Below are 281,961 nucleotides of genomic sequence, written 5' to 3'. Positions count from 1 at the left end.
GTAGAGGTTTTAGACTGTTCGATATATAGGATCATGTCATCTGCAAACAGGGACAGTTTGACTTCATCTTTTCCAATCTGGATGCCCTTTATTTCCTTCTCTTCTCTGATTGCTCTGGCTAGTACTTCCAACACTATGTTGAATAGGAGTGGTGAGAGTGGGCATCCTTGTCTAGTGCCTGTTCTTAAAGGAAAAGCTTTCAGCTTTTCCCCATTCAGGATGATATTGGCAGTGGGTTTGGCATATATGGCTTTAATTATGTTGAGATACCTTCCCTCTATACCTAACTTATAGTGGGTCTTTGTCATGAATGAGTGCTTAACTTTATCAAATGCTTTTTCAGCATCTATAGAGATGATCATATGGTCCTTGTGTTTGACTTTATTAATATGGTGTATCACATTTATTGATTTGTGTATGTTGAACCAACCTTGCATCACTGGGATGAATCCCACTTGATCGTGGTGAATAATTTTATGTATGTGTTGCTGTATTCTGTTTGCTAGTATTTCAGTGAGGATTTTTGCATCTATATTCATCAAGGATATCGGCCTGTAGTTTTCTTTCTTGTTTATATCTTTACCTGGTTTTGGTATCAGGATGATGTTTGCTTCATAGAATGAGTTTGGGAGATTTGCGTCTGTTTCAATCGTTTGGACTAGTTTGTAAAGAATCGGTGTCAATTCCTCTTTGAATGTTTGGTAAAATTCTGCTGTGAATCCATCTGGTCCTGGGCTTTTCTTTGTTGGGAGCCTTCTGATAACAGCTTCAATCTCCTTTATTGTTATTGGTCTGTTCAAATTTTCTACGTCTTCATGGTTCAGTTTTGGGAGCTTGTGTGTGTCCAGAAATTTATCCATTTCCTCCAGATTTTCAAATTTGTTGGCGTATAGTTGTTTATAGTAGTCTCGAATGATTCCTTGTATTTCAGATGAATCAGTTGTAATATCGCCTTTTTCATTTCTTATTTTTGTTATTTGAGTCTTCTCTCTTCTTTTTTTTGTTAGCCATGCTAATGGTTTGTCAATTTTATTTATCTTTTCAAAAAACCAACTTTTTGATTCATTGATCTTTTGAATTGTTTTTTGGGTTTCAATTTCATTCAGTTCTGCTCTGATCTTAATGATTTCTTTCCGTCTGCTAACTTTAGGTTTGGATTGTTCTTGTTTTTCTAGTTCTTTAAGGTGAAGTGTTAGGTTGTTCACTTGCCATCTTTCCATTCTTCTGAGGTGAGCATTTAATGCAATAAATTTCCCCCTTAATACTGCTTTTGCAGTATCCCACAGGTTTTGGTATGATGTATCATTATTTTCATTAGTTTCAATACATTTTTTGATATCCTGCTTGATTTCTTCTTGGACCCATATGTCATTAAGTAGAATGCTGTTTAATTTCCATGTGTTTGTATAGTTTCCAGGGTTTCGTTTGTTATTAATTTCTAGTTTTAATCCATTGTGGTCTGAGAAGATACATGGGATAATTCCAATTTTTTTGAATTTATTGAGACTTGATTTGTGACCTAATATGTGATCTATCCTGGAGAATGATCCCTGTGCAGATGAGAAGAATGAATACTCTGAGGTTGCTGGATGGAATGTTCTGTAGATATCTGCCAATTCCAATTGGTCTAGAGTCTTGTTTAGATCTTGTGTTTCTCTGCTGATTCTTAGCCTAGATGATCTGTCTAATATTGACAGTGGGGTGTTCAGGTCCCCTGCTATTATGTTATTAGTGTCTATTTCCTTCTTTAGGTCTAATAGAGTTTGTTTTATAAATCTGGCTGCTCCAACATTGGGTGCGTACATATTTATGATTGTTATGTCTTCTTGATGGACCAGTCCTTTTATCATTAAGTAGTGTCCCTCATTGTCTCTTTTTATGGTTTTTAGTTTAAAGTCTATTTTGTCAGATATGAGAATAGATACTCCAGCTCGTTTTTCTTTTCTGTTTGCATGGTAAATCTTTTTCCATCCTTTCACTCTTAGTCTATGTGAATCTTTATGGGTGAGGTGGGTCTCTTCTAGGCAGCATATAGTTGGGTCCTCCTTTTTGATCCAGACAGCCAGTCTGTGTCTTTTGATTGGGGAATTTAAGCCTTTTACATTAAGAGTTGTTATTAAAAGGTGTTGATTTATTCCTAGCATTTTATTGGTTGTTTGGTTGTCTTAGGTGTCTTTTGTTCCTTGCTTTCTGTTTACTGTTTGGTTTCTGTGTTTGTTGGTTCCTTAGGTTGTAGATAGCGTTTTTGTTTGCTTGTTTTCTCTTCATGAATGCCATTTTAATTATACTAGTGGGTTTAGATTTTTCTTGGGTTTTTATGGCAGACGTAGTTATTTTTCAGGAACCAAACCCAGTACTCCCTTGAGAATTTCTTGTAAGGGTGGTCGTGTGGTAGTGAACTCCCGCAGTTTTTGTTTGTCTGAGAAATATACTATTTGCCCTTCATTTCAGAAGGATAGCCTTGCAGGGTAGAGTATTCTTGGCTGGCAATCTTTGTCTTTTAGTATTTTGAATATATCATCCCATTCCTTTCTAGCTTTTAGGGTTTGTGATGAAAAGTCTGATGTTAGCCTAATTGGGGCTCCCTTATAGGTGATTTGACGCTTCTCTCTTGCAGCTTTTAAGATTCTCTCTTTGTCTCTGAGTTTTGCCAATTCGACTATAACATGTCTTGGAGAAGGCTTTTTTGGGTTGAATATGTTTGGAGATCGTTGAGCTTCCTGGATCTGAAGATCTGTGATTTTTCCTATACCTGGGAAGTTTTCTGCCACTATTTTGATGAATATGTTTTCAATGGAATCTCCATTTTCCTTCCCTTCTGGAATACCCATGACTCAGATATTTGAGCGCTTAAAGTTGTCTGATATCTCGCTCAGATTTTCTTCAATGTCTTTGATTCTTTTTTCTTTCTTTTTGTCTGCTTGTGTTATTTCAAACAGCCCATCTTCAAGTTCAGAGGTTCTCTCTTCAACTTTGACAAGCCTGCTGGTTAAACTCTCCGTTGTGTTTTTTATTTCGCTGAATAACTTCTTCAGTTCAGCAAGTTCTGCTATGTTTTTTTTTCAGGACATCAATTTCCTTGTACATTTCCTCTTTCGGGTCCTGTATACTTTTTCTCATTTCATCATGATGTCTAGCTGAGTTTTCTTGTATCTCATTCAGTTTCCTTAGAATTATCACTCGAAATGCCTTGTCAGTCATTTCAAGGGCTTCTTGTTCTATAGGATCTAGAGTTTGAGATTTATTAACTTTTGGTGGTGTACTTTCTTGATTTTTTGTATTTCTGGTATCTTTTTTTTTGATGTTTATTCATTGTGGCAGGGGGTTTCACAGTCCACTGGTTTGAGACTATTGACTAACTAAGATGTTGCTGTGGTTGCCAATTTGGTATGGCTACCTCCGTGACTGCTCAGTTGGCCTTTAGTGCCTTGTGTTTATGTTTTCCTCGGGTCTTGGGCCTCTCCGGGGAGCCACCTTTCTGGTCAGCTTGGACTCTGCTGGGCTGGTGGATCACGTACCACAGGGTGTGTGATCTCTGTTGAGCTTTCACTTCCTGTGCAGGACTTCTCCCTGTTCCGTGTGCTCTGGCCCAGGCTGTTGGATCATGCAGTGGCGACCCCACAGGGTGCATGGTTTCTGTCAAGTCTCCGCCTCCCTGGCCACACGTCTCCCCGCTCTGTGCGCACTGGGCTGGGCTGGGACGTGTCTTCTGCAACCCTCGTCTATCAGCTGGGCCTTCAAGACCCTGCTCGGCACCACCTCGCCCAGGAAGTCTACCAGGTTTCTGCTAGGCACAGACGACCAGTCACTCTGGGTGCCTTTGTAGCACTGTGTACATCTTTCTCGGGACTTATCACCTTCCTCCTGGAATTGCAGTTATTTGTGTACTTGTCATCTCCCACACCAGAGCGTGAGCTCCTTGGGGGAGAAGCCCGCAGTACACGGTTCACCTTTGTATCCCCCCGGCACGGTCGAGTCCAGTGCCCACCTGCTGACAGCTCTCCGGCAGGTTTAAGAGGACTTGGGAACTCTCCTACCACACTATTCCCAACCAGAAATTGGTTAGGCGTTTTTCTGAACTGGTGGCCGCAGAGATGGTATCTGCCTCCCAGTAACAGGAAGTTTACTGGGGGCCCCTCCCAGGTGTGGTGGAGTGACAGTCAGCCCCGCCCATACTTCCTTGCCTTCCTGACACTGGCCGGGGACGCCCCACGCCACCAGCCCCGCCAGAGAACTGCGGAGGGAGTGGGAGGGGAGGCCAGCCCACAGGCCCCGGGAAGCCCTGCACCGGGGCAAGCAAGTGGGAAGGCTCAGTGAGGAGCCAAGCCGGGCCGGAGCTGCCACCACCTGCGAAAATGGAGTCAGTCCTGGGGCGGTGAGTGGCCCAGTGATGCAGGCGGAAGCCGAGTGGGCGTCAGCTCCCCCCCCCCCCCCCGAGCAGGGCCGGGCCAGGGGTCACTCACAGGGCTGTGCCAGGTCGGGCGCTCACTCTCTGCCTCTGGTTTGTCGCCTTCCCCGTTCTCGGTTCCCGCCACCTCGGGCTGCTTGCTCAGTCCCACGGCGCGGCTCGGGCGCTCCCAGCAATCTTCTTTTATGCCGGCCTGAAACCGAATCATGAATACGGCAGCTGGCCGCCTTCAGTGCGGCCCTGGCCTCCGGGATCCTGTCTGCATCCACAGCAGCCCTGGCGCCGTGTTCCCTGTTTAGAGACTCACTTTTGCAGCTATGAAACAGTTCTTTTCCTGCTCCATACTTCAAAGCTGTTGCCTGTAAATGAGGCAGCCTCTCCTGCCAAGGGCAAAGTGGCAGTCAGCCCCCACGACCGGCCACCAGCAGCGGTCCTCCCTTAAGAGATGGCGAGAGGAAGGTCCACAAGTTTCCTGGCTGCCTGAGGCCCAGTAGCCGCCTTTTCCACCTCAGCTACTCCACGCCAACCGCCGCAGCCACCGCCATCTTGAAACCTCCTGCACTTGGACAATTTTGTTGGTAATTGGTCCATGTAGTTTTTACATCTTATCTTGGATCAGGAACCATCCATTTCATCCAAGTTTTTAAATTTATTTTCCTGGAGTTGAGCAAAGTTATCTCATCCTCTGCTATGCATACGTCTTTTCCCCCTTATTACATATTATGCATGCACCCTTATTTTCTTGATTAAGATAGCTAACAGTTGACCTACTTTTTTATTGCATGTGTGTTTTGCTTCCCCCAGTGTGCTGTGCCTTGGATGTCTCTATTGTGTAATTTTTTTTTCTTTCTAATTGGTGGGTTTCCACTTTAGTACATTTCCTACTTTTTGCTTTCCTTAATTTTTTTTCCTAACTCCTTGAGTTAGCACTTATTTATTTTTATTTCTTCTAAATTATTAATATGAGATTTAAGACGTGAACTTAATTCTGAGTACTGCTTAAGCTGATCATTTAGATGTGTTAGTGTCATTACTGTTATTTTCCAGGTGTTCTTGTTTTAGTTTTGATTTCCTCTTTAACTCGAAAGTTGTCATGTGAATAAGATGGATCATAAAGTCAAGTCATATTTGTCAATTAGGAGAATTACCCATCTTTAAATTGGAGTTGACAGACCTTGATTATTATGCAAACTCATTGTGCCTAAGCTCTGTCATCTTAACATAAGGATAATAATAGCTACCTTATAAGATTATTGTGAGGAATAAATTAAGATGACATTTGTAAAGCCTTTATTAGCACATGTTCTGGTCATAGGCTATCCCCAGACTTTATGCTTAAAGCAATCATAGTCATCCAGTTTGGTCACAAATCAATAATGTGAAAGAGCACAGTAGAATCAGCCCATCTTGCTCCTCTTGGCATCTGCTGGGATTGGAGGATATACTCCCAAAAGAACTCACCTACATGGCTGGTGGGTCAGTGCTGGCTGTCAGCTGGGAGCTCAGCTAGGGCCACCAGTCAGAAGCCTCAGATCCTCTCCATAGTGGTCTTTCCATGGGGCTTTCTTACAGCATGGAAGCTGGGATCCAAGAAAGAGTGTTCCAATACACCTCTGCTGAAGCTGCCAGGCTTCTTATGATCAAGTCTCAGAAATCCTGGAGTGTTACTTCTACCACATTCTTTTTTTTTTTTTTTTTTAATTTATTTTATTTATTTATTTATTTATTTTTTTAAATTTTATTTTGTCGATATACATTGTGGCTGATTATTGCTCCCCATCACCAAAACCTCCCTCCCTTCTCCCTCCCCCCCTCCCCCCCAACAATGTACTTCTACCACATTCTATTTGACACACAAATCACTAAGGCCAACCCAGAGTCAACAGGGAAAGAAATGATTCCACTCTCAATAATAGAAGTAGCAAAGAATTTGTGACATTTAATTCAATCTTCCACAGCACAGCATCTGAGACCTAAGAAACACTAAGTTGCCATTATTAGAATTTTGAGTAGAGAAAGTTTTACCTTAAATGTTTTAGCTTATTTTCTAAAAGAATCTCAAATTAACTCAGCTCCTATGTCAAGTATGTTAATTGTTGTATCATATTTGTTTTTTACAAACACAAGTGTAAAACAATTTGCCTTAGCATCATACTTGAATTGGAGGTCATAGTATTGATGCAATTTTAAATAAACATATTTAGGCAGTTAGTAAATGTTAAAAATTAGCATTTATTTTTCTTTTTTTGACTTCATTTTTAATTGACATGTAATAATGGTGTATATTTATGAGGTACTGAGTAATATTTTGATATATGCACACACTGTATGATGATCAAATCAGGCTAGTTAGCATATCCACCACCATAAACATTTATCATTTCTTTGTGTTAAGAACATTTGAACTCTCTTATAGCCATTTGAAAATACACAATATTGCTGATTATATCACTTAGCACTAGTGTAGAATACAACTTTTTCTATCTAGCTGTAATTCTGTATCCATTAACCAACGTCTTCCTTTTCCCCCTCCTTCCTACCCTTCCCACCCTCTGGTAACCTCATTTCTACTCTCTCCTTCTATGAGCTCATTTTTTTTAGCTCCCATATGTAAGTGAGAACATGCAGTATTTATCTTTCTGTGCCTGGCTTACTTCACTTAACATAACGTGTTCCATTATGCCTTCCAACATAGCTCATCATTGCCATTAATGATGTAATTTCATTCTTTTTTATGGCTGAGTAGTATTCCATTGTGTATATATGCCACATTTTCTTTATCCATTCATCTGTAGATGAATAGGTAGGTTGATTCCATATCTTGGCTATTGTGAATAGTGCTGCAATAAACATGGGGGTGCAGGTATCTTTTTGGTATACTGATTTCCTTTCCTTTGGGTAAATACCCAGTAGGGGGATTGCTGGATCATATGGTAGTTCTGTTTTTAGTTTTTTAGTTATTTTTCAACTACATTTAAAATAACCTAATTTTCAACATGATGTGTTATCATAAGCTATAAAATCTTTATTTTTAAAATTATTAGAGGCAACAGTACAGTGGGTAAAACTCTGGAGCCAGATTGCCTAGATTTTAATCCTGTCCTGCTCCTTACTAGCATGTGACCTTCAGCAAGTCACTTAATTACTCTGTACTTTTGTTCTTCTCTGTAAAATGGGCTATAGGAGGATTATAATTTATTATTAATATACTCAGTGCTCTTGGAACAGCACCTGGCTTATAGAAAGTACTATATAATTATTTGCTATTATTACTGTTATTGTTTAAATGGTAAAAAAAAAAAAAAAATCTCCAAGCTCAAATTTAATTAAATGAGATATTGTATGTAAAATTTTCTAAAATACTGTGGTTTCTGAAGAAGAATGCAAACATCATGAAAGTGTGCTTACCCCTGGGATTATGGAAGTGAACTGCAAACCAGAACAAAAGTCGAAAAGGAAGAAGAAAGCATAGCAGCCCACCTGTGATGAGTTCAATGGAGTTACAAGACCAAGGAGACATTGATGAAAGAATCCTGCAGAGCCCGGGGCCTGAGGAAATTGACTTGGTAACGATGAATCTGAAGCAAGGTTTTTATGGGACTCCTAGAACCTAATGATTTTCAGATCATTCAGTTCCACTGTCTTAGCAAACACTGCTAGTTGCATACCCAATGTCCATGAGGAGAAGAGCCTCATCTTAAGGGTGGTGGACAATGGAGAGGAAAAGCGTGATAGAACTGAGCAACCGTGTCAGCCTTGGCCTGGGTACCTCTGCACTTCTGGCTACCTGAGAAAAGTAAGCCACTGTGTATTTAAGAGATAGTGGTAGGCTTCTCGGTTACTCACAGTAACATTCCTAACTGATCTGCTGATTCTTAAATCAGGAGCAATAACAGTGGTTTCAAGCATTAAATGAGATAATGTATATAAGGCAGAAAAGTGACGGGTAAGTGCTCAATAAACATAGCTACAATTGATGGTACAGTTATCAAACTGCTCATTCTTGCTTTCTTCCAACAGCAATTCTTTTTTATATTTTGGACTTGCCTAGAAGATTTTATTCGAACACAGTATTTGAGGATTAATAAAATTTGAAAATCAGTGCAAGAACATTACAGTACCAAGTTACTCTATGCTAACCTAGGACACACATGCTTTATTGCTAATCAAATACCTTTCAAAAAGAACTTGCTAAAAGTGTTTTCAAGTAAGGATATTGCGATGTCAATTAGGGTGGATTTTGCCATGTGTTGGAAAGAAGCTGAAGTCCAAAGAAACTTAATGTCATCCTAAAAGTGACACAGAAACTTTACTAAGGAGAAATAATATAGTACAGCAAGATGAAAAAGCCTGGGTATTGGACACATCACAGTTTGAATTCTGGCTCCACTAAATTTTGTAACTGGCAAATGGGTTAACATTTACCCTTAAGGGTTACTAAAAGTTTTAGATGAGAGAGAAAAAAATAAAACTATGCAAAAGTCTTTCCAGGAGTGTGACACATAGAAGTTGAAAATAAATTTTAAATGTCAATACTACAGATTCATTTTCAAAATTAAAACCATCTTTTTTAGAGCTCCCCTACATGGTGTGTTAAGCATTTTGTATACTAAAGAGCTTTCTGAAAGCAGATTTTTTATAGAAGTCACTATCCTGTTTTCTTGGTTATAGGGTGACTTATGTCTGTATTGCAATGAAAAGTAGATTTAGTAAACAAACGTAGAAGGTAAACACCAGTGACACCAGGATTCTGAATGGACTCCTTGTCCACAAACAGATCATCAGCAAACAGTGGAAGATTCACTGACTCAAGGTGTCTGTGTGCAAATCCAAACAACTGTTGATCGAATACCATGCATGCCGCTAAAGGAGTCACTCCTGGGAAACCACGCATCAAAATACAAACAAGGCAAAAATTTAAGCAGAGACATCTGTGGCTATACATTGCTAACATAATTCACAGATTTAGTACAAGCAAGTTACTAACCAAACAAACAAGCCAGTAACAAGTCTCACGAGGAAAAACTTACTACGCAAAGTTGCTACAATATATCATTTAAAATACCCAGTGTTTAATGAAAATTTACAGAACATGAAAAGAAACAAGGAAATGTGACCCATACTTGTGTGGGGAAAAAACCCCAAAACAAAAAAGTATTAATAGAAACTGTCTTTAAGTGCACCCAGGTGTTGTACTTGGCAAATAAAGACTTCAAAGCAGCGAATGTAAGTACTTAAAGAAACTAAAGGAAACCACACAAAGAACTCAAGGAAAATGGAATTAACAATGGCTCAACAAACACAGAAACCCAATAAAGAGCTAGAAGTTATTTATTAAAAAAGTAGAACTTTGCCATAGAAAAGGACAATGACAAATAAAAAACTGACTGAGGGATGTAACAGCAAACTTCAGATGGCAGAAGAAAGACTCAATAAACTTGAAGGTGCATTAATAGCAAATACACGATCTGAAAAACAAAGACAAAAGAAATTGAAGAAAACTGACCCATGAGGCATCATCAAGCACACCAATGTAGGTGGAAAAAGAGTCTCAGAAAGAAAAAGGAGAAAATACCTGGAGAAATAATAGCTGAAAGCTTACCACATTTGACTTAAAACAGTAATCTATAAAGTCAATGTTTACCCTTAGTAAAATGAAAACAAATATACCCACTCCCAGAAACATCACAATCAAACTGTGAAAAGACAGAGAATCTTGAAAGCAGCAAGAGAAAAATTCTCTTCTTGTACAAAGGACCACAATAACATTAACCACTGACTTCTGATCAGAAACAGTGGGGGTAAGGCAGTGAGACAGCATATCCAAAGCTTAAAGAAAAAAAAGTCAACCAAGGATTCCACGTCCAGAACATCTACCATTTAAAATGAAGGAAAAGTAAATTCCCAAATACACAAATAATAAAATAGGTGCTGCTGGCAGTCCTACCTTACAAGAAATAGTAAAAGAAGTCCTTGGAACTAAAAGCAATGCTTGGTTCTCACATTTGAGAGTACTGGATTGATTTCTCAAAGGTGTGTGTGTGTGTGTGTACAAAATGTTCCAAAATTTCTTGTGCACTTTAACTTTCACTTATCTTAGAAGCAAAAATACTAGAAACGTATAAAAATGTCATTTGAAGCTTTCAATATTTCAATTTTTTATATTTATGTAGCTTTCTGAACTTTGTGTAATTTTAAAGTATTTTTAAGTCCCTCTAGCTAAAGATAGTAAAGATTAATTGAAACAAAAAGATTATAAAAATTTCATTCAAAAGAGATAAAGTATAGAAAAAATTTAACTCCTATATCTGAGTTGACGCAAGGCAAGAACATACTATATAAAATAATGTTGTTACAAACAGAGGAGATCCTGTCTCCTGGGAGAAATAATAATCATCCCTGGGAAATAACAAAAATTACAGGGACAACTCCACATTTTCAAAAACTATGAAATGGATGGACCACAAGCAGGGATCTCTGAGGAAGCAGGTAATATCTGGGTTCCAGGGGGAAAGAACAGAAAGTTGACTAAGCTTTATCTGTGACAGGTTGGGCAGCTGGAGTGGGAAGGAGGGATCAAGAAGGCCTAGAATGTAGGGACCTGCTGGGCCCGTGGTGGGGAGGGGCTGTGGTTCAGCCTCTTCCTCTTCTTGCCCCTCCCCCTCCAGGAGCCCTTTGTGATGAGGCCACAGCTCTGTGATGCAGGCCTGGGCTCTAGCACCAAAGGCAACTCCCAGAGCTCAGTTGTCTGAGAGCAGCATTGCGATTCAGACGATGGAGAATCTCCTCTTATGTTTGAAAAGCATCAGAGCCACATGGCTGAGCCCCAGCTCCACTTCCTGGGAGGTGGACATCACCCTTGCCATCCTGGGTGGGCTGGGGCACTTTCTCCTCTTACCCCGCTTTATCTGGAAGGATGCATCCTTACCTGAACCGAGGAAACCGAGGAAAATGAGGAAGGTAAGCAAACCTCTGTCCAGACCCAACAGACACTTCCTATTATTATCTCCACTCTTCCAGATCAACTAGAGAGATGCCTGAGATGGGAAATCTCGGAAAAGATTAGAACAGCATCCTTCTAGGGACAGACCGGACAGGCCAGGGGTGAGAGTGGACACTAGGATTTCTGTCCAAAGCTCTCAGAACAGCTGTGCTGCTCAGCAGGAGGGACCAAGGCAAGGGCAGACATCGAGACTCAACTCTGTGGCCTAGAAGGGGATTGCTAAGAGCTGAGATCTCCGTGGGAGGATAGGCCCTGAGCTCATCAGTCCCTTCTGGTGGCAGGTGCCTCGGGCCAATTCTTTTCTGTGTGTTGGGCTCTTATGAGGGCCTTTCTGGGCCCCTGAGAGCTCCCCTCAGAGGCTGGAGGTGATTCTGACCTTGGAAGGCTGAATCCTACCTGACAACTCAGATGCAAGCCTAGCCTGTGGGTTTCCAGAGAAACTGAGGACCTCCGCAGTGGATCTCAGGTAGAAAATCCCTCTTTCTGTTTTTCACAGAAGGAAATCAGGAATCAATTTTATCCACTTTAAAAATGAGTAAAAGGCAAGAAAAGAGCACAGGGCTCCATCAGCTAACTGTAGAAAGTCGTGTTGTTTGTGAACGCTGTGCGTCTGCAGCTTGTCTAGGGGGAGGAGAGTGAGACTCGAGTCCCAGCCCTCATTCTCTCTTGTCTCTCAGCATCAGGTGGAGACAAGGAGGAGCAGGAAGAGTGATGCTCGGCTAGGGAAGGTTCTGCCCTTCTGCCAGAGCCCCAGAGGTAACCTGAACTTGCACATCCCTGAGCAATGAGGGCCATGTCTATGAGGATGTCCTTACAGAGGCCTGAAAGGGAGGGTCCTGGGAAGGAGACCAGAATCTGCGGTCCTTCTCAGTTTCTGTGCTGGGAATGAAGCCACAGCAGCCCAAGGAAGGGGTGTTGCCCAGCAGGGCTGGCTGGGGGAAGAGTGGACCAACACTGCCTGGATGTTAAGCTGGGACTTCTGGTCCAAATGTGGACATGCAGTTCAACATTGCTAAAGCTGAGTCCTCTTTGAGGTGACACCGCCCTTCCTCCCCCAGAGGGCAGTTGTAAGGACCATGGGGTGCTGGACGTGGAAGCACTTTGTAAATGACGAAGCGCTAACCATCCATGTGCCTTGCTGTCACTGTCGGGGATCTCATGGCCTTGGACACTGATGCTAGGGCTTTATGGTCTAATTTCCCATGGTCTCCCCTAAAGGACATTCCACTAAGCCTCCTGTAAGATCCCCAGGCCCTCCCTCCACCATAACTAAGTCTCCTGATTTCAGCCTGTAGAGAATGCCTGGGGGAACTGAAGGAGGCTCAGGGCCTGATCTCACATCAGCAAAGGTGAGGAACTTTCCCCTTCTCCCCCACATCCTCCTTCCTACGAGGGCCTATTATGTGACCCCAGGGACTGGGGTGGACCTGGGAGGGGGGACCAAGGAAGGGGACTGGATGTGACTAAAGTCCTGGGGCAGAGGTCGCAGGAGCTGTGTGAAGTCAGCGCATGGGCAGTGGAGGGGCCGTGGGCGCAGGCACCGCTCCTGGCCCATCCACTCCTGGCTATAGCATGTGTCTCCTGTCTCCTGCAGCCACCTGGTGGAGATTCCTGACCCTCTTGGTGAGGTGTGCAAAGCAGCACCTGCCAGAATCCACCAGCCATGGGGGGAGCATGTGGAATATGCTGGTCCTATCACCATGTGCCAACAGGCTGCCCCAGCTCCTCTGGGTGAGTGTCCTCTGTCTGTGGCCTCCACCCTTTCATTAGGCCCAACAACCTCCATGGTTTCTTTTGGCTCCCATTAAACCCTGGGTACCTCTCAACCACAAGAGCCTTTGCTCCCATTAGACCTCCTCTCCCTCCAGCCATTCGCACCCGTTCTTCCCCATCACAACCCCTGGACTCTGTGGCCTCCCATCTGCCTCCACAAGTCTCCAGCCTGGCTATTTCTCAGTGTCACTTGGTAGTATTCCTGCTGGGCTCCATCCCACAGAGCTTGTGTCCACACAATAGCGGCTGGTTGACAACTCCTTTCCCAGCTATCCTGAGCATTGGTTGCCCGAGCTGTCCAATCTCAGCCCTCTCCTGGTGGCAAGTGGCTGCCAAGATGTTGTCCTTATCCAACTTGTCACAAAGTCAATCCCAACAAGAATGTCTTTCTCTCCACCTACTAGAGGCCTCGTTCTGGGTAGACCTCACACATTGGCAGAAGGAGGCTGGTGGCCCCACTTTCGTCAACTGCAATGTCCAGAAGCTGCTGGTCATACTAATTGCCAGGACAGTAGAACTGAGCTTTTGGAATGAAGAAGAAAATAAGGAATCAGACCATCCCCTGCATTTACTGTGGAATATGCTACAATCACCGGGTGATGAGTGGAACAACGGAATCCCACAACCTTTCTGGAGCATGAAAGACAAACCAGAGCTTGTCTGTCAAAGCTCTCCCGGTCCCCAGCAGCTCTCCCTCTCTTACCCCAAGGTCTTTGTGGCCCATTTACAGCAGAAATGCAGCCAGCTCTTCTAGGGCCTCTTCTTTCTATACCATGAGTCTCTGGTGGCTTCAATCAGGGTCTCTGGTCCCCCACTAGAGCTTCCCTCTGTTTTATTCCATGAAGACTCCAATTACTTTCTGGTCCAAATTCAGACTCATATATCTCCACAATTTTTTCACCCCCAGCTCTGGTCCCCCCATGTGGCCTAACTCCAACCTCTGATTCTAGCCTTGCCACTGTCTGAGCCCTCACCTCTGGCTCAGATCCAGAGCCAGACCCACACCTCATCCTGTCTCCCCATCCCACCGTGCTACTCACCACACATCATGGCCCGGGGAGCACCTCGCCCTACAAACCAGCAGAGGGCCCAACTTCTTATCCCAACTTCCATCCAACACATGGCATGTCACCTTTTGAAGAAGGAACAAGAAAGTAGAAGGGATTTACTCTGTGTCATCAAGAAACACCAGGAAGCCTTTAGACAACTCACTCTCAACAGTGGGGCCTTCCAGGACCAAGAGTCAGTCTCCCTCCTCTCAGGGGACCTCATCACCCCTGAGCTCTGGGAGCAGCAAGAGAAACACCTTCACCAGAGGTTCACTCAACACTGCTGCCGGCTGCACCATATACCCCACATGCCTCTGGACCTAACGCAGCCTCTGGACCCTCACCAGAGGTCCATGCAGCCCTGCTACAGAGGGCCACGCAGCCCCCATGTGCCTCCGCCCCTGATGCAGCTGCAGGACCCGCACCAGGAGTCTACGCAGCCCTGCCGTGGACTGTCCCGCAGCCCCCATCATTAAATGACCACCATTAAACCATCAATGGATGAATCCATTTACTCAGGCATGGTCCTCACAGTCTAATCACTTCTTCAAGGTCCTATCTTTCAATTTCTGTAATAGGATTTCCGACCCTCTTAACACTGTCACAATCAGGGTTAACTTTCTAACACATGGACTTTGGGGACACAATTCAATCCAAGGCACCTCCCCAGAGACCTCTGACAGAGACCTCTGACATAAACCCACCAGAGACTTCTGACAGAGACACCCAGAGACTTGACAGACCTCCCAGAGAGCTCTGACAGAAACCCCCCACCGAGATGAGGCTCAGAGTCTCCCCCAGAGACCAGGGACAGAGGCTTCTGACAGAGACCCAAACAGACACCACTGACAGATACCTCTGACAGAGACCCAGCTGAGAGATCTCTGCAGAAACCTCTGACAGAGACCCAATTGAGACCTCTGCAGAGACTTCTGACTGAGACCTGACAGAGATACAACTCAGATAACTGAGAGACCCAACATAGAGACCCCCACAGAGGCCTCTGATAGAGATCCACACTGAGAGACCTTCACAGAGACTTTACATAGAAACTCTGACAAAGAAAACATACAGAGATGTCTGACAGAGACAGCGTAAAGATAGCTGACAGACACCCACGTGGAGAGATCTCACAAGAGACATCCTCCGAGACCTCTGACAGAGACCTCACATCCATTCTTAGGAGCTTGAGCAGCTACCCAGTGACAGAGTCTTCCCAGTGGATCTGAAAGCACTTAGCAAACTGGCTTCACAGGAGGAAGATCATTACCTATGATTCCCTGAGAAAATGCTCATGTACTTTTGTTTCACACATAAATCTGTAAAATCCTTTTCTTCACTGATTTTCATTAGCTTGAGCTCTGACCTACAATTTAGAGAATCACAAACTTTGAAAACGAGCAAAACTCTGCAGCATCTACTGAGGGAAATATCTTATTTGTTCAATTTTAGCATCCAGTCAAATGGTATCAGGGACCATACATTTTCAGCGCACAAGTCCCTGCACTTTAAATGACTGACTTCTTTTCTTTGGAAACACGAAGACGGGAGACCTTGGCAAAGGGACTCCAGGAGCCAAATGACCCAGCAGAGACACCTCTGAATCACACTCACTCCCATGCACTGTGCAACTAGCACCTTATTTGGCACATAACAGCTTGTGTCAGGTGTGTGGTTTGCTTCACATCAAAGAAAACAAGCTATGTTATCAAACACATGAAGTTTTTTCACAAAGGAGACACTTTTCTGGCAATAGCTGTAATACATCCTGTGGCAAATTGATATTTACTACTTAATAATATTAAATAATTAAATGATATTGTTTATTTTGCTCCTTGCAACCCTCAAATGGCACTACATGTTTCCAGAATATGACAAAATCCTTAGGTTTGTCTATGACAGCTTAAACTCCTGGACTACGTAAAAGTGTTTATTTTTTTAGATAACTCCAAGAATTACACATTTTCTAAGACTCAGGAAGTCAGGCTGTGTTTTATATTCACTACAGTGGGACAAAAAGGACACATTGATTAAAATAACTAAAATTTTAGAAAATGTATCAGTTAGTCAGTGGTGGAGACATAACTTCCTTCAATTAAATTACTTGAGAACTAGCACTTAAACACCTGTTTACTGAAAGAAAATGTACTTTAAATCACATTTTTATTATACTAATTAATAAAGGTGTCACTATGCACCTAACACATTTGAAATTGTGCACCTAGTTGAGACTACATATTTCTCACTGTTGATAAGAATCCTGTTGCCCCTGACTTGGTAAAATCAAAATAAAAAAAACAGATGCCAAGTATATGGCTCTGGTTAAGTCTCTTAGATTACCCACTGGTAAGACAGCATCACAGTTCCTTCCCTAACACAGGAACAAACTGAAGTGAGGACTCAGGTGGGCGTATATTTATTTAATTAACTTATGGTGGCTGGCCAGTAAGGAGGTACAAATCCCTGACCTTGGTGTAATCAATACTGTGCTCTAACCAACTGGGCTAACCAGTCAGCCCCTTTATTATTTTAATTAAGAATAAAACATCCTCAGGTGGTAATATATTTTATAAATCACAGCTATTAGTTTTTCAAAGTTTTCTCCCTGTGTGAAATTTTCTTATTATTGTATTGAATTACAGAACTATAGCAAGTGGCCACGAATCCCCTCTAACGTCTAATCAATAGTATTTACTAACCAAAATAACATGTCCTTGTGGAAATCCACATCCACAACATCCCACAAACACGAAAAAGGTACTTTCTGGAAATAGCAGCCCATAATACTAAGCCATGTTTTTAAACAAGAGGAAAGTAAATTCTACAAAAAGTTGTAAAATATTATAACTCCTGGCAAATAGAGGAGGACTGAGGAAAAGCTGCTGCTCTCCACAGAAAAGCACGATGGCCTCATCTCGTCCTGTAAAAACACGTGACACAGCTCTTCCACCTAAGCTTTTGTTGTGCTTCCTTTCACTGGCCCTCTGGATTAGATGCATTAACATTCTTTTTTTTCTTCTTCTTCTTCTTTCTTTTCATCTTTTCTATTTTTTGAATTGTGGCCCAGAATGATTTACAGAAGTAATATATGGGAAATGTGGCTTGTAAGGTTCTATAGTCACTCTTATCCCCCTTGGAATGGAACATGAGGCTAAACACAATAACCAGCAGAAATATTATTTGAAAAAATGATTACATTCTCTTAAACTCTTCTCGGTATAAGTGAAGGAGGAGACCTTAGGCAGGAAGCTGAGATATCCCTGCCTCTCAAATAACTACATACTTTATAGGCTATGAAAGCTAGCAGGGCTCCTATAAGACCATCTGATGAGAGGATTTGCAGAAGATAGTCAAAAAGAACACAGAAGTCTAGGATCTGTTCACCACAGCCAGGACACCATCTGAAAGATCTGTCCATAATGTAAGTAGAAACCAGAGCTTGGCCAAAGGAGCACTGGATGCTGCTTCTCTGCCTCCCCCTTTTGCTCAGGCATGACACTGCCCTCCATAACACCTGTTGGGAGTACAAATTATGTGATACTTTAACTAGTTTGTGTTCATTTTATAGCAGGAGTAGATTTAGTTAGCTAGAGAACAGGGAAGAACTTTGGTCAAGGGACTTAACATCACAGACCTAAGAGCCTAAGTGAGAAAGCCCACTCACATGATGGGTCTTAACCAATCACACCCTTTTGAGATATTTCCATCTCGACAGAGGAGCTCCAGATGGTCATCCATGTGACATCACCTTATCAACCTTGCCAGACACCCATGCAGGTTATAACTGGACTACATGACAGACTGTCTGCTGCATCTGTCAGTTGTGGCAGGTTGCTGGCCAGCTGCTCAGACCCTTGGCCCAGTGGATGGAAACAGATTGGAACTGACACTTCTTGGTGTAGGCTACTTTCACACAGAAGTGGAAGCCAATCTTGTTGAAACCCACAGGACCTTTAGCTTGTAAGGGTAAGGAAACTTGAGCGCTGCCTCTGCCGCACCGAGAAGGGACCCAGGTGTATGATGCTCTCAAGCCACATCATCAAGGATGATGTTCTCAAGGATCATCAATTAAACCTCATCAGATGTATCCACTTCTGGTGAATGTGAGTCAGGAAAGGACTTCCCACCGAAGACATAAGATCCCTGACCTGCTCCTAATAGGACAAAAAATAGGAGTTGTATGCAGTGTGCCCATAAGGGATCATTTAAGTTAGAAATAGGCTAGGACACAGAGTAATTAAAAGTGAACGTGTGTTGCGTGTGATATGTGTGATCGATAAAACATGTGATTCAAGCATCTAACATCTTGGTCTCAAGTGGTTCTTGCCTACTAGTCAGGGTCTGTGCATGACACCACCTCACCTCATAACCACTCCTCATCGGCTGAGGACTTACCAGTGACTTTAGATAAAGAAGATGGGGAGAGGAACAGTAGAAGCGGACATGTAAAGAAGGCAAGACAAGGAGGAAGATGAAGGAGGAAGAACCATTATCAAAGAATGATCATGGTTTAAGCCTTTTCTCTAACCAGGTCACCTAATTAACAAATAAGGCCTTGGGCACAGAGACAATCTCCAAACCATACACTCGTTTTCTGCATCTTCTGACTCAGACCAAATGCTTCCTTTACTGCACCATACAACCTATGAGAAAGTATCCCTTTCATAGACCAGCCAGGTGAGATCCCTGGAGGAAATTATTTTCACCACCACCAGGTTACGGTACACATTTCTACTTCAGCCAAAAAGGAAAAAGTCACTTTATCATTTAGATAACAACGTATTTCAGGATATAAGGACTCTTCCTTATAGCAGTCAGTTGTTTTTAATCATGGTATGGCGTAAAAAGAAAACAATGACAAGCAAATGAAATCTGCCTTTCTTACCTTCCACGAACAACAGTGAAGTGCAGTGGGCTCCACTTCTCTCTCTGGGACAGACTCCATTGCTAAACGTGCAGCTTTCTTTGAATCCTTAATCCACTGCAATTCAAGGTAGTCAAAACAAATGTTGAGGAGTGGAGGCAAAACTACCCAAAATCCAGGTCCTAGAGAGGCCAGCCCTGCTTTGCTCCCAACCCTCACCCTGCACCTGCACCTGACAGGCATGGAGGCTCATTGATTGGGAGACCCTGGGTCAGGGGCTCACCAGCAGGAGACAAGACAATACACTGAGGTGCAGAAAAAAAATTACAAATTCCACTTACACTCTCTTCCATCTCACTTTAAAAAATTATATGTGTATATATACATATACGAGTATATAAGCTTTGTCATACATATAAGTTATAGAACCACAGTGCATGCATATAATTTACAAGAAAATACATATACACATATTGGTGCCACATGCTAAGAAAAATTTTTACTGACTAGGAGAATGACAGAAATTTTGGAGAAACACTGACATAAGGGGCCAGCCCATGGCTCACTCGGGAGAGTGCGGTGCTGATAACACCAAGGCCACGGGTTCGGTTCCCATATAGGGATGGCCGGTTAGCTCACTGGGTGAGCACGGTGCTGACAACACCAAGTCAAGGGTTAAGATCCCCTTACCGGTCATCTTTAAAAAAAAAAAAAAAAACACTGACATAAGCTAGATCTCCAGTCTTTTTCAAGGGAACAGACATAGAATCCAAACAACCATGGGCACTGGGTTCTATCAAGCAAACCACATGTGTGGCCTGTCCAGAGAGAGGGAGAGACATGAGTACCCTCTACAAGAGCCATTACCAGACTCTGAAACCCTGATCAGTGCCACTTTGCAGGTGTAGTGTGGGAAACACAGAGGTTAGTGGACTGTTGTCCCCCCGCACACCTGCAGAAACGACATAGGTGCAGTCCACAAGGGACTCCAAGTCAGTGGTGAAAGGCTGTGTCAGGTGGAGCAGAATGAGAGGTCAGATCCAGGTAGAATACAGTGCGAGGAGTTCAGGCCCTTCCAGGATGGGCAGGGAACAGGGGGCAGGGAGTAGGGGGTAGAAGCAGTGGAACCTCAGGCAGCATCTAGCAGACACTGGTAACCAGCAGCACACACCACACCCAGGAGAACCTGAGAGAGGCTTGCAGTTAAGAATGGTTTACATGTACATTAGATTGTTACAAGTGTCCCACTGCTTTTGAAAGATAGGCTAAAGTGTGAAGACAATGGTATTATTTAATGATCTTTTAAAAATACACTTTGATTTCATATATGGAAAATTCACTAGAATTTTTGGAATATTTGTTTTGGATCACATAAGCAGTTCTGGGGAGAGAAAATAAAAATGGACTTTTACGAACTACGTCAACTATATGTAGTGGCTATATAGTGACTCGACTAGTCAGGCAGGGGTATTAAAATATTGGACAAAATCAAACATCAGATCAATATTTCTAGGGTCCATATCCACTGATTATAGTCACAAATTGGCAAATGTTGAGCAAGAGTCCTAGCGACCAGGCCAAGCAATCACAGTGAGCAAACTTAAGCATCGGCAGATTCTTCCACAGCAATACTTCAGTGGTTGTGAGATAAGATTATTTAATCAATAATCAAGTTTGAGGGAAGGCAGCCTCTGTAGCTATACTTGCCACTGAAAGATAATGTCTGAAGAATAAGTGGAGAAAGAAAAGTACAGTTTTGATGCCAAAATCAATCTCTTGGACACATCATTAGACATAGAAAATAAACTGAAATAAAAGTCTACGATAGTCTATCCACTGCACACTGTCTACATTACCCAGCAATATTCTGCAGTAAGTATGTCATCATTTCACACACTCTGTGATCTCTAACACTGTGTGGCAGTCAGATAGACTCGTCAAGGGGAAGCCAGATGTCACTAAAAGACCATGTGAATGAGTGGAAATCTTGCAACTTGCTCTCAGAGATACGGCTGTCAAATGAGATATTTCATTGGACCATGACACTGGCTTCAGCGATGTATCAATACACAGAGGGGTGGTGGAAAAAAACTGTAAATTATAAACTTGAAAAAAAGTAACACCTGATGATCTCTGAAGATACACCTGATCACCTCTATCTTTAATGTCATCCTATTGGTTTCATAGGCTATCATGCCTATGTTCTTTTTATTAGGGTGACATTCTTCCTCTTATTTAGCATATGAGTAATTTTGCAGTGATCAAGCTGTTGCTTCTTATAACACCCTGTATTCAAATTATAAGCAGACTTTAAAGTGTTTTTATAAATGTCTTCTTCCTTTTATGTTATTTCTCATTGGTATTCGCTGGTTTTCTGAGGGGACAGGGCTGGGGGAGGTGAATCAGAATGCTTAGTCCACGGCCTGTACCAGGAACTCCAGGACTCATAAACCTTGAAATCCTAAGCAAAGAGAATCAACAGGTCCAAGCGGAGACATTAATTGAGGTAAGGTGAATGAACCAAAATCTTACTGGCATGTCTATCACTTAGGAATTTTCACAACATCAAAGTATAAAGAGATACAAACAGAATTTGGGAGCAGGAAAGTCAAGCCCATAGCAGAAGGTACATTAAAGCCCACAGGGCATTTCACTATCTTGGTCTGTTTCTTCCTTCATATATTGAGTGAGTTTGACTAGAAGATCTATATTTCTTCTTTGATTTTTCAAATTCTAAAATTATGTCTCTTAACTGAAGCTAAAGCCTCCCTCATGGTTTCTTTTTCTGGAGAGGAAACAAGAGCCGCTGCTCATGTTCAAAAGTGGGCCTGGTGCTCACAGCACCAATGCCACATAAGGCTACTGAGACCATGATAAAGTGAGACCAAATGAAGAAAATTTGTCATGTCATCGAAGTACAGAGAAAAAGCAAAGTCACTGTGACACCCAAAACATACCAAACAGTCCACTCACTTGGTTAAAATGAGTGGTATCTATTTCTTTACCAGTAATGTCTTTTTCCTGGCTATAGTCTTCCCTCCTATAGATAAGATTTGTTGACATACTGAATCACAGAATCGTCTTTGTTTTCAGACAGCATCTAATGTAGAGTGACAACCCCCCCCAACCCATGTTTCAGTCCTCCCCACATCACCCAGTCAAAGCCCAAATTCTGTAATAGGCTTTTTTTCATAACACTGTCCTATGGGACACTCCATGGTTGCTCATGGTGTGTGTCTTCTCTCACTGCACTGAGCAATAAACCTGATTTGTTCTTGGTTCAGCTTGTTCACAGGTGTGCTCCTGGTGGTCTTTTGCTGCAGGTCATGAATAATGGAATGATCTTATCTGACCCAGGTGACTCTGGGTCCTCAAGTTGTGCACCCATGATTCAGCTCTTGCCCTAAGCTCTGCCTATTCCAGAAAGCCTTCTCTGCCTTCCCGGACAAGCTCAGTTCTATTCTGCAGTTCCCTTGCACTTTTTCCCTTAAGACAGCCACTGCATACACCTGGACATGTTTCTACCTGCAGGCTGAGAGCTCCCTGTGGGACCTAGTGAGGAGTGAGCTATGCATGAACACATTCCCAGTACTTACTCTAGTGCCTGTTCAAAAGTTTTCATAAAAACTTAATGAATGAACACAGGAATCAATGCTTTCAAATCTACCTTACATTGTCACACCAATGAAATGACATTTTTTAAAAGGGCCTTAATTCTTTCAAGTAGCCAATATAACGTTTTCAGAAGAATGTGTAAAAAATAAAATAGCATTGAAACTTGAATCTTAAGGGTGCAAAAAATCTTCCAAATTATTAAATCTAAGTCACTTATTTTATAAGCCACTTATGAATATGCTTGTAGCTTTTGAAACAGGTGTTTTCAGAATACAAATTAAAAAGCAATTTTACTTCAAAATATTCTTTCTATTATAACACAAATTCATTTTAAAAAACAAAACAAAACAAAACTTCTCAAAGAGGATATTTCCTCAAAATAATTTATATATGCAACTTGCAACAGTTACATCTGTAGTAAGCCTACTGTTCTAAAAACAAGGAGCAACTATCCATTGTTTACTTTAATATGCTGGAAAGTCTGTACAACCAGTTGCTTATTAACAACCATATGTAAAATAGTAGCAAAAAATAATTATGCATGCATTCTTTTCTTTTTGAAAATTATTTTTCAATTATTGAAGATAATTGAAAATATTTTAAAACACCTTGTTTGAAAGACGTGTAAAAGAGAGGGTAGAAAAATATGACTGCATGCTTCCTGCCCAACAATTTAACTTCAGTTACAAATACACACATGTAGCTCAGCTGGTTAGCTCAGCCAATTAGCTCTGCCTCTGCTGGTTAGAGCACAGCCTTAGGTACTGGTCAGCTAGGGGGGGCAGGAAATACACACGTGTGTGTGTGTGTGTGTGTGTGCGTGTGCGTGTGCGCGTGTGCGTGTGCGCGTGCGCGTGCGCGTGCGCGCGCATGAAGAGTTTTCCCCTCAGGAAAAAACTGGATTGCTCTGCTACTAATCAACTATGGGTTTATGATAAGTGATCAATCCATGTGATTTGTCTGTAAACCTGAAAGGGCACACTGAATACTTTTCTTTTTTCTCAGAATAAGTAAAGGTACACATTACTCTATTACTGAAAGCAAAAATTTATTAAAAGATACTTTAAATAAATAAGAATCAAGAACTCTTTGTCTAGACCTAGATCCCAAAGATTTTCTCCTAGAATTTTTTTTCTAAAAGATTTATACTATTACATTTTATATTTAAGTTTATGATCCATTTTGAGTTAATTACCATGTGAGGTGTGAGGTTTAGGTTGAGATTTGTTAGCCTGCAGATGTCCATTTTCTCCAATACCATTTGCTGAAAAGACTATATCCTTCCTCCTTCACTTGTTTTTGTAACTCTATCAAAAATGAGTTGGACATATATGCATGACTCCATTTCTGGGTTCTTTGTTCTGTTCCACACATCAATGGGTCATATCTCACCAATATCACACAGTTTACATTACTGAACCTATAAACTAAACCTCAGTACCTAGTAAAATAATTTGTGTACTTTATTCTTCTTCAATAACTGTTGTAATTCCTCTAGGGTCTGTGCCTCTTCATATAAATTTTAAAATAAACATATCTATGTGCACAAAAAAAGCTTGCTGGGGTTTTGATAAGATTTTCATTAACTCTATAGATCAATTTGGAGAGAGGTAACATTTTAGTTATTCTGGGTCTTCCAAACCATAAACATAGTGCATCTCTGAATTTATTTAGTTTTTCTTCCATTTCGTTCATCAACATTTTGTAATGTCCATCACACAGATTCTGAAAAAGTTTTGTCAGATTTATGCCTAAGTATTTCATTTTCTTTGGAGCAATGGTAAAAAGTATTATCTTTTTAATGTCAGTTTCCACACATTCATTGTTAGTACACAGACATGTGATGGGTTTTCCAGTGTAGATCTTTTATCCTGTGAACTTGCTGAAGTAATTTATTATTTCTATAAGATTTCTGTAGATACCATGGGATTTTACATAGACAGTCATGTAATCTGCAAATAGGGACAATTTCATTTCTTCCTTTCCAATCTGTATACCTTTTTTCCTGCCTACTTGTGCTAGCTAGGGGTTTAGTGCTGTGTCTAACAGAAGTGGTAAGAGCAGACGTCTCTGCCTTGTTTCTAGTCTCAGAAGAAAGCACTGTCTGTCATCCTTAAGTATGATATAGCTGTAGGTTTTTGGTAAAAGCTCTTGATAAAGTTTGAGAAGTCCCCTTCTATTGCTAGTTTTCTGAGTTTTTATCATAAAAGGGTTGTATACTTTATCAAATTATTTTTCTTTAGCTTACTGATATAGTGTATAACATAGGTTGAGCTTTGAATGATCAATCAGCCATGCATGATACTTGAAATAAATCTCACTTGATCATATGCATACTTTTTTTTATATACCTTGCTGTGCTCAATTTCCTAATGTTTTGGTGCAGATTTTATGTCTAAGTTTATGAGACATATTGGTCTGTGGTTTTCTTTTTTTGTACTGTCTTGGTTTGGTTTTGGTATCAGGGCAATACTGGCTTCATAAAATTATTTAGGAAGTAGCTCTCCTATTTTGTAGAAAAATTTGTTCACATTGGTGTTAATTCTTTAAATGTTTGGTAAAATTCTACAGTGAACAATCTCCACCTAGAGATTTTGGGGGACAGGGAGCTGCTTAATAACACATTCAGTGTTTTTAATAGTTATATAGCTACACAGGTTACCGATTTCATATTGGCTCAGTTTTAATAATTTGTGGTTTGCAAGAAATTGTTCCATTTCTTAGAAGTAGTTGAAATGATGAGCATAACCTTGTTAGTATTATTCACTATCATTTTAATGGCTGCAGGACTGCTGTTTATTTCTGTTAGTCCTCTGCAATCTCAGATGAGAAATTTACTTTCATTCAAATTTGTGTCTCCCTATAAGTCTACATCACCTCTCTTGGGTATGCTTTCAAGAATTTCTCTGTCTTCAGTTTTCACAAGTTTTTATATGGCATGTCTTGACATAAACTTCTTTGGGTTTATCCTATTTAGGGTTCATTCACCTACTTGAATCTGTAGGTTTCTGTTTCTGTTAAATTTGGGAAGTTTTCAGATATTACTTTACTTTCAATACATTTTAAGTTCCACCATTTCTCTGTATTCTCTCACTGTGTCTCTGATGATATACTGCTAGTTATTTTGATACTGTCTGACAGGTCCGTGAGACTTTTTTTTTAAATCTTTTTTTCTCTGTTGTTCAGAATTTGTTAATTCTACTGATCTGTCCTTAAGTTGACTAATTCTATCTTCTGTCTTCTCCCCTTTACTATCAAGCCTATCCAGTAAACTTTTATTTTATTGTATTTTTAAATTTTATAATTTCCATTTGGTTCTTTCTTATAACTTCCATTTCTTTGCCTACATTTTCAAGGTTTTCATTTGTTTCAAGAGAATTCCTAATTGCTTGTTTGCACCACCTCACTCAGTGTGAAGTTTGTTTTCCACTGGGCTCTGCTGACAACAGCAATGGCAGGAAACCTGAGTTCTCACTAGCCCACACTCATACCACCTTGTCAGTGATTCTGGGTGGCAGTGGAGGCTGACACCAGCCCTGCCACACACTGCCTTAGTAAGTCCCCCTGTCTGCCTCCAGAACCCACTGACACTACCCATAGAATTGTCTGCTTTTGCCAGGTGAGGTGAGAGATGGAAGAACGGTTCCCGAAGGGATATCAGAATGCCACCTGTTTCTTCCAGTGGGAGACAGAAGATCAGCTCCCTGCTTAGTTTGCTGGTACTATCAGGCAAGGGAATCAAACTGTCACTGCTTCCTTCCACTTGGTGGGAGTGAAGTGGATAATCAGCATGCCACTTAACCCACTGGAACCATGGAGGCAAGTGGTCTTTCCACTGATGTCTGGCTGCAGCAGGGTGCGTATTGCCAGAAAGGGTTCCTATTACTTGGCCATTCTTTTTCATGTCCTTTGGCTGTGGGAGCAAGCTTTTCATGGAGAGTTGTCTTGTCTGTGCCTGTTGGTGGTTCCTGGTTGAAGGCTTCTGCATACTCTTTCCAGGGCACAAGGGAATAAAACAGAAAAGCCAGGAAACTCATCACTGTGTCATTCCCCAGAAGTTCACCTTCTTTATATCTTTCAGGCTCTTTCTATGCTTGTTTGTTGTTTTAAATCCAGGGTTTTAGTTGGAACAAGGATGACATAGCAGTAATAGAGCTTCTCCATCTTCGCCAGAATCAGACGTCTTTTTGTCTTAAAGTTACATGAGCTATTTTTTATTATTTGAATACTTGAATAGATTAGTGAGCAGCCTGGAGAAAATTAACACACCAATTAGAAAGAAAAATTCATCAATGCCACAAGAAAAATGATAGTCATTCTGTACGATAACTTCATTTATCCATTTTTCTTTCTAATCCCTAAAATGTAATGACTATTTACAATTAGAGCACAGCATCTATCTACAACTCATTTGGTCTTAGCCTTACAGTATCCTGTCAAATTACCATTTTCCGAAGTTACTTTGGTCAGTTCTTTTTCCTCCTGGAATTCTCTGACATCCTAGTAGGTTTTTTATTTTTATTTTTAATTTGGAAAGAATAAAGATCAGTTCTTGTGGTGTAGCATTTGGTGGGTTTTGTCAAATCCATAGGTTTATGAGCCCACCACCTACTGCTATACAGAACAGCTACGTTACCCCAAAATTCTCTTGTGTGATCCCTTTGTAGTCAGCCCTTCCTTTCCTATAATTTTGCCCGCTCCTGAATGTTCTATAAATGGAATCATACAGTATGTAGTCTTTTGCGGCTGACATCTTTTACTTAGCAAAATACTTGTAAGATTTGCTCCTTTTTATTGCTGAGTAGCATTTCATCATATTGATGCACCACAGTTTATCTACTCACCTGTTGGAAGATAGCTTGGTTGTTTCTAGGTTTTGGTAATTATGAAAAAAGCTGCTAAAACATTTGCATTTGTTTTTATTATAATTTGATAAATACCTAAGAATAAAATGGCTTAACCTTATTGTGGGCATATGTTTTACTTTCTAAATAGCTGTCACACTGCCTCTAAGGTGGCCAGACCATTCTGTATTTCCAGCAGCAATGAATGGGAGTTCTTGTTGCTGCATATCCTCACCAGCATTTGGTGTTTTCGTTTTGTTCTTCCCAATCTAATGGGGTGTAGTGGTATCCCCTGGTGGTTACAATTGGCATTCCCCCACTAAATAATGCTGAACATGTATTTCATGTTTATTTTACATTTGTATATCTTCTTTTAAGATGTATATGTCCACATCTATTGCTCATTTTAAATTGGATTATTCATTTTTGTATTGTTGAATTTTAAGGGTTCTTTTATATATTCTGGAAGCCTTCATAAGATAAATTACTTGCTAAAAATTTTTCCCATTTTCTTTTAGTTTTGCTCTCTTAAGTGTCTTTTACAGAGTGAACATTTTTAAATTTGATAATGTCCATATTTTAATTTTTTTCTTTTATGGTTTATGCTTTTCATTTTTACCTAAAAACTCACCAGGAAACCCAAAGTCATGCATATTTTCCCCTTTGTTTTATTATAGTCTTTTATGGTTCTATATTTTACATTTAGGGCTGTGATCTATTGAGTCCATTTTCATAAAAGGTGTGAAATATGTATCAAAGTTCATTTTCCTTCACAGGAACATCCAATTACCGCAGCACTATTTACTGAAGACAATAGCTTTCATCCTTAAATTGTCTTTGCACCTTTGTCAAAAGTCTGTTGAACATATTTGTGTGAGTCTACTTCTGGGATCTCTATTCATTCCTTTGGTCTATGTTTCTAGCCTTTGGCCAAAACCACTTTATCTTGAGTACTGCAACTTAACAGTAAGTCTTGTTGTAATCAAGTAATTTGTGTCATCTAACTTTGTTCTATTTCAGAAGTGTTTTGGCTATTCCAGTTCTTTTGACTTTCTATATAAATTTTGGAATCAGCATGTTGATATCTACAAAACAAAATAAAACAAACAAAAAAGTCTTCTAGGAACTTCGTTGTTAGTGCAGGGTATGTACAATCTAAATTGGGAGAACAGGCATCTTAACACTGAGACTGAATCCATGAATTACTAAATCTTCTCTTATTTCTTTCATCCATGTTTTGTAGTTTTCAGCATACAGATCCTGCACTTGCTTTGTTAGAATTACTTAAGTACTAAATTTTTCCTTCTATTTTAAAAAGAAATTTAAAAATTGTTTCAATTGTTCATTCCCAATACATAGAAAACATCTGATATGTATTGACCTTTGATACTAAAACATTGTTAATCCCACTTATTAGTTATAGAATATTTTTTGTGTATACTGTGGGATTTTCTGCATAGATATTTATTATATCAGCAAATATTGTTTCAACTTTTCTCTAATATGTATGCCACTTATTTCTTATTCTTGTTGCACTGTGCAAGTCTTCCAATACAATACCAAATAGAAATGCCTTGTTCCCAGTTTTAGGGAAAAATTATTCAATCCTTACCATTAAGTATGTAGACTTTAAAATATATTCTTTATTAAGAAAATTCTCGTTTATTCCTAACTTGCTGAGAGTTTTTATCAGAAATGGATGTTAAATTCTACTGAATACTTTTTCTGCATCTATTGAGATGATAATTTTGCATAGTCTAAATGGTGAATCAGCCCTGTTTTTGTTGATCATAACACATCATCAGCATACACACACATATGCATATACGTATATATAATTTCTGTAGTTCAGTTTGATATGGCAATATTTTTTTAAGTTTTTTTCACTCTTTTTTCATGACTGATATTGGTGTATAATTTTCTTTTCTCATAATATTATTTTCTGGTTTTGAAATTAGCGTTAATGCTGGCCTCATAAAAAGAGTGAAGAAGTGTTCCCTTTTCTTCTATTTTCTGGGAAAGACTATGTAGAATTGAAACTAGTACTTTCTTAAATATTTGGTAAAATCACAAGTGAAACTATCTGTGACTAGATTTTTGGGGGAAGATTTTATTTACAAATTTAATTTCTTAACTGATATAGAATTATTCAAGTTATCTACTTCTTCGGGGGTTTGGTAGTACAGGTCGCTCAAGGAAATTTTTTTCTTCATCTTAGCTGTCAAATTTTGTGTGTAGAATTGTTTGTAGTATTACTTTATTATCCTTTTAATAATGGTAGAGTATATATTGATAGCCCCTTTCACTCCTAATATTGGTAATCTACATCCTTTTTCTGTTCTTCTTGTTCAGACTCAACTGAAATTTTCAAACAGACTTTTGATTTCATTTATTTCCTCCCCCTCCTCTACCTCCTCCTCCTCCATTTTCTTCTTCCTCCTTTTCCTCTTCCTCTCTTTTCTTTATCCTCTTACTCCTCCCTGAGAGGTGCAGGGGCAAAGGTCCGAAGGTGAGAAAGGAAGGGTGTGTGGAGAACAGCACGTGGATGGATTTCCCAGGGGTGAAAGGCCTTGTCTGTTAGATTATGGGCCTTTATCCCAAGACAATCACAGCAGGGTTTGAAGCAGGGTGGCAGGAGCTATACTTTGGAAAGAGAGCTTTGGCAGTACATTGGAACACAGACTGGAAGGGGCAATGCATATCACGAAAACCAATTAGGAGGTTATTACCCTAAGGAAAGAATGGAGTCCTGAAGTAAGGCAGAGGAAATACAGGATTAATTTGGAAATGACCTGGAAACAGAAAGACTGGTGACAGATGGAGGTAGTACAACACAGGGCACTGGAGTCAGACTCTACTATGGATCTTGGGCAAATCACATTTGTGCCTCGTCTCCCTCATCTGTAAAATGGGAATGACAGTAATAGCACCTGTCTCATAGTGTTGGTAGAGGACTACAGGAGTTAATACTATGTAAGAGCTTAGGGTACAGCTTAGCATATTATCCTACTCAGGAAATACTAACTATGATTATAGAGTTCAGAAAAAAGAAGAAAGAAATGACTAAGTTGACTCCCAAGATTCTGGTTGGGACCAGACCTGCCAGAAACTGTGTTCTGTGGACCTCTGGGGCTCTAAAGACCCTTTCAGATGGACCCTGAAGTCAAAACTACTTAACAATGAAATGTATTTTATTTATTTAATAATAAAATTAAGACACCTGCCCTTTTACTGTGCTAACATTTACTGTGATGATGATGCAAAACAATGGTGGTTAAAACTGCTCATGCTTTAGCATAAATTAAAGCAGTGGCACCAAGCTATACATTAGTCATATTCTTTATTGCCCTTTATTCCCAGTTAAAAAAAAAAAGGCCAGTTTCACTTAACAATGCCTTTGATGAGGCGATAAAAGAAATAGTTTAACTGGCAATCTATTGCTAAAATTTAGGTTGATTTTTTTTCCCTTTGGATGTTTTAGATAAGCACAGATGATAAGCAAGTTTTATTAAATGGGAAAAAATGTTTTATTCATTTATCATTATGTGAGAAATACTGGTTTTCATTAAGCACTATTCATTTTTGCTTAGCTTCAAATCAATCCCATGACAATAAAAAAATACCCTGGCCAAAGCTTTGAACAATTTGAGCGAGATAAAGTATTATTGAATTATAATTCAATGTATAAAATAAATACCCATGAGTGCATACTGATATAAATAAGTGATTAAATAAGTCAATAAATGGGGGAGAAAATACAAATCTCCAATGCAGAAGAAATTCAAATAATGTGGATACTTCATCCTATAGGAGGAGCAGCTAACTCCCCACTCCTTAGGTGTGGGCTGAACATAATGACTTCTTGCCAAAGAGCACAATATGGAAAGGGAGGAAAATGAGTAACCTTACAACAGAGAAACCTGACAAACACTACCTCAGCCAGGTGGTCAAGGTCAACATCAACTGTGATAAACCATGATGACAGTATGTACCCCTGATATGAGAGGTGAAAATAGCACTTTACCTCTACGATCTTCCTCTCCCAAAACCATAACCCCAGTCTAACCATGAAAAGACATCAGACTCATTCCAGTGGAGGGGCAGCCTACAAAATTCTTGACCAGCTCTTCTCAAAACTGTCAAGGTCATCAAAAACAAGGAAAGTCTGAGAAACTGCTGCCGCCAGGAGAAATCTAAGGAGACATGACATCTCAAAGTGATGTAGTATATAGTATCCTGGATGAGATCCTGGAGTGGTCAAAAGACATTAGGTAAAAACTAAGGAAATCTGAATAACGTATGGACTTTAGTTAATAATAATGCATTGACATTGATTCACTAATGAACATATCATATGCTAGTAACTGTGCCATAATATACAATGTCAATAATAGGGGAAACTGTGTGGGGATGAGTGCACACAAGTTCTGTTCTAAGTGCTCATTTTTTCTGTAAATCTAAAACTGTTCTAAAAAATAGTCTATTTATAAGAAAATAACCCTGGAATTTATTGGGAATAATTCTACCATTCATCTAGCCTCCATCACTCTAAACTAGAGACTTACAGTTTTGTAATTGCATTATCCTATGCATAATTCATAGGATATAGGGTATCGGCTATAAAAGATGAACAAAGAAGGTCCTCTAAGACCCAGTGAAAGATAAAAGATATTTAAATAGGTAATTATTGTCCTGTGAGGTGAGCATAACTGTAGAGCACAGAGAAAAGGATCTGGGACGCCTACACAGAGGAGACATAGCCAAAAAAAAAAAAAAAAGACACAGAAGCAAGAAATGGGTGGGCTGGGGCTGATTTTTTTTTTTTTTTTAAACCTGTGCCTCCAAGAATGTTCCTGTTTTTTCCCCCAAAAAATGAATGTGGAATAATCAAAATAATTATCCAAAAGAAGCACTGTAAGGGCAACAGTTTATTTACAATGGCATTTTAACTATGAATGTACAACAGGTAAAACAGACTTAATACCAAAATTTCTACAATTATTACAAATATAAAGGAATTTCATATATTTCAAAGTAAATGAATTTTAAAATTGGGATGAGTGGGAAAAGAGGAGGCTAAAAACGAACATATAAAAATATAAAACAAACATGACATATTGAAAGATGAAGCCTAAAGTAGGTACCCTATAAAGGAGGTCTAAGTGAACAGAATTCTGGGAAAAAGAAATTTTATAATTCAGCCTTATGTTTGATTCAGGATCCTTAAAACTATTTCTCAATTTCTACTAGTAAGGGGAGTGCGTGGGTAAGACAAAGAGCTAGTACTTACCGAGCATCTGCCCTGCGACAGATACATATGGAAGAGAGGATCTCTATATACATTATCAAATTTAATCTTTAAAACAACCCTTGAGACAAGTGTCTGGTTATATCTTTTCTAGAGAAAACCCATGCTCAGAGGGATTCACTGACTTGCAGCAGCACAGGATTAGAACATAGTCCATCTCACAGGAAAGCCCATGTTTTTTACAGACCCGCTAATCCACTGACCAGGTAGGTACTCGTAATATGGAAGAATTGACCCTGTTCTTTTCCACACAAAGCCGTTTGAGGATCCTTTCTAATTTCTCCTTTACTGTATGATCGCACTCTGTTCAATTAACAGTCCAGGGTATGACCAAAGTACATTTCTAGTAACATTGCCCTACTTACAATTAATTTACTAGTTAGGCTAGTGCTAGACATACGATACTCAAAGATTAAGTGTACAAATGTTAACTGACATCCCTGGTTTTCAGTATATTTTGATTATTATGTAGGCCACCAGTTTTTGCTTATGCTCAACTAACGCACGCTTGTTGGAAGATTCCCCCCTCCCTTTTCTTGCCATCCTGCTATGCTGTTGGATCTCTTGGCTCTACATGGTAACAGCGTTTTGAGTGACTGCAGAAGGGAATCAACTCCTGCCCTACACAGAGCCACCATAGCAGTATAAATGGCATGATGTTTCTTGGGACCGACAGGGTAAAGGCTTCTGACTCACCTTGGGCAAGGCTCTTATGCTTAAATTTGGGGGAGGAACAATTACTTTGCCGGCGTCACGAGACTGTTAGAAGAATCAAAAGACAAAGTGTGAAAAAGGACTTCGCGGACCCGAAAGCGCCCAGAGTACTGGTTCTTTCTAGGCTCTCAGGCCCGCGGCTCAGAAGGCGGGAGCCGGGAGCCTGGGGCGGGACCGGGCCGCTGTCGCCGCCTCCTGGTGCATCTCGGGAAGGGCTTCCCGCCTCGGCCGCGACCTCGGCCTCCCTGGGGGGCTCCGTCTCCCCGGCCCTCGCCCGTCTGCTCACCGGGTACCAGGGCAGAGAAACAAACACCGGTCGCCCCACGATCCGCCGAGCTGCCGTGGACTCAGGGAAGCCTTAGTACGGCTCTCCAGCCCGGGGGTGTTTGTTCCCGGAGCTGTCTTCCGCCGCAAACCCTGTTGGGGGCGCATCAGCCGCATATCTGGCTTGTAGACATGCAGTCTCTGGGCGCGCTGGGGCGGGACGTTAACAGAGGGGGCGAGGGGAGCCCTAGGCTTAAATACCGGGGAAAGGAACAGCGTCGAGCCCGCCTCCTCCCATTAGCGCTCGGAGACGGGCGGTTCCCTCCCGCGCAGGCTGCTGCGCGGGCTCCGCAGGGCGCGCTGGCGGCGGCGGCGGGCGGGCCCGGGACCTGCACGTGGTGGCGACCGTTCTCCCTACCGGGCCGGTGCCCTGGAGGGCCACCGCGCTTGCGAGGAGAGTGGAATGCCACCCCGGCCCCGCTAGGAGAGGGGTTTTACTCTCGGGTGCTCTGGACCTGGAGGTTAGGAGGAGAGAAGGAAAGAACGCGGCGTGGCACTAGCCTTTCCTGCGCGGGACTGCGGGGTGGAAGCTGCAGGGTAGAGGCAAGGCGCGGGCTAGAGGATTAACCCACCAACGGGAAGGGTAACCCGGGGCGAGCAGGGAGCGGGCAAACAGAGTTGATACGTACCTCGATCGGCGGGATGGAGATGCCTTCCCTGAGCGTGGCCGCTCTGCGGTGGCACAGACGGCCCAGGGTGGTCCCAGGAGCCGGCCCGGCGGCGCTCAGGGCCGCACGTGGCCCGCGGCGCGCCGTGGCTGTGTTTACATTCTGCAGCCGCTCCACGTTGTGCTGCGGTCCTCGCCTCCCCATTGGCCAGCTCTTCATGGAAAGCTTCGCTCCTCCCGGAGGGGCGGGCCTCCTCGTCCCCGCGCCTCTCCGGAAAGGCCCGGGTTCCCTGAGGCCTTGGCGGGACGACCAGGGCGCGCCACAGGCTGGCCATTTCCTGGCCACTCTATGCTGGCCCGAGTCGCCTCCCCCTGGCTGTGCACTGGGGCTGAGCCGCAGCCTGACACCCCTGAGATCCGAGAGTTGCAGTGGGAGGGGGCAAGAGCGAACTGGCGGGAGATGCGGGAGGCGAGCGGCTGGGAGCCAAGCCGCGGAGGAGGAGCCTCTGAGAGACACCCGGCTGCCTCCGGGCCGCGCTGGCAGGTGAAGTGCAGCACGGGTGGACGTGGAACGAAGGCCTGGGCGATCGGACCCGACAGCCGCTCGGGGTGGGCCGGCTCTCGCTGAGGACAGGGCGCAACGCGCGGGCGCGCGGGCGGGCTGGCGAGGGTGGGGGCGCGCTGTCCCGAGGTGTCAGCCTGAGGCGCATGCGTGCAGGGCGGGCCCGGCCCGACCTATATATTGGGTTGGCGCCGGCGCCAGCTGAGAGCCGAGCGGCAGCGGGTCTGGCGGTGAGGAGGTGCTGGGCATAGGGGGGATGCGGGAGGAAAGAAAGCCTCGCTGGGCAGATCCATCCCGCCGGCGGGAGCCTAAGGGAAGAAAAGTGGGAGGGCTAAGACCTAGGCGACTAGGGGGAAATGGGTCCCCGCGTTCCGTCCCTGTCAGGACCCTTGGCAGGGAACGAGGAAGCGATGTGGGATATAGGGCTGCCGCTAAGTGGGAGACCACGGGAAAGCCCTTCATCCTAGGGGCTTCTCTATCCCACCCCCATTTGGGGAGCTATCCCGGGGGAAAGAGGGGATGGAAAGGACTCAGATGGAGGTCTGGGTCCCCTTCACGGGGAGAAAATTTCCCGACCAGCTCAGTTTCCCCCTTTCTTTAACTCCTTTTCCTTTCCCCTACCCCCCCATCTGGAGTCGGGTCTCGGTGCCCCTACGAACGGCGGGCAGGGCCCGGTGGGGCTGGGAAGGAGGGAAAAGAGACTGGAGGACGTGACACCAGTCTCAGTTCCCTCCGCCCCCTGCTTCCCCGCCACCGCCGCTCTCCAAATTGGCGCGGAACCGGCTCCTCCACAGCGTTTCGCCTCCACAACCCCCTCTCTATGGCTCGTCCAAGATGGGAGGGGGGTCGTGGGGGCACTGCTCAAGCCCCACTCTGGGTGCACAGGGGAGAGGGAAGAGGACCCAGAAAAGCTCGTTTGGGGAGCCCTGCCTCACTGCGCGTTCAGGGTGCTGGGGGTGCTTTGTCAACTTTGAAGACACTCGCGTCCCGGCTGTACGTACGGATCAGGAAATGCACGGGTGTGTCCAACATTAATTACCATGAGATAATTACAGTGAAGGAGATAGCTTGGTAAAATGGCTCAGGCCACCTTCTGAGACTTAGCTTTAACCTCCGAATCAGCGTCTTGGCACTTGCACTTGAAGAATGTGGATGACAATGTGCTTGACTCTGGTTTTTCCTCTCCACCTTTCAGAGGTTTCATACACCTGAAAGAAGAGAATGTCAAGACGCAGGTAACATTCACTATTTGTCTTGGAGACATGTTTCAAAATTAGCTGCTGCTGCCTTTGACTTACTAATTAAACTTGTTTTGGAAAATTCACCGTAGTAGCCGTTTACAAGCTAAGCAGCAGCCCCAGCCCCAGCCCAGCCAGACGGAGTCCCCCCAAGAAGCCCAGATAATCCAGGCCAAAAAGAGGAAAACAGCCCAGGTGATTTAAAGAGAAAGAAAGAGGGAGGGAGGAAATTCCTTGCTGGGACCTTCGTTTACTAATGGTCTTTTCTATTTTTCAGGATGTCAAAAAGAGAAAAGAGGAGAAGGTCACCAAGAAACAGCAGTATGAGATTAGGGTAATGCAGAACTGAGCTGGGTGGGTTTGGGGTAAACAAATGCAGTATAGGAGAATAAGAGAATTGCGCGTTACTGCTTTACAATAGAAAGATTCCTCTGACACTTTTACTTCTAATGCCCCTAGAGGTCAGCAGGAAGGTGTTTATCTTTGGGTGGTTTATATGTGCCTAAATCCTACCACAGCTGCAGAGTAAGTTTGCCTTGAAGCAGCTGGTTCCTTTTTGTAAATCCCTCCCTCTTGGAGCTGCCTGGTGCACCAGGGCCCGCCTAATCTGTCCAATATACTGCTCTTTGTTCCCTCTCAGACTATAGTGGAGGGTTCTAATAGCTGCTTCTTTGGCATAAATAGGATGTGAGATCACTGACAGCCTGGCACCCAGCCTTTTGCTACCTTTTCTTCCTATGTATTGTACAGAAAGCACTTTAGAGACAGTGATTCCCTTTGAAACCAGCATTGTTGGGGAAAGGGTCCTCTAAGTAATTGATTCCATTTTTCAGATTTTGCCTTCAAGTATTCTGAAGTATCAGAGCAGGCTTAGCTAGAAGAAAAAAAAAGCTTTCTATAAAAAATTGTGCCCTGCTATTGCTAGATACAGAGAACTGCAATTTTATGATTTTGAAATTGGTTAGTATTTTAGAATACAGATGCATTTTGTTATCACTCCATCAATACCTAATGTCTTGTATTACCAGAATTGTATTTTGTTGTCTAAAACATCCTGTTACTTTTTATGAAGATTGTCAGATATGTTAGCTAAAACTACAAATTGTTTAAAAATATTATCTTTCATTTATGCAAGATCCAGGACAGAAGCTAAGGTTTCCTATTGCACAAATAGATTCTTTTTTTTCAATGACAGAATTGTTGGCCACCTGTATTATCTGGGGGGATCAGTCCTTGCATTATCATTGAAACACCCCACAAAGAAATAGGAAGAAGTGACTTCTCCAGATTTACAAATTACAGATTTAAAAATATTTTTATTAATCCATCACCTTTGCCTGATCTAAGGTAAGAAAAATTTCGGTAATTTTATATCATAGGTGAAAATTGTACTGATTTAATACCTTGCACGATTTTATCTTTTGTATTCATTATAAAATAGAAAAACTTATAAAAATTGCCTTCTTGACTAACGTTTAAGCATATATCATTTTATATGAGTAGTGCCTAGTTGTAATTGGCACTAGTTGTAATTGGGTATTTAAAACACTGATTCTATAAAATTTTCATTTGCTTGCTGAGTACTATAAGACTTAACAGAACTGAATTATTTTCAATGGAGTTTAAATAATTTATCTAAGTTGTTAAGATAGAAGCATTTTAACGCTTATAGCTTTTTCAACTGATATACCAATCCTATTCGTTTCTTACCAAGCTTAGTTAGGTCTATATTTCATTCTTTTTTCTAGTCCATGAGTACAAAGAGGTACAACTTATATGAAACACATAGTGTAATAATTTATGTTTGGCTTTAATAAACAGATTAATGGAATAAGACACTTAAACTCCCTAATCCCCTCTCCCCTATACCTCACCTTACCCCCACTATTGGTGACTCTACTATTGATCTATTTGCAGATGATTGAGACTTACTTCTACTGAAATCATATGCTTTAAATATTTAACTCTTTTAGTATTGCTTTTGAGAAATCATGGTTATCTTTAACTTTATAAGTTAAAAATGAGTGGGACTATAAAGCACTCTTGAAATCTACCAATTTAGGTTATCATAGTTCAGTTTTTTACCATATTATTTCAGGCTTCTACTTTCTCCTGCAAAGGAAATGGTTTCTAAATATTAAGGAAGAAATTTTTTCCTAATTTACTTTGAGCTTCCAAGTTCTTGAAAGTTGGATTTCAAAGTCTGAAAGTTAAATTTATTTTGTGTGAAACAGATAGCTTGTATATTATGTAGATTGCACAATTTAAATTATATCTTTTTTCCCTTTTCCATAGCTGGGGATGTTCAAAGGAGGTTTGGCTAAACATGTTAAAAAAAGAAAGCAAATATGTTCATGACAAGCATTTTGAAGTTCTGCATTCTGACTTGGAACCACAGATGAGGTCAATACTTCTAGACTGGCTTTTAGAGGTATGTTCCAGCAGTATAAATTTCCTTTGTCTCTGCATGATGGAAAAATAGTTAGATGTAAATGTGTGTTTTCCGTGTGCTCTTAGGGTATATTATCCATTGCCAGCAAGCCATCTTTTTTGAAGTACTTACTATAATTGACAGTACTCAAAATGGAAAATCACTTTCTATAAGAGTAAAGTCATAGGGACAGAGCCACTACATATAACCCAAACCAATTCAGAATTCCTGGTATCTGTGGGTATTGCTATGCATGAGGCACTGTTCCCCGTGCCAAGGATACCTAAGATAAATAGAATGTATAGTTGACTAGGTTTGGGATTCTTCTATGCAAAGTGAAGAACCAGGATTGGGCTTCAGGGCCCTCAAAAGTCCTTTTCTGCATTCCAAAATCAAATTATGATTAGAAATCCTGATTTCTATGTTCTAAACCATAATGTGGCTTTGTATATTTGGAAGCTCTACGCTCTCTAGTCTGTGTAGCTTCTCTTTATTATATACATAAATTCCTTTCAGAAATACACTATACCATTAATTTAAAGGTCTAATAGTGATCCTAAACTCCCTATAGATCTGTGCCAGAATTTTCTCGTTAGGCCCATTCCCTTTCTCTGAATAATTCTAAGAGTTTCTAAAGTTATTATTGAGTAAATGATTACTTCTGTTGATATAAAACTAATTTTCCGCCAATCCTTGGGTATTTGCTATCTGCAATGTGTCTTTAAGATAGAGATGATGCATTCCACCAGAGAATACGTTTTTTGGTGGAGTAGCACATGGCAGAGTAGATCTCAGAACCTATCAGAAAAGTTTTTAAGACTACAAAACGTTGTCCTTTTCCATCAGGTCATCTTGTTCCTTATTCTGACTAGAAGAAAAGATTATATTTTAATCATGTGGGTGTAAGATGGAATCAAATTAAGCACAATTATGTTAATTAAAAATTTTTTTCTTTTGTATGTTATACTGATTTTTATCCAGCAATTGTCCTATCCAATTTATTCCTATTTTTCTTAAATATGATTATATATGCAAAACCGTACGGAATATAATAAATCCAGCAGTGTTAAACTCTACTTTGTCTTAAAATGTTCTTTCAGTCTAGGAATGCAAAGATGGTTCAACATTTGAAAATCTACTTAGTAGTTAAATGAGAAAAATCCTAAGATCTCAGTAGATGCAAGGCATTTTTTGAAATTCAGCATCCATTCCTGATTTTAAAATACATAGTAAGCGAGGAATAGATTTCCTTAACACATTATGTTTATTAGAAACTCATGTTATCTATGTCCCTCTGTTTCCTCATCTCCAAAATGGGGATAATGGTACCTACTTTATGGAATTGTGAAAATTAAAAGCTTTCCCTATAGTAAGTGTGGAAATGACAGCTACTATTTATTATTATTAACAACAGTGAAACATCACAGCAATTCCCATTAAAGTTAGAAATAAGATAAAGGTTTTTGTCTGTCACCAGTTATTTCATTCAGTATTCTATAATTCTTAGCCAGTTCAGTAAAATGAAAAATATGAGGTAAAAACATGTGGAAAAAGACTATAAAACTAATAAGAGTAAATGAGGTTGGTAATAATCTTATCAGTACATGGTCATTTCTTTTTCTCTCCTATCTTAGTTTTGGTATCTTAAAAAGCAAAGTTTGGCATAAAATTATTCTAAAGTCTGGTATGCTAAAAGATGATTTTCTAATTTAGAGATATTTGGAGGATAACATTTACATGTTTGGATTCTTCTCTAGGTATGTGAAGTATACACACTTCACAGGGAAACATTTTATCTTGCACAAGACTTTTTTGATAGATTTATGTTGACACAAAAGGATATAAATAAAAATATGCTTCAACTCATTGGAATTACCTCATTGTTCATTGCTTCCAAACTTGAGGTAAGTTCTCAGTTTATTCATAGATATATTTATCCCAAATTTTTGTTTTTTAATCAACACATTGAATCTCAGAAAACATTATTATTTTTCGTATTAACTCTTTAGGAAAAATGAGTGGTTTTGTGCCTCAGTACATTTTTTGAATGTTATGATGAGGATGGATAAATAAATTATCATAGTTCTCCTCTGTAGTGTCTGAGCCTATTAGTCTCTAGTTTATATTCTGGAATTAATATCTAGGTGAAATGTTCTATGGCTCATTCTGCCTAACAAAATGTATCAGCATTGTCCTTATATACGTAATTATGGTCCTTGGATTCAATAGAATGGTCTTTGGAAACTAAACAGCCAATCAAATGAAAGAAGTGGTTTAGAATAATGGTCTATCCAGCCTAATACTTTTGTATCTGATGGTGCCATGATACAAGGCATCTCCTTTCCTGTCTGAGATTTTCTTTCACATATTCTCAATCTACTTTTCTTAAACAACACATTATAGATATTATAAATACTTTCATCTAAAAGTTTTGAGGGTAGGATTGTGATATGTTAATTTTCTTAAGTGTATTTTTTTTCTTCCAAATGTTTCTTTTGAGCTTTAAGAGCTATCCCCCAAATCTGCCATATTTAGCACATAAGTTTGTGTTCAGTCTATTCTTACCTGAAATCATACTATTCCATATTTCTAGACTGAAAAACTGTTCTTTAGCCTATTCTCCTGTGTGGCAGGCATCTCTTCTAATCCTTTGATCATTCTGGTTCTTTTGTGTACCAAGACAGACTTGCTGTCAGCCAAACTGCACAAAATATTTCTTGATTAACCTTTATTTTGGTACTAGGGTAAATGAAATGTTTTTGGTTTCTAGACTTCATTTGTTGAGTGTCTTGTTTGGTCTGACCCACATACTAAGCAATCTTTAAACAAGTTTGAGTTTTTGTTTTTTGACTGAAATGACTGCAACATTCTAGTAGTTTAAAACTAAAATTCAAAGTCAATTCTATGAAAATGTCTTGATAATCAATATAGTTGCTACTTTAGATACCTAAATATGAAAAACATCTTAAACAAGGTTGTTTTGGCTATAGTAGAACTATTTTACTAAGATTTATAATTATTTTGTGAAGCTGTCCTTAAAACTGAAGGCCACATGTGTGGTCTCATTTATAATTCTTTTATTCTCAGTCTCAATTGTGCTTAATAATACATTCCAATTTAAAGGAAATCTATGCTCCTAAACTCCAAGAGTTTGCTTATGTCACTGACGGTGCTTGCAGTGAAGAGGATATCTTAAGGATGGAACTCATTATATTAAAGGTAATAATAATTATGTCTTTATTTCTAGTTGCAACTTAGTAGTTATGACTGAATCTCAAATACTACAATGTAAATAGTCAAAACTAAGGTTTTTAGTATTAGAATCCAGTTCTAAGAGGTTAAATGCATCAAAATATTGACAGTGGTTATGGGTGGGAGGAGAACTTACTTAATCTCTAAACTCTACTATGTAACGTAGTATATGTCCCTACATTCATTAACAGGCATTTTTTAATTTCATTAACAGGCTTTAAAATGGGAACTTTGTCCTGTAACAATCATCTCCTGGCTAAATCTCTTTCTCCAAGTTGATGCTCTTAAAGATGCTCCTAAAGTTCTTCTACCTCAGTATTCTCAGGAAACATTCATTCAAATAGCTCAGGTATTGACATTTTTATTAAGTGTATCTAATGTTACTGTTAATTACAAGTTTGTTTAGTGTATATATAGTCTTAAATAGGCTACACAACAAAATAACGGCACACTGAATTAATTCACTCCTTAATTGACTAGATGCATAAAATTCTGTCCCAAATATTTATACGTTGCTTAATAATTCTAGGAAACAAAGTCCTTAAACTTTTACAAGTATTTTCATTCTTCAGGAGTCCAAAATAGATAGTTAAATGTCTTTGATACAAAACTGGGAAAAGTATTTTTCAGGTAGTTGTCTTTAGACTTTGCAATGGTACAGAATTTTTCTGTGTGGTTCTTATTCTCTTTATATTTGAATACATAGGGTACCTACTTAAGTTACATATTAGAATTAAAATCACCTTGTTATGAGATTTTTTAAAACTTAAGTTCAGCTTAAACTTTCCTAGGCTAGCATATAGCAAATATTCTAACAAATATGTTTGTTATTAGGCATTCTTATCAAAAAATGGGGGTGGGGGCTGGTGCTAATAACACCAAGGTCAAGTGTTCAGATCCCTGTATTGGCCAGCCACCAAAAAACCAAAACAATGACAAAATGAAAGGGGGGAGGCAGTGGCTAGAGAGGAGTAGTCTAGATTAGATCATAATGGGTCTTTAAGAAGCCAGAACCTAGGCTGGCCCATTAATTCAGTTGGTTAGACCACAGCCTTATAACACCAAGGTCATGGCTTCAGAACTCTATACTAGTCAGTCACCACAAAAAGCAAAACCAAACAAACAAAGTCAGAAATCTATTCTATAGCCTGATTACTTAAACTACTGCAAAGTTTTAAATCAGGCAAGTTACGTTTTAAGAAAGATAATTTAGACTGCAGTGAAGCAGATAGACTAGAAGGAAACTGTTTATAAGCAGTGAGATTAGTTAAAAGGCAGTATAATCCAGACAGGAGTTAATACTCTGATTAGTTAAAGGAGGAAGGAGAATTCCATTCTTTCCTGCTTCTCTTAATATCTTAGACTGCCGTATCTGCCATATACAAAAGTGAAAAAAATCTACATTCTTATTCAACATAGGATGTAAAAATGTTACACATGGAATCAAAGGCACAATGAGTATTTAAAGTCACTCAGGTAAAATTTGTGTTCTAAACCTAGTAAGCACATCATAAATACTAAAATTGGATAATCAATAAATACACTGGAATTGGTTCATTTTGCAAAACTTTCTAATAAAGGCTTATTATTCAGTCAGAATTCCCAACATCCCAGATTGTCATAGGCAGTTACACCCTTTTGACACAGGGTAAACCTTTGATAAACTGATAAAATATGAAAGCAGTTATATAATAGTAATATTTCACTTCTGATTCGTCTCCTATTACTGCCTTCTGGACCAATGAGGACAAGTGTAATTTAAATTTTATTCCACTGGACAGACCTCAAACCTGAAATCTAGCCCTTTTACACCGTTCCACTGCTCCTGTTCATCTCTCTTATTGCCTGGATTATACTGCCTCACTAATCTCACTACTCATAAACATGTTCCCTTCTAGTCTGTCCACTTCACTGTAGTCTAAGATATCTTTATTGAAATGTAACTTTCCTGATTTAAAACCTTCCATTACTTTAATCAGCCTATAGAATTAGTTTAATCTTTTTAAAGTCCTTTTACGAGGGTACTTCAAGTTCATGGAGATTCATATATTCTTTTAATTCTATTTTTCCACCAACCTTTTGAAGTACTCTTATATGATCTAATCTAGACCATGCCTCTCTCTAGCTGCCCCCACCACTTTTTGATAAGAAATAACTCCTTGCTTATTTCATATTTTTCACCTTAGTTTTTCTGAACTACTTGAGTTCCAAGAAATGTCCCTACACCTAGCACATTCTCTACCTCCCAATCTTCCTGGCTGCCTTGTCTTTGAAGATTCATTTAAGGCATCAGAAGCTGCTCTGTCTTCTCCAGTCTGGATTAGGTGCCCTTCCTGCTAGTGCATTATCACACTGCATTGCAACAATGCTTTCCTTGTCTAGTTATTCACTGCCCTACAATACTAAGACTTGACTTCCTTCGGGGTGGTGGCTTATTTATTTTGGATCTCTAGAGTTTTAGCGATTCCTGGTATATGGTCCACATAATAAGTCCTCTAAAGTGTAGCTGACTGATGTTTAGTAGGGACATGTAGTTACTCATTCTCGTCCTCCTAAATTACTTGTACGTTTGTTTTTCCTTTGTTAGCTTTTAGATCTGTGTACTCTAGCCATTGATTCACTAGAGTTCCAGTACAGAACACTGGCTGCTGCTGCCATATGCCATTTTACCTCCATTGAAGTGGTGAAGAAAGCCTCAGGTAAGTCTATATTTTGTTGTCTTCTTACCTGTTCACAACTTGTAGTGGGACTATAATCCATGAACTTTAACATCTAGCTAAATATGTATTTAAAACTTGTAGCAGAAAAATTTAGCAGTTTAGTGATTATCTTCTTTTCTGTTAGAAGTACTTTCCAATCCTCAGTGTATATGCACAAACAAAAAATAAGGCCAAATGGAATCTACATCCATTTGAAGTGAATTAACACGTAAATAGTTCTGCTTTAAGAGTTCTTTTAGATTTGACAATTTCAACTTCTTATGTAGATCTAGTTAAGAAGTTCTGAAGTCCCTTTCCCCTTCAAGATAGTCATGTTATAAACACAGTTCGAGAATGATAATCTCTTTTGATTTGCTAAACCTGTTAATTTCGATTTGTTTTGGTTTCTTTTTGAGTTTTAAAATAACTCCCTTAAAATTTGGAAGCAAGAGCAAATACATAAGGCATATATGTAAGAGTTTCTGATGTACAACCCTCACATTTTTCTAACTTTTTCCTATTTAGGTTTGGAATGGGACAACATTTCAGAATGTGTACACTGGATGGTGCCATTTGTTAGTGTAGTAAAAAGTACTAGTCCAGTGAAGCTGAAAACTTTTAAGAAGATTCCTATGGAAGACAGACATAATATCCAGACACACACAAATTATTTGGCTATGCTGGTATGTTTTTTGTGTGTGTGTTTGTCTTGCTATCTAGTAAGTCACTGAAACTGATAGGATACTATGGTCTACTACACTTCAGGCAGTTATATAAGATGGTAAGGGGGAAAGTAAGTTAATGGCATACTGATTTCAAAATGTAGAAAAGTTAAAACTTACTTTGAAGTCAAAGCAGGATTTGTGAAGCTTCGCAAGATCAATGCCAGTCTAGGTAAGGGTTAAAATGTGTGTGTGTGTGTGTGTGTGTGTGTGTGTGTGTGTGTGTGTGTGTATATATATAGGCAGTTCAAATTGTTAAACCTTCAGAATATGACTATTCACAGTTGTAAAGACTTAGAGACCATAATATTAGGCCTGCATAATATCAAAATAAGTACTTAGAAGTCTGGTTTGGCTTTGTTTTACTATATCAATGCATGATTTCTTCGTATGTACAGGATGAAGTAAATTACATAAACGCCTTCAGAAAAGGGGGACAGCTGTCACCAGTGTGCAATGGAGGCATTATGACACCACCGAAGAGCACTGAAAAACCACCAGGAAAACACTAAAGAAGTTAACTAAGCAAGTTGGAATTGACCAAGTACTGGGTAGAATTTCTCACAACTGTACTACTAAAGTTTTACAGGATAACAGTGTTGTGATTGTCCTAGCCAATTCAGAGGTTACACTGCCATTCTTTGATTTTCAAAACCACTTAAAATTGGCACTAAAGAAGAAATTTGTTTAATTCCTATATTAGCTGTTAAAGAAACAGCAGGACTTGTTTACGAAGATTATTTCATTCCCAAGGTTACTGAATAGATGCCAGCCACGATTTACGCCATAGCAACTTTTTTTTTTGGATCCAGTGTTACTATGTTTATCTTGACAAACTAGGAATTTTATCATTGGAGTTTGGACTAGATAAGTGCTACCTTAAAGGGTACATTAAGTGGTGTAGTACTTTGAATCTAGCTCTTAGATTCTCAAAATTCCTCCTCTTGAATAGTGCAATTTGGTTCTTGAAAATAAAAATTTAATCTTGTTTACAAAGGTTTAGTTTTGTAATAAGGTGACTAATTTATCTATAGCTGCTGTAGCAAGCTATTATAAAACTTGAATTTTTACAAATGGTGAAATATAACCTGTTTTTTAACTAGTTTATTTGTCTTGCCATAACATGTTTTTTTAACCAGTAAGGCTTAGACAAACATGGTGTCTAAACTTCTCTAAACAGTGGGAGTACCAAAGAAATTATCAACAAGATAAATGCTGTGGCTTCTACTTGGGGCTTTATTTGACATATAGATTGCTTTTATAATAACCTTTTTGTATATCACAATTTGGGTGAAAAACTTAAGTACTATTTATATGAGAAAGTCACTTTATTACTCTAAGATATCCCTAAGGATTTTTTTTTTTTTTTAGTGTGATTAAGGCTTTATTTATGTTTGCAAAATTGTTAAGGTCCTTTTTAAATTCCTACATTATAAGGACAGTGTCAAAGTGATAAAGCTTTACACTTGACCTAAACTTCTATTTTCTTAAGGCAGAAGAATATTAAATGTATACTGATTCCTAGAAATATATTTATTAAAAAAAAGACATAAGAACTTGCTGTATATAGACTAGCTACTCCTACATAAATATTTTAGTTTTTAAAAAATAAATTTCAGCCTCAAAGTAGATTAGAAAAAATTATACAAGTTTGCTAGTTTATTTTGTTATCAGATATGTGAATCTCTTCTCCCTTTGAAGAAATTATAACTTTAAGCTATGTTATGGTATGAAGTCTTCTGTATAGTTTTTGTTTTAAACTAATATGTTTCAGTATTTTGTCTGAAAACACCACTAAATGTGTACATATGTATTATATAAACAATCTTTTAATACTGTTTATTTTTAGCCCATTGTTTAAAAAATAAAAGTTAAAAAACTTTAAAGGCTTAAAAGTAAAGTTTTGCCATTGCTTGCAGAAACTTTTTTTTCCTTCTCTGCGCTGCCAGCTGTAACACTTCTTCTGGGTTGCTTGCATTCAATTCTGTCTGGCCGATGGCTTTGATCTTCCAAAAGAGAAAAGTGATGTTATTAGAGGTCTGGTCAAAAGTTAAGTCTTGCTGTTATACATAATATAAAGCTACCTACATGCTAACAGTGATCAAGTTAGTTTACTGATTAACTGAACCTCTAACTGCAAAACCCAAAAATTATGGAAAAACTGACTAGAGCCACGCCTAAGGAAAGGATCAATTACTGAACCACAGTTTATGGAATTAATTTCAGTGACGTTTCATTACCTTAAGTAAGTTCCTGTAAGTTTACTTGACTGAAAATAACAGAAAGTGAACACGTGGTAACTTGACACATTTTTTACAGTTACATTAAGTTTCAGAATAGTTTGAAAAATCACAATTCATGTTTCAGGGTTTCACTTTTTTAATGTGCACAAATAGCTAGTTGCCCAGCATTATAATAGCATATGGTAGCTTAACTTTTCATGATTAGAAAAAGGTATCGCTACCAGCCAGCTGCCAAAGAAGGGGGAAAAAAAAGGATCTCGACCTACTAAATATCCAAAACAGTTTTCTGCTATAGAGTATTTAGTGAGAACATAGTTTAAGGCCTTAGAATCTACCTTTAGATTAAAAAAAAAATCAGAATTTCTTCAAACAGCAAGACTATTCTGACATGTGCCTTGAAGGAAGGTATGAGTATTCAGAAATCATCACCAGTTAGGTGTGGAGGTTATGGAATAGGAGGAATTGCTGGATGATGCCATTTCAATATGAAGGAATTAATACGGCAAAGGCTAGTAGTAGATATAACTAAAGAGTTGTTTCAAACAAACAAGGTATACCAACGACAACTGGCTGTAGAAGTCCAAAGTGTAAGACAGAAGTTGGAATAGGAGCCAAGAGACATCTGAAAGAAGCAATACCCACCATGTGGGGGTAATAGTCAAAAATGTGAGTGGATGAGATTACCTAGGGAGAATGCAGGGTGATCAGAAAATAACCCAAGGACTAACTTCTTGGGAAAACCAAGTTTAAGGGGTGAGCAGAGGAAAATACCAACAAGAAAAAAAAAAAAAGGAAGAACAGTCAGGGAACATAATTAAATAAAAATGATCTCCAGGAAGCCAAAGGAATAAAGGATTTAAAGAAAGAAGGAGATGTAAACAAAAGGAAAAGGAATGAGAAATATCCACTGGCTTTGGTACGTGGTGACCCTTAAGAGAACATTTAAGAGCGGAGCTGGCAGAAGTCAAATTGCACTAGGTTGAAGAGCTTCAAAAAATTAGGCAGAGAGGGATGAGAGGTGGCTAGAAGTACAGGCATAGTATAGAAAAGTTTATATTAGGATAAAATTATTTTATAGACTATGGAAACATTGATAATACAGGAAAGAAAATAATTAAAAGGTCCCTGAGGGAACAGATCAAAAGTGTAAAAATCTGCTTTCATCACAAAATAGTATGACTTTCACTGACTGGAAGAATGGGCTTAACAATGAATACAGTTGTAGATTATGTTGAAGGTAGAAAGCAGGGACTTGAAACAAGAATTTGAAGTGGTACTCAGAGCCACAATTCCCAAGACTGTAACTTCCATGAAAACGGGCTGTCAATCTTTTTTCTGGTCTATCCCAAGCCTACAAGAGGCGAAGAAGTTATTGAGAAGTAAAAGGTAGAGAGAAAACAGGGGGAAAGTGTAAAACAGACCACTGACTTGTCGCAGGTAAAACAAGTAAAAGCTGAGGGGCCAGCTAAGGTTGGAGACTGTGGTTTGGTAGTGGTGCTAGTTTGTATGATTGTAGGACTTTCCAACACAGCTCAGTGGCCCAAGAAAAGAAAAAGCATAAATTCCTGAACTGATTCAGGGCTAGGATTTGTTTCCAAATGAGATAAAAGACAAAAAAGCAAAGACGCTGAAAATATTGGTCAAAGAGTAGTTCTCACGGTCAACCACAGATAGCAGGGTTTCCCAAACCTGGTTTGTCATCATAATGCCTAAGAAACTTATTGGATTCCAGGCCTTCACCTCAAACCAAGTGAATCAGTATCTCTGAGTACACAGACTGGAATTGGCGTAAGGAGGGAAGATGGAATGGGCTGACAGACTGAGGAAAAAAACCTATCCCAAACCTGAACATCTTACTGATCATGAGGAATCAGGAAGGCAGATATAAGATCTTACGTAGAACAATTTTGGCTGACAATATAGTATGGCTATGGGTGTGGATGGCATGGAGTGAAGATGATGATCAATGGAACTGAGGCTGGCAAGGACCTGTAAAGATAAGGGTGACACAGAAGTTCATCATGTCTTGGCAAATATAGAGGAATAACTAGGAGGTCAGATGAGCTAGTAAGGAGTAGGTATAAGCTTCAAAGAATCTTAAAGGAGGATATAAGTAGAAATAGTTTGAGGGCTGGCCAGTTAGCTCAGTTGGTTAGAGAACAGTGTTATTCCAAGGTCAAGGGTCCAGATCCCTGCACTGGCCAGCCACCAAAAAAAAAAAAAGAAAAAAGGTTTGGAAACAGCAAAGGGGAGCTGGGAAAACTTCAATACTGTCTTCCAGCCCCAGGAAAACTGAAAGTCAGAGGAGTGATTTCCAATCAAGTAGAACTGGCTTCATATTTTTTTGTTATTGTTTTTAAAAGATGCTGTTATTCAGGGCCGGCCCGTGGCTCACTCGGTAGAGTGCGGTGCTGAAAAGATGCTGTTATTCTGTTTCCTCTAAGTAATGGGTGTATAATTTAGTCCAAGTACAAAGTTTTAAAAGACGTGTAATAAATAGCATATACTTTTATTAATATGGGTGAAAGAGCAAAGAAATATCTGTGCTTATACTGATGCAACAAATATTAGGCAACTAAAAATGAACATAAAATTTTAAATGTTTTGGCCCATAAGTCAAATTTAAATAAATTATTCATCTATTCAGTAATTATTGAGCACCTAGTAGGTGCCAGGCACCATTCTAGGTACCAACTATGACAAAACCATGTCCTTATCCTCATGGGGAAATAGACAATAAATAAATATATAGCATATCAGATATTGATAAATGTTATGGAGAAAAATTTTAAAGGGAAATAATAATAAGAGAATTAGAGGAAAAAGGAGACAGAAATTTTCATTTTATAAGATGGTCAAGAAAGGATGATCACTAAGAAGGTAACAATTGAGGAGAGACCTGAGAGAAGTTGAATGTCCCTGGAAGAGAGTATTTCAAAGGCCTTTAGGTAGTGAATATTCTCATCATGTTCAAAGAACAGTAGCGGGTTTTGGTGTAGCAGAAGTCAGTAAGGGGGAAAGTCAGATAGGAAGGCTAGAGGTCAAGTTATAAGTGGCCTTGTAGGCCACTGTAAGGCCTTTGACTTTGTGTGAGATGAGAAACCACTCGTTTGGAACAGAGAAATGACATGATCTAACACTTTAAAATAAACTGAGATGGAATAGCTTATATTATCAAAAAAGGACCTTTTAAAAAGTAAACACTAATAACCAAATTCTGGTGGTAAATAAGCACACAAAATATTTTTTTTGTTGGTCCAAATCTTAATTAATATTCTGGAAACTAAGTATATCATTGAAGAAATATACAAGGTAACTTACCGCAATTTGTCTTTTATCTGTTTCTCCTCTTTTATGATGAAGATCTAAATGAATCAGTTAAGGATAATAAATCTGATAGTATTAAATATCATGAGAGAATCTCAACTCTGTTCTTGGTTTGATTTGGAAAATACACAATATTAAATACTTTAATTTGCAAGCTTGAACTGTTCTAACATCACATACATTGCTAAAAGGATACAAGTCAAGTATTCCAAAATGGTAACATCCCATATGTAGTCATAGTAGGAGTCCATAGCATCATGACTGAAAAACAGAATTCAGTTATTTCCTCTTTTGTAAGCAGAAGAAATTTCAACCTCATTTTATTTTAAAAATAGTTCATACCTGTTTTGTTCCTGTAGTGACTTAAAGGCTGTTTTGTAGTCAATTTCTCTCAGGAACTGACATAAAATTGCCACCTGCATAAACAAAGATTTGAAAACGGTTTCATGTGATGACGACTGTCTTGGTTTTAGAGGGTAATCTTTAATTATTCTTATATAAAGAATATATTCTTTAAGAAGCCTTGCAGATTATGGTGACTGGGTCAGCTCATATTTATGGATTCCATTCAATTTTAATTTCAAAAACCTTTACACAAGTATCTGTCTGACCAATATTTTCTTCATCAGTGACCTAATCCACAAATTTTTAGAGCTCTGTTTATTTGAATAAGAAGCTGGCAAAAAGTCAGTTCAGAAAACTGAACGGAAGAAGATGGAAAACTGCCAAGCTAAAGTGTCATGACATTCAAGAACATACAGAACATGCAATTAGACCTTTCACAGCTGACAAGTACACCTCATTTTGGTGACATTTAGGCTGCCAGTGTGCTTAATAAAGAAAGCATCTATTTCAATCAGGTATGTGGTTCATATGTTCATCTCTTTAAAAAATATTTTTAACATTTTTTTATATAATTCACATACCATAAGTTACTCTTTTAAAGTACACAATTCAATGGTTTTTAGTATATTCACAAAATTGTATAACCATCACCACCAATTCCAAAATATTTTCATTACCACCTCCCCCACCCCCCCAAAAAACCCCATACCCATTAGCAGTCATTCTTCACTCCCTCTCCTCTCAAGCCTCTGGTAACCACTAATCTACCTTCCGTCTCCACAGATTTGCCCATTCTGGACATATCATACCAATGGAATATAGTACACTGTGTGGCCTTCTGTGTCTGGCTTCTTTCACTTAGCATAATCTTTCAAGGTTCATCCATGTTGTAGCATGGATCAGTACTTCATTCCTTTTTATGGTGAATAATATCTCACTGTATGAATATACCACATTTTCTTTAGCCATTCACCATTTAATGGACATTTGGGTTATTTCTATTTTTTGGCTATTATGAATTATACTGCTCTGAACATTCATGTACAACTTTTTCTGTGGACATGTTTTCAATTCTCAGGTATATACGTAGGAGTGGAATTACTGGATCATATGGTAATTCCTATGTTTAACTTTTTGAGGAACTGCCAAACTTTTCCTGAGGCTCAGACCATTTTATATTCCCATCAGCTATATATGAAGGTTTCAATTTCTCCACACTCTTGCCTACACTTTTTATTAGATGTCTTTTGGTTACAGTCATCCTAGTGAATATAAAGTGGTATCTCACTGTGGTTTTGATTTGCATTTCCCTAATGACTAATGTATATATCTAATCTTAAATATAAGAAAACATACTTGAGAATGCTTCTTTTCCATTTAGGAGGTTCAACGGTCAGTATTTTCTAATTCATACTTTCACTTTAGTTAAAATTCTATAAACTACTAAAAATATTTTAAGAATATGTCAAACTCCTAAATACCACAAATGTAAGTAATTTTGGTGTGGAAAATAAAAGCTACTTCCCAGTCCAATGCTTTATATATATATATATTATAAACTCTAATATACATGGAAATAAACCAGCCTCATATTATAAACTAACCTGTGTGTGGCAATTCAGCAAAGAACAACATTTTATCATTCGTTTTATTACCTACAAAGACAAAATCCTGATTATTTTCAAAAACTAGTTAACAATTACAACAAATGTATTGCTCTGGTATAGGATGTCAACTGAGGGCAAAGTTGTGCATGTGGGGACGGGGTATATGAAAATTTGTACTTTCTACTCAATTTTGCTGTGAACTCTTAAAATGCTGTTAAAAATAAAATTTTAAAAAACTAATAAAAAATTTTAAATCTTGTTTCAAAAGCCATTTATTATAAATACTGAAAAATGCCATTTGTTAAGTCATGATACTGGTTCCATGAAATCATGCCATTTGTTTAAGTCATGATTTCAGAGGAAAGAGCACTACGTCAAAGGAAAATGAACAAAACTTGATACCAGGGGTGAGGTTGGGGAGGAAATGGAGAGTAGGTCAAAGGGCACAGATTTGTAATTAGGCAGAATGAGTAAGTCTAGTGAACTAATACATAGCATACGGACTATAGTTAATAAATTTTCTTACAGTAGATTTTAAGCATTCTTATCACAAAAGAAGGGTAACTGAAGGTAGTGGGTATGTTTGTTTGTCATAATCATTTCTCTACATATAACAAAACATGTTGTAGGCTTTAAATATACACAAAAAATATAGAAAAAAATTGGGGATTTAGAATCAATATGATTTAAAGGCTGAATGGATGTTGGTGGGAGGGTCAGTAAAAGTAAGGAAAAAAGCCAAGGATGACCCTCAGGATATGGACTTGGTCAACTCAAATGGTTAAACCAACGTGTTTGATATTTTGGAGTTTGTTTTCTTTTTTTGGAAAGGCAGGTGAGTTTTTAGGAGTTTACTACTTTACTGAAAAAGTAAAGTAAAACACTGAAATCAGTTTTGGACAGGTTGAATTTGAGGAGTTTTAGGGAAATCAAAGCAGCACCAGGCACTGGAAATACAGGCATTGAAAATATGGAGAGCGATCTGGTCTAGAGCCATCAACCTGGGAATTACCATCGCATACATGGAAATGGGTAAGTTCAGCCAAAAAGGGACCCAGGAACAAGAACATGTAAAGATAGGCAAGAAGAGAGGAAGCCCACAAAAACAACTCACCTGGTCTGTGTAAACATCAGGGGGCACAGCCTTATTAAAGAAATCAGAACACACAGCTCCAGCTTGGAGGTAATAATGAAGAGCTGCTGAATACTGATTTGTTGCTGAAGTAGAAAATGGAGATAAAGAATTACCTATCACTGGATAGGACAGTTGGAAAAAGACAAGACCTCTTGTGAAGTATCAGGTATAACTTCATGGAGTGACGAACCGTAGATCTAGGGATAAAACTTTATACATATTCAGGACAATACTGACAAAAACTGTTTTTATTTTTTTCTAACCACATTAAGCAAGTTATATAATAGGTTCCTTGCCACGGGTGGCTAGTTAGTTCAGCTGGTTAGAGTGCAGCCTTGTACACCAAGGTCAAGGGTTAAGATCCCCATACTGGCCCGCTGCCAAAAAATAAGAGATTCTTTGCCTTAGCGAACTGATTAGCCAACAATCTAGCTCAGATTTCTCACCAAATTTACTCTTACAGAATTTAGTATTTAGAGGTTTTATTTCCCAAATGTCCAAACTAGAAACATATCTTAATTTTTTGAGGTAGTTCAGAATCAGTATATCTATTCTGCAAGTGAACATTAAGATCTTGATGATAAATTCTTGAGGGGCTGGGGTGAAAATGAGCATTAAAGTAAGGAATTATAATCCGGAGGAGAGAGGAATGATGTAGGTAGGGTACAGAAGAAACAAGACGGGCCATGAGTAAATTATTGTTAAAGCTGGGTGGCAGATACACTGGGGTTATTATACAATTCCTTCTACCTTTATATTTTGAACTTTCCTTTTTAAAAGAACCAACTCCTAAAAAACTAATCCTGAAATTATACCAATCAGAAATTTCATTTGATCTGTACAGTAATAGAACTATTGAAACTTCATATCAAGTTGGAAAACCCTATCTGAATAACCAGGGTGGGAGGTGGGGAGGATTAGAAATACATCTCTAAGAACACAAATAATTATCAAGAGTACCTGGAGAGATTTTAGAATCTTTAAATAGCAATTTTGCAAGCAAAACCTCACCCTCATTCCTTAATAATGTAATACCAACTTATTAGATGAAAAAGTAGTCACTATTTAAAAACAGAACAAAGGTAATCAACATAAAAGTAAAAGCATCTGAACCAAAGGTTCTTACACCAAAAAATGCACAAATAAAACAATTATAGTTTTACTGTCTTAATTTTACCAAGGAAGAAGAGTAAGTCTCAAGAACAAAACTTTATAAAGTTTAATAAAGTAGTGTAAAAAAATGTGTAATTTACTTTCACTTCTAAATGTGCTACAAACAAACAAAAGCAACATTTTACTTACCAAAATAAATGTCTGCCTGAATAATTAACCAGGAATGGTTGTTTGGATTTATACTGAGTGTATACCGAACTAGCTCTTTCACTGTGATTGCCACAGCTTCAAAGTCCACAGACTGGAGGCTAAAGGAAGGACACTTAACATTAATCTCTTAACAGTTAACTTCAAATTCCATACGTGCATTTATTAAAAACAAAAAGACCTAGCCAAAATTTAGGTGACCCTAAGTATAATGTTAAATATTACTAAGAGTAAGTATGTAAAAACTATTAAAACAACTAAATCTGAGAAAGTATGATAAGCTAACTTTTTAATCAGGATTTGAAAACAATCTGATTTTTGTTTCCTTTTTTCAAAATGCCAAAGAGGGAAAACTAGAAAATACCAAAAAAAAAAATCTTTACATCTTTTACAAATGTTTGAAGCATATAAAAGTGGCAGAACAAACCCCGCATCTCTGCTTTTAGTACAATTTATAAGTAACAAAAGGTAAGACAGGCTCATAAAATTTCCCCAAATGATTCTTTACTTTTTTTTATTTGGGGGAAAGGGGCTGGCTGGTATGGGGATCTGAACCCTTGACCTTGGTGCTATAATACTATGCACTAACCAACTGAGCTAATATAACCAGCCAGCCCCCAAATGATTTTTAAGTTCTGGTATCTAGAGGAAGCCACTAAAAACAAGGGCTTAAACACTAACAATACTATGTGACCTTAAACCTACTTTATGGCTTCTTGTAAGAGTAACTGACCCCAGTGGGGTTAGAGGCTAGATGTGGCAAGTATACCACTTCAGTGCATTCAGTAGCAACAGAGTCAAGAAAGGGGTAGGGAATAGGGCCAGCTGCTCTGAGCATGGTTAAACATGTAAGTCTTGAGATACAGAATCAGAAGATAGAACTCTGAAGATTAAAAACCAGGTCAGCACCCAAGAAATAAAGGTGATTGCTACTACCTCCTGGAAGCAGTGAAGCACAGTGGTAGAGAACACAGGCTCTGGATTCACACAAAAATGAGGTTCAAGTCATGGCTCAACTTTCCAATTCTACTCACTGACAACTAATCAGGACCACTTAGATATTCTGCTCTATCTAGGACTGACATAACTTAGCTCTTACTGAAGAGTTATGCCTTATTTATAATTTTTAGGAAGATAATTACCGTAACAGAGAAACACAAAGTTGGCTGGAGAATCCTAACAGATTTGTGGCCTTTTCATCAAATTATTTAAGGACATCTATACCAGTCAGAATGGTTTCTAAGTACATAACTAATTCAATAAAATGCAAGCTGTACTATTACTTACTTGGGAATGGAAGATGGCCAAATAGAAATGTGTTCAGCTGTAATATCATTCACAATGTCCTCCTTTTTAAAAAAAGGGAAAAAAGGTGTGATTTAAAAAGAAATTCCTTTCAAATATACTTTTAAAGGAAATTATGAAATACTGACCCGAACATTGTGAAGTTTCACAAAGAGTGACAAAATAATAGTCAAAACCAATGGTTCCTATGAGAAAGAAAACAAAGAATCCTTAAACGATATATATATATATATCTTTTAATATTTCTCCTGTCAACCTCAGAGACACCAAGTATTTTCTTTCAAAAGACGCTTACTTTTTGGAAAATTTAGCAGCTGCTTTAGTTTAGAGCACACTAAAGATCAACTTCATTTTTAATCTCATGAAAAAATATCACAGCACACAACTTACACAATTACCATATTTAGGAGTCTGGCTTATGGTGCTATCTCCACACTAACTCCTCATATAACTTTTGAAATTAAGTAAATAAATCTCTTTCTAACTAGTATTTCCAGTTACCTCCCCCCAAAAGTTGACTTTTTGTTCCTTAAAATAATATTTAAAGGATGAAATCTAGGTTATGTCCAGCAAGTAAATATGACAATCCTATCAAACCCTTACTATGGAGACTAGCCTATTATGGAGACAATTTTAAAAATACCTGCTCTATTCACTAAAACAGATGCAAAGTAAACTTCTCCATTCAAATTATCCCACCTACAATAATGATCACTGAAGATAAGCATCTCAAGAGGTCACACTAATAATTGAATCGACACTTGAAACACTCATTTTTAAATCATATTCTACAAAAATCAGCACAGTAACTAGATACATTTTTAATAAAACTTACCCATAATTTTTTGACAAAAGAAAGCAGTTCACTCCTGTAAAAAACAAAAAAAATTTTTGAGCATCACATACTGCACACAGGTATTGATATTCAACGCTGTACCCCACATATGTACAATCAACTGTTTCAAAAAAAAATTTTGTGTGCACATTTAATGTCAGAAATTAAAAATAACATCAAGTAAAGTATAGGTGTGAAAGTTTATTCCTAACACTCCAACTCTGCATGTATGAAAAGGAGTATAATATTATATTGTCATACTAACCTGATAACATTTCTTCCCTGTTTTAATTACACATGTGAAGTCTTCAGTACTATCCAACCTTAGACATTGTTGGTGCTGGATTCCAGTTGATTATATTAAATGATTAATAGTCTCTTAAAATAACATATAAACAGAAGATATTTCCAAAGGTGGCCATGGCAGACCCATCAGCGACCACCAGAGAATTCTCAAGATTGTCCATCTTTATGATATACAGGACAAAGGTAGATGTTTTTGAAATAGTACAAATAGTATAAATAATAAATAAAAACAAAAAATATAACTGAAACATACCAATACATACCGATACATTATACCTAATGTAGATTCTCTCTGCTTTATTAAACTAACTCTGCCATCATTTCCTCGTTTGTGCTGACTGGACACACTGCAGATCTGAACAACAACTTCCCAAAGGTCTTTGGCAGTCCGCCTACTCTCTTTAGGGCCTGGAAGTTCTTTGCATGTAGCTGCTAAAAGCTGTCCAAGCTATAACATGAAAAACAAACAGAAAACACACAGAAGATAATCTGTAACATCACACACAACAGTCCTATTATTAAGGCACATTGAAGAAAAAATGATGACTGCCCAAACATATCAAGCCGTTACTTTATGCTGTGCATTCAGTACAACCTCTGAGGCTCGCTGTCTACTGACAGATCTGAATCTGTTTGAGGAAGAGGATCCTCTGGCTCTACCATACAACCTTCTGTTTCTGAACAATTATAATCCAATGAAAATATAAATGAGACAATGCAACAAGGTAAAAAAAAAAAGTTGCTAATAAATATATAGAGTATGATCCTACCCCCCCCAAAAAAAAAAAAAAAGTGTAATGGAAGGCATATACGGCAATGTTAACTATGGTAAAGTCCAGAGGTGAGATTAAAATAGTGCTCAGGTTTCACACATACACATTGCTTTTAATCATTAAAAAAAAAAAAAGATTTTTTTAAATGAAAAAACAAGAGAAAGAATACGGAAATTCAAGTTGGCAGAATAAGAGAAGAAGATTTAGAATAACTTTCCTCTAAGAAAAATGGTAGCAACTGGGGATGGAGCTACTGCTAACATGAGGAGGTGTGATTAAGGAAGGACAGATTATAGAAAGTGAATGATCTGAAGAAAGACAGCCTTAAGGATCTAAGATGTAGGAAGAACCCAAAATAAAGAGTGGAAGAGCCAAAAGCAAAGGGCAGAGAAAAGACAGGCCCAAAGCATAGAGGGAACAAAAGAGGCTTGTATCAAAATCAGTATTTCTTTCCCTCTGTAATTTCAAAGCAAGAGAGGGCCCCTATATCTTTGTTCAGATTAAAATTAATACATCATGGCTCTTTTAAAGAGTGCAGTGGCAAGCACAATTTCAATTCCATCAGGAAACCCCAGTCACCACTGAAATGGACATAGAAAGCCTTCTAATAGGGTCCCCACTATTTGAGGTAACTTCTTTAAGAAGGATGCAGGATTATGACAAAGATAAAAACTGGTGCTTCCCCCGCCCCCTTTTTTTTTTTTTTTTTGTTATTTCAATCAGAAAAATTGAAAGAATAGTTCAATAAATACCCAACACATTCTGAATATTCTGCCATGTTTGCTTTATTTATCTACATATATTGTTTTGTTAAACCATACTAAAGTAAGTTACAGACACACTTTACCCCCAAATACTTCAGTATACATCTTCAAAGGACAAGGACATTCTTTTACATAACCACAATTCCAAGATCACACCAAGGAAAATTAACAAGAGTACTGGTGCTTTCTATAGCTAATGAAAATTGATGCAAAAACCCTACATGTATTATGTGAATGGATATCAAGGATCCACAGTCTAGTAGGACATCTTATCTGGGATGGTCACCGAACACATTCTTCTGCAACTACTGGGATCACAATACAAGTTGAGTATTTCTTATTTGAAATGCTTGGGACCAGAAGTGTTTCAGACTTCAGATTTTTTTTTTTTTTTTGATTTTGGACTATTTGCATTATACTTACCAGTTGAGCATCCCTAATCTGAAAACCTGAAATCCTAAATGTGCCAATGAGCGTGTCAGAGCTCAAAAAGTTTCAGATTTTGGAGCATTTCAGATTTTCAGATCAGGGATGCTCAACCTGTACATGTAGCTATTTACTGCAGTACAACGCCAGGGCTATTGTGGTTCCTCATCTCAAATTCATTTTCTGTTGTTGGGGACCATACGCTTAGTTGAAGGTCACTAAATTTATTGAGTTATCTAATTAAAAGAATTTTCAGAAATCTCAGGCCCTAAATCAACTGAATTACACAAAATTCTCGAGCACGTACTATGTGCTGGCCATCATGTAAAGCAGGAGAATATAAAAAAGAACTGCCCTCAAGAAGCTCATTGCCTTACAGGAAAGACACAGGTGAACAAATAATTTATCATACAGCATAAACGCAACAAAAGAAGTATGTCAACAGGACAACAGTAGTAGAACCAGTACAACAGTAACAAAGACAGCAAGAGGAGAAAGTGATTTACTCATTTACAGTAAAAGGAATATGAAACAGCACAAATACACAAAAGTGGGAAGGACGTCCCAGCTAAGAGAAGAGACAGCAGGTACAAACGCACAGATGCCTGAGAAAACACCATGCGAGCCCTCTCATGCAGCCAGCACTGCATGGGCACGACAGGAAGCAGGGCAAGGTGCACCTTGAGAAACAGAAGCATGCACACCTTCAAAGGCCTCGCAGGTCATGTGAAAAACTCGGGTTTCTATCCTACACTATCACTGCTCCTCCTCCTACTACTAGCTAGACTTTCATAATCCAAGTGCCTATAAATAAATCCAGTGCCCTATCCATTCTACAACATTGCCTCCCATTCTGATCCAAGGGCAGACTAGACAGTTCTGTATTATTTCAAAAGGGAATATTTTAGTCACATGCTTAAGATTTTTCCTTTCCTTCTTATGATTATATAATTCATATATATTCAAATAAGAAAATATATCACGAAATAAAAATCACAATGTATTAAAATCACCTAATATTCCACCACCCAGAGATAATGTCTTCCAGACTTTTCCCTATGCATATGCATATATAGTCCACACCAAACTGGAAGTTTGGAAACTGCTCCAAATTGTATTATTTTCAAAACACAACCCCTTACTCTAGACTTCTTTCTCTGATTCCTTTTTCTTGACATTAACAAGGGAGCAAGCAGCCAACTATGGAAGCGACAGCCAACTATGGAAGCGGCACCCAAAACCCTAACCATGAGATGACATGACGTGATGTGTTAAGTGATTACTCTGCAGCGAGATCACCACACATCCTTCCTCCCTTTGCACCAGATCAGGGGGACTGCAGGAAGCAGTGAGATAACCTCGCCCAAGGTTAGGCAACCTACAACACAACTTCCTGTGTCCTTACACACTGTACACCCTCAAACGTTCATTCCACAAACATGTTTCATCTCTCCTGGTGTGCAGCTTCACAGAATTCACTGCTAGGAGAAGCAGAGAGAGGAGCAACTGTTCTGTCTTAACACTGAGCAACAAGCTATGATTCTAAGTGGCAATGACAAAAACCCTGGAACCAAATAGTTCCTCTTCTGAGAGTTTATTTAAGGCTAAAAAGAGACTGTTGGGCATAATCAGAGAAGTACCCTAGATATTAGAAACTCATATCCCAGAAAGTTCACTAAAAAGATAGATATGATCCAATGTCTGAAATTCCAAAGAAAAGGATGATTCAAGTATGATGATAAATTTTTATGAACAATAATAAAGAAGAGGAAAAGGAGGGAAAAACTAAATAAATCAATAAACCTTCAAAGGGTTAAAATGAAATGAGCTCAGTTTTTAAAAGGACATACATGAAACATGAAGGAAGAAACAAATAACCAAAGAAAAATATTAAAAAGTGGTATAGGCTTACAAGAGTTCCCAGATAAGCATAGATTTAAAAGACTAGATATTAAAGACAAGGTGGGGGCAGATAAGGAAGAACCATAAAAGGTAACAGGAACAGTAAGAAAAGAAATCAGGAAAATTTGAAGGACTAAATGTACCCCCAATAGGGAGGGGAAGCCTTATAAAAATGTTAAATCACCAAATGTTTTATTTTGGCTTTTTAACTACAAGCCCAGAATGAGAGAAAAGTCCACTATTTATTCGGGGTATATATAATATTAACACATGAAAGATATAAGCTTTGGAAAACCCTCCAGTTTCTCTTTAGTTTGATATTTTCTGTCCTCAGAAAGCATTTAGGTTGTAGAGGACAGATATAATTAAGAAGGAAGACCAAATAAACAACTTACAACCAATTTACTGAACGAATTCTTTCATATGGGTATTAGAGCAAACATGTTATTAGTTCATTAACAAATATGCTATAGGTTCAGGCATATCAAACTTACAGGAGCAAACAGGTTCTAAAGAAAGCTAAGGTGTTCAAATAAAGGACGGGTAAAAGTGCATCCTTGACGGTTTCCACCAGCTCGAGTTTGATCATAGCAACCAAAGCAAGAAAAGTTCACTAATCTCTCACTATCTGATGATTATACCAAAGTATTGTCTGTTAAACAAATATTTGTGTTTGCATTCTCATGAATTACAAGGTATTAGAAAAAAATTTTAGAGAGGGCAAAGTTAAATGCCTAAATCATCAAAAACTATGCTTTTATCTACAAACCAACAAGTGTTTGTCCAGTCCTACATTGTATCATGGAAATTAGACAAGTTCCCAAAGTAGTATAAAGAAACAGGTATAATAATAACATTCTAATAATCCTTTTATTTAGATTAAACATTAATTACCTTCACATATGGATTACTCTGAAGCAGAAATGCAGGAACTTGCAGTGTAAGGTATTCATTTTCCCTCCAGTTTAACATAAAAGCAACACACTCCTCAGCTATTACCTGACGAAGAGGAATATCTAATAAACAAAGAAGAAAATAGTTAAATTACCATTATAACATTAAAATGAGAACAAAGCAAATGTTTGCTCAGATTTCAATTGAGTAAAAAAACCAATAGCTACAGATAAAAAATAGAAAAATACTAACACTTTATACTTTTTTTTTTTTAACATTTCCTAACATTCACTGCCATGGTCCCCACTATTAATCAGCAAAATTACCTATCCCTTAGAGGCCCAACACTCTACTGTGAAAGTTTACGAGTTGATACCTGTCCTCTAGAAATTTACAATTCAAATGAGCAGACAATAATCACACAAATAAAACAAGTATAAAATGACATGGTATAAACTTTTAGCACATTTACAGCAAAGAAAGAGGTAGCCCATATAACAAAATTGTAATAAATCTGAGTTAATTTATTTTTCCTTTTAAATAATTTTTTTCAGATAAAAATGTAACTTATAAAAGACAAGTCATCCATTCATTCAAAATATCTACTGTACCAGAAACTTTTAAATAAAAAGGATTAAGAAAAATAACTCAGACTTGTTTTGAACATTATCTCTTTAGAAATAATTATTAAATATACCCTAATATGTTGTAAATTTTTGTAACTCAAAGTTTATAATTTCTGGGGGTTTTGTTTGTTTGTTTGTTTTGGTTTTTTTCAAAAGATGTCCAGTAAGGGGATCTCAACCCTTGACTTGGTGTTGTCAGCACCACGCTCTCCAAAGTGAGCCAACCGGCCATCCCTATACAGGGATCCAAACCCGTGGCCTTGGGTGTTATCAGCACCGCACTCTCCCAAGTGAGCCACGGGCCAGCCCAATAATTTCAAGTATTAACATATTTCAGGAAAAAGAAAAAGAAACCACAATGAATCCTAGAAAACAATGTTCAAACTTAAAGTGGGGAGATTTACTAAACTTCTGCTTTTCCAGAGTACCTATATTTCTAAAAAGACAGTGCCTTTGGCCACTGAATTTATGTATATCTCACCTTATTTCAAAAAAGAGATTTGAGGTGACAAAAAAAGATGCCCAAGAACACAGCAAAATAAAATTAAAATACACTATTTGCACCATTATCTAAAGGAATGAGGACAGAAGTGAAATTAGTTCCCCAGATGCATGTGTGTCATTGAGTTTTACATATTTTGTCAAAGGCAGGCCTTGGCTCCAAGGCATCCTTTGTTCACTAGGCATTCTCCATTAGTAATACTGGCTCACTACAGAAATGGTTCTTAAGGGAGAATCAGAATCTAGGGAGTGGAGTTCTGATATAGCCTAACACGCGGTGATTTAGAGATTAAACTTCCCCTTACACACCTGCAATACAGTTATCCATTAAAAGGAGGTAGAGTCATATGCTTCAACAGCAAGAGTAGGCCTAACATTCAATTTTGTTGAAATTGAGGAACATAACAAGGACATATGTCTGAACAGAAAGCCAACCTGCTTTGCTACAAAGGTATGTAAAGTTGGGGGTCTCTCCCAAAAGACATAACTGGTCTTAGAATAATTAAATTGTAGCCCTTATTTCTATTATAACTGAAAGATTGGATCTGTTGTCAGTTAAGATCACTTCTTGTTCCTGATAATAAAGCCAGCTCAACCCACATAAAAGAGTGCTTCTCTTTCTGCATTCTATAGAGGGCATGTATTCAAAATTGGCCTTATACAACTAGGGAGCAGCACTTTTCCTAAAAAAGGGAGTGGGGTAAAGGTGGCAGATGACACTCCTCCCACCCCCTAATTTTTTTTTTTTTTGTACGTTTGTTTGTTTGTTTGTTTGGGTTTTTGGCAACTGGCCAGGACAGGGATCTGAACCCTTGACCTTGGTGTTAAAAGGTGGCACTCTAACCAACTGAGCTAACCAGCCAGCCCCCACCCCCTAATCTTGACCCAAGGAGAGAGCATGCCTCCCCACCATGACTCCCACGGTGGCACTGAAGTACAGAACTAGAAGAGCATCACATTCAGGAATCTATGCTGAACTTGGGTAAGTCAATCCATAACTGAGGAGTAGCCAAAGTCAAAGACAGGAATTGTGCCTGTGGGGGAAAAACCCATTTCTTGTTCCTCCTGTTTGAAAGAAACTAACCTTTCCTTCTCGTTTTATTTATTTGTTTTATTATTTTTCCCTACAGCAGGATGCTGGACCCTTCTCATTTTAAACATAGCACAAGCTATAGGACAAATTGTTGAACATTCAATAAGCTAGTTTACACAAATTATGTGCAAAGCTATGAGGTCTTCACTAAAAACAAAAAAAAGGGAAAAAAGTGATGTGAACTCCAAACTGCTAAGCCCAAAAGGTAGTACTAATAGACCATAACTATTTAAAGACATTTCTACCCATTTCAAAGAGTAAAAAGCACAGGCTTAGAAGTTGGACTGATAAATTAAAATTATAGCTCTGTCTCGTTCTTACTGTGTGCCTTTGGGCAAATTCCTTAATTTCTCTGTATCTCAGTTTCTTGATTTACAAAATGGGCATAATGAAATAGCAGCTACTTCACAGAGCTTCTATAAATTATGAATTATGAATTATGCACCTAAGTCTCTTAGAACAACAAATGTGAGGGTTTTAGAATTCCTGTTTTTAATTTTAGAAAAACCGTGTATGAAAAACCAACTTTCCCCCTTTAAAAAGTAAGCATGCACCCAGTAGCTAAAAAACTGTAACATCACTACAAGCTCCTGTTGGAAATTAGAATGTAATAGTTAAATTAATTCAGAAGACCCCAGAAAGCCAACAGTTGCTTCTGTTTAGCACATCAGTACCTTCCTTTACAATTCAATTTTACTGTTCACAGTATTAAAATTCACAGTATGATTTATTTGCTCTAAATACTCTTAAAATATATAAAATTAAACTGCCTTAATTAAGAAACATTTATATATGATATAGATGGTAATTTATATGATAAGCCCTTTTTCGTAATAATATTTACAATTAAAATTGGACACCCAAAGTCTGTTCTTAAGAAAGCCACAAATGAATTCCTGGATCATTGCCAATCAGTTTGAGGGAATTTTATGGCAGTAATGAGGAAATTCAACCTGTACACTCAATGACATTTTGATTCTTTTAATAGGAATCTAAAAATCGCAACATAGCTTTTGTAGTGTGTTAAGCAGCATCCCCCCAAAATTAATGTCCACCTGGAACCTCAGATATAACCTTATTTGGAAATAGGGTCTTTGCAGATATAATTAGTTAAGTGAGGGCATACTAAATTAGGGCAGACCTAAATCCAATGACTGGTGTCCTTATAAGAAGACAAGACATATATAAGGAAGAATGCCACAAGAAGACAGAGGCAAAGGCTTGAGTGATGCAGCTACAAGCCAAGGAATGCCAAAGATTGCCAGGAGCCACCAGAGGCAAGAAAGGATTGTTCCCAGACCCTTCAGAGGGAACATGGCCCTGCAAAACACCTTGATTTCAGACATTTAGCCTCCAAACTGTGAGAGAATAAAGGGCTGCTGTTTTAAGACACCCAGTTTGTGGTACTGTGTAATGGGAATCCTAGGAAATGAACAGTTTCCTCCATTTTCCCCAATGTTTTTAAGTGAACTCCAAACCCAAATTCTATTTTAGAAGATAAATAACTTTTTTATAGATGGTAAAAAGTCAAGTCTTCTAGATTCTCCCCTACAATTATTTGAGTACTGAATTTCTGAAATTTGTCCCTGTGAAACAGTCTTACCAGGAAGCCTCATTTCCAGGTATCCTCGCACCCTACTAATAAGGTCAGAAGGAGGTCTCTCTCCTGATTGCCCCGTTCCAGCTTCATGTGTATGAATATCCAAAAGCAACATCTCATTCAGCATGACCTGACGAAGTTTTGGTGAGAACTCTGTTACCAACTCCAAACAAGCAGCAAACAGCTGTTTAGCATGGGAAAAGTCCTACGAAAAGAAATAACAGAACAGCCTGAGTCTCTGGAGACACAAAATGCATCTCTATGAGTACAGAACAAAGAGAAAGATTAATTTAAATGGTTTACACTGCTTATCTTGGAGAATGAGATTAGATTATCTTTTTCTTTATCATCTCTGTATTGTTAATTTATTCCAATAAATATTTCTTTTGCAATTTAAAAAAATCTAATAATCAATATAAAATACATGCTATATTACTAAATAAGTTTTCCACAGATTATAACAGACTTCTCCGTACTAAACAAGCGTAAAACTCTATGACAAGCACCCTTCCCAACCTAAGATACTCAAAATTAGACCTTAGATCCTTCAACAGGTTTCAAGTTCTACAATATTTGCATACTACCCTATTATCCTATATAATAGGGTTTTATTTTGTTCTGTTGTATTGTAACTTAGTTGACTGTACATCAGCGTTGAATATCAATAGTTGTATGTAATATACGATGCTCAAATCAGAATTATTACTATACTCAACAATATACACTGTCATCGCTATTTGTGGCCTGTTACGCATTCCTCCCTCCCATATATAATAGGTTAATAAATCAAATCAGCTACAACCTGAGCCCTTTCCTACCCACCTCACTTTAATTTATTTTTTATTTATTTATTTATTTATTTTTGTGACCGTTAAGGAGATCACAACCCTTGGCTTGGTGTCACCTGCACCGTGCTCAGCCAGTGAGAGCACCAGACATCCCTATGTAGGATCCGAACCCGCGGCAGGAGCGCCGCTGCGCTCCCAGTGCCACACTCTCCCGAGTGAGCCACGGGGTCGGCCCCTCACTTTAATTTTTGCAGACTATTCTTTACTCAGTTTCTCTCTCCACATGCCTCATTCACTCCAACAACCTGGCTTCTGCCCCCATCACTACAAACAGTTCGCACAAACCAAAGATCTTCTAATTGTGCAGATACTGAACATTTTCCATTTTCTTACTGGAATTAGGAGCTGCATCCCACTGCTGTGCACTGCCTTTTACTTGACATTCTCTTTTCTCTTGGCTATTGTGACTGCACATTTGCCCGGTCCTCACACCTACCACAGCAGTCTTCCTTGGGCCCTGTGCTGCATTCCCTAATTTTCCATGCTCTGTATATTTTTCCTGGGTGATCTTTGATGACCCCCAAACTTGTAACTCCAGTCCAGACCATTCCCCAAGCTTCAGGCTTGTGTTACCAACTGCAGCCTCAAATTAAACACTGTAAAAATAAACTCATAATCTGCCCTTCAAAAATGTTTCTATCTGTACTTTCACTTGCTGGTACTGTCATCCATTCTCTGACACCCAAACCAGAAACGTGAACGTCATCCTTGGTTCTTTTCTCCCTCTTGCCTTCCACATCATATCAGTTACCAATTACTTCTAGATTTTACCTTGTAAACACTTCTCTAATATGTTCTCTTCTATCCCTCCTAACACTTGTGCCACTTACTAGTTGTGTGGCCCTGGACAATTTAATACCTTTGAGTCTCTGATTTCTTACCTATAAAATTGAGATAACACCTTCTACACAATTTGTTGTGAATAAATAAAAGAATAAACATATATAAAATTGCAAAATAGTCTCTGTGCTCAATAAGTGTTATTTCAGGTATGGAAGAAGAAAAGCTGCTAACTACATACCCCCATTAAAACTTTTCAATGGTTTACAATTGTCTACATTATCCAATATGGCAGCTACTAGCTACATGTGGCTACTGAGCATGTGAAATGTGACCAGTCCAAATTGAGAGGTGCTCTAAGTGTAAAATACTCACTGAAGACTTGGCACACACATTAAAAAAAAAAAAAGCATGGAAAATATCTCAATTTTTTTATTGATTACATGTTGAAATGATAGTTTAGACATATTGTGCTAAATAAAATACAGTATTATCATTAAACTTCATCTCTGTTGTATTTTTAAAAACATGGCTATTAAAAAATTACAAATTTTATACATGGCCCATATTATATTTGACTGGACAGTATTAGTCTGGAGCAACAACTCTCAAATTTTAGTGTGCATCAAAATTACCTGGAGGACTTATTAAAACAGGATACTTGGCTCCATCCCCATAATTTCTGACTAAGTAGGTCTAGGATGGGGCCCAACGATGTGCATATCTAACAAGTTCCCAAATGTCACTGATGCAGCTGGTGCGGGGACCATACTTTGAGCACCACTGGTCTGTAGCATTGCCTTCAAAAGATTCTTTGCTCATTTCCCTCTTAGAACAGTTTTGTAAAAGTGTTTACTTTCTTATATAAATTTTCAAGTTGAGAAGTATTTTTTAGCATGAGGTTAAAAAGATGCTACGGATATTATTTACAGTGTAGTGAAAATCTTGACTTTTAAATAATAATTATACTTTGTTTCTATTTTCTAAGACATACATGCATTTAGGGATAAATCTAACAAAATACTCATAGTACATGCAAGATTTGTATGCTGAAAACCACCAAACACTGATGAAATTAATCAAAAACATAAATAAAGAGATATACTATGTTCATGAATTGAAAGAGTTGATATTGTTAAGTTATCAATTCTCCCCAAATTACTTTACAGGTTCACTGCAACCTGAATCAAAATTTCAGCAGGCTCTTTTTGCCACTGAAAAGCTGATTCTAAAATGACATATAATATCCAAAGTGATTTTCAAGTACAACAAAACTGGAGGACTTACAGCACTTGGTTTTAAAATTTACTGTAAAGCTACAGTATGCCTCCCACCATCCTTTTTCTTTAAGCAAGCAGGAAAATGACAATTGTGGGAAAAAAAAGGGGTGGGAATGGAGAACCGACATCATGTAGACTCTAGGAGTGTTTTCAGGAAGATTAATTTTATGAAAGACAAGTTGAGAAGCTACAAACTGCTTTCCTTAAAACTACAATGTCTACATCTTGGATTCTTTCTAGTCGTGTAATTCAGCTAGAAGACTGCTGGTCTATAAACACCAATCCCCTTACCAAAGCTCACAGGAATCTTTATCTCTGGGTCTTGCCTTCCCATCTAGCCTTATCACCCCCGCCTCACCTCACATAACAAATGACACTCTAATAGTAGCTTACTGCTTCCAGTCCCCTCATACGCTATATCCTATTTCTCCTCTTTGAGCTTTCCTCATGGTATCAAACTCCGTCTTTAACATCTTTCACTTTCTTCTCTATCGAGCTAACTTATTTAAGCCTCAGTTTTAGCTCAGGACTTCTGACTTCCAAATACTGTATTTCACCCTCCTATGGAATTACTATCCTATTAGATGTGCAATTACATTCTTATATAACATTTCACTTATCTGTTAACTTCCCAAACAGACCACAAACTCTTTATGTAAAATACACTACAAAAGTAATATTAAGGGATTTTTTTCCAATCTTGGTACATAACCTTCAATAACTAAATCCTAAAGAATACAAATAATACCTTTTCATGTTGTCTAGATTTTTAAAAAGGCATAGAGCAGTATCCATACGTTTAAGACCATTTTGGTATAATTACAAGGGTAAAGGAAAAAGAACAAACCAAAACACCTTTTAAAATCTCCTTTTAGGCCTTTGACTATAGTTTTAGGATCAGGAAAGAACAACAGGTTCTGATTCCTGATTTCCCACTAAAATCATTAAAGCATATTCTTAACAGGTCTTTGATGCACACTTTCACTCACCTTAACACTACTGCAGTGCAAACCTTTGGCCATGAGAATGTAAACCAAATCCCTTGTTAAATTGTCTTTAATTCCCAGGATAACACCACTATAGACAGAAGGTACTTCCCACTAGAAGATATAAAAATACATAAATACATACACATAGAGAATGCCAAATCTAAACAAGAATCTTTAGATAATCTTCAATCAGGGCTGGCTGGTTAGCTCAGTTGGTTAGAGCGTGGTGCTTTAACTCCACGGTCAAGAGTTTGGATCCCCATACTGGCCAGCCAACAAAAAAACAAAAACACTTTAAATCAAAAAAAATCATAGATCATTTTTTAACGAGAAAAGGAAATGACTACCATAATAAAAGGCTAATCTAAATGAATATATTCACTATAATGAGCCAGTAATAAATAATTAAATGAAGTAGAACTTTCTGAAGGACAGCCTATAGAAAAAGACACAAAAACTAGTTCTATTTATTTATTTAATTTTGGGTGGCTGGCCAGTAACATGAATTGAACCCTGGACCTTATCAATACCACGCTCTAACAGACTGAGTTAATCAGCCAACTCTTGAAAACTAGTTTTATATGTATGAACTCACATGATCCTCACAACATTATGAAGTAGGTACTATTATTCCCATTTTACAAATGAGAAAACTGAAGCACACAGAAGTTAAATAACTTGTTTAAGATTACACAGCTAGTAAATACAAAGATGGGATTCAAACTTAGGCAGGCAGTTAGTCCCAGAACCCCCCCTCTTAACTGTGATGCTATACTTCATCTTAAAAATTAACACTAATAAACAGCACCAATACTAAGGTAGCCCAATAATGTTTAAAGCAACTTTTTATTTCACTGCACTTGTATGTTTAAACCCCATAAAATGTACATGAATTTCTTACTTTATTAGACACTGTCCAGAATTGGCGTTCTGAAGTCATACCATGTAATTCAATTAAAATCTGTCTAATCCTCCAGGGATCCACTGACAATATAAGTTGATGCTCCAATTGGCCAATGTTGACACTTGCTGAGGCTAAGAAAGGAAAAAGAGATTTCTATTTCAATAGTGATTTAATTGAAAGATATACACAAACCTATAAATACGAGAATGACAATTTATTGAAACTATGTATGCTTATAAGTTAAAAGCAGCTATCATCTTGAGAACTGATTCATTCAACATAATATAAATTGTGTATTAACTTTATCCTCATATAGAAAACAATGCAACTTGTATTATATCTGCATCTAATAAATGAACGTATTTAAATAGTGAAAATATAAAGAAAGGTAAAAGTCAATAATTGGTTCATGGAATGAACTATGTAGGATATACGGAAAGAATTAACTTACAGGGCCAGCCCGTGACTCACTTTGGGAGAGTGTGGTGCTGGTAACACTAAGGTCACGGGTTCAGATCCCTATATAGGGATGGCCAGTTAGCTCACTTGGGAGAGCGTGGTGCTGACAACACCACGTCAAGGGTTAAAATCCCCTTACTGGTCATCTTGTTAAAAAAAAATAATAATAATAATAATAATAATAATAATTCCCAGTTCTCCTTTAAACCTTGCCCTCCCTTAAATCCAGCCACTCTCATCCCCCCCCAAAAAGAATTAACTTACATACACAGATCCCTACGTTTGAACATAATGTGTTAATGAAAGCACATATAAAATGTTAATTCTGAGTAAAAACATCAAGAATGTGTTTTTTGAGGAGAGAGGAAAAGGAGGAGGAGGTATTCCCTTCCCAGAGAACCAAAAATGATCACTAAAATCCCTAATCACAGCTCCGCTATCAGATAGTCTTCAATAATGTGCTTCCAGCATTTTGTATGTGTTAATGTTATCCTTTTCCTTTACAACTGGACTTTCAACCAGTTTAAATCTAGTAAGGGTCAAAAGCAGCTAAAATTTGTCTTTTGTTAAACCAACTGAATTCTGTCTCATCTGTATTGTTTTATAGCTTCCATTTCCTATTTTATGAACAGTACTGTTTTCCTATTTATATATATAAAGACAAAAATAGAAAAAAAATCATCAAATAAATAAGGCAAAAATGGCAGCGTGGCCAAAGTTGAACATTCAGCCAGCAGCAGACAGGAGCAAAGTGATACAGGCTAAAATGCATGAAAGTCTGCAGTCCTTTTGGTCCCAGCATCCTTTACCACTCCCCTCCCCCTTCTAGTTTTTACCTCTTACTTCAAAAAGTTCATGGAAAGATTTGTATTATCTTTCAATTCCATTTTTTCTTTTTTTTTTTTTTTTTTTCCGTGACCGGCGCTCAGCCAGGGAGTGCACCGGTCATTCCTATGTAGGATCCGAACCCGCGGCGGGAGCGTCGCCGCGCTGCTAGCGCAGCACGCTACTGAGTGCGCCACGGGCTCAGCCCAATTTTTTCATGAACTTTTTGAAGTACCCTTGTATTAGCAGCAGGGTTTGTTACCTTGGTCTATTTCCCCAGCTAAAATCTGTTATTAATTTAGACCTAAATCTTCATTAACCATAGGCTCAGCAGAGTCCCAGCACTTAACTGCTCATACAGAAATGTGACTGTGGAAGACACGTAAATTTCTATTAATTACCAACACAAGCATAAACTAAAACAAGAGGAAATCCTCAAATACATTCCAGTATTAATTTGAATAAAGGGGCAAAATGTGCCAACATTTTAGCTGGCAGACTAGAGAGCTAACCTGGGATATCATAAAATGAAGTTACAGGCTTAATGCACAGATTTACTCTAGGGGATCTCTTCCTCATCTGATCAACAAGTAGCTTTCGTTCTTCATCTTTCAACAATGTAATGAAAAGCTCATGTGAAGAAATCATGAAAACATACTGTAGATCTTCCAACCCCAGACACACATTCCTAGATCAGTAAGAAATATTGTAAAACAAAAACGTTTATAATTTAGTTTGGGAAAAACAATCATATCAACCAATTTTTATTAATAAGCTAGTTAAAAAGCCACCATTTCATTAATTGTACAATAATATTTTGAAATAAATTTTAAATTTTCCCTTTGGTCTTTATTTTAAAATTGTGAATTCTGTGCCACAATACACAAAAAAAGTAACTATATAAACCTAAAGTTTCATGTGGCTACACAAATTTGAACTTAACTGGTTCTCAAATACCAGTTACTGCCCAGTTAAAAGATATGCAGAACAAATACAAAAAGATAAATAATAAAAGATACTTTTTTCACAGGACTAAGTTCAAAGTTTAAAAAGAAAAGAAACATACTTACTTTAGAAAAGCAGCCATATTTCCTTTCAAAGACTCTGAAGTTTTTTCTACATTTATTGATCTCGAACACACCTAGGAATTTGAGTAATGTTCATTTGACTTAAGCCCTTTAAAAAATGTTGATTATAATCTGAAAAGTTTACAGATAAAAACAACTGAATTTTCCTGTTTCAACCATATACCAACCACAGATTTGGTTAAGTAATTTAAGAAAAGAAATGAGATCCAGGAATAACTATCCATTACAGACAGGGAGTAGAATGTGACTATTTTAATAACTGCAGGTATTTATATATGTGTGTGTGTGTATAGTGTGCTAATATACACACTACAGAGTTCTCTCAGAATTTATAAGTATGTTGCCAAATTGTATGAAGTGATAAACTTTAGGAATGAGTAGATCCTGTAAGAGAGAGTTTTAAAGAATGATCAATAACTAAATTCTAATTAATATAGAACCAGTGGTTAAGAAGGTAACCAAGGTTTAAAAATAGTGAAAACAAAGAATAACTGAAACTAGTCATGGTAATATTCGTTATCTACAAATAATATTTTTATAACATTATTCTGAATTTATTCATTAAATTAGGATTCCTCCTCATATGGTATTTACAAGCCAAAATAAAATATTAGTGTGAAAGTCCCCGACCTCAAAAAATAGTCAAATATTCTTTATGTTGACACAAAGAAATACAGAATGTTCAGATCCCTATACCAGCCAGCTGCCAAAAAAAAAAAAAAAAAAATGTTCATAGCAGCATTATTCATAATAGCCAAAAAGTGAAAACAACCTGGAGTTCATCAACTGATGAATGGATACCTAAAATGTGGTATATCCATTCAATGGAATATTATTCAGCATAAAAAGGAATGAAGTACTGATATATGCTACAACCTGAGTCTTGAAAACACTATGCTAAGTAAAAGAAGCTAGATACAAAAGACCATCTATTATATACCTTCATTCATATGAAATTTCCAGAATAGGCAAATCTATAGAGAAAGAAAGTAGATTAGTAGCTGGCTGGGGTTGGGGGCATTAAAGGAAAATGAAGAGGGTTTTTTGGGGAATGAAGAAATAAGGTGATGGTTGCACAACTCTAGAAATATACTAAAAGCCAATTGTACGCTTTACATGGGCAAATTGTATGGTATGTGAAATACATCTTGATAGAGCTGTTATAGAAAAAAGAAATAATAGTATTTTAAAAGTACCATGCTCAAATATACTATTTTCTGATTAATACAAAAACCTATAAGGATAAATCACATCTGAGCATCTTAGAGTATGTACAATGTACTTACATTCTAATAATTTTGCTCCACTGTATATTTAAATTTCTATTAAGTCTGCTGCCATATGTAAGATAGCTTATTATGGTAATACCTGAGTCCCCTTTCATAATAGATTTTTTATTCACATACAGATATGCATTGTACCCATGTCACAGAACAATGTAGGGAATATGTGTTACTTTCTAATAAGCAAATGTAACAGATCACGTGTTATGTGAATTTCACCTCAATTAAAGTTATTTAATTAAAAACATGAACTAGCAGACATCTCTACAGATGCTGTAAACATTAAAAAGATAGTAAATTTAAATATTAATAACCTTAAAAATTTAGATGAAGTGGACAAATTCTTAGAAAATAACTTCTTAAAACTAACTCAAGAAAAAAGAGAAAAACAGAACAGCTCTATAATCACTGATGAAACTGAAGCACTGCCAAAATCTTCCCACAAAAAAAATCTCCAGGCCCAGGCTTCACCAGTAAATTCTATCCAACACTGAAAGAAGCAATGACTCCTTTTTATATAAACTTTTCTAGACAATAAAAAAGATACATGCCCCAAGTTATTTATGAGGCAAGCATGACCTTGACAGTAAAATCAAAGGCAAGAAAAAAATACATATGCATAAATCTCACACATGAATGTTAAAAAAAAAATCATAAAATATTAGCAAATCAAATTCAGCTATATTTTTAAAAGATCATAACCTAGCTGGGTTTATTCCTGATATGCATAGGTAATTTAACACTTGAAAATCAATTGATATACTTTCCCACAGTAACAGATTAGAAGAGAAAAATTATGTGATCATTTCAATAGACACAGAAAAAGCATTTAATAAAATCTAAAAATCATTCGTGATTTCAAAAAAAAGAACCCTTAGTGAACTGAGGATAGAAGGGAACTTCCTTAATCAGGTAAGAAATAGCTAACAGAATAATCTACAATAAACATCACTGTAAATGGAGAAATAGTACAAGCTTTCCTTATGAGTTGAGAGTGAGACCAGGAGGTTACTGAATGCTATACTGGAGGTAATAGTCAGCACATTAAGAACAAGACAAGTTAAAAATAAAAATTGAAAGGTTAGAAAAAAAAAAATCAAAATGCATTATTCATAGATGAAGACTGCATATTTAGATAAACAAAAGATTTATTGATAAATTAGTAGAATTGCTAACAGTTTAGCAAAATTGTTGGACACGACATCATTAGAAAGTTCAATTGTATCTCTATATCAATGCATAAACTATTTTCAAGTTCATATTTTAAAAACCTTAATAAAAAGATATTTAAGACATCTATGGAAAAATTATAAAGCTCTGAAGGACATTAAAGAATGCCTAAACACATCAAGAGCCACACCAGTTCAGATATTAGAGCATTCAATATTGTATATTCTTCCCAAATTGGTTTTTAAATTTAATGTAATTCCAAACAAAACTCCAACAGGTTTACTTGTGAAACTTGACAATCTGAGTCTGTTTACACAGGAAAATGCAAAGGACAAACATAACCAACACAACCCTGATAAACAAGATAGGAGGTCTTGCTCTTGATGATATCAAGACACAGGGATATTGAGGTATGAATGAACAAATTAAAAAGTGGTACAAAACAGAGAGCTCAGAAACAGACCCACACATTTATGGATACTTGTCATCCAACAGAGATGGCCCTAAAGATTCGTGAAAAAAAGATGGACTTTTCAATAAATTTGTGCTGGAACAAATGAATAATCATACGGAGAAAAAATAAGATGTCTGATCCCCTACTTTACCTGATAACACAAAAATCAATTGTAGGTAAAGACCTAAACGTAAAAGTAAGCTACGCTATAAAGCTTTTAGAAGATAAAACAGAAGACTATCTTCACAACCTCATAATTGTAAAAGCTTTCTTAAACAAGACAGAGAAATTATTATCATAAAAGAAAAGATTAATAAATTTGATCATATTAAAACTAAGAGCTTTTGGGGCTGGCCCCGTGGCTCACTCAGGAGAGTGGGGCGCTGGTAGCGCCGAGGCCGTGGGTTCGGATCCTATATAGGATGGTCCGTGCGCTCACTGGCTGAGCGTGGTGCGGACCACACTGTGCCGAGGGTTGCAATCTTGTTACCGGTCAAAAAAAAAAAAAATTAAGAGCTTTTGAAACAATATAAAGAAAATTAAGAGAGGTCAAACTCAGAGAAGACACCTGTAATATTTAAAATTGGTAAAAGAATATATAAAGAACTACAAGAAAACTTCCAAAAATTAAAAAAATAGACATTCTAATAGAAAAATGAGGAATAACACTTAGAACAAGTACCTCAAAAGACAAAATCTATAGGAACAAAATCTCTATGAGCAAAAAGCTGTTAAATCCCTTGGTAATAAAGGAAATGGAAAATAAAACCTTGATGAGATACTATTATAAACCCACTTCACAAGCAAATGTGACAATATCAAATGTTGGCATAGGATATTGACTGATGAGAATGCTCATGCATGCTGATGGTTCAAATCACTCTGATACCCAAAAGTTAATGCTGCAGATATACTTTCCTTAGGGATATAACACAGAGAAACTGGCACATGTGTACATGTAGATATATGTACAAGCATGTTCCAAGCAGTAAAAACTATAAACAACACAAATGTCCAGCATCATAAGCATGGATAAATAAATTACAGCATGGTCCACATAATATTCTAACAATTTACGACAATGAAAAAAAACCTTTACACACAACTTGAATAAATCTCACAAATATAATGCTTAGTGAAAGAAAACGAAGAATACATATCATGATTCCATTTATATGAAGTTCAAAATAGGCAGAATAAGAATACTCTTATCAGCAGCGCACTCTCCCAAGTGAGCCACGGGCCAGCCCTAGAATAAGAATACTCTTTAAGGCGGCACAAAAAGGTGACAAGCGATACAATATGAAGAAAAGCAAGGAAATGATTATCACAAAAGGCAAGGCAGTGTTCACCTCAAGGGGAGGCAGAGGGGTTTGGTAAAGAGCATAAGAAAGGCTTCTAGAGTGTTGGCAATGTTGTGTTTGGGAAATTAAGTGGTATTATTCGTGCTTTATGTACTTCTCTCAATGTCTATTACATGAAGACTGTTTAAGAGAAAGGTTGAGAAATCCAGTAGAAACACAGATTCTGCAGCTTATATGAGAGGCTAGAGGTGTGATTTGGGAGTTTTTATTAAACAGGTGATTGAACAGGTGACTGAAGCTTTGGATGAGAATAAAAAATGACATAAGAATAAGTAAGCCAAGGATAAAAGTCCAATAAACAAAAACACTAAAAAGAGCAAAAGGAAGTCTCTGAAGGACAAAGGAGAACCCAATAAAGAGTAGAGAGGAAACCCGGAGGAGAACTAGAAACAAGCTTAGCAGATGACAAGGCAGAAGAGCACAGTTTGTGGACAGTGTCAACTATCAGCTACAGAAAAGCAAGTCAGACAGACAGAAAAGAGGACACTGGATTTAGCAATTAAGAGATCACTAGTAATTGTAAAGCAAAAGTACAAATCAAAAGGGGAAATAAAGTCTTACCTCAAGAAGAAAGTCTATTTTCTCTTTATTAGGTCTAAGAAATAGCTGGTTAAATTGAACACTAATTGTTCTACCTTCCAATACATCACGGACTGTATTACAGGCACAGACCTTAAAACAGATTTCATCTAGAGCTTCATTTCTGTAGAATACAAAAGTAGATCCAATAAAGTTATTTTTATTATAAATGAAAGGTGTATATTACAAAACTAAATTCACAAGAATGAGTCATTTATCCTTGAGGTAAGATTGTAAGATAGTCAAGCACATTAGTAAATATCATATAACAAATTGGGGGAAAAAAGCAGAATAGTTTTTGAATTTCTCAAGGGACAATTTAGTTACAGATTAGGCAACATAATGGAATTCTGCTATGTATAATTTTTCCCCGAGCACTTTTAAAACGAACTAGATGGCCAAATGTTAGAGTGGCTCCTCTGGCTATGTGAATTTCCCTTACATTAGCAAAAGTGAAAGTAATGCCACAGATTCATAGGTAATTTGGAGGTGTATTTTTGATAAACCAGAAGGCACTTGCTCTTTTATTCAAAAAGTAATTTTCAACTTACTTACTTACCCCTGTTGAGCTTTCTGAAAGAGTTCTCTTAGTACTGATTGCCGGAACTGGACAGGTAAACTGAAGGTTAAGTTATCTTCAATGAAAATCTGTATTACCTCCTGGAACACATACATAAAATTGCATCCATTTCAAAAACCATGGCAAAGTTTCTTTCCTTTAAAAAAGTCTCTCTATAATGAAAAATATAAGTTGAGAAAATAATAAAAATATCTTACCAGGAAAAACCTCTTTCTAAAATTCTAAAATTAGATTAAGGATAAAAATAGCCCTCCCCTTTTTTAAAAAAAAATTGAAGATCATGAACCAAAAATGAGAGGTGAGGGAGAAATCAATCAATAAGACGCAATTCAGTTATGCTATTATAGAAAAAGTTGAAAATATTCTCATCCACTTTAAACATGGGTTTATAAAACAAACTTTTAAAAATACTAAATTAATTAGAAATAATTCAGCTAGAAAAAAACATATGCTACACTTCTAATAAAGGTAAATGGTTTAAAGTATATTATTTAGTGAATTACAGAAAATACCTACATTATTACATACAGACTTTGTCTCAGCTTTTTCTCAAGCAATGGAAGAGGAGGAAAGAAGGGGAGATAGTGTGGAGAGACAGGGAAGAGGATTTCTGGAAACAGTTCAAGCTGATCGGCCGCTACCACAAAAGTACTGACAAAAGTGGTTTCAAAACTATAGAGAAACCACTGTCTCATCTCCATAGAAAAATATGAGCAACGTAGGGCTCCAAAGGAGCAAGACAGCCACTTCCCAAGTGTGAGAAGACACATTGGTTACAGCTGTTCAACTACTGCTTGATCAGCAACAACAACAAAAAAAACTATAGAGTTCATAAAAAGAAAATCCTATTCAAATAAAAGGCTAAATATGATTTCCAAGATACTTCCACATATATTAATTACTAAAGTGATAAATTTCAGAGTTGCAACAAAATTGCTATTTTCCCCTTCCTCATTACACTATTTTCTGACTTACATATTTTGGTACTTTTAATATATTCACAGTAACACATGCCTGTCTATGGGTCATATTCTAAAGTTCTTGTCTGCACAAGTCTTTACATTCTAGTGAGCTGCTTAAAGAATCTGTATCTCACCATAATTGAGCCTATAAGCCTACCTGTACTAAGGAAATGTAACTAAAAGATCTCTAGCCTTTTATAAATTCACCTGGATCTGTAATTCATTTTCAAGAAAGTTTAGATTCTTCCCTAGGGCAATGCAATATTTGAAAAATGGGCAAGGGAAAAGGGGAGGGGAAGAAGTGCTATCTCCTCCCTCTTCATCTATTTTCTGTGAAAGAAAGAAACTCTAGATGAGAAGAGTGAACTATAGAGGTGGGATAAAATCCAACTGGAGACATAAAACTGAAAGTTAAGTTACAGATTTGTCATTTCATGATTCCTGTTTTGAGCAAGATAACCTGAAGGAACTGTTCAGTCTCTAGAATAAAGGCTTTCCAATAAAGATTTTAAAAGCACAAATTCTAATTCCCAGTGATTTTCATTACAAAACTAAAGATAAGAATCCCGAAGGGACAATAAAAATTTTAATAGACTAATTAAGCCTTTTTCATGAGTAAAACAGAAATGATGACCAGGCTCATGACAAAGACCATCCAACCTACCAAAACTGCTTTGCTCACTTTCTCCTTTGGTCTTAATGTTTGCAGTGGCTAATAAAGCTGGGCTACAAGGCCAAAATTTCAAAACAGACAAAAGAGTTCTGGCTCTGTGAAACTAAAAGCTGTCTACCTATAATTCTGAATGTTAAGAGTTCAGTTTACAGTTTCTTACAGATTTATTTAAAATGGGCAACCTCCACACCTTCAAGAAAGGTTAATACCAGTAATAATGAACTAACATCTGAACAGTGCTTTGCCTTAGCACCTATAAACTATAACTTCTCACTTGATTCTCATAAGAATTTTATGAAATGGGATAATTATTACCACTGTTTTAAAGGCCAGTATAAACTTTTGAGAATACTTGTCCGAAATCACACAACTCGTAAATTGTGATGGCAGATTTTGAACCCAGTTTCACCTGGCTTCCAAAACTTTTCAACTACACCATACATCTCAATCACATATCTTACCTGATAGCTGCCAGATCTCAAACAAATATGGACTTGACTATATGGAGTCAATTGTTGAGATGTACTATCAGAAGAAGGTACAAGAACATCACATGCTTGACAATAGCCAGCTAACCGCTTCTCATCTATGGTACAATGAAGAGATAATGAACCTATCTGTAAAGCAAGAGGTATACATCATTATCCATTAATGTAATATAAACAGTAGTCTAGCACCCCTTAGCACATCTTAACAGTATAAGAAAATACTAATGAGAAATCCAAAATTCAAAATTGGAAGAACAATAAAAAAAGAAAAGGTTAAAGGTTTAGAGCAGTGGTCTGCTTTTGACTGTCCCTTGGACTATGAACAATTTTAGAGTTATAAACGATTTGAGGTGTTGTAAAGGGGAAAAAAAAAACCAAATAAGAATATGCAAAAGAGACTGAATGTGGCCCACACAGCCTAAAATGTTTACTATCTGATCCTTTACAAAAACGTTTGTCAACCCCTGATTTAGAGTTTTCAGGCCAACACACAGAAGGTGGACATTATTATCACTCTAAGTAGGTATGACAAATAACACATTAATGAAGAGTGAACACTATTAAAAACAAGTTTACACATTTTAAAGTACATATAACAGGCAGAGATTTAAAGGAGAAAGCAAAGAAAACTCAATTGGAAAGAACAGAAATGCTTCTACCAAAACAGAAGATTTTTTTTAAAAGGCAATTTGAAAAAAATAATGAAAGTTTTCAATTACCATCCCTGAAATGCTATAAAATTAGAAATCTGATAAGTTCCCTAGGCAAAGTAAAACGAGGATTCCTAATGGGGCTAGAATAGATCTAAATTAAACCTCTAAGGCATTTAATCAATTTCTCTACTGAGAAGAGGAAAGATTAAAGTGGGAATTTTTCCAGGCACCAGGAATATTTTTGTTATGTATTTTAGTCAGTCATCTGAAATCATAAAAAGAAAAATGCAAATGATAAACACATAAAAACAGTTTGCCCTTATTAGGAATTAAGAAAGGCAAATTTATAAAAGATACCATATTTCACCAATCAAATTAACAAAAAAAAAATTCTTTTTTTAAAACACTCACTGCTGAATAGAGTACCCTGGGAGAAATGTACCTGGAAAGCAATTGGTTCTATAAATTATAGCCTTTAAAAAATTAATAACCACTGACACAGTAATTCTACTCACAGAAATTTAACTTGAAAGCCTCTAAAATCTGAAAAATTTATGCTTGGAGATATAAATATTGCAGCTTTATAATAAAGAGTAAAAACCCTAAATAAGGCTGGCTAGTTAGCTCAGTTGGTTAGAGCATGGTGCTGATAACACCAAGGTCCAGGGTTTAATCCCTATACCCACCAAACACCAAAAAAAAAAAAAACCTGAATGACCAAACATAGGGAAATAAAGTAAATCAGAGCATATCCACATGATAAATTTAAAATGCCTATTCAAAGATTTAAGCAATACAAAATAGTATACACAAGGGAATCTCAAAAAGTTCGTGGAAAAACTAAAAAAGGCAATACAAATCCTTCCATGAATATTTTTTTTTTTGCCTTTTTTGTGACCGGCACTCAGCCAGTGAGTGCACCAGCCATTCCTATATAGGATCCGAACCCGCGGCGGGAGCGTCGCCGCACTCCCAGCGCCGCACTCTCCCAAGTGCGCCACGGGCTCGGCCCTTTTTTTTTTTTTTGTGACCGGCAAGGAGACCAGAACCCTTGGCTTGGTGTTGCCCGCACCATGCTCAGCCAGTGAGCGCACCTGTCATCCGCGCCTGCGGCCTCGGCGCTCCCAGCACTGCACTCTCCCGAGTGAGCCACACGGTCGGCCCCTTCCAAGAATTTTTGAAGACCCCTTGTACAATATGAACTTAATTGTATGAAAAGAAAAAGAAAACTGGAAGAAAATACACTAAAATAGCCATAGGGGTTATTTCCAGGCAATAATATAGATTTTTTGAAAACCAGTTTTTAGTATATTTTAACATCCCAAATTTACCACAATGAACACATTGTTTTTTATCATCAGAAACATTAAAGCCAAAAAACCTATAGATGTGTTAAGGAATTGAATATTATGTGCCTATTATGACTGTATTTACCTCTGCAATTAGTTCTTTGGTTCTAAAAAATTTTTCTCTGGCATTTTCATAGACAGCTGAATTTGTGGAGCCTTGCTGGAAGTATGCTGCACCCAAATCATAACACACCTGAAATAGTAATGAATACCAATTTGCTTAATAATTTTTCATGTACTTAAGAGCTGACAGAACTCAAAATTATCTTTATCTAAGGAAAACAAAGGAAAGAAATAGGAAGAAAACATTTCAACGAGCAATGCTATAATCAATGTTTAGTCACAATCAACAGAAACCAACTCTGACTGATTTTTAAGCAGAAAATTGACTTACTGATATGATTTCAGGTAACCTACAGAATTACGGGGAAGGCAAATCAGCCTAGGAAAACAAAAGAGGCAAGGGAGAAGGCAGGCAGTCAGGACAAGAGCCAAAACCATCTTACTGAAGATACAACTGCAGCCAATGTCGACACTAGACCTCACAGCTTATATCCCCTGCAGCCACCAACACTAGATACTGAAAGCAGCAGCTACACTTCTCAAGCACTGCCCCTGGAAACCAGATTTTACTGTCACTGTTGCTGTGACCCACCACCTCAGTGGAGTCTCTATCTTACCTACTTCTTTGACTTCCTAGCTACTGATTCACAGACAACTAAGTGTTTCTGTCTGTCGAGCCTATGACATGCCTGCCCTCAAGCAAGATGAGGCTAGAGAAAGCTAGTATTTGGAGTTTTTAGTTTCTATTACAGGAAGCATGCTCTGCCTCCTCCCAAGTCTCAAAAGGTAGCAAATTCTTCTAATTTAGGAGAACAGATGCTGGGGAGGCCCTCGAAAAGGGAGGGGGCACAAATGTCTATTATAATAGATTGGCTAGAATAAACTGAAAAATTAAAAGTAATGACTATAAAATAATATTCTTCCAGTTGTCTTTTTCTAATGGTAGAATTTCCATATTTTTCCAAGAACTTTCTTAGATTGATGCCCAGTTTCACCAAATACAGAACTCAAAGAAGATTCAGATTTACTTCAATTTGGCCATTTCGTGGACAAGAGTACTAAGGCCCAGAAGTGACAAGAAAAGCATACAAACCAAGTAGTGACAGAGCCCAGGCATGATCCCAGATCCCTAGGCTCCTAATACTCCCTCAAGTTTATTCTACACATAGCTGACAGATCAGTCTTCTTCATCTGACTTACTTAAAAAGTCCTCAATTATTCCCCAAACTAGGACAAAATTCAAACTCCTTGTACTAATCTTTAAGGATCTCAGAATCTGGATTGTTTCTCCAAATCCCTCTACTGTCCTCTATCTTAATCACATAAGTCTTCTCAATTCCCCATTCATATCAGATCCTAGAAATGAGCTTCATTCCACACCCCTTATCTCCATTTATACCAAACCAACCTTAGCCAACAGATACTTATTCCTCTGCCAGATTCAAGTGTCTGGTACTCATTATGGAACCTCTCTTTATTGATATGCTTTATAGATACAGTTCTATTCTCCTCAGCCTTTACAACACTGCTAAGCACTACTGAATCCACACCAAATGTGTGGCTAATTTTCATTCTAGAGAGCTCCTCCCATCTAGAGTGAAGGGTTGCTACAGCAGTAAAAAATAAATATACATACCTACATACATATACACACACACACATACACAAACACACGCACACGTATACATACTATAGTTATAAATAATTTCCCTTTCCAGGCAAAGACAGAGTATAAAATATCAAAAAGATATTTTCAAGTATTAAAACGAGTTTTAATTCTGTAGATAAGAGGTGTTCAACAGATTAAATTAAAAAAAAAAAAAAACTGATAATGAAGCTGCCCAGAAAGTCAGCCACTTGGTCTACTGGGAAAAAAATTAAAAATTTTTCTTTTGAATCTTAGGTAAACTTTAGCAATGTTAAGGGCACACTTTAAATATTATCATGCCAAGAAATGAGTATTACCATTAATTTGTAATTCAAAAAACAGAAATTGTGACTCTGCTATGTAAAAGAATATTTGATAAAGTTTACCTTGCAACCTTAGGTGTTTTATAGGAATTTCGTTTTACTTTTCAAGTTATATCATCCACCATATTGTGAAAATCAGAAGTGCTACAAAAACTTTTAAAGACTCTGAAAGATTATGAAATACCAGAGTCCATAAACCGTCCTATATATGCAAGTTTCATTAATTATTTTAAAAGGTTACCAAGTATCAATACTTCGTCACTCCTACCCCTACTGTAAACTCCATCTCATGGGGTCTTGAAAAAAATGATTCAGCTCTATAACCAGCTAATTTGAAAAGGCACCTTCCCAACTCTGTCATAACTATTTCTGACCCTTTCTAGAAAAGGAAGTAGTGATGAAAGAAGCCACCCCAACTCACACAACTAAGGAATGAGAACATAGTTTAAAAGGCACTAACCTAGTGCCTAGGATATCATCAAATATTTTTAAATCTCTATTATATTCAAGGCTCTGTGCTAGAAAGTAAGATTCAGAAAACATAAAAGAGACCTCAAAAACTTCACAATCTGTCAGGGAAAAAGAAGACATGAACACATTAAAATAGTATCTGGCAATAAACATCAACTGAAAGCTGTCAAAGGATCTAGGGCCCAGAATTAGAGAAAGTAGACAAACTTAAGATACTTGAAAAGGTAGATATTTTCTCCAGTAGGCTAGATTGTTCAAAGTCTAGCACAATGTTAACGGGGTTTGGGGGTTTTTTTGTCTAATTTTTAGTAATATGAATGAGCTGCAAATCAGTGATACAAGTATACTCATTGAATTCTCAGTATTTAAACAATCTACCAAATACAATTGGGAAACTCTTTCAGAAACAACAGATCATATGAAATTTCCCTTCCATTTCTTAAGTTATGTCTTATAAAATTTACAAATACAATGCAAACAAAGTTTTAATCTATTAAATCAAAATCAAAAGACAAAGGCAGAAATAAATTCTAATTAAAAATACTAGGATGATCTCATGTAAGATTTTCAAAAAAACTGTCATACATTGATTAAATACTGAAATAAATACCTGGCACTGCATTTCCTCAGTTTTGATTTTCAGTCCAGCAGTAGAACTCTCAGCTTCTCCATTTACCATGCCTGGTTCCATGGCCAATAAATCGAGAGTTCTTATCGTGTGGATATAAAGATCCTTGTTTAATTTTAGAGCTGCCTCTAGTACCAAAATAGAATCAGCAGCTTGTTCTTTTAGCTACAAAAATTCAATAAGCAAATTAATATACAAAAATAGCAACTGATTATACTAAGCAAAAATATCTACAGGATACTTAGTGTACTGAATTGTTAAAAACATTTTAACACAGCAAGAGTACAATCAAATTTGTTGAAATAAAGTTATCTTAAATTAACAAATACAGTAAGTTCCTATTGTGAAATTAGAAAATATAAAAAGTAGGAAAGACCTATCTTTTTTCAATAGAAAAGTCAATGAAGAAAAATGCTTTAAAGATCTGCGCTGTTCCACTCGGATTTATTCAAGCAATGTTTGTATGCCTCAATGTGCCAGCCATTTTAGTAGGCACTAGTTAACAAAAATTAAATGATACAAGCTTTTTGCTTATTCAAACTACTACAGCATATTTGTTTTATATACCTAGATTGTTTTGTTTTGTTTTTCTGCTAGATTATTTTTTATCTTGTCTTTCCTTCCCCAGTATCTACAACTCACATGCTATCTCTGGAACACTGTAAGTATTAAATAATTACAGAGACTTCCATATTTCTCCTTTTATATTAAGTAGATCAATTAAAAGGTAACTGCTATAATTTTCTGATTATAAAAATAATTTTAAAAATATAAGTAATACGTACATATTGTAGAATTTTTGGAAAATAGAAAAGAATATAAAGACATCACCTGTAAGATTAATTCTCCCTGCTAAAATATCATGAGCTATTAAACAATAGAATCAAAGGTAAAGTACACTACCACTAGAGTTGAAAATTTGTACAATTTATAATATTACCTATATCTAACAGTAAAAACCTAACAGTAGAGGCACATCTACACATGTTCCAGAAATGTCTGCATAACTGATGCCAATACTTACCACTTTCAAAATGTTTTCTGTTAGCTCTTTTTCCTGTTGCATCTGATTCATACTAAAAGAAATGAGTGAAGACTATCAAATGTTACTCTCAAGACTAAAAAATTCAAAACTTAAAAAACAACTTTCTTAAAAGTGAGGTTCAATTTAAAGTTTTTTAATGCTATTTCTTTTCATGTTTATAAAAACAAAAACCCTAGTTATTATGATGTTCATTAACTTAACAGTATTTCCTCATTTGCATTAAAAAAAATATTCAATTTAAGAGTAAAACTTATTGAATACAAAAGCTCATTTATATCAAGTTACAAACTATGCTCTCTAGCTCCACATTTGGGTAAGCTGCTACGTAGAATTTAAGAATTAGGTTCAGAACTCCAGATGTGATCACTTTTGTAATTAACTTTCATATTCTAAACTAGTATTTACATATATTATTTGCCCACATGTAAAACAAAAATATAACTTCTTCAAGACAATTTAATTAAATGAAAAAAAAAAATCTTAATACTTTCAGATGAATGGCACAATACCCAAAGTACTCCCTTTCTTTTTCAGAGCTCTCTCCTCTAGATATCTAGGGCACTGCCTGATTCTCCAACCCCTGTAATTCCCCAAACAAACCTTCATGCAGGCCTTCTACCCTCCTATTTCTGCTCTCCTTCCTCTGTAACAGGGGTTATTAAAAACTTGCAAAAATTTTAAAAATTCTGATGAAAAAACTGCCAAGTAAGGGTCATATCTGCCAACTTACACACTTAACTGAGGGGGTCCAGGTTTTGCCTGTTTCACAGGAAAACTACTTTGAACAATTGTCCTAATCGCCCTGAAGAAGACAGAAAAAAGAAAATTTAATATATTACAAATGTCACTTCAATTACTTTTTTCAAGTACTCATTAGAAGATTTGTATTATAAATTATCTGACACTTAAACATATAATGCTTTAAAAATCATCCAGATTTTTAGCAGAATGCTTTTCATTTATGCAGTCACAAATTTTCTCCATCAGACTCACAGCTCTCAATATCCTCTAGAGACCTCTGGAGCAAAAGAGGTCCCTTAAAAGCATATCCCTGAAAGCCACAGTGCAATTAAACAGAGATTGCCCAAACATATTCTGGGTCTATGAAAAAATTTACCATCTATTGTAGAGAAGTATAGCCATGGCAGTGGTTGGAGGTAAAGTTGCCAGATCCATGTCTACATGCTTTGTCCCGGGAGGAACTTTACTTATGCAGAGCAGTTCATTTAGCAGCATATTCAACACTGGAACTGACAAACTTAAAAGGAAGAAGCAAAAGGTACATGTTTGCATGTTAGCTGCATAAGAAGCACAAAATACACAATTCCATATCTTCACTGAAAACAACTACACTGCTAAAGGACTAAATCTTTATGTATACCTATCAAATTTGAAAAGATTTTAAAACTTTTTATTATGAAAAAAATTTAAGCATATACAAAAGTAGACAGAATAATATAATGAAACCCCATGTATCCATCACTCAGATTCAACAATTATCAACTGATTGCCAATCGTGTTTCATCTCTACTCTTACCGACTTCCCAAATCATTTCTTTCACAAATATTTCAGACTGTGTCTCAAAAAATTAACTCAACATAATTACAGTATTAATTTCTCATCTAAAAAATCAAAATTTGCTATTATCATCAAATATCCAATCAGTTTTACATTTTCCAATTGTCTCATATATATCATACTTCTTTATACACATTGCTATTAATATGTCTCTTCGGTCTATTAATGTATAGGTTTCCCCTCAGATTAAAGAATACATTTTTTATTCTAATATTTACTGCTGGAAAATGTGTGCTGAGAAAAAGGTTTTTTTAAAAAATACTATTGGTAAGAGTATAAACTCTCATGGGATGCAATACACCTCATGTGCCTTAAAAACAGTTATACCACATAACCAGCAATTTAAGAATCTATCCTAAAGATATAAATCAAGACACAAATAAAGTTTATGAGCAAAGATATTTAAGGCCCTGTGATGTATAATAGTGAAAAACTAGAAATAAAATAAATGACTGTCAATGGAGGATGAGTTAGTTAATCATCCATACAATGGAATCATCTTCAAAAAAACAAAAATGGGGAAATATTCATATTTTAAGTGCAAAAAAAAAAAATCAAAACAGTACCAATGGAGGTATAAATTTTGTTTAAAAATATAGTGAGAAAAGACAAAAATTACACAAAAAATGTTAAAATATACTTCTCTCCCCTCCCCTATTATTTCCTATTTTCTGAATTTTTCCAAATTTTCTATAAGGCATTTCTTTTTAAATTGTGAAGGGAATGGGATGAAAACAAATCATTTCTAACCATAGCCTTGCAAGTATTTATGTTTAAACAAATATGCATTGATTTTAATAAGCTATTTTAATAGTCTGGGAGGTAGTGACTGATTTATGACCAGTAAAATCAACTGAATTATTCAATAGTAAATCATCCACATTATGCAACATCCATCATTAATTTTATTCATTTTCTTTCATTTTATTCAGATATGTAAAAGTCAATTGAAACATTTAAAACAGTTTAGGTGTGAATTTTTTCTAGTTACCATGTCAAAAATAATATTAAACTGCCTCATTCTTCATAGCATCATTTATTCTTTAAAGGGCAATTTAAATTCATCTAACATTCATATGCCTGCCTTCTTATACCTTTTGAAAAATACATACACATTTTACCAAGAATGAAAAAAAAAATTTGTATTTTAAGGGCCAATATCAAAAAGCATATATAGAAATAAACCAAGATATCTAGATAATACTGCAAATAGAATGTCATTTAAATCTTTTATACCTTTTCTCTAATATGTCTAAGTCCCACTTCAAATGTGCAGCAACTTTAAGAGCAAGTAGTTTTAAAATACGATTTCTCTTGTTATCAGGTGGCGGTTGGACTTGGTTTTGTTCATTAACTGAAGGTTTGGAAGCCTGTTCCAAAAACTGAACTATAAGTTGAACTGGTGTTGGATCTAGGATTTAAAAGAAAGTAAATTCCTAATTAAAGTTTTAATTATGAAGATGAAAAAGGATTTAATGTATTGTTTTTTGGCCATGAAAGGAATACAAACAGCTGTGTAGTTATAATGACTAAAGATAAGAAGTGTGCAGGGGGGTGAAGGGGGGAAAATCAGGACGAGTGGTAAGGGGGAAAGGATAACAGATTAGTTCAGAAGAAAGAGAAGAGCATAATAGTTCTAGATTCCCAGTTCAGCAAATAACCAATGCCAACTAGAGAAAAGAGGTGCAGGCTTTAAGAACTATTGTTTTGACACTTAATTTGGGGGACGGGGGACCTCCATCAAGTTATTTGTCTACACCTGTTTCCTCCAGTGCAAAAGAGGATAGCACAACCCACCCCACAGGATTATTGAGAAAACTGAATTAAGCGAAATAACAGATGTGAAGAATTTAGCACAGTGCCTGGCACCCTGTAAGCACTCAACACAGGCTTCTCAAAAAGAATGAATTAAAAGGACATAATATAGGTGGTAAAACCGCCCAAGTAAAGGTGCACTAACTTCTCACATAGTAGTCCTCATCAGTTAAGGGCAGTCTTTTAGACGGAACAGGCTATATTTGGATTTGAATTTAGCAAAATGCAATTCAAGGAACTTAATTTTCATGCTAGTACCTCTTTCCAGAAATGCCTGGAAGTTTCCTTTTCCCCAATAATGCCCATTTAATTGGAATATTAATCATTATCACCACTATACAATAGCCATCTTGCAACTGTACAGCAGTTCCTGCTTTCAAACATTTTATTTTAATTTACAGCCCAACTTTGGAACATATAATTAAGAGTCAGTAAACCCTCCCCACTGAGGAACAGATGGTAAAGTCAGAACCTAAGATAAGAACTAATGAGCGTCAGGATCAGCATGAGAATAGCTGATTTTTCCCCATCTCCCTGTATTTATACAGCCCAGAGTACTGTAAAGGAGGATTCCGACCCTCCTCGCAGGTGCTAAAACCCCAGACAGTAAACAGGACCAAAGAAGGCGAGCTGACAGCGCAGGACCCGCCCATCGGGTGTGGAAAAGCTTGTTTTGAACCTTTTCTTGTCCCTAAACGGCACAAGGATGTCTGACCCCAGCACAAGGACGTTTAATGCCTATCGAGGCACCGGGCCAGAGCTCGGCCCCCGTGCGCGCCTCCCAGGCCGCAGCTTCAGTGGCCGAGAAGGCGCGGGGTCGAGGGAGGCCGGATGGACAGCGCCGGTGACCGTGTCCCGCTTCCCCGGCTGCAGGCGCCGCGCTTACCCGGGAAGGGCTTGCGCAGATGCCTCTCCAGCAGCGACTCCTCCAGCAGGAACTCGAACCAGCAGGTCTGCGGCGGGGTGCAGGGCCGGCTGGAGGTGGCCGCCTCCCGGTCCGCCGCCTCCGCGCTCATCCTGCCCCCGCCGCCGCTACCCCCAGGGACGCTTCCCGGCTCCAACCTGACACTCGGATGAGGGCCACCGGCCTGCGTTCTGAGGAACCGGCCGGGCTTGCGGCCGCACTCGGAACGTCCCGAAAACCCACACAACCCAAAATGGCGGCACAGGCCTGCCTGAGGGTGGTCCTGGATCCGCCTCCCTGCGCCTCCGCCGCGCCTCCGGACCAATCATTGTTCGGGTTGGAGAGAAAGGAGGCGGGATCAATCCTCAAGCCACGCCTCCCCGGTTGCCTTGGGAGACGCCTCCGCGTGAAGCGGCATCGCAGGTGGGCTTTCAGGTTTCCCTGGGGTTCCTCAGCGAGAAAAAGAAACCACCTCATCTAGGGTTGCAACGGGTCCCAATGTTTTCGTAAAAGACAGTGAACACGAATGGCTCTAGTTGTGACCCAGGCTAAGTTCGTCTTCGGTGCTTTCAATTTCCCAATTTCCACTTCTGAGATTTCCTCTCACCTAGGTCTTCTCCGCAGATGCTCCCCACTGTCCCAGTGCGCACCAGTGTCCCCGTCCCGCTTCCTGGACGGATGACAGCATACTGTGAGACCCAGCCTTTCTGCTACTTCTCAGGTCTAGCTCTCAATATTTAGTGCCTGATTCATACGCTTGACATGTCTGCTAGAAGTACTGTTAGCCTCATGTTACATTTACCTCCATTCTGTAATGTTCTTGTATTTTTTATGAACAAACGATTAAAATTGGAAAAAGTGTCTTCACAGATCATGAACTGATTAAGAAGGCAAGCTCTGTGGTCCACCATTCTCACACTTTGGATAGGCTATTTAACCTCTCTGAACTTTAGTTTCCACATTTGTAAATCAGGGATAATAGTAGTGACAAATCTTAGGGTTGATAAGAATCAAAAGAGGCAGAGCTTAAGGATAATACAGGTAAGCTTGCAACAGGGCCTGACACCTGGAAACACCGATAAAGGTTAGATAATATCATATACTGCTTTTCATTTTGCAAATCATTTTTTTTTTTTTAAAGTGGAAAGACAGCATTCTTTATTTTTTTTTTTATTTTATTTTATTATTTTTTTTTTTTATTTTATTATTTTTTTTTTTAATTTTTATTTTGTCGATATACATTGTGGCTGATTATTGCTCCCCATCACCAAAACCTCCCTCCCTTCTCCCTCCCCCCCTCCCCCCCAACAATGTCCTTTCTGTTTGCTTGTCGTATCAACTTCAAATAATTGTGGTTGTTATATCTTCTTCCCCCCCCCCCCCCCCGGTTTTGTGTGTGTGTGTGTGTGTGTGTGTGTGTGTATGTGTGTGTGTGAATTTATATATTAATTTTTAGCTCCCTCCAATAAGTGAGAACATGTGGTATTTCTCTTTCTGTGCCTGACTTGTTTCACTTAATATAATTCTCTCAAGGTCCATCCATGTTGTTGCAAATGGCAGTATTTCATTCGTTTTTATAGCTGAGTAGTATTCCATTGTGTAGATGTACCACATTTTCCGTATCCACTCATCTGATGATGGGCATTTGGGCTGGTTCCAACTCTTGGCTATTGTAAAGAGTGCTGCGATGAACATTGGGAAACAGGTATACCTTCGACTTGATGATTTCCATTCCTCTGGGTATATTCCCAACAGTGGGATGGCTGGGTCGTATGGTAGATCTATTTGCAATTGTTTAAGGAACCTCCATACCATTTTCCATAGAGGCTGCACCATTTTGCAGTCCCACCAACAATGTATGAGAGTTCCTTTTTCTCCACAGCCTCGCCAGCATTTATCATTAATAGTCTTTTGGATTTTAGCCATCCTAACTGGGGTTAGATGGTATCTCAATGTGGTTTTGATTTGCATTTCCCGGATGCTGAGTGATGTTGAGCATTTTTTCATATGTCTGTTGGCCATTTGGATATCTTCCTTAGAGAAATGCCTACTTAGCTCTTTTGCCCATTTTTTAATTGGGTTGCTTGTTTTCTTCTTGTAAAGTTGTTTGAGTTCCTTATATGTTCTGGATATTAATCCTTTGTCAGATGTATATTTTGCAAATATTTTCTCCCACTCTGTTGGTTGTCTTTTAACTCTTTTAATTGTTTCTTTTGCTGTGCAGAAGCTTTTTAGTTTGATATAATCCCATTTGTTTATTTTTCCTTTGGTTGCCCGTGCTTTTGGGGTCGTATTCATGAAGTCTGTGCCCAGTCCTATTTCCTGAAGTGTTTCTCCTATGTTTTCTTTAAGAAGTTTTATTGTCTCAGGGTGTATATTTAAATCCTTAATCCATTTTGAGTTGATTTTAGTATACGGTGAGAGGTATGGATCTAGTTTCATTCTCCTGCATATGGATATCCAGTTATCCCAGCACCACTTGCTGAAGAGGCAGTCCCTTCCCCAGTGAATAGGCTTGGTGCCTTTGTCAAAGATCAGATGGAAGTAAGTGTGTGGGTTGATTTCTGGATTCTCTATTCTATTCCATTGGTCAGTGTGTCTGTTTTTATGCCAGTACCATACTGTTTTGGTTATTATAGCTTTGTAGTATAGCTTAAAGTCAGGTAGTGTTATGCCTCCAGCTTTATTTTTTTTGCTGAGCATTGCTTTGGCTATTCGTGGTCTTTTATTGTTCCATATAAATGTCTGAATAGTTTTTTCCATTTCTGAGAAAAATGTCTTTGGAATTTTGATGGGGATTGCATTGAATTTGTATATCACTTTGGGTAGTATGGACATTTTCACTATGTTGATTCTTCCAATCCAAGAGCATGGAATATCTTTCCATCTTCTTGTATCCTCTCTAATTTCTCTCAGCAGTGGTTTGTAGTTCTCATTATAGAGATTTTTCACCTCCTTGGTTAACTCAATTCCTAAGTATTTTATTTTTTTGGTGGCTATTGTAAATGAGCAAGCTTTCTTGATTTCTCCTTCTGCATGTTCACTATTGGAGAAAAGAAATGCTACTGATTTTTGTGTGTTGATTTTGTATCCTGCTACTGTGCTGAAATCATTTATCAATTCCAACAGTTTTTTTGTAGAGGTTTTAGGCTGTTCGATATATAGGATCATGTCATCTGCAAACAGGGACAGTTTGACTTCATCTTTTCCAATCTGGATGCCCTTTATTTCCTTCTCTTCTCTGATTGCTCTGGCTAGTACTTCCAACACTATGTTGAATAGGAGTGGTGAGAGTGGGCATCCTTGTCTAGTGCCTGTTCTTAAAGGAAAAGCTTTCAGCTTTTCCCCATTCAGGATGATATTGGCAGTGGGTTTGGCATATATGGCTTTAATTATGTTGAGATACTTTCCCTCTATACCTAACTTATAGAGGGTCTTTGTCATGAATGAGTGCTGAACTTTATCAAATGCTTTTTCAGCATCTATAGAGATGATCATATGGTCCTTGTGTTTGAGTTTATTAATATGGTGTATCACATTTATTGATTTGCGTATGTTGAACCAACCTTGCATCCCTGGGATGAATCCCACTTGATCGTGATGAATAATTTTTCGTATGTGTTGCTGTATTCTGTTTGCTAGTATTTTAGTGAGGATTTTTGCATCTATATTCATCAAGGATATTGGCCTGTAGTTTTCTTTTTTGGTTATATCTTTACCTGGTTTTGGTATCAGGATGATGTTTGCTTCATAGAATGAGTTTGGGAGATTTCCGTCCGTTTCAATCTTTTGGAATAGTTTGTAAAGAATCGGTGTCAATTCCTCTTTGAATGTTTGGTAAAATTCTGCTGTGAATCCATCTGGTCCTGGGCTTTTCTTTGTTGGGAGCCTTCTGATAACAGCTTCAATCTCCTTTATTGTTATTGGTCTGTTCAAATTTTCTACGTCTTCACGGTTCAGTTTTGGGAGCTTGTGTGTGTCCAGAAATTTATCCATTTCCTCCAGATTTTCAAATTTGTTGGCGTATAGTTGTTTATAGTAGTCTCGAATGATTCCTTGTATTTCAGATGAATCAGTTGTAATATCGCCTTTTTCATTTCTAATTTTTGTTATTTGAGTCTTCTCTCTTCTTTTTTTTGTTAGCCATGCTAATGGTTTGTCAATTTTATTTATCTTTTCAAAAAACCAACTTTTTGATTCGTTGATCTTTTGAATTGTTTTTTGGTTTTCAATTTCATTCAGTTCTGCTCTGATCTTAATGATTTCTTTCCGTCTGCTAACTTTAGGATTGGATTGTTCTTGTTTTTCTAGTTCTTTAAGGTGAAGTGTTAGGTTGTTCACTTGGCATCTTTCCATTCTTCTGAAGTGAGCATTTAATGCAATAAATTTTCCCCTCAATACTGCTTTTGCAGTATCCCACAGGTTTTGGTATGATGTATCATTGTTTTCATTAGTTTCAATAAACTTTTTGATTTCCTGCTTGATTTCTTCTTGGACCCATATGTCATTAAGTAGAATGCTGTTTAATTTCCATGTGTTTGTATAGTTTCCAGAGTTTTGTTTGTTATTAATTTCTAGTTTTAATCCATTGTGGTCTGAGAAGATACATGGGATAATTCCAATTTTTTTGAATTTATTGAGACTTGATTTGTGACCTAATATGTGATCTATCCTGGAGAATGATCCATGTGCTGATGAGAAGAATGAATATTCTGAGGTTGTTGGGTGGAATGTTCTGTAGATATCTGCCAATTCCAATTGGTCTAGAGTCTTGTTTAGATCTTGTGTTTCTCTACTGATTCTTTGCCTAGATGATCTGTCTAATATTGACAGTGGAGTGTTCAGGTCCCCTGCTATTATGGTATTAGTGTCTATTTCCTTCTTTAGGTCTAATAGAGTTTGTTTTATAAATCTGGCTGCTCCAACATTGGGTGCGTACATATTTATGATTGTTATGTCTTCTTGATGGATCAGTCCTTTTATCATTAAGTAGTGTCCCTCATTGTCTCTTTTTATGGTTTTTAGTTTAAAGTCTATTTTGTCAGATATAAGAATAGCCACTCCAGCTCGTTTTTCTTTTCTGTTTGCATGGTAAATCTTTTTCCATCCTTTCACTCTTAGTCTGTGTGAATCTTTATGGGTGAGGTGGGTCTCTTGTAGGCAGCATATAGTTGGGTCCTGCTTTTTGATCCAGTCAGCCAATCTGTGTCTTTTAATTGGGGAATTTAAGCCTTTTACATTAAGAGTTGTTATTGAAAGGTGTTGATTTATTCCTAGCATTTTATTGGTTGTTTGGTTGTCTTAGGTGTCTTTTGTTCCTTGCTTTCTGATTTACTGTTTGGTTTCTTTGTTTGTTGGTTCCTTAGGTTGTAGATAGTGTTTTTGTTAGCTTGTTTTCTCTTCATGAATGCCATTTTTATTGTACTAGCGGATTTAGATTTTTCTTAGGTTTTTATGGCAGTGGTAGTTATTTTTGAGGAACCAAACCCAGTACTCCCTTGAGGATTTCTTGTAAGGGTGGTCTTGTGGTAGTGAACTCCCGCAGTTTTTGTTTGTCTGAGAAATATACTATTTGCCCCTCATTTCGGAAGGATAGCCTTGCAGGGTAGAGTATTCTTGGCTGGCAATCTTTGTCTTTTAGTATTTTGAAAATATCATCCCATTCCTTTCTAGCTTTTAGGGTTTGTGATGAAAAGTCTGATGTTAACCTGATTGGGGATCCCTTATAGGTGATTTGACGCTTCTCTCTTGCAGCTTTTAAGATTCTCTCTTTGTCTCTGAGTTTTGCCAATTTGACTATGACATGTCTTGGAGAAGGCCTTTTTGGGTTGAATACGTTTGGAGATCGTTGAGCTTCCTGGATCTGAAGATCTGTGATTTTTCCTATACCTGGGAAGTTTTCTGCCACTATTTTGTTGACTATGTTTTCAATGGAATCTCCATTTTCCTCCCCTTCTGGAATACCCATGACTCGGATATTTGAGCGCTTGAGGTTGTCTGATATCTCTCTCAGATTTTCTTCCATGTCCTTGATTCTTTTTTCTTTCTTTTTGTCTGCTTGTGTTATTTCAAACAGCCCATCTTCAAGTTCAGAGGTTCTCTCTTCAACTTCGACAAGCCTGCTGGTTAAACTCTCCGTTGTGTTTTTTATTTCGCTGAATAACTTCTTCAGTTCAGCAAGTTCTGCTACATTTTTTTTCAGGACATTGATTTCCTTGTATATTTCCTCTTTCAGATCCTGTATACTTTTCCTCATTTCATCATGATGTCTAGCTGAGTTTTCTTGTATCTCATTCAGTTTCCTTAGAATTATCACTCGAAATTCCTTGTCAATTATTTCAAGGGCTTCTTGTTCTATAGGATCTAGAGTATGAGATTTATTAACTTTTGGTGGTGTACTTTCTTGATTTTTTGTATTTCTGGTGTCTTTTTTTTGGTGTTTATTCATTGTGGCAGGGGGTTTCACAGTCCACCCGTTTGAGACTAATGACTAACTAGGATGTTGCTGTGGTTGCCAATTTGGTATGGCTCCCGCCGTGACTGCTCAGTTGGCCTCTAGTGTCTTGTGTGTGTGGTTGCCTCGGGTCTTGGGCTTCTCCGGGGATCCACCTTTCTGGTCAGCTTGTACTCTGCTAGGCTGGTGGATCACGTACCACAGGGTGTGTGATCTCTGTTGAGCTTTCACTTTCTGTACAGGACTTCTCCCCGTTCCGTGTGCTCTGGCCCAGGCTGTTAGATCGTGCAGTGGCGACCCCACCGGGTGTGTGGTTTCTGTCGAGTCTCCGCCTCCCTGGCCGCACGTCTCCCCCCTCTGTGCACACTGTGCTGGGCTGGGGTGTGTCTTCTGCACCCCTCGTCTATCAGCTGGGCTTTCAAGACCCTGCTCAGCACCGCCTCGCCCAGGAAGTCTACCAGGTTTCTGCTAGGCACAGACAACCGGTCTCTCTGGGTGCCTTTGTAGCACTGTGTAGATCTTTCTCGGGTCTTGTTCACCTTTGTATCCCCCTGGTATAAACCGAGTCTAGTGCCCGCCTGTAGCCTGCTCTCCGGCAGGTTCAAGCGGACCTGGGAACTCTCCTACCACACTATTCCCAACCAGAAATTCGTTAGGCTTTTTTCCAAACTGGTGGTCGCAGAGATGGTATCTGCCTCCCAGTAACAGGAAGTTTACCGGGGCCGGAGTCCAGGGTGTGGTGGAGTGACAGTCGGCCCGCCCGTACTTCCTAGCCCTCCCAACACTGGTCGGGACGCCCCACACCCCCAGCCCCACCAGAGAACCGCGGAGGGAGTGGGGGAGGGAGTGGGAGAGGAGGTCGGCCCGCAGGGTCCGGAAAGCCCCGCGCCAGGCCAAGCAAATGGGCTCAGTGATGGCCGAGCAGGGCGGAGCTGCCCGCACCTGGGAAAATGGAGGCAGCACCGGGGCAGTGAGTGGCCTGGTGGTGCAGGCGGAAGCCGCGTGGGCATCCACCCCCCGAACAGAGCTGTGCCAGGGATCACTCACAGTGCTGTGCCAGGTCGGGCGCTCGCTCTGTCTCTGGTTTGTTGCCTTCCGTGTTCTCGGCGCTGCCGCCTCGGGCTGTTCAGTCGCGGCGCCGCTCAGGCGCTCCCAGGAATCTTCTTTAATGCCGGCCTGAAACCTCGAATCCTGAATAGGGCAGCTGGCCACCTTCAGTGCGGCCCCAGCCTCCGGGATCCTGGCTGCATCCACAGCAGCCCTGGCGCCGTGTTCCCTGTTTCAAGACTCGCTTTTGCAGCTAAGAATCAGTTCTTTTCCTGCTCCACACTTCAAAGCTGTTGCCTGTAAATGAGGCAGCCTCTCCTGCTGGGGGCAAAGTGGCGTTGAGCCCCCACGACCGGCCAGCAGCAGCAGTCCTCCCTTAAGAGATGGCCAGAGGAAGGTCCACAAGTTTCCCGACTGCCTGAGGCCCAGTGGCCACCTTTTCCACCTCAGCTACTCCGCGCCAGCCGCCGCAGCCGCCGCCATCTTGCCCCAACCCCCAGCATTCTGCAAATCATTTTTATATACATGATTCTGATGATTTTCTCCTACAAACAATCTTGTTATGCACCTTTTAACTACTGAGAAAACTAAGGATTCCAGAATTATAATTTGCCTAAGATTTCCCAACAAACAAGAGGCTTCTGGTGATCTTTCCATTGTATTCGGGCTGCTTCCAACATTGATAGAGAGGATAAGATCTATGGTTTATGGTCTTTTTCCAGAATGAAGAAGAAAGGCTTAGAAAATAGTTTTAGGAAAAATAAATGAAAGTAGCTCCTTCATAAGGGAACGTAAATAGAATGCTTTAATGGCAACAATAGCCTTGTTCTCTTCCCACACGATCCTCCTTCTGGGCTCTGAGCTGACTTTCCCCAGCTCTTTCATTTTGGTGTCCCCTGTGGTCCTGTTCTTAGTCCTCTTCTCACTGCAAAAAAACATCCCTGGGTTACTCTACCCACTCCTGCAATTATTTATCCTGCACACAGCTACTCTCTAGAACACTCAGTGCCCACTGGACATTTCCATTTCAACATCTCACAGGTGGTATATACTCAACATTTCCAAAATGAATTTCAAAGTTGTCCCTTACCTATTTCCTATACTGAAAGATGGTCCTATCATCCACCCTGTCACTGGATTCAGAAACATGGGAACTATCTTTTCTCCCCATCATTTTTTATCTCTAACTAGTGAATAAAACATGCCAAATCTTCCATGAAAGTAACTATTTAATCCCCTTATGGGTATTTTATTAATTTAGGCTCTCATGATCTTATTAATCTAATACACAATTTCCAAACTGTGTTCTTCAGAGCCAGAGAGGTTACTTCAAGACACATGAGAGGGGAGAAAAAGCAATTGTGTCTGTGTTTGGAGGGATGTGTGCATACAGGGCTATGGACTGACAGCTCCCTATTTCAACTATATAGCCTCTCTATGTTACATATTGGGAATTAGAAGAATCCGTTAATCAACAAATGTTTAGAATTGCTACTCTGGGGCAGGCACTGTGCTACATTCTGAGGATACAATGGTCAATAAGACAGCAGATGTGGCCCCATCGTCACAAGGTTCACAGTGTAATAGGAAAGCCAGTCATTAAATACAAATCCTGAAGTTGCTAAATCCCAGCAAAGAGGAAGCACAGGAAGCTGTATTTACCAAGGAAGCAACCTAGTTTGGGGAGTGAAGGAAAATGGAAGTGATGAGGATGGAAGCGTTCAGCAGAAATCTGAAAAACAGCAGTTACCTAAGGTGAAGGGGCACAGGAGGAGCTGCAGGGGCGGGAGTGTGGGGAAACAGCATTCGAAGCAGAATTTACAGCATTTGCATGGAGGCCAGAGGTGAGCCTGGCATGTTAGAGAAATCGAAATAATTCTGATACAACCAGACCATGGAGAGAAAGGAATAGAATGGTGAGGGAAAAGAATGGAGAAGTCAGTAGAGGCTAAATTATCTAATGCTGCATAGGCCATGCTAAGATTATGGACTTGTTTTTTTAAACTGTCATGACTGCAATGTGGAGAACAGGTTGGGAAAGGGTAAAAGTGAAAAGATTTTGGCAAGTTCCAGAAACAGATAAGAGACCAGTCCACTGGCATCCACTGAGCCAGAGAGAGAAGAGAGAGCGAGTGGTAGAAGCAAAGGGGCTGATTCTGCAGGGCTTATGCGTCATGGTGAGGATTTGGAATTTTATTCTAAAAGGAACAGATAGGTTTTAAAAAGGGGAATGACATGATGAGATGGATCTTTCATATTGATTACTCTGGCTCCTGTACAGAGAATGGATTGGAGTGTGTTAAGAGTAGAGGAAGAGTTAAGGAAGATATTTTTTTTCTTAATCTTCTTATTTTTCTTGTTTAGTAGGAAAGATCTGAACATGTTCAGATATTGACGGTAAAAATCCAGTAGGGAGGGAAAAGTTGAAGACACAGGACTATGAGAAGATGATCTGTGAAGCTAGGACTCTGGCTATTGATTAAAGGGTGTGTCTTCCACTGGAATAGAAAGAAAGGAAACATCTGGACACAGGAGGGTTGTTAGCTTAGCTGGTGCTATTTGAAGGTTCCCTTCTGATGACTTCTATTTTCTCTGAGATAGGCCCTCTTTCTTTAAGGGCCCTAAGTTCTCTTGCTACTTGTCCTTGGCCATGATATTCTGCCTATGCCTATGAATCTTCTCCCCTGCTGGGGAACATTACCTTTACCTCACCTCTGCAAGTTCCCCCCACTGAAAGAAATAGAAGGGAATAAACAAGTGGAAGGAAGAAAGGAAGGTCCATGTGTAACAATTATGAAGGTCTTTCTCCCCAAATCTTCAGACAGAGGTTTCATTACAAAATGAGAGTTAAAACAGGACCAATCCAAATGTACTCAGACAAACCTCAGCTAGCGGAGTTTCTTTATTATATTAGTTAACCAATAACAAATAACCAATTTTCTTAACTACTAATGTAATATCATGACAAGATGTTTCTCAAATACAAGACCTTTTTAAAAATCTGCCCACTGGTAACAAGCAGGAGAAATCACAAAGTCAATGAAAAATATCAGAGTACATGAAATTCATAGCTATTCATTGTGGTCCATATGAAATTAATATATTCAAAAGACTAATAATCCTGTATGTCATTAAGGTTTAAGAAATCAGTACAGATTAACTTTACATTTTGACACTTGAATATTTATATTACATGAGTTAAAATGAAAGGTTTTTTTTAAACCAAAGAAGAGTTCATAATTCCACTACCATCTCACACAATATGATTATACTGTTTCAACGAGTCCCTAGGTACTTTATTTAGACTCAAAAATGTCCTACCGTAAAAGTGCTACAGGTTAAAAAAAAAAAGGGAAAAAGTGCTACCTGACTGAACTCTTCAGACTGGGAGAAAATATTTGCAAATCATATATCTGATAAGAGACTTATATTTAGAATATATAAAGAACATAACAATAAAATGACAGCCCAACTGAAAAATGGGCAAGGGATTTTAATAGACAGTTCCCCAAAGAAGATATACAAATGGCCAATATGCGTGTGAAAAGATGCTCAACACTATTAGTCACTAAAGGAAGGCAAATCAAAACTACATGAGATAGCACTTCACACCCACTAAAAGGGCTGTGGTCAAAAAGATAGAAATAATGAGTTACGGTGAAGATGTGGGGAAATTAGAACCCTACATGTAAAATACAAAGTGCTGTGGACACTCCTGAAAACAGTTTTCCAGTTTCTCAAAATGTTATACATACAGGGAACATTAGGTGAAGGCTTTCTTTGGTACTTCAGTGATGGCAGTGGATCGCATTACAAAATGGTGGAGCAGAGAAAGACTGACCTCCTCATTTACTCTCTTGTTAAAGCCGTCAGAACCATGCCCATGACCACCATTATTAATCCATTAACTACTGCAGGGTCCTACAATCTAATCACCTTCTCGAGGCCCCACCTTTCAATTACCATAATAGAATTTCCTACCCGCAACAGTTACAGCAGGAATTAAGTTTTGGGGGGACAATCAACCCAAGGCATTCCACCCCTGGCCCCTAAAACTCATGTTCTTTCCACAAACAAATACATTTATTTTATCCTCAAAATCTTGTTTAAATTCAAAAGTCCAAAGTTCAAAGTCCCATCTATGAAATCAAAACGAGTTATCTACTTCTAAGACACAGTGGTGGGACAAACATAGGATACATATTCCTGTTCATAAAGGGAGAAATAGGCCAAAAGAAAGGTGTAACTGGTCCCCAAAAAGTCCAAAACCCAGTAGGGCAAACATTAAATTTTATAGCTGGTGAATCATGTACCTTGACTTCGTGTTCAATGTCCTCTACATGCTGGTGTTAGGGTTGGGTCTCCGAGTCCTTGGGCAGCTCCAATCCTATGGCTTTGCTGGTCTCAGGCCACACTTCAGCTCTCCCAAGCTGGCGTTCTATCCTGGTAACTCCACAAGTCTAGGGTCTCCATGGCAGTCCTGCTGCCACAGCTCCACTAGACATGGTGCTGATGGGGTTTCTCAGCTGCAACTCCGACCCATGTTTCCCCTCAGCATTGCTCTAATGAAGACTGTCTGCAGTAACACTGGCCCTGTGACAGATCTCTTCCTGGGCACCCAGACTTTTCTATACATCCTTTGAAATTGGGGTGGAGATTCCCAAGCCTCCACAAGTCTGGCATTCTGTGAGCCTGCAGACCAAACACCATGTGGACATCGCCAAGGCACCCGGCTTGTATTTTCCAAAGCCACAGGTCCAGCCGCACCTGGGGCAAAGTTAGCCACAGCTGGAGCAGCCAAAGTAGCAGGGGTGCTGGTGCATGGACCAGCATTATGAGGTGGCCCTGGGCAGTGAGTCCACGGAAGGTGCCTTGGCCTGTTCCCCAAAACCATTCTGACTCCCTAGGCCTTTGGGCATGTAATGGAAGGGTTGGCCCCAGAAGCTTCTGCAATGCCTTCAGGGCCTTTTCCCCTTCTCTTGATAATTCCTTTCTTTTGTACTAATCTTCTTAGCACTATTGCATTTTTCTCCTAAAAATTCTCTCTGCTTCTCTACCACATGGCCAGGCTGTAAATTTTCCAAATCTTTACACTCTGGCTTTATGCAATGCCTTTGCTACCATAACAGCATAGTCTGTTACAAGTAGACATGCAGCTTCCTTAATGCCTTGCTGTTTACAAATTTCTTCTGCCAAATACTCTGGTTCACAACTCTTAAGTTCCAACTTCCACAAAGTCCTAGGACATGGACACAATGCAGCCAAATTCTTTGCCAGTTCATAGCAAGGTTGACCTTTGCCCCAGTTTCCAATAAATTCCTTATTATTTCTATCTGAGACCTCCTTAGAATGGTCTTTACAGTCCATATTTCCATAAGCCTTCTGGTCACTACCATTTAAGTAGTCTCTAAAACATTTCAAACTTTCCCTGGTTTTCTTGTTTTCTAAACTCTCACCACCAGCTAGGCTTTTTCTAGCCTGTTCCTCCAAATTCTTCCAGCCTTTCCTCAATACCCAGTTCCAAAGCAATTTCCACATTTTCAAGTATTTGTTATAAGCAAAACCCCACTTCTCAATTTTCTTTTTTTTTCTTTTAAAGATGACTGGTAAGGGGATATTAACTCTTGACTTGGTGTTGTCAGCACCACACTCTCCCAAGTGAGCCACGGGCCAAGCCTACCAATTTTCTGTATTAATCTGTTTTCTGTTGCTTATAATAAAATACTTGGAACTGGATAATTTATAAAGAAAACAAAATTTATTGCTTACAGTTTCAGAGGCTGGAAGTCCAAAGTCCAGGGAACACATCAGGTGAAGGCTTTCTTTGGAGGTGGCGTCAGTGACTCAGGGTATCACATTGCAAAATGGTGTAGCAGAGAGAGAAAGAAAGACTAACCTCCTCATTCACTCTCTTTCTAAAGCCCTCAGTACCATTCCCATGATCACCATTATTAATCCATTCACTACCGCAGGTCCTACAATCTAATCACCTTCTCAAGGCCCCACCTTTCAATGACCATAATAGGATTTCCCATCCTCAACAGTTGGAGTGGAATTAAGTTTTAGGGGAACATTCAACCCAAGGCACCTTTCTAGATATGTAACTAAGAAAAATGAAAACATATGCCAACACAAAGACTTGTACATAAATATTTATAGCAGCATTATTCACAACAGCCAAAAAGTAAAAACAACCCAAGTGTCCATCACCTTGTGAATAGATAAATAAAATGTGGTATAACCATTGTATTAGTTTCATGTGGGTGCTATAACAAATTACCACAAACTTTGCAGTTTAAAACAACAGAAACTTATTTTCTCACAGTTCTAGAGGCCAGAAGTCTGAAATCAAGGTATCAGCAGGGCCATCCTCCATCCAGAGTTTCTAGTACAAAGTCCTATCCAGTCTCTTACAACTTCTAGTGACTGTTAACATTCGCTGACATTCTTTGGCTTGTAGCCACATTCTCTAAATCTCTGGCTCCATCTTCACATTGCCTTCTTTTGTGCCCTCTGTCAAATCTTCCCAACGTGTCTCCTATAAGGACATGTGCCCTTGACTTAGGACCACCCCCCCATAAACAAATATGATCTCTTCATCTCAAGATCCTTATCATCTAACAGCAGCAGAATACAAGTTTTCCTCATGTGCACATGGAACATTCTTCAGGATAAATCATATGTTATGTCATAAAAGAAGTCTTAATAAACTTAAGAAGACAAAAATTGTATCAAGTATCTTTTCCAATCACCATGGTATGAAACTACAAATCAATAATAGGAGGAATTTTGGAAAATTCACAAATATCTAGAAGTTAAATAACATGCTCTTGAACAACCAATAGGTCAAATAAAAAATTAAAAGGGAAATTTTTGTTTGTTTGTTTGTTTTGTTTTGTTTTTTGATTGGTAAGGGGATCGTAACCCTTGGCTTGGTGTCATCCACACTGCGCTCAGCCAGTGAGCGCACCGGCCATCCCTATATAGGATCTGAACCCGCGACCTCGGTGCTCCCAGCGCCGCTGCGCTCCCAGCGCCGCACTCTCCCGAGTAAGCCATGGGGTCGGCCCTAAAAGGGAAATTTTAAAATATCTTGAGACAAACAAAAATGGAAACACAATATAGCAAAACTTATGGGACACAGTGAAAGCAGTTCTAAGAGGAAAATTTATAGCAAAAAACACCTACATCAAAAAGAAGAAAGATCTCAGATAAGTAACATAATATTATACCTCAAGGAAGTAGAAAAAGAACAAACTAAGCCCAAAGTTAGTAGAAGGAAGGAAATAATAAAGATCAGAGCAGAAATAAGTGAAATAGAGACTAGAAAAACAATAGAAAAGATCAACAAAACTAAGAGTTGGTTTTCTGAAAAGAGAAACAAAATTGGGAAACCTTTAGCTAGGCTAAGGAAAAAGGGAGATGATTCAAATAAACAAAATTGGAAAAGAAAGAGAAGACATACAACTGATACCACAGAAATGTACAAAGGATCATAAGAGACTACCATGAAGAATTACACACCAATAAATCGGATAACCTAGAAGAAATGGATAAACCCCTAGACACATACAACCTACCAAGTCTGAGTTATGAAGAAACAGAAAATTTGCACAAACCAATAATTAGTAAGGAGATTGAATCAATAATAAAAAGTCTCCCATCAAAGAAAAGGTCAGGAGCTGATGGTTTCACTGCTGAATTCAACCAAACATTTAAAGAACTAATACCAGTCTTTCTCAAACTCTTCCGAAACATCGAAGAGGAGGGAATACTTCCAAACTCATTTAACAAGGCCACCATTACCCTGATACGAAAGCCAGACAAGGACACAGTAAGAAAAGAAAATTACAGGCCAATATCCCGGATAAACATAGATGAAAAAATCTTCAGGAAAATGATAGCAAACCAAATTCAACAGCATCATTCACCATGATCAACTGGTATGTGTGGGTGGTTCGACATACAAAAATCAATAAATGTGATATACCACATTAAAAGAGTGAAGGACAAAAACCATATGGTCATCTCAATAGGTGCAAAAAAAGCATGTGACAAAATTCAACGCTCTTTTACAATAAAACCCTCAACAAATTAGATATAGAAGGAATGTACCTTACCACAATAAAAGCCATATATGACAAGCTCACAACTAACATCATACTCTGTGGTGAAAAGTTGAAAGGATGCCCATTCTTGCCACTTCTATTTAACATAGTACTGGAAGTTCTTGCTGGAGCAATTAGGAAAGAGAAAGAAATAGAAAGCATCCAAATAGGAAAGGAAGAAGTGAAATTGTCTCTGTTTACTGACAACATGAACTGATATACAGAAAACACTAAAAAATTTAACCAAAACCTGTTAGCACTAATAAATATATTCAGTAATCTTGCAGGATATAAAATCAACTTACAAAAATCAGTAGCATTTCTGTACATGAACAATAAATTATCCAAAAAAAAAAAAATCAAGATGATAATTCCATTTACAATAGCTAAAAAAACAAAACAAAACAAAACAAAAAAGACTTAGGAATAAATTTAACCAAGGAGGTGAAAGATTGTGCACTGAAAAGTATAAAACACTGATGAAAGAAATTGAGGAAGACACAAAGAAATGGAAAAATATATGCTGTTCATAGATTGGAAGAGTTAATCCTATGAAAATGTTCATACTACTCAAAGCAATTTACAGATTCAATGGAATACCTATTAAAATTCTGATGTCATTTTTCACAAAAATCCTAAAACTCATATGAAACCACAAAAGACCCCAAATAGCCAAGGCAATCTTGAGCAAAAAGAACAAAGTTGGAGGCATCATACTACTTGATTTCAAAATATAATACAAAGCTATAGTAATCAAAGCAGCATGATACCAGAATAAAAACAGGCATATTGACCAATGGAACAGAATAGAGAGACCAGAAACAAAGAAAAATAATTGACAAATTTACAGTTAATTGATTTTTGACAAAGGTGCCAAGAACACACAATGGGAAAAGAACAGTCTCTTCAATAAATTGTGTTGGGAAGACTGGATGTGCACATGTAAAGCAATGAAATTGAACCTTTATCTCACACCATGTACAAGAACCAACTCAAAATGGATTAAAGACTGAAACTATAAACCACGAGCAGAAAACATAGGGGGGAACCTTCATGACATTGGTCTGGGCAAAGAGTTTTTGGATTCAACACCAAAAGCAAAAATAGGCAAATGGGATTGCAGGAAACTAAAAAGCATCTGTACAGCAAAGGAAACAATTAACAAAGTGAAGAGACAACCTACGAATTGGAAGAAAATGTTTGTAAATCATACATCTGATAAGGGGTTAATATCCAAACTATATAAGAAACTCAAACGACTAGATAGCAAGAAAACAAATAACCCAATTAAAAAATGTGCAAAGGATCCAAATAGACATTTCTCAAAAGAAACATACAAATGGCCAACAGGCATGTGAAAAAATGTTCAACATCACTAATCATTAGGGAAATGCAAATTAAAAGCACAGTGATCTAACACCTCACACCTGATAGAAGGTTATTATCAAAAAGATTAAACATAAGTGTTGATGAGGATGTCGAGAAAGGGGAACACTTGTACACTGTTGGTGGGAATATAAATTATTACAGTCACTATGGAAAACAGTATGGAGGTTCCTCGAAAAGCTAAAGGTAGAACTAGTATATGATCCAGCAATCCCAGTACTGGGTCTATATCCAAAGGACTTGAAATCAGTATGTTGGAGAGATATCTGCACTCCCGTCATGTTCCTTGAAGTATTATTCACAATGGCCAAGATACGGAGTCAACCTAAGTGTCCATCAGTATAGATGAATGGATAAAGAAAACATGGTATATATACACAATAGAATACTATTCATCCATAAAAAAAAGAATAAAATCCTGTCATTTGTGACAACATGGATGAACCTGGAGAACATTATGCTAAGTCAAATAAGTCAGCAAGGAAAGACAAATACCATGTGATCTCACTTATATATGGACACTGAAACAGTCAACTCATAGAAGTAAAGAGTAGAATAGTGGTTACCACAGATGGGGGTGGGGTGGCACTGAACAGGTTGGGAGGGTGGGAGATACTGGGCAAAGGGTACAAGGAGGAATAAGTTTTTGAGATCTGTTGCATGGCAGGGTGACTATGGTTAATAATATCCTGCATATTTCAAAACTGCTGAGAGTAAATTTCAAATGTCCTCACCACAAAAATGATAAGTATATGAGGCAGTGGATATATGTTAATTATCTTGATTTAATCATTCCTCATTGTATTCATATATCATTACATCACATTGTACCCCATTAATATATACCTACAGTTATAATTTGTCAATTAAAAATTTAAAAATAGGGCCGGCCCGTGGCTCACTCAGAAGAGGGTGGTGCTGATAACACCAAGGCCACGGGTTCGGATCCCTATATAGGGATGGCCAGTTAGCTCTCTTGGGAGAGCTGGTGCTGACAACACCAAGTCAAGGGTTAAGATCCCCTTAACGGTCATCTTTTTAAAAAAATAAATAAAATAAAAATAAATAAATAAATAAAAATTTTTAAAAGATCCATAGCTTAATTACACATGCAAAGACTCTTTTTCAAAATAAGGCCACATTCACAGGCACCAGGGATTAGGATGTGGACATACTTTTTGGGGGGCCACCATTCAACTTATTGCACCTATACAATACTATTCAGCAATAAAAAGGAATAAATTACTGATTCATGCTACAACACGTACAAAAACATCATGCTCAATGAAAGAAGCCAGGAACAGAGAACACATATTGATTCCATTTGTATGAAATGTCTAGAAAAGGCAAAAAAGTAGATTAGTGATTGCCAGGGATAGGGGGTGAGAGAGACTAGGGGATGATGGATAAAGGCTATGAGGTTTCTTTTTGGAGTGATGGAAGTGTTGTAAAATTAGATCATGGTGATAGTTACACAACTCTGTAAATGTGCTGAAAATCATTGAATTGTGCTGTGGACTGAATGTCCCCCCCAAACTCATTGAAGCTAATTCCAACTGTAACTATTGAGGGTGGGAAATCCTATTATGATAATTGAAAGGTGGGGCCTTGAAGAGGTGATTAGATTGTGAGGACCATGCCATAGTGAATAGATTAATCCATTTGATGGTTTAATGGTGGCTGTGGGTATGGTTCTGAGGACTTAAAAGGATAGCCAGAGAGGAGGTTGGCTCTCTCTCAGCTCCTCCATCTGCCACATAAAACCCTGTGTCACTGTGCAGAGTCACTACTACCAAGGCTCTCACCAGATGTGTTCCCTGGACTTTGGACTTCCCAGCCTCTGAAACTGTAAGCAAAAAATAGTTTCTTTATAAATGACCCAATTCCAAGTATTCTGTTATAAGCAACAGAAGCAGACTAATACAAATTGTATGTGTAAAAAAGGTGAATTTTATGTAATGTAAATTATACCTCACTAAAGCTGTTTTTAAAAAGTAATAAATTCAGGGCCGGCCCGTGGCTCACTTTGGAGAGCGTGGTACTGACAACACCAAGTCAAGGGTTAAGATCCCCTTACCAGTCATCTTTTTAAAAATAATAATAATAATAATTTGAGGCAAATATGACAATGTTAACAACATTTGTCAGTTCTGGGTGGAAGGTGAGAACATGTTTATCATATCATTTTTATGTATTTCTCTAAATATTTTTAAATTCTCAAAAAAAGAAACAAAACATTATTCTTAAAAAGTATAAAATGAAAAAAAGTTTTAAAAAGTGTAAAACCATATTGATTTTTTTAACTTCTCAATATACATTGTAGTTGATTTTCGTGTCCCTTTATCCATTCCTCTTTCCCCCCTCCCTCTGTCCCCTCCCCCCTGCACTACATTGTATCTGTTCACTTGTCTTAACAAGTTCAAGGAATTGTTGTGATTGTTGTGTCTTCTAAAATATATTGATGTTTTTACAGTCCCTAATATCTCCTCAAAACCCACAAAAAATTTTATGGGCTTACAGAAACAAAACTATTATAGAACATTTGTTATAAACCATGATCCACACCAGGTGCTTTACACCCTCCTTTTCTCATGTAATCCTTACAGCATCCTACAAAGTACGTACTATGACCCCATCTCACAGCGGAAGAAAATGAAGATCAGAGAAGTCAAGGAACTTCCTCAAAGTCTCCCAGCAAACAAATGGTGGAACCAGGATTTGGGCCCTGATTTGAGCTTCATTGTATTGGATGACGGCTGTGGTCTCAATGTTTTTGTCCCCACACCCCCCAGATTCATGTGTTAAAACATTGTCTCCAAGGTGGTGATATTAAGAGGTAGAGCCTTTGGGAAATGATTAGATCATGAAGTCAGAGCTTTGTGAAAGAGGCCCCAGAGAGCCGCCTTGCCCCCTCCACCATCTGAGGATGGGGTGAAAAGGGGCCATCTGTGAGGAAGAGGCCCTCACCAGACACTGAATTAGCTAGTGCCTTGATCTTGGACTTCCCAGACTCCAGAATTGTGAGAAATAAATTTGTTGCTTAGAAGCCACTTAGTTTATGGTGTTTTATTAGAGCATCCCAAGTGGTTGACTAAACAACCACCTCCCACCTGATAACTTTAAATGATTCTTAAGCAATAGAATGTATTTAAATTGATTTAAGTGTTCCAACTAAAGCTTTCCTTAGAAGTACTTCATCACATTGAAAAACAGAAAGGGGGCTGGCCTGTGGCTCACTTGGGAGAGTGCGGTGCTGATAACACCAAGGCCACAGGTTCGGATCCTATGTAGGGATGGCCGGTTAGCTCTCTTGGGAGAGTGTGGTGCTGACAACACCAAGTCAAGGGTTAAAATCCCCTTACCGGTCATCTTGTAAAAAAAAAAAAAAGAAAAACAGAAAGGGAAGCAATCTGCTGCAAGTGCCAGAAAATGAGATTTTTTCTGAGCTATGGCCTGCTGCCTGAAGAGATTTTAGGTATTCACATGCCTGAGTTGTTTCTAAAGATGAATTATTTTACATTAGAATATTATCCCTAACAATAAAATTACATGCCAGAGGAATTATACTTGAGCATAAAGTCCTCCATTGCAATTCATAGGCACTAGTGCTAATTTTAGAAAGAGGGCTAAGTAATGGTTCTAGGCTTCTAAAAGGATAGTGCCTACATGGGCTACTTCTGTGTTCTCTTAACATCTGTTTAATTAACCTGCTCCTTCAAGCTTTGACAGTTTTGCCAGTGTAGAATCATTTGCTGCTCTTAAATCTGGCAGAAGTGAATATAACCTATTTCTGCCTAAAATATAATGACTAATAACAGTATTTATTTAGCATTTATGTACCAGCCAATGTGCCAAGTATTTTACACACACCATTTCATTCAAGCCTCAACCCTACATGGTAAGTACTAGTAACAGTACTATGCCCATTTTATAAATGAGGAAATCAAGTCTCAGAGGAGTTAAGTGACTTGCCCAGTCACTTACTTACACCTATGTAGTAGTAAAATAGGGATTTGAGGCCAGTTGTATCTGATTCCAGAGCTCAAACTTTTGCCACTCTACTTCATCAAGAAGATACCTTGCTGTTGGCTTTTTTGTGTGTGTGACCGGTAAGGGGATCGTAACCCTTGGCTTGGTGTCGCCCGCAGCGCACTCAGCCAGTGAGCGCACCGGCCATTCCTATATAGGATCTGAACTCGGGGCCTTGGCTCTACCAGAGCCGCTGCACTCCCAGAGCCGCACTCTCCTGAGTGAGCCACAGGGTTGGCCCCTGCTGTTGGTTTTTAGTTCGTTTCTTCAATAGTTGTAAACCCACAGAAAAGTTTTATACTTTTCTTTTTGCAAGAAAAGGCTAAAGAACTCTCACATCCCCTTCACCCAGGTGTCTCAATTGCTAATATTTTACCACACTTCCTCTCTCTCTCCACAACCCCTCCCTGTATCACCCTGCTTCTTTGGACACTAGATAGGGTGACCAACTGTGTTAGTCCATTTTATTCTGCTAAAACAGAACAGCTGAGACTGGGCAATTTATTTTTTACAGTTCTGGAGGCTGGTTCAAGATCAGGCCCAGGCAGGTTCAGTCTTTGCTTCCAAGATGGCACATCACTGCTACATCCTCTGGAAAGGAGGAACACTGTGTCCTCACATGGCAGAAGGACAGAAAAGCAGAGGGAGAAACGCACTCCCACAAGACTTTTATAGAGGCACCAATCCTTCATGAGGGCAGAGCCCTCATGACCTAAACACCTCCCAAAAGGGCCCACCTCCCAACATGGTTGCATCGGGAATTAAGTTTCCAACACATGAATTTTGGAGGGGACAAAAACGATCAAACCATAGCACCAACTCATCTGGATCGGCCAGGACCATCCCAATTTTAAAACCGAAAGTCCTACATCCAAGTAACCCCCTCAGTTCTGGGCAAATCTTAACACCAGACATGCCACCTGTGCAACAAAACCTTCTTACTTTGTCCCCAACCTCTTGGATGCTCGGAGCCGACATCTCTTCATGGAGAAAAAGATAGAAAGGGGAAGAAAAATGGAAAAGGAAGCTTATAGTTAACTATTAGTCAGATGGCCTGAGAGATTCACAAGGCCTGAAAAGTACTGGAGTGCTTAACTTCAGATCAAGGAAAACTTCACAAATGAGATGGCACCAGATTTAGTAATATAAGAATGAGTGAAATTCTTGCAGTTTTATACTGATGATTACGTATTTGAAGAGCACCTGAAAGGGTTCATATACCGCATATGTTTACCAATTATTCATGTGCAAGTTTCCGTTTTATGTTGATAATAAACATCAGTACCTGGTCATATTCTCCTCCTCATTCTTCACGATAGTTCTAAGATGTTTTCTCTTACCTCCTCCCAGCTTTCTTGTTCTTCTGGTAGGTCATAAATTTTTCCCCTCTGAAATCTGGGCCTCCCCCACTGACTGTACACAGCATAGGAAACTAGAAGAGCTACAATGAAAAAAAATAAAAAGCAAAAATGTTACTATTATATGGCCTAAGGATGAAGATTGTTTTCATAAAAGACCTCTGTCAATCACATAAATAAAAGTAAATTTGAAATAAGTCCATTTCTCTGAGATTTCTTTCTTAAACTCAAAACAATTCAGATATGAACAAAGAATTTAAATTTTTATTCGATAAATATTTTGTAGGGGGATGCGTTGGGGGGAATGAGTCTGATGGATTACACTGCAATCTTGTGGCCTTTGTGGTAGTGTCCATGCCTACCAGTGGTACAGACAAGACAGGATCACCTCTTCCTGACACTTTCCAGTATGAAAGAAGGAATGTGACATGAGGCTTCTGGTTGGAATCGATCCATTCCTTGTACAAGCTGTTTCTGCAACACCTAACTGAATCACATCTTCTTAGAGACTTCCAAAAACAGATCTTTCGAGAGGTAATAAGTGAGTCCTGTGGCTCTCAAACATTACTTCTTATGCTTGTATTAACTTTCTCGGTGGCCTTCCCCGCCCCCTTGCCCAGGTAGGCACCCTGCTGTATGCTGCCACAGCACTGTGCATCGCCATCATGGCACGCACCTCTTTGCAATGACCTGTTTCACAGTCTAACTTTCCCCATAGACTCTAAGATCTCTGTGTGGGTGTTGGGGTTGAGGGAGCAGAATACCAGTTACATTCTTTACCTAGTAAGTCCCTGGTACATAGCAGGCACCCAATAGATATTTGCTAAATAAACACATCGTTTTATTGAACATGTAGCACCTGCATTTCATGTGCGTGCAAATATTTCCCTATTAACCAGATCTACAAACCTTTACTTAATCTTTCATTTATCTAACCTAAAGCATTATTAAACTGCTCCTAAAGATACTTACAATTCACTGCTATGTTCTAGGTTTTAAAACCAGCAATTAATTTAAAGCTCTTATAAGGCTGTGTCCATGTCTCAAACATCTGTCTTTGTACTACCCATATACAGTGCCCAGCCGAATGGATAACTAAGTATAGACCTTAGGTAAATACACCTAAGAAATAGAACAGGCATATGTTGATTGCCATGGTGGAGCCAGAGTTGAGTCCCTTGAGGTCATTCTGCCTTCAACTGGGAACCTCCCACAACCTTCCTTCATAACCCTCTCTCCAGTGGCAGACAAGCTTGGACCAGAAAGGCACCTCCGTTTCTGCATTTCTAGGGTTCACAGGGAAAGGGTACAGTCCTTCTGACTGGCTGGCGGTCTGTCACTTTCATTTTTTCAGCTGGGCTTCTGGTGAAAACAAACTGACAGAAACTTTCATTTTGTCTCTTTTTGTTTTTAGTTCCAAGTACTATACCTTTACACGAAAGATTTTATTTTATTTTATTTTTTTTTTTCAGGTTTCTTTTTTAATTAAACAAATTTGCCCAACAGTTCCGTTTTGAACTGATTAATAATCACAGCACGCGAATCAGTCCTTCCTCAAGGGGATGGTCTCCTCCCTGATGCCCTCTTTGGTCACAATGCAGATCCTGAGTGCGTCTCCCGTGTACACGTCCCTCTCAGCCGCAGAAATGAAGACGTCTTTCACTAGCCGCATGGCTCTGTCCAAGGACAGTGGGACATGCTCTACGTTCTGCATATTCTTAAAACCAACCTGGTTGTCAAGCAGCGGCTGAAGCATGGCACTTGCTGAGCCTCCAGCCTTGAAGGAATCTCTCTGGTAGGACCCCACCGGGTCAAAGCTGTACACGGCTCCCTTCCCTTCTTCATCAAGTCCACCGATGATGTTGTAAACATAGTAGGGAAAGAAGCGCCTTGAATACAGGATTGTAGACAGCATCGCAGCAATTGCCCCCGTAGTCATGGCCTTATTATTGGAGTGCTTATACATCTTTAGCCTTGCTTCAATAATCTTTGTCAGGGTAAGACAGTCTCCATGAAAACCACTGCACCCAATGACTGTTTTGTCTGTTAATTTGTAACATTTTGGGCTGTCCCGGGTGTGAATTGAAAACCCTTCACTCAATCGAGTGTCAGAAGCAACAATTGAAAAATCTTCTCCAGCAATTGCCAATACAGTACCCCCGTTGAAAGCGTAGGGCGAAAAGCGCAGCTGTAAAGGGCCCGCGGCGCTGCGCGGCTCTACCCCCATGTCTCTGCCGGGCCCCCAGAACATGGCTGCGGAGGACAACATCTCGCGGAGGCGATGCCAGCTCAAGCTCCTGCTATCTCACGGCGAGATGGCGGCTCTGGCCGGAAAGATTTTATTTTATTTTTTATTATTTTTTTTTTTTTTTCATGGTTCTGAGGGCTTTATTTTTTTTTATTTTTTATTTTTTTTTTAAATTTTATTATGTCGATATACATTGTGGCTGATTAATGCTCCCCATCACCAAAACCTCCCTCCCTTCTCCCTCCCCCCCTCCCCCCCAACAATGTCCTTTCTGTTTGCTTGTGGTATCAACTTCAAATAATTGTGGTTGTTATATCTTCTTCCCCCCCCCCCCGGTTTGTGTGTGTGTGTGTGTGTGTGTGTGTGTGAATTTATATATTAATTTTTAGCTCCCACCAATAAGTGAGAACATGTGGTATTTCTCTTTCTGTGCCTGACTTGTTTCACTTAATATAATTCTCTCAAGGTCCATCCATGTTGTTGCAAATGGCAGTATTTCATTCGTTTTTATAGCTGAGTAGTATTCCATTGTGTAGATGTACCACATTTTCCGTATCCACTCATCTGATGATGGGCATTTGGGCTGGTTCCAACTCTTGGCTATTGTAAAGAGTGCTGCGATGAACATTGGGAAACAGGTATACCTTCGACTTGATGATTTCCATTCCTCTGGGTATATTCCCAACAGTGGGATGGCTGGGTCGTATGGTAGATCTATTTGCAATTGTTTAAGGAACCTCCATACCATTTTCCATAGAGGCTGCACCATTTTGCAGTCCCACCAACAATGTATGAGAGTTCCTTTTTCTCCGCAGCCTCGCCAGCATTTATCGTTCATAGTCTTTTGGATTTTAGCCATCCTAACTGGGGTTAGATGGTATCTCAATGTGGTTTTGATTTGCATTTCCCGGATGCTGAGTGATGTTGAGCATTTTTTCATATGTCTGTTGGCCATTTGGATATCTTCCTTAGAGAAATGCCTACTTAGCTCTTTTGCCCATTTTTTAATTGGGTTGCTTGTTTTCTTCTTGTAAAGTTGTTTGAGTTCCTTATATATTCTGGATATTAATCCTTTGTCAGATGTATATTTTGCAAATATTTTCTCCCACTCTGTTGGTTGTCTTTTAACTCTTTTAATTGTTTCTTTTGCTGTGCAGAAGCTTTTTAGTTTGATATAATCCCAGTTGTTTATTTTTCCTTTGGTTGCCCGTGCTTTTGGGGTCGTATTCATGAAGTCTGTGCCCAGTCCTATTTCCTGAAGTGTTTCTCCTATGTTTTCTTTAAGAAGTTTTATTGTCTCAGGGTGTATATTTAAATCCTTAATCCATTTTGAGTTGATTTTAGTATACGGTGAGAGGTATGGATCTAGTTTCATTCTCCTGCATATCGATATCCAGTTATCCCAGCACCACTTGCTGAAGAGGCAGTCCCTTCCCCAGTGAATAGGCTTGGTGCCTTTGTCAAAGATCAGATGGCAGTAAGTGTGTGGGTTGATTTCTGGATTCTCTATTCTATTCCATTGGTCAGTGTGTCTGTTTTTATGCCAGTACCATACTGTTTTGGTTATTATAGCTTTGTAGTATAGCTTAAAGTCAGGTAGTGTTATGCCTCCTGCTTTATTTTTTTTGCTCAGCATTGCTTTGGCTATGTGTGCTCTTTTATTGTTCCATATAAATGTCTGAATAGTTTTTTCCATTTCTGAGAAAAAAGTCTTTGGAATTTTGATGGGGATTGCATTGAATTTGTATATCACTTTGGGTAGTATGGACATTTTCACTATGTTGATTCTTGCAATCCAAGAGCATGGGATATCTTTCCATCTTCTTGTATCCTCTCTAATTTCTCTCAGCAGTGGTTTGTAGTTCTCATTATAGAGATTTTTCACCTCCTTGGTTAACTCTATTCCTAAGTATTTTATTTTTTTGGTGGCTATTGTAAATGGGCAGGCTTTCTTGATTTCTCTTTCTGCATGTTCACTATTGGAGAAAAGAAATGCTACTGATTTTTGTGTGTTGATTTTGTATCCTGCTACTGTGCTGAAATCATTTATCAGTTCCAACAGTTTTTTTGTGGAGGTTTTAGGCTGTTCGATATATAGGATCATGTCATCTGCAAACAGGGACAGTTTGACTTCATCTTTTCCAATCTGGATGCCCTTTATTTCCTTCTCTTCTCTGATTGCTCTGGCTAGTACTTCCAACAATATGTTGAATAGGAGTGGTGAGAGTGGGCATCCTTGTCTAGTGCCTGTTCTTAAAGGAAAAGCTTTCAGCTTTTCCCCATTCAGGATGATATTGGCAGTGGATTTGGCATATATGGCTTTAATTATGTTGAGATACTTTCCCTCTATACCTAACTTATAGAGGGTCTTTGTCATGAATGAGTGCTGAACTTTATCAAATGCTTTTTCAGCATCTATAGAGATGATCATATGGTCCTTGTGTTTGAGTTTATTAATATGGTGTATCACATTTATTGATTTGCGTATGTTGAACCAACCTTGCATCCGTGGGATGAATCCCACTTGATCGTGATGAATAATTTTTCGTATGTGTTGCTGTATTCTGTTTGCTAGTATTTTAGTGAGGATTTTTGCATCTATATTCATCAAGGATATCGGCCTGTAGTTTTCTTTTTTGGTTATATCTTTACCTGGTTTTGGTATCAGGATGATGTTTGCTTCATAGAATGAGTTTGGGAGATTTGCGTCCGTTTCAATCTTTGGGAATAGTTTGTAAAGAATAGGTGTCAATTCCTCTTTGAATGTTTGGTAAAATTCTGCTGTGAATCCATCTGGTCCTGGGCTTTTCTTTGTTGGGAGCCTTCTGATAACAGCTTCAATCTCCTTTATTGTTATCGGTCTGTTCAAATTTTCTACGTCTTCACGGTTCAGTTTTGGGAGCTTGTGTGTGTCCAGAAATTTATCCATTTCCTCCAGATTTTCAAATTTGTTGGCGTATAGTTGTTAATAGTAGTCTCGAATGATTCCTTGTATTTCAGATGAATCAGTTGTAATATCGCCTTTTTCATTTCTAATTTTTGTTATTTGAGTCTTCTCTCTTCTTTTTTTTGTTAGCCATGCTAATGGTTTGTCAATTTTATTTATCTTTTCAAAAAACCAACTTTTTGATTCATTGATCTTTTGAATTGTTTTTTGGTTTTCAATTTCATTCAGTTCTGCTCTGATCTTAATGATTTCTTTCCGTCTGCTAACTTTAGGATTGGATTGTTCTTGTTTTTCTAGTTCTTTAAGGTGAAGTGTTAGGTTGTTCACTTGCCATCTTCCCATTCTTCTGAAGTGAGCATTTAATGCAATAAATTTTCCCCTCAATACTGCTTTTGCAGTATCCCACAGGTTTTGGTATGATGTATCATTGTTTTCATTAGTTTCAATAAACTTTTTGATTTCCTGCTTGATTTCTTCTTGGACCCATATGTCATTAAGTAGAATGCTGTTTAATTTCCATGTGTTTGTATAGTTTCCAGAGTTTTGTTTGTTATTAATTTCTAGTTTTAATCCATTGTGGTCTGAGAAGATACATGGGATAATTCCAATTTTTTTGAATTTATTGAGACTTGATTTGTGACCTAATATGTGATCTATCCTGGAGAATGATCCATGTGCTGATGAGAAGAATGAATATTCTGAGGTTGTTGGGTGGAATGTTCTGTAGATATCTGCCAATTCCAATTGGTCTAGAGTCTTGTTTAGATCTTGTGTTTCTCTACTGATTCTTTGCCTAGATGATCTGTCTAATATTGACAGTGGAGTGTTCAGGTCCCCTGCTATTATGGTATTAGTGTCTATTTCCTTCTTTAGGTCTAATAGAGTTTGTTTTATAAATCTGGCTGCTCCAATATTGGGTGCGTACATATTTATGATTGTTATGTCTTCTTGATGGATCAGTCCTTTTATCATTAAGTAGTGTCCCTCATTGTCTCTTTTTATGGTTTCTAGTTTAAAGTCTATTTTGTCAGATATAAGAATAGCCACTCCAGCTCGTTTTTCTTTTCTGTTTGCATGGTAAATCTTTTTCCATCCTTTCACTCTTAGTCTGTGTGAATCTTTATGGGTGAGGTGGGTCTCTTGTAGGCAGCATATAGTTGGGTCCTGCTTTTTGATCCAGTCAGCCAGTCTGTGTCTTTTAATTGGGGAATTTAAGCCTTTTACATTAAGAGTTGTTATTGAAAGGTGTTGATTTATTCCTAGCATTTTATTGGTTGTTTGGTTGTCTTAGGTGTCTTTTGTTCCTTGCTTTCTGATTTACTGTTTGGTTTCTGTGTTTGTTGGTTCCTTAGGTTGTAGATAGTGTTTTTGTTAGCTTGTTTTCTCTTCATGAATGCCATTTTTATTGTACTAGCGGGTTTAGATTTTTCTTAGGTTTTTATGGCAGTGGTAGTTATTTTTGAGGAACCAAACCCAGTACTCCCTTGAGGATTTCTTGTAAGGGTGGTCTTGTGGTAGTGAACTCCCACAGTTTTTGTTTGTCTGAGAAATATACTATTTGCCCCTCATTTCGGAAGGATAGCCTTGCAGGGTAGAGTATTCTTGGCTGGCAATCTTTGTCTTTTAGTATTTTGAAAATATCATCCCATTCCTTTCTAGCTTTTAGGGTTTGTGATGAAAAGTCTGATGTTAACCTGATTGGGGCTCCCTTATAGGTGATTTGACGCTTCTCTCTTGCAGCTTTTAAGATTCTCTCTTTGTCTCTGAGTTTTGCCAATTTGACTATGACATGTCTTGGAGAAGGCCTTTTTGGGTTGAATACGTTTGGAGATCGTTGAGCTTCCTGGATCTGAAGATCTGTGATTTTTCCTATACCTGGGAAGTTTTCTGCCACTATTTTGTTGAATATGTTTTCAATGGAATCTCCATTTTCCTCCCCTTCTGGAATACCCATGACTCGGATATTTGAACGCTTGAGGTTGTCTGATATCTCTCTCAGATTTTCTTCCATGTCCTTGATTCTTTTTTCTTTCTTTTTGTCTGCTTGTGTTATTTCAAACAGCCCATCTTCAAGTTCAGAGGTTCTCTCTTCAACTTCGACAAGCCTGCTGGTTAAACTCTCCGTTGTGTTTTTTATTTCGCTGAATAACTTCTTCAGATCAGCAAGTTCTGCTACATTTTTTTTTCAGGACATTGATTTCCTTGTATATTTCCTCTTTCAGATCCTGTATACTTTTCCTCATTTCATCATGATGTCTAGCTGAGTTTTCTTGTATCTCATTCAGTTTCCTTAGAATTATCACTCGAAATTCCTTGTCAGTTATTTCAAGGGCTTCTTGTTCTATAGGATCTAGAGTATGAGATTTATTAACTATTGGTGGTGTACTTTCTTGATTTTTTGTATTTCTGGTGTCTTTTTTTTGGTGTTTATTCATTGTGGCGGGGGGTTTCACAGTCCACCGGTTTGAGACTAATGACTAACTAGGATGTTGCTGTGGTTGCCAATTTGGTATGGCTCCCGCCGTGACTGCTCAGTTGGCCTCTAGTGTCTTGTGTGTGTGGTTGCCTCGGGTCTTGGGCTTCTCCGGGGATCCACCTTTCTGGTCAGCTTGTACTCTGCTGGGCTGGTGGATCACGTACCACAAGGTGTGTGATCTCTGTTGAGCTTTCACTTTCTGTACAGGACTTCTCCCCGTTCCGTGTGCTCTGGCCCAGGCTGTTAGATCGTGCAGTGGCGACCCCACCGGGTGTGTGGTTTCTGTCGAGTCTCCGCCTCCCTGGCCGCACGTCTCCCCCCTCTGTGCACACTGTGCTGGGCTGGGGTGTGTCTTCTGCACCCCTCGTCTATCAGCTGGGCCTTCAAGACCCTGCTCAGCACCGCCTCGCCTAGGAAGTCTACCAGGTTTCTGCTAGGCACAGACGACCGGTCTCTCTGGGTGCCTTTGTAGCACTGTGTAGATCTTTCTCGGGTCTTGTTCACCTTTGTATCCCCCCGGTATAAACCGAGTCTAGTGCCCGCCTGCAGCCTGCTCTCCGGCAGGTTCAAGCGGACCTGGGAACTCTCCTGCCACACTATTCCCAACCAGAAATTCGTTAGGCTTTTTTCCAAACTGGTGGTCGCAGGGATGGTATCTGCCTCCCAGTAACAGGAAGTTTACCGGGGCCGGAGTCCAGGGTGTGGTGGAGTGACAGTCGGCCCGCCCGTACTTCCTAGCCCTCCCAACACTGGTCGGGACGCCCCACACCCCCAGCCCCACCAGAGAACCGCGGAGGGAGTGGGGGAGGGAGTGGGAGAGGAGGTCGGCCCGCAGGGTCCGGAAAGCCCCGCGCCAGGCCAAGCAAATGGGCTCAGTGATGGCCGAGCAGGGCGGAGCTGCCCGCACCTGGGAAAATGGAGGCAGCACCGGGGCAGTGAGTGGCCTGGTGGTGCAGGCAGGAGGCGCGTGGGCATCCACCCCCCGAACAGAGCTGTGCCAGGGATCACTCACAGTGCTGTGCCAGGTCGGGCGCTCGCTCTGTCTCTGGTTTGTTGCCTTCCGTGTTCTCGGCGCTGCCGCCTCGGGCTGTTCAGTCGCGGCGCCGCTCGGGCGCTCCCAGGAATCTTCTTTAATGCCGGCCTGAAACCTCGAATCCTGAATAGGGCAGCTGGCCGCCTTCAGTGCGGCCCCAGCCTCCGGGATCCTGGCTGCATCCACAGCAGCCCTGGCGCCGTGTTCCCTGTTTCAAGACTCGCTTTTGCAGCTAAGAATCAGTTCTTTTCCTGCTCCACACTTCAAAGCTGTTGCCTGTAAATGAGGCAGCCTCTCCTGCCGGGGGCAAAGTGGCGTTGAGCCCCCACGACCAGCCAGCAGCAGCAGTCCTCCCTTAAGAGATGGCCAGAGGAAGGTCCACAAGTTTCCCGACTGCCTGAGGCCCAGTGGCCACCTTTTCCACCTCAGCTACTCCGCGCCAGCCGCCGCAGCCACCGCCATCCTGAAAACTTCTCCTACACGAAAGATTTTAAAGCATAAAAATCCTTCTGCATACAGGTAGACAGGACAAAAATTCAAGGTGTGCTTTTAGAATTGGACCCCAGAACTTTCCTGACATTCTCAATAGCTAGAAAAATAGTGTCATATTTACATATTAACCAGTATACTACAGACCCTATTTGCTACTTTATTTCCCCATGCTGTTGAAGAATCATAAGTGACAAAGTCAGATATACAGCTCTTAGCAATTAGTTGACTTTATTCAATGTTATGGCATAAACCAGGTTTCCAGAGTCTTATCCAGACAGTTTCAGAATTAGAACAGATGAAAATGTGGTAGTAAATAATATGGTTTCTTTAAATAACCTGGTCTTAGACCACAAACACACAAAATCAGAGAACACAGATATTTTATGTATTGCCTGCAAACAGTTTGTTACTGGTTTGCATCAAAATAAGTACTGGTGGGCCAGCCTGTGGCTCCCCTGGGAGAGTGCGGTGCTGATAACACCAAGGCCATGGGTTCGGATCCCTAGATAGGGATGGCCGGTCGGCTTGCTTAGGAGACCGTGGTGCTGACAACACCAAGTCAAGGGTTAAGATTCCCTTACCGGTCATCTTTAAAAATAAAATAAAATAAAATAAATACTGGAATTGAGAGTATGAGTTTAGAAAATTTTACAACAATTCGACATTGTCCTGACATCCAAGTGAGTGATTGGTGGCCTTGTCTACTGGAGCAGGTATAGAAGAGTTTGAGTGCTGGGGAGCTTGAGCGGCAAGTTCAACGTGCAGTGTGAACTGTGAACTTGTCCTAAACAGTAGGACCACATATCAGTCACAATAGATTGGAAAATAAAGCACAAAACAAACTGCTTCTCCACAGATAGTTTGAGAATATCTGGTCTAGAATTTATATAAAAGGAATTTTCAGTGACATTTAACAAAGTTGAAGTTCATTGTACCCAAAAAACAACAAAATCCATGAAGGACCTCTATGGAAAAAAAAAAAAAAAAAAGTAATGCAGTTTCTCATTTTATCACGTACCAGAAGCTGATAAAATTCCTTCATATAGTTCTTTGGGAGTCATAGCAGCTCAGTCTGGAGACAAAACCAGCAGGAAGGAAGGAAGAGGATGATCTATACACTTGCTTCGTGCTTTCTGTACAAGTCCACACAGCAAACATGGATGTCACAGAGTGTGGTATGGCAGGCTGAGGAGCAGCAGCAAGCTGTTGTGCCCCTGCCTACAGCTGTAGAGATTCCAAATTCTTAATGTCCAGAGGCGGAGTTCTTCCACTTAGCTGTTCACCACGCATGCAACCTATAGTATGGGAGAGAAGCCTAGGGCTTGAGATGAGGAGTCTCCAGACTTTCCTGGGAAACTGGAAACCTGGCCGCCAGAATGACTCAGACCCAGCAGCCGTGACTGTAACCAAAGCCAAATCCTTTTTGCAGATGTGTAGGGAACCCAGCTCTTGGCTTTAACTAGGAGCTAATACTTGCTCTTTTGGTGTCTATGGCTGTGCTAAGAATAGAAGCAGGTCATTCCTAAGACCCTGCCATACTCTGGCAGTTCAGAGAATACTGCCTCCCAAGAAAGAGCCAGGGACAGTCACCTGCCCTAAAGGCAGGCAGCCCATTGGGTAGCCTGTGACTTCTGCCACAAGCCTTCATCACATGAACTAAGGACCCAGAGACTGAGCCTAGCTCGTGGTGGGCACTGGACCTGGAAGGTCATGAGATGAGAACTAGGGGCCGGAAATAGCCGTTTGTAAGTAGAGGTAGTGGGTCTACAGAGAGAACAATATTTTTAACATGTTTTCCTAATTATGATGGGTTTGTACCTCTTTAACCAATATCTTAAGACAAAATATACCTTTAAGGTAAAGTTGCTCATTAACCACAGTGGATGTAAATACATATTTTAAATAAACTTCTTAATAATTTCAGTTTTTGAGTTCTTGCCACATCTAATTAGAATTCATTGTTTTTCCCTCATAATGTGGCCAACTAATAATAGCTTCTAGGAGAAGGGTTGACTCTGCCGTTTTCTTAGTGTTTGCTTGTATTAATTGCATGGTTTCTTTGCAGGATCTTTTTCAGTCATTTACGAGTGTGAGTTTAATTAAAATAGATAATAAAGTCCAAAAATCCTCATAATTTGGCTCTCATCAACTACATTAAGTTGCAATATGCTGACAGCAAAGGGACCAGAGGGCACCACTGCCACCACCTCACAAACACTGGCTCTTCCCCCAGATTTCCTCAGCTTCCACCGTGAACTTGAACAGCTTGGCACACAGAAAGCTCTTGTGTCAATCCAAATACCAATTCTTAGAAAAGCTTAATTCATCTCTTGCTTTTTAGATAAAAATAAATAGAAACAAGAGTTCCAATATTTGCTTCCTATAAACCACTATGGGGACAAGACCAAAAATATGTTTCTGCATTAGGTTTCGCTAAAACCTATCTCTTTCCTAGACTCCGTATCATTTTCTCGACTTACACATGAAGGAAAAAGCAGAGAATCTCTTACTAGCCATACCCCTAAGATTTTACACTTCATAGTGTGGGCAGAAGACATAGTTATTTGGTCTCTGAGATTAGGAGGAATTCTGGAAAAACAGAAAACCACAGGAAAGTAATGACATTTTCAAAGTTTTAAGATTAACAATGTATGTAAAGCACTTAGTATAGTGTCTGGAGCAGACAAGATACATAGTAAAGACAATTATAATAATGGTTGCCATTTATTGATCACCTTATATTTTATGTAGTCATTCCAAAAGGGAATTTTAAGTACTAACAGAAAGGTCTACAAGTCAAGATTAAAATAAAATCAATAAGGCAATAAAGGTAAATAGGAAATAAACGTGGAAAATGAGGTGAAGCCACAAGTTGGGTGCATGCACAACATATACATTACATATTTGGTATGTATAATAGTATATATGAGGGTACTCCAAAAAGTGTGTGGAAAAATAGAATTCAAAGATAATACGAATATCTCCATGAACTGTTTGAAGTACTCTCATACACCTAATCAAAGAGATGGGTCACAAACTTACCTCTATACTTCCTAACATTGACTAAGACAAGAAGGAAACAAGATTCATAGTATTATTAAAATCTAAAACCAAACAACTTGCTTTGGAATATATAGGTTTCTCAGAAACTAGTACCCAAGAAAAATTTCTCCTCTCAATCCTCATAAAAGGGACACCAAGATATATGACTCATAAAACAAATAAAATTGCTAGTTTCACAGAGATATTTCTCCTAAGGTCCTTTGATGAGGACTGACAGCATAATGTATTCTACGTAAGGCCAAAGCAGTGTGGATTCGAACTCAGCTCTCTATGGTTGGGCTTCATCCAAAGATAAAATTTAGAATAATTCAGAGGAATAGATGGATTGCATAACCTTCAGGGGATTCTACATTAATATAATTTCTCATATCCATACTTTTGATAAAGATTTAGAAACAGGGAGTTCAACCTGGAGTACAAACATTACATTGTTCTATTGGTACAAATAAATTCGTATACTTTAACCCAAAGTGCAATGGAGAGCGAGGCTGACATCATTCCAGGGGGATTCGTAATTGTGGGCAGGTGGCTTCAGGGTCCACAAAAACTTTTGGCCAAATTCTGAATGTGTGTGTGTGTTTTAGGGAGAGGGCTCATAACTTCCATCAAATTTTCAAAGGCATCTGTGGTCCTAACAAAGTTTAAAAATCTTTGTGAGTCTCATAGAAGTTGTGGAACCTAATTAATACACACTAACAAAGTCTATCTAAACTTCAGATAAAGGTGGGCTGAGTAATTCTATTATAATTTTAATGCAATGCTCTAATATTTGGAACATAGAAGATATCCAATAATGTTTGCTCAATTAATAAATGAATGAAGAATATCTTATTGTAAAAAATGTTTGCATCCTAAATCCTGTTAGTTTGATTTATGTTACTGAGGAATAGTTAATAACAATAATAATGATGATATTAACAAACATTTATATAGTACTTACTATGTGCCAGGCTTTGTTCTAAGAGTTTCATATATGATAACTCATTTATTATTTACAACAATTCTATGTTGTAGTTACTATTCTTTACCTCCATTTTATAGACCGAAAAATCAGGATGGAAAAGGAGAGATTAAGTAATGTGTCCAAGATTATTCATCTAGTAAGTGTCAACTGGGATTTGAACCCAGGTAGTCATTTGGCTCCAAAGTATGTGCTCTAAACACAGGGGTAGGAAAATTTTTCTGTAAAGGGCCGGACAATAAATATCTTAGTCTTTGTGGGTCATACAGTCACTCTTTTACATCTACTCAGCTCTGCTGTCGTAGCACCAAAGCAGCCATAGACAAAATGTAAACAAATGAACATGGGTATGTTCCAGTAAAACTTTATTTAGGACACCGAAATTTGAATTTCCTATAATTTTCACATCTCAAAATATTCTTCTTCTTTTAATTGTTTTTCAACTATTTAAAAAATTTTAGAAAGTCTAGATAAATTCCTTCTGGGACATTGATAGAAGCATCAATACCATGGGGTCAATTCCTTGGTCTTTCCTGCCTCTTTTTCCCAAATCCAGCTCAAGGTGGTTGTGGTTTTGGCAATGAGAGCCCAGAAAAGGAGCGTAGCTCATTCCAGGCCTCAGAAGCACTAGAATATGTTTAGCTTCAGAAATGACAAGTTTGATAAGAGTGTTCAGACCAAGAAAAGTAATGCAAAACTTTATGATTGAGTATGTCAGCGCTATACAGAAGTTCTTGGATGGCGTGTAAAATACAATAAATACAAACCATTATCAAAACCCAAAAAAGTGTTAAATGTTTACAAAAGACAGTGAAGGATTCTTATCACCTAATGTGTAGACCATGTGCCTATGAACTTGAAGTTTGTGCAAAATGTGGAAAGAAAGAAGACATTGTTATTCCATTTAATAAAGAACCAGAAAAGACAGAAGATATTCAAAACAACCCGAGATCCAACCTCAAAAGAAGCTGCAGAAGAAATGAAGATGAGAGTGATCATGATTTAGATTTTGATATTTAGGTGACACAGAAGATCACAGTCAAGTGGATTAATATAATGTTTTAGTCCGTTTTGTGTTGCTATAGCAGAAATACCTGAGACTGGGTGATTGATAAAGAAGAGAGGTTTATTTGGCTTACGATTCTGGGACAGCTGCATCTGGCACGGGCCTCAGGCTGTTTCTACTCATGGCAGAAAAGTGGCAGCAGCCAGTGGGTACAAGCAGATCACATGGTGAGAGAAAGCAATAGAGAGAGAGAGAGGAGGTGCCAGGGTCCTTTAAACAACAAGCTCTCGAGGGATCTAATAGAGCGAGAACTCACTCACTACCTCTCCTCCCCCAGGGAGAGCATTAATCCATTGATGAGGCATCTGCCCCCATGACAATCAGTTTCCAATGCTGCCACATTGGGGATCAAATTTCCACATGAGTTTTGGAGGGGACAACACATTCAAACTCCATCATATAACTATATTAAAAGTCAGTTTGAGAATATGAAGTTCTGACCAACTTTTGATGTTGAGGGTTTCACAAAAAATACTGTGAAATCCTAGTGAGGAAATCAGAAAAAGCCATAGGCAAAATTTATACATGAACAATATAAATTGTGTATGATATTTGAACAATTATAAAACTTTCATCCAGAGCTTTCTTACAACAAATTTTTAAGTTGCACATGCTAGACTATCTACCAAAGTGTGTATTGGCATATAAGATTGCAGTTTGTGGGATTTTCTTTTTTTTCTTCTTTTTGGCGGTTGTCCAGTACAGGGATTGAACTCTGGACCTTGGTGTTATCAGCACCATGCTCTAACCCACTGGGCTAACTGGCTAGCCCCATGGGAATTATTTAGAAGACTGTTTCATCTAATATGAAACTAAACAAGATTAAAAATTGATAGCTGAATAAGAATGATGTCATGTAAAAATAAGATGACATTATTATATTGCTGGCCTCAAAAATTGATGTGTGATAAGTACTTTTTCACTGATTGATTTCAAGTAAAGGACCCACATGGCAAAAGCCCCTTAATGTTTGCTCATTACAAAGCAAAAACAGTGTTGTAAAAAATAATAATGTTTAACAAGTGTGTAGTGACTTTTTAAAAACGTATTGTTACATGCCTCATCACATTTTACCTTTTTTCTCTTGTGAAATGTACATACAGAAAAACTGCACACAATTTATACATATGGTTTAATAAATGATTATAAAGGAAAGTTTATACATATACACTCAAGTGAAGAAACTGCCAGCCCCAGAAACCACACTATGTTCTCATCACAAGTTTACCCTTCTTCCCAGAGTTGGCACTGTCTTGAATTTTGATAATTATCTTCTTTATTGCTTTACTAATGTTTATACTCTACTCCAGAACAATATAAATTAGCTTTGTCTGATTTTTAAACTCCTTTCTATCCTTTTATTTTGAAAAATCTCAGACCTACAGAAAAGTAGCAAAACAGTACAAAGAACTTTTCCATATTCTTCACCTAGATTCCCAATTGTTGTTACCATTTTACCACGTTTTCAAGAAGAGAACACACTGTGGTCACTAGAGGTGGGAAGGGGGATTAGGGAGAAATTGGTTAATGGACACAAAGAATGATTACGTTTTGCAATGATGCATGTGCTAATCTGATTTGATCATCACGTATTGTACACAAATACTGATAGTCAATTCTATACCCCACAAATATGTATAATTGATTATGTTTCAATTTTAAAAACATTTTATGATTTCTTTATATCTCCATTGATGGATATACAGTACATATTTATTTTATTTGCTGAACCACCCAGCCCATGCCCAAGCAAGACAGTTACTCTTTGAAATGCTGCCTCACAGAAGCCACAAACTCCATGTCACAAGGCACCTGAAGGACTTAGGCATCTGACTGACAAAAGAGAGATCAACGAAAGTCCACTCACTGAACAACGACACCTAAAATATGTCCTATAAAAAAAAGACTTATGGAAATTGACAGTTTTTAGAAGTCCCCCACCAAAATGCTGGATCCTGCCCAATCGGTGGCTTTTCTAGTCTCAAGCATGAGAACACACTGCCACCCAGTGGCCACTGCTAGTCACACCTCAACAGAGTTCACTGGGCCAGCTGCTGCAGGCCTAAGGAGGTTTAACATTGCAGGGGACAGGGCAGAGCACAGATCACTGCCCCTGCAGGCACTGCATTTGCAGTGTGCGTGCTCTGTGTGCAGCAAACGGGTGTGCAGCAAGCAGCTGTCACATGTCCTATACACCCTTCAGAAGAGGGACTGAAAAATGCATGCCTCGGGAGATACAGCCCTGGACACCCCCCTCCTGCCCCCCAAAGGTTATAATCCAAGTCTGACAAAGGGGCAGGTTGTGGACAAAGGCTGTAGGCGGGGAGAACAGCAGGCAGCAAGACAGCTGCGTGGCTGCAGCTGTGTGGCAGGAGCCCTGGCTTCACATTCCAGCTCTGCTGATGTGTCCGTAACCAACCACCCTGAGCCTCAGTTTCCTCACCTAGTAAGTGGAGTAATGATAATGACCCACCAAAATGGATTGTGATGAATATCAGATAATAAAATGGCTTTGACAATTGTGAAGTATTCCAGCCAACCCTCCAAAAAAAATTAAAAAGCACAAAACTGTGTAGTGCTCCATGCATGTGACATACTCATGAGCTACAAAGTAGGCCTGCTCTGGTCATGACAATAATTACATTGAAGAACCCCAAACCCACCTGTGCCCCCTCTATGTCTGTCTGTCTTGGAGAGAGCATTCTTGCAACAGAGCACATGTGGCCTTGGCCCACAGCACCCGCAAGGCTGGCTCAGGGACCCAGACCTCTGCCTGCAATGAGCATGGGGCCTGCGACTTAGGCTGCAGACAGCCCTGTCAGGAAAAGAAAATATTGAAAGCAAAGGGCAGCAAGCCTGCAGGAGGTGCATGGTGGCACTTGCACATGCCATGTCCCACTGAGCCTGTGTACAGAGTGATGCAAAGAGACAAGCCATGAAGCTGAAGACCTGTCCCTGTGGAGACACAATGGCCAGAGACTTGGGGGCAGAGAATGGAGAAAGGGACACCTTTGTTCTGTGCAGAGGCTTAGGGAGAGAAGGGCACCCTCTGAAGCTTGAATAATGAAACATTTAAGGCAACCTGAGGTTCTGAGCCTCAACGGGTGGTGGTGACTCTTGCCCTGTCACCAGTGGAGAAATGGGCACAGAAAGGAGGAAGCTCTGGCACTCACCAGGGATGATCGCACTGTCAAGTGAAGCTCTAAAGTCCCCTTTAGAAGTCTCCAAAGCATCATCCCCACCCTTTGTTTTGGGGTGGGGACAACTGCTGAAGAGACTCCACAGCTCTGCCCACAACCCTGCTCTCCACAGCCTTAGTAGAAGCCCCTGTGTTTTAATGGGTCAGAGGTTTCCTGGAAAGTTCTGTGGGTGGCATTTTCCCTTTCTACTAGATAATATCCTATACCCTTCAGGCTTATGACAGTAATCAAAGATTCACTGGGACCTATGCAGGGACTTCCCCATGCTCTTTTATGAAGGGGACAGGGAACGGACAGAGGTGGAGTGAGGGCCCACCTTGTTCCTCCCCTCCGCAGAGAAGAGCAAAGGGTGGAAGGAAGAGGGGATATGAGGGCTTGTGCTTACAGTGCTTTTCTGGGGGGGTCTCTCCTAGGGGGTGGCATTCCTGCCCTCACCCCTCTGTCCACAAAGCCCCACTCCCCATCCAGAAGAATAATCTACAGCCCTTTTCATGTCCTCCTAAAGCCTCCAGGGAACTAGGTCAATTCATTCTGCATCTCCAAGTTCATCTGTAATCTAGTGCTCCAGGCTGGTGTCCTGGAAGGAAAGGGCATGGGGGGACAGACAGGGGGTTCAGGGACCATCAGTGGGCAGGGATCATCTTGGGTCCTTGTTAAGAAGGAAGGGGGTGTACTAGATAATATAGCCACATAACAAATCACCTCAAAACTTAGTAACTGAAAGTAATAAACTATTATCTCACATGGTCAAGAATCCAGGAGCAGCTTGGCTGAGTAGTTCTGGCACAGGCTCTCTCCTGAGGCTGCTGCCCAGACGTGGGCCAGGGCTGCAGTCATCTGAAGGCTTGGCTGGGGCTGGAGGATCTGCCTCCAAGAAGGCTCATGTAGGTGGCTGCTGGCCAGAGGCCTTAGTCCTCCATGCGCAGGCTTCCTCATAGGGCCTCTCACGACATGGCAACTGGCTTCCCCCAGAGGGACAGAGTGGACAAGAAGAAAGCAACCATTTCTGTGTAACCTACTCTTGGCAGCAACATACCATCATTTCTGTCCTTATTCTACTGGTAACACAGACCATTATCTGTGGGGCAATATGGGGGGAGGGACAACATAAGGCTGTGAATTGAGGGAGGCAGGAGTGACTGGGGGTCGTCCTGCAGCCTGTCACGGGGGGAACAGTGCCTGAAACAAAGACAGGCCAAGAGAGGGAAGGGGCACTTTGAGCATCCCCACCCCCAGCCCTACCATAGACCCAACAGCCTCTTCCACTGTCTGCTATCCAGAAGCGCTGGAGGCCAAAGGAAGCCCAGGGCCTTGGCAAGTGAGGAGTGTCAGACAAGAGGCCATGCTGTGCACATTCAGACACGGGGTCACAACTGCCGGGGCTTCTTCTCCCCTGACCTGGTCTTCTCAGCTCCACGAGGCAGGGCAGGGGCCTGGGCAGGCTCAGAAAGGTCCCTGCCCCACCTCCCCCGTCAGGCAGGAAGAGCAGGGAGTTTAGGTGTCCCCGCTCAGGCCCACCCCAACAGGAGTTCTCCCTTTGAAGGTTGGGGTGGGGACGGGTTCTATCTGCTCCACTCTGGTTGACAGTTTCTTCAAGGGGCTGCAAGTGTCAGCTGGCTGAGCCCATGCTGGGCTCTGAAATGTGCCTACCAATGGGCTTCCCATGGGGTGGGGGAAGCCCAGGAGCCACCCACTCAATTACAGAAAGTGGTCGTCAAGCTACAGAGGATGTGGATGGGGTGGAGGTGGGGTCAGCCCTCCTAGACTGCTTCCCAGAGAATGGCCCCTGTGACCCCTCCCCAATGCCCACCTCCAAGCCCTGGAAAGGGGCTTCAGCAAACATCAAGTGTCCCATAAGCTAGATGAAAATCCAAGTCTGATCCATAAGGGTCCTGCTCAAAGTCCTTCAAATGGCTCTGCACCAACTCTGCCACCGCTTCCATATGATCCGGCCCTCGCCAACTTCATCAGCCCCACCATCCCTGCAGTGCCCCAGATTCATCATCTCTGCCTTCCACACATGCAGGCTGCTCCTCCATTTCCAGGCACACCATCCGTAGGAAACCATCCCTGACACTTCAGGACAGACCCACGCCCAGCAGGCCTTGCCCCCACTCAGTGGACAGGATGCCACACCAGACTGGCCGGCTCTGTCTGGCTTCCTCACTAGCTATTCGAGGGCAAAGCCCATAGGTCTACACACATAGGTGTACACACACAGGTCTTCACATGTGGTGGACAGTCAGCAAATACCAAATCTGTCACAGAAAAAAAGTACTTTTTGGAATGAGCCTTCATTTCAGAAAAGGAATTAATTTATGTAGTGTCAGCATAAAACAATCTACACTGATGATAAACCCATTATGGTGTAATGATAAGACTTCTCACTTCATTTATAATATAAACCTTAATTCCTGCATCATCAAGCACACCAATATAGGTGGAAAAAGCCTCAGAAAGAAAAAGGGAAAATACCTGGAGAAATAATAGCTGAAAGCTTACCACATTTGACTTAAAACAGTAATCTATAAAGTCAATGTTTACCCATAGTAAAATGAAAACAAATATATCCACTCCCAGAAACATCACAGTTAAACTGTGAAAAAACAGAGAATCTTGAAAGCAGCAAGAGAAAAATTCTCTTCTTGTACAAAGGACCACAATAACATTAACCACTGACTTCTGATCAGAAACAGTGGAGGTAAGGCAGTGAGACGGCATATCCAAAGCTTGAAGAAAAAAAAGTCAACCAAGGATTCCACGTCCAGAACATCTACCATTTAAAATGAAGGAAAAGTAAATTCCCAAATACACAAATAATAAAATAGGTGCTGCTGGTAGTCCTACCTTACAAGAAGTAATAAAAGAAGTTCTTGGAACTAAAAGCAATGCTTGGTTCTCACATTTGAGAGTACTGGATTGATTTCTCAAAGGTGTGTGTGTGTGTGTGTACAAAATGTTCCAAAATTTCTTGTGCACTTTAACTTTCACTTATCTTAGAAGCAAAAATACTAGAAACATATAAAAATGTCATTTGAAGCTTTCAATATTTCAATTTTTTATACTTATGTAGCTTTCTGAACTTTGTGTAATTTTAGAGTATTTTTAAGTCCCTCTAGCTCAAGACAGTAAAGATTAATTGAAACAAAAAAATTATAAAAATCTTATTCAAAAAAGCTAAAGTATGGAAGAAATTTAACTCCTATATCTGAGTTGACGCAAGGCAAGAACATACTACACAAAAGAATGTTGTTGCAGACAGAGGAGATCCTGTCTCCTGGGAGAAATAATAATCATCCCTGGGAAATAACAAAAATTACAGGGACAACTCCACATTTTCAAAAACTATGAAATGGATGGACCACAAGCAGGGATCTCTGAGGAAGCAGGTAATATCTGGGTTCCAGGGGGAAAGAACAGAAAGTTGACTAAGCTTTATCTGTGACAGGTTGGGCAGCTGGAGTGGGAAGGAGGGATCAAGAAGGCCTAGAATGTAGGGACCTGCTGGGCCCGTGGTGGGGAGGGGCTGTGGTTCAGCCTCTTCCTCTTCTTGCCCCCCCCCCCCCCCGGAGCCCTTTGTGATGAGGCCACAGCTCTGTGATGCAGGCCTGGGTTTTAGCACCAAAGGCAACTCCCAGAGCTCAGTTGCCTGAGAGCAGCATTGCGATTCAGACGATGGAGAATCTCCTCTTATGTTTGAAAAGCATCAGAGCCACATGGCTGAGCCCCAGCTCCACTTCCTGGGAGGTGGACATCACCCTTGCCATCCTGGGTGGGCTGGGGCACTTTCTCCTCTTACCCCGCTTTATCCGGAAGGATGCATCCTTACCTGAACTGAGGAAACCGAGGAAAATGAGGAAGGTAAGCAAACCTCTGTCCAGACCCAACAGACAGTGGTTCTCTCTTTTCTTCCTATGACTATCTCCACTCTTCCAAATCAATTAGAGAGACGCCTGAGATGGGAAATCTTAAGAAAGATTAGAACGGCATCCTTCTAGGGACAGACAGGACAGGCCAGGGGTGAGAGTGGACACTAGGATTTCTGTCCAAAGCTCTCAGACCAGCTGTGCTGCTCAGCAGGAGGGACCAAGGCAAGGGCTGACACCGAGACTTAACTCTGTGGCCTAGAATGAAATGGCTGAGAGCTGAGATCTCTGTGGGAGGACAGGCCCTGAGCTCATCAGTCCATTCCTGTGGCAGGTGCCTTGAGCCAAGTCTTGTCTGTGTGTTGGGCTCTTATGAGGGCCTTTCTGGGCCCCTGAGAGCTCCCATCAGAGGCTGGAGGTGACTCTGGCCTTGGAATGTGGAATCCTACCTGACAGCTCAGATAGCAGGCCTAGCTTGTGGGTTTCCAGAGGAACTGACGACGTCTGCAGTGGAGCTCACATAGAAAATCCCTCTTTCTGTTTTTCACAGAAGAAAAACAGGAATCAATTTTATCCACATTCAAAATGAGTAAAAGGCAAGAAAAGGGCACAGGGCTCCATCAGATAACTGTAGAAAGTCATGTTGTGAACGCTCTGCGTCTGCAGCTTGTCTAGGGGGAGGAGAGTGAGACTCGGGTCCCAGCCCTCATTCTTTCTTGTCTCTCGGCGTCAGGTGGAGACAAGGAGGAGCAGGAGGAGTGACGCTTGGCCAGGGAAGGCTCTGCCCTTCTGCCGGAGCCCCAGAGGTAACCTGACCTTGCAAGTCCCTGAGCAATGAGGGCCATGTCTATGAGGATGTCCTTACAGAGGCTTGAGAGGAAGGGTCCTAGGAAGGAAACCAGAATCTGCGGTCCTTCTCAGTTTCTGGGCTGGGAATGAAGCCACAGCAGGCCAGGGAAGGGGTGTTGCCCAGCAGGGCTGGCGGGGGAAAGAGTGGGCCAACACTGCCTGGATCTTAAGCTGGGACCTCTGATCCAAATGTGGACATGCTGTTCAACATTGCTAAAGCAGATTCCTCTTTGAGGTGACACCACCCTTCCTCCCCCAGAGAGCAGTTGTAATGACCATGGGGTGCTCGATATGGAAGCATTTTGTGAATGACAAAGCGCTGCCCTTGCATCTGCCTTGCTGTCACCGTCAGGGATCTCATGGCCTTGGACACTGAGGCTAGGGCTTCGTGGTCTAATTTCCCATGGTCTCCCCTAAAGGACATTCCACTAAGCCTCCCACCAGATCCCCAGACCCCTTCCTCCACCATAACTAAGTCTCCTGATTTCAGCCTGTACAGATGGCCTGGGGGAACTGAAGGAGGCGCAGGGCCTGATCTCACATCGGCAAAGGTGAGGAACTTTCCCCTTCTCTCCCATGTCCTCCTTGCTACAAAGGCCTATTATGTGACCCCATGGCCTCGGGTGGACCTGGGAGGGGGGACCAAGGAAGGGGACTGGATGTGACTAAAGTCCTGGGGCAGAGGTTGCAGGAGCTGTGTGAAGTCAGCGCATGGGCAGTGGAGGGGCCGTGGGTGCAGGCACCGCTCCTGGCCCATCTGCTCCTGGCTATAGCATGTGTCTCCTGTCTCCTGCAGCCACCTGGTGGAGATCCCCGACCCTCTCGGTGAGGTGTGCAAAGCAGCACCTGCCAGAATCCACCAGCCGTCGGGGGAGCATGTGGAAGATGCTAGTCCCATCACCACATGCCAACAGGCTGCCCCAGCTCCTCTGGGTGAGTGTCCTCTGTCTGTGGCCTCCACCCTGTCACTAGGCCCAACAACCTCCATGGTTTCTTTTGGCTCCCATTCACCCCTGGGTGCCTCTCAACCACAAGAGCCCTTGCTCCCACTAGACCTCCTCTCCCTCCAGCCATTCGCACCCGTTCCTCCCCATCACAACCCCTGGACCCTGTGGCCTCCCATCTGCCTCCACAAGTCTCCAGCCTCGCTTTTTCTCAGTGTCACTCGGTGGCACTCTTGCTGGGCTCCATCCCACAGAGCTTGTGTCCACACAATAGCTGCTGGCTGACAAGTCCTGTCCCAGCTATCCTGAGCATTGGTTGCCTGAGCTGTCCAATCTCAGCCCTCTCCTGGTGGCAAGCAGCTGCCAAGGCCTTGTTCTTACCCACCTTGTCACACAGCCAATCCCAGCAAGAATGTCTTTCCTTCCACCTACCAGAGCCCTCGTTCATAGGAGACCTCACATATGGGCAGAAGGAGACTGGTGGCCCCACGTTGGACAAGTCCTATGTCCAAGAGCTGCTGCCCATACTAATTGCCAGGACAGAAGGACCGAATTTTGGGGAAAAAGAAGAAATGGAAGAATCAGACCATCCCCCGCATTTACTGTGGAATATGCTACAATCACTGGGTGATGAGTGGAACAACGGAATCCCACAACCTTTCTGGAGCATGAAAGACAAACCAGAGCTTGTCTGTCAAAGCTCCCCTGGTCCTCAGCAGCTCTCGCTCTCTTACCCCAAGGTCTTGGAGGCCCATTTACAGCAGAAATGCAGCCAGCTCTTCTGGGGCCTCTTCTTTCTGTACCGTGAGTCTCTGGTGGCTACAAACACGGTCTCTGGTCCCCCACTAGAGTTTTCCTCTGTTTTATTCCATGAAGTCTCCAATTACTTCCTGGTACAAGTTCAGACTCAAGTATCTCCACAACTTTTTCAGCTCCAACTCTGGTCCCCCCACGCGGCCCTACTCCAACTTCTGACTCGAGCCTCACCTCTGGCTCAGATCCAGAGCCAGCCCCACACCTCATCCTGTCTCCCCATCCCACCACGCTACTCACCACACATCATGGCCCGGGGAGCACCTCGCCCTACAAACCAGTGGAGGGCCCAACTTCTTATCCCAACTTCCATCCAACACATGGCATGTCACCTTTTGAAGAAGGAACAAGAAAGTAGAAGGGATTTACTCTGTGTCATCAAGAAACACCAGGAAGCCTTTAGCCAACTCACTCTCAACAGCGGGGCCTTCCAGGACCAAGAGTCAATCTCCCTCCTCTCAGGGGACCTCATCACCCCTGAGCTCTGGAAGCAGCAAGAGAAACACCTTCACCAGAGGTTCACTCAACACTGCTGTGAGCCCCACAGACCCAGTGTAGCTCTGGACCTGACGCAGCCACAGGACCCACGCCAGAGGTCCGTGCACCCCTTCCATAAATGGCCCCGAAGCCCCCACGTGCCTCCACGCAAGACACAGCCGCTGGACCCACACCCGAGGTCTGGGCGGCTCTGCCCTGCATGCTCCCACAGCCCCAAGTTGCCTCCACACCTGAGGCAGCCGCAGGACCCGCAACAGAGGTCCTCACAGCCCTGCCGTGGGCCGTCCCACAGCCCCCACGTGCCTCCACGACAGATGGAGATGCAGGACCTGTGCCAGAGGACCCGGCAGCCCTGCCATGGACGGTTCCACAGCCCCGCCGTGCCTGCACACCTGAGGCAGCTGCAGGATCTGCGCCAGAGGTCTCGGCAGCCTTGCCATGGACGTCCCCGCAGCCCCGACGAGCATCCTACCCAGACGGAACAGCAGGACCAGCACCCTAGGTCCCCACAGCCAAGCAGTGGATGGCCCCACGGCCCTCACGGGCCTCCGCCCCAGACACACCCGCAGGACCCCCGCCAGAGGTCCCCGCAGCCCTGCAGAGGATGGTCCCGGAGGCCCCACGTGCCTCCATGCCAGGCGCAGCCACAGGACCCACGCCAGAGGTCCGGGCGGTCCTGCCGTGCATGCTCCCACAGCCCCAAGTTGCATCCGCACCAGACGCAGCCCCAGGACCTGCGCCCGAGGTCGCTGCAGCCCTGCCGTGGATGGTCCCGCAGCCCCCACATGCCTCCACACCAGACACAGCTTCAGGACCTGCGCCAGAGGTCTGTGCGTATCGTTCCACAGCACCCATGTGCCTCCGCCCCAGACGCAGCCACAAAACCGACGCCTGAGGTCTGTGCAGCACTGCCATGGACAGTCCCGCAGGACCCACGTGCCTCCGACCCTGAGGCAGCTGCAGGACCCGCACCAGAGGCCCACGCAGCCCTGCAGTGGCCTGTCCCGCAGCCCCCACGTGCCTCAGTGCCCTACGCAGCCGCAGGACCTGCGCCAGAGATCCGCGCAGCCCTGCGTGTGTGCGTGTGCGTGTGTGTCTTTGTGTTTATATATTTCAACATCCATATGTAAAATAATAATGAAAAATAATTATGCATGCATTCTTTTCTGTTTGAAAATTTTTGTTCAATTATTGAAGATAATTGAAAATATTTTAAAACACCTTGTTTGAAAGACGTGTAAAAGAGAGGGGAGAAAAATATGACTACATGCTTTCTGCCTAACGATTTAACTTCAATTACAAATACACACATGTAGCTTGCTGGCTAGCTCAGCTGGTTACTCAGCCAGTTAGCTCTGCTGCTTAGAGCACAGCTGGTTAGAGCACAGCCTTAGGTCGTGGGTTCTGATCCCTGTACTGGTCAGCTAGGGGGAGAGAAATACACACATTTGTATATGTGAGTGTGTGTGTGTGTGTGTGTGTTTATGTATTTCAACATCCTTAGATTTACATTACCTATTTCATTATTTCTTCCCTAGGAAGTACTGTTTCATTATTCTACAAAACATGGCACTTCACAATTAATCAGTAGATTTGAAGCTCAGCTAACTGTTCTGTTTCTCTCCAGAGCTTTCAGCCAGGTCTGCTTGTCCTTGGATTTGGAGAACTCCCTAGCTGTTCCCCTCCACTGGCAGCATCTCCAGCTCACTCTGGCCCCCTGGTTCCACCCCTAGTTCTCCAAAAATTCCATAAGCATGAAGAGTTTTCCCCTCAGAAAAAAAGTGGATTGCTCTGCGACTGATCAACTATGGGTTTATGATAAGTGATCAATCCATGTGATTTGTCTGTAAACCTGAAAGGGCACACTGAATACTTTTCCTTTTTCTCAGAATAAGTAAAGGTACACATTACTCTATTACTGAAAGCAAAAATTTGTTAAAAGATACTTATAAATAAGAATCAAGAACTCTTTGTCTAACCCTACAACCCAAAGATTTTCTCCTAGAATTTTTTTATATCAGCAAATAAAGATTGTTTCAACTTTTCTCTAATACGTATGCCACTTATTTCTTATTCTTGTTGCACTGTGCAAGTCTTCCAATACAATACCAAATAGAAATGCTTTGTTCCCAGTTTTAGGGAAAAATTATTCAATCTTCACCATTAAGAATGTAGACTTTAAAATATATTCTTTATTGTTAAGAAAATTCTTTTATTCCTAACTTGCTGAGAGTTTTTTTTTTTTATCAGAAATAGATGTTAAATTCTACTGAATACTTTTTCTGCATCTGTTGAGATAATTTCGCACAGTCTATTACTATAGTACATTACTTAGATTTTTGAATGGTTAATCAGCCCTGTTTTTCTTGATCATAACGCATCACCACCATACATACACATATGCATATACATACATATAATTTCTGTAGTTAAGTCTGATGTGGCAATATTTTTTTTTAAGTTTTTTTTTCATTCTTTTTCCATGACTGATATTGATGCAGTTTTCTTTTCTCATAATATTATTTTCTGGTTTTGAAACTGGCGTTAATGCTGACCTCATAAAAAGAGTGAAGAAGTGTTCCCTTTTCTTCTATTTTCTGGGACTGTGCAGAGTGGAAACTGCTTCTTCCTTAAATGTTTGGTAAAATTGCCAGTGAAACAATCGTGACTGGATTTTTTTTTTTTATTTACAAATTTAACTTCTTAACTGATATAGAACTATTCAAGTTATCTACTTCTTCGGGGGTTTGGTAGTATGGGTCTCTCAAGGAAATTTTTTTCTTCATCTTAGCTGTCAAATTTCTGTATGTAGAATTGTTTGCAGTATTAGTTCATTATCCTTTTGATAATGGTAGAGTATATATTGGTAGCCCCTCTTTCATTCCTAATATTGGTAATCTACATCCTTTTTCTGCTCTTCTTGTTCAGACTGAACTGAAAGTTTCAAACATACTTTTGATTTCATTTATTTCCTCCCCTTACTCTTCCTCCTCCTCCTCCTCTCTCCCTGCTTTGGTTTTCAATTTCACTGACATCTGCCTTAATTGGTGTAAGTTCCTTTCTTCAGTTTGCTTTGGATTTAAATTGCTCCTCTTTTTCCATATTCTTAAGGCACAATCTTGGGCTACTGATGTGAAATTATTATTCTTTCCTAAATGTCCACATTGAATACTATGCATTTCTCTCCAGGCACCCTTTTCCTGCAACCTGCAAATTTTGATAAGATTTATTCTAATCTTCATTATGCTCAAAATAATTTTTAATTTCCCTTTAAATTTTCTCTTTGATCCATTGGTTATTTGTAAGCATATTGCAGCATTTTTGTAATTTGCAAATTTTCCAAAAGTATTTGTCATTAATTTCTCCTTTAATTCCATCCTGCTCCAGAAATACACTTTGCATGGTTTCTGTTCTTTTAAGTGTGTTATTGCTTGCTAAACATTTAATCTACTTTATGAATGTTCTGTTCACTGGACAATGATGTGTTCTCCTGTTGTTGTGTAGAGTATACTAGATACGTCAATTAGGTCAGGTTTGTTATTTTATCTTCAACTAACCTATTTTCTTACTGTTTTTCTGCCTCTTTGCTCTATCTTTTATTAAATGACGTGTACTTAAGTCTCTTGTAACTGTGTATTTGTCAATTTCTCCTCTCAGACTAATCAGTTTTTACCTCGTGTATTTCACAGCTCTTTGGTTAGATGCATATACATTTAGGTTGTTTTGTATTCTTGGAGAATGGATCCTCTTAAATTTAATCCAAGAGGATAAAATTAGGATATCTGATACAGGGAAATCAGCATGCTTAAAGGAGTAATTATGCTTTACTATTAAAACTGATCCTCAGCAGAGTGAAGTTAAGAAAATGGTAGAGTAGAAAGCACCAGAATCCATCTCACAAAATGGACAGTAATTATACTGTCTGAAATTTTGAAACTCTGTAGTTTGTTAGAATGCTTGCAACTTCCAGGGGACAGCTTGCCTGATAAATTGTGCACAGTGGCAACTATCCATCCCCCAAACACAGGCTCATGTCAGGCAGCGGTGGGAGGCTACAACCCACACGTTTGAGGGGGCTTGCTAGAGACAAGGTGGGCAAGAAAGATTTGGCCACCTTGTCAAATAACATAAATATCATAACAGGGTACTATGTTCTGATTATGGAATGCTTCTCTGATTGCTGAGGTGTGGGCATGGAGGTTGGTCAGACTTCACCAGCTAAAGTGATTTCCAGGATATTTTAAAGAGCTACACCTGTTTTTTGGACATTCATAAACAACTGTATATGTGGGGAAATTTAGAAAGCCACCATGCATGTCCAGGGAGAGACACAGGCCCAGAAAAGACCTAAAGAAAACCCTAAGTTTTCACCTCAGGCTGATCGCCAACTCAGGGACACCATACAACATTTTTTAACAAGCTCAGCAAGACCTGTTGGAAGAGACAGAATCTGATTTTTAGAGATTCTACCTTATAAGATTCAAAAGTTCAGTTTTTAACAAAAGTTACCAAGGCATACAAAGAAACAGAAAGGTACCACCCATTCAAAGAAACCAAATAAATTAACATAGAATGTACCTGAGGAAGCCCAGATGATGTCAGACTTACTACACAAAAACTAACACAATGTTCTTAAAGATGCTCAAAGAGCTAAGGAAGGCAAGGACAAAACGGAAAAGACATATAAAAAAAAATGAGACTATCAATAAATATATAAAATTATAGAAAGGATGCAAAAGAAAATCCTGGAGCTAGAAAGTACAATAACTGAAATGAAAATATATTAAAGAGATTCAAAAGCTTGTTTGAGTAAGCACAAGAAAGAATAAGTAAAGTTGAAGAACAACTGATATTACCGAGGCTAAGGAACAGAAATATAAAAGAGTGATGAATAATGAACAGAAGCTAGGGGATCTCTCAGACATCATCAAGCAGTTCGACATATGCATTTGCAGGAATGCTTTCAGGAGAAGAGGAAGCATTCTTGAGAAAGGGGAAGAAAGAGTGTTTGAAGAAATGTCTAAAATCTTTCCAAATTTCATGCAAGAAATGAATCTACAAATCACAGCAACATAACAAACTCCGAGTAGGATATACTCAGGATATGAGTAGCAGTACTCATACTGTGACAGCTACAGTCAAAATACCAAAAGACAAAGAGAGAACTTTAAAAGTATCAAGAGAGAAATGCTCTCATATACAAAGAATCTTCAATAAGATTATCAATTGATTTTTCATCAAGAACCTTGGAGGCTAGAAGTCAGTGGCTTGCTATATTCAAAAGGCTTATAGGAAAAAAATACTGTCACTTGAAATTTCATATCCAGCAAAATTATCGTATTTCATAAGTGAGGGAGAAACAGATATTTCCAGATTTCTTTTTTAAATGAAGTAGTTCATTACCATGAGATCTGCTCTGCAAACAATGCTAAAGAGAGTCATTCAAGCTGAAATAAAAGAAAGATAGACAGTAATTTGAAGCCATCTAAAGAAATTAAGGAAAATACAATTATAAAAGGTGATTTTGTTTTGTGATTTTGGTTTGTAACCAACTTTTTATTTTCTACAGGACTTAAAAGACAAACATATAAAAACAATTATTAATCTATATTATTGGGCAAACCATGTATAAAGATGTAACCTATGAAATCAATTAACAGTGGGGATAGAGTTGTATAGCACCAGAGTTTTTGTATGCTACTGATGTTAAGTTGGTATCAATTCAAATTAAATTGTTATAACTTTAGGATGCTAGATGTAACCCCTATGGAATTCCCTAAAAAAGTCTATAGAATATACACATGGGAAAATGAGAAAAGAATAATGTTTTACAAGAAAGAAATTGGGGAAACACAAAAGACAATAATCAAGAAATAAGGAAGAAAAAAGCGGAAAACAAAAAGTGGCAAAAGTAAGTACTTTATCATCAGTAATTACTTTAAATGTAAATGGATTAAACTCTCCAATCAAAAGACATTGATTGGCAAAGTGTATTAAAAAACATGATCTCACTTATGCTGTATACAAGAGACTCACTGTAGATCTAAAGACACAAGTAGGTTGAAAGTAGGAGGATGGAAAAAGATACTCCACGGAAATAGTGACCAAAGTAAATAAATATTCAATAGAGCAATAATAATTACACTCCTTTATGCACCTAACAGCAAACCCCCAAAATATATGAAGCAAAAATTGACAGAATGAAAGAAACAGACAATGCTACAATAATACTTGATGGCTTCAATGCCGTACTTCCAATAATAGATCAACCAGACAGAAGAAATGTAAGAAAACAGAAGATGTCAAAAACACAATAAACCAACTACAGATGCTCCTTGACTTGAGATGGGATCACATCCTAATAAACCCATCATAAGTTGAAATATTGTAACTTGAAAAGGTACTTAATATACCCAACCTACCAAACATCAAAGCTTAGCCTAGTTTATTAGTCCATTTCTGTCGCTTATAATATAAATACCTGAAACAGACTGATTTATAAAGACAACAAAATTTATTGCTTACGGATTCAGAGGCTGGGAAATCCAAAGTCCATGGAACACATCTGGTGAAGACCTTGGTGGTGGTGACCATGATCCATGGGTTTCACATGGCAGAAATGGCAGAGGGGAGTGGGAGAGGGAGAGAGAGAGGGAGAGGGAGAGACAGAGAGAGAGAGAGAGAGAGAGACTCTCACAAGCTCTCCTTTAAAGCTCTCAGAACTACACCCATGACCACCATTATCAATCCATTCTTTAGAACATAGTCCTCAGAATCTAATCATCTCTTGAAGGCGCCACTTTTTTCAATGACCATAACAGGATTTCCCATCCTCTGAACAGTCAGAGTGGGGATCAAGCTTCTAATACATAAAACTTGGGTGACACAATTCAATCTGTAACACCTAGCCAAGCTTAAAAGTGCTCAGGACACTTAACATTAGACTACAATTGGGCAAAACCATCTCGCAAAAAGCCTTTTTTATCATAGAGTGTTGAATATATTATGTAATGTATTGAATACTATTCTGAAAGTGAAAAACAGAATGATTATATGGGTATTCTGAAAAACAGAAGGATTACATTGGTACTTAAAGTCCAGAGTCTGTTGAATGAGACCAGGATGGCCAGGTAGGTCAGCTGGTTAAAGCACAGCCTTATAACATCAGGGTCACGGGTTCAGATCCTTGTACCAACAAGCCCCTCCCCCAAAGGAGAATAAGCCCCTACTGAATGCGTATCACTTTTGCACCATCAAAAAGTGGAAAAATTGTAAGTCAAACCATTGTAAGCCAGAGACCTCTGTATACATAACAGAGAGATAAAGAACAGTCCACCCAACAACAGCAGAACCTACATTCTTCTCATGTGCACATAAGACATTCTTTAAGACAGATCATTTCAGGCCACAAAACAAATTTCAATATGTTTAAAAAGACAGATATCATGCTATGTGTCTTCTCCAAACAAAACAGGACAAAATTAAAAATCAATAAGAGGAACACTCACAAACATGTAGAAAGTAAACAACACATTCTTCAAAAAGTAATCACAAGGAAAATTGGAAAATAAAGAGAAATAAAAAATGAAAACGAAACATACCAAAACATATGGGATGTCTTCAGAACGAAGACAAAAAGACAAAACTACTAAAGATAAAGCAACTACAAAAATTGTATAAGAGCCAGGAAAGATGTAAATAGAGACATAAAGAAGTCAAAATGTGGTGAAGAATGATGTTAAACTGTAGAGTTTTAAATTTTTTTCTTTTTGCAATCAAAGTTAAGTTGTTATCAGTCTTTAAAGTCTAAAATTATTTGGTATAACTATAATATGTTTATGGTAAGCCTCATGGTAACCATAAAGTAAAAAAGTATTATAGATACACTAAAAATAATATCATGACATAAAAAATGTACTACTAGAAAGAAAATCACTTTATCACAAAGAAAGACAGTAAAGGAGAAAAAAAGCTGAAAGTAATACGTAAAACAACCAGAAAGCAAGAAAGAAAATGAGTTTTATGTTTTTAATCTATCAATAATTACTCCAAAAGTAAATGGATTGAATTCTCCAGTTAAAAGACAGAGAGATACTGAATGGTTTATAAAACAAAATCCAAGTATATGAGGTCTTCAAGAAACTCACCTCACCTAAACATACACCCAGGCTAAGAGTGATAGAATGTAAAAAGATATTCCATGCAAATAAAAACCAAAAAAGAGCAGCAGTAGCTATACTTTTATTAGATAAAATATTCTGTAAGTCCAGAAATTTCAAAAAAGAGAGAGCATTACACAATAAATGGGGCAATTCAACAAGAGGGTAAAAGAATTGTAAATATATGCACACCCACCATGAGAGCACCCAGATATACAAAACAGTGGGGTCAAATGCATTCTCCCACACCGAGGCGTGCTAGACTTGGTGGCATATCTCCAAAGAGCACCATAAGAAACAGAAAAACAAGTTCACAGCGGAGCAGCATGGTGCACACAACCTTAACCAACCCATGGAGGTGAACGTCACCAGTGCTGTCATGTGATCTTGTGTACCCCAATGTGATGGGATAAGAAGGCTCACAGGCCCTTCACCTCTGTGCTGTTCTCTCCCAAAGTCCTAAACCCCAGTCTACTATTGAGAAAAGCCCAAATGCAGGCACATTCTACAACATTCCTGGCCAGTACCCTTCAAAACTGCCAAGATCATGAACTACAAGGAAAGCAGGAGAAGACATCCCAGACCCAAGGAGACTGGACAGGCATGGCAACCAAATGCAGTGTGGTGTCCTGGGTCGGATCCTGCAACAGGAAGTTAATGAATGACATTGATGGAAAAACTGGTGAAATCTGAATTGAGTCTGGACCTTAGTTAATGTAAACGCACCAGAGTCAGTTCCTTAAGTTGTAACAAATGTACCATGGTAATGTCAGGTGATAATAGTGGGGGAGACCAGGTGAGAGGTGCATGGGAGCTCTGAGTTATCCTTGCAACTTCCCTGTTATTCTGAAATTATTCCAAAGAAACCCCCCCCCCAAAGAAAAGTTTAGTAAAAAGAAGTAAAAAGGAAAAAATAATTTTTTGAGCATCTGTTTGCAACAGAGCTGGTTTCAGGCCTGGGGATCCAGCAGTGAATGAGACACACACATTCCCTCCTGTGGAATCTGCAGTGAGTGGGGATCCAGCATGAAGCAAAGACTTGAGCAAATCAGTGCTGACAGGCAGATGGATGGTGGGCTTTGAAGGAGGGTGGTGCTGGGAGGGAGTTAAACAAAGGAATCTGATTTGCAGTGAGACACAAAGGAGAGAACCTGTGAACAGGCAGGAGAGGGGAGAGCTGCCAGGTGAGTGAGCAAAGGTCCTAAGGTGGGGAGGGAAAAGTCTCAAAGGAGGAAACAAAAGACACCTGAGTGAAGAGAAGCAGGCTGAGGAGTAGAAGTCAGACAGGAGGGGGACCGGGATCCCTTTGACCCAGGAAGAAACCTAGATTTCATTCCACAGTCCTGGGAGCCAAGGGTGGTTTCCATGTGTGTGTGTGTGTGTGTGTGTGTGTGTGTGTGTGTGTGTGTGTGTGTGTGTGTGTGTGTGTGTGCAGCACGATCAGAAGGAGGCATTGCACTAAAGGTCAGGGCACAGGCTCGATAGGCCACGCATGGAAATGTGCTGTGAGCGCAGACCCCTTCAACCCAAGGAGGCTGCATCTGCAGACATGGCCCTCCTCCTCCTGACTGTGCTCCGCCCCAGCCACATGCAGAGAATGCACAATCCATCGGCAACCTCACAGCCCCTGCTTGGCCTGGTGACCATCTCCCTCAGTCCTCTCAACAAGGACACTTAGGGAAGATAACATTCCCAGGACTTGTTGGAAATGTCCTGACCCCCCTGGACAGCTCCTTCTGGGCCTTAAGATCAAGGAAATCTGAATGTCTCCTGGGGGGGGGGGGGGCGGGGGTACTGAGCCCTGGGTTGATGAAGGAGCTGGTCCCAGGCCCAGGCTCCTTGAGGTCTGTGCCCATCACTGAGTGGTTTTAAAAAATGTAGGATATGTTCAAAATACTATTCAGCCTCAGAAAAGAACAAAACTCTGTCACATCCGACAACTTGGATGCATCTACAAGACATCATGATAACTGACTTCAGCTAGGCACACAAAGACAAACGTTGCATGATCTCACCTACACGTAGAATCCGAAAAGGTCAGACTCATGGAAGCAGAGAGTACAATGTTGGTTACCAGAGTCAAGGGGGCCAAGGTGTAGGGACCAGGGAGAACAGTGTTGAATGAAGAAAAAGGGACTATTGATAAAGGGGTACAAAGTTTCACTTAGAGGGGAGAAATAAGGTATGCTGATCTACTGCACAGCAACACAACTATAGTTAATAGTAACGTAATTTCAAAATTGCTAATGGACTGGACTTCAAGTATTCTTATCACAAAGAAGTAAGTAGGAGGTGTCATGACTTTGTTAATTAGCCTGATTAACTCACTGCACCATGTATACATGTATGGAATCATCACGTTGTTCCCCTGTCTAGCAGTCAATAAAGAAGAAAATTAAAATTTTTTAAAAAGACAGTGCCGTCCTGTCATAAGTAAACACATCGAGGTCAATGGAAGAGAATTGAGAGTCCAAAGGGAAACTCATACAGCTATGACCAATGGGTCTCTGCAAGTATTTTTATGATCACTCAATGGGGAAACAATATTTCTTCAACAAAAGGTACTGGGACAACTGAATAGCCACAAGGGAAACAATGAAGTTGAACCATACACCAAAACAAACCCCAAATGGATCACAGAAACAAATATAAGAATGAAAACTACAATACTCATAAAACAAAGGAATAAATCTCTGTGATGCTGGACTTAGTGATCATATCTTAGATAAGATGCCAAAAACACAAGAAACCATGCGAAAACTGCCAAACTGAATGTCATCAAAAGTTATAAGTATTGTGCTTTAAATACTTATAGGACACCACAAAGGAAATGAAAAGACAACGCACACTATAGAAAAGCATATTTTCAAGTCATATCTAAAGAATAAGAACATAGAAAGAGCTCTCCCAACTGAACAATACGAAAGACAATTAGCCCAGTGAACAAACTGGTCAGAAGAAGAGCTGGCCAGGTAGCTCAGTTGTTGAGAGCACGGAGTTACAACACTGAGCTCAAGGGTTAGGTTCCCTACAGAGGCTAGCTGCCACAAAACAACACAACACAAGACAAAATGGAACAAAAAACTGCTCAGGTAATTCAAAGATTCCAATAAACCGTTCTCTAAGGGAGACATACAAAAGGCCAATAAGCACTTACGAAGATATTCATCCTTGCCACTGGGGAAATGTCTATCAAAACCACTGTGACATAATACTTCACACACATCAGAAGGGCTGTCATCAAAAAGACACTCAATACAAAGTGCTGACAGGCTATGGAGATATCGGAGCCCTCCTATGTTGCTGGTGGGATTGCAAAATGGTACCCACTCTTAAGACACACGATTGGCAGTTTTTCAAGCTGTGAAATGTCAGGTAACTATGTGGCCCAGCGATTCTACTGCTGGAGACATACCCGTGAGAACTGAAAACACATGTCCCAACAAACGTTTGTACACGAAGGCTCAGATCAGCGTCACTTACACTAGCTAAAGAATCACACCACAAAAATCGCCAAGAAAGAACACTGAAAGCAGGGAGAGAGAAACACACACACCCTCCCCCTCTCCTTCTCCCTCTCTCAACAGAGTCCAAATACGGCTTTCCGCAAATTTTTCAACAGAAACCTCACAGTCCAGGAAAGCATGGGATGTTGCAGTCAAAGTGTAGAACAGGAAAAATAAAAAAGACTTTCCAACCAAGACTACTGTACGCGAGCAAGTATCCTTCGACCACGGAGAGCAAAAATCCTTTCCTAGACAAACGGAAGCGAGAGAATTCATCAACAGCAGACGCCTCCCTCTTCAAAAGTTCTAGAGAGAGCTTTCCAGGGGAAAGAAGATGCTAACACGTACCTGTCTGAGGGTATAAAACTCACCTGGACAGTAAGGATAAAAACACAGTCAGAGCCCGGGAAGACCGTCCTTGTCGTGAGGAAGCCGCTGCCCTGCTCGCCGCCCCGCACTTGCACTTGCACTTGCACCTGCAGCCCGCCCACCGCTCACCGGGCCCCGAGACCGCGAGGCCACGGCCCGGCCGCAGCTGCTTCTCCGGCCTGGCCCCCGCCGCTCCCGCCGGCCGCTCCCACCGCAGCCCTGGGACACGGCGAGCCCGGCGCGCGGGGGAGGGAGGGACGGACGGCGGGGACGGCGCCGGGCTCCTCCGGAGGGGACGAGGGCGCCCCAGTTTCCCGCCTCTGCCAGCGCCGGGCTCGCCGCCCGCCGCCTGCGTCCCTCCCCGCCCGCACTCGGGGCTCGGGGACCTTCCTAAGGCGCCCCGCGCCTCCCTCGTCTCAGCCCGACGCTACTCCCCCGCCTCGCCCGGAAGCCACAGCCCCTCACCCGGGCCCTGCCCGCTCCGCCGCTGCGCCGCCCGCGCTCCGCTCCGCACGGGGCCGAGGAGCCTCTGGGGCGCCCGCCCGCCCGGCCCGCGTCTGCGACGTGCGCGCTCCGAGCCTCTCCTGCCCCCTCAGGAAGACGAACAGTGACGGAAACGACACGGGGAACTTCCAGACGGGACAAGGAACACAAGGACACCAGAGATGGGGGGGAAGGGGGAGGGACAGGTGCGTCAAGGGCATGGAGCACAGTGACGATTTGCGATAATCACACGCTTGTAATAAATACAGACATAAATAAATAAAAAGAAAAGCAGGTCAGTCTGGACAGTCCCACTTTTCTCCCAATGCAGACGTCCCTTTTTTGTCTCTTTGAAGAATAATCATAAAACGTTCAATTTACATATCTTCTCAGAGATAAAGAGCTTAATATGCTATGAATCAATCAAGGCACTTTTTTTGTTTATGAGAATAATATTTGGTTTTTACTGCTTTAGATTTTAACCGTGAACTGGGTTTTATTCATCAGCTAATTTTAAATCGAGTGGCATTTATTTAGACTCACCCTGAGGCCCCGTCCCCTTGGTGGCGATGGTGGGGACGGTGGGCACAGCAGCCTGACCCTCTGCCCTCTCCGGGTCCCCACGGGAGGAGGAGGACGGAGCTGAGGAGGAAGAAGAGGCTGCCGAGGGGCCGGCGCTGCAGAGAGCTGCTGGCGAGGAGGCTGGGACTGGCTGCCGGGCCTGAGGGGCTGTCAGGGACGCAGTCAGGGACGCAGCAGGGGCGGGGAGCCCTTTGGACTTGGACTCAGATCCCTGAGGGGGCACGAGCGGGGCTGGAGCTGGAGCTGGAGCTGGAGCAGGGCCGGGACAGGGGAGGTCCCCTCTGCCATTTTACAAGTGCTGCAACTTTCCCTCTCCGCAGGATGAAGCGGATCCCAAGCGGCAGAAGACAGAAAATGGGGCGTGGGCCTGAGCCCTGCCAGTGGAGGTGCGGGGAGCAGACAAGTCCTGCCACTCTGCACCTGGTCCCGGCGCTGCGCCCAGCCCCACAGCCACACTCCTTCTTTCCCTCTCTCTTCCTCCCTCCCCCTCCAAGCCCACCTCCTCTGGTAGCCTCTCCTACCTACCCCCTGCACCCACAGTCCCATGTCCTGCCCATCCCTATCCTGCCTGACCCCTGGATCTCCCTCAGATCCCCACCTCTCAGACAGTGCCAGGCCGGGGTGGGGCCGGGGTTGGGGCCGAGCCCCACAGCTGCCCCCTCCACTCCCCTTTTTGTATAATTTAAGAAGGAAATGGTCACACTTCTGTTTTTAACTTGTCTTCTGCTTTCCCAGGGTCCCGTCAGTGCAAGGAAAGGGTGGAGACGGAGGAGGGTGGCTGGCCTCACATCCTGTCGGGACCATGCTCTTCTGTAAAGGCAGCAGCACGCTCCTCCCACCCAGGACTCAGGTACACCAGGTCAGCCCTCCAGGGTGGACCAGGAGCCCAGCTCTTCTTTCAAGAGCTGACTTATGTCCTGTTTTGGATTCTTGGGGATACTCCTTCCCAACAATACACACACTTCCCTGCTAACCCACACAAGATCTAGACACTGCTGAGCCCAGTGGAAAGCTACCAGCACTATTGTGCTGAACCAGGCAGATGGGAACAGCCCCAGAAACGGGAAGGCCCGCCCCTGAAGCCACAGAGGACTGGTAGGCCTGGGTCTTGACCTCCAAGGATCTGGAGTGAGAGCTGCGGGGCATCTGGTCAAGCGGGGAGAACTCCAGGGCCTCGTGTGGGTCCCAGGCCTGCTGCATGTTCTTGTCACCCACCCTCCACCTCTCCCAGCTGGGCTCCTCAGGGGCGCTGGGGAGCAAGAGTTGTCAGTCTCAGCCTTTCTTCCCTCATCTCCCTGCCTCAGTTTTTCTTGAGTATGATCTGTTACAAGATTCTGCATTTCTCCATCTCCATATCACCCTTGTCGTCACCTCCTAGTTCAGAATCTCTGTACTGGTTAAGCTTCTGAGTGCACAGGGCTGTGAGCTGGAAGGTGGAGAGGGGCTCACTCATTGACAACACCATTCTTCCCCAAAGACTAGAAGACACCCATAATGCCACTAGGGTCAGGACCACACACTGCTTTTCTCGGCACACTCCCTTACTGACTTTGGCAAATTATTTTATATTTGAGCTTCAGTTTCCTCCTCTGTACAATGGAGGAAAATATTAGACTTCATGAGTTACTGTCTGTAGTGTCCAGTACAGTGCCTAGCTCATAGTGAAGACAACACAACGTAGCTGTTCTCCACCCCCCAACACACTTAGCCTGCCCTTCCCCAGACCTTCCTCCTTTGAGAGTGGGGTGAAGCTTCCTGTCCACCGTGTTCCCAGAAGACATTGCAGGGGTGGGTGAGGAGGCAGGTCTACAGGGGTAATGAAGTTATGGGAGGTTAAGGGAACTAGGGAGATGAATATCAAGGAAAGAGCTTGCCAAGAACAAAGTGTAAATGTTGGGACTGAGGAGACAGCTTAAACCTGGGCAAGTGGAGCGTTCCAGGCAGAAACGGTCTGCAGAGAAGGGCAGAAGGTCCCTGGGGAAAGGAACAGTCTGGAGGGTGGGGGAGGGGGGAGGAGGGGGCGGTGGGGAGACCCAGGATGGAGGAAGTAAACAAGGACTGGAGGGTGATGCTGCTGGGAATCAACCCCCTCAGGAGGAGAAGTGGGGAAGGAGGAGGGAAAGCAGGAGGACAGGGGTGAGGGCCCTGGGAGCAGCAGAACAGCATCCCAGTTCCCCACAGCCACCTTCCTCCACTCTGCCCTGCCACTGCCCTGCCCCATTCCCTGGGACCCCCCACCCCTACCTCAACCCCACCTGCTTCATCTGGCCAGCTTTCTTCTGAATCCCAGCCTCCGACCACTGGTCCCTCTCCACTCTCTCTTCCGACCTCCCTCCCAGGCCCTCTTCCTCTAGATTCCCTTCCTCTACCTCCCTCTTTGCAGAACTCCTCTTTGGTCCCCCAGCTCCTCCCCACCCCTTTACTGTCATCCTCACTTTGGAGGGCTCAGCGGGGCCCCGGCCATGGTGGAGATGTGGGAGGCTCAGTTCGTGGGCTTGCTGCTTCTGCAACTGCTGTGTGTGGCTCTAGGTAAGGTGGGATGGTGGGAGGGTTGACCTCCAGGCCCGCGGGAAGGGGCCAGCAGGGATCTCTCTATGGCCTCAAAGATCTAGAGTCCTTAGCTCTGCCGTGGAGTCTTCTAACACGTTCCTGGGGAGAGTCTTTCCATCCTCGAAGCTTCTGTTCGGTCACCCCCTTGGCAGGAAAGGGACAGATACTCAAGCTCTTCCTCCACCCTGTTTCTGCCCAGGAAACACTGAGGCTCCTTCTCTACTCCTAAGTCTCTTGACTCATGGCCCCCTCCCCCTGGCCTCTCTTTTGCTCCCACTGTGGAAGCTTCAGGGCCCGAGGCCAAGGGCCTGGTCGTGTGGGCACAGGAGGAGGCTCCTGCCCATCTCCCCTGCAGCCCAACAATCCCGCTCCTCCTGGAGCCTTTTGCGAAGAGGAGGGGTCACTTGGCTGCATCAACCAGACAGGTACATACCCCAACTTTGGCAACAGAACCCCCAGATCAGGCACTAATGGCATCAGACTCACAACCCAGCACCAAGCCCGCCCTCTGTCCCCTCCCCTGAGCTGTCAGTCCCTCAGAAGCCAGAAACCCTGACGGCCCCTCCTTCCTTCCTCTGCAGACTGCTCCCTCACACCTGCCTTGCTCGTCCCCCTGCAGTAGTGGAGAAATGCATATTGTTAGTGGAAGAGACCAACCAATCTAAAAAAGTTACATTTTGTATGATTCCAAACAGATGACATTTTAGAAAGGTAAGACTATAGAGACAGTTAAAAGGTCAGTGGTTGCCAGTGATTCAGGGGAAGTAGAAATAAGTGGAGCACACAGGATTTTTAGGGCAGTAAAACTATTCTGTATGACACTGTAATGGTGGGTATATGCCATTGTGCATTTGTCAAAACCTACAGAACTATACAACACAAAGAGTGAGCCCTAATGGAAACTATGGACTTTAGATAATATTGGTTCATCAATTGTAACAAATGAGCCACTCAGATGTGAGGTCTTAATAGGGGAAATGGGGGGGAGGAGTAGGGGGAAGAGATATGTGAACTCTGTACTTCTTGTTCAATTTTTCTGTAAACCTTAAACTGCTCTAAAAAATATGAACACAAAATAAAGGCATTCCCAGATACAAACATGGAGAAAATTCACTGCTAGTAGATCCACCTTAAAAGAACTACTAAAGGAAGTCCTTCAAGCTGAAAGCAAGTGAACTCAAACAATAATTACAATCCATCAGAAAAAACAAAAAAAAGAGCATTGGTAAAAGTAACTTCGTAATTATAAAAATTATAAAAAGCATATTTCTTCTCTGAACTGATTTTTTAAACAATTGTATAAAATAACCTAAATATCATTATATTGTTGGACCTATAATGTAAAGAAATGTAATATATTTGACACAGCACAAAGGAGGTGAGTGGGAACAAAGCTGTATTGCACTATGGAAGTGACACCAGAATGTATCTCAAATCTCCAGGAAAAAACAAAGAGAATAAAAAATGGTAAATAATGTTAACATAACAAATGCTATCCATATATACTTGTTCTCTTTTATACTCTCATCTTCTTTAAAGGATATAAAATTATATTAACTAATAATGACAGTGTGTTGTTGGATTTGTAACATATAGATGCAATATGTATAACAATAATAGTGCCAAAGAGGGAAGAGGAATAGAGGTTTTTAGGACTAACATTTCTATATCTCACTGGATTTGTTAGTATAAATCTGAAGTAGATTCTGATCAGTTAAGAGAGTAACCACTAGAAAAAAACCCTCAAAAACATACAGTGAAAAAAATCACTAAAGGAATTAACATGTTATAGAAAATATTAACCTGGGCCGGCCCGTGGCTCACTCGGGAGTGTGGTGCTGATAACACCAAGGCCGTGGGTTCGGATCCCATATAGGGATGGCCGGTTGCTCACTGGATGAGCGTGGTGCTGACAACACCAAGTCAAGGGTTAAGATCCCCTTACCGGTCATCTTTTAAAAAAAAAAAAGAAAATATTAACGTAATGCAAAAGAAAGCATGATAGGAGGAATAGAAAAACAAAAATAAGAAATGAGACATTTAGAAAACAAAAAGTAAAATAGCAATGTGTAAATCCAACTATATCAATAACAATAGATGTGAATGGATTAAACAGTGTAAATCAAAATTAGAAATGGTTGTGCTTTTAAGGTCACTATCAAAGAAGTGAAAACAACCCATTAAGTGGAAAGAAGTACTTCCAAATCATATATCTGATAAGTATCTTATATCTACAATATATAAAGAACACTTACAGCTCAGTAATAAAAACACAACCCAAGTAAACATAGACAAAGAATTTAAATAGATATTGCTCCAAAGAGGATACACAAATGGTCAATAAGCATATGAAAAGGTGCTCAACATCATAGCCATGAAGAAAATACAAATTAAAACCACTTCACATCGCTCTGGGATGGCCATAATCAAGAAGGATTATAAGTGTTGGCAAGGATGTGAAGAGATTAGAACTCTCATACATTGTTAGAGGGATTGTAAACTGATGTAGCCGCTTTGGAAAACTGTCCTGCAGTTCCTTAAAAAGTTAACCACAGAGTTACCATATGACCTAGCAATTCTACTCCTAGATACATACGGAAGAGAAATGCAAGCATAAGTTCAAGTTCAAAAACTTGAACACAAATGTTCATAGCAGAATTATTCACAATAGCTAAAAAGTAGAAACAATTCAAATGTCTATGAGCTGATGGATAAACAAAATGTGGTATATCCACACAATGGAATATTATTTGGCAGTAAAAGGAATGATTTGTTAAGCAGCATGGACAAACTTTGAACATGTTATGCTAAGTAAAAGAAGCCGGTCACAAAAGACCACTTATTATAAGATTTTACTTACATGAAATGTCCAGAATAGAAAGTAGATGAGTAGTGGCTGCCTAAGGCTAGGAAGGATGGAGTGGTTGGGCTTTGACAGCCAAAGGGTATGGGGTTTCTTTTTAGAGTGATGAACATGTCTTAAAATTTAGAGTGATGACCATGTCTTGAAATTGTAACTACCACCACATGACTCTGAATTATATCTCAATAAAGCCAAAACAACAAAGCTCATGTATAAATAACAGAAAGGTTTTATTATGGAAACAAAACAATCAGAGTAATTAAGCATGAAATAATTTCATTCTTGATAAAAGTATATTGAATGTTACAAATCCTGAAGTAAACTAGTTTATAACCCAACTCTTTTAAAGGATTTATATTTATTGAAATTATTTCTTATCCTTATGAAAAGCTGTAATCTTAGTTACAGGAGGAATATATTTAATCTAAATACACATTGTTATAGGTATGGTTCAGAGGTCAATATACATAAAGGTCGTATTCATCATTGTTAAATAGCTGTACAAAACTGTGAACTTAAATACGAAAGGGTTATTTATGAGATATTTCAAACTATAAGTTGCACATTCTAAGAGACTTATAAGATTCAAAGATGCCTTTATGCTAAATTCAGCAAATTTGGTTTCAAAATGTCCTCTTTTATTATGGAAAACAAATAAGTATAATGTTCAGAAACCTTAATGGACAGAAAATAGTTGAGTTATATATATTCCTTTGCAATTTTCACATCTAATTTTATTTAAAGTGTTGACCCCACATATTCAATAACTTAATAATGAGATATTTCTTCAATAAGAAATTATTCAGTTTTACTTGCAACTTTTCAGAGCTGTAATTCTGATACATATTGGGATCTCAAACAATTAACAAATAGCAACAGTAAAGACTATGTATTTTAAAAACTGGACAAATGAATAGAGAATATATTGAGATGTAATACAGAAAGTAGTTATTTGCTTTAAAAAAGGTTCTTAAATATACAATTAATAACATATGCCCTTTAAATATTCATGCATTTAAAATAAATTTACCAAAAAATTGACTTACAACTTCTTAAAACTCCACCAACTGTATAAAGAGAGGAACTACTCTTATCCACAAAAAAAGTATCAAAATGTTTAAAAGTTCAAAAATAGAAGGGGCCAAAACAACTGATCTCTCTGAAATAAAACAACTTAATAAGATGGCTATTCACAGTGCCCTTCAAGAAATTAATAATCTATTTTTAAAGCATATATTTCAGCCCCAACTTGCAACATATTTTGACTTCCATTTCTGCTTTTCCTTGAATCAGTCTGGTCTGCGTGGAAGAGTGCCACACACTGAGACTATTGGTGATTTAGGTTAATGTTCTGGAAACCAATGTTGTGTATAAACACAGAAAGTAATGAAGAACAAAGTTAGTGCTGAAGTACAATGCATACTCCTTAGGTTGTAAAACTCTACCAGTCTAACAAAAAGCACCAACATACAGATGCCAAAGTTAGAAAATATATAAACTAGCACAGAGTCAATATCATATACCTTATCAGTAAGTTGTGTTTGCTGGATTGTTGGCATTTGGGAAGCTAAATAAATTAATTTAGGAGGCTAGAAACCCCAACTCCACCCTTAACAAAGATTGGCTTATTACTGAATTAAAGTTAATAGTGTAAAGAGCATAATGGGGGCTTTTGTGTGCTTACTGATGAGAAACAATTACCAAAATTTTCTTATGGAAAAGAAAAAACTGTATAATATTTTTCAGAAAATAAAAGGTAAACTTAAGAATAAAGATGTTAAGGCACTTATTTCAATGGGTTTGCAATATCAAGGGCAAAGCATGTTTTGTATTTCTTTGAGAGATACCTTCTACCCAAACCCATAAAACCTTGCTGCTTTCATAGATCTTTACTGTCATATCTAACAACTGTGAGTTACCCAAATAAATTACTTGAAGAATTCTAAATCATTTATTTATTTATTAAAAATAAGTAAAGAAATGAATTAAATGGTTCCCATTCAAAATTTTCTAATACTATTGTTTTAACTACAGCTAAAATGGAAGCAAATAAGCTTATCTCTCATATCTGATATTACTATATCTATAATAAAGCTTAGTTATCCTTTTCAAATGATGCTTAATGAAGAATTCATTACTTAAAAAATTCAACTAAAAATTTCTTCAAATCTATTTTATTTAAGAAATAAGTTGACAGAAGCAAAAGCAACTAATATGCCAAATAAAACACAACCAAAACTAATTCAGCAAGAGATCATAATATAAATCAATAATAGTTCAATGAAATATTCCACACTACATGGACAATACGGTGTTCTATTTCCCCTTCAAAATATATAAGCTGACTTTTAAAGTAAATTGTTTTACAGCTCTAATCACAAGTACTATCATGGGATTATTCACTGTGTACTTAGGTAACTTTGGTAATATACACATAAGGCTTGAAGCTAAATACACTATACTAGTGACTCCCTACTAAGATGTACAGAGTCAACCAGAAGTACATTGTCTGCAGCTATCTTAGCATAGTTAAAAACTATATAAAAGAGTGAAATGAGAACCAATGCAACTAATGCATCAGATACGAGGGTACTTCAAAAGTTCACGGAAAGACTTGTATTACCTTTTAATTCCATTCTTCCACAAACTTTTTGAAGTACTCTCATATATGACACTCCCATCAAACAATTCTTAAAAAGAAAAGCATCATAGAGTTAGTATAAGAATGGATGTACTTTTAAAATAAATGTATATTACAGAAAATAAAGACAATGGAAAGATATTCCCTTCTAATGTAGTAATTTGTAGTACTGAAAATGTAATTTTTGCAGCAGTATAACATGAAAAATTTAAAAACGTATTCACTGAACAGGTGTATAAGCTGGAACTAAATATGCAGCCCTTCTTATTAAAATGATACATCATCTATTCTTAATCTTTTTATAAGGCCAGATTATTTTATAATTTCCTTCAATGATTTAAAATAAGAAAAAAGTTAACTTAAAGGAACACAGCATTTAGAATGTAAAACCGTGTTGTAAATGTTATTGTAATTGTCATTTTGTTCTTAATGTTGAAGATTGCATCACAGTTTCATAAATAATATCACTTGTGTTTTATAATAAATATATCTGTATGCAGAGGTATGTTTAACAGCATCAGCATATATCTCCAGAAATCATTGCTGATTTTAGTGTACGTATTCTTCTTCTGATAAAGACTTAATTTCTTAATAATTTAGTAGAAAACATGTGGATAGACGGTATACCCTCTATATCCATATATTTTTTTAAACCTGAATAACATTCTTTTAAATTGTCCATTTAAAAAAAACATATATAGGTAACAAGAGTTATTGTTTTATCATGATTAAATTGGTATCAAATTAATGGGCATAAGTGAAAAAAGACAATCATAAAATAATAGAATGCAATATCATGCACTATGTATTACTAAGAAAGTGCCCACTTATATAAGCAGCAGATGATGAGTACAGTATCATGGAAAATTCTGGATATATTTTTATGTATATCCTTAAAAAACACTTTCCTTTATATAATTTCCATTTTAATTTAAATGCCACATATTTCCAGCTAACATTTAAATTATTTCTTAATTTAAATTCTATTATAAACCATGAAACACCTTCAGAAATTTGCTTAAAGGTAAGAATAATTCTTTCCTTCTATTATATAGCACATTAAGTAGTTGTTAAAAGTTATGTTTCAGAAATATACTCTGACCCTGAATATATTCAAATTCAAGATCAATATTATAACAGAATGAAGGTTCATGGGGAAAAAGCTAAATATGTAAAACCTTTAAAGACATGTGATAGTAAGGAAGACACCTGTCTGGAATATTTCAGAGTGGCAGATTTGACATTCTAGCAAAGGACAGTAATACTTGATCTTCTATTCCCCACAGAACTCTGGACCCAGTTAATAGCAGGAGGGGAAAAGAAGCAGCACTTCAGATGTCCATAGTCGGATCTGCAAAAGATGCCATGTAGGTAGAAGAGAATCATATTTTACTTCAGGTAGTATAAGTCTTTGAAATGAAGGCTCTGTTATTTTTCAAGACTGGAAGGATATCACAGTGTTGATTTTATATACAAAGTAGGATCTGTTCCAGTATACTCTAGTGAAATAATTCACATATGGAGAATAATTAATTTTGACCTCATGACAAAATCGCCCATATTTTGAGTAGGTTAACTTGTCACCTTCTTCACAAACCACCTATCAAAAGATATGAAACATAATATTAGAAAGCTTATTAAACTTATAGGAGAAATGCACTCAACGTGCAAGTGACTATATTTATATGAAAAAATGTTACTGCTAAACATGGACTGTAAAACGTCTCACATTGTTTAGCAAATAGAAGCTTCTTAAGTGAGTCACCCTGCCCACTAAACTCCTGAACTTCCGACTGAGATTGAGAAATCAGTATAAAGTGTCTCCAATTTTTAAAAGATTTAATCCTGAAATTCAGAAGGCAATGTTTCCATAATCCATTATCACTGTTCTGAAGAACCTTATCATGGAGTCTACCAAGGCTGAGAAATGGACATACTGTATTCCTAATGAATATTCAAACTCTTCTCTTTGTGTAGAATTGACTCAAAATTATTTAGTAGGCAAGTCAGCTTTTGTGACTTACCCAGTGTAAATCTTTACATTCTTACCTAATAATGTTTACTGAGATAGCTTAGCTAGATTGAAGGGGTTATTTTAATAAAATACTAAATATTATTCGAATGCCTATGAAAGATGTCAGAAGGCCAAATTTAAGAGTAAAAGATTGGATTAGCTTAAGCCCATGCCTGGCATGGTGGGCAGCCAAGAGCAGAACAGAAAGGTAGCAGATAGCAATATAGCAGTAATTGCTGAACACCTGATGTGTAATAAAATTCAGTTTTGCCACAATAAACCAAAGATCACAGTCATCAAGTATCAACAGAGAAAATTCAAAATACATGCAGCATAAAACAGAATAAATTAATATTACAAGATTAAGGAGTCATGAAGAAAGGAAAGAAGGAAATCACAAAAATTAATTTCTCACCTCCACATTGGTCTCAGATGATAAGACAAAGAGCTATGATTATTTAGAAAGGAACAAAAAACCTTGACCTCAGTTATTGAATATTGGCAATTTGTAAAAGATAAAATATTCAATAACTGATAATAAAATAAAAGGCCAACCATTTTACAAAGTATAAAGTTAGAGGCCTACCTCATAACTTACAGTAATATATGGAGTAAAGATTGAAACGTAAAACATGAAATTATAAAATTTCTAAAAATAAATAAATAAATAAATAAATTTATCCTAAGGTCCCCCACCCCCAACTTTCTCAGGAGTCAAACATCCACTATAGCCAACACAATCAGATATACAAACTCCCCCACCAGTCTTCCTGGTTACCAGATATGAAGTATATTCACTGAAGGTTAAGAAGTAAAGCAGCTTGGTAAAATAGCTGAAATCAATGTAGAAATTAAGTTACAGCGAAATCCTAACAAGTAAAACGACACCAAGGAGCTGGCCAGTTAGCTCAGCTGGTTAGAACATGGTGCTCATAACACCAAGATCCAGGGTTCAATCCCTATCCTGGCCAGCACCTAAATAAATAAATGACAAAATGATTCTGAATGTTCTAGTTTTTGTGGATATTAGCGACTCAATGTTCAGTCACTCTGTTAATTTAGTAAGCAATTTTTCTAGGTATGAATCAAATTACAAGAAATTTCTCAGTATAAGAATATAACAGTGCATCCAGCTGCTCTTTAGATTATTATTATAATGAGTTAAAATCATCATTCAAATCAAATTATACCATCTTTTTGTGGTTGGCCAGTATGGGGATCCGAACCATTGACCTTGTTTATGAATGTTGAAATGTGCACAAGTACAGGGAATGAATAAGGAACTCAGATATTGGTAAAATTACTTTTTCTTTTTTTTTCTCACAAAAATGCCCAATTTTTCTTTTGTATATTGAAAAAATACTTCAAATTACTTTTAATAAGCTCTCTCCATTATTTAACTCTGTGTTATATTCTTAGTTAAGTTCCAAAAATAAAGTTTGAAGATAAGTTTAAATAAAGTAATTTTTCTCCAAAAAAAAAAAGGAAAAAACTCTCCAAATGGTTACTTACATGGCCATTTGCAATGTCTAATAAATCTTTAACTCTACAGCCTCTCATGGTTCCCACCTCATTGCATATAGCATCCTCTACAATTAGGTAATTAGCTTTGTAGGATGTCAGTATCTTATAAATATCCTCAGCAGATCGCTTTGAATAGATTTGATAGATCTGAAAAAATAAAATAAAAACTAATTTTAAACATTTAAAACTTCCATTAATCAAAACTATACATCTGCTATGTTCTTAGTACTTACTGAGTTCTATCTATGGAAAATAACAATATTCACTAAGACTTGATTTCTGTCCGCAGGAAGCTTATACTCATTTTTCATAGTGGTCCACGCTAAATATGAAACAATTAGAAAACACAATGTGGTATGTAATTAAGTCCTAAATCATATGATACAATTCTGATAATAACCATATAAAAATATGTGATGTATGAGCGGTCTTCAAAAAGTTCATGGTAGAGGGCTGGCATTTAGCTCAGTTGGTTACAGTGTGGTACTGATAATACCAAGGACTGGGGTTCGATTCCTGTACCTACCAGCCAGTCCAAAAAAAAAAGAGTTAATGAAGAATTCATATTAACTTTTAATTCAATTTTTCCACAAACTTTTTGCATTTACCCTCATACATAGACATAGACTAGCAGAGAAAATAAAAAATTTTAAAAGTCGTTTGGGGGCATTAACCTAACAGAAATTTTTTCTTTTTAAAAATTTAGCGTTACAATCTTTGATCTTTGTACAGTGAATAAAAATTGTGTTACAGAAGAGTCTAAAAATTAACATCAGTTCTGTTCAGAAATGAAGTTTCTAGGTTTATTTAAATAAGAAACTTAAGAACTTAAAAGCAATTTTCTGAGGAAAAACTACTAACCTACTTGGGCTGAAATAAATATATAAAAAGCAAAGACACTCTCTCTGTATATATGTGTATGTGTCTAATATTAAGTGTATTCTCATGATTATAATTTTTAAAATATTCCACTGTAATATGTAAATGAGAAATAATTTAGGCAAATTTAGCAAACATGGAAAATCTAATGAGAAACCATCTAAAGAGATAGATTTCTTAAAGTCTGTTCCATAGAACACTAGTCATGCATGATGTACCAAGAAATATTCTTATGATTGTTTATTGTTTGTTTTCCCAACTGTTTCCTGAGAGCAAAGAAACTATCCTTTGTACTAGAATGTTTCAATGCAACACTTCCCAGCTTCTTTGTGCATAGAAGCCATGTTTCCTCATCAATGCCTATCAAAACCTTACTAAACCATATTTGTAGAATTCCACTGTAACATTTTCTTCTGAACAAAATAAATAAATTCTAAACACACTTCAGATTAAAACATTTTCTTTGATCACTAAATGTCACGTGGTTTCCTGAACTGGATATGGGACAGAAGGAAACATTAGTGAAAAAACTAATGAAATCCAAATAAAGTATGTCCTTTAGTTAATGGTATTGTACCAATGTTAATTTCTTAGATTTGACAAATGTACCATAGTTATGTAAGATGTTAACATTAGAGGAAAGCTGGGTGAAGGGTAAACAGGAACTCTCTGTAGTATATTTGCAACCTTTCTATAAACCTAAAACTATGCCAAAATTAAAAGTTTATTTTTTAAATTTCTTAATTATTTAGATTTTTGTGTTGTAAATGACATGTTATGAGATTGCCTGTACCAAAATTAGTTCTGGTAGATTTTGAACAATAGACAAAGAATACCAAAAATGCCATAAAACACTGAAAATATAATTTAGTCTTAGTAGGCCTCAATTTTCTCATCATCAAAATAAATGTGATAAATATTTTTTTTTTGGAAGCTGGCCAGTATGGGGATCTGAACCCTTGACCTTGGTGTTACAAGGCTGTGATATGATAAACAACTTGTGTTGTAATTTTCCAGTGCTAAATTTTAATGTCTAAAATTTTAGTCAAAGAAATTAAATTCACAAAGGTTTATCTCCAAGAAACATATTATTATTAATTCATATTCTATACATATTTGAAAATATTTTTATATTCTTACCAATTAGAAAAGACTTGTTCAGTAAGTAAAACTGAAGAAAATATAAAACAAAACCAAAAGCAACAATTTGCTATTTTTAAAAAAAACTGTGATTTTTTCCAAACTATAATTTTGTAACTAAAATAATAATTCTATATCTCTGGATATTGTATCTTAGCTAGAAAAATGGCAAAAATTATTGTTCCTTGTATATTATAAGTCAAAACTGCCCTTTATGTAATATCTTCTTTTAATCCTTTTTAAATACAGCTTTATTAAGATACAATTCACATATACAATATACCTACTATAATTCAATAGTTTTTAGTACATTTAGAGTTGTGCACACATCAGCACAGTAAGTTTTAGATTATTTACATTAGGTCCAAAAAGAAACTTTGTACCCCTTAGTAGTCATCTCCTAACCCCTCTGTCCCCCTCAGCCCTAGGCAACCAATAATCTACTGTCTCTATAAATGTACGTATTTTACATATTTCATATAAATGGAATCATACAATATGAGGTCCTTTGTGACTGGCTTCTTTCACTTATGCTTTCAAGGTTGCAGCATATATCAGTACTTCATTCCTTTTCAGTGCCAAGTAATATTCCACTGTATGGCTATACCACAATTTGTTTATCTATTCATAAGTTGATGGACATTTGGGTTACTTCAACTTTTTGGCTTTTATGAATAATGCTGCTATGAACTTTTGTGTACAAATTTTTGTGTGGACCTATGTTTTCATTTCTCTGGGGCATATATCTAGGAGTAGAATTGATGGGTGACATGGTAACTCTGTGGTTGAATTTTTGAGGAACTGCCAGACTAGTTTTCAAAGTGGTCATATGATTTTATATTCCTATCAGCAGTGCATGAAGGTTCAAGTTTCTCCACATCCTTACCAACAATTGTTATTATCTGTCTTTTTGATTATAGCTATCCTAGTGGGTCTGAAGTGGTATCTAATTGTGAATTTGATTTGCATTTCACTGATGGCTAATGAGGTTGAACACCTTTTCACATGCCTATTGGCCATTTGTATATCTTCTTTGGAGAAATGTCTATTCAAGTCCTTTGCCCATTTCTAAACTGGGTTGTCTTTTTATTATTGAATTGAAATAGTTCCTTTAATCTTTTCATTACCATGTATCAAAGCATTTTGTACTCATTTTATACATAAGATAGAGTTAGCAAGGTTAAAAATAATTTGATTATTGTCATAAAATATTGAATGAGCAAGGATGCTTAAAATTCTTGTCTTGATTATGTGGTGTTTTTCACTGCAACTTTGCTGATGTTATTAGATAATAAGCTCTGGATCTTATTAGATAATAAGGTCTTTTCATTTTTCTGAAATACTAATATTGAATCAGTTCTTGTTATCCTTCAGAAAATAATAAAATCACAAACGTTAAGCTCAAAATATCACATACTATTTTTCGTGAAAATACCGAGATTTGAAATCTAGATTGGACAAGATTCCTATCTGTTTGCAGAATATTCAGTAGCTACCTGCTTCATGACATAGTTGTTGGCTGTCTAGCACCTTCAGGTCCAATATCCACTGATATGCTAGGGATACCCACCTGAACATTCTGTAGTACACAGAATGCTAATAAATCAAGAGGAAGTTTCTCACTCATTTCACTGTGCTAAATAAGTTCCACTGGGAATGGTTCTATCCTATCCAACCTATACCTGTTGATAGTTGTTTACATACATTTTTATTCATTTTTAAGTTTTAGGAAACTGTAAAACACTATAGGGGCACTGAAATACTTTTGTGCAATGGCAATAACATTACAGAAAGCCTAGCAGAATATCTCAGCCTCCACGCTATTGACATTTTGGGTCAGATAATTCTTTGTTGAGACAGGAGGGAGACTGTTCTGCGTACTGTAGGATGTTTACCAGCATCCCTGACCTCTACCCACTAGATGCCTTGTAGAACCCCTCCTCCTGTTGAGATAAGCAAAAATGTCTCCAGACATTGCCAGATGCCCCCTGGGGGGGGGGGGGGGATAATCATCCCAGGTTGAGAATCACTGGCCTGGGGGATTATACAAAGATTAGTCACATATTTTGAATTAGAGATAGTATCTAATATAAATGATATGGTCTCATTTATAGAATTTGATTTGGATTTTGACTTAACAATAAATTTGTTTAGTATCTGCTATGTATTAAACACCAGAAAGACGAAGTTTAAAAAAAAAACATGGTTATTCATCTCATAGCCAAGTTACATAAACCTTAAAATTCTAAAATGTTTAAATCTAATTAGAACATAACTAGAACTCTAACCTAATTACAAATGATTCTGAAATTCTGTATTAGGAAAAAGACCAATCAAAAGAAATCAAAGTCACAGAATTGGCTGTTTGAGATTCACAAAAAATGAAGTTCAGGAATATGCTTCTATATTCTGCCTAAGCAACTCTTATCTTTTCAAAGTACATTAATATTAATCAGAGTTGGCTGTTGTCTCTCAGGTAAATCACTCTCATGTAGATATCCCCGTCGCTGATCTCTCCCATGTCTGCTTCAATCAGTTCTCTTTGCTGTGACCATAATTAACTCTAAATCAGATTTTATCATTCCACTGCCAGGCTTATTAAAGGTCTTTGATGGCTCCCAACTGAATTGAGGGTGTCAGTCTAAATTCTTCAGCATGACATTCCAGGTCCTTCAGAATTTGGCTTCATTTTATTCTTTAATTTCATGTCCATAAAAATTTTTTAGCTCAAGTTACTTTTGCTGCCTGGGATCACATATATCCCTTTCCCAAACAAGTTTCTAATCATCATTCAAAGGCCAGATCAAGGGAATGCCCTTTATGACTACTTCTTAAATGTCTGAAGGCAGAATTAATTGCTCCTGTTTTTTAACTCCTCTTTGTAATTTGTGCATGTACACGTATGCATGGGTAGAAACAATTACAATTTAATAGTACATAAAAATAACATAATAGCTGACATTTAAATTTGACTATGTTTCAGGCACAGTACAATATCTCATTTAATTCTTACAAGTGAGGGGTAGGAACTATTATTATTGTCAGATTCAGTAACCTGCTCAAGAACCCAAAGCTAATATAAAGCAGAGCTAACATTTGAGTCCAGATACTCTAATTTCAGAGACTGCATTCTTAACCTGTATATCACTATATCTAAGTTTAAAGTGTACTTAAAAACCACATGAAATTCTCTCAAATTGAAAAACAGAATAGTGGGTACTCAGGTTCAGTTGATCGTTACCTTCAAATACAAAGTTACCATTTAAATTCATACCAAATATTCAAAATAACATATTCTCTAAACTATAATTAATTAGATACCATTCTAATGTTATATTGAGTTATTAATAAGAACCCATATCAAAAAATAAGTCAGTGTTTTATAAGCAATAATAGAATTTTAGCTTGGAAAGACAAAGTATATCAAAATATTAATTGACAGCCTTCCTTCAATAATTTGACGAGGGGGAGATCCAATCAAGATGGCGGAATAGACAGTCCCCAGCGTCACTCTCTCCCACAAATCAACCAATTTACAACTATAAAAATATAACATCAGCCAAGCCGGGGCAGCTGGAGCTCAGGGGAAGAGGAGGAGAGACCTACAGAGTTCATGAAGGCAGGAGAAACTACAATGAGAGAAAGAAAAAATTGCTCTGAGCGATTCGAGCCATGGCTGCTTTAAGGCCTGAGCTGATAAGCTCATGGAGCAGGAGCCGGCAGAAGCTGCAGCTGTGCCCTTCAGATGGAGTTACTTGGAGGCAGCAGGGGAGAAGAGGGCCTTGGCAGCCCCCAGGACAGCAAGACCACTAATAGGGTTCCCATGGACCCATGCAAGAACAAGGAGCCACAACTGAAAAAACGGAGCCGTTAAGAGGCCGGTGACTCATTGCAAGGGACCAGCACAGGGCCCATCCCATGGGAAGTGTTTGGAGCATGGGTGGTGGCGGAGACAGGCCCACCAGGAGAGCACTGGGACACAGCAAGGACAGCCGACCCGCGCCCCCAATCAGCACAGGACCACTCAGAGGAGACTGGTCAGGAATGCAGAATTGCATAGGGTGCAGTTTGATCAAAAAACTCAGGCCCAGATCAGAGATTCTACAGAACATAGGTCCACTGGGTCTCTGGAGAGCTGGAAGTAACTATAAGGTAAACCATTAAACCCTGAGCTGCACAAAAAGCCTTCCCTAGGGAAACAACAGCAAAGCAGCAATTTAAACAACCACACAGCTCAAGTACTTGTTCTCCCGTGTTAGAAACAAATGACAAAAAATTAGTTCTGGCCCAGGCACACCACCAGCACCTTGGGACCTGCCTGGGAACGGGAGGCTCAGATATAGGGACTGGACCCCACTCCCACTGCCAGGCAAACTGCACTAGTGCCTTGGGGCCAGCCTGGGGACCTGAAGCATGGAGAAGGGGACTGGACCCCCTCCCACAACCAGGCACACCATGCTAGCACCTTGGGGCCTGCCCGGGGACCTGAGGCAAGGAGAAGGGGAACGGACCTCTCTCCCACAACCAGGCACACCGAGCCAGTGTTTCAGGGCCCACCCAGGGACCTGAGGTATGGAGAAGGGGACTGGACCTCTCTCCCACAACCAGCCACACCACGCCAGCACCTTGGGCCCTACCCAGGGACCCAGGGCATGGAGAAGGGGACCAAACACACCCCTCAACCAGGCATACCACCAGTGCTAAGGAGCATACCAAAAACAGCACCTCCATGTGGGTGGCCCACCACAGCCACCACAATAAACATGGCTGCTGCAAAAGTGGCTAGATGCCACAACCACCACGCAGATGGTCTGCCAACCACTGGAATGCATTCACACAAGAAGAGTCACCAGCAGAGACAAAGAAAAGAAGAGGATGTCTCTTTCCACAAAACCCACTTCAGAGTGACAGAAGAAGCATCTGTTCTATGATAATATTGGGGGACCCGATCACATCTCTCAGCACTGGACAGATCATCTAAGCAACAAATTAACAGAGTAACCATTATTCTTTCAGAAGGAGAGAAGGAATCTAGGGCAATTAGAGGGGGAAGGGGGAGGGAATGGGGGAGGGGAGAGATTGGACAAGGGGCAGAAAGAATAATTACGATTTCTAATAGTATATATGCTAGTAATATTGATTTAATGAACATATCTCAATGTTCAACCCCAAAAATATGTGTAATCAATTTTGATTCAATAAACAAAATAAATTTAAAAAATAAAAAAAATAACAAAATAAAAAGTTTGACAAGAACAATGATATTTTCAAAAGGATATTTTCATTTGTGAAATATTTCACATCAGTTTCCTTGATATTTTATGAAAAATTAAATGTTTTTCCTAGAAACATATCATTACTATTCATAAAACAAAGAACTTCATATTTTAATTGTGGCTCTTCTCTTGGTTAAAAATGTGTTATATAGCTTTTTAAAAACTAAAGCTAATTAACTCTTCTAAAATTATTTGGATTTTCCTAGCTAACTAGGAATATATGCATCACTACAGAATTATACTAAAATGCAGAGTGCTATAAAAAGATCCAAATGTAGAATTTAAAAAGCCTTACATTTTCATTTCTCTTGAGAAGATCATCATCACTGTAAAGAGGCAAGCTTGTTACCATCCATCCAGTGCATAATTTAATCGCACCCATTAACTGTGGACTCCCTGCAAACACAGCTGCAACTGGAGCTTGCCTTCTGCAAAGAACCATAAAGATTTACACTGTGAAAAGGCAAATATACTATTTAGACCACTGATTTCTATCAACTCTGAAATACCAGGCATCTTACGATTACACTTGAGTTTCAGTGTCAGTTTTCATTTCATTTATGGATTCATTCAAAAAAATTGAGTACCTTCTATGTGCCAGAAACTGTCTTGGGTGCTAAAGATAACGGAAAATTTTTTTTAAAGGGTGAGCAAGGGGAGACAATAAACATATATGCGAGGTAGTAACAATGCTATTAAAAAATAATGTAGGGTAAGGGGGTAGTAACAAAAATATACTATTTTAAATACGATGGCTAGTTCAATGCTGAGATTGTGAAATCTCAAATTCATGTTTTGCAAATATTAACCACTACGACCCAACTCTTTCCAGATCCATTTTGCTCCTTCCCTTTCTTTGCCATGTTTCTGTCTCTAGATAACATATATAGGACTTCTCCACTCGGGATCATGATCCAAAGTCCCAGATTCACTCCCTGTATTCAACAGTCAGCACCCACCTGCTCTGTGCTAGGGATGGTGCCAGGCTCTAGAAATGAAGAGATGGCACATGGCCACTGTCTTCAGTAGTGAGGAAATAGACATAAAAGAGAACAATTATATCACAGTAATATAAATGTCTAATTGTACAATGTACAATTATTCAGGCCTTTGCTATGTTTTGAAATTATGATAAATAAAACACACAGATATAACTTCCTCTTTTGTTAATGACAAGGCTGTACAGTCAATGCTCCACGGTGGTAAGTATGATTCACTAAAAGTATTAATGGGCAATAATTAAGGGTTTTATAAAGAAAACAATTTTTGTATATACACAGGGTGTCTTTGTAGTAACAGAACATTATAATAAGATCAATTCTCATTCCTATATACCTACTCTATAAACCTATTCCTCATTTCTAGAAATACTTTGTCTTTTTCCCCATATTTTCCTGGTCATTTTTGATAGTGTTTCACTCATGTTTTCATTTCTTCTTTTATGTCTTTAATACTTTTCAGTGTAGTTATTTCATAGTCTCCATCTATGGGGTAGATTGGTTATAAAAATGGCTGAAATAATTCCTCTACTCTACAGCCATGGTCTCAGGGAACTCTAGTTTTGGTCATGTGACTTGGTTTGGCCAGTAGGACACTAGCAAGCATAATGTAAGCAGAGACTTAAAACATGCTTGACCTTGAGACTTGCTCTCTCTACTCTTGGGATCTCTACAGCTACTACCTTGTGAATAAGCCCAGGTTAACCTGCTAAATGATGAGAGACACAGGGCCAAGTCAATCTGATTCCCTCAGCTGACACCTAGCAAACCTCAGTCATGTCAGAGAGGCCGACACAGACTATCCAGTCCCAGCTGAGCTGGCCCAGACCAGAAGAATCCTCTCCACTGCACCCACCCTACTGACTCTCAAAACGGTGCGAAATAGCAAAAGTTTATTGTTTGTGAGTCACTAAATTCTATGGCAGTCTGTTACACACAAAAGCTAAATGACACAAATTTTATTGCCAGAAATTGCTAGAGGTCTAATTCTGCTGTTCATCACAAACAACTGGATATTTACTGTGTTAAATTGTTTCCTCGTGAGTTTTGTAATTTTAGAGCTCATTTCGTGAAACTTTGTTTATGGAATCCTGTGAAACCTGGGTTGAGAATGTATCAGGCATCCCAGACCAGCCCAGGAGCACTTTTTATGCTAATTTCTTGATTTGAAGTTTCTTGAATTATACAAGTGTAATTACAAACTACAAATCCCTGTGAATTCAGATTCACTGCTATAAATTCAGAGGACAGACCTTTTTTTTGACCAAGAACTAAAGCCAAGAAAGACATGTTTTTTTATCATCTTTCTCTACCACTTGGATATTTTGCTATTCCATCCTTTCACAGACAGTGTAGCCTTTTGACGGTCCCTGAGTTATATATGCATGTCTTGGGGGAGTCTCAGTTCTGATTCCATGTTTCCATAGGCCTAAGACCACATCTCCTATCCTGTGTGGGCATTAAAATCTAAACCCCTTGGGCCGGCCCGTGGCTCACTCGGGAGAGTGTGGTGCTGATAACACCAAGGCCCCGGGTTCGGATCCCATATAGGGATGGCCGGTTCGCTCACTGGCTGAGCGTGGTGCTGACAACACCAAGTCAAGGGTTAAGATCCCCTTACCGGTCATCTTTAAAAAAAAAAAAAAAAATCTAAACCCCTCGGTTACCAAACCTAGCAATCCACCACCCATCCACCTCCAACCCAGGGCAAAAAAAGCATCCTCTTGACTATCTAAATAAAACATTATCTGTTCCTTTTTATTCCACATTTCTAGGTGTTTGATGGTTACAAATGCTATGCTTTCAAGCTCATGGAGATAACTTTAACTAGAAAATTAGAATTACAAAGTTCAATCAAAAACTAAATGTCCCTAAAAACACAGGATAAAATTCCTGAGTTTTACAAGAATTTGGAAAAGTATTAATTATTTCCCTTGAATCCATGAGATAGCATGCCAAAATTAATTAATAGCTTTATAAGTCTTGGGCAGTTCGATCCTTACTTTATCCACGTCATAAGTTCCACTGTGTCTGGGTCATAGAATTCCTGTAGTTCCGTTAATTCTGTCATTAGTCTTGGAAAAAACTAAAATGCAAAACAAAATCCCCAAAAAGTGTGTTAAGTAACTTGAAAGTTTAAAATGGTTCCAGAGTACTTAAAAAGACTAAGAGACAAACTTAAGGCAAACATTACAACACAGTTCTCACAGGGAAAAATGTCATGGATTTCTTTGCTTTCTCTTTTTCAATGACCTGCTTATTCTTCTCAACCCAAATAATCTAACTTATGGTTAATTCACTGTGAAGACTCAATAAATAATTTTATTATTTCCAAACAATTAATCATCATTTGTACCTTTCATGCACATACATACTAAATAAATAAGTAAATTAATTTCGGGTCATATAATTTGCAGATTTATTTGAAATTAGTTTCATGTTACATTACAATAAAAAAAGAACATATCATTTTACAGATATCAAAATTTTGGAACTGCTAAAATATTTTTTAATATCAAGACCTATTTATTTGGCAATTTCCTTTGACAATTATAAATTGAATTAACAATAGCATTTTAGATTACAAAAAATTGCATCCAACGGCATTCTAAAAATTTTTTAGTTCTTCTATAATGTTCCTAATGAAAAAAAATTAAATATTACTAAGAATATCACATTTTATTTTGTTTAAAATAGTGTCTCAATATGTTTCCTACCCACACATATAAACTTTTCACTACCTTGTAGATAAAGTACATTTTAGTAATGTAAAATCTGATTTGCTTACCTCTTTCCATAAACTGAGACCTATTATAGTGGGCACAGCCATACTCAGAATAAGAGCCTAAAATATTAAAGCAAAAAGAGTTATGGATAAATACATTTCAGAATATACTTTAGATGTACTAGACACTGACTCTATGACCAATCGCATATCCTTATAGTTATAAAAATTTCAGTCTGGGCTGGCCAGTTAGCTAAATTGGTTAGACTGTGGTGCTGACAATACGAAGGTCCAGGGTTCAATCCAGGGTTCGAGCCAGAGCAAAAATTAAAAAAATTCAGTCACAGAAAATGAAGTTAGCATAGAACCTAGTTCATTGAGTGAAACAGGTGAAGACTAATATGAGTTCCAAACATATTAAGCTGAAGGTAAAGTGAGGCATACATATATACTATATAAACTTAAGACCAAACATTAAAAAGGTAATGCTTATAGTAATATTTCAAATAGCAAATTAATACTTGAAAATTTGCCATGAGTTTATGTTATAAAGAGCTTATAAAAGATACGAACTGCTATATGAAAAGCTAACAACAAAAAAAGACAATGAATTAACATAGGAAAAATAGGAAATATATATCAATATACTAGTATGTTAAAACAGGAAGATAAATTCTTCTGGGAATAAGATTGGCAAAATACTACATGACTATTATTAAAGATAATTTATCATCCTGCCAAAACCTGTTCTTTTTCCTATTACCCATGGCTGTTGGTGACCACACAATCTATAGTCCTACAAACAAGAAACCTAGAAAACATCCCTCCTCTTCTTTCTCTCATACTTAATCAAGCACTGAATCTTATTAATCTTCTTTTCTGACTACAGATGCTCCTCAATTTACATCCTGATAAACCCATTATAAATTGAAAATAGCCTACCTTAAATGTGCTCACAACACTTATATAAGCCTAAAGTTGGGCAAAATCATCTAACGCAAAGCTTGTTTTATAAAAAATGTTGAATATCTCACGTAAGTTACTAAATACTATACTGAAAGTAAAAAACAGAACGGTTGTATGGGTTCTCAAAGTATGGTTTCTACTGAATGCATATTGCTTTCAGACGATCATAAAGTCACAAAATCGTTAAGTCGAACTATCATAAGTCGTAGACTGTTGTACTTTTTTTCACTCCAATATAGCATGGTATTAATCAAATGGATTTTGGAGTCAGAAAAACCTGGTTGTGAATAATGGTTTCCACACTTATAAGCTCTGTAATCTAAAGCAAGTTATTTAACCAATTTAATCCTTAGTTTCTTTGTCTATAAAATAGAGATAATAAAACCTAACATTGAACAGCCCGTGCAATGCTTCGAACAGTACCTGACACATAGTGAGCACTGAACAAATTGAAGCTTCTAGTATTTCTGTACACCATGGCCTCCTTCCTGACTCGAGTCCATCACCCTTCAGCCTATCCTTCACAGAACTGTTAAGTGAGCTAACTGAAACATGCAACTCTCTCTCTCCCCATGAGGCACAAGCATCTCCATGCCTTCCTCCTGCCCATAGGGTAAGACCAAGCTCCATAGCACAGCACTCAAGGCTGCATTGACCTCACCCTCCCTCCTCCACCTCTCCAGTCTCATTTCTTGACCACCCTCTACCTCACACTTCATGTATCAACAAGTCTAAACGTATCATTCTTTTTTGTCTGTTTTTATTCCCTTTGATTACATCATATTCTTTGCCTACCTCTGTGTTTATTCCTTCCACCACAACTACCCTTTTTTCCCTTTACATGCCTAATAACTCATCATCTTTCAAATCTCAGATTGGAAAGTCTTCTTTGAATCTCTAAAGAAACTGAATTAAATAGCCCTTCTCTCTGTTCTAATAGCACCCTATGAATATGACTTTTTTTTTTTTTAACACTTCTTATTTGTTTTTATGCCCAGGATACTGTAATCTACTTGATGAAATTAATCATTTTGTATTTATCTTTGTATTCCAAGTTTCTTGTACAGTGTTACCCTAGTTTTTTGCTTTTTGGGTTTTTTTTTTTTTTTTTTTTTTTTTTTTTTTTTTAAAGATGACCGGTAAGGGGATCTTAACCCTTGACTTGGTGTTGTCAGCACCACACTCAGCCAGTGAGCGAACCGGCCATCCATATATGGGATCCGAACCCGGGGCCTTGGTGTTATCAGCACCGCACTCTACCGAGTGAGCCACGGGCCGGCCCCTTTTTGGGTTTTTTTTTTTAAATGTAGATATATGGTGCAGGTAAAAAATAATGCTGAAAGACACTGCTAACAATGATGATGCCTGAGGAGTGGGATGGAGGGATTTTCATTTTTGACTTCATATATTTCTATATCATTTGGATTTGTTATAATCTGCATGTTACTTTTTACATAGCACATGGTAGGCACACTGTAAATGTTCCATTCGTATGAAAAACATACGATAGTTCTAAATGAAACCAAGAAAGATATTATAAAAAATTAACTCTTGACAGCCACTCACATTTACTGATTTGCTTATATTTTTACCTCTTATTTTTTAAGTTATATGCATTCAAATGCATTATTTTTATAATAAAAAAAATTTTTTTTTTTTTAAAGATGACCGGTAAGGGGATCTTAACCCTTGATTTGGTATTGTCAGCACCACGCTCTCCCAAGTGAGCTAACCAGCTATCCCTATATAGGGATGTGAACCCATGGCCTTGGTGTTATCAACACCACACTCTCCCAAGTGAGCCACAGGCCAGCCCTCAGAAGTTATTTTTAAAATGTTTTTCACAGCATCTATTTTTCTACCTATAAATCATAATGTGATTTACCCATAATATTTCAATTTTATTCAATGTGGTTTCCACTTATTAGCATTTGGTTTTATATAATTGGAAAAGAAACAAGTACTTAACACAAAGTAACAATGACTCACCAACAATATTGGAGGTACAGTTTTTAATCGAAGCCACTTGAAAAGTGTCATCCAAAGTTCAGGAGAACATACACCAAATGCTGCTAGCATGCATACATAAGGAGTCCAGACGTACTTCAAGCTGGAAAAAACAAAGAGTCACATATGAGACATCCTATGATCACATGGATGAACATATGAACATTATTATTATCTGATTTCTCTTTTCTGAGTTCTTTCCTACCAGCCATGAAAATACCAAAATGTTAAGGAAGATCAAAAAAGCTTAGCCTCTAATTTTCAGCAACAGATTGTTATCCAGCTCCTAAATAATCAAGACATGTGGGTTACCAAATGAGCATAAAATAAAAGCATTAATATTGATAAGGAAGTAGCAAAATTGTACTCTTAGACAGAACACAAACTGTTACAGTTTTTTCACAAAGCATTTCAGCAGAACCTATAAAAATTTAAAATACCCTAAGATAGGCAATGCCATTTCTAGTAATCTGGTCTACAAATATATTAGCATAAGTGTATAAAGATACATATGCAAGGTTTTCACCACGACACGTTTTAACAGGAAGAAAACTGAAAACAACCTGCATGTCCTTCAACTTGTATTGAGTAAATAATTATGAAAAACAAAAAGCAAATTGCAAAACTTCATGTACAGTGTTACCCTAGTGTTTTTGACTTTTGTTTTTTAAAATGTAGATATACGGTAAAGGCAAAAAATAATGCCTGGAAAGATAATGCTAACAGTGGTGATCTCTGAGGAGTGGAATGGAGGAATTTTCATTTTTTACTTCATATATTTCTATATTATTTGTATATATTACTTTTGAGATTAATTTTTTTTTTAAAAAAAAGGATTAAAAACTTGGGGTTCTTAAATTTAAAAGATTAAAAATCCGGGTATACAGAAAAATGAACTTATATATAAAAAAAGGAAGTACTTTATGTTGTAGGTTGTAAAGAAAACAAAAGGAGCCCCACCTCCAGAGGAGATGGTTAAAGCTGAAAATAGAGGAGAGGGAGAATTTTAGAAAAATTTATAGATATTAGTGCTTCATACAGATCATCAAGAAAAACTAACATTTCAGGAGATAACTTTGATAATTAATACTACAGAGAACAATGGATCCTCCCATGATACATTCCTTGGTGTCAAACCTGGAAGATACTACAAGAATCTGAGGCAGAGTATAAATGTCAATTATTACAGTTTTATAAAACACTAGAGCTACAGAATGAGGAAAATAAAGAAATATTCACTCATTTAATAAATAATAATTGATCATGCACTGCAAGCTGACCAAAGTATTAGACAGCAAAGAAGAAAAACAAGACCTGGCTATAGCCCTCAAGAAGCTCTTTATCAAGATGGAATAAAACTGAACATTAGAAATATATGTATAAGAAAATTTACATAAGGTCTAGGGTTATGTGAAAGTAAAATAACGAATTTGAGAAGAATGTAGTTAATGAAGGTTTTTAAAAAGTGAATACTGTACTAACTCAGGCCTTGAGAGAAGTAGTAGACATACATCAAATACACGCTGCTAAGAAAGAGAACGCACTGGTTTCTTCTGGTCAACCAATAACTCCTCTTAACTTCCCCATTTCTGAAAATATCAATCTGTTCTTTAATACTAGGGTATTGTCAATACTAGGGTATAGTTTACAGCTCTAAGGGGCACTGTTCACCTTGAATTATATGTATATAACATCTCCTGGAACACAACAGAGATTAGCCCATAGATGCCAAATCCACTGATTTCTTTGTATCTACCTTTGTACTCCTTTATTAATACATTAAATGCAGGTCTAGTAATGACTAATCTTGAAGTAGTCAGGTGTATAAATGATATTGCAAGATATCTGCAAAAAATTAATATAATGAAAAAATATGCTTTCTGTTGGGAAAAGCATCATAGGTACTGCTAAAATTACTGTAATTAATTATGCATATTAATAATAAAAAGATTTTTAACTTATGAAATTTTACACTGGATTAATATTCTTCACCTCTCCCTATATCCACTTTCATCACTCTACTTCAGAGCCTTAATTACTCCTCCTCATAGGAGTAATTTACCTGATCATGAGTGTGAGAGAAGGAACTGAACACACCTAGCTCAAACACTTCTCAGCCCCTAAATTTTGGATCTGCCTCCTGCACAGTGGGTGTATGCAGCTGCAGGAAGGCCTGCAGTTTGGGGACTAAGTTCAATGTGGGGTGGAAGACATTAGGAGCTCTTTTGGTCACACAGGAAGAAGTGTTCTCCAATGCAAATTTTGTCACAAAGTTGTTATTTTCATCTCCAGCTGATTTAATCCTATCTCTATCTTAAGTCCAAACTTCAAAGAAAAAGATATCATTTACTGAACCTCTACCCTAAAAGCCCCAGTGTTAATTAATCAAAACAAATTAAGTTACTTTTAGAAATTCCAGAAATTAGGGGCACAGAGGGGAGGGGAAGAGGTGAATTAATGGGTACAAAGCTACAGGTATATAGAAATAATAAGTTCTGGTGTTCTAGTTGACTATAGTTAATAACATATTGCATATTTCTAAATAAGTAGAAGAGAAGATCTTGACCCTTATCACCACAAAGAAAAGATAAATGTTTAGGTGATATATGCTGTTCACCCTAAGTGAATCATTGTACAATATATGCATGAATTGAAGCAACACACCATACCCCACAAATATATACAATTAAATTTTAAAATAAAATAAAATTCCAGATGCAAAAAAAGAGAAATTCCAGAAATTAATAACATGCAGGGTAAAAGCATTTATATAAATAAAAAGAATTATTAAATAATGTGAAAAACATAATTGCCATTTAAAGGCAATAAAAGACATGAAGTGTGGGAGAGAATGAAAGAAAAAATAACTACCCCAAAATCCTCAACAAGGCCTACTGCATGTTCGTTGCACTTTAGCCAAACTGAGCTCCTTTTTATGTCTTCCCAAAACGTGCCACAATCCTTACCACAGATCTTGGCATATGCTATTCCGTATACCTGGAACACTCTTTACTCTTCTGTTCACCTGGTTCACTCATACTCAAAATTCACGTCTTAACCCAAACACCTTTTCCTTAGAAAACCTTTGTGATCTCTTTAAGTCAAATTCTGTTTGTATATGTTCTCACGGCACCATTTACCCGTTCTTCACTTACCAAAGGTGTAATTTTATTTTTGTATGATTAACATCTGTCACCTTCATTAAGCAATAAGTTACATAGAGATTGTGTGTCCATCTTTGCTTACCTCGAGCATCTAGCTCAAGACCTGAACCTTAGAGGACATTAAGCAGTTTTTGAACAAATGAATGAATAAGTAAATGTCAGTTCATTGTACTATAAACACCTTTGTAAACTCCAGTTAGATTAAGAAAGATTATAGATTTTAAGTTTTCATAAAGTTTTATAAATAAATTCTTGAATGTATCCACTTATTACCATTAGAAAGGACAATCTTTGTAAAAATAGATCAAATAAAGCACACTTACCCTTCTATAACCATTGCAAGAGCACCCAATAAAATAGTGTGAATTACATGATAAATTATTTCTGGCCTTTCTCCAATTCGTCCATCTTCAAGACTAACAGTTTCTTTCAGGAACTTACCACTGCAAAACAGAAATGTGCTTTTTAATACTGTGAAAATACGATTGGCCCTCCCAACCCACAGGTTCCTCATCAGCAGAGTCAACCAACCACGAATGGAAAATATTAGGGAAAAAAATAAAATAAAATAAAAAATAACACAAATTTAAAAAACAATATAGTATAACAACTATTTACATAGCATTTACATTGTATTCAGTATTTTTTCTTATTGAAACATAATTGTATATATCTGTGGGGTACAGCGATGAGTATCAATACCTGTGCGCAATATGTGATGCTCATATCAGGACAGTATTAGGTATTATAAGTAATCTAGAGATGTTTTAAAGTATATGGGAGAATGTGCATAGGTTATATGCAAATATTACGCCATTTTATATCAGGAACTTAAGCAACTGCAGGTTTTGGCTGGGTGGGTTCCTAGAACTAATCCCCCACAGGTACCACAGGATGACTATACATATTTTGTTTTATATATATACATACATATATATATATGACAAAAAATATAGGTGTGTCTTTAAAATTTGAAAGTATATTCTGTTAGTCAAATACCTAACATGTATCTTTCCAAGTCTTTGCAAATGGCTTTTGAAATCTGAAGACAATGCTCTGTGACGACTAAATATAAATTTTCAGGATAACAAAAAAGATTTTTAGGTTCCTTCTCTAAAATCAATTATAACTCAACTAGTGATTGCTAAATCAGTATAGTTAAATCACAATCTGAATCACTAAGTTCACAAAATTAAGAAATTACACACAACCTCCTTTCAAACATGATAAAAATATTGAAGAACAGTCAAAGTTTATCAGTTAAAATCACTTATGCTATTAGTTTCATTTATATTAAATACAAGAAATTATTCTTACATGAGGTAAAAATGTGAATAAAGTCAAATAGAATTATTAGTACATTAAGTAAAAAATTTGGGTAAAGACAAATAGAATTATTCTTACATTAAGTAAAAACTTGAGTATATTAGTGAATGAATCTGTAAAAGTTTAACTGATTATATAAATATCACTCCTACATTAAATGTAGACACTACATATTTAGGTGTATAAAACTAAATTTGAATTTTTCTGGTCAACTTATAATGATATGTTATGCATCAATGAAAAGAGAATGGAATTTGAAGCTCTAAAACAGACACAAAAATATTAGATAATATTTTTATAAAATATACATTATATACATTATATATAATATATAATAAAATATAATAATATATAATAATATAATATATAATATATATAAATATCTTACATATTTCTATAATATGATTGATTCTCATAGGTACTTACTTAATTCTCCTAAAAATAACTTGTATCACAGAAAGGAAACAAATAATTAATACTAAAATATAGAAAGGTAATAAAGAAGACTGTGTCAATCGCAAAAAAAAATCTTGAGATGGAGCCTGCAGAGATTCTTGACAGAGGAGCCAATTCATTGTAAAATTCCTTTAGAAGACAAAAAGCATGATATTAAAATTACAGGTGTCTTAAATTATTGAACATAAAAGTTTTTGTTTTTAACCTCAATAAACCTAAGACAAAATACATTTCCTAAATCTGTTCACTTATAACAGCAAGGTCCTATCCTTTATAAATTAAGATAATAGTATTAGTAACACATGCTTTCATCAAAACAGCTCTAATAAATATAAAACTGCTACTTTTTATTACCAAGTAATATGACCACCTCTAAAGCCAAATACGGTTTTTAGTGTTTTGATTTCTATTTTTATCTGGAAGAGAACAAAAATTTCAGCTGGCCTACCTCTACATCTGCACTGTCCGATATGGTAGCTACCAGCTACATGTGGCTACTGACCAACAAAAATGTGGTCAATCCAAATTGAGGTTTACTTTAAGTATAAAATACACCCAGGATTTCAAAGAAAAAATAATTTTAAAGAAATTTTTGTTTGTTTGTTGGCACCTGGCCAGTATCGGGATTTGAAACCATGACTTTGGTGTTATAAGGCTGCACTCTAACCAACTGAGCGAACTGGCCAGTCCAAAAAAAGAAATTTTGAAAAGCAAAATATCTCAATAATTCTTACATTATTTACATATTAATATAATATTTTGATGCACTGGATTAAAGAAAATATGTTATAGTATTAAAATTAATTTCACTTGTTTCTTTTTACTTTTTTAAATATGGCTACTAGAAAATTACAATTACATATGTGGCTTACATTATATTATTATTAGACAGCCCTACTCTATATTGATAAATGTAACTCAAGTAGGACTCATTTTTAAAAGGGACATCTATTTATTAAGAGAGATATCATAAAATATGAAATGTAAACATGTTGAGAGCTATAAGAATCAGGATACTTTTTTTGACCCTAAGCTAAGTATAATCAACAGACTCCTAATTATATGCATTTTTATCTGCATCCTCACTTTCAATCCATCTCCAACCTCCAATCCTCAATCCCTACCTGTGGAGAAGGAGATAAGAGATAGAGTGTTGTTCACAAGTGCTCCTGGATGGATTAAGAATGTAGACTTCACAAATCACTGGTTAAAGTTTAATAACTTGTCAAATAGCAATAGAGCTGTATTAAAGAGACTGCCATCAAAATATCTTCTATCTGTGATGAATGCACCTTCATCTGCCTATTAAGGTTATTAATTCTATAAGGTCCAATTCAAATCCCAATTTAACGAGTATTCTTTCCATATCCCCCAGTCTCAATCTTTCTTTCCCCATATTCCCATGACATTTTACTTGCCCCTCTATTATACTGCCTAATGTAATCTGCTTTGTATTATATTGTATAAAGATTGTCACTTTTGTATCCCCAAGAATACTGGCCTATTATCCTGCATATCCAATAAATATCTATTAACATTTCTTGAGTGGTTCTTGAAAATCTGTCTCAACAGAAATGATTCCTGAAATTCTAGTGAACTCCAAATCTAATATCCAATTGGCACATTTAAACATAAGGCCATTTACTGTTTATACCACTAACTTGTATAATTGTATAACAAGTATCTAATGAGATGGCAACATTCTTAAGGACTGAGACCATGTCATTCTTTTTTTACCTCCCATGTCTTCTTCTTAAAACACTTACTGCTAGTGCATTACCTTGTGATACAAATCTAGAACCTGATGTTCTAAATAAAGAGGCACTATGTAACATCAACTAATAAACACTTGTCAAAAGCAGCCCTTGACCTTCCAAGACTCTAAGAGGAGCCCAGGGTTAAGGGGAAAGTCAGTGGAAAAACCAGTCACTTATGGAGGTCTACACCAATTTTTACTGATTGCCTCCCATGTGTCAGGCCTATATATATTCCAGAAAAAGACAAAGTTCCTACTTTTATGGAGCACATGGTCTCTTAAGGATCCTTTTATCTTAGTGGATATACATATATGATTTACATACCAGAAGAATTCTCTAGTTTTTAAACCATATCAAACACTTCATTTGTTAACTGTGATATATCACAACATGAAATTCTACACATAGTATCTTCAATACCATATAAACACAGCAACTGAGAATAAAGTTGCAAGGTATATTAGAACTAGAGAAATGTGTAAGTAAAAATATTCTCTATTATGCAAGTAGACACTATCAGTACATAAAATTATTTATTTCATTTTTGATGGAAAAATAAACAAAAACAGATTTAACAAGAACAAAATAAAGGTACAACATTATTTTAAATTAAAAGCAATCAGATTCTGGTCCAATTAATATGAACCCAAAATGAAACTCTTTGCTATGAAATAAATACCTTACTGACCACTCTCTGTCTCTTTTTAATGTAAGCATATTGCTGATGTAGTTGTTAAAATTACCTTGGCTGTTTATTCATTTTAAACCTTTATTTATTCTGATATTAGGTTGTATCATGGTTCTTCATCAAAGGAGAAAGTTGCCTTAAAATACTGTAATGCTATTGAGGTTTAAGTATATCTAATTTATAAAAGACTTAAATGAGATATAGTTTAAATAAGAAAAAAAATTGTCATATTTCTTCAACATATTATAGTATCTCAAATTAATTGTTTTCTAAGTGGTACATAATTAGGTATATACTTCCTCCACAAGTATTTTTGCTTTTTATCTTCTAGGTGTTACAGACTTAGGTAAACTTACATAATCTAAAACTTACTTAGTCATATTTAGTCCAAACTTTACTTCAAGGAATTTCAGCATGTGCCCATTTTCCTTGTGTGGGACAAACATCTAGAAGAGAAAAACACTAGTCTAATAAATATTAGCTATGCTTATAGCAATATGCTTTTTTCCAATACTAGAGATAGAAAATACAGCAAGACTACAAAACAAAAATGTGAATTAAATCATACACGGTATGCCTATGAAGCAAGATTTATTGACATAAGTCAATCACATTACCTTATGACTAAGCATACAACTATAAGGAGGAGTAAGAAGATTTCAACCTTATCATCCCAGCTGGCTCAAATAATTTACCTCTTCTGAACACCTTTGACTTGTCTCAATTTATTCCTTACAGTGCTTAATGTTAATTGAGTAATGATGACATTTTAAATTAAATGAACAATATAGTGTATTTCCTTTTTTTCTTAAGTTTATAGAGAAAAGAATCAGAATCCTATTTTCTCATCCATATGCTAGTTATGATTACTGTTCAACTCAAAATTATACTGCACCAACTCTATTAGCTTGCTATTTCATTTTCATTAAAATTTAGCCCAATATATTTTATTATTCGATCTGCTCTACTACATGAACCTCAGACACTTACCTTCATTATAATATTCAATGTCACTGTCAAAGTACACACCAAGTAAAAATTAATCACTTTCACTATTTTAGCTACAAAAGTTCCTTTCTTCACATTCAGCTGTGGGGAAAAAAAATCATATAAACAAAGAAATGAGGTATAAAAAATTAACAATTTAAAAATTAACCACAAGAATGATAGGCAATTCTAATTACCTGAAGGCACTTAGCAAGCATTAAGGCTGTTACTAAACTTAATAAAGGAGACACCAATAAAGCTGGATTCTCAAACTGCAGTAAATATCCCAGAAAAAGAGAAAATATGTAGATTTTATAAACTTCATGAACCTGTTGAGACAAAAATAAAGTGAATGAGAATAAAACGAATTTTATTGTACATCTTTTCACTAGTTTAGTTTAGGATGGATTTGACTATAATTATACACAGTAAGTGCTCTACTATAATTTAGAGACAGTATTGTATAATGTTCAACCCATATTTTTAATGTTATGGCCTGTAAGGAATTTATTGTTTTCTTCTTAGAACTCTCAGGAAACAAAGTAAAGAGCTTTAAAACCATGAGTGTCTAAATCAGACTGGATGAACCTTCTTTAGTCCCGGACTCTGACTTAATTTCACTTGGTTTGCCCTGTTATTAAAATTCATCCATGCAAAATCAAACTGCACAAATCAAAAATCATAATCTTTAGCAGCCGTTCCTGAAATCTACCCAGTAAAAATATACTGCCAAGAAATGCACCATCAGATAAAAGTATTTTTGCTTTTGGTCTAGTTAACAGTGAGCATAAGAAAGTTAAATTTGATGTTCTAATAGAAGATCTCCCAGGAATTTAAATATCTTAGGAGATTTTTTCTAAAATTAAATAGCATAGGGGCTGGCCAGTTAGCTTGGTTGGTTAGAGCACAGCCTTATAATACCAATGTCATGGGTTCAGATCCCAGTACCAGCCAGCTGCTAAAACCAAAAACAATTTTTTTAATGAAGTTTCTTAAAAATTAAATTAAATTAAATAGTATGATAATTTAAAATGAAAATAATTTAATTTAAAATGAAATTTAAAATTAATTTTAGAAAGGGAAAAACATAGCATTAGTTAGGGGGGAAAACAAAACGCAGAGTGTTAAACATAAAAAAACAAAGACAAATAGAAAAAAAATCCATAAGAAGCCAAAGCAACTTTAAAAAAAAAGATACCTCACTGCTAAAAGTGATAGCAGTTACCCTTGAGGGCTGAAGTAATGACTGGGAGAGAGCACAACGGTGTCTTCTGGGTAATGCTCTATTCTTGATTTGGGAGCTGGTTGTACAGACGTATGCCAGTTATTGAGTAACTCTCTCTTAGCTCCAGACCTCCCCTTCCATCCTCTGCCTTGTAATGCTGGTGCTGGGACTCTGCAATCTACATTTCTGCTTTTCTAGTTAGTTGCTATTAAGCTGTGCTGATAGAAAACGCTAGAGGGAGAGTGCAAGGCTGGAGGAGGAAGGAGCTTGCTCCTTCCTCTTGCTTCCTGTTGGCTTGTGGTTCCTGTGAGCATACTTGGTTAACAATTCTTTTTGTTAAATTCTCTCTGTTCAAATAACTTAAATGTTGGTACTCAGGGTTCTGAACCATCTGAGTACATGGGATTAAGAAAAGGAAGAGAGATTTTAAGATACAACACTATAAAAACATTTATTCTCTGAATTTTGAGGATGATTTGAAATCATCATTTCAAAATGCCATAATCGACCAGCCACCAAAAGAAAAAAAAAAAAAAGCCAAAATACCTTGTCACTTTTCTCCAGTGAAAAGATATCTAGCAGGAACAGAGATATTGCTTGAAGAAACAGGAGATAGTGGCTGTACTCCCACATCATCATAAACGTGTAAGTTGAAGCACTGATCAACAAGTAGCAAAACCTCTAGAGAAAACAAAAGAAAGGAACTAACCATCAATAACTTTATTACTATAAAAATCTATGAGGTTGTTATCTCAAAGTTGCAGCTCTGTTATTGGCTGAACTTCAAGCTATATAACTCTTGAAAATTTGTTTTTAAATTATACAATTATTACTAAATCTGTACAAAAACAATAAGGTCATAAATAAGGCACTCTAGGGAAAAATCAAGCACTTATGCTGCAGTGTTCAACATCATATTGAGAATTCCAGGAAAACAAAGAAGGAACAAGAACAAAATTCAGTATTATTATTTTTTTTATCCCAAATGAGGTAAAGCACTAAATAAAAGAAAATTGTGGTTTTTACTAGACTTGGCTGATGAACTTTTGTTACTGTGGAACTAACTCCTTTCACCCTGAAAACTATATTTTCACTCCCACAGTGCTTCATATTTTCCTAAGAGCTTCCATATTCATAGTCTGTTTATATCTCAGTTATTCCACAGCCCATGTCCTTGCCTTTTTCATTTCCTCTCAACAAAAGCATGGCCCTGTCTTTTTCCCCAGTGCTTGCATTGTCAGCCATATAAAGCTCTCACCTATTTTCCTCTGCTAAATACCAAACACAAGGATTTCATTGCCCTTGCCTGAAATATGCCTTGCTAAAATCAATTCTGTCCTTACAAATGTCATCTCCCAAGTGATCCCTGAAAGTAACCAAGTCTGTGACAAACCACTGTCCCACAGCATATTTTCAACAACAGTCTCTCTTTCCTCCATTGATCTACTTTTTATTCCAATTCCTCCACTGCCTGTAGTGTCAAATGACCTCATTCTGATAAGAACAGTGAAGGAAAAAGATAATAAAGGCCAGATCAAGAAACCTTAGGTAAGAACTGTGTTCTCTAAAACTATATCTTTCATACTCAGCTTACTATACTTAATGATAAATTCCAGAGTCAGAAATACCTCAGCCATCAGCAGATAAAAGAATTTTCCAGCATCCTAAATAAGATTTAAGACCAGAGAAGAAAATGTAAGAGATGGCAAAATGCTACCAGTGGTCCAATAACATCAACTACAAAGCTCAGAAAGGCTCTACATCGATAGAACACAAGCTTCTTCTCTTCCTGTCACCATAGCTTTATACAGGGAAAGTGTTCTGGAAACCTTCTAATGTGGAACAACCAGAATTATATAATAACCAGGCCTGAAACCATCATTCCCAGAGAAACCAGTTCCAGAAATCAATGAAAGCTCAACTCTAAACACAGCCTAATTAACCTACTAGCCATTTAGAGATTACTTTGGGAATTCTGGGGAAATGCTGCTACATAATAAAACAAACTGCTAATTCCAAGGGTTTACTCTCAAACTACTCTAAAAACATGCAACGAAAATAAGTCTTGAAGACTGAAATATAAATCAAACACAATCTGGACAATTAGCTTAAGTTTCTCTTTCCCGGAACATTTTCAAAGTTCTGTGCAGTCTTATCTACCCCTTGCTCACAGTGGCTCACAGTGGCTCACAGTGGCTCACAGTGCTTCACCTTCACTGTGCCTATTGTGTAATATTTGTTATATATGTGATTTAAGTGACACATTAAATAAGTTTCAGTATCAACCACAGATGTCTCTGGATGACTCCAGATAACTGCTCAAAAGATCTGAGCTTAGATATCCTGATGCAACTGGGACCACAAGATCTAGCCTCAAGAATGGGATGCAAAGTACAAAATATGTGATTAAAAAAAATACATGCTGCTGGAATACTGCTCAGCAATAAAAAGGAGCAAAGCATTGGTAAATGCAACAACTAAGATGGATGTCAAGGGCATGAGGCTGAATGAAAAAAGCCAATCTCAAAGGGTTACATACTATATGACTACTTACAAAACCTTTCAAAGTGACAAAATTATAGTGATGGAGAACAGATCGGTGATTGCCAGAGGTTAAGGTTACGGCTGGAGGAAGGATGTGACCTGTAAGGGGCAACATGAAGGAGTTTCCTGATGGTAATAGAAGAGTTCTGTATCTTGATTATGGTGATGGTTACTCAAATCTACACATGATAAAAATTCATGTAACTATACACACCTCCTTCTGCCTCCCCACCAAAAGAAATGTATGTAAAAACTGGTGAAATCTGAAGGTCTGGACCTGAATTAGTAGTACTGTATCAGTGTCAGCTTCCTGGCTTTGACAGTGTATTATAGTCATATAAGATATTATCATTGGGGGAAGCTGTGTGAGGGATATATGGGAATTCTCTATACTATTTTTGTAAGCTTTGTGAATCTTAAACTAATTCACACTAAAAATAGAGACAGGAGAGGGGAGGGAGGAAGAGAAGTAGAGTGAACATGATTAAAAGATTGGGCAGTTTTGCTTCTTAAAAAATTGAGTTGTAAGACTGAAGGGTTAAGAATACACCATAGTTAAGTCAGTATGTTCAGTATGTTTTTCCTGCTGTATATTTTTATAGAATTCTTAATATTCTTACCCCTTTAATACTTGCATACAGATATTTTGCTCTTGTTGCGTACTCTTGAGCCAGATAAGTGAGTAGCTAGTTATAATCATATAACTGATAAATACAATTTTTCCCCTTTATCTTAACATTAAGAGAGAAAGACAGAGAGTGAGTGCTGGGGAGGGAAAGGAAGATACTGTGGAGAACTTTCAAAATAGAAAAAAATAAATTTAAATAAAAAAAAAAGTCACGAAAAAGACAAAAAAAACAAACAACAAAAAAAAACAAAAAAAAAAAAAAGAGAAACAGGCTGTAACCTAAAATAAAATTATAAGCTATTCTTGGATCCCTTCAAAAGTACAGGGTCCTTGATAACAATAGTGAACTGCAGAGAAATGTACTTTTCACTGTATTCCCCTTTACACTGACAACTGTCTTCTTTACCATGTGTATAATGAGTATTTATTGCTTATTTAATTTAAAAAATGTTAGGATAAAAAAATTAGAAAGAGTAAATGCATAACATAGTAACATGGCAATGAAAAAAGATACTCAGAAAAATATGATAGAATAGGGAAAAAATAAGTTTACAAAAAACTCCCATAATTAATAAGAACAATGATTTCATTCAAAAGATAATTAAATCTTTTTTAGGCAACAAAAGAGTAGCTTTAGTTCCAAATAAAAGTAAACATAACAGTGCATTTCACTATACTGAACTTTTTTATTCAAAAATTGAAGAACTAGTCTTTCCTAGAAGACAGCTACACAATCTAACAGAAAAAAAATTCAGTCATAGATTCCTGACTATTATAGAAAATATTCTTCCTCACAAAGCTCTTTATGCAAATACAACAAAAAGTAAAATTACAAATACGTGTTCATGTTATTTTACACAAAAAAAGAAATATTAGAGTTATAAAAATGAAGTGAAGTTTGCTATGCTCAGGACATCTGTCACCGCTAAAAGGAGAAAACAGTAGATTTTTTTTCAGAGATTTCAAAAAGGAACCACAAAGTCCACCCTGTTTCCCAAAAAACGAGGTTTCATAAAAGCCTTTCCTTGGTCCCTCTGGTCTCTTTTTCTAGCCAGGAATTCTTAACCCAAGATAAGCAGACTGTCAAAGGATTGCTACATTTCAATATATTTAGTTGCCTTTAGAATCACATTTATTTTATTTTATTTTATGCATTTTAAATTATTATTCTGAAACAGAGTCTGTAGGCTTTGTCCATCAGCCAAAAGGATTTGTGGCAACAGCAACAACAAAGTAAGAATCTAAACTAACTGGGACAGTCTCCTGAAACTTTCGCTAACCTACCTATACCTCAATAACAGAAAACATGAGATTACACAGAGAATATACAATGCTACCATCAAAAATAACACTGCTGTCATTTGTGGTCATATCTTATATCTTCATTAATATTTCTTTAGATTATGAGGTCATCACATCCAGAAATAAGAGAAGTGGTAAAATAACACTGGGACAGATTAACTTTCAAAATAAGATATTCTTCGTATATTTGTCAAACAACTGCACTAAAAGAATTTGACATCTCTTTTCTCCTAAAAATAATTTACTGTCAATTATTTGTCAGATTACAGAATAACAGTTATAAGAAAACTACCTAACTACATACTTTATTATGTAGTAACAAGGCTTCACTGAATATAACTTAACTCTCAATATGACTAGCTTTGAAATTATGCACCACATTTGCAATACATCAGAATTAACTGTGATGGATAAAACAGATTTGTATCTTACCTCTGCATAAGTATTTAAGTTGCTTTTTAAATAGCCTGTAAGTGCAGCAACTTGGCATGCAAAATATGGTAATGCCCAGTTTTCTCTTAAAGGGATGGAGTACTCAATTCTTGTTGTATCTACCCTAAAATAAACCACAGATGAACAGCAAAAGCAAGACATTACATTTGTGTAACACTGTACTTTCCAAAGCACTTTCACACACATCTCTTTGTTCTTCATAACCATCTATCACTGCCTATACAGCATCTATAAGCAAATGAAGTGTCTCACCCCCACTTCCACCCAGGAAGATGCACGCTGCTGTGCACTGCTTGGAGAACAGATGGGCCTCTGTGAGCATTTGAAAAAGGCACGCTTGCTCTGGGCAGACACGGCCCCATGCTGTAGCACATAGCTTGTTGCACAGACTACCCTGGATTTCAGCCTCCACCCTCCCTTCCCTTAACCAGATGGCTACTCTTCTCTAGAGCGCATCTGCACTACATCATTAGCAGCCTGGCAGATCTAAAGTTCTTATCCCTCTTTAGAAAAGGACTATGAAGCTCAGAGAAGTGATGTGACTTAATCAAGGTCATACAGGTAGTAGGTGGCATAATTGGGATAATAATGCATATCTTCTGATATCAGCTTAATAATCTTTTCAGTCAGCAAGTTACCCAGAATTAACATTACAATAGTCATTTATGTGATATAACTAGAAACTTTTGAAAATTCTCAGAATCACAAATATAGAAGTGTCTTTGTAGGTGCCTCCTAAGTTTCTCCTCAATCAATTTTCACTGAGAGCCTGTTGTATCCTGTGCATCCTCACACAAGGGGACTATCTTTCCAACAATAACTAAATTTGGCTCTCTTTCACTCAATGGCTATTGTCCACACAAAAACAAAGGTGCTGTTGTGTTTTTAGAAATTTATGAAAATTCCTGTATAACTCTCCTAGGTAATAAGAGATGGACATGGTTCCACATAATTTAGTTTACTCAATAGCCAAGTGGCACAATCCTGCATACTGATGTCACAGTTAGTAAACTGTATTTGCAATAACACTAATCATGAACCACTGGATTGTTTGCAGATAATCAAAATTACAAATATTAAAATCTCATGGACCAAGAAGCTATAATTGCAACAGCAGTAAATCCAGCCAGGCTCAGCATGATATCACAGACAAAAGAAATAAACTCAGACTTTAAAAAGCCAATGAATAAAACATCTTTGAGAAAGCAATTACGGACAAATTACATTACACGACATATATAATAAATCTTAAAAAACCTCTTTATTCATCTCTTCTAATCTCAGACCTCTAAGCACTAATAACTTTCTTTTTCTATTCCTACCCCAATTCCTGTCTCATTTCCCCTTCCTCTCCCCAGTCAGATCTTTTATTTTTTCTTAGCATAATGTACTTTCTTATGTCAAGTCATCTATAGCCTTCTCTGGGCTTCTTCAAATTTACATTTTGACCTATTTTCTTTTTAGCACAATAGTTCAGTAGCTAAGCAAAACAAGACAAAAGATTTTCCTAGTAAGAAAGAGACAAGAACATGGTCAAAAAATATAATTGCACTTTAATATTTTTGTTCCCGTTGATATGTATAACAGTACCAAGCATTATTATAACAAATCAAGCATTTCCATTGTCCTACAATCCATTCAAGAATTTGGCCCATATAAAAATATTTTACATAATCATAATTCTTCAATGAATTTTTATTCTGCTTTTTAAACACATATACTTTGCGTGTTCCCCCTTATTCATACTTAATTCTTTTTTTTAAATGTATTACTTTATTAGAAAATTGGTATATGTTTGCTATAGAAATATTAGAAAATGCACACAAGCAAAAAGAAGAAAAATTTTAAAACAACTATAATCTCATCCATTCAGACACCACCACTATTAAACTCTTGTCCATCGCTTAGCCAGTGCAGTAAGATGAGAAAAAGAAATAAAAGGCATCAAGATTGAAAAGGAAAGTAAAACTGTTATTTTTCACAGAATATAATGTGTGCATAGAAAACCCTAACCACGAAAACTAATAAATGTATTTAGCAAGGATATGGGATACAGGTGAATAAACAAAAATTTTTTCTATATACCATCAATGAACATTATAATTACCATTTATAACAGCATCAATAGGATCAAAAATCTATGAATAAATCTAAAGGAACATGTGAACTATAAAATGTACACTGAAAACTATAAAATGCTGACAGAAAGTAGAGAAGCCCTAAATAAATAGGTAGATATATCACATTTTGTATACCATGGAATGGAAGACACAATATTGTTAACATGTCCATTCTCCCCATGTTAATCTACAGATTGCATTACACCCTTATCAAAATTCAGGCACGTTTTTTTTTAAAGAAATCAAAAAGCTGATTCTAAAATCCATACAGAAATGCAAAGGGTCTACAATAGCCAAAGTAATTTGGAAAAAGAACAAAGTTAGATGTTTATACAACCTAATTCCAAGACTTAGTAAAATGTAATAGTTATCAATACAGTATGGTGTTGGGGTTAGAATGTACAAATCAACAGAAAAGAAAAACACCGAAATTCTAGAAATAAATCCACATATACATCATAAGTTCATTTTTTTTCTTTTTTTATTCTCTCAAATATCAATGTGTCTTGGTGGTTAGCTCATTTTCAAATAAAAGTGTTAAGTCATATCACTGGTAAAAAGACAGTCTTTAAAAAAATAATGCTGAAACAACTGGACATCTATATGAAAAAATTAATCTCAACCATTACCTCACATCACACATAAAAATTAATTTGAAATGGATCATACGCCTAAATCAAAAAGGCAAAATTGTAAAGTTTCTTGATGAAAACGTAAGAAAATATTACAATACTCTTGGAGTAAAGATTTCTTGGACAGGACACAAAAAGTACTAATCATAAAAGAAACACTTGGGCTAGCCAGTTAGCTCACTTGGTTACAGCATGGTGCTGATAACACCAAAGTCATGGGTTTGGATCCCCATACTGGCTAGCCACAAAAAAAAAAAAAAAAAAAAGAAACACTTGATGATTAAAACACACCATTGGGAAAATGAATAATCAAGCCACAGCCTAGGAAAAATATTAACAGTACATAATATGACAAAAGATTCTTATCTAGAATATATAAAGAACCTGACAAATGAACAATTAAAAGATAAATACAATTTTTTAAAAATGTGCAAAAGACTTAGACAATTCACAAAAGATATGTGAATGACCAATAAGCACGTGAAAAGGTGTTCAGTATCATCACTCATCAGGGAAATGCAAATTCAACAATGACAGACCCAGTTCACACCCACTAGAGAGGCTAAAGTCAAAAAGACTAACACTACCAAATGCTGGCAAGGATGTGGAACAACTAGAACTGTCATAAATCGCTGGTGGGAGGGTAAAAATGGTACAACCACTGGAGAATTGACTGGCAAACTTTTTATAAAGTTAAACATATATCTACCCAGTGACCCAGAAATTTCACTCCTAGATATTTATGTAAGAAAATGAAAACATACTCCCACATATTGCTCAACAATACAAAGGAATGAACTACTGACATACACAATGTGGATAAACCTCAAAAATATTATGCAGAGCCAGACGAAAGAATATATACTGTATGATTCTATTTATATGAAAGTACAGAATAGACAAAAGTGATCTACGTAGTGATAGAAGTCAGAACAGTCATCACCTTGAGGGATACAAAGAAACTTTCTGTGGTTATGAAAATGTTCTGTATCTTGTTTTAGTGATTACATGGGTATATAAAATAGTAAAAACTCACTGAACTGAACACTTGAAATCTGTGCATTGTATTGTTTCTTAATTATACTTCAATAGATGTATCAACAAAAAAATATTAGACTATGACTTGGTCAGTTTGGGCTACTATAACAAAATACATTAGACTGGGAACAATGTTTACTGCAACAGAAATTTACTGCTCGCAGTTCTGGAGGCTGGAAAATCCATGATAAAGGCACCAGCAAGAATCAGTGCTTGGTGAGGGCCCTGATCCTCATAGATGTCACCTTCCGGCTCCCTTCAACCTCTTCTATTAGGGCAATAATCCCATTCATAAGGGCTCTGTTCATGACTTAATCACCTCCTAAAAGCACCACCTCTTAATACTGTCACATTGGCCGTTAAATTTCAACATATGAATTTTGGGGACATATTCAGGCCACAACAGACTAGATAAAAATCTTAGTGACCTTGGGTTTGGCAAAGATTTCTTAAGTATGACACAAAAACCACGAGAAAAAAATAAAAGACAGAAAAAAAAAAATCAGCACATTGGACTTCATCAAAATTTGATACTTTTTCTCTTCAGGCTGGCCAGTTAGCTCAGTTGGTTAGAGCATGGTGCTGTTAACACCAAGGTCCAGGGTTCAATCCCTGTACCAGCCAACTCCCCCTCCCTCAAAAAAGAAACTTTTTCTCTTCAAAAGATATTGTTAAGAAAAGGAAACCACAGGCTGGAAGAAAATATCTGCAATACAAACACCTGACAAAGAACTTTTATCTAGAATATATACACATAAAGAAAAAGAACTCTTACAACTCAATAATAAGACAAACAATGCAATAAAAAAAAAGGCAAAAAATTTAAACAGACACTTCACCAAATAAACATATGTAAATCATTATTCATTAAATAAATGCAAATTAAAATTGCAATGACTTATCACTGCACACTCAGTAGATTGGCTAAAATTTAAAAGACTGACTGCCCTTCCCTCCAAAAAAGACTGACCGTACCAAATTTTGGCAAGGATATAGACCAAATGTAATTCTCATACACTTCTGACAGAAATATAAAATGGTACAACCACTTTAGAAAACATTCTTGCAGTATCTTAAAACTTAAATATACACCTAACATATGACCCAACCAGCCTACCCCTAGGTACTTACCCTACATAAATGAAAACATATGCCTTCACAAAGACTCAACACATAGGTTCATTGAAGCTTTATCTGTTAAAGTCCAAAAGTGTACACTACCCAAATGTTCATCAAACTCTGAATGGATAACAAATTGTGGTACGTCCATATAATAGAATACTACTTAGTGATGAAAAGGAAGGAGCTACTGATATAGCCAACGTACATGAATTCCCAAATAATTAGGCTGTTAAAAAAGCTAGACCAAAAACATATATGCTGTGTGACTCCATTTATATAGAATTCTAAAAAATGCAAACTAATCCATAGTGACAGAAAGCAGATCACTGGTTCCCTGGGGACAACAGCACAGTAGTGTAAGTGGGGTAAGAAGAGGAAAGAGGGAGGAATTAAAAGGGCACAAAAAAACTTTTGGGGGTGATGAATATGTTTATTAATGTTGATAACTTCATGGGTGTGTGTCTAAAGGCCTACATCGATCAAATTGCACACTTCAAGTACGTGCAGTTCATTCTATGTCAATTATACCTCAATGAAGCTGTTAAAAATCATTAGAATATTCTCTCACATATACATTCATAGAAGACAGGTTTGTACACATACATACGTATACATCTATATATATGTAAAGACAGTATCATATGTGAGGATCAAGTGAAATAAAAGCTATAAAGGACTTAGTAATGTCCAGAAGCTAGTAAACACTTAATATTAGATCTTAGCTCTTTTTAATTCTGTAATAAACTATTTTTTACTTAACAATATATTATGAACATCTTTCCAAAATATACTTAGATCTACCATAATCTAGCCAATTCCCTACTGCTATACATTTATATTGTTTCCAACATCGCCTATTACAGTTATAAAAAATCCATCTTTGATTTATTTTGGTACATATGCAATAAAGATTTCTTTTCCAGATTTGGTTACTCCAATACCATTTATTGAACATAATGTATTCTAAAAACCACCTATTTTCATATATTATTCCTGAAAATCTGTTTTAAAAGTTAATTTCTAAAAGACAAAAAAGAGATTCACATGTCATAAGGCAGGAGGTAGGGAGGAAGGACTCCACCAACCATTCTATCAGCCCAGGACTGGGAAGCTGAACTCAGCAGTTCTCTTCCCAAAGAACACCTACCACGCCTACACCAAGCCCACAGATTACTGCAGTCAAATTTTTAAAATTCTCCACCAGAAACACAAGGTAGGTTTCAAGAGCACAGATGAAAGAGTCCTTCTCCTGCAGTCACTGCAGCACAAACTGAGTAAGATCCCTTCTGGCTATTCCCTGCACTCATAGGTGACAACCTGGACAAACCTCCCCATTGCTACCTTCCTGAACCCATGTGCTACTCACTTTCTTCCCCTTACCATGCTTAAGGACAGTGAGAACCAGAAAGCTAACAGTGAGATGTGACAAAATCAAATGAGATCCCCATTATTCCTGCAGTGGCAAAATCCAGCAGATTGTAGCACAAACCAACACTTCAAAATAATAAGTTGTTAGATCAACTGGGGTCTATAGACCTGAGATACAGTCAGAGATCAGCAAGTTTTTCTCTAAGTTTAATTTTGTGTTCTTACTTTAATGATACTTAAAAACAGCACAGTATAAGCACAATCTAGATCATCTGGATGACCACCTTGGAACTCACTACTGCCAAAGGATTTCAGTGTTCACGTCTCTGTTTGTACTGACAATCTAGTTGGCAACACAGTACTACTTAAATTGGCTTGGGCTAATCAAAAAACAATGACATGGTCTTAATATTAAAGGATACACCAGCAAATAAGAACAAAACAATCTCTTGATCACTGTGGTAAAAAAATTTTTAGTAGACTGAACAGAGTGAAATGATGAGAACTCAGTCATTCATGGCACCCAATTGTGTAGGTTTGTCACATTCATAAGAACCTGCTTCACTGGTACCATACTAACACTGAGAGTTGCAATTTGGTTTCAGAAAAATATCATTTCCATATTAAATTAATATTTTCAATTAATATTTTACTGGTTTGTTATTTCATTTAATTGGTTTCAGTTTTATACTAGCATAAGCACTTTTAGGCATAAGGAATGTTACCCAGTTGTATGCTTTATATTTAAGTAGCATTATAATTAAGATTATTTAAGTCAACACATGGAATCCATGAGAATTAATTAAGTTTTAAATATACATAATGGAAGTTTGAGAGACACTGAGTTAGATGACATATGCAAAACATATGTCCATGTGCATGTCAATATGCATGTCAATGCATAATACGTGAAAGTTGAAAACCATTTGTACACTATCAATATAAAGGCTGCCCACTTCCTTGCACTGAATTACAATCTACCTAACCATTCTCCTATACTAGGAAGAGCTAATTTTTTATATTATTACAAATCATTATTTATATTACTTGAAATTATTATTGTATTTTTTTAATTATTACAAATACTACTTTAATAACAAATTCAAGTAAGGAACTTTTTTTCTTTTTTTGGATTACTTCCTTGGAATAAAATGGAATTCCTGGGGAAATCTACTACCTAAAATTCAGATAAATTTACCCCTGCACCAGCATCTTGACTATACCAACATTATCACAGCAAAACCAGCATTCTGTGTTCCCATTATTTTCTGCTAACTATACCTCTGCTACATGTGCATTTCCTTGCATCTTCCCTTTTTACCATTAACCAATGTACAGTTACTATTTTTTGCCAAATATTAAATTTTTTTTTTTTTTTTTTTGTGACCGGTAAGGGAATCGTAACCCTTGGCTTGGTGTTGTCCGCAATGCGCTCAGCCAGTGAGCGCACCGGCCATCCCTATATAGGATCCGAACCTGTGGCCTCGGCGCTCCCAGCGCTGCACTCTCCCGAGTGAGCCACGGGGCCAGCCACAAATATTAAATTTAAAAGAGACTTTTATTCAGATATAATACATCACATAATCAAGAAAACAATCCTTTCAGAAGGTCTATATTTTAAATAATGCAAATAATCTTGTTTTATACTAAAAACCATTTCATTCTAAAAAGAAAGTCTTTCCAGACATAGTCTATGAGTACTGTCATAACTTTCTGTGGTGCTATTAAATTTCTAAATTTGGGGGGGAGGGGGGGAGGGAGAAGGGAGGGAGGTTTTGGTGATGGGGAGCATTAATCAGCTACAATGTATATCGACAAAATAAAATTTAAAAAAATAAATAAATAAAAAATAAAAATAAAAAAAAAAAAATTTCTAAATTTTAGAAATTTTAGAAAATTTTAGAATTTTAGAAAAGTATGCAGCAACTTAAAATATTCTCTAAGAGGCACTTTATGACATAACAAGAAATCATCTTATCACCCTAGGCCCCAGATTGGATTCTTTAATACCACTCTACACTAAAAGGAACCACAGCTCCATAGGGGTTAGGTTCATTAATTCAAAGCACACTGTCATAGATTAATATAGAGTCCTTACCTATGACGGTAAGCTACGTCATCAATTTAAATAAAAGAAGAAAGAAAACCTACATGTATGCCAATGTCACTATGTCTGAAAAAAGAGATATAAGACTGGTATATTATTTTTCAATTGTGTAACAAATGGCCACAAATGTAGTGGCTTAAAACAACACAAATTTATTATCTCACAAAGGCCAGCAGAGAATGAATGGTTGGATTCTCTACTCAGTTTCCTGAAGCTAATATCAAGGCATCAGCCAGGGCTACAGTTCTCACCAGGGGCTTGCAGTCCTCTTACAAGCTCGCTGGTTGTTGGAAGAATTCAGTTCCTCCTCACTTCAAACCAGCAATGGCACAGTGAATCCTTCTCATGCTTTGAGTATCTCTGACTTTCCCTTTTGCACTCAGCTTTTAAGGGCACATGTGATTACACCAGGCCCACAGGGTAATCTTCCTACCTTATTGTCAACTGTACTATATAACATAATCACAGGAATGATATTTCATCATATTCACAGGTTCTGGGCTTAGGATGGGGAATCTTGGGTATGAGGAGCATTTTCAGAATTCTGATTATCACAGCCACAAAATATTGTAAGATCAATTAAAACACCTTTCTTACCTATTAATAATGAACCACGCAACTGTAAGCATTCCTGCTAGCCATGTTCCACTCATAAGCCAACTTGTAACAAATAAAGCAGTGACATATATTCCTTGTAATCCAAAAACAATGCCAATATAGAAATACACTGGCTCAATAAACTCCTAAGTGGAATAAAGAGAGAGAAAGAGAATAGGATGACATTAAACAATTTGAGGATTCATAAATATGTGAGGAAATAAATATTACGGTCAAAAGAAAAATACATACATTGCTACCAGTTGCTTGATATAAAACACTGGCGATAAGTTCTGGATATAGAGACATTTGCTGTACTGCATTTATAGTCTTCAGGGATACAGTTTTGTTATTGTGTGTCAGTTCATAAATACCTAAAGACAGAAAGATTTTTCTTCAAATTATTTATTCTGCCTTTACAATAATTAAACATGCCATTCATTGATAATTAAATATTTAATATTATCAAGAAACATACCAAAATATGAGACTCCAGGCCTCATTTTTCCAATGTTTTATTAGGTACAATAAAGAGAAATACCTATATTCTGAAACAAATTCCCATATTCAAAGGCTCCAACATAGTAGAACAATGTTTTATTTCAGACAAATATTGTTATTAATAATACAACTGTGTTTATCTTACCTCTTTCAAATGAAGGCGCCTTTAACATATCTTTATAATAGGAATAATAAATGGCACTGTCACCCTGAAATGTGATTTCCCGTTCAAGCTCCTAAAAGAAAATAAAATGATCATTTAAATACTAATGTCTTAAATTTCAGGTGCAATCTTCCTTCTCCCTCCTCACCTTCTTAAATTAACAAGATATTTATTTATCCTTTTATTCAAAGACATGTTTAAATGTTCTTTAATCACTAGTGGCCATATCAATGAGGAGGTTAAACTTTTCAATAATCTGGCAATCGTTTTAATGAAACATTTAAAGTTTAAAATGAATGTAATTCATAAGTCATTACCCTTTTTATATGTAAGGAAAATCTAGAAGGAAAACCTAAAGAAATACCTTGAGGATAGTAAGAATAGAAAGGCAGGTAATAACAAATGATAGTTGAAGTATTAGAAATCCATGATAGAAAGATAAGTTTAAGAAGAAAGTAATATTTTCTATTACTATTCCACGTCCATATGTATCCAGAACAGCAAGCCCTTAAATGGTACTTTTCAAGAGCAACAGATACTTCATCGGTTCTTTTCAAATGAACTTCCAGAAATGTAAGCAAGTCTTAAAATTCATAAAATTAGGCTATACAGAACCAAGAATGCAGTAACTTAAAACATTAGGAGGCCTTGTGCTTTTTGTGCTGAATCAAACTTTTTTGAATCTATACTCTTTTAAAATCAACCTTGATTTATTTTCATGCATAATATTCATTAATTAATACAAAAACAAAATATATTAGAGCAGTTTTCCCAAAGTCTGATCAACAGAACTTCCGAAGATGTTACTGGGTATTACCTAAAAAGAGTTCTGTAGTTAAATAAGTTTAGAAAAGGGCTGAATTAAGCAAAGTTAAATAAATTTCTTTATTGCAAGACTTTTCAGTTTCATTACACATTAAACACTGTGAATCTCCAAGAGGAAGTCTTTGCCAGATCTGTTTGACCAATGAACCTTTTTCCCCCCAATTTGGAGCTTACTATGGTCTGAATGTTTGTATCCCCCCAAAATTCTTATGTGAAAATCTAATCCACATTATGAGGGTATTGGAAGTGAGTTCTTTAGTAGATGATTAGGTCACGAGGGCAGAGGCCTCATGAATGGATCCAAGAGAGATTCCATGCTCCTTCCACCATGTGAGGACACGGTAAGAAGATGGCCCACTACGAACAAGGAAGTGGACCCTCACCAGACAACAAATCTGCTGGCACCTTGATTTTGGTCTTCTAGCCTCTAGAACTATGAGAAATAAGTTTCTGTTTTTCATAAGCCTCCCAGTTTATGGTATTTTGTTATAGTGGCCCAAACAGAATAAGACAGAGCTTACTGACCTAAATAAATTTCCTTGAAATGATTTTTATGAATGGAAACAGATTTGTTTCTTTCTAAGATTTCAGAGATGTAAACTCTCGATCAATGCCTCTCAAAAATTTTTGTTTTTTGTCATTCTTCTAGTCCCTGGAAGTACTTCTCAAATTTACAGTGTATATGAAACACACAAAGATCTTATTAAAATGTAGATTCTGATTTTAAAGTGGGGTCTGAGAGTCTGCTATTCTGAAAAAGCTCCCAGGTAATGCCAATGCTCCTGGGCCATATACAATGCTCTGAAAAACAATGCTCTTGATGAATGCCTTGTATATTTTCAAACCTTTGGTCATTCTCAGTTCTGCCTATAGAACAGAATCACCTCAAAATATGTTTTGAAATACTGATTCAAAGGCTGGTGGGGGCCTAAGAATCTGAAAGGGAGGTTATTTTTTAAAGCTTCCCAGATGATACTATTGTATATCTAGCTACTATTAGCTAATCTGCATAACATTTTCAAGGAAAAATCATATGCTACAGTAATAGCTAAATCAATACAGGTGTAGTCAGTAATTATTTGGTTTAATGTTTTAGTGGTGTCAGATAAATCAATGGCTTAAAAGCATTTAGTCAGTTTGACTACTTGCTAAAAAATAAGAACAACAAAAAATCCAGTTTGGGCTCAAAATTTAAAAACCCAGAACGTCCAGCAAACTTTGAAAACAAACTTATTCAAAAGTCAAACTATGAAATTATGAATATAACTATAGCGACTAAAGAGTCTGTGAAATATATATGATTTAAAACTAAACATTATGGCTGGCCAGTTAGCTCAGGGGTTCGGATCCCTGTACTGGCCAGTCACCAAAAAAAAAAACCAAAACAGAACAAAAACCACAAATATTAAACATAACAATAGAGGTAACATCTTAAAAATATTATGTTATATGTTAATTATTTTCAACCCCCCTAAAACATTGTAATCATGTAATCTAAAAATTAAAATACTTTAATGCTGAAACTTCACAGATTGTTTCTGAAATGTGAGCTACCAAAACTACTAAAAGGCTGACTAAACTCCCTAACAATTCACTGTTATCAAAAGTCCCTGATAAATTAATTGCACAAAGGACAGCTCCCTCATAGTTTCTACGCTATGAAATATCCTGTTAAGTATTTTAAGGCTGATACTGTGACTATGTTCTCAAGAGAGTTTCTAGAGCATTTTGTTTCCAATAGATATGAATAAGACAGCACTTGTTATACTTATCACGCACATATTTTGGCTCCCTAGAAATCACACTGCTCAAATTAATATCAAATACTAAAACAACTTTCATATGCTCAAAATTCTTCTTCTTACCTGCCTGTTGGAAAACCAGAATTTTCGTTCATGGTATGCTGATAAGTAGAGAGCATACATCATGCCACTAGTAACTGCTGCAAGACACCCAATGAAAATCTTTGCAAAGCGTTGAAATAATACATCTGAAAAAGCATATTAAAAGTAATCAAAAGGTAGTATGTATTCTTGATATGAGGTAATGAAAATGGCATTCTAACTCCATGGTCTTTCTCCCAAAAACCCATAACAGTCTAATCATGAGCAAAACATCAAATTCCAATAGAGGGACATCCTGCCATATACCTGACCAGTATTCCTCAAAACTGTCAAGGTCAAAAAGTAAAGCCTGAGAAACTGTCAAAGCCAAGAGGAGCCTAAGGAGACATGACAACTAAATGTAATATGATATCTTGGACAGGATCCTGGAACAGAAAAAAGAACATTAGGTAAAAACTAAGGAAATCTGAATAAAGTATGGACTTTAGTTAATAATGATGTGTCAACATTGGTTCATTAATTGTAACAAGTGTACCATACTAACGTAAAATGTTAAAAATAAGGGAAACTGTGTGTGAGAGGGCATAACATGGGAACTCTACCATCTGCTCAATTCTTCTGTAAATCTAAACTGGTTTCAAAAAATTAAAGTCTATAATTTTTGCAAGATGAAAAAGTTCTGAGATCTGTTTCACAACAACATAAATACACTTAATACTACAGAAACATACACTTAAAAATGGTTAAGATAGAAAAAAAATTCAAGTGTATTAATTTAAAAAAGTAATCAAAAGGAATGTATGACCCAACATCTAAAAAAAAAAAAAAAAAAAAGTCTATGGATTTCTTTTTCCTTTTAAGGAACTTTTTCTTTATTGAAGAATAACTTAACAAACTACAGCCATTTAAAGTATACAATTCAATGAGTTTTGATGATTAAGTTTTAAAAGATCACATACAACTGTTTTATATATATAAATGTAACTACTTATTGAAAAAATAACATAAAACCTATTTAGATTTTGTAGACACAGGATGATTCAGTCCTGCTATAGCCATTACGTATAATAAGCACAGGCCTAAGGGCCTAAAGCCCAGTGTTCTGTTACTGAATAAGTAACAGGTTTGTAAAAATCAACTTGTTGATTTATGATTTTAGCTAAACTAAAATCTTAGCTATTTTCAAAACATTATTTAATAAATAGAATAACTAATAGGGTAACTAGTTAGATATCACTAAATTAATAAGAATTATATGATAAATGTTTGAAAAACACTACCCAAAAATCAAATATCAGTATCAGTATGATACGATTGTTTTAAAATTTCTGCTTCTAATAGCATGTGTAAAGCATGTGGCATGGCGCCTGGTACATAGTAAGAGCTCAGCAAATATTAGCTGTTATTATTGTGCTACACAAGCATACTTGCAAATACATGAAACAGTTAAAGCAATGTTGACACAATATGAACTATAAAAACCTCATAAGAAAACTAACCTATAATGGCAGTTTGTCAAAGGAGCTTCAAAGTTTCTAAACGTGTATCTTTTCTTTTTGTTTTTTTGTTTTTTCCATTAAGGCTTAGACAATGACAAACTAATCCTACTTACAGGAGCTATTATAAAAAGTATGTTCAATCGCTTCTCGGCCTTTTGGCTAAGATCAAGTGTAGTATCTGTTCTTATAAAAAGTACGTTCAACCAATTTCTATATAGGAATGCCTTACCTTGAAACTAAATATTTTGCTTTTGTAAGGAGTCAAAGATGGGACAGACATCAAGCTTTCAGTGTCTGGAAAAAGTATATATTTTAGGAAAAAATAAAGAGGTTTGGACCCTAGAAATTGTCTTAAAAAACAACCATTTTAATTTGAAAATTTAAAAGTAAAAGATCTGACTTCTAATTAAGTTGTTAGTCACAAACCAGCCTAATCAGATAACTTCTATGTGCACCAGTCCCTTCATTTGTAAAATGCCAATCAGACACATAACAAGAAAAAAAAGATTCCATAAATGTCACTATCAACAAAACAGAGCACAGTCAAAAAAAAGAAATGCGGGATCAATTTCACAAAAAGAGGTGGGAAAAGCATAAGCACATAGAAAAAAAGATAAGCAATACTTATGTCAAAATGTCAAGAGTAGCTATACCTAATCTGAATTATGGATGAATTATGGATGTATTTTATTTTTATTATTCTTTTTTATTATTCTTTTCTTTATTATCCACATGTTCTACCCTAAAAATGTATTTTTGTAGTCAGAGGGGAAAATACTATTTTTTGGTGGTTATCTCTAGATTGTTTAATTTTGACTTATAATGCATTTTCCAATTTTTTTTAATGATTCTATTAGCTTTGCTGTGGTTAAAAAAAAAAAAAATTACCCCAAAATATCAGTGGCTTACAAAACAAAGGTTTATTTCTCATTCACATTACTTATGGGTTGAGGTCAGCGGTGACTATTCCAGACTAACATTCAACTGCAGATTTCAGGTCAGCTCTGGCTCTTCTCCTTATATCTTCTGAGTTTCAGACTGGGATTACTCCCTATTTGGGACATGCTGTTCTCACGACAGAGGAAAAGAACAGGAAAGCAGGCAGAGTTTCTCCTCTCAGAACCAGTGCATTGCTACTTCCACTCACACTCCACTGGCCCAGACAAGTCACAACATAAGGCTGACAATGGGGTAGAGAAGTATAGTCTACCTCAGAGAGCCAGTCTAAGTCACTTGGCAATGGAAAGGGATGTATAATCCACTTTTAGGGAAGGGAGCAAACATTTGGGAAAAATAAAATGGCAATAAACAGTCTGCCTCCTTAGTCACAGATATTCACCTCCCTCCCCAAAGCAAAACACACTCATTTCTTCACAGGAGAGAGCCTAAGAGCAGCTTAGCCTGATTCCTGCCTGTAGATAGTTAGGGACTCTATGCCATTTTGAGACTTGAAGAGTTAGAGTCCTTTTTAATGTAGGGTGGTGGTTCTTTTGACAGAATGCTCTTTCTCTCAAAAGCTTAGCCAGCAATTCTTCTCCCAGGTATCTACCTAAGAGAAATAAAGGCATATGTCCACAAAGAGACTTGTACTAGAATGTCCATAGCAGCCATAGTATTCATAGTAACTAAATACTCGATACAACCCAAATGTCTAACAAGAGGAGATGAGATAAACAATTATGGTATATTCAAACAATAGAATACTACTAAGCACCAAGAAGGAATGAACTACTGATGTTCACAACACTGACGAACCTTAAACTGATTACACTTTTAAAAGATAACATATTGAGCTGAATGAAAGAATCCAGACACCAGAGCATACATGTTGTATGATTCTATTTATACTGAAGTTCCAGAACATACAAAGGTAATTATTCAATAGTGATAAATACCACAACAGTAGTTGTCTTGCAGAGGTAGGGGAAATCTATTGGAAAGGGACACAAGGAAACTTTCAGGGATACCGTAAATGTTATATAGTTTGTTTTGGCTGCATTCAAGTATCAAAATTCATTTAATTAAACACTTAGGATTCTGTGCATTTAATTTTATGTTAATTATACCACAATTTGAAAAAATTAAATCATTCACATTTGCAAAGAAAATAAAAATTTTGTCAGATTTTTACCTACTTGTTCCAACAACAACACCCATAATTTTTTCTAGAAATGCCTCTCTCAAAGGCTTAATTACACATAGCTTGAGCTTATCAAACTTTTGTGTGACAACACCCTCAGTTCTTTTCCTTAAGTTCTGTGTCCAACTAAAAGGATTTAGTAGGGACTACCACAATTCACTCATGCATTTTAACAAATTGTGTAATACTGTGTCCTTGATTTGGTCATTGCCCTGAAGACTCATTTTAATCAGCCTTTGTTACTTAAAGTACTTCTTAATTTTATTTTTTATTGGTTGAAAAAGATAAACAGGCCTAACTTCAACACTACAAGTCCCAGAATTTTTTGGGTTCTCTATCTTCCTCTTCATTCCCACTTCCAAATAGGCCAATTTTATTCTAAACTCATGTCTTTCCTGTACTCAGAGCACTCTAGTAACATTGTTTTGCAATCTGGTTACCTAAAATAATAAAAAGTTAGTATTAGAATTACAACTCTTCATAGGAAACAGTATTTCCCAATGCATAATACAAATCTTGATTTTCTGGCTTCTAAAAATAATTTTCTTGCTGCCAGCCACTAAACTAGATCTGTAGATAACCCATTGCCTTTATCTTATTTAGTAAATACAAATATAGGCCCTCAATTTTCTATGAGCAGGAAAAATCTGAGAAAGGTATTCAGCACCCAAGAATAACACATTCTCTTCAGATACGGTCACGGAGGATATGGAAAAGGAAGGACCTCCAGAAGATGAAGCCAAGGACCATGGAGAACAAAGAACTGGGAAGCAACTCCCAAGAAACACAATTGGAGCATAATCATGAAACACACCCTGGAAGTCCTCATTTACCTAGCAGGATTTCAGAAATTGCTATGGACCAGTGGCTGATGGGTGTCTCCTACTCTTCTTTTCTGAATGAAAGCATTTATTTTGGTTATCTGTTCCTGTCCAATAATGTGTAGTGAGGGAGGGGGCAAGTACAGAAAAGAGCTAACAGAGCAGGCCTGAGGCTTAGTTGCAATGTAGGCTGGCATCTGAGAACCCGGATTTCAGGACGGTTCCCACCATTCTCTAGCTGATAGGAGTGTTTTATTGTGCCTACTCTGTTTGTGCAATGTAGTTTATGCTTTCCTTCGGTAAGTCTAGAATTTTGGTACATGGAAGGCAGAGGATACTTACATGATCAGCCCACACTAAAAACCCTGAGCATTGAGTCACTAATCAGCTTCCCTGGTAGACAAAACTTAACAAATGTCACAATTGGATGCTGAAGGAATCAAGCACATCCTCTGTGACTCCATTGGCAGAAGAATTTCGGAAGCATAGGTCTTTTCCCTTTGCTGATTTTGTTTTATGTTATTCACTGTAATAAATCATAGAACATAATATAGTTGTACTCTCAGCTGAGACCTCAGTCCTTCTAGCTAATAACCGAACACGGGGATAGTCTTGGGGACCCCTGATATAGAGCAGATAACTTGTCTATTTAGTTCGTAGGTCTCTGGAACAGAATGAGTCATAGTTGATCCTGCTATAGATAAGGCTTCAAGATTGATGCTGTGACAAGGTAAGACTTTCTTAGGGTGGGAGAGGTAGTCAGCATATTTTATCTCAGGAAGGGAAGTAAATATTTATGACCAAAAGGACAGCGTGTGGTAGACTGCATTATTCCCAGCTATTTTCTCCTTCCCTATAAGAAGATTATAAATTTTGGGGCTGGACGGTTAGCTCAGTTGGTTAGAGGGTGATGCTGATAACACCAAGGTCCAGGGTTCAATCCCTGTCCTGGACAGTCAGCTGCCCAGAAAAAAGAAAAAGAAAGACTGATTGCACATTTCTGCCCACTACCATATGACTTGCAATGCTTCCCTGTAATCAAAGTATACTTCTGTACCCTACCATCTGGATTGACTATGACTTGCTTGGGCCAATAGAGTATAAGTACAAATGAAAGTGTGCCAGTTCGGCAGAAACTTTAAAAGGCAGTACATAATTCTGCCTGTTCTCCTACTGTTTTCCTGTCACAAGAAAAAAATGTTCTAAATAGGGGCTGCTCCCTCATGACACGTGAAGCTATATCAGACAACCTGTAACCACAACATGTAATATTAATCAGAAATAAATGTTTGTTGCAAGCTATTGAGATTTAGGGGTTCTCTACAACAAAACCTAATGAAAGTTGACCACGTACTTAATCTCAAAATATGTTTATACATTTAAAATATTAAAATATACTTTCTAGCATAACTTTTTTTTAGTAGCACACAAACTCCCAAATCCATCTAACTTACGTTTTGGAGCTCTTTCAGGAACTGGAGTGTCATTGAGTTTCTCCTCTTTGGCCAATTCCTTATTTTCAGAAGACTTTGGCTTTTTTCTTTGGCGCAGCTCTACAGTTGGTCCTTAAAATATTTGAGACATTATTGCAATGTGTGTATCGAACTGTCCTAATCTACATCCCGAGCTGATTAACTTTTATTATACTAAAGCAAAAGTCACATTGAGACCTATTAGTACCAAAGATAATTTTTTTCATAATTAATCTTACCCTTTTTTTATACTTTGGTATAAAAAAAAGGACAATATGGCCTCCACCCAACCTGTGTTTTGAGAGTCCTACTGATAAACCAACAAGCTCTTCTGATGGGATGATGCTATTTTAAAAAAATACCAAAATAACAAAATTCTTTTCTAGAATGATTGGGGGACATTTAGCTTATTATTCTAGTTACCTGAAAGTATCAAATGCATCACTCATGGGTTAACAATTTTTTAAAAATCTAAATATAATACATTGAATGAAAAACTATACTTGATTTATATTCACATATATAATAAATCCTAAAGTTCTGCAGTTTTACAGTGCTGTGGTTTCATTAGCTTTGTACAATTCTATATATTTAGGTGTTAGCAAATGGGATGAACCTAAAAAGATCCCTATATGTAGCAAGCTCTCAGAAAAATTTCTCAATATTCGACTATCTTCCCTCTCCAGTAAAAATGTAATGCAGAAGTTACTTCCAAACTAGTAAACTAAACTCCAAATTAAACTGGAATTTGCTACATACAATTTAACTGCTTTTCTTCCCTAGAATTCACTATCTTGTGGGATAGATGACTACAGTATAAGTTCAGAGCACCCCTGTCAAGTTTATAAGATGACACAAGAATTTATCTCTTATAGGAGTGAAAGGGTTTTTTTCTTTTCTATTAGTAATGACTTTAGGCTATGAAATGTGAGTCTAAACAGAGGAGTCAAAGAAGGGGAAATAAATCAGCTGCTGCTGCTGATTACCATTTGGATGGTTTTCTAGCTTTACAGTGGAAAATGAATAAATGTGTTTTTAAATAGCTCATTATAAATTCGTATGTTCACTAAAATATCTTTAAACACTGGCATAGTAAGAAAAAACTATACATTTAGTGGATTAAGTCTGATTAGTCTAATTTTTACCCATTTCTATACTACCATTTATTTTTTAGTCATGTTAAATAGTGAAGCCAGGGGCTGGCCCGTGGCTCACTTGGGAGAGCATGGTGCTGACAACACCAACACCAAGTCAAGGGTTAAGATCCCCCTACCGGTCGTCTTTAAAAAAAAAAAAAAAATAGTGAAGCCAGCGAATACATTAGAAAATCAAATTATGAGACAAGCCCTACCTTAAATTGAGTATTTTTGTATACAAATCTAGATCAGTTAATAAATATTACTATATTCCTTTTCCATAATGCCCCCTTTAGTTTTCTCCTGCTCTGAGTTAAAGCAAAAGGTAGCAGTGGTCAACAAGAGTAAATATTTATGTAAAGTCAAATAAAGTCTTCAAAAGCAAGTTATTATTTTTAATTTTATTTAAAAAGAATACAAGAGAAAAATATAACCACACAAAGTTTACTTAGCAGTTGCACTTGCATGATTAAACACCTTAATAGTATAGGACTTAAAAAAAATTTAATTGTATAATTTCAGAAATCAACTTGACAAATCTATCGAGACAGTTAATGAATGTACTATATGTGCCCAATGGGATAGGTGGGTAGGTCTTTTCCATCAGACAGAGTCTAAAAATACACATTGAAGATAAAGATAAATTGGGAAGGGAATGTTCACATAAAAAGTGTTCTTACAAAAAACTACCAGCTTCCTTTTAAAAATTTTTCTTTATCAAATGAATCACTTTACAGGGACTTTAAGTAAAGTGTTCTTTGTGCACATAAATGGATTTTATTAAGAAATGTACAATTTACACAAAAATTCTGCATAGATTCCCAAATAATTTATGAAGTATACAAATCTTAGTCATCTCTCAAGAATATATATTAGCAATGATCAAGGACCATACAAATAATCTATAAAGGATCTATACTACTCTATTTTCTTGATTCTAAGATGCCATACATTTTAAGACACTGTTTAATAACAGTTTTTCAAGGCGAAAAAAAACCTATCATATTGAATGCATGCACTGATTTTAGTAGCATTAAACTGTAAGAGCAAGAAGGACAACTTGGGAAATACACTATTCACTTTAGCCAATCTCCTCAACCTTGTCCCCAAAACTAACTTTTTGCTTCTCACCAAGAAACAAAACTAACTGAATACAAATTTCATTTCCTTTCCTTTATATTGATCTTACAACTTCATAATTAAAAAACAAAGCCACGCATCTCTAGGTGGAAAAACAGCAATGGCCAAAGCAATGAACAAACTAGATTAGTCGTAACAGAAGAGATGGAATTCAAGTTTCCTTTACACTATCTTATATTTTTAGAATTGTAAAGAAAAAGTCAAACTAAATGAAGCTAACATATTTGCAAAATAACCTGCTATTTCAGTCTCCGATCAAGTGATATTCATATGAAATGGTTAATAGGGCTACGTGCAAATGTCCATCCAGACTATACAAGAGTACTTGAAAAAGTTCAGGCTGGTTGGTTAGCTCAGTTGGTTAGAATGCAGTGCTGTAACACCAAGATCAAGGGTTCAGATCCTCATACTGCACGAGCACACACACACGCGATAGCTTATCAGCCTACCCCCCATAGATTTGCAATTAGTCAGAAAAGGAAAATATATCAAGATGTGTTCCAAATACTATACAAAGGGCTTTCAAAAAGTTAATGGAAAATGCATATCATGAAAAAACTATGCATGGTTTGCATAATTTTTTTTCATGAAAATAAACTCATACTAACTTGTTATAACATGCCAGAACAGGATCTAATTTAAGGCATTGAAAAAGATAAGACGTCAGTGGAAAAGAACCCCTATCAAAGCAAAATGAATCCTGCTAAAATTGAAGCAAGAACAAACATCGAACTTATGGTGAAGCTTGGGTGGAAGGATGATGAAATCATTGATGCTTTACGAAAACTTTATGCAGACAACGCCCCCCCCAAACCAGCAATTTACAAATAAATAGCTTGTTTTAAGAACAAAATGATGTTGAAAGCAAAGCCTGCAGCAGCAGACCATCCACATCAATTTGTGAGGAAAAATTTAATCTTGTTCATGCCCCAATTGTAGAAGACCAATGATAAACAGCAGAAACAATTGTCAATGCCATAGATATCACAACTAGTTCAGCTTACACACTGACTGAAAAATTAGGGGCTGGCTGGTTAACTCAGTGGGTTAGAGCACAGCCTTGTAACACTTTGACTGAAACATTACAGTTGATCAAACTTTCTGCTCTATGGGTGCCAAAACTGTTACGCACAGATCAGTTGCAGAAAAGAGCACAACTTTCAATGGAAATTTTAAACAACTGATATCAAGATCCTGAAGCATTTTTCAAAGAACTGTTAACAGGAGACGAAACATGGCTTTACCAGTACAATCCTGAAGACTGAAGCACAAAGTCACAGCTACCGAGAGATGGAAGTGGCCCAGTCAAAGCAAAAGCAAACCAGTCAAAAGCAAAGGTCACAGCAGCAGTTTGGGGGATGTCAAGGCATTTTGCTTGTTGACTTTCTGAAGGGCCAAAGAATAACATCTGCTTATTACGAGAGTGTTTGGAGAAAGTCAGCCAAAGCTTTACCAGAAAAATGCCCAAGGCTGGCCTATTAGCTCAGTCGGTTAGAGCATGGTGCTGATAACACCAAGGCCCAGAGTTAAGTCCCTGTACCGGCCAGGTGCCAAAAAAAAAAAAAAAAAAAAAGGAAAGAAAGAAAGAAAGAAAAAGCAAAGCCTAGGAAAAGCTTCACCAGAGAGTCTCTCTCCACCACAACAATGCTCCTCCTACCCATTCCTCTCATCCAACAAGGGCAATTTTGCTAGAATTACAATGGGAAATCATTAGGCATCCACCTTACAGTCTTAATTTGGCTCCTTCTGACTTCTTTTTGTTTCCTAATCTTAAAAAATCTTTAAAGGGCCCCCATTTTTCTTCAGTTAATAATGTAAAAAAGATTGCATTGACACGGTTAAATTCCCAGGACCCTCAGTTCTTTACGGATGGACTAAATTGATGGCATCATCATTTATGAAAGTGTCTGGAACTTCAAGTTTATGTTGAGAAATAAAGTCTATATTTCTAATTTTTATCTTTTAATTCCATTTTCCGAAGAACTTCTTGAAGTCCCCTTGTACTGCAACCACAGGTAGAACCAAGCAAACAAGTAGAACTACATTCTTCCTTACCAACTACAAATAGCTTTTGGTTTTGAAGCTGTTTTTAGGTACAGCGTGTAAATTTGGATCAGCTTTAACACTCTGGAAACTCAAAGAAGAGGAGGCAAATATGAAGCACACATGAGCACAGAAACAGGGCAGGAAGTCACAGAGTGGTAAATGCTTCTTACACTTAATTTTTAAAAAACGTATTTTCCACTGAATTCTTGAAATTCCCTTCTTGCACTCTTGGTTCAAAACTGCTTAAATCAACATATTTCACATTCACAGCTCCACTCAATATGGTAAAAAGTCGTGTTTTCCACCAGAATGCAAAATCTAAACTGCTCAGTCAAGTGACTCACCATACTCACAATATACCTGTTCCTGAAACGAGTCGGGGTATGAAGTTATTACACCATGAGTATTTCTTTATACTATCCATCACTAGCTATGTTTCTTCCAACCTCGATTGTTCTCTCATATCTAACATTTTCTATGAATTAATTCCGCTAAATGAACTAATTTTCTTGGTATCGGCCCTGAGAGGAATCCTTTCTGCACTGCACCCACTTTCACCCTCAAAGTCCTACTGGTCTCTCCATCCCCCAAAACCACTTACATGCCCCTGCCCTTTGCCATTTTCCCCTAAACCATAAGTGAACTTGGCCTTCTTCGGTTTCTGCCATGTTCGTCCCCTCCCAATTCTCCTTGCCATGTTTATCCCAAATCCCTGCCTCTATTTATACCCGTAGCGTGCGTCCCCTCTCACCCTGTGACTTTGTGTTTGTCAGTTATCTACAGATTTCTAACGAGCGCACTCAGAATGAGGGGCATTTGGTTAAACAACCATCATATTCAACTATGCACTCAGAACCGAAACCTACATCTTCTAAACCAAACTATGTCCCCCAGCCCCTTAGTGATCTGCTCAGAACCCTCCCCCGCAACCGCTCCCCCCACAGCTCCCTCTCTTGCTACCGATTCCCAACTTTAAGCTGCACCCTGGCTTCCCACTTTGGCCGACAAAACTTCGGGCCATTCCCTCCGCTCCTTCTGAATTTCCCCGCAAACCTCTGCCCGCCGCCCCGCTCCTTCCCGCCCTCCTCGTGCGGCCGCAGCCACCCGCAGCTCAGGCCTGCAGTCCCCTCGCGTCCCCGCCCCTCTGTCCCGAGACCCCTGGCGGCAGTTAACGCGCTGGACCCCGGTCACCTTCTCCCTCCGCCATCGTCGCCGCGGAGGCCAGGGGGCGCCTCCAGCTCCCGCGCGGCCCAGAGCCTCCCTCCCTCCCCGTCGCCGAACCCCTCTGCCGTCCCCGGCCAGCTCCCGGCCTCCGCGCCCCCACTTCCTGACCCGCCCCCCTCCGGTGTCGCCGTCAACCACGTCCCCCCGGCGGCCCGGGAACCAGAGTGCTGGGAGCGGAGGGCGGCCGGAGCGTTTCGCTGTGGCGCCTGGGCCTGCGCGGGCAGGAAGGAGACTCCGTGCCTGGGGCGTCGCCCGCGACCGGCCCTCGCGGCCGCTTCCCCTCCCCCTGTCTGGGGCAAGAGACGCTGGTGCGTCCTGCGGCGGCCCCTCCTCTCGCCCGTCCTTTCAAAACAATGGGGGCCTGAGCGTGCTTTCCGCGACCTTTGTGCTACACTTGATCTTAGCCAAAAGGCCGAGAAGCGATTCCGCGACCTTTGTGATTCGACTCAGCGAGTCACAGACTATCAAATGCTACACCGTCCAGATCCAGCCCCTGTCCCCGCCCCATTGCAGGAAGAGGAAGCCAAGGCCCAGTGCGGTGGAAGTCACGACACTACTCAGAGTCAGAACTAGAACTCAGTGCTCTGAAGGGCTCTCAGTGCCTGCCTTCTCGTTGTGGTTTCAGAGCACGGCAAAACCTTCTGGGTTGGCGCTTTGGTTTAGTAGGCCATTTGACCATTACAAGAAAGAAGTTTGCGCTAGGAATTTACTTCGTCTTTTTGAACATCAAAACTGGTTAAACCATTTGTATTTAATTATATTGTGGGGGAAAATAATAAGACTGTAGTCTGTGGGGGGAGGGAGTGCTTTTAGATATTCTGCAGCAGTAGAACATAGTTTTAAATTTGTTATACTGTTTATGTCTTTTATTAGATCTGGTATTCTCCAACAAATACCAGGACCTTTTCCTAATAGTACTCAGAAGTAAATTTAGGAACTGACGAAAAGCCCATTTCAGGACGAGAGAAACAAGCACAAAAACTCACGGAAGTCATGGGGTAATTATGGAGGTCCCATTCTGAGCAGGGAGCAAGATTCTCCTAATAGCACCTTTATTAAGTTAGGATATTTGGGGAGAAGCTATCATATTTCAATGAGGTGCAGAAACAGTTCCAGGAATTCACTGTATGTTTTTGGTTGCCTGTAAATGCCTTTTGCCTTCAAAAATACGGCACCAGGAGTTAGAAACAGTGGACCAGAAGAGGCCTGGGGTCAAAGCAGAGAGAACAGAATATATGGACCTTGAAAACCACAGGATATGGCAAGGCTCCTGGACATGGGCAGCAGATTTCCAATTGTCAAGAGCTACGCCTCATGGTAGACCACTGCAGTGGCTATTGAGGGCGGCTGTTTTCCAGGTCTAGGGTCTTGAGGTGATATACTGAATGGTAAATTTGCCTGCTCTATATAGTAGTAGGGGAAAGAAAAATGATAGAGAAAAAATAACTTCTTAAAATTAGAAATAGAAATATGAAAGATAGTTACTCAATTATCAGATAGAAATCATTGGATGAGTGATTACATTCCCTAGAAGAAACGTTCTTCCCTTGAACCCTAAAGCCTCCACATAAGGATAATGAGTAGAGCAGCCTATCCCCAAACCAGTGTAACCTTGTGAGAGAAAAATAGTCCATTTTTTATTCAAATATACACTTCATCAAAAAAATAGAACCCTAACTGCTCAAGATATTGCCTTGCAGCAGGCAGGCATAATAGTTGAGCTTTAGTAGGTCATTGCATAATTCCATAAAGCCAGCTGCTTCCAGATGGTAATGCACATGGCTAGTGGAGACATGGTCTTAAGAGGACATCAGATGATAACTTGATTAATCAACTATTTTACTACTGTAAACCATGGGCTGCTAGTTTCTCATTCAGAATTTGAAGTCATTTCATTACCCTTTGCTTCACTTTGACCAATCCTAAACACACCACATTTTCTCAAATGGTCTTTTAACTTAACAATCTGTTCTCAAAAAACAATATGATTTTCTACCACCTCTAGAAGATTGAGGACCCCTTCTGTATAAAATGGATATTTTTAGGGAGTAATGTGAAATGTTCTTTTTTTAAGAAGTTAGTTAAATCTTTTAGAAAATGTAGACTAGGAGGCAATTTTAGTAAACTGGGTAAGAAAACAAAAGCCTGGATGGAATAAGGCAATGGACATAAAAATGTTCAAAGATAATGAATTCAAAAGATGCTGGAAATAAATCTACAGGGCCTGATGACAAATCAGATGTGATAAATGATGAGTTGAAGTTGATTCCTGAGGTTCCTATTTTGAAATTAATCATGTGCTTTCTATGTTCAAAGCACAGTGTGCTGCCAAGATATGAGAAAAATATAAAACACCCCTGAAGACTTCTCTACTTGAAACCAAAGAAATGCATGCAAAGTCTATCTCAAAAACATTCTTCTGGCAAGTGTTTCACCATGGGAGTAGTAACAGAACATAATTAATGTGAAATCCTTGCATCAGTTCAGCTTTTCTTCTATTAAAGATTTGGAACTTTGTTCAATCTTAATACCAAAAGAGCACAATGATTTGGGTGGGGGGAATGTTTTCCACCGAAGTTATGATTTATCACTGTAACAATTTATGTGTAATAGGGAAACTGCCATGACATTTCTTTTTCTTTTATTTAATACAGTTACTACAAAGGAGGGAGTAAAAATCATTCAGCTCAATTCCTTCATATGGAAGGCGAAGGGATATTCAGGGCCAAAACTTAAGCTGGTAATCATAAAGTTGAGAGAATATAGTATAAGCTACAACAAAACCACTGAGAAGATATATGCCCAAACTATGAACCTAACAGATGAAACTTTGAAGTCCTTTACATATTCTAGTCCTTTTTACTCTCGTTCTTCCTTCCTTCCCTATCACCCTTTCTTAATTTCCACATCCTTCTGACAGGCTATTTTTCTTGCCATGAAGATAGCAGCTGCACGAGTTTCTATTCCAGGGAGACGAATAACTGGAACACTAGCATAGCCCAGTCATCTCCGATTCTGCTGAAGGCAGGGAATAGCCTGAGCAATGGTAAATGCCTGCCAGAGACATCAAAGCAAGGAGGAACTTGGGTGAGAACCTCAGCTTGCCTAGAGAATTCTGCCGCCTTCTTGCACTATGTGGTGACAGAAAGACCAAAGCTGAAGTAGAAAGCTGAAAGTGATTGCTCCATTTTTGTAAATGATGTTGGCAAGGACTAGGACTGAAAAACATTCTATACTTCATCCAACGAATGCTTAACAGGAACATATTGAGTGAACAGAAATGTACTAGACATTGAGGGAAATAAAGGAATACTTCCTGCCCTCGAGGTTACAATCTAATTTCAGAATGGATACACTTGAATTCTATATCATGAATATGTTATGTCAAGTGATACTGACAATATATGTTGCTATGAAATGTGAGAAGTCAGGCAAGACTTAAGCTGGCCCCAAAAGAGTGGGTAAAATTTGAATTGGAGAAACAGAGTAATTGGAATAAATAAGGAGTGCATGGGATTCAGAAACATTCTAGATCTTACTAGTTTTACATGGCTTGAATAAGCTTTCAAATTGTCAAGCAAGTATTCACTAATAAGACACAAGGATTAAATATTAATACCTGTGACTATCAAAACACTTAAAAATTCAAAGTTTCAATGATTTATGCTGTAATGATGGTTGACCACTATATTGTGTGCATTTATCATTGATACTTTTATAAATACATACGGTAAGCTTAGGGAAAAATCCTACCACATCAGGGTACACCCCTCCACCATCACCATAATTCTTCTAATAACAAAAAAATGCAAACATTGAGATTAAACAGGCAAGTTTTATTATCAAATGTTAACAACTCTACAAAAAAATCAGTAGTACTGTAGTAAGTATTACTGCCTATCTTAAAGTCTTTCAGAACTTTGGGCAGACAGCATCTTAAGGCATCAAGTATAAAGAACTTTTTTTTCTGATCCTAAGTGCCAGTTATCATGAATTTTCACACAAAATGTGTTTTTTCCCCCTAATGCAGTTAAAGGGCATTGCTGGTCAGATGAAGAGAGAAACGTTTGGCTCTCCATTTAAGGTATTAAAGTAATGCTAAGTAAATAAAAATAGCAGCCACATAAATCTGCATGGCATTGCATCCAAGCAAAGGACAATATAACTAACTTAAAGAAATATCAACATTCAATGCACTTAATCAAATTCTGTTTTCTTCTTTGGAGTTATATGAGGCAGCAGTACTAGCTAGTTGGTGTCTAATATTGCACTTTTGTAGCATAAACACAGCTAAACACATAGTGCTAAACACTGACAGTATCAGTGCCTGCTCTAACTGCAACGGTGTTTACTTCTCAGTCTACCATGCTGACTGTAGTCCTATGCTCTTAAAAGTTTTATTTGACTGTTAAGGCATTAGAGAAAAAGGTTTAAGGCTATCTTAATATATACAAGCATTCACTTCAGTTAGTATATTGCTCTCTAGAATACAGTTCAAATAGTTTCATTTGTGATATTAAAAACTATGGAATTTCTCTTATTAAAGTCCAAACCATCAATAATGAAAAAGTACAATATAAAATACACATGAAGCCACAATATTCAGTTACATTTCAAACTAGAAATTACTAACTACATGTAGCTGCTTCATTTTTGGTTTCGCATTTTGGCCCCTAGTTCCTTCCTGTTTACAACTGGTTCCTGCTGAGAAAACGTTCCAAATTTTTTGACTACAAATGTTTAGTGGAGGGTGCACCATTTCTTCTAATTTATCCTCAGGTGTTTTTAAAAATGGTTATAATTGTTTTTTAACTATATAAGACATCATGATGGCCGAGAGACTAGGAAAATAATTGGTTTTATTTCATCACTTTGAAGTTTGTGATTAAGTATTTCAAAATCTTATTCTTGAATTACTCAGCAAGAAGGCATGACTGTGTAGAAGACAGGGGAATGGAGAGAAAAGAGTGGGAACACACAAAAATGAAGCTTCTATAACAGAGTTCATGGTAGAGATGGTAGACACTAGTGGAGTATTTTTTTTAATCCAAGACTTAAAACTTAGGAAACACCTATGATGCGCCACTTTAGCTGGAAGTAATGGAGACATCTGATTTCCAATTCACATTTTAAATGCCTATTTGCAATCAGCAAGGAGCCAGGTATAGCTGCCTGATGCCTGCTATAAGAATTTGGCTTCACTGGCTCAAATTTTTCACTCCACCAAAAGATAAGGCACAGGCCTACTGTCCAATTATGTTTGCTAAAAATACTGCAGCCTGAGTGTAGACAAACTTCCCCTGAAATTGCTAGAAGTTTTCTTTTGTCTGACGGTTTCAGGATCATACATCTTTCAAACACTGCAAAAAATAAAAAGAAATATTATAGTTTCTAAATTTAATTCTTAGAAGCCACAAAAATGATTTTGAATTCTAAAAAGACTAAAAAAGTTTTAAGATAGTTCAAATTTTTATTTCAGACATAGTTGGCATTTACATGGCAAATGCTTAGGGAGTACAGCACTGTCAAAGGAAGTTTACGTGGCTTACACAGCTAGCATTTTCCACAACTTCCTATCCTTTGTATTATCGTGTGTTTAGCATGTATGTTTTCACCTCCTAATCAGCTTCCTTGTGGAGAGACTATTTCATTCATTCCTGAGTCTGGGTCCTCATGTTATCACAGCACTCTGATATTAGAGGTTCTATACCATTACCAAAATAAACAAAACCATTAAGACAAATTTTTAAAATTAAATTCTAGTACAAGAAATTTCAAGGGGGGAGAGGGAAGTGGGAAGATGTTAGTCAAAGGATATGTAATTACACTTAGATAGGAAGAAGTTCAAGAGATCTGTTGTCCAGCAGGGTGACTACAGTTAATGAGAGATATACTCTTAAAAAATGCAAAGAGAGTAGATGTAAAGTGTTCTCAACACGAAAATGATAACTATGTGAGGCAATGCATTTGTTAATTGGCTAGATTTAACCATTCCACAATGTATATATACTCCAAAACATTATGTTATACATGATAAATACATACTTTTTCTCTCAATTAAAAAAAAAATTAAAGGAAATTTCAAATAAGTTCTAACAGAAACAGAAACATTCTGGTCAGTAAGAAGCACTAAGGCATGACATAGCAGCAAACATATGAGCTCTACGACCAGTGACTAGTCAGTTAGCATCTTTTTGTGCATCAACTATATTTCATTCCCACACACAGCATTTCAGATTACCATGTTATCCCCAATTTAGATACAGGAAACTGAAGCACAGAAGTAAGCTAATAATTGGCAGGTCTAGGGTTTGAGCTAATGCTGATTGGTTTCACTGTGCTATTTTACTTATACGCTACACAAAAAATTTAAAACTTGAGGCATTATATATCTCTTCACATGTAAATGAGAATAGGGATGAAGACAGAAATGGAAATAGCTGTTCAGAGTTCAGTCTTGTTTCATATGGCAAGTCTGAAATGTGGTCAAGATTAAATTTGCTTTAATAACAAAGATTCAACAATTTGTACAAATTTAAAATCAGGTAATTAACTCTACCAATAATCCGACACTATTGCCCGTACCTATCTATTTTACCCTTCTTTTGGTAATAGTAACTGAATTTTCCTTAAAGAACTGCCCTCTCACCCAATCTCAAGTGCATAAAAAGGCAATTTTACCACTGAACTGAATGAGTGACCCAGACATAGCCAATTAGAGCCCTGTCATCGTGTTTTCAGAGACAGACTAAAGCCAGGCCAGCAAAACTCAGTTCCTGGCTTGCTTCTTAACTTGAAAATAGAATGGTATAAGCCAGGTGTTGCTGGGAGTATCTCATGGAGCTTTGCTGAGAGCAAACCCTTACATCCAGCTAAGTCAGTCAACCTGGGTATGTCAATTATTAGAGTCTATTCCCCTGCATATCACGTGTATCATAGAGGGCACTGCACCTCTATGGTCTTCTTTCCCAACACCTGTTATCCTAGTCTCATCACAAGGAAAACATCAAACATATCCAAATTGAAGGATATTCAGGGCCGGCCTGTGGCTCACTTGGGAGAGCGTGGTGCTGGTAGCACCAAGGCCACAGGTTCAGATCCCTATTTAGGGATGGCCGGTTGCTCACGTGGGAGAGCGTGGTGCTGACAACACCAAGTCAAGGGTTAAGATCCCCTTACCAGTCATCTTTAAAAAACAAAAAACAAAAAACAAATTGAAGGACATTCCATAAAATACCTCAAACCCAGTATACTAGGAGTTGGCCCATTATCTCAGTTGGTTAGAGCATGGTGCTGATAACACCAACATCCAGGGTTTGATCCCTGTACCAAAAACAAAACAAAACAAAGAAAAAGCAATGGTATATCTCAAAATTCTCAAGGATATAAAAAACAAGGGAAGACTGAGAAACTAACACAGACCAGAGGACACAAGGTAACAGGACAACTAAATGTGATGTGGAATCCTGGGTTGGATCCTGGAACAGAAAAAGGATCTTAATGGAAAAACTGGTGATATCTGAATTGTCTGCAATTTAGATAATAGCTAAAAAAAAAAAAAGCCCTTATGATTATTGTAATCACACAACAAAAATTATTTCTATTAACATAGAACTTTATAGTTTGTAATACTTGTTTACATTCATTAATCCATGTGATTCTCACAGAAAAATATGTTAAGTCTTATGTAGAAGTGATTTTATGCCCATTTTACCGAGTAGGGAAATGTCACCTCTAAGGTATCATCATCTGCATATGTACACAAAATAGAGTCATAGCCAAGCACTACTGACAGATTTAGATTTAGGGGCTGACACTGCCTTTGAGACCTGAGGAATATGAAACTGGAAATTTAACAGTGAGTGAAGGAAAAAGAAAAAACCATCTGAGGAGGCATTTCTTCCAGAAAGACATCAAGTCTCCTTCCCAGGAGGGCCCTTTGGGCATCTTCCATGGTTTGTGAGGTGTCCTTGGGGTCTTTTGTGACAAAATAGAGACATATCTACAGTGGTTCCTAAGGGTGGTCAACAAGTGTCAGCAGGGTTGACGGGACAAGGCTAAGAGAAAACAGAACAGTATGACTTCTTTACCAGATTTTGTCATGGGCGTCAGCTATCTCTGCCTGATCCTGTAACCAGCAGTGAGATCACTCTTTCAACATTTTTTTTAGAATACTGTATTAGGTTCCTGTGGTTGTTGTAACAAATTACCATAAATTTGGTGGCTTCAAAGAATAGAAATTTATTCTCTTACAATTCTGGAGGCCAGAAGTCAGAAATCAAAGTGTTGGCAGATCTGTGCATCCTCTAGAGGCTCTAGTGAACAATCATTTTCTTGCCTCTTCCAGTTTCTGGTGGCTGATAGCCCTCCTTGTCTGTTCCACATCACTCCATTCTCCCCAGTCACATTGCTACCTCTCTTCTCTATGAGTCTCTGATTCCCCTGGATAACTGTGATTGCATCAAGGGTCCACCATATATACTCTTCCTCTCAAAACCACTCATTTCCAGCTTCTGGCTATGTAAGCTAATGGTCACAGGCTCCACGGATCAGGATGTAGACGTATCTTTAGAGTCACCATTCAGCCATACGAGCACTTACTCTGCCATGTTCTTATCTAGTAAACAGAAAAGAGCCCAGGACAGAAGTCCTGGATCTTTTTGTCAGCTTAGTCATTAGCTGTATAACTTTGTGAAAGTTGCCTAACCTGTCTGGGTTACACTTCCTCATCTGTCATATGGAGCCATGGGTACCTGCCCTGATGCTTCAAATAGCTGTAATGAGACTGTGGATATAAAAGTGCTTATAAGAGCATAAGCCATCCTATCAGTATAAAAGCTGATGCATGAAGGAGAATTCAACATTGATAAAGAGGAGGAAGGGGGGAAAATATATATATATATATATATACACAATAGTAACATTTGACTAAGTTTAAGGGAAAAGAAACAAGGTTCAAAACTGCTCAAGAACATACAAAAAAAGTGAAGGAGATATTTACTGTGGTTATTTCTGGATGGTGGGATTATCAGTGATTTATTTGTACCTGTCTTTACATTCCAAATTCTTTACAAGGAGCACACAATACTTTTATGATCCTTATCTCCCATGGTTGCTGAGATAATTAAATGATAACATAAGTATTTCACACAGTGCTGTGAATTTTGAAAAATTCTCAATACAAAGGCAGATTAATCTAGACATCTAGATTTGAACAAAGCACCTGATTTTTTATTCTATTATGACCCCAAATATATAAACATAGGGTAGAATTAGAGGTGCTGAGTAATGTTTTATAGTCAGTTTAGGACATTTCTAGAATAATATCAAAAGGTCCCATTTTTAGTCATTTCTTATTCAAAATATTCATTTAAAAATATAGATGGTATATTCATCAAATTCATAGACAGCACTAAGGTACTGAATAATAAATACTTGGAAAGACAAAGACAAAGCATGGACCAAAAAGAATGTCAACAAGCTAAAATAATATGCTCTCACCACTGATACCCAGGCTAGAGAACACCCAGTATCCCCACTGCAAAGTATCTGTATATGATGCTCCTTGATAGAACCAAGACACCTTGAAACCTCACTGAATATCTTCACTTCCAACCTAGAACTGGGGTTTCCATACCTCAGTAAAAGGGTCTGAGACACAAATTCTCATTTCTCAAGGATGACAGAATGTTGGCACCTCCACTTCCAACTTAGAATCCATATGGTTAACCCACACGGTCCTCAGTCATGAAAATGTTAACATAATTGGAAAATAACATACCCATAAACTAACTTCAGCAAATCTAACAATCAAAAATGACAAAATAAGCTACACCAATTCCTGAACATGTCCCTATAACTTCATCTTTTGGGGAGGCTCACCCAGAATGCCAGAAGCCTTTATGAAAAGGTTGTAGGTCAATAGGGGGGGAAAAAACCCAAAGAACTATTTTCAAAGAAACTTATCAGGGTTCCTTCCTTTCTAGATTTTAGAAGAGGAAAAAGACATACAATGAAAACCTTGCAATCACTTGGGAATAAAGCACATTTAAAAGTATACTCAGATGAACTTAAAAACAGTATGCTAAGAGAACTAAGACAGTCCCAAAAGAACAAATTACTCCACCTGGAGAACTACCTAGAACAGCCAAATTCATAGAGACAGAAAGTAGAATGGTAGTTGCTAGGGGCTAGAAAGAAGGGGGAAAGGGGAGCTGCTGTTTAATTGTATACAGATTTCTAGTTTGAGAAGATGGAAAAGTTCTGGAGCTACATGGTAGTGACGGTTATACCATAATATGAATGTACACTTAATGCCACTGAACTGTACACTTAAAAAGTTAAGATGGTAAATTTAAAGTTATGTATATTTTATCACAATTTTTTTTAAAAAAGGAAGTGAAAAAGTATAATAATTGTCTTAGGTTGGGTATATGACCCAGTAATTCCACTCCTATTTATATGCCCAAGACAACTGAAAATAGGTACTCAAATAATTGTACGTGAGTGTTCATATCAGCATTATTCACAATAGCCAGAAAGTAGAAACAACCCAAATTTCCATCAATGGATAAATAAAATGTGATATATCCAAACAACAAAATATTATTCAGCCATAAAAAGAAACATAGTACTGATATAAGCTACAATATGGATGGAACCTTAAAAACCTATGAAGTGAAAGATGCCAAACACAAAACACCACATATTGTATGATTACGTTTATAAGAAATATCCAGAATAGACAAATCCATAAAGACAGAAAGTAAATTAGTTGACAGGAGCTGTGGGGAGAGAGAATAGTGATGAAAATGTTTCAGAATTAGATAGAGGTGGTAGTTGCACTGTTGTGAATATACTAAAAACCACCAGGGTGTATGCTTTAAAATAATTAATCTTATGTTATGTGAATTTTAAACTCAATGGTAATAATAAAAAGCATGCCCAACTTATATTCTACAGAAGATATAGTAAATGAATTTCCAAATGGAAAAAATTCCCCTTATCCCAAAATAACATTCAACTTTTCTCCATAAATGTTGCATAGACACTATGAACTAAGATAACAAACTTAATTCCATTCTCCATTTCTTCCAGAATTTCTGATACTCTTACATCACACTAAAGCAAAGAGGGACCCCCTCACCTTACTTTTAACACACCTTCAGATTCTTGACCTCTGTTTGTTTGGCCCTTTATATTTTAACTTGCATGTCATAGAGCCTTACCTTCTTTTCTGAGGATGCTCTAACTGCTGGGGCCCTTAAATACAAACCCATTCTTTGGGTAGAGTCCTTGCCTGGTCATTTGTGTGTACAAGTCCATCCTCGGTTGCATACTAAAATGCAAGTCAAAAGAAAGAGGATCAAATGATAGACAAACTGTCACTAAGGATAGTTAATATTTCAACTAAATAGATCTACCAATAATAGTATAAGATTTTTAGACTTCAGGAAACAAGTAACACTGGTACAAACCATATACGTAAATGCTAACCCCAAAACTTCATTTCTTCCTTAACATGTTTAAATACCATAAAATCCCTTCTAGGAGGGAAGTAAGATTGAACACATGGATTTAAAAAAAATACATCATACCACAATACCTCAGGAGACCAAACACTTCAGATCTTGCTAATAGTTTCCATGATACCACAGGTATGATTAGACATCAAATATCTCAGCATTGTTTATTTGCAAGGCAATAAGCCCAATACCCAGTATCTCCAAACAACACTGTGAATTTTAAACAGTATTAGATGTATTTGTAATATCAATCTAATTCTCTCAGTAGAGCAGCGGGTAAAAATTGTAGTAGTCCAAAGAGACAATAATTAAAGTCAGTACATTGAGGAGACAGAAAACCTAGAATTTATTGAAAATGCAAAGCCACTGACAGTAAAGGGTAATGCAGAGAGCAAATGAAAAAGTTAAAGGAATTATATAAGGATATCTGAGAGTCCATTTCAGAGTAAGAGGCCCATCAACTAAAATATACACACGTTTATTTTACTGACCAGAATGACATCCTCATTATCAACATTTTCACAGTAGTTTGTCTTCATAAATTCGGCTCTCATTCTATTAATCTTCTTTATCAAAATAGAGGGGCTGGCCAGTTAGCTCAGCTGGTTAGAGCATGGTGTTATAACACCAAGGTCAAGAGATCCCCTTACTGACCAGCCACCCAAAACAAAACCAAACAGACCCAGCTCAGGTACCTTAACTTTACATTAATGCAGATCTAACAGCAGAACCTGTGCCCCGTATCCTTTTTTAGTCATCACAATCCCTTTTTCGATTTTTAGTAAATCCTTGCTCATTCTGGCTTTACACCCCCTACCCCAAATGAAGTGTGGAAAAACATGAAGTCAGAGCAGTTTTATGGAAGGAATTTTGCTCAGGGTAGAGGGAAAATACATCCAAAAATTGTATTTAAAGATAACATATTTATAAAATGACATGCCTTTATTATATCAAGATGTATTTCTTTAAAAAAAAGAGAATCAGAGATCATGAAGAAATTTCATTTACTCAACCATTACCTGGATATTTGCTTAATTATATAAATACAATTATTATATAATTATATAAAATTAATTCTAACCAGAAGCAAACCAGCAACAGCAAGAAACACACTGTAGGTAAACACAGATTACAGTTAAGTGAACACAGCTGTTTTTTGTTTTTTAAATCATCCACTGATTTTATCACCTTGTGACAAAGCCAAATCTAAAGAATCTAGAACCCCATAGTAAGTAGCTGTTACCTGAATAGCTGGGAACAGAAAGCAACAAATAAGAAGGTACGGACTCTTAAAGACAGTGGAAAACATGAGCTTTTATGTAAGAATGATGCAGAAGTGAGTTAGGTATAAAGATTTTGAAGGCATGCATTGTACTAGCTTCATAGCTTGAATTACTGAAGGAAGATATCAGAATAATTTGATATACTGAATTGGACAATTTAAGTTCCTATGTAATCCTAATTCATTGATCCAGTTCAGAAATTCCAAGCACCTCAAAACTGAAAGCGAAAAGCCTGGAGATGAAATAACTTTGCACAATCTTTGTCATTCTGATTATATTAGACAACTCTAACCTTGAATGATTCTAGAAGCTACTAAAAACTGCTCAGACTAAAGTTATTTTATTTCAGTTTCGAAGCATGTCAATCTTTTAGTCATAAACCTAGAAAAACTACCTACTATGTGTTTACGGTCAAATAAATACCCACAAATGCCAGCCATGACACTCTTCATTGTAAGAGCAATTCTGCTTAATCTCATTACTAACTTATGTGTAATTCTAATCAGCGTGAATGCAAATTAGTCAAAATAAACCTAAAAAGAAATTTAGCTGACCACTGAAACTTGAAATTTTTCTCAGACTTTCTACCACTTGAAAACAATGGGGAAAACAAAATACAAAAGCCAAAATGTTTTCTTCATGAGATTAAAGCAACCTTTTCAATAAACTTTTAGTAAAATTCTCTATCCCTTTTATCATTTAATAAATCAGAAATGATGTTCGAAAAGTAACATTTTTTACCCTTTTTCAGGTCTTCCAAAGGCAGCATAATTGTTTAGGGAAGAGTAAGGTATCTACTGACCTCTGGGGAAAAAAGTCTTACTTCTGTTAAGAGTGTGCTAAACCAATCAGTACAAAAGATAACTTTTGTATGTAACTTTTCACTATCAGCCATAGATTTTCTTCCTTTGTCAGAAAATATCCTTTGCATGTTAAAAGCCCTTAAGACAATTATGGTAACTTGGTAGGTTTGAGGCACATAACATCACCACTGAGATAATTTTAGCTGAGATCACAATCTCCCATGACTCATGGATACCAAGCTCATAAACCCATTCTAATAGTGAAACAGCCTCTGCAGACACAACCCTTGTAATGCTATACTGCAAACACTCAAGGGCTATTATAGGATTTGACTATTATGTCGATAACAGCTTCTCAACTCTGAAGACTCAAGTAAAGTTCAGCTCCAGGAAGAAAGAGAACAATTATTGCTATTAGCACAATAATAAGACTACAAGTTCCTTATTTTTAGACATTTCAGGAAAAAAGGAATTCAGGCTTTAGGTCATTAATTATGTGACTTGAGGAAGAAAAGGTGTCTGACCAAATGAGATGGCAATGAGATTTTGTCCACTGTTAAAAAGCTCTTGCTAAAAATAATCTCATTCTTTAGCTGAAATCAGAAAAGAGCTGATGGACACAGGGAATGGTAAGAAAAAACTGATTAAGATTAAATGTCAATTTCACTAGAATTAATTTAATAGATCATTTCATGAAAGGCTCATTAAATGCCCTGGAATTCATTCCAATGTGTTATCATCTAAAGACTCATTGAGTCTCCTTTGCACTAGGTAATAGTTTTTTTTGGTTTTTGTTTTCCAGATTAGGCAGAGACTTCTGACCACTTTTTAAATACTACTCAACTTTAAACTCCATGTATAAGTACTTTTTTCTTTTTTCAAGTCAAGGATTTGACATCTTTGAGGAAAACTCCATTTTAACCAATCTCATTCTAGATGAAAACACCCATACTGCTGTGTGCCTAAAGAAATTTCCCAAAGTAGCTTAGTTTTCAAAAAGCACCAACAGAGTAAGTTGAAAGAATTAAGACAGCATGGAAAAGCCCTAATCTTATCAAGGGGATGAGTCTGAAGTTAGACCTCCTGACACTGACTCTGGATCTATTTTCTTCCATAAGCAAATCCATTAGCACATGCACACACACGAGTTTCAGAGAATGTTTCTTTCCTGGCTGCATTCTTTAGGCAAATCAGCTTAAGTGATATGGGCACTGAGGATTTTTCTTCTTCAAGCTACTGACCTGGTAACCTTGGAAGAAGTTAAGAATTTCCTTAACTCCAGTATTGTAGGCCAGGCCCTGCATTCTGACCACCGTGCCAGGCTGTGGAGGGACACCGCTAAGATTAGCAGCTGTAGGGAAGTAGCCAAGACTATTAGGCGAACCTGGGGGGCTAAAGGGAGAGAAAGCATAGTGAACCAATAGGAATAGACAATGTTGAATATTTACTCTAAAAACATCAGTTACTTTAAAGAAACAGACTTTCTCAAGGTGGTCTTTGTTATACTTCTCAGAGCTAACTTTCCTAAGGCAAGCAAAGAACACTGTAACAAAAGCCATTTCTGCAAAAGCCAAAACTTGAAAGGTAGTAAGGTTAATGCAGAGTTTCCCCAAATTTCTCTGAGATTCTTAAAGGGAGAGGAAGGAGAGAATTAAGCCATCACAGTTATTCAACCACAAAGCACCACTTCCAAAGCCCGGCTCACTGATGAACTCGCTGGTTATCAGGAATACTAAGGCATGAACGTGAAGGAGTAATAGGAGCCACATCCATAGAGATCAGAAGTATCCAAAGTGATTGCTCCAAAGAATGGACTGTTCTACCCACGTATACAAGCAAACGTACAGCACAGTATTAATACAGCAAAATACTGTAGCACCATGAGTTACTTTCCCAACGCCATTGAAAATATATGGGGTGGGGGAGGGAGGTTTTGGTAAGGGGCAACAATAACCAACCACAATGTATATCGACAAAATAAAAGTTAAAAAAAGAAAAAAAAAGAAAAAAGAAAATATATGGGGTGGGAAGAGTTGGAGGTATTAAATTAATCACAATTAACATGAAGGGAAGACTGATGAATGGGTCACCCTGATATATCTGCAGCAATTATCTCCAATGATTACAAGCCAAGTAAACCCCTAACTTTATGTAGCAACTCAAGTGATTACCATACTGTGCAATTAGTTTCAGTCTGTCCCTCATCCAATCTCTTTTCTACCATGGATGGTGACCAGATACCCATAAATGAAAATATATATATGAAAATTTTTTCAAAAGTCAATAGCTTAAGGAGCAACATAAACTTAGAACTTTAGATTGTTAACCTTTATTCATCTAAGTAGGTAATTGTCCCATTTCAAAGACAAGTAAATACATAATGGAAGGGACTACAATATTTTGAGATTATCTATCCTACATAATTCTAGCAGATGGATTCATAGGAATGGTACCAGATCTACCTCTAGTCTCAGACTCTTCCTCTTATTAGCACTCTAATCTTGAGCAAGTCACTTAATTTCTCTGAACAAACATCAATTTCTTCATTTGCTAAAAGGGGAAAATTAGAACCCTCCTAGTTTCACAGGATTGTTCTTCAATGAGTAAACATGTCAAATTACTCCATAAGACATAAAATGCTATAACATTATCTCACTTTTTCTATTTCCATAACCATCATTCTATTTTATCATTTTTAAAATAATGAGAGCCTGAAAATATTACTTGACATCAAGCTGCCCTTAAATCTTTTAAGTCTCTAAAGCAATGGTCCTCAACTTTGTCTGCAAATTAGAAATCACTTGGGGAGATTTTTGTAACTCTTTATGATGAGAGCCTACCCCAACAAATTAAAAATCAGAAACTCAGAGCCAATCCAGACATTAGCATATCAATATATTTTAAAGGTCTCCAAGTGAATCCAATGGAAAGATTGAAGACCACTGTTTAGAGACTCCAAGTCAATTTATGTGCAACTGTGAAATTAGAGAGAGGGGGAATGCTGAATTTTTGCCCTAAGTAGGACTTCAGCCATAATTCAGCCACACCTCCTCATTTTTACACAGGTGGAAACAGAAACTAAGATTAAAGAATTTCCCACAGAACCAGGTAGCTCCTGGCCAAACTAGAACAACCACACAGATTTCTCAACTTTTTGTTCAATGCTTTCCCCCTATACAACCACAGTACATTCCAAGACTGTATTTACTCATCAAATATCTGATTGATACTAATACTCAAAGACTGTCAAGACCTCTCCACGTATTCCATGCTAGTTACTCATACTAGACATGAAAGTCAGTTCATTTCCACAGTATACAACTTACTTTCACAGCTCTGTCCTGGCATATTCCATTCCCTTTGCGTAAAGATTTTCTATAAATTAAGTATGGGGTCTCTTGGGCCTTCAAAATGTAACCGAGATAAAAATAATAGACAAGATAAAAGTTACCCAACTAGAAATTTAAAGTTATAAACGACAATTATATTCCACATCTAAGGTTGCACCTATTCTGATGAAGCTTCAACAACACAACCTGAATTTCTACCCTTATGTTTCACTACTATGATTACCTGCTGTGTACAAAGAAACTCTATGGAAAATTAAATAGGTTGTATATCTACCTGACAGGGCATGAGAATAAGTATTTTCCATCAATCTAATCTAAATTCCAAGGTCTTTCATGGATTATTAGGAGTCAGCAAAAATAATTTACAGAATAAAAATGACAGGCTAGTGACTAACATGAATTTGCATGTAGAAAATCAAGGGCTGGATGGTTAACTCAGTTGGTTAGCGTGCCACCTTATAACACCAAGTTCAAAGGTTTGGATCCCTACACTGGCTAGCCACCAAAAGAAGAAAAAAATCAAAAAGAAACTACTAGAACTAATAAACCAGTTCAGCAAGGTTATAAGATATAGGAACAATACACAAAATCAATCTGTTGCATTTCTACACAGTATGATGTGTAACTAAAAATAAAATTTAAAAGTGCAAGTCCTGTACACTAAAAACCAAAACACTGTTTAAACAAAGATCTAAATAAAAAAGATCTAAATAAATAGAAAGACAGCCCATGTTCATGAATAGACTTAATATTGTTAAAAAGGCCATATTTCCCAAATTGATTTACAGTCAATGAAACAGCTATCAAAATTCCAACTTTTTTTTTAAACAGAAATTGATAAAGCTGAACCTAAAATAGAAATGGAAATGCAAAAGACACAGAATTGCCAAAACTCTCTTGAAAAAGAACAAAGTAGTAAGACTTACATTTCCCAAAAGTTATAATAATAAAGATCGTGTGGTACTAGCATAAGGAGAGGCATAGAGATCAGTGGAATAAATGAGCCCTTACAATTATGGTCAAATGATTTTGATGAGGGTTCCAACACGATTTGATGAGGAAAGAACAGTCTTTTCAATAAATGGTGCTGAAACAAATGCAAAAGCATGAACACACAACTCTACCTGACACCATACAAAAAATTAACTCAAATTGAAATCATATACCTAAACGTAACAACTAAAACTACAAAATACTTTGGAGAAAATATAGCAGTAAATCTTTGTGACCTTGGGTTAGATATGACACCAAAATATAAGAAGAAATAGATAAATTAACTTTTTCAAAAACTTTTGTGCTTTAAATGACAACCTACAGACTGGGAGAAAATATTTGTAAATCTTATAAGATCTCATATTTAGACTATATGAAGAAATTTTTCAACTGAAAACAATAACCCAATTTTAGAATGTGCAAAGAATTTGAATAGATATTTCTCCAAAGATATACAAATATAAACACATAAAAAGATACTCAAAATCAATAGTCACTAAAGAAATGCAAATCAAAGCCATAATGAGATGGCAATTCCACACCAATGAAAATGGCTACAATAAAAGACAATAAGAACTGGAAAGGATGTACAGAAATCTGAACTCTCTTACGTTGTTGGTGGGAATATAAAATGGTGAAGCCACTTTGGAAAACAGTTTGGCAGTTTCTCAAAAGATAAACACAGAGGTAACATGAGAACAACTCCACTCTTAGGTATACACCCAAGAAAACTGAAACCTATGTCCATCCAAAAATCTTAAATGCAAATATTCACAGTAGAATTAGTCTTTGTTTTTGTTTGTTTTGACAACTGTCTGGTATAAGGATTTTAAACCCTTGACCCTGGTATTATAACCAACACTCTAACCAACTGAGCTAACTGGCCAGATCCAGCATTACTCTTAATAGTCAAAAAGTATAAACAATTCCAAATGGCCACCAGTTGACAAATGGATTAACAAAATGTGGTATATCCTACAATGGAATATTATTTAGCCATAAAAAGGAACGAAGTACTTATACATGCTACAACATTAATGAACTTCATAAACATGCTAAATGAAAAGTCAGCCACAAAAGATCACATATGGCATGATTCTATTTATATGAAATATGCAGAAAAGGCAAATCTATAGAAACAGAAAATAGATTGGTAGTTGTAGTGGATTGAATTATGTCCCCCAAAACTCACTGAAGCTTGAATTGTGTCCCCAAGTTTCATATATTAGAAGCTCAATCCCCACTGTAACTGTGAGGGAAATCCTATTATGGTAATTGAGAGGTGGTGCCCTGAAGAAGTGATTGGATTGTAGGACCACGCTATAGTGAATGGATTAAAAATGGTGGTCATGGGCATGGTTTGGAGGCCTTTAAAAGGAGAGTGAATGAGGAAGATGTCCTCTTGCTCACTCTCTACTCTCTCTGCTTCCACCATCTTTCAATGTGAGATGACCCAGGGGTCACTGTCGCCACCACCAGACAGACTTTGGACTTTCCAGCCTCAGAAACTGTAAGCAATAAATTTCATTCTCTTTATAAATCACCCAGTTTCAGGTATTTTGTTATAAGCAAAAGAAATGGACTAATACAGAAAACTGGTACCAGAGAAGTGGGATGTGCTTATGACAAATACTTGAAAATGTAGAAACAGCTTCGGAACTGGGTGTGGAGGAGAGGCTGGAGGAATTTGGAGGAAGAGGCTAGAAAAAGCCTAGATGCTGGTGAAAGTTTAGAAGACAAAAAGACAAGGGAAAATTTGGAACTTTTGAGAGACTGGTTAAATAGTGGTGAACAGGATGCTGATAGAAATATGGACATTAAAGGCCATTCTGAGAAGATCTCAGATGTAATTGAGAAGGAGCTTATTAGAAACTGGGGCAAAGATCACCTTTGCTATGAACTGGCAAGGAACTTGGCTGCACTGTGTTCATGCCCTACAACTCTGTGGAGGTTGGAACTTAAGAGTTGTGAACCAGAGTATTTGGTGGAGGAAATTTCTAAGCAGCAAAGCATTAAGGAAGCTGCATGGCTACTTGTAACGGCCTGTGCTGAGTTATGGCAGCAAAGGCATGACATAAAGCCAGAATTTAAAAAGGAAGCAGAGCACAAAGATTTGTAAGCATTGCAGAAGTCTCTGGAGCCAACGCTTCCATTTCAGGCCCAAAGGCCTAGGGAGACGGAATGGTCTTGGAGAACAGGCCTGAGGTGCCCTCTGTGGGCTCACTGCCCAGGGTCACCTCAGGATGCTGGTTCCAGCACCTGCACCCCAGCTATTTTGGCTGCTCCAGCTGTGGCTAAATTGACCCCAGGTGTAGCTGGACCCGCAGCTTTGGAAAATACAAGCCTGAAGACTTGGCAGCAACCACAGAGTTAGGTCTGCAGGCTCACAGAATGCCAGAGCTATGAAATCTTGGGAGCCTCCAATTTCAAAGGATGTATGGAAAAGCCTGGGAACCTAAGAAGAGCTCTGTCTCAAGGGCGGATTCACCACATAGAGTCTTCACAGAGCAATGCCAGACAGAAATGTGGGGTCAGAGTTGCAGCAGAGAAACCACAAAAATGCCATGCATAGTGGAGCCATGAGAGTGGGACCACTATGGAGACCTCAGACCTGTGGAGCTACCAGAGTGGAACACCAGCCTGGGAGAGCTGAAGTATAGCCTGAGATGAAGCAAGCCGCAGAAGCAGAGCTGCCCGAGGACTTGGGGACCCAATTCCTACACATGCAGAGGGGGTGGAACACAGAGTCAAGGTACCTGTTTTGGTTGACCTTAAAGAACTGAAGGGATGTGAGGGAAAAAAATGAAGGAAAAAACATCTATAAAGACATTAATCACTTAGAACCACTGCCAAGTGTCCTTCAGAAAATTGCACTGAGATCCATATTTAAAAATTGCTGAATGAAACAGCTATATTATAAAGTTGTTTAAGAATTCCTCTACTGCAATACTTAATGTCTTCTCTACATATATAGGTAAAAACTTAAAAACACAACATAGAGAAAAATTCTATTTCTCTGAGAAGTTATGACTTACTTTGAAATTATGAGTTTTGCGGTTCAAACTTCCTTGTTTGACTACCTGCACACAGACTACCCTCAATTGTTATACCAATATTAATTTACTTGTTCAAGATTCTTTGCAGAACAAGGAAAAATATATGAATGTACTGGGGGCTAGGATGTTTATCACTTCACCACACTCATAATACATATAAGCTTATATCAAAAATAAGCCTCATAATATCCTTCTTTCATTTATTGAAGAATTACAAATTACAAAACACCGGCAACATTAATTAATGTTATCAGGTGACTTTTCACTCTACTCTCCTCTCTGGATGAATCACAATGTATTACCATATGAAACACTCTGAAGTCCTGTAGGAAGAAATCTGGTTTCCACTGCTTTGCAAAATGACTGCACAGGAACTTTTCATCAATATCCATTAACACATCTAGTGTTAGAAAGACCACACATTTGGAAAGTGACTGGAGAAATACTGCTTCAATCCTTGCCAGAGTAAATAAAACCGAGAGTCAATTTTCATATAGGGAATGTTTAACTTTAAATTTCCATCTGAAATCAACAATCTCAAGAAGGTTAATTTTTCAGCATTCTTTGTGAATTTAATACTGCAGCTGCCTAGGAACTGACTGCTATATCTGGATCTTAGATTTCTGTCACCTCTCCTTAAAGGCCATACTTGCTTCTCCAGGCACATGCTTCTATCACTTGGAGAAAGTTTAAGTAACCAGCAAGTATAAAAACACTTTGGAACAAATAAATCTTCCAAGAATCTATTTCACCTAGTCACCAAATTGATGTACTGTCGAAAAAGTTTGGTAACTAAACTTAAATGGTACTCGGTTTATGTCAAAGATTACAAAACAAGATCCATACTACAGTTATTATAGGGCAGTGTTCCAAATACACAGCAAGTGAGACACTGCTTACTCAAAACAAGAATTGCCCCACAAGGCCCCACTTTTTATTTGAAAACTGAATTCTATACAAGGAATTTTAAAAGTAGCTTAATGATCAGTTGAAAGCACAAAATGTCAACACAACTGATCCTCTTACAGTTTAAGAAAAAACATGACAGTTTTAAAAGTAATATTTGATTTAAAAAAACCTAGGTTATGAGGCAAGCAAAACTCACTGTGATCCATGGACATTTATGATCCTTGGCAAAGTAACAGAAAATGACAATTTCCAGAGGAACATTCACAAGTTAATTATTTTTGAAGACTTTTGGGTCACCATTTTTTAAATGCTATTTTGTCCCTTTTTTAAAAAAAATAGGAATGATACAACTTTGGAAGGTACAAATATAGAACAGATAGTAAGACTCTCATACCATTTCCTCCCAACAAATCAGAACCTCTCTCTAGAAGCAACCCTGTTCCAGCTTCTTAGTTATCACTGTTTATCTTTCCAGAGACACATTACTGATTATTTTGAACTTAAATGGAAAACATTTGCTAATAAAGTCATTCTGATTTTGGTGAAATTAGAAAAAAAAAAAGGTAGTTTAAAAGACCATGTAGCATATAATAAAGAACATTAAAAATCATTAATCTGTGTTGTTAAATAAATTTCACAGACAAATGTCAATACTTCCTTTGGGCCTACTTCAGTATAATCTCTTAAAGATATACTAAGGAAATGTTTATATAGAGCAATATAGGTGAAACTGTTATCACATTTATCGAGATTGTCACACATGCTTTAGTTCCATTCTGCTTTAACTAAAGCTATTTATGCTTTAAGAATAGTGTGTGTAATTAAACATATGTTTGACACAGAAATAGTTGAAATACTTAACGGGTAATAATCTCTAGGGTCCGTGCTTTAAAAATTTCTGGGGGGAGGGGTAGTAGCAGGAAAAACAGTGGAAGCAGATGAAACAAAATTGGCAAAATATTGATATTGTTGAAACTGGGAAATAGATACACATTCTCTCAACTTCTGTTTATTTGCAAATGTCTATGATACAAACTTTTTTTTAAGTTACACTTCAAAATAACATGTATGATTCCAATTTTGTAAGAAAAAAATCCTTAGAAAAACAAATTTATAAATTAAAGCCAAATCTTAGGTGTTTTGAATGATTCTATTATTTTTCCTTGAGCTCCACTGCACTTGCTAATTTCCTGCAATGCTAAAAAGAATTATAAGCACATCTGCACTTTATTCCCAGAACAGCACATTACATGAACAGGTTTTTAGACTAACAAATAACTATTTCCTCCATGAAAGCTGAATGAATTCTCACTGACTGGTAGTAGAGTGAACTACACCCACAGCAGTTCATCTTGCTTACATCACTTAAAAGTATCACCCAGACCGAAAACCCTGAGAATCATAATCATGCCCCCCCACAAAAAATTATCTGGTCTTTCTCCAATATTACAATATTGCTTCATATTGTATTATTACAATATCCTACTGTCATTTCAATGTATGATGGATTCCAGTCTGCATTCCTGACAATTTTTTAAAAGTCAACAGTTACCTTTTCTCTTGGTCTTATCAGAAAACTTTTAACAACGAAATTAGGAAGTAAACTGGTTTTCCAAATACTACCATTGGCATGAACTAGGCAAAGTATACAAGAGTACTTTAAAGGTTCACGGAAAGATTCGTATTACCTGAAGTACCCTTGTACATGGGATCGCTCTGTACTGTTTGTTACAACCGCGTGCGAACCTACACTTATCTTAATAAAAATTTCAAATAAAAAAAGTAAACTAGAACAAGAAGAGTAAGTGTTAAAAATAGAAAATTCAGGCCTCTCTCAGAGGCTTGATATTCTTGTGGCTCAATTGCAAAGAATTCCAGAACAGAACAAAATAATACTATACAACAAACCAAAGCTTGCAAAGTGTATCAATATTACTAAATATATTGGGCCGAGCCCGTGGCGCACTTGGTAGAGTGCTGCGCTGGGAGCGCGGCGACTCTCCCGCCGCGGGTTCGGATCCCATATAGGAATGACCAGTGCGCTCACTGGCTGAGTGCTGGTCACGAAAAAGACAAAAAAAAAAAAAAAAAAAAAAAATATTACTAAATATACATATTCATTGCTTGGGTAAAAAATAGCTAATTTTATAAGAAATGGTTATCCCAAGAAAGAAAACCTTTCCCCCACACCATAAACCTTCATATGAGCATGCAAATAAAGGATCACTCATGAAAAACAGTCAAACTTCTCTTGCTCCCTTTATTGGTTCAAGATGATGTTACTTGTTAATATGTATAGTATTCTACAAAAGGCAAGGCAATGCACACAAGACATTGATGTTAATCCCTCTTTTAAGGGACTTGAAGTTAGCACCTTTCTCACCTGTGTGACAGCTTTGATGCAAATGAAAATACAGTATTCTTTTCTAAGAAAAATGAAAGGTCAGAATAAAAGGTAGAACTTGATGTAATGGGAGAGAAAAGGTGTGATATTTGGAGTTCAGAGTGATAATCAGGGTGGCCTTGAATGAACAGCCCCTTCTAATTCTTTTGTATCCCAGGCTAAGCTATACGTTACCGGGTAGCTGAAACCCTCTTCCCAGTGGGGAAGGTGAGGGAGGGGGAAAAGTACACAAAGCCACTTGAGGCACAAACACTTTCATATCACTTGCTCTTCAAGATGCTGCGGTGACAGCCGCACATTTAGAACTGATTAGGGCCAACCCCCGTAGCGCACTCAGGAGAGTGCGGCGCTGGGAGCACAGCGACGCTCCCGTTGCGGGTTCGGATCCTATATAGGAATGGCCGGTGCACTCACTGGCTGAGGGCTGGTCACGAAAAAGGCAAAAAAAAAAAAAAAAAAAAAAAAAAAAGAAGTGATTAAAAACGTATATAAGATTAGGAGAAGAAATTCCTTGACTCATGTTTTCTTCTTGAAAGTTCTTCAAGTAACCCAGATCCTTATGATGAAAGACACCATATTCTCAAAGCAACTCCACTATAGAGTTTATCTCCAAACTTTTAAACATATCAAGTTAGAGGAGATAAAATAGAGGCAAAGGTCTTCTAGCCAAAGGAAACCTTAAAATAAACCAGTGACATTGCAGAGGCACGAAGTCTGACAGCTACCCTACCAGAGAGAGTACATGTTTTATTAATTACAACATTCCCGGTATGTCACACAAAAAAGGTGTTCAATCATAGTTTGCTCAGTTAAACAGCAAGTTTCAAGAAGTTAAAATAATTTTTTAAAGTTTAAAAAACTACTTTTTAGGGGCATGCTTTTAGGAACATGTAAAATGCATCAGCATCTTAATGTTTTTAAAAGTAATAAACACACTGAATTAATCTGAAGTCAAACAGACATATTTTTGTGAAAAATGAAGGGAATTAAATTTTTTAGTTGAAAAAGAGAGACAAACTTTAGCGCATCTGATTTAATATCTGTTTTTAGCCGAAGTATGATGTCTCACACTTTCCTACATAGAGAATGCGTGAAAATATTCTTGAACATTTAAATAAGAAAGTTTTTCTTCAGGTTTTGTGTTTTTGTTTTTACTTTTTTTGCTTTTTGGTAGCTGGCCTGTATGGGGAACTAAACTTTGACCTCGGTGCTACAAGGCTCTAACCAATTGAGCTAACTGGCCAGCCCAAAGTTTTTCAACAGTCTCACTTGCCCTATATTCATGTCAGGTTAGAAATTTATGTGGTTCTACCAAAATTGTAAAATATTTTGTTTTTGAAATTTACTTTTAAAATTATTCCAGATTTTATGGTATAAATAGAGCATATAATCCCCATGTTTTAATACTTTCATGTGTTTATGTGGGTAATTTTACTAGAATTGGAAAAATATGAGTTAAAATAATAAAACATTAGGAGGTGATTTGGAAGTCTTAGCTTAAATGTAATGCACATGACCTTAAATTCAAAAATTTCATTTCTGTGAATTCTGTCCTACAGAAACACTTGTCCTACGAAAATATCCAAGTATTTAAAGATCAATATAAGCTTTGTTTAATAGGAAAAAAATTAAAAATTTAGATGTCTAAGAATAAAGGAACTGTTAAATTATATTTTTACTCTTGAGACACTATGAGGCAGTTACAAGAAATAGCTAAATATATAAATATACCCTAGGAAAGAAGTTAATGACATACTGGCAAGTTTAAAAAAAAAAAGTACTGTCCTCTTGTTTTAAGTATGCCACAATATTTAGAAGCATGCACACATGTGTATATTATCAAACTGATAATAATGGTTACTTCTGGACTTAGAGGTGTATAAAAAAGGAGTCCTTATTTTTACTCACTATACTTCAATACTCTTAACTTAATAGTGAGCACATTATAAACTTTAAAACTACTAGTAAAAAAAAAAAACAACCTACAGGCAGGGATCCAAAATTACAGGAGCTATTCAGCCAAAAGTGTCAGTTCCTCCTGCCTTTGGGGCTTCAATTCAAGACTCATGGTTTCATTTCTAAGAGATTCCTTCTTGTAACAGCGCCCAGCTAGCAAATCAGTGATGGAACTGGACACTCTGCGAGTGTGTTGTAGGCACAAAAACTGCACCAGGCATTCAGAAGCACAATGCATTCCACTCCTGACACTGATGATGTAAGAAAGGTAGACAAAGACCTTCCTTATAACCAGAGCCCACCAGTAGCAAGAGATTGTCACCGGGTCCAGAGAAGGTGACAGACTGGGATTGGGCTAGGTGCCTGGCATAGTACTCAACCACAAAGTTACTCATGCTTCTGAGCCTTTTCAAGCCTTCAGAAGATGACTAGCTGACAATTATCATGGCTTTCTCCCTATTCTTTTTCTTCAGTGGGATAAACAATATTTTCAATAGCATTAATGGTTTAAAAACTCATAATAAAATGAGCAAATGTAATTAAAAGAAGCTACAAACTTCATTGCTATTATGGGACCCCAAAGTTCTTGCTACATTGGAAAAGGAAGAAAAATACAATACAATATAGCAACTGCAGGGATCAGATAAGTTAGTTCCAGGCCCGTTTTCAAAAGCCTCAGTTACATATTCATGGATGTACTCAAAACGTTTAGTCTAAACAGTTGGGAAGGAAAAACAAAGCCTGGTGTTTTGTTTTTAAAGTTGAGCAATATTGCTAATGCCAAAGTAAAATTTTATTTTAATAAAGTGACTGCTTACTGGCTAAACAAAGATTCTTTAAAATTTTTTTGAAAATAAATTGAGAGAACGGGAGGTAACTTTTTATACAGTAATGTGCCGCATAACAAAGTCTCAATGACAGACTGCACATACAACAGTGATCCCGTAAAATTGTAATGGCTATGCCATATAGCCCAGGTGTGTAAAAGGCTATAACACCTAGGTTTGTGAAAGTACGCTCTAAGATGTTTGCACAACTACAAAATTGTCTAACGACGCATTTCTCACAACATATCCCCATCGTTAAGTACCACATAACTGTATACATAAGTTAGAATCACAGGCAATCAGGCCTGGAAGGGACTCGAAAAACACGGCCAATACCATCATTGTATAAGATCCAGAAATGTTAAGTGACTTGTCCCACTTAGAAGAAAAGATGAGAATAAAACTCAGGTCTCCCAACACCCAGACTAACAACATTCTCTCCATCATACCTTGCTACCTCCCAGAAATTGAACATAACTATAAAGAATCAAAGTCTTAAAATATATTGGCTCTAAGAAAATAATGAAGAGTCTAATTCTAGATTTGCTTATAGTAAAGATTTAGGGGGAAAAGTATACAAACCCTACAAAATTTAAAGCAGTTTTCATTTATTGTGGGTTGACATATGAATTCATGGTACTTAAAAATGCAATTGTTCCAATTATGGATTTTCCTGTTTGTGATTTATTTGCAAGATATTGCCACTATATTGCAATGACTACGGTGCTACTCACTTATGGCCCTTAAAGGAGAAATAAAAAAGGAAGATTGTATACACAGGTAATCTAAAAGGCCATGCTGTCAAAATATGGTTAAAAAATAAGATTCTTTCAGTTTGTCTTGAAACAATCTTCTTGGTCAGATATGACCAGAAGCTGTTGCCTGCCATGGTAACCTTCAGTGTGGCAGACAATATTCTTTTGTGAACTCAGGCACTGGCTATCAAAGGGGTCCTTTGTTTCAGTCCCTCATTTCCACTTCCCTGAGAGCCTTACCTGGGATAGTATGCTGTGTAGTTCATGAAGAGCTGAGTGCCCGCTGGGTAGTATGCTGTGGAGGGCTGCAGTGCTCGTGGGTTCAAAAGCACAGAGGGCTGATAAATGGCAGCTTCGGTAGGAATAACTGCCGCAGGAGCTGGAAATGTGTAGGAGGGAGGAGACAGGCCTAAATAAGCAAAGAGAGAGTCTTTGAGATATGTTTGTAACAGCTGACACATGTGTGCTACCACTAAAGCCATAAAGTCACTGGGCCATCTACACATTTTAAAGAGAAACCATCACAATTCTTTATACAATCCCAAGCAACTTCCTTTTGATTATATAGGTAACATGGAGAAGTAATCCTGAATGTCACACTCTGTTAACCTAAAGAACTCTTCTTAGTCTGAAATTTGGGAAACCAACATCAAATGGATTTTCAAGTTTTCTCAACCATTTCACAACATGAGTTTTTTTGTCTTCTTTTGTTTTCACACTCCCAAGTTTCAGTTACCACACACCAACACTTAGAGGAAAGAAACATGGGAGTGATATTTAGTATAACTTCAAACTAAACACTGGATTTTTTTGGAGAGTTATGCTGCTAGACCATTTTGTTACCTACCCTTCCGCATACAGCATGAAACAGAAGAGGTTATGAAAGAACTCTTTCACCAGTACCATATTATGCCGAACACAGACTGTGCCAGAATGAACTAACCTAGAAGTAGTAGATCAACTCTGCATTATTTCCACCTAAAGGCAATCCAGAAGATGGGCTCTGAAGCTAATCTACATCTTCAGACCTGTAATGTACAATCTAACCTGGGAAATGGCCCTGAAGAAACAGATGTGCAAGTCTTCCTAGGAGTCAGCTGATAAAAAGCTGGCTCAGATTAAGTAGAAAATGGGCCCAAATTCCTTTGTCTTCTGATTATCCAATGTCTTCCAGGCTCAGAAACTCCCTTAAGTGAGACCAGTTGCTGGTCACAAGCGCTCACATGTGGATGAACACAACTATACAGATCATTTGGACCCAACAGAAGAGATAACTAAGAAGTTAGACTGAATTTGTGGTCCCTGACTTTAAGCTTCATACCTAGAACCACCACACTCTGCAAATAGCACAGGCCCAAGGGATAATTTTTCACATGAAAATCTCTAAGATGACTTCAAATTCTTTTGTTCTTATGGGTGTCTACATTTCCATGGAGATAAGACAGCCAGCTGAATATGGGTACATAGATCAAAGACCAACATATTGATTTCACATTTAACTTTTGGGTGCCTCTCTCATATTCACCAAAAACCGTGCTAGACATTAGATACCTATCAACGATTAAATTATGATCCCTGGTATTAAGGAGCCCACAGAAAGGCCAACAGCACAAATTGAGGCAACTAAGTTTTATAATAAATTATACAGCCTGTGCTCATATTCTGCTTTCGGAACTATCAAGTGCCTCACATCAGTAAAACAAACATTCAAAGTTACCTCAAAAAATTCATGGAAAGATTATTTTTTCATTCTATTTTTCCATAAACTTTTTGAAATTCCCTCACATGTAGTAGGTATAAGTCTGTTTTACTCCAAAACAAAAAAAGGTAGAAATTTTGATAACCAAACACATTAGGCTAAGGTTTGGGTATTCCTAAAATGAAATAGTTATTCATATATTCCTAAAAGAGAATCAGGTGTGTATACACACATGCTGCAAAAATGAAGTTGACCATGAAATGTTCCTTCTTAATGGATTAAGCTGACAAACTTCAAAACATCAATGAGATTTTAGCAGCCTTTCTTTGTCAAATTCAACAAGAAATTCTTCAGTGGGGAATGATAAACAATCACTATTTTAACTGCTTTAGTCCTTGAGATAAGATTTTTTTAAAAAATCCAATTTCAAAAAAAAAAAAAAATCCAATTTCTATAAGTTTTGTGGTTGCTATATAATTAGGCAATCCCCTAAAGTGTGTTAGCAGGGAAAAAAAAGTCTAGTACAACGGTCTTGATATTAACATATATAAACTGGAATTCTGATTTTTAAAATAGTAAACTCTTCGGCTAAAAAGATAAATAGCCAAATTTTGGTTAAAATTTTTGTCCCTATTTTTGGAAAGTATTAAAGGTAACCAAATATATGGAAATATACTCTTATATGAAACAAAGCCTTTAAGTTTTTTTTTTTATTATTATTTTAGGGCTTGTGTGGGGAAAAGGGAAGAAATCAAAGTCTTATGAAGAAAAAAGTCTGCAATGACCAGTTTTCCACCAGAAAGAGAAAGAAGTAAAAGGATATCACAGCAGAAGTATTTGTGTCACACATGATGGAGAAATTCCTTTATCTCACAATGTTTGATAAGATTATCACTAAAGGATATCGTAAACGTTACTGACATTATCAGTGGTTTATAGACAGAAGACATACAACTAGGATTAGGGTACCTTCTTAAACCCAATCAAAAATTTCAGAACTTGATATTTATTAATGATCAACTCTTATTCACCAACAGCAAGCAGCAGGTAAATAGAATATTAGCATTTAGAAATTCCAAGGGGGAAAAAGGATTAAGCCCCACTGAATGTTCTACAAATAATGTTTTATCAAACAGGTTTATTGCTATAGGTCCCCTCTTTATTAGAAACTGATGCCCTAAAACTCCCCACTTTATTAAAATCAAGCATATAAATTCAGTTTACCTTCTCGGTTATCTTTGAACTATATTTCAAGTACTACATTCTTTAAACATACCCAACATGCCTAACAAGGTATGTCTTACTTAAATGGAAAAACAACATAAAAAAGATTCAAGTTTTAACATCAGCTCCTCAAATATTCCTTAGTCACTAACTAGAAATTGGTCTCTAGACTACAGGGCTTATTCCTCCCAAACAGGATTCCAGATGGCTTGAACCCAAGTGCCAATGAGCAAGAGCATGGCTTGAAATTAAGCACTGATCCTGTGATCCAATGGAAACTTTGGCTAATTCATTAACGCATTTATATTATTTACTAACCTGCTACTCCAGACATCCTGGAGAGCAACAGAAATGCTCTTCAGGTTTTCATTTCCAAAAAATACTTGATGCTCAAAAAATTTTTAAATGCAAAATGGGCATCAAATCACCCTTCTTAAAGCTGAAGAAAAAGGATACAGCCATACTTCACATACTTCTCTTTTAAATGCATATTAAAATATCTGCATAGCCAGGTTGCCTCCCAGAGTCAGTGCTTATCTGGAGCATACTAAGCTTCAGAAATCAAGTGCTTATCACTGGAAAAGCAAGAATATAATTTGGAAGGAGGTATTTGTAGCATCTCTAATTATGGGTGTCCACAACCAAGGTCTTAAGTGATTACCAGATACTACAGATTTCAGATGGGAAAGCCTTATGTAACCACCTCACCTGCCTCAGAAAGAACCAGGGGCACAGAAAGTTATGAAAGCAGCTTAAGCACCTACCAGCATATAGCGTAGAATAGCGCCAAGACCCAAGAAAAACTTACATGGTAACTTACATGGCGGTGGGGATAAGCCATTTCGATTTAAAGTGCCCCCCATTAACACAAAGTTCATCTCCTCAGCTGAACACTGAAAGACTTCAACATATCTGTCCTTCATGGTTTTTTTATGACACTTCTGTGCAGCCATAAATGCTCTGTCCGCAGACTTCATCTGGATAAAGGCATCTCCTGATGGGCGGCCCTGAGTGTGTGGGGGAAGAATAAAAACAAAAGGAGACTGTCTCCTTCAACAAGGAAATGGTTGCTTACAAAACATGCAAAGTGACAATCACCCATAGCATAGACATTTTAGCATCAAAATCTGGGTGACATCGAGATCTACTGAAATCTGACTTGCAATTCATCACCTAATCACCAGAATGGCCCACAAAACCTTGAAGAAACAGTTTTGAGAGCTCATAGCTGAAAGTGATCCTTTTTGGTTTCTGTTAATTAGTATCAGATCTACAGCGTTTTGAAAGGGTCTCCTTGTGACTGTGGTTTCAAAATATGGGATTGTATATTGGGTTGGAGTTTTTTTTTTTCTTCTTCTGAAAAATATGATTACATCTTATTTGATTGAGAAAAGCCAATAACAGGACCAGTATGAGAACTTTACTTATTCTTCTACGGGAAAACTGCTAAACCAGTGTTCTCTTCTGGCTCTCAGCTGTAGCCCATCACTGACCTGCCACATCCCTTTCACTTTTCCTTCAAATCTGAAGCCAAGGTTGGAATGCGGCTTGGAGGTAAGGAATTGAGAGCTGCAAGGCACAGGGATGGTGGGTGAGAGCTGCACCAGAACCTTGCTTGGGGGTCCTACTCTGACTGCCTCTCTTTGCACCTCCACCTTAAACCCTGGTCGAATAGGTAGACATTTTCTACTAGTGATAGCTTCCTAAAATCCCCTACTTAAAACCAAACCTGTAGATTTCTGTTCCACAGAACTAGAATGCCTTAGTTTTATTTAGCATGAACATTTCACAGGGGAAGAAAAAGACACAGTCAGCTGCAGGACTGCTTTCTTATTTTATAGTTTTCTCTAGAAGTCTCCTAGGGACTATTTAATCCAAATTATTACCATGCAAGTTACCATAAGAGTTACCATACCAGGGAAATCAGCAACAAATCCAGTCCAAGATGGAAAACTAACATCTTTGAGGCAGCTAAGAGCTTGTCCATCATCAAAGAAGCATTTTTCCCATATGCCAATCACAATAGGTCACATGGGTCACTGAGAGGCAAATCTGTCTACTGTTGTTAATCAAAGAGTAACAACCCCTAGGTTATTAGAAGTAGTGACTCAAAAAGATACCAAACAATTCCCTGGTGATGTGATGTTGAATTGTGGGGGATTTTATTCAAAAGGACTCCTCCTATCAGGGAAGTGTGCTGAGAAGGAACATAGTCAGATAAAAAGTTTACACTCTAGACAAATACTGACTAAAGAATTAGAATGAGCATGTGCTCATTAGAAAACTGGTGTAGAAAGCAAGGGCTCAGGATGTTTTCTCATTCCCTGTACTCAGTGGCACGTGCTTTCCAGTAAGACAAGATTATAGTTAGGAAAGTGACCAAACCTCCAAATGAAAAGACAAGGTGGGAAATTAGCAGTTTAGAAAACACTTAGTTTGTATCCAGTACAAGCCTATATTCAACGCATAATGCTCAGAAAACACCTTATTTTCAAAAATTAATATGACTTTGCTTTTAATAAAGAGTTCCAAAGTTTTAATTAGAACTACCTGGCTTATGAGTTTTTAGAACTTTGTCCTGCTTACAATAGCACAAAATACTGGTAAATTGTCCAGCAACTAATGTGATTAATTTTACTGAACTAAAAATCAAATGACACCACACTAGGGAATACTTTACATTTGCATACTGAAAGATTTGGTCAGAATTTGAGAGAGGCTTCTTAGCAATTCATTTGTTAATACATTTGAGTGCCCGTTACAATCCATACTGTTATAAGTGGTGTAAATACAGGTCCTCATTGAATTTGCATTCTATTGAATGTAACATGATGTCTAATATATATATGAAATAAAATAAGCCATTTGTAAACAGTCTATGGGTCCAAAATGTTCTGGAACACAGGCATTCTCGTTTGTTTACATATTGTCTATGGTTGCTTTCACACAACAGCAGTGTTGCAGAGATCAATAGTTCCAACAAAAAAATATTGTGTAGACTGAATTTATCTCCTACCTGATGCTACTGATAATTTGATGGATATATGTGATGAAGGAATGAGACCTAAGTTTGAATTGACTAATGATAGCTTTCTTTCTGGATTCATCCTAAAGACCTCTTGTATTTACAGTTAAATCTTTCCTTAAAGACTTAGTGTATAACTGAGGACTATTTGCTCATTTTTATTAAAAGAGAGCCTTTGATAATCAGAAAGGATAAGAAAATAAGTTTCCCTATAAGCGACTTTCTTACCTGGTGATTCAATACCATGTGAACCCCATGAGTACGAATATCTGTGGAGAACTCCCCCAGGAAGTCCAAGATGTCTTCTATTGTGGCTGCATAGGGAAGACCTCGAAGTCGTATACAGTCTCTAACATTTGTAGGGGGCACAAATTGCTGAGGTAGTACTGGAATAATGGGAGGGGTTGGAAGTGGGATGAGAGGGGCCGAGGAGAATCGATTCAGCACCTGTACTCAAAGTAAAACAGAAGTGATTTAGAGCCTTGCTATTCCTATATTCTACAGACCAGCACTGGCATCACTGAGAAGCCTGTTAGAAATGCAGACTCCTAGATCTACCTAGACCTAGTAAAAATGGATCTGCATTTTAACAAGACCCCCAGGTGATTCATAAGTACATTAAACTTTGAGAAGCACTGATGGAAAAAGGGATTCATGCATTTCAACTGGGAAAGCATGACACCCACTTCTGTCATATACAACCAACTATACACCACACAATGCAATTAAACTATGGATGTGTCTACCTGCACAAATGCATCACTACATACCTTGAGAAAAATACCCTTAAAGTCTGCTTATAAAAATCCAGAGTTACTGCTAAATGTGAACTTTTGAAGCAATTTATTAGATTTTATTTCACTCAGTAGAAAGTGTTCCCTTAATATTATTTTCACACTATACCTCCAAACCCAAGAAATAGAGAATGACCCAGTAAAGGAATCACAGGCCAAACAATGACTTTGGGTTATATGAAAATATGATGCTACATAATAGCACAAGACAGAATAACCAGATAATGTACCAAAAGTAATCATTTGGTGACCAAAAAGATAAACAGTAATTTAGTTTCCATGTGAATCGGAGACAGTGGCAAGATAGAGGATCTTGAGCACCTTTTAGATACATGGAATTTGGCTATCTTGAAAATGGATAATAGGCCAGGTGATTCTTGGAGAAAGGACTGCTCCTAGTCAAAACTCATAGTATAAGGTTGTCTTAGTTTAGAGCATGCCAACTACAACTAGTTCATAATACTAGGAGGTAGGTCCTTGTGCAAATGGCATTTGTGGCATCATCTCCAAGTTTTCTGAGCAACTTAACCATTTCAGCCTTTAACATCCCATAAACTGAAAATGTAGATGAATCAATGAACCCTTCCCCAAAATGTGCACTAATTTCCTCATTCGCACCCTGTTCAGTTGCTATCTGAATAAGGTGACCAAAAAAACAAAACCAAAGAACAAACACAGCACAGCCAAAGAAATGCCAGGAAAGACAGAAAAAATTAAAAATTATACATTCTAGACACAGCACAATTATTGGAAGAACAAGAATAGAAAATCAATATAATTTCAAACAAACTCGGGGCAGGAAATGGCCAAGCACCTTACAATACCTGCTGAATAGGAGGTGCTCAAATACCTACTGAATGAAATGATTATTAGTAATGAAAAGAATACAGTGGCAGAGCCTATGAATACTTCAATACTTGTCATAAATAAATCAGTAGGGATGGAGAAATGGTGAGGAAGTCACCCACACCCAAAAACCATCTTAAGGTAGAGTCACATAGAGGCAGCCCATACTATCGTCAAACCAACACCTGGTAGTTCAGGCCCTGGGGTAGTCCGTTCTAGGCCCTAACTTCCACAAAACTGTACTTCTAGTTAAAGATCTAAAGCAAAATCTCAAGTTTTTTCTTCTAGTTCGGGAAGAACGTGTGTAATGTTTGAAGCCTCAAGCCCATTTACCGTAAATTAGAGATTCAGAATTTATGACACACATTTTCAACAAGGTAAACAATTATTTAAACTATGTAAAAGTATATTACTAGTGTAGGGTTCAAGAGTACCAGTACAACAGAACACAGAACTAACAGAATTTCACCTATACTTAATTCTAGGTATAAAAATCTTTTTGGCATCCCAGTAGGTAAAAACGTTTTAAACTTTGGGCAATAATTTTAAATCACAATATACAATAGGCTGCAGAAGCTAGATACAATCATTTTATGAACTCACAGAAGCAATAATAAAATATCCTAAATGCTTGCATAGAAGACCAAAGCAATCAATAAAATGACACTGTTTTACTATAGGACACAAGTAGAGTTAAGTTGGAAGAGCCATGTAAAGCAGTCATGTTATTCTCATCACAACGGAAATGCAAATTGATCCCTGAAGACATGTTCAGCCGGGAAGTCAAGAAGAATGGTCAAAAGGCTTGAGATCCTATAGATGCCTGGATATTAGCATATTTAGGGGAAGTGATTGCCCCATTTTGTGTCTTAAAAACAACTCTGAATTCTGAAAGGCAGCAAAAACAGGACAGAAGGTCACCAGCAGGATATGAAACTGATCAAGCCTTTTGAGAAATACATTTGGCAAGACATTAAAAACCTTAAAATCTCATACCTTATATCCAATTCTAAAAAAAATCAATCAGAAATTGAAAGTTTGATAAGCATGTTTATGTAGAAATTTCTTATGGAAGCAAAAAAAAAAAGCAAGCCAGATTTATAGTAATAGAGGAATTTCTAAATAAAATATGCACCTCCATGAGATATATTAACTTAAAAATGAAATTTTGGGGCTGGCAGGTTAACTCAGTTGGTTAGAGCATGGTGTGGATAAAACCAAGGTCAAGGGGTTCAGATCTCAGTACTGGCCAGCAGCGAATCAATAAATCAATAAATCAATAAAAATGAAATTTTTTATCAGCACCGCACTCTCCCGAGTGAGCCACGGGCTGGCCCCCAAAATGAAATTTTTTAGACATAGGTAAGCTTTCAAGATATGCTGTTTTAAAACAGAATACAAAAGAAAAAAAGAAAATAATAAAAAAATAAAAACAGAATAGAAAGTACATCTACAGTAGTATTCCAGTTATATAAAAACACAGTGTATTTTTTCTGTGTGTACAAGATAACACTGGCTATCTTTTGATTATAGAATCAGACTACTTTCATGCATTTGAAGGGTCTTCAAAAAGTTCGTGGAAAATTTTCTATCTTTCAGTTCTATTTTTCCATGAACTGTTGGAAGTACCGTTGTACTTTCTGTATTCTTCTAATTTTATTTTAACACAACGAATAACGTAGAATTGTTTTCAGAGATAAAGCAGAAATATTAATGCAAAAATACAATATACTCTTAAATAACCAACCTGCTGAACTTCAGCTGCTGTGCTCCTGAAGAGTTCAATGTATCTTTTACCCAACAAGTCCTTATGCTTCCTCAATGCATTCTGTGCATATTCCTCACAAGCAAAGAGGACAAAAGCATCTCCTGTTGGCCTACCATCTGGGTAGGTGACAAAGAGGATGCCTTCCTTCCCTCCAGTGATGGGGCAATGCTGTCCAAAGAAGGCCACTACTTCTTCAGCTGTGGCGGTGAAAGGGAGCCCCCGCATACGGACAATGACTTGATTTTCCTTGGAGAGAAACTGAGCTACCTCATTGGACGTACCTAAGGAAAACAATTAGGAAGCATGGGATAAAATAGTTAGGACATCAACTTCATCAAATTTAAAAGGGTAAAAAGTCTATCAATGTCTTGAATTCACAATTAAGATCCACACTCCTACTGAATTCATAAGAACATTCTAGGAATCACAATTCTCTTCCCCCAAATTTGAAACTCTTTCCCTATCATTTTCATAAAACACCTATCTTAATTTGGTAAGCTGGCCAGACAATTAAATCATGGACCAACCATCTATTCTTCTCATAGTGGGGTAGTGAGTCATCGTGGTAGGTAAAGGCACAGATCCTGGAGCCAGAATACTCCAATCTTGGCTTTACTGTTCACTAGGGTAGGACTTTAGTCAAGCTAAAACCTCTGTGCTTAGTTTCTTCTCCTGTAAAATTGCCTCCTTCAGGGCCGACCCCATGGCGCACTCGGGAGAGTGCGGCGCTGGGAGCTCAGCACTGCTCCCGCGGCGGGTTCGGATCCTACATAGGGATGGCCGGTGCGCTCACTGGCTGAGCGCTGTACGGCCGGTCACAAAAAGACAAATAAATAAATAAATAAAATAAAATTGCCTCCTTCAAAAATTATGAGAATGAAATAGATTAACATTTATAAAGCACTCTGGGTTGTTTGTTGTTGTTTTCCTGAATATTTTATTAAGAGGTTCAAACACACTCAAGCAGAGAGAATAGTATAATGACTATACATGGCACATAGTTTCAGGATTTATTAACATTCTGCCCAACATAAAGCATTTTGCGCAGTGCTGCCATGTAGCAAATACTCAAATGCACATCCTGCCAACTCATATACTAGTAACATTTTCCCTTAATAGCAAATTTTTATCACACTGCCCACGTACAATGAAATCCTAGGCAACAATGTGAACATTAGTTAACTTTGCCTTACATAATTTGCAATGCATCTACCATGGAACCCCAAGATCCACGTAAGACCACAGAAATTCCAAATACACTTTATCCCAATCAATATCAAACAATGCCCTGGAACTTAGAAACTCTATTAAACTTGAAACCCTGAATTTTGAAGCCTTAGTGTTTATCCAAACTGCCAGAACAGAAATAAACCAGCAAAATTTTCTAATAGGATGCTGTTACCACACGTTCCACAGTTGCAAAAATTTTTGCCACAGCTATATAATGCAGGGAACAAATGTACTCTGTATTTAAATGAAAGTCACCCTAGTATAATTTGGCAACAGGTATCAAAAGCATTTTTAAAATTCCACAATTCTTTGATTCAGCCAATCCTACTTTCAGAGATTTATCCTGAATGGCATGTACAGTGACATAAAAATACTCACTGCAACATACTGAAGAGCTGGAAATACACTCTAAATGCCCAACAGGGATGTTTAAAAACATTATGGTACATATAATACTATGGAGCAATTAACATTTAAGAAAACTGAGTAACATAGGAAGATGTTCATAATACATTAAAAGAAGAAAGGAAGTTATAAAATATGAACAAAGCAATACAAACTTACAAAGTAGATATGTACAGAAAAAAAAAAAAGACAAACCCGTCAACATCTCTAATGCATCTATTACTTTTAAGTTTTAAGGGTATGAATTACTCAAGAATTGGATAAAGACCATATTTGGTCCTTTCTGACCATATTACTGTGAATACAGCATATTCCAAAATACCAGAGACCACAATAATATCATTTTCCTGGCCACCGATGAGTTAAGTAAATTTAGAGAAAAAGTGGAAGCAGATAGGCAACAATCCCAGGTATTGCAGTATGGCTCTTTGAAAGCAGATTTCAGAGTCATTTCTTTCAAGAACCACCTTTTCCCTTTCTGTAGGGTTTTTATATGACCATTTCACCTTTGTATAGTACTATTTTTAATGGCTATTTAACTACAGTAGGTTGGCTCAAGCCTTAGGGCAAGTGTTATACATTAAGCTCACTGATACTATTGGGTGTTTCTTCCTCCTATTTAAAAAAAAAAAAAATTCCCATGTTTCATTGTGAAATACAAGTGTACTTCAAGTTCATAGAAAAATGGAATTCAAAGATAATACAGTAACGGCCAGCAGCAAAAAAAAAAAAGATAATACAAATCTTTCCACAAACTTTATGAAGTACTCAAGTAAAAAACATTCATGACCCTATTTACCTACTCTTGGTATTTTTGATTCTTGTTAAACAAAGCCACATTATATAAGAGGCACTTACCACCAGCAATTTTAAGAAAATCTTCACCTGTTGCTTTGTAAACCTAAAAAAAGTAAAGGAACATTAAACACATAGTTCCTGAGCCTGCCGTCATACATTAATACTCATTCAAGATGTCAAGGGTCTCAGACTGCAAGGACATACCTCGATGTACCGAGTCCCCATGTGATGTTTGTGCCTCTGTAGTGCTAGGTCTCTGTGCTCCTCACTTACAAACCTAACCAGAGCTTCTCCATTCCTTCGACCCTGAGCATTCAGACAAAGTGCTGCACCTCCCCTTTGGAAATAATAAAAACAGATGGCAAGTAGAAAAAAAAATACAGTGAAGAGAAAATGATAGAAAACCCATTATCCCTTTGACATTGCTAAGTAAAACAGATTAAAGAAAACCAACTTGGCAATATTGAGTCCCTTGAAGAATCTTGCAATATCTTGATCTGAAGATTGCCATGGTAAACCTCGCGCTCTGACTACGGTGTTATCATCAATAAGTTCCATCTTGCTGCTGTGGACGAAGCAAAACTTCAGGTTGCACGATTAATGCTAGTAAGTCTGACACCTATTACCCCCTGCAAGGCAATCTGGCTAGTTACATATGAGGTCTTATTTATTTGGAGTTTAGACAGATTTGCAATACTGTCTGATTTTCTCATAACCTCAAAACTTATTTGAGTACAGTTCAAAGTAATCTTTAGGTGGTTCACGACAGAAAGATGGATGCCTATGCAGGTCCAGCATGGTTAGCTCACCCAGCAAACCATCTATTATCACCTAAAGAACTGTCTACTTGCCATTAACTCAAAAGCACCCAAAATCACTCACAGGAAGCAAAGTTTTCCCAATACCCTCATGGTTGAAAGTTCCTAGAATTGAGAAGGATAGGTTTAAATTCATTCTCAGATCTAGCCAGTACATGAGTGGGGTTTAAATCCAGTTTTGCAGCAATAGAGCTGGCAATTAACCTACATCAGGAATGTGTGTGTGAGGTCAGAAGTCTGCCATTAAAATATCTCCCCTATCAAACCAGGGAACAAACAGAGAAGCCATCCCAGAGACTGTTTATGGAAATGCTTAAGAGTCTCCACACCTTAATGAGTCATTTGCAAATCACCTACTATATATTTTGACACCTTCTGATGTTCTATTCTTCCCATGTTCATATTTTCAGTACTCCTAGGACATTTTCCTAATGAGTCACCTTCTCCACAACTAAATAGGTCTCAAAGTCTCTCCACGGGCAAAGGTGTCAGAGGTTTCTATTCATTTCAGGCACCAAGCAATCTCACGCAATTCACTAGAGTGATTTACAAAATCAAACATGTCTACCTGTGATCACAAACAGAGATAACACCCCTTCATATACCTCCCCAGTGATTTCCTTTAAAGTAGAAGCTGATAGAGCATACGTAAAATTATCTCAGTAAAAACTGTGAATTATTTTAAAGTCTATTACTTTTCCTTTGGAAATTTTCCAAATGTGAATATGGACAGCTTGAGATTAAACTAAGAATCACAGATATAAATGTATGATGTACATAAAGTCAGAGTGACTGAAGATGCCAATTATTTCATTATGTTTTAATCCCAATATCCAAGCTTATTTTAAGTAATACAATCTTTTCTGGATGACATAACAGTAAGAATGATTGCCAAAAGGTTTAGTAAAGTTACTTACATATAAGGGGAGTTAAATGTCACAATGTGAATAAAAACAAATCAAAAAGCTCAAATGAATAGTACTCAAGTACTTACCAAGTACCACTTTCAAATTTGTAATTTACTCTCTCTGGATCTGAAAACCTGTGATCTAAAAATGAGAACATATGAGTCATTACTTTAGCTATTAGGTAGACAAAGCTGTGGGAGGGAATTCAAAAGTATAGTTGAGGGAAAGATGGTGGGATCAAAATCTAGGACCATGTTATTACAACAGTAATACTTACTATAAGGTTCTGAAATCATTGCTAAAATTATATTCCCCATATCTTCAACTTGAGAGGCTCCATATCGGGAGACTGAACTATTCTTCTCCAAGTTTAAACCTATGAGATGAAGTTAAGGAAATATTTTGGAGAGGTAAAATGAGGTTACTTCTAACCCAAAATTAAGCTCATATAGAACCAAGAAGCCAGGTAAAATGCATCTAGATTGATAACTCTTCAGAAATCTCAGAATGGATGCTTCCCATCAGTCAGGACTTCACCCCTACTTCCTGAAGTTTCTAACTGCCCTCTTGGGTAAAACAGGCAACTCAATCCTGTCCCAGGGTATTAACAGTAATAAAATTTCTGCTTGAATAATAGCAAATGCATGGATACTGAATACTTCTATAGTTTCAAATCATAAAGTATACAAAGTTAATTAGAATCCTTCGCCTCTACAGCCTATACAAGGCAATGACCATGCCGACTTAAAAGATATGGTTACATCAGTCAAGACCATAAAGTGTTAAATAAACTTATTTTTGGCTTAATGTCTGAAATGGACACTGATGACACTATTTGCATGACACCACTTTTACTCAAAATTTCCTTTCTAGAATACTTTTAGAGCATTTCTTTTTTTTTGCTCCCATTTTCGATGGCAGCAAATGCTAGTCCTTTGAAAGTAAATTTTTGAAACAATTCAAATACTCACAGCCAACACTGGCCAATGTGGTTTTTCATATAATAAGTACACTGGGTAAGCCAGGAAATGTGGCCCTTAAACACATGACTCAAATTCCGTTTGAGGGTGAAACCAGAAGAGATTTCCATGAAGTTTTATGAATTACCAATCTCTCTAAAATAAGCATATAGGGGCTGGCTGGTTGGCTAAAATGTGGTATTGTAACACCAAGGTCAAAGGTTCAGATCCTCCAGCGGACCGGAAAAAAAAAAAAAGATTTAAAATAAGCGCATATCTCCCTTACAATAGTTATCTTATGTAGCTAACAGCCAGCCATTGGAATGTTTAAGTTTCTATACTATAGTCACATTTTGTATTATGCATAAGTGTGCATAAATTTTGCAATGAAGTATAATGCATATCAAAGATAATACTATGGGACTATATCTTTTCTCTCCAGTTTAAAATAATAACAGCCAACTGGGTGGTGGTTACTAGAATGTCTGTCTTATTTTATATCATTTTCTAACTGGTATTTTATAATATGGGTAAAATAATGGAGGCAGATATAAAGAAAAGGTCCTTATGTTCTATTTTACTGCCAACTAAGAAGTTACAATGTTAAGACAATTCAGGGAGCTCTCACCAAGAATTCCTTTCAAGAATTACAGCTAATATCTGAAAAGTTAATTTAGTGAGTAATATCCTCTTCCATTCTTAATTTAAAATCCCTTTCCGTTTCATCCCCCAGCGTCTTCCTTCCTTTCTCCAGTAAAGAGACATTGCTTTCCCACAGTAGGAAGCAAACTCATTTTTGTGTTGTCCCTCAACCAGCTGCACTTCTCTGCAGTTGAATACAGCTGCATTTCTACATGTAATATATGTTCCTTGGCAAATTACTTAACCCCACTAAACTTCAGCTTATCTGTAATGTCAAAGCTGTGATAATCTTTACCTCCCTAAACTTTTTGTGAAGATTAAATTTGATAAACAAGCACAGGGTCGACTCCGTGGCGCACTCGGGAGGGTGCGGCGCTGGGAGCACAGCAGCGCTCCCGCCGCGGGTTCGGATCCTATATAGGGATGGCCAGTGCGCTCACTGGCTGAGCACGGTGCGGCCGGTCACAAAAAAGACACACACAAAAAAACAGCAAGCACAGAGCACAAAGCAAGCATTTAATAAGAGATGTCCTCCCCTTTTTCCTAGAACCCTCGGATGAATACTTTCACAACCCACAATCAGACTTTTTTGAGGGCTACATTTACGACTGAAAAATCTGAACTCATCACACATATGCCTATTTATATACTCTCAAAGGATAATCACCAAGATAAAATGGTAGATAATCTCTGCATCGTCACTCCCACCCACTGCCCTTTGGATTATCTAGTAATGAAATCAATATGCTGCCCACTGAGGGATTAGAAAATCAATTGCAGGAGATGCTTAAGCAACAGACCAATGACCACCAACTGGGGCAAAATTTTTTTAATGATTTATTATTTTTACTATTATTATTCTGCAATTATTATTGCAGAAGGCAGCACTATAAAGTATTTATTAATCCAGTGCCATTTTCAAAGAATATGATGACAGGACAGAAAGACCAGAGCCAAAGGATGAAGATGTTAGGGGAGACATCTGTCCTAAACATTGGGGAAGTAGGAAGGACTTTAAGAATACTTACAGGATTAAGACTAGCCATAGATTCTCTTGTTAAGTTCTGCCACCAAACAATTGTATGGAACCCTGCAATTTTAATAACATTTTTGGCCTGGTAGGGGCCTACAATAATGAGAAAAGTATCCAAGAAATGGAGACCAACCCCATTAAATAAGCCACATTTCTCAAATTTGACACATTTTGGCATGTAGGCCAAACAGTTCTTTCTTGGGAGTGGGAGTTTTCTGTGTACTGCAGGATTTTTAGTAGCATGTTAGCCTCTACCCACCCCCAGTTATGACAACTAAAAATGTCTCCAGACACTGACGTCCCAGGTGGGCAAAAATCACACTGGGTTGAGAACCACTAGTATAAGCTAGTAGTGCCAAGTATCTCCAACTTCACCCCTTACCATCTACTGATCTCTCAGAGAAAGTTCTTACATATGAAAGACCACTATTGGACAGAAATCTGGGAGAAAATCAGCCAAGGAAACAATGCATAAGGAGCAGCCTGATGCTGTGTCAAAATGGGGAGACGTGTAAAACCCCTATCAGCAGAGGTCCGTATGTATGCACACACCTGCACCTTAGAACACCTGTTGGAAAAGAGCCCACTTACAGGAGTTGACCTGACCCTCAGGCTGCTCTTGTGCAGCCTAGAGCAAAGAATACATTTACATTTTTAAAGAACTGAAATAAGAAGACAGTGCTGATAACACCAAGCACCAGGATCAAGGATTCAGATCCTCCTACCAGCATCCATAAAAAAAATAGAATAAAATAAAATTTCAGCAGACACCATATGGGGCCCACAAAACTTAAAACATTGAGTATCTGACTCTTCACACAAAAAGCTTGCTGACCTACCTAGAGGAATGGAGATTGCCAAAAGATGGCCATGTACAGAGAATGCCACAGGAATGTTTACCACATCATAACTTTCCATCCCAAAACAGAGTACTGGGGGAGAATTAAGCTTGGGGGAAATAATACACTAAGAGTATATTCCATTCTTACATTTCTTTCTTCTATAAAGGACCAGAGGTATCTAGCCTTCTCACCTTTGCCCAGGTAAACTCCCCAGTAAAACACTCTTATCTTCTTAATGCCCTAACCAAATTAGACCATGAGTAACTCTTACCAAAGCCTTCCCTAACTGCTCTAGGTCACGACAATCATTTAAGAGTCCATTAAAGATACTATTCCTATAATGTATTACTCGTTTCTTAACTTAATTATAAATTTCCTGAGCTTAGGCCCTTACCTTCCTCTGATCTCTTTCCCCCTCCACAGCCCCTATAGCTTCTTTACTGAAATAAGTGACAGCATTTATTAAACACCATTTTGTGACAACCACCATCTATTTCCTCTAAATTTTCACAATAACCCTGCAAGGCAGATATAAGTAAAACCAAGCAGATGAAGAAAGTAGGATTTAAAGATGTTCTGTAACTAACCCAGTCACCTGGCTGGTGGGTAATGAAGATAGAATTATATTACAGTTCTGATTTGACCATGTGTACACAATTCCCTGCACCAAGATAAGAAGCTTTGCTTAATTTGTATTGAGCAGTTCTTTGCAAGAAGCTTTCTAAATTTACAGATAATAGCCAAGTAAAGGAGATAGAGATCAAAAGTAAAAATGTAAAGTGTCCTATCTGTATAGAAATAGCTTGGTGAGGGCCGAGCCCGTGGCGCACTTGGTAGAGTGCTGCGCTGGGAGCGCGGCGACGCTCCCGCCGCAGGTTCGGATCCTATGTAGGACTGACCAGTGCACTCACTGGCTGAGTGCCGGTCATGAAAAAACGACAAAAAAACAAAAAACAACAAAAAAAAAAAGAAATAGCTTGGTGGCTAAAGAATCATTTTACTTAACTCTACTTTTTAATTAAGAATATGTTCTTGACATTTGGCTAACTTGTTTCCACATAACACGTACCAACATGTTTCCTTTCAAGCCATCATACACCACGATCAGCAGCCCTAAGTTGCTAACAACTTTTAATTCATCCACAACTTTTAAGTTAACCACTGCCTTACACACACACACACACACACACACACACACACACACACACACACACTCACTCACTCACTCACTCTCTCTCTCTCTCTCTGAGCCTTCTTAGGAATCCTTACCAGAATTGGCCACAAATAATAAATAAAGGGGAATGAAAAAAAAGCTTTAGCACCAATTCCTTCCCCTATCAACTTATAATTATATATTGAATTACTTGCTGCACGTCTGATCTTGAGGGAAGGAAAGATGAGTCTGTGCTTCTGATTTATGGCTGGTCATGCAACTGACTCATCTGCCCTGGAGGCAGCCACAACAGCAGAAACAGGCTTAGCCAGCTTTACAGATGAGAAATGCCACGCAGAAACAAGGAAGGGTACAACCAGCCAGGTAGGAACAAAAGTAATATCTGGTCGTACAATCCAGCAAAGTGCTACATTTACACAGAAGTTTGAAGTTAAGAGACTTGGTCTGTATTTGAAGAGGAAGAATGCTTTACTTAGTGCCACAACTGACAAAACAGACTTGAAGATTTAACCCACACTTACATTAGCTAAAGGTATAATTCAGAGAAAAATTTTATAAAGTTCGTTGATATCAGCTTATCTACCAAAATACCAGTTATCTTTCCTAACTGCCTGAAAATGGACTCATTTGGTTTCAGTACACCCAGTTTACACTTGTAAATAACAAATTTTTTAAATTAAGTTTTTAGTTTGCATTTAAGAGAATCACATATAAAATAACAAATACTTGAACTGTGGAACAAGTCTAAACTATGTTATAATTACATCCCAATTCAAAATTCCATCTCAAAGCCATTTTTCCCTCAGAAGTTGAGTTTGTTACTTCCCTTTCTACTCTGTTTACTCTCATTTATAGTATAATGCAAATTACACATATTTCCAGACATATTACAATAAAACACCTATGCTAATGAACAAAGGAATAGCAAACACATAAAACACAGCAAGAGAAAAGTTGATTAGTGCTCCAAGAACTGCATTTCCTACAATTACGTGTAGGAAAGAAGGGGAAGCAGTGATAAATTACCCTTAAATGAGTGGCATAATTAAAAAATAGGTTGTATACATTATCTGCTATATTTTAAAGTGAGCTTCAAAAGAAGCAAATCAAGAATGTCACTGTAAATAGGAGCCAAGGCAACAAAAATTTTTTTATACCAGTAATAAAATGGTGGGGAAAGAATTTAAAACTGTAGTTTTAACTCTATGTCTAAGAGGCTTACTCTTTTCAACAGAAAAAAAATAAGAGGCCTACCTAGCAAATATTACTTCCAGTAGGTATTATTGTAATGAAGGGCCATGTGAAAGAATTTCAAAGAAATCTGACAAAGAAGAAATAAGATGGAGGTAACAGTGAATGCAACGAGATGAAACACTTTGTTTCAGAAAAAGACATTTATATTAGGAGAGAAAAATCAGGAAAAGGAGACTGTGATAACAAAACAAATCTTTTAAAGCCTTCTAAAACAAAAAAAATTATCCTGAAGTTCCCAAACACACATTTTAAAACTAAACTACATTATTTTATAATTAAAATGAACCACACTAAATTAACATAACATTGAATGCTGGAAAGGACTATACAGTACTTCTAGTCACTTAACTTATTACAGACCACAAGCCAGCGTATTTGCCGATTTGGCTCACATCATGCCACTGTGATGCCAAAGAGAATTCTTTCCCCCTCCAGCTAACAAGGTCAACAACTAACGCAGCTTAACTGTACACTTGATTATATTTAAAATCCGTCTCATACGCAGAAAGATACTAAGGAGGATTCAGTGCTTCCCTCCACCTCTTAAGCAGGGCAAAGAAGTACAATTTCAAAGGCCCAGTTCAATTGATAGGAACAAATATGCACATAAGTGTAGAATGAGCCACATTCGCACTATATTTTACAAATGGAGAAGCCAAATTAACCCTGAAGTTTACCTGTACTAACATGTAACTGATATTTGGAAAGGTCTATATGCAGTCTCACATGAAGTTAAAAAACATTTTAAGTGTAAAATGGTTTAAATAAGGTCTTAAATCAATGAGGAAGTCCTTTGCAAAGTCTTTAGCAGCTGTTTTTTCTCTTCCGAGACACCGAACAACCTGGTGAAGTCCACAAAATCGCAATCAACTCTGTAGAGTGTGGGGCAGGCCAGGCTAAGTGGTTGCATACACTCATTGTTCCTTACCCATTTTAAGATGGGGAAACTGAGGCTGGAGAGTACAATAAACTGACCTCAGTAAACCGACTCCATAGCTCAGTTATTGAAGATACTATCTCCATTTTTAAGCTATGTGAAAAAACGCCAATGTCACACACTGCTAGTAGAGCATGCATATGGGCATACACGCCCAAACCCAAGCACACCCACACACACCCACTCTTACTAACCTTTCCATGGACAAGCAGGAGTGGCTTAATAATTTTTTAATCCTGATAGTGGAAAGCTGCACTAGTAAAATGGCATTTGCTAATCATGTTAAACAGCACATATGAATGCAATACCCTATGAGTAAAGTGAAATAGAAATTTTGCAAAATTAACTTCACTTTACTGCTGAATGGCTTAGTTGGCATGTGCTGAGGAAACACAAGATAATACAAATTTAAAAGGGAGATCATCTACTTTAGTAGCCAACCATGAATGATCTCTGTATATTCAGTGAACAGGATTTTTGTATCAGGTAGATGCCAGGGCATCTTACCTAAGACAAAACCTCTAAGGCTCGGTTTCCCCAGCTATAAAATGGGGGTGATACCTACCCACTGCGATGTTGTGAAGCTATTGATGGGATATATAGGAAGCACCCAATTGACAGTTCTTTTCTTTTACCTTTTCTCCTTACCATACTTTAATAAAAATAAGTTCTTAATAAAGGGTTGGCAAAGTGAAGAGAAAACAATGGTAGAAGACTTGATTAATGAGAATAAATCAGATCATGAATAACAAAGCTAACAAAAAAAGTTTAAGAAATCAGGAGGAAGTAATTCCATCCAACATTAGTGGGGGAAAAAAACAAGGTTGCACTTTTTTTAAAAAAAAAAAAAAAAAGAAGAAGTCATTTATACAAATAGCACCATAATCAAAATGTCCTTTCAGCAGGAGACAACTAGTATTAATTTCCCCAAGGGATCTAAAGTAAATTCTTCCTCAAATCACAGAAGAAAAAAAGAAAAATCACAGTAACAGCCCCAATCCCTGTCATCATACCCTCCCCACTTCACCTGATGAAGAAAAAAGCTTACAAAATGCGCCCCACAGTTCACCTGCTAGATGAGGTCTTCTCAGCTGGGATTGCATTACTCAAAAGCAGGCAACAGAAGTGCAACTGGAATAACTCAGAGAAGCCTAACACCAGTGCCAGAAATGAATTTCAGAACAAACACAAAGACAAAAGAGGGAAAGGAGTGCTAACATAAGAACCAAAACTGCATTCAAGAAATTCCTAAACCCCTTCTTTTATCAAAGTGGTCATACTTTTTTCATTTACATAGCCCTCATAGTTTACAAAGCTTTCATTTGGGAACACCCAAGATAAAAGAGAAGCTTAGAGAACACAAGTAACTCCCAGAAAGGAAAAGCTGCTGAGTGGCAGGGCCCGCGCAGGCCCAGATTCTGTGACTCTGCCACTCGGGCTTCAGTTTCCTCTTCCATTAGAAAATGACAACATTTTCATTTTCTTTGATAACTGCTTTGAAATACTGTATGTTATTCAAGTTCTACATATTTAAAAAAATGCAAGGCCTCATTGCTTTTTCTTACCCCCTACCCTCAATCTGTCTTAAACACAAAAGCACAGTGAGATACAAAAAATTACACCCTTACCATACAATCGTATTTAAATTATACTTACCCAAATGAACTGAAAACTTAAGTCCACACAAAAACCTGCATAAGGATGTTAATAGCAGCTTTATTCATAATTGCAACAACTTGGAAGCATCCAAGCTGTCTTTCAGTAGGTAAGTAGATAAACTGTGGTATATCCAGACAATGGAATATTATTCAACACTAAAGAGAAATGAACTATCAAGCCATGAAAAAACACAAAGAAATTTTAATTGCATATTATTAGGTGAAAGATGCCAATCTGAAAAGGCTATATACTACATGATTCCAAATATATGACATCCTGGAAAAGGCAAAACTGATAGAGACAGTAAAATAGATTAGTAGTTGCCAGGGGATGAATAGGATTATTAGAGCAATAAAATTATTCTGTAGTACACTGATACTACAGTGGTGGATACATGCCATACATTTGTCAAAACCCATAGAATGTACACCACCAAAAGTGAACCCTAATGTCAACTACAGACTTTTGGGTGATAATGATTTGTCAACGTAGGTTCATCAATTGTAGCAAAGGTACAACTCTGGTGCATTGTATTGACAGTGGGGGAGGTTGTGTATGTGTGTGTGAAGCAGGAGTTATATAGGAACACTCTATACACTCAATTTTGCTCTGAACCTAAAACTGCTCTAAGAAATAAAGTTCTAATTTTTTAAAAATGGGAAAAAAATTACTTGGATGTAAAGTTAATAAAGCATACTTCCAATATACTAAGAATACTGCGAAGTCACTGACATTCCAAACAAATAGATATTTCTGTACCCTCATCTAAAAATAATCAAGAATACAACTATTTCAGAGCAAGAAAAATTAAGTAAAGCACATCAACCTGCATATGAATATCCTCTTACTTGCTCCCCTCCCAGTGTTGGCAGGAGCCTCTCTCCCTCCCCCACTGGTTTACCAAGTTTAACAGGTAATCCCTCAGGAACAGATGATTCTCCATCTACTTGGCAAAACTATCAGGATGTTTAATGACTACCTTTGTTTCCAAATTCAGTGTTATTTCCACATTTGCAAGAAAAATGTTTAGTGGTCTGAAAAACAACTCTTCAGTTCAGGCAGTGCAGAAATACCTTGCATAGATGAGCACAAGTTGATATTCAAATTTGGTATGACTGCTTTTGACCTCAGGAATTGGCCTAGTCAGGGAAATAATGACTTCTCTCAATAGGAGTCATAAAATAATTGACCACAGCAGCAACATAAAATAAAAATCATTGGCAAGAAAGCTTAATAGCATTTCTAACCTGTTAAATGAGAAAGAAAACATGCAAGCTTAACATTGATCAAAACAGTTAACACTAAAATCCATTTTTTTTTTTTTTGTCTTTTTGTGACCGGTAAGGGGATCGCAACCCTTGGCTTGGTGTCGCCCACAGCGCGCTCAGCCAGTGAGCACACCGGCCATTCCTATAGAGGATCCGAACCCGCGGCAGGAGCGCCCGTGCGCTCCCAAGCACTGCACTCTCCCAAGTGCACCACGGGGCCGGCCCTTAAAATCGGCTTTTTAATTGGTAATAAAACTATAAATCTAAGACTCTTCCAATGTATATCCAAAAGACACTAGATAATAGTTCGGATCACAGTAGCAGCCAGCTGCAAAACAACAAAATGAGGCAATAATTAAGCTTTTTTCTTTTTTTTGGCAGCTGGCCGGTGAGGGGTAAACCTTTTTTTTTTTTTTTTTTTTGTTGTTGTCTTTTTCGTGACCTGCACTCAGCCAGTGAGTGCACCGGCCAGTCCTATATAGGATCCAACCCGCGGCGGGAGAGTCGCTGCGCTCCCAGCGCCACACTCTCCCGAGTGCGCCACGGGCTTGGCCCATAAACCATTTTTTAAGAAATATAAATTCCTGTTGTTTTTTCAATGAATGCATTGCTGAGTGGCCATAAGGCTTTTTTCCCTCACATTTCAGGTGTGAAGTGCCTGAAATGAAGCCCAACTTAGCTTTATTCACAATTCATCTGTTTCCTGTACTCAAATATTTCTGATTTTCACCTCCATTGCACTTTTAAAAAGTATTGCCAACATATGAGTTTTAGAGCCAGGATTAAAAGATAGAGAAATTATTGGCACCTCCTGTTTATAACTATAGAAAATTTTACTAGTATATTGACCAATTATCACTAGGGAAAGGTTTTCTTGCTAAAAGAGGAACCTAAATATTTAAGGATAAACAATTCTTAACGTATTATCTTTCCTACTGAAATTGTCTTTTTCTAAATTAAGATAACTTAATAGGCTTTCCCTCCACTATCTACTGACTTTTTCCTAGACATTTTTGTTCTCTATTTTGTACCTGGTCAAATAGTTTAGCATATGCTAAGGACTGAATTGTGTCCCTCACAACAATCATGTGTTAAATCCCTAACCCCCAATGTGACTGATCTGGTGATAGGGTCTCTAGGATGTAATTAAGGTTAAATGAAGTCATAAGGGTGGAGGGCCACAATCAGATAGGACTGTGGCCTCATAAGTGGGATGGGTGTGGGGTTAGGCGGGTTTGTGCGTGTGTGTATACGTGTATACCACATAAGATGCAGAGAAGGCAGCTGTCTGCAAGCCAGAAAGAACCCTCACAAGAACCTGACCACGCTGGCACCTTGATCTTAGGCTTCCCAGCTTCCAGAACTGTGAAAAAGTCAATTTCTGTTGCTTAAGCCACCCAGCCTATGGTATGTATATGGCATCCCAAACTGACTAATACAGCATTCAAACCAACAAAACAAAACAACAAAACCAGCAAAACAACTAGTAAGAATTTTTCTGCTGTCCTAAACTTTTAATGAAATTCTTATAAGACATTCCCTCAAAATGAGCTTATTCAACCCTCCTCCCTGAACTACTGGTGATGCTAAACCAAAACTCCAGCTGATCCCAGGAAGGAAGCAAGTAAAAATGGTTTTAAGCTGCTTGCAAGTACTCATGAAAAATATGCAAACAAACTTTTTCAATCAGAAAAGAAATTTTGAAATAAGACAAAAACCAGGCTTTTGTTCTTGGTAATGAATGAAAAATTTTAAGAATAAGCATCTATGACCCACAAGTTCTTGAAAGTAACTTAAGAGTCTACTTCATGAGGATTCTCACAATGGTTTTGGGTGAGTCGTCTAACCATTACTTAATTTCATATCTGATATATTAACACATGACTGCTTATTAGTTAGCACATTAAGGACTTAATGGATATAAGATGACGGGTCATTCATGATTACGAGATTTGTGATTGTAAAATTTATTTTTACAGTATATAACGCACCAAATTTACTACCTTGGTGAAGAATTTGGAGGACAATCTGGACACCATTTTATCATCTCCAAATATGGTTTATTAAAATCACCATGATCTTGTATGTATTGAGAAACTCAGGGGAAGTTAAAAGAGGGGACCAGTGAACAGCACTTTGTAAAGGAGACATATCCACTATTTTAATAAATTCTTATCCATTCCAAAAGAGCCAAAATAAACCCTAAAACCAAGATAATCAAGAACAAGTAGCCTTAGGATCTGCATCAAAGAAAGTCATGTCTTCACATTCTTCTCCAATTCACCACACACACACACACACCACATGCTTCCCACAATCTGAAATTGAATTCTATTTTAGACGTGATCACCTCACAAAAATCTATCTCGAAATCCATCCAACCGTTCAAGTAGTTATAACCACTTTGAAAGATGCCTACAATTGTACTATTTAGTTACTCCTGGCACAGTAGACAAATTTTGGACAGGCCAATTTCATCCACATGCTTACAAAGTTTAAAACGTTTTAAAGTTTCTTTAATTACCATTTTTTTCTGGAGCTATCTTTTCAAATGATTCTTGGATAATCATTTAAAGGATACACTCTGTCATTGCTGCAACATCCAGTTTGTCAATATCAGGTGAACCAGGGCAACACTTCTTGAATTCTTTTCGAAGATCAAAAAAGGAATAGAAGCATTCAGGTAGTAATACATTCTGAGGAAGGACAAGGTAGAAACATTAACTAGGTAAATTAGGTTCAAAGTTTCTCTAATAATTAGAAACCTAACAATTGAATACAAGCATATTTTAGCACAATTTTTAAAAATTTAAAATTTAATGTAAGAGTGGCTTTATTTTTAATAGCTGCTCGTATTACCATATTATGTCCTGTGTACAAGTCTCATGAGGAAAAAAATTCATCTTAAGACAATGCATTACAATGTTTGTGCTCTATTATGCATTCCATTCAAAACATTTCTGAAGCTATAATACATTTGGCCTGTCATACTCTATATTTTCTGGGTGGTAATACTACACTCTTTTTCCAGCCATCATAATTCTAGGCCATCTGTGTTTTTAGGCAGCAATATCAGCCCTCTCAGTTTTCATACATATGCCTAAGTGTAGACATAGGATTGAGTTATACAACATAGATTTCTAACTATTGTGTTCTGATAATGCATATTTTCAGTACTAAATTAAGATAGGAAATTCAGGTTTAACTGAAAAGGATTTTTTTGTGCCAAATTATAGTCCCACATTAGGCTTCTTGACCACCATTCTGGGTATACCCAAAAACTCAAATTAAACTTAAATATATATCACAAATCTCAAAGGCAAAGGAGAAAAATTATCTGCTGTTCTTAGCTACTAGCCCCACTCAGGCATTTATTAAACAAAGCTCAACTGTCTGGGCAAATATTATACTATTGTTCCTTTTTTTCTGAACAACAACAAAAAACCTCATTTAATAACTTCTAATTCTTTAAAAAACTAAATTTAGATTTTTCTTAAAATTTCAAAATAGTTCGTGTTCACTTACCGGGACTTTCTACCTATTTGTACATTAGAAAATCAAGTAAATAAAGACTTTTTAATGTTTGTTAAATATTTATGTAATAATGTGTCCTATCCAAATGTCTTCTACTGAATTCTATTAGATGTGACCTGCTCACACTGTATTTGAAATCAGTATCATTGTATCATGATCACAGCTTTCAAGAGTTAATCTCCAAAAGAATCACAAATCCTCACAATTACCTACAAAAATGCTCATTTAATGGGCTGGTCGGTTAGAGCTGTTGCCTTATAACACCAAGGTCAAGGGTTTGGTTCCCCTTGCCAGCCAGCTGCCAAAAAAAATAAATAAGTGAAAGCTGTTTGTAAAAACACAACTCACATGTCCAACAATAAAGGATTGATTTAAATAGTTATATCCATTTAAAACACTGGATATTTTATTTAGTGTTTATAAAAAATGTTGATGTTACACTAAATTATATAGTAGGCTAAAAATGTTTGTACAGTATGAATGCTCCTTGTAAAAATAAAGCTCTTCTACAGAAATCTGGAGGAATAGATCAAAATATGTTCATCTTAGGGCCGAGCCCGTGGCGCACTCGGTAGAGTGCTGCGCTGGCAGCGCGGCGTGGGTTCAGATCCTATATAGGAATGACCGGTGCACTCACTGGCTGAGTGCCGGTCACGAAAAAACGACAAAAAAAAAAAAAAAAAAAATATGTTCATCTTAGAAAAAAACACTGTAATATATTTGAGTGGCAGGATTATTTTCTTTTATGTTTTACCATTTTCCCTGTTTTCCATGAATGAATATAGAGTTACTTTCATTATGAAACTAAATTAATTGTTTTAGCTTCTTGAATTTAATAAAAATCCTAATAGAGGTGGTTCAGGAAAACATCTTAATTTTTCTCCAGAGGTTTTAGCACATCCAAAAGCAGTCCATCTACAAAAATGAAAACAGCTGTTTTCCTCCGGCCCAATAGGGAAAGGATTGCCTTGTCCATTCCCATATGGGGGGCGGGGGCAGAATAATTCTCAAATGCATCTATTTCTGAATGAAGGTTATAGCAACTGGCCTAGCATTTAATTTTTTTAAAAAGTGTCCCTCCCCTTTTTATCTAATAACTACTAAGGATCCTGGAAAAAGAATGATTTTCTCAAGACACAGGAACTTGAGTTTCTCCTTCAAACTTTTAAAAAAGTGTTCCATTTAATTCATTTCCCACCTTTCCCTATTTGAGGGAATAAAAATAAAATCTGCACTGACTACTCACTTGCCTGCATCCATAATTGTCTACATCCTTCATTGCAAGACTTGCCTCATACAGTTACCTGAATATTTCCTACTTCTATCTTTTCAAGCTCAGTACCGAACACAGTAAGAAGCTACAGCTCAAACCAATTTAAGTTGTTAAGAGCAACTATATTAGCAATGATTGGCTACACGGGCTCTGCTGTCTATGCACTTCCATTTCCCACAGACCCTCAAAAGTATCCTTCCCAAGGAGAGAAATCACATTATATACAGCAAGATTGTATTTTCTCACTCCATAATCTTTTCCATGTCAGAAAAATGAGCAGAGGCAAAAGACAGGGCTGACCCTATTGTTCTGATACAAGATTCAGTTTTGAACATTAACTTAAAATCAGACAAAGCGAAGTGTGCTACAGATTTTTCACTAGTTATATGGTTAAGTCATTTAAGCCGTCTTTAACAAAATGATTAGAAATACAATTAAAGAGGTTTAATTGAATTCTCTGCTTCTTCCTTTTCAGGATAAAGCATTTTCAACACAAGTAGCAATACTGCAATGTGTTAAAATACAGCTCTTTCCTCTCTGCTTGTAGTTATTTTAAATGTCAAAAATTCAGACCCTATATTAGCTTTGGAAAAGGGAGAATATCAAACATCTTGAAAACCTGATGTAAACAAAAAGTCACCAAAAGGTACCTATAAAATTACTGGAATCTTAAAACATCTCTATGAAATTGTCATGCATTTTTTAATTGTGGTAAATACATATAACATTAAGTTTACTATTTCAACAATTTTAAGTGTACAATTCTGTGGCATTAAGTAGATTAACGTATTTTGCAACCGTCCCCACCATCCATTTCCTGAGCTCTTTCACCTTCCCAAACTGAAATTATTTTTAAGTTTTATTTTATTTTTGATTGACACATAACAACTGTACGTATTTACGGGAAAATATGGAACGCTTCATGAATTTGCCTGTCATCCTTGCACAGGGCCATGCTAATTTCTCTGTATCCAATTTTGGTTTACGGGCTGCCCAAGCAGGCACCGATTGAGGAGTAACTCCTCTTATGACTCTCTTTAATAGGAGAAATCTGGATAAACTTTTTTCTTTTTTAAAGAAAGCTTCCAGTCACCCCAAAGGTCCAACCGTTTTTCCAGAAGCCTGAACTCTTACCTTCTTGGAAGTCTCAGGATGCAGGATTTGCCTGACGTGAAGCTGCCCATCAGTACAGAGACAGAAGGAAGTCCCTACCCCAATATTCAATTCATTGCTCACTGACTGGTTAAACTGAAAGAAAAAGACATACACAGGGATGTAACTGACGCAGGATTTACAAACTCTGCAAAGTGGCCCCACTTAGGGATAACCAGAGAAACCGTGCTGGGGCAACATTACAAAAAGGCTTCTTTCCCGCACACTGTCTAACTTCCTGTAGGTGGGGAAGCTTTCCGACCAATCTGCAGTTTCCGCTTGGAAGAGGCTAGTGCCTGTATTCCCACTTCCGTCCCTCTTCTATTTTTACGATAAATTCATTCAAGACTTAGAGATCTCGTTTCATCAGCAGGTTGCCTTCCGATTACATCATTCCCTGGTGTTACTTTTTTTAAAAAACGGTTGGATGTTTCAGCCTTAACAAAGATACCAGTTTCTGATCAACAAATGTGGGTAATGGGTATTCAGACCTCTGAAAAGTCTGATAACACGTTTCCCGGAATACACCCCAGAAATACCTTTCTCCTGTAACTCGCAACTCGTGCGCAACGGGTGGAGGCCTTGAGCGCAGGGCATTCATCCCCGCACAGGTGCTCAGCGCCCCGCCCTATCCCGGATCCGGCACCCGTCAGCACCCCACAGCAGCAGCTTTTTATGTCACCTCATTTCCAATAAGGGGATTCCACCAGTTCCACGGAGACCCAAGGAGCAGCCCTACATGTTCGGACCCGCAAACCCTCCCCCGCGCTGGGACCAAGGCCACTAAAGTAATGATGGGGCTGGCCGGTTAGCTCAGTCGGTTAGAGCGCAGTGTTATAACACCAAAGTCAAAGGTTCGGATCCCCGAACGGTCAGCCGCCAGGAAAAAAAAAAAAGAAATGATGGAACTGAGCCTTTCTTCGGGAGGTCAGAAGCCTGAAAGCAGGCAGGCACCTCAGGTTCCAACCCAAAGTGTGGCCTCTTCTTGCACACCGCGCCGGGACCCCCTGCCCCAAGGCTGAGTCTCAGACCTAAACCCCGGCAGGGGACAGTCGCGTCCGGGTCGCGACCTGGAGACGTGGGAGCTAGGATTCAAATGCCCCTCGTCACTCGGTTGGTAAACGCGCTCCCTGGCCCCAGAAACGCGAAAACTAGCGAATTTCGGCCCAAGACTCGGGGGACGGGGAGGCGAAGAGCAGCGACCCCCTCCCAAACGGCACACCGGGGTCCCCAGGCCGGGCTCCCACCTATGCAGCCAGGCGTCTCTCCACCCCGCCCCAAGGACACGCGTGGACCGCCCCGAGAGGGCGTGGGGCCTGGTGCGGTTGGGCCCGGCTGCGGGTGGGCGGCGTGGCCCAGTGCTGTCACCTGTCGGAGGGCTTGGTCCAGCTGCGACGCCGAGGACAGGCTTTCGGCGTCTATCTTAGTTTCTTCTTTGCAGTCCTCCGTCAGTTCCAACTGATCCGGTCTAACTAGTACTTCGTGCAACTGTCCCACCTCCAGAGGGAGAGAAGCAGGGGTCAGTTTCCCCCTCGCCCATTTCGGGAGCCTCTTTCGTCCCCCTCCTCCCTCTCGCTCTCTAGGGGTCCGGCCGCGGAATCAAAGCTCAGTCGTCTCCAGCCGCTCCGGTCGCCTCCCCCCAACCCCCACCCGGATCAGGTAGCAAAGGCCCTGGAAGACCTCGGGGCCTCAGGGACCCCACCCGGTCTCAGCTGGGAGTTTCCCGACGGGCAAAGAACGCGGCTCGGCAGCACCAGCCTCCCCACCTGAGCCAGGTTTCATAGGACTGAAATGGCTCCAAGGCGGGTGGCCAACAAGTTTGGTTTACTCTAGATTCTCTAGGCCTCGTGTCCAGCCTCACAAGTGGGCAAACAAGAGCTCTTGTTTACCTCCCCCAAACTTCTACAACAAACTTCTTGCCCCACTCCTTGCATTTGGACAAAAACGTGGACAAATACCTTCTTATTGGCCAGATCCACCACTTTCCATAACAACAGGATCAGTTCCTTCTCATCCGAGCCCAGCTTGGCCCCGGTGGCCCCAGCAGTGATTCCAAAAAGCACCACCAAGTAATCCGGAGAGGCCGTCATGACGATAGGTGGGGAGGGGGAGAAGGGGGGTCGGGAGGCAGTGAGGTGAGGTGGAAGCAAGAACAAGAAAACCTGTGCTAAACCCTCTTCCAAGAGAAAAAGAAAGAGCGCCCCCCCCTCCCTCGCTGCCGCCGGTGCAAAAGGCGGTAACCAACCACCCCAGCCCACACCTGGCCGGTGTTCCACACCCAGGGTAGGAAGGGGGGTGGGAAGGAGCGCGCAGGAGGCCTGCCCTTTTTGTATTCAATTGCCCGTGTGTCTATGCAAAAAGCCAGGAGCAGGGCTGCACCCCCGGGTGGCGCGCAATGGCTGAAAGCTTTTCTGTTTTGGGATGTGGCCCTACCTGCCCGCCCCCTTCCCCTCCCCCACGTGGTGCAGGTAAGAGACACCTGGCGGCGCCGGCCCATTGGCTCCTTCAAACCACGACGTGGCAGCGATGGGGGAGGAGGCCTCCCTCTAGGGGAGGGGGAAGTGGGGGCGGGAGACAATGGCTGGATGAATGGAGAGGCGAGGGCGAGAAGGGAGGTGGGGGAGGCCGGAGGGGCGGAGACCAGGCACTTGCCACCCAGAGGGTAGACGAGCCAGACGGGAAAAGGGTGAGGGGTAAAGGGCGCGGAGTCGCTGGGGGGAGGGGTCCCCATCGGAGGTGATCGAGAGGTGTGGGGGGCTTGGAAAAAGCCGGCTGCGGGGGAAGGAAGCCGAAGGTCCCGAAGGGTCACGCAAAAAGGCCAGGCGCGGGGAGGCGAAAGGAGGCCAGAGGTGAGGTCCGGGGTGCGGAGCTGCCCAAGGCACGGCGCCCAGCGAGGGCGAACCGCGGAGGGAGGGACCGGCCAACGGCAGCCGGGAGGTGGCGGGGGCAGTTGCCGAGCCCCGGAAAAGCCGCTCCCGAGTCCAACACACCTTTCAGTGCAAACAAGAGAAAGCCGGCGGGCCCTCCCCTTCCCCGGGCCGGCATGCTTCCCCAACCCCGCCGCGCCTCCCGCCTTCCGGAGAGGATCCCCGCACGCTGCAGAGCCAGACGCCCGGGGCTGGACATCCAGCCACCAAGTCGCCCCAGGACGCAGTTACTCACCGTGCGCAAAGCAGCTGGGGAACCCCACTCCCTTCTCTCCCAACCACCCCTTTAATTGCTAGGTCTTGTTTGGTCCTGGCTGCTAGTTGGAGACTGAACGTCCTCCTGCAGGACTGGGGCCCACTTCCTTTGATTTGCCTTGCTGGGTGAAATGCGTCTAACTCGCGTGCCTAATAAACGTTTTCCTAAATCAGGTCAACCAAGCTTTTTTCCTCCGTTCCCCGCTGTGACCTCATGCCCTCTTCTGATGCGTTTTGGTTTTTAATTTAGACTGTTGACTAGACCAAGGTCTCAAACAACCTCTCTGCTCTAGTTCAGCTCGGTCTGCCCAGAGCCTCGTGCGTCCCTCGTCACCCCCGATACACCAAGGCGGACGGCAATGTGTTGGGTCACGTCGACATTTTAGAGAGAAAAGCGCTGGAGGTGAAGTTTTCTCCGGTTTTATATTTCAAACCGTTCTATTCTTGGGAATAAAATTCCGTCTAAAATGGAACTAATTCGGCTCCAGGTGTCCAGTCCTTAGTATTCATGCTGGGAAATCGGTCAACCGCACACCTGCCACGGCAGTCACCCACTCCGGGTACACACTGGGTAACCTTTCAGGATGCGTGTCAGGGGAAGCTGGAGACCGGGCTCTCCCAATGGGGGCTGAGGCTCCCGGAGGAGAGGAGGAGCCCGAGGCCCCCGCCGCAGCGCTTCCTGGTGGAAGGTGCGGGCGGGGCCGGGGCCGCCCGCGGCGCAGGCAGGTGCCGGCTTCCCCCGAGAGCCGGCGGCGGCCGGGCTTCCACCCTAGCAGCGCCGTGAGCACCGTCGTCTGTGGCTTCAGTTCCGGGGGCGCGTGCTTCCCTCTTCTGGACTCAAGGGTGCGGAGGCATACGTGGGCCCCGCCCCAATTCCCCGTACCTGCGAGCCACCCTCCCCGCCCTCGGGCGTCGCGGGGGCAGGGACTGGAGACCCGGAATAACCACCCAGATTGCATTGCAGTGGGCGAGGCCGTCTGGAGGAGCCGGTTCCCCCGGGCCACCTCCCCTCGGGGCTTTCTCGGTGCGCGGTTCCCATGTGCCTTGCTCTGCTGGCCCGCGAGTTGCCGCCCCTCGTCGCAGGAGCGCGGGACCCGTGCGTGGTCCCGGCAGGGCGGGTCCGACGCCGGGCGGGCGACTGTCGCTGAGAAAGTGGTTAGAACAGCTAGGGAAGGTTGGCCCCGCCCGTCCTTGCTGGGTTTTGGTATTCGGATTAATCATGTGTGTAAAGGGTTTGCATAAATCGAAGACTATTAAATCAGAGAGTTAGGATCATGAGTCTCAAAATTGCCCCTTTTCTCAGACTTTGCCTTCTTGTTTAGGGAAGTTGGATCTATGGTTTCTGATTTTTTTCCAGTTTCATTTGTCCAACTAGATTTTCAAGGACACGAATTTTTTTTCCTTCTCCTTTTTGTTCTCGAATGTATTCCCAGAGATTGGAACAGAGCCTAATTTATGCTAGGCACTCAACAAATATTTGCTAAATGATTGTAGTGACACCCACCCATCCTTTCAGCTCTGTCTTCTGAGCCTAGGGCATAGTTCATCACTGCAAGGATGAGATTATCAAAATGGGAGTCAACGGGTATTTAAGTCTCAAATGTTTAAACATTATAATTTTTGCTAATTATTCAAGAAACTTATCTTTGTGAAGTTAAACTTGTCAAATGCGGGAATGTCGAGGGAGAAAAAAGTCTATGTGACTGGAGCCAATCAGTTCTGAATCAGTGTGAGGTGGCTGAGAGGAACCTTGAGGAGAGAGGTTCATTCAAGTCTTTACTAAAGATCACACCTAAAACTCCCCAAACAAATGAGTTTCTGTTTGTTTTCTAAAAAAGCAACAGAAACCCACATTGAGGGATATGCTACAAAATACTGGCCTGTACTCTTTTTTTTTTTTTTTTTTTGTCTTTTTTGTGACCGGTATGGGGATCGCAACCGTTGGCTTGGCATCGCCCGCGCCGCGCTCAGCCAGTGAGCGCACCGGCCATCCCTATATAGGATCCGAACCCGCGGCCAGAGCGCTGCTGCGCTCCCAGCGCCGCACTCACCCGAGTGAGCCACGGGGTCGGCCCCTGGCCTGTACTCTTGAACATACTAAGGTCATGAAACACAAAGACTGAAGAACCGTTCCAGATTAAAGTACAAACAACAATAATCCTGCCTGAACTTTAAATCTTTTAGTCTGACGGACATTAGTGGGACAATAGGCAAAATATGATTAAGGTCTGTAGATATTATAGTATTGTGTCAGTGTTAATTTTCCAATTTTTGTAATAATACTATGATTTGTCAGGAGAATGCCCTTGTTTTTAGGAAGTATTTAGGAGTAAAGGGGAATCATGTCTAACTTACTCTCAGGTAGAGAGAGAGAGAGAGATAAAGCAAATGTGATGAAATGTTTTGTTTTTGGAGGCTGGCCGAGTAAAATGTTAACATTGGGAAATATAGATAAGGGACTTTTTTACACTGTTCTGTGTAACTTTTCTGTAAGTCTGAAATTACTTCAAATTTAAAAATTTGTTTTAAAAAAAATTTTAAAACATCAAAGAACTTCTTGCTGCCACTGCCATTTTGTGTTTAGCAAGGCTTTATGTCATGACTTTCTTCTATGCTAACCTAACCCTTCATGCTGCAGAATGCATCCACTTTCTTTGTCTCTTTCTTAGTGAATGAAAGAAGGGGAAAGAAAAGTCACCATTTTCTGTGTAACAACCCTTTCATGTACTTTAAGGTTGCTTTTGAAAAAACTTTTCTAGACTAAGTAACTGAAAACTCTTTAAAAGTTTTCATTGTGAATCTTACTTTCCTGCTCTTTAATTATCATCATTACCCTCCTTTGACCTTTTCCTCATCACTTTTAGAGAGCAGCTCTTCAACTGGACAGAATACATTTGGGGCCTGGGGCCTGGCCATTGACACATTGGTACCTCTATGACATATTCCTTTTTTTTTTTAAATTGTAACTGACACAGTGTTATTATTATACACACTTATATGATACAATCTAATTCGATATATGTATGTTGAATAATAATTGGGTTAGGAGAGTTAACGTATCAGTCACCTTGTACATTTATCATTTCTTTGTGGTGAAAACATTCAAAAGCCTCTCCTCTAGCTATTATGTAATATTCAAAACTTAGCATAGTCACTCTACTATGCAATAGAACATCAGAATTTAGGCCTCCTAATTGAATTTTGTACTCACTGGCCAACCTGTCCCTGTTTCTCCCCCCGACCCCTCCACTCCCCAGTCTCTGGTAACCATTGTTCCTCTATAATAGCAACTTTTTTTTTTTTTATTCCACATACAAGTGAGGTAATATGGTCTTTCTGTGCCTGGCTTACTTCACTTAATGTCCTCAAGTGTGTCCAGGTTGCCACAAACGACAGGATTTCATTTCTATTTTTAATGGCTGAATAGTATTCCATTGTGTATATATACCATATATATTTTTTTAATCCATTCATTCACTGTTGGACACTTAGGTTGATTTCATATCTTGGCTATTGCAAATTGTGCTGCAATAAACATGGGAGTGCAGATATCTCTTTGGCATACTGATTTCATGTCCTTTGGGTATATACCCAGTAGTGGAATTGCTGGATCAAAAGGTAGTTCTATTTTTAATTTCTATATCATACCCTTATTACTTGCAGTGTAGTTCCCTTTTTAAGACTACAGTAGCAGCACTACACTTACTGACAACAGTTTCATTTGAGATTTCTAGATCTTTCCTGGAGTTCTCAATTGCACAAACCTAGTTCTCTTGCACTTAAAAGAGCCTTCAAAAATGAATGAAAATATGAAAATGTTCTCAAATTATATAGTGATGATGGTTGTACAAATCTGTGAATACACTAAAAACCACTGAATTGTACACTTTAAAAGGTATATGAATTATATCTTGATTTTTAAAAAGCAAATCAAAATAAAAATCTTTGTTCTGAGGCTATCACAAGCCATTGATATTTCTTAGTTATTTGTAGTAGATGCAGTTGTAAAAGAGATTGCATTTTATGCTCCCTGGACAAACCCAACCTCTGAAGTGGAGAAGTAAGGGGACGTGATGGTCAAGATAACCAAATAAATTATAATTTTCTCTTAATTACTCTGTGCATTACACATTTAAGCAATCCATTGGTGTGAACCTTTATTATGGCAATTATTATAGACTGTCTGCGCAGAAAAAGTATGGGTTTAATTGTCAGCCCTGCCATTTGCTACCTCATGGCCCTAGGCATGTTCTGTAACCTCACAAGGACTCAGTTTCTCACCTGTAAAAATGGGGGTGATGATAGTGTACACGTCAGGGTTTTTAAGGGGAGAGGGAATATGTGAAGAAGTGCCTTCCTTAACGAAAACAGACTTGAGGACCAGGATACTCAAGAAGAATCTCTCCAAGTGAAGAGGGATCTCTCAAGACAACAAGCACAAAGGCTGTTAATTCTCTGATCTATACCCCTTCCATTTGCATGTCAGTTCATCCTCACCTAAAGATTTCTAAGTGACTATAAAAGTTCATACAGGGCCGAGCCTGTGGCGCACTCGGGAGGGTGCTGCGCTGGGAGCGCGGCGACGCTCCCAGCGGCCGCGGGTTCGGATCCTATATAGGAATGGCCGGTACACTCACTGGCTGAGTGCCGGTCACGAAAAAGAAAAAAAAAAAAAAAAAAAAAAAAAAAAAAAGTTCATACAAAGCATCAGACCTGATGGATACATTCAGTTTTTTTTTTTTTTTGGCAGCTGCCAGTATGGGGATCCAAACCCATGACCTTGGTGTTACAAGGCTGAGCTCTAAACAACTGAGCTAACAGGTCAGCCACACTCATTCATTTGTTAGACAACTACTTATTGGCATGGTACTGTGCACCTGGCATGGTATTAAGCATTAGAAACACAACAGTAAATAAACGCAAACATGGTCCTTGCTCTTATTGATAAGGGGAGGCAAATAACCAATCATAAAAACAAATGTATCATTACAGTCATAAGTGCTCTAAAATAGTGCTCACAATGCTCTGGGATTGCATAACGGGGACATAAATAAACTTCACTTGGGAGACAAGAAAGCGTTCACGGAGCAGTAATATTTGTAACAATCCACAGGTAGAGATGAAATAACCAAAGAGGTAGGAGCAGGTAAGGAAGAGGGAAAGAGCCTTCTCAGCCACAGGGTATACAAGGGCCAGTGGAGGGAGGGCACATGTCATAGGGAAGTAACTAAGGAAAGGGCCCAAAGACAAGATGCTTGAGCAGGAGGTGAGACCTTGGGAGTAACTCTTGACTTCCCCTGTGTCCAGTGGGTCACTAAGTCCAATGGAATTTTCCCTGATAATAATATGCATGGCTCACTCTTTTTCCATTCTTCATGTGACCCTCTCCTGGCCCAAAACTACAGAATCTTTTAACCAAAATGGCTGCAACTGTCCTACACAGTATGCACTAACCTTTCCCAAGTATACTTGTACTGTGGTTCTCGGAATATTGGATTTCACAGCTCTTTAAAATTAAACCAAAAAGTGGGGGAAGGGCAACAACCATAGAAAGGATTTCAATTTTTAATTTTGCTAAGAACGGTATTAAAAAAAAAAAAACAAACCTTACCATTTCCTGTCCTGTCCATTTTATAAAAGAAATACTATTTTAACATCAAAAAAAAGGTGAGAATAAAGGACTATTTTTATGTTAATTACATGAAGCAGTTTTATGAAAAATCTGTCACATTGTTTTTATTTCATTCAGTCTTACACTGGAAAAAATTAATCATATTCCAGGGTTTTGGAGCCACTATCTTAATCCCTTTTAAAAATTATCAACAAATTGATTTTCCTAAAACTCACTTCTGTTTTTCAAATTACATTTATTTAAATCATAGTATTTACAAGTTCATATAGTTCTACATGGTTTATAATGAAAACTGCAGTCAACCTACCTCTCCCTTCCCCAAACTCTGATTCTTGCTTCCCAGATACAGCTACTACCCATTTTCAGCTGTTTTCTTTTCTTCTTCTTCTTCTTTTTTTTTTTTAAAAAAGATGACCGGTAAGGGGATCTTAACCCTTGACTTGGTGTTGTCAGCACCACGCTCACCCAGTGAGCGAACTGGCCATCCCTATATGGGATCCGAACCCGTGGCCTTGGTGTCATCAGCACCACACTCTCCCGAGTGAGCCACAGGCCGGCGCTTCTTTTCTTTTATTTACCT

The 281,961-nt window shown here is 38.3% G+C and overlaps 5 protein-coding genes, 1 non-coding gene and 3 pseudogenes across 12 annotated transcripts; 4 read left to right on the top strand and 5 right to left on the bottom strand.

Moving 5' to 3' along the window:
- The first annotated feature begins 36,292 nt into the window (after positions 1-36,292).
- On the top strand, positions 36,293-46,076 carry CCNE2 (cyclin E2). Its single transcript, XM_063079854.1, has 11 exons — positions 36,293-36,306; positions 36,402-36,504; positions 36,587-36,643; positions 37,505-37,656; positions 38,605-38,740; positions 40,498-40,644; positions 41,864-41,959; positions 42,207-42,341; positions 44,580-44,691; positions 45,217-45,374; positions 45,812-46,076. Exons 1-11 carry the CDS (start codon positions 36,293-36,295, stop codon positions 45,923-45,925), a joined length of 1,224 nt encoding a protein of 407 aa, XP_062935924.1. The 3' UTR covers positions 45,926-46,076.
- A 1,148-nt stretch (positions 46,077-47,224) lies between these two features.
- Positions 47,225-91,857, bottom strand: INTS8 (integrator complex subunit 8). 3 transcript variants are annotated; one of them, XM_063079385.1, is made up of 27 exons: positions 91,602-91,857; positions 90,137-90,311; positions 88,439-88,579; positions 88,052-88,123; positions 87,301-87,352; positions 86,259-86,441; positions 83,229-83,336; positions 81,115-81,270; positions 78,998-79,098; positions 78,421-78,562; positions 73,571-73,641; positions 73,013-73,188; positions 71,214-71,347; positions 70,313-70,423; positions 66,419-66,620; positions 62,596-62,717; positions 58,100-58,284; positions 57,531-57,564; positions 56,824-56,880; positions 56,678-56,739; positions 55,373-55,491; positions 54,050-54,153; positions 52,933-52,983; positions 51,326-51,399; positions 51,180-51,244; positions 50,978-51,021; positions 47,225-47,419 (listed from the first exon to the last, which is right to left on the bottom strand). In XM_063079385.1, exons 1-27 carry the CDS (start codon positions 91,729-91,731, stop codon positions 47,303-47,305), a joined length of 2,988 nt encoding a protein of 995 aa, XP_062935455.1. In that variant the 5' UTR covers positions 91,732-91,857; the 3' UTR covers positions 47,225-47,302. The 3 variants fall into 3 exon arrangements, with proteins under 3 accessions (XP_062935455.1, XP_062935456.1, XP_062935457.1); XM_063079386.1 differs by lacking the exon at positions 83,229-83,336; XM_063079387.1 differs by lacking the exons at positions 83,229-83,336; positions 86,259-86,441.
- A 23,608-nt stretch (positions 91,858-115,465) lies between these two features.
- On the bottom strand, positions 115,466-116,321 carry LOC134364032 (proteasome subunit beta type-1). Its single transcript, XM_063079937.1, has one exon. The coding sequence runs from the start codon at positions 116,268-116,270 to the stop codon at positions 115,545-115,547; it is 726 nt and encodes a 241-aa protein (XP_062936007.1). The 5' UTR covers positions 116,271-116,321; the 3' UTR covers positions 115,466-115,544.
- Positions 116,322-127,801: 11,480 nt separating this feature from the next.
- Positions 127,802-128,241, top strand: LOC134363562 (uncharacterized protein C9orf85 homolog; annotated as a pseudogene).
- A 32,312-nt stretch (positions 128,242-160,553) lies between these two features.
- On the bottom strand, positions 160,554-215,479 carry DPY19L4 (dpy-19 like 4). 4 transcript variants are annotated; one of them, XM_063079722.1, is made up of 20 exons: positions 215,432-215,479; positions 209,901-210,011; positions 204,008-204,132; positions 201,300-201,390; positions 200,906-201,027; positions 200,654-200,799; positions 191,649-191,772; positions 187,289-187,423; positions 185,715-185,846; positions 185,521-185,619; positions 184,903-184,976; positions 182,056-182,214; positions 180,627-180,746; positions 177,122-177,242; positions 174,230-174,286; positions 173,445-173,527; positions 170,739-170,871; positions 163,137-163,295; positions 162,040-162,072; positions 160,554-161,210 (listed from the first exon to the last, which is right to left on the bottom strand). In XM_063079722.1, the coding sequence occupies exons 1-20, from the start codon at positions 215,445-215,447 to the stop codon at positions 161,046-161,048; spliced, it is 2,205 nt and encodes a 734-aa protein (XP_062935792.1). In that variant the 5' UTR covers positions 215,448-215,479; the 3' UTR covers positions 160,554-161,045. The 4 variants fall into 4 exon arrangements, with proteins under 4 accessions (XP_062935792.1, XP_062935795.1, XP_062935793.1 ...); XM_063079725.1 differs by lacking the exon at positions 215,432-215,479 and adding an exon at positions 214,411-214,560; XM_063079723.1 differs by lacking the exon at positions 162,040-162,072.
- On the top strand, positions 196,010-196,083 carry TRNAN-GUU (transfer RNA asparagine (anticodon GUU)). Its single transcript has one exon. It is a non-coding gene; the product is annotated as a tRNA-Asn (tRNA).
- LOC134364267 (U2 spliceosomal RNA) lies at positions 205,625-205,751 on the top strand (annotated as a pseudogene).
- A 4,636-nt stretch (positions 215,480-220,115) lies between the features above and the next one.
- Positions 220,116-274,774, bottom strand: ESRP1 (epithelial splicing regulatory protein 1). 2 transcript variants are annotated; one of them, XM_063079686.1, is made up of 16 exons: positions 274,526-274,774; positions 273,936-274,064; positions 272,550-272,663; positions 269,190-269,304; positions 257,118-257,216; positions 256,927-256,981; positions 255,569-255,679; positions 255,319-255,451; positions 255,175-255,217; positions 252,661-252,962; positions 249,502-249,720; positions 247,069-247,255; positions 243,566-243,734; positions 230,317-230,467; positions 226,693-226,802; positions 220,116-220,824 (listed from the first exon to the last, which is right to left on the bottom strand). In XM_063079686.1, the coding sequence occupies exons 1-15, from the start codon at positions 274,655-274,657 to the stop codon at positions 226,728-226,730; spliced, it is 2,034 nt and encodes a 677-aa protein (XP_062935756.1). In that variant the 5' UTR covers positions 274,658-274,774; the 3' UTR covers positions 220,116-220,824; positions 226,693-226,727. The 2 variants fall into 2 exon arrangements, with proteins under 2 accessions (XP_062935756.1, XP_062935757.1); XM_063079687.1 differs by lacking the exon at positions 226,693-226,802 and having other exon boundaries at positions 220,807-220,824.
- Positions 272,320-272,418, bottom strand: LOC134364293 (U6 spliceosomal RNA; annotated as a pseudogene).
- Positions 274,775-281,961: the final 7,187 nt, after the last annotated feature.

The sequence above is a fragment of the Cynocephalus volans genome, chromosome 15 (genome assembly GCF_027409185.1).
Source record: "Cynocephalus volans isolate mCynVol1 chromosome 15, mCynVol1.pri, whole genome shotgun sequence".
In the NCBI taxonomy this organism is placed as follows: domain Eukaryota; kingdom Metazoa; phylum Chordata; class Mammalia; order Dermoptera; family Cynocephalidae; genus Cynocephalus; species Cynocephalus volans.
This window is presented reverse-complemented; position numbering and strand designations above follow the sequence as displayed.

Excerpts from the sequence above, each read along its gene's own strand:
- CCNE2 (XM_063079854.1), top strand. Across the intron at positions 40,645-41,863 it reads TCATTGCTTCCAAACTTGAG|GAAATCTATGCTCCTAAACT; the intron begins GTAAGTTCTCAG and ends TCCAATTTAAAG. Across the intron at positions 44,692-45,216 it reads AGTGGTGAAGAAAGCCTCAG|GTTTGGAATGGGACAACATT; the intron begins GTAAGTCTATAT and ends TTTCCTATTTAG.
- LOC134364032 (XM_063079937.1), bottom strand. The coding sequence starts at position 116,270 with ATGTTGTCCTCCGCAGCCATGTTCTGGGGGCCCGGCAGAGACATGGGG.
- DPY19L4 (XM_063079722.1), bottom strand. Across the intron at positions 184,977-185,520 it reads CATTGAATATTATAATGAAG|ATGTTTGTCCCACACAAGGA; the intron begins GTAAGTGTCTGA and ends TTTCTCTTCTAG. Across the intron at positions 163,296-170,738 it reads TTCTCAAGAGAAATGAAAAT|ATCTATCAAATCTATTCAAA; the intron begins GTAAGGCTTTTT and ends TTATTTTTTCAG.
- INTS8 (XM_063079385.1), bottom strand. The coding sequence starts at position 91,731 with ATGAGCGCGGAGGCGGCGGACCGGGAGGCGGCCACCTCCAGCCGGCCC. Across the intron at positions 88,124-88,438 it reads ATACTTCTCTACAATAGATG|GGCGATTAGGACAATTGTTC; the intron begins GTAAATTTTTTC and ends TGTCTTCTTCAG. Across the intron at positions 86,442-87,300 it reads CAGAAAACATTTTGAAAGTG|CTAAAAGAACAAGCTGCTGA; the intron begins GTAAGTATTGGC and ends GAATTTTTGTAG.
- ESRP1 (XM_063079686.1), bottom strand. The coding sequence starts at position 274,657 with ATGACGGCCTCTCCGGATTACTTGGTGGTGCTTTTTGGAATCACTGCT. Across the intron at positions 249,721-252,660 it reads CAGCAGCTGAAGTTCAGCAG|GTGCTGAATCGATTCTCCTC; the intron begins GTTGGTTATTTA and ends CTTTGAGTACAG. Across the intron at positions 247,256-249,501 it reads ACATGGTATTGAATCACCAG|GGCCGCCCATCAGGAGATGC; the intron begins GTAAGAAAGTCG and ends CCACACACTCAG.